This window comes from Rhinolophus sinicus, chromosome 6, assembly GCF_057876585.1.
Source record: "Rhinolophus sinicus isolate RSI-liver-muscle chromosome 6, RSI-T2T, whole genome shotgun sequence".
In the NCBI taxonomy this organism is placed as follows: domain Eukaryota; kingdom Metazoa; phylum Chordata; class Mammalia; order Chiroptera; family Rhinolophidae; genus Rhinolophus; species Rhinolophus sinicus.
Window position 1 is genome coordinate 5,537,348 of NC_142506.1, and position 253,835 is coordinate 5,791,182.

At 46.0% G+C, this 253,835-nt stretch overlaps 3 long non-coding RNA genes across 5 annotated transcripts; all 3 read left to right on the forward strand.

The window, feature by feature from the left end:
- The first annotated feature begins 21,425 nt into the window (after positions 1 to 21,425).
- LOC141567921 (uncharacterized) lies at positions 21,426 to 70,220 on the forward strand. Of its 2 annotated transcripts, none has more exons than XR_012490895.2 (3): positions 21,426 to 21,596; positions 64,603 to 64,678; positions 69,926 to 70,220. It is a non-coding gene; the product is annotated as an uncharacterized LOC141567921 (long non-coding RNA). The 2 variants fall into 2 exon arrangements; XR_012490894.2 differs by lacking the exon at positions 21,426 to 21,596 and adding an exon at positions 35,817 to 35,920.
- A 10,160-nt stretch (positions 70,221 to 80,380) lies between these two features.
- On the forward strand, positions 80,381 to 165,693 carry LOC148757827 (uncharacterized). Its single transcript, XR_016021628.1, has 4 exons — positions 80,381 to 80,531; positions 118,249 to 118,372; positions 164,685 to 164,797; positions 165,498 to 165,693. It is a non-coding gene; the product is annotated as an uncharacterized LOC148757827 (long non-coding RNA).
- Positions 165,694 to 165,799: 106 nt separating this feature from the next.
- Positions 165,800 to 185,046, forward strand: LOC141567835 (uncharacterized). Of its 2 annotated transcripts, none has more exons than XR_016021470.1 (6): positions 165,800 to 170,411; positions 171,161 to 171,273; positions 172,537 to 172,686; positions 173,390 to 173,548; positions 174,347 to 175,274; positions 175,732 to 185,046. It is a non-coding gene; the product is annotated as an uncharacterized LOC141567835 (long non-coding RNA). The 2 variants fall into 2 exon arrangements; XR_016021471.1 differs by having other exon boundaries at positions 173,437 to 173,548.
- The last annotated feature ends 68,789 nt before the right edge of the window (positions 185,047 to 253,835 follow it).

Below are 253,835 nucleotides of genomic sequence, written 5' to 3' on the forward strand. Positions count from 1 at the left end.
CCTGATGAAACTTGTGAAGCTGGTTAATTCCTCTGTACTGTGTGAATTGTTCTGCTAGTCGACTCTAGAGGATTAGCAGTTCCTGATTAGGATAATACAGGCAGAGCATTTGGACTTACTTCAAGCACGGATAACAGGAGGAAGCTGAGCTAGATCCCTCAATAATTCATCAGTGTTTTTCAGGAAGGATTTCAAAAAGCGCATAAGTTATTTAACTCTGCTTTTTAATTATAAAACATAAAGTAATCCAGACACACAAAAGTATTAAGGAAAAAAAAATCAGCTAAGACAGAAGGTTTGCCTTTTTACTAATCATACATTACAACTGTAGTCAAGTTTTTTAAGTAAGAATTTTGTTTTTTATCTTATTGTTACATATAAATTATTAAAATTAACTAGTATAATAGGAGTATGCTTTATCAGCGTTTAAGGGAAGATGTGAAAAACCACATTAATACAAACTTTTGTGACTGCATGTGTGGGAGATGGGTGATGCGGGAAGGGGTTGTCAACAATGTCTAAAATATCCAACAGATGTATGCCTGTTTTCAAACAGTCTCTCATTCTACACTCCAAAAAGAGGGTACCATGTCCCTAGGAAGCATTCTGCTAGTGCCTTAGCTACTTGAGTTCTGCATCAATGATAAAAAGATGTTATATACCTACGCTTTATCCATGTAGGTGTACCACTTTCCATGCTTTCTGTTACCCACAGTCAACCACAGTCTGAAAATATTAAGTGGAAAATGTTGATAAGTTTGAACTTGCGCGCCACTCTGAGTAGCGTGAGGATATCTCGCGAGTCCCGCTGGGTCCCACTGAGGACGTGACTCGTCCCTTTGTCCAGCGTCTCCACACTGTAGACGCTCCCGCCTGTTAGTCCCGTAGTAGGCGTCTTGGTGATCAGATCGATAGACTGTCGTGGTGTCGCAGTGTTTATGTTCACGTCACCCTGATTTTACTTCAGAATGACCCCAAAGCACAACAGTAGTGATGCTGGCAATTTGGATATGCCAGAGAGGTGCCGGAAAGTGCTTCCTTTAAGTGAAAGGTGAGTATATATTTTGAGAGAGAGACCAAATTCACACAACTTTTATTACAGTATATCATTATAATTGTTCTATTTTATTTTTGTTGTTAATACCTTTCTGTGCCTAATTTATAAGTTAAATTTTATCATAGGTATGCATGTATAGTAAGAAGCATAGTGTATATAGGGTTAGGTACTATCTGTAATTCCAGGCATCTACTGGGTGTCTTGGAACATATCTCCCCTTTGGATAAGGGGGGACAACTATATTTTAGAGGGGTGTGTGTGTGTGTGTGTGATGCTTCATGCCACTGTGGCAAAATTTTTCATATCACTTCTTTTTTAACTTTAAAACATACTGCAAAACATTTAGCTTTTTTAAAAGTTTTTCACAGAAATAGTCATGGACTCATATCTGACTTTCTAAATCTGCATGATATATTGGTGAAGGACAGAAAATTGTTGGCTGCCGGAGGGGACAGATCTCAGAAGAGCAGTGAGAAACATATTTTTTATCTTATCTTGATAAATGTATAAAATGTCTAATGTTTATGGGAAAAGCAAGGGATTACCATTGAAATCCACCACTTTTCTTCCATATGCCCTAGAGCAGGGGTGTCCAAACTGCGGCCCGCGGGCCAACTGCGGCCCACAATCCATTTTTAATTGGCCCGCAGCAAATTCCAAAAATATATTTAGTTTACTTAAACCAGGTGAGGCAATACGTACTTCACCTCGAGTGAGTGGCCCGGCTGTTTGTGTATTTTACCGCATATGGCCCTTGGTGAAAAACGTTGACAAAAGTTTGGCCACCCCTGCCCTAGAGGGTTTTCAGTGACACGTGGCGTGGAGAATGAGTAGTGCTATGTCCCAGGAAGGACTGTAAAATTATGCCTGTAGCATTTGTGTCCTGCCCTGCTGACCACTTGGTAACTATCTTCCACACAAGGGAAGAGACTTTATTTAATAGCCAATGTCTCCTTGCTCGCTCTGTTTGTCCCTTTGCCCCAAGTCGCCTTTGTACTTTCCTGCCTCTTGTCTTGACTAACGCAGATCTGTCAGTCTTGTTCCTACCGCTGCTCCACGACCCAGCCACGCTTTTTCTCAAGAAATTCTGCATCTCTTGAGAACTTACTTGTTCTGTAAGATCTCATCCAATGCTATCATCTCCGTGAACCCTTCCTTAGTCTAACATGACACAAGACACGGGTCCACAAGCTTTGTTGATCATGTATCCCATTTATTTAAAAAAATTATCTAGATAGATTTTATTTAATTAAAATTAAATATTTTAAAATAAATTTACTTCAAATGATATTCAACATACATACATATACATACATATATATATATATGTATAGACACATATATATATATATATATATATGACAATATGAAATTGCCAATGCTCAAACTTTTTGATCTGTGAAAAGTGGCCATTTCATATAGTTCAGTCTAATATATTACACGAATGCCCCAAAATATAAATAGTAAAAGAACAATATAAAAAGGAAATAAATCATGTTTTTAAAATAATTTCATTTCACTTTATTTTTCCTAGCGTAGAGGGCCTTTTTCTTCACTGAAGCATATTATTTAATAGTATTCTGCACACTTAGATATTAAGTGCCTTTTTAATTGTAATGACTTCATACTCTTGTTAGCTAATATTTCAAGGCCCACTATACACTTGAAGCAAGATTTATCACTATGAATGTGGCTCTTAAACCCATATTTTAAATAGCTGTGCCATTTTCTCATCAGTCCCTTTGTGGGCATCATTATCCTCAAGCCGTGGTTTCTAAGCAGGAATTTTTCTTCTTTTATTTTTTTAAATCCATGATGTGGTAATTAAGTTAGTCAAAACTGCATGTAATCTGTGACTCGTCTTGGAATATGCTGGAATATTGCAGATAAATGCGCGGGTGCAGCTTTTAAGTTCTCCACGTCACGGAGCTGCCACCTGTATCTAGAAATGTCTGTTACCATTTGACATATGAGCCAAGTCAAAGGCTCAGTGTCAGCCCGCATATTGAATATGTATAAACTTTTTATTTGCACATTAAAAATAAAGAAAACTATTGAAAATTTTAGTTTTAAACCCAGTGGACTGTATTGTGGACTCCATTTTGAAAACTACTGATTTAATAGGAATCATGAGCTTTCGAGACAGACAGACCTGAGATCAACTCTACACACTCACCAGCTGGGTGACTTGATCAACTTACTGAAATTTCCTGGGCTCCAGTTTCTTTTTAATAAAGTGGTATAACACTCGTGAAGTAGACCTCTCTGGGGAATGTGTTCAGCCCCCAGCTTCTTACCCAGCAGCTCCTCGTCCTGCCCGCACAAGAGGCGGCCACGTTTGGGTTCTGTGACTGTTCCTGCCTGGTCTAAACTGAGTGAACAGGAGTGGTCCGGCCGCACACCAAGCTAATTAGGCCCCTTTCCTTGGAATTCAGAACTGGAGCACCGCATTGGGAAACCGTGTATTTGGATGTGGTGCCTCACAGAACTGAGGTTTTTCTATGTCCAGGCTATGATGCCGTTCACTTGCTATGTGCACCGAGAAACGTAGGTTTGCAGAGTGAGATGAATGAAGAAGAAATGCAGGCAGGGTGAAGAAGAGTAAGGCAGGCAGTTAAATAAGCTCTCTAAACCAAGATGAAGGACAATTCTATGGCTCTCTTACCATAATACTTGCCCACTTAGCTTTTCAAGGGAAGATGATAATTTCTCTAAATAGACTTACTAGCTAAGTGTCAGAAATGAAAGATTGGAACCTTTTTCAGGGAAAGAGACAGAAAGCACAAAATGATATTTTGGCTATGTCCAAAATCTAATCATAAGATACTTCCCCTGCAAGACTATAATTACAGCAGAGTTTACCCTGAGTTGCAGTGAGTCATTAAAAAAGCAATTACTGCCAGCAGCCCTTGTTCTCCGACTGAAAGTTGAATGGAAAATTTAATAGTATTATGAGAATTTTTTCCCCACTAAACTAATTCTAAGAAATGGTATAAATTGAATGTGTGTTTATTTTTTTTAAGACCGGCTTATCTTAATTGAGTTTTTCATAATTGTGTTCCATTGGTTACATATGAAATGGAAAATGGGGGATGGGTAGGGAAGTAAGCACTTGAGTGTCTAAATTATTTGTTGCTCTATACTTCACTTCAGGCCTTTTGCTGTACCATCTTGAGATGCCCCCTGGCACTCGGCATTGCACACAGGCTGTGCGTAGGCTCTGTTATTGATTTGTACCAAGATAGTTATGAAACTCAAAATAATGACCAGAGATTATTGTGGGAAAGAATGTTTCCATCTGTGTGATTGTTGACACAACTTGGGAATCTCTGCGTGTGTGTGTGTGTGTGTGTGTGTGTGTGTGTGTGTGTGTGGCACCTGAATAAAGGACTGGGGGTATCAATGAGAACACCATTTAGTGATCATGAACTACATGGAACAGTAAGAGTATTACTTATATTAATCAATCCTTATAACATTCATAGTATCATGCTAATGTTAAAGATGAGAAAAATTAAGCTGAGAGAAGATAATTATTTCTTCAAAGCCGTAACATAAGCAGATGATAGGGTAGGGGTCCAGCCCAGGGCTGATCTACTACGAAACCCAGAATCTTCACCACTCTTCTCTACTGCCTTTTAGCCACATAAGATTGAGCTGAGTGAAGGTATGTAGTACTTCACTGAGTCCTAATGTTTGTGAGGATAATAAATGTTTAAATTAGAAGACTGTTAATAATGACTTATATAAATTCTTCCTTTTATGGTGCTTCTCTCTTAATTAACAGTGGTCAATGAATTACAAATTTGGATTAAATTAGTCTATAAGTTAAAAAAAAATTAATTCTGTTACACTGACATTCACTGATACCATAGAAACAATGAAAGTACCTTTCAATGCTCATTCGTTTACAAGTGACAGAGGCCATTTTTAAACAGTTTAGTGAAAAAGGGAAGTAACGGGAAAGCTATTGGCTCGATTCACATAATTGTAGGATGAGCCGCAAGGACTGATGAAGTTCTGAGCATATGAAAGAGCAGACCCGGGAACTCATCGTGGGACTCACCTTGTCTCTTCTTCTCCATCGATTCTGTCTCTCCCTAAAAAGACAAATGGACCACTGAATGGTCCAGGGATTCATTGTTGAAGCTCCAAGACTCCTGAGAACAGAGGAGAACATTCCTCAATGGTTGTAGCAGAAAAATCCCAAATAAAAACTCAGATTGATCTTGAAACAATCCCAGTGGAATTGAATAATATGAGTGGCCTACACTTGGGTTTGTGCCCATATCTGTGGCAGACAAAGGAAATGATTTTCAATTACAGAAGAAAGGAGACTTGTGTACTATGTGCAATCTTTGATTCCCCAATATATTTACAAATACTTTTTAGCATGTATTAGTTCCCAAAGTGCTCCCCTCTAATAAAATGCAGTTACCCTGTGTATAGACAAAAATTACTGCTTTCCAAATCATGTCCAGATGTTGCCTTCATCCCCAAATTTTTAAATATTATGCTCTTTTCTAACTAGTTAGAGCTTAGATTATGCAAACCTCAGGCTTTTATAATGATAACTATAACCATTTGCCTCTTTTAATACACAGTCCTGAGGTAAAATAATAGTCAAAATAAAAATGCCTTTGAGAAAAGGGAGAAAGAGGAAGGGATATGCAGTGGCCACAATACTTCAATGAGTGGGGATAGAAATGTGCTTTCTTTTGTTGACTTGCTGGTCAACAGTACACTGAGTTTCTTGTTCAAGCAACGTGTTTGCCATAGGATTGCCTGCTGGGTGAACTCCCTTATCTCGTGTCATCCCTGGCCATTTCTCAGAGGGGCGGTGCAGTGAGGAGAATTCCCATTCTGGGGCTGAAGCTTACTCAATATGCTTTAATGAGCCTGCGTTTATCTCAGGGCATTAGCAACCCATGCACCTTTGTAGGACATTTGTTGTTTCTCTCTCCATAAATAACTCTTAAAACCCCAGTCAGCTCTCTGACAGATTCATTTTATAAAGACGGCAGGACCGATGCTGGAAACTGTGTCTGGTCATTGTCTTGGAAGCAGAGCCCTGCCCTTTTGATTGTTTATCAATAGACCTGGCATTTTGATCATCCTCCTTGACCTCTGATTAATGCCTCAGAGAAAAGTGAAAGACTGGATAAGATGATAAGGCAAGGCTACTCCCTGTCTCTCCCCACACCCAGCACCCTGTAACTGGCAGGAGTTACCACCTTTGTCAGATGGAGGAGAAACTCCTCTCTGGCCACATTTTTCACTGCCCTGTTTTTGCTCATACTAACGTTATCATGGTGGGGGGAAAGGGGGCTGAAAACTTAGTTTTGAAATTCTGCAGGATACTTTACTGCTGGCCTTTACTGTTTAGCATTGCCGAGGCCGCCTCGTTTCTCATACAAAGATGCAGAGTTTTCTTTTTGCTTTCAGATTGGGCAACTTGTCTCCTTGTGGTGGAAGTTTACTGAAGAAGTAAAAGACAGAGCCTGTAATCCAATATCCTGACATTTTTCTACTAAGCCTTTGAGGTTCTAGTTTTGTTGGTCACAAGGTTAGGACCCCAAGATACTGCAAGAAACCCGTAACCAGATGTTGTGCTACCTTGCAACAGTGTTTTCAGCATTCCCACTGGGGACGGTGGGGGCAACGGATACTCCTGTCCCATCTTGACAGCTAGCTCCACATTTCAGTTCCCAAAGCTTGCATCCCCGTTTCTGATATGATCCCCCTATTAGTCAGGGTTCTTTCAGCTTGAATGTAAAAAACTCAGCCTGATGTAACTTAAAGTAACAAAAGCCACACCACCACCAACACAGCAAACCAAAACCTTATTGTAAGAATATTGACGAGAACCCCAGGTATGTCAGGGAAATGAGCAAAAAATGGGCAAGTGCCTTGATATTGTCGATACCTTTCTGTGTGGTGCTCATCACGACTTTTCTCTAGAGGTGATCTTTATTCTCATGGGTTTATCCAGGCGGCAGCAGATATGCCACCTGGTGGAGTCCCATCCCCATCACTCTCCCACATGCCAAGCGGTAGACCCACTGTGGTGCTTGTTATAACACGACCACGTAGGAGGTGCCTGTCTACTAAACTATGAGATGCTTGAAATTAGAGACTGTGTCACTTCGCCTTTGTTTTCATATAAGTCAGCAGAGAGAGGATCTTATGGTAGGTATTTAAACAGCTGATGAACGTGGGAAGCAAGCAGGCAGAGAGGAAGCAAGGAATGAAAGTCCATTCTGGGAACCGTGTAGCTCTCCCTTCGGACACTCCTGGTACAGGGAATAAATGAATGAACCCCAGTTGTTGGTCAGCAGACTCTGCAGTGGGAAGAAGAAAAGAGAGCAGCCGTGCATGTCCAATCATAGCATTTTAATAATTCCCTTTAATAATTGCAGGTGTGCTCGTGGCTGCTTTCCCGCTGCCGTTACGCGGTGGTAGGCACCCATAGCCTCCCTGAAATCCTCTCGCCCTGCACTCAGGGGGACAAATACTAAGCTGGTCTTTTTCAAAGTTGCTGCTTACGGCAAAGCAATTTAAAATTTGAAGAGCAATCTGACAGTCATTTCATGCTTCCTGTGAGGGGCTCTACCCTCCTTATTTATAATCTCTCTACATTTTAGGAAGTGCTGATTGGGCAGGTGTTAGAACAGCCAAAGCTGTGACCTGTAGGAATTGAGCAGAATCCCTGTACAGCTTTGTGAAGAAAGCTTACCCTGTTTATAAAGTTAGCTAACTGGTGAGTCTAAAATGAGACTGCCATTCTTGTCACGAGAGAGGCTAACTGCCCTTTCTTTCTCTGACTGATAACAGCTGGAGTGTGATGGAGAGAAGTCCTTGCTGTACACATTTATACCCACATGTATTCCCCCATTCAGTGCTGCTTCCAACGTAATTTTTTTTTCCCCAACCAAGGTAAATGTAGCCACTTTTGTACGAGGGCCATGGACTGTCATCATTTTATCCTCAATGCCTGTCATGGAATAAGAGGTCAAAAACAAAAATTGTCTTAAAATATAAAAAGGTAAAGAGTCCGTAGGCAAATGGATTTAACAGACAGCCTACCATTGTAAATACTATACTAGTTCTCTTTGGTTGTTATAACAAAGGATGACAGACTGTGTGGCTTAAATGGCAGAAATTTATTGTCTCACAGTTCTGGAGGCTGGAAGTCTGAAATCAAGTTGGCAAAAGAGTTCGTTCCTTCCGAGGGCTGTGAGGGGAGGATCTGTTCCCGATCTTTCTTCTTGCTTCTGGTTGTTTCTCTCCTTGTGACAGCGTAACTCCTACCTTCCCATGACGTTCTCCCTGTGTGCACGTCTGTTTCCAAATTTACCCATTTTATAAGGACATCAGTCATAGCTGGATTAGGGCACAATGTAATGACCTAATTTTAATTTGACTACCTCTGAGAAGACCCTATCTCCAAAGAAAGTCACATTTTGAGTGGGGAGGGGGGTTAGGGCTTCAATGTATAAATTTTAGAGAAATACAGTCCAACCCATAAAAAATTCAGAGATAAATAAGGTAAATCAAGAATTTATTCTAGAGATAGTGAGCAAACAGCTGTCCGTATGCTAGTGGGTTGGGGTTGGAAGTTGTGAAGGGAGGTGTACAGAGCTCTTTGATCACACAGAGAAAGAGGCCTTTCCATCTGCATGGGAGTGGCTTCATGAGGGAAATGGCATTTGAGTGATTCCAAAACAATGGCCATAGCATTGCAGACATTTAACAAATATTTGTTAATTGAATGAACAGATATTGAAAGTTGAGTTTAAATTTGCTAGGCAAAGAAACGGAGCAAGGTATTCTAGGTGTAAGGAACAGTGTGTGCAAAGGCTCAGAGGTATGAAAGTACCTGACATAACTGGGAGCAGAACCAACACTAAAACCACCCACTCTGAGGCACCCAAGTCCTTCCCATTGTCAAATCTAACAGACGCATTTCTTATGTGCCCTTCCTAGGGCATCAGATGCTGCTGACCACCCATCCACCACAAAACTTACCTCCCTTGACTTCTGACACTGTGTGCCTGCTGGGTTTCACTCCTTAGTGGTTTGGAATCCATCACTCAGTGTTCTGCAAGGGGCCCTCATTCTCTTCCTATAACTATCAGTGTTCCTTACAACTTTCTCCACAGCACGCACGTTACCTGGATGATTTCAGCCATCGCTTTGGCTTCAGTCGTCATCTCCATACAGATAACTCCAAGATGCATGTCTCTCAACAACAGCTCTTTTGGTATTGTCGGACTTCTATACCCGTTTACTAACTATATTGGTCTTCTAGGGCTGCCATTTACACACACACACACACACAGATTAGGTAGCTTGAAAAACAGAATTGTTTTCTCTCCCAGTTCTGGAGGCTGGACGTCTGAGATCAAGGTTCCGGTAGATTTGGTTTTTCCTGGGGCCTTCCCCTTAGCTCGCAGAGCCACCCTCCCATTGTGTCCTCGCGTGACCTTTTCTCTGTGTACACACACTTTCGGTCTCTTCCTTTTCTTACAAAGACACCCCAGCCTTATAACCTCATTTAACCTTAATTGCCTCCCTGAAAGCCTCGTCTCTAAATGCAGCCACATTTGGGATCAGGCCTTTGACATATGAATTTGGGGGGGACACAATTCAGTCCATAACACCCACTGATTTTCCTATGTGTTTTTAAATTTAAAAAAGTGGTGTTGGCTTCTCACTCCATGACAAACATTGGGAGAGAACAATGGCAGTTCACCATCCCTGCTCCAAAAGAAGTTACAGTTCGTTGGTTGGGAAAACAATAGACAATTCCATATGTTGGGGTAAGGGCTCTGCTTATGGTGAAAGAACATACAGGGTCTCAACCGAGTCTTAGGGAGAAGTGGAGAAGGAGGAGTCCCAAGGAAATGACAGCTAAGCTGAGAGCCGAAGGACACTTAGGCACATGACGACGGAGACACAGATGGTTTCAGCGCACGTGAAGGGCAAGGGGCATAGGAGTACGTGTGTGTGACCGGAATGCGGCTGGAGCTGGCGAGTGTGCAAAGTGGGAGGGAGCGTGTGGTGACCATACAGCGGTTCTACTGCTCAGTCCTGATCTTAGGGACTGACTGTCAACAATGAGGAACCATGAGCTGTTTGGGGACGGGAACAGATCACGGTGCGATTTGCCTTTTAGGGCAAATCTCATCATGTCTACAGGATGGGAAGGTAACTTAGACACAAGGTGTCATAGTTTGTGATCCATTAGCATATAATTCAGTGATAATTGCCTCCATAGACGTGCATGAGATCACTCAGGGTGTGTGGGGAGGGAGAAAAGTAGAGCAGAAAGCAGAGGAGGGGAAGGAGGAGAGGGAAAGGGAAGAGAGGAGGAGAGCAGAGAAGAGAGGGTTTAGGACGAAATCCTAGGGATGCAAATGAAAGGCAGCCAGATGCTGAGCTGCAGGCAGTGCCGTCTGGGAGGAGTCAGAGACAGAAAAAGGCGAAGTGTGGTTCAGGCAACCAGGAGGGAAGCGACGTTTAAGTAACTAGGGAGGCTGACAGTACTTTCAGTGCAGTGCTGAGGGCACAAACCAGGTTGCATTCAGTTTACAGAGTGGGCGAGGGCTCAGTGAGGACCAAAAGCATAACTGACTTTGGGGGAAGGCTGCTGAGAAAAAGGAAGCGAGCTCGGGTAATAAATGGAAGGATAGGGCGTGGCTGTTCATCAGACGCCGACACACCGTACGTGCCCACACAGACTTCGCATTTCTCCCTCTGGTCTTTCCACAGAATTGCCCACCAACACCAGAACCCTGAGAGGCATCGTGGGCCCCTCGCTGTCACTCACTCACTCCCCACGCAGACAGTGACCCGGTCCCAAAGGGTGCGGCATTCGTTAACGGGGGCATGGGCAGGGGAAGAGATTTTTGAATGGGGTATGAATCTTGGCCATACCCCTTACTGTGTGGCCTTGGGCAACTGCTTCACCCTGAGTCTCAATCTCTCTTTATCTAAAATGAAGCTAAAGATCCTTATCTTAGGTACAGGAATTATTATAACTGATGAATGAAAAGCAGTAAGTCAACTGTGAGGTGGTTAATTGGATACTGTTATTACTCTGCTTTCCATTTCTTTAAAATTTTCCTTTCAGTCCACTGCTACTATGGATTGTAGACTCATCTCGGGCTCAGAGAGGTCAAGTAATTGGTACAAGGTCACACAGTGACTAGGGAGTGGACCCAGGATTAAAAGGCAGCTCTGTCAACTCAAGATTCAGCTGGGTACCATTTTTCCCAGTGCAGGTGGTGGCCCGGGGCAGGGTCAGAGGGCTGGCACCACACAAGAGCATTGTGGGTGTTCTGGGAAGCGGATGGCCCAACTCTGCTCCCTGCAGGGCTCTAAGAACGCACTGCTTTCCAACTTGTTTCTGGGCTTTTTCCAAAAGAGGCTCCTGAGATGAAACTGCTTGGATTCACATCAGGTTGAATGTCAACCATTTTCTCTGGAGCTCCAGGAGCTTTACATTTAGCCTCTCATCCATTATGAAAAGCAAACAAGCGTGCTGACCATTCTGCGTGCACTTTCTCAAGCGGCAAATGAAGCTCGGTTATCCATCCCCTCTGCTGTTCCTGACGTAGCTGCATGGGTGCCAGGAAGGAAATTGGGGCTTTTTCTTATAAAAGTCGTGTTTGTTCACTTGCTTCTGACCTCTGCCCCTCCCCCCCACCCTGAGGAGCAGATGGTGCTGCCCTCAGTAGCAGCTCTCGAATGGGAAAGTGATGGCAGCCAGGAGTGTGCCCTCCCTGTCTCAAGCATGTCCCCATCTGGGGACAGAGTCCCAGAGAACAGTTTTCAGGCTCTCGGCCTCACGTGGAAAGGTGCTGGCTCGGGTAGTAGCTGGCCATCAGCTGTAACAAGGTAGCCATTAGCCACTAATATAACTGCTGTGGGAAAGCTAGGTGGTTGGTTGGTTGGCAGAGAAGCGGATGGCGGATTGTGTATCAAGTGGCTCCTGCTTCCTGTGTCTCCAACCCAGCCACCAGCGAGAATATAGTGGCATGACTCCCCTATCCATGGCTCCGTGGGTGTTCCTGTTTGGCTTCACCATGTCCTGCGTTCTTATGTGGGGACCAGGACTAGAGTCCCCGCTTGATATCATCTAAAGTTCATCCTCATCTGTTCCAGGCCTGTCTCAGCCACAGCACTATCTCCTGTCTCCCAGCCCCATTCAGAGAGAAGACTTTGGAAAGGGTTTTGCAAAACCCAAGGGAACTAGGGACAATAACATTAAGAATTTTGTTCCACCCAAAGTCACTTGGTAAAGGCACATTGGAACCGAGTTTTAAGCGTCAGTCTGTATCTTTGTTGCTGGAACCAAACTGAAAGGCTAAGAGAATGAGGGGACCCTATTGAAAGGCTAAGAGAGTGGGGGGACTTAGGAGGCATGTCTGATATGTGACACTGAGCCAGGCTGATGTCTAAGAACTACTAGGTTTTGTCTTTCTGCTTCTCTCTATGTCATCTCCCATCTCCCTTGCCCGTCTTCCCTTTTTTCCTCTTTCCCTTCTTCCTTTGTGCTTCTCTGTAATTTCCTCCTCTTCCTCCTCGTCCTTCCTTTTTCTTCATCATCCTTGCCTTCCTCAGGAGAAGCATAACTGGGCTTTTGCTTTAATTAATTCATTGTGTCTCTCCCTCCACTAAGTCGTAAGTTCCTTGAGAGCAGAGGACAAAGCTGTCTCACTCATCCGTGTATTCCTTGCACAGATAATAGATACTGAATGAATATTTGTTAAGTGAATTAACAAATGGACTTTTGAAAGCCCATGAGAATAAAACAATTAGGATAACTGAATTAACCTGTGTAAGCTGGTCTTTGTGTCATGGCTGGATTCTGTCCCTGTGAAGACACAGCCTATGGAAAGCAGGCAGACCTTACAATCAGAATGTTCTTTCCTCAAATCAGCTCTTCACTTCGGCTCTGATTTTGGATAAATTGTCCATCTTCTTTTTTAAAAATACGGGACTAATGAGATGATTGCATAAAGTAATCAGTTTCTGGCATGTAGTCGTTTTTCCATCAAAGTGATTTCCTCTTCCAGGCATAATGATACGTGTCCCTATAATTGTCAGGCTGCCCAGCACCCTTTCTGCAGGTGCTACCAGAAAGCTCAGGTCTGAAAACCCACATTCCACTGACCTCTGTGTCTAATGCTCGTCTATTACCTGCTGGTGATCATTTTCATCTCACTTTAAAAGATTTATTGTATCTTAGATGTTTACTATAAAGCAGCTTCACACTGCTTTTGAGAGCGGACATTGTATGAAATAACGTGTGTGAACGTAGTGCTCATAATTATTAATCCCTACTTGAGCAATTTTAATTTTGCGTGAGGTGGTGGAAAGCCAAAGTGTCTCCATCAGCTCATCACTTCAGTGAGGCAGGTGTCGGCTGAGAATGGGATCTCATGGTTGTGCTGGTTTCCCTCTTGCTGTCAGCTGATGGGCCCCAGATTTGACAAAACCCATAACCTGAGCTGGAAGACCTGAGTCTGGCCCTTGGCAGCCAGCAGACTCGGAGGGCAAGGCTATACCTGAGGCCAAGCTGGACTTCGGTTGGATTCTCCCACATATTTTTTCCAATTCCCGTTTCTTCTTGGTCCTGTTTACCACGCGAACTCTGGCTCAGCTTGGCTCTTTGCATCTCCTGTCCTAATACGTAGCAATGGACTTTGACTTGGCCCCTGAACTCTGGTTTAATTCCTGGGTTAGAATTAATAGTTGGCCTCTGGTGCAGATTCTTGAGTGCAATAGGGTTGCACCCCACCTCGTGATCTCAGTGCAGAAGGTAATAAATGGTAAGTGCCACTCCAGGGCCCACACGGCAGCAGAGAGCAGGCAGATGGTGCACAAAAATCCACGGGGTGACTATCTTAGCCCCCACATGTCCCAGCCAGCAGTCATGACAGCAAGAGCCTGGTAGATTACAGGATGCTACTAGTGACTGAAAGCAGAGGGGCCCTGGAGCATTCTGAAACTGAAAGTGAGACTAGAAAATTGGAAGGTCTCTGCCTGAGCCAGAGAAAGGCACGTTCCGGTCATGAGAAAGAAACATGGGTTGAAATACAAAAATTGGTATCAGGTGCAGAAAAATGGGGTCAAAGACTGAGCCCCAAGGCACTTTGTTAACCACCGCAGGCTGGGCTCCCATTGCTGAGCACCCCATCTTTGCCAGTCTTTAAGAGGCAGCACTCTTGTGTCGCTATCTGGTGGGCAACAGGTACGAGTGTGACCTCCACGTCAGGACACAAGATGAAGAGCCTCTGGATTGATTTTGTTGTCTGAGCTGCAATCGTAAAGACTGCTTCGTTTTTCTGTTAAATAGTGCTTCTATTTAAAAGGCATATATATGTGTTACCTTCAACCCCAGAATCCAAATTGGTAGCATTTCAGATCATTTTCTGGAACAGTGCAGATTATAAATCACTGCATACAAGGATAATGCTAAAGCCCCCCTTTTCCTAATCTCTCTCTCTCTCTCTCTCTCTCTCTCTCTCTCTCTCTCTCTCTCTCTGATTTACATAATGGAAGAATTTATTAAGTCATCATAGTTCTGACATGGCAACGTACTTATTTCTGAAAACTCTTTATAGTATGACATTATTCCCCTTTGAGGTGGGGTTTCCACTGTCTTACGACGCTGCCCCATTTTAGGAAAGAGTCATTGTCTTTTGATTCCATGGGTCCTCATGATATGAAAAAAAGGCAAGGGATCAGGCTGCCCTAGCCTCTAGGAGGTCATTGGGTCCATCGAGGATGGTGACCTGGCGTCATCTTCAACTGATAAAAGAGCTTCTGTTAAGTGACTGGCCATTTCACTTCACCTCTCTGACCTTCAGTTTTCACCTGATAAACTTGAGATAATATTACCTTCGTCGGGGTTCAAAGAGGATAAAATGAGATGACCTCCATAAAATAGTGCAATGCCTGGCTCACTGGAAATAAAAGATGATGATGGTTTTTAGATTATTGAGAGTACTTGTGTCTGGGTAACAGTGACAAATGGCATGTGAGGGGAGGATCGCATGCGGGCCTAGTGCACTGTGGTAAAGACTCGAACGGTTAGCTTTTCCAACTGGTTTTCCTTTATTCATAACCTAAGTGAGTACTTTCCACCTCCTGATTTGTCCCTCTCTCTCCTATTTGTGTTAAACAAAGTGATACTTGATCTCACCATGTAGAGGACTGATTTCCCTAACGAGGCCAGTAGGAAGGAAAGAGTGCCTGCTGTGTGCCAGGCTCTGTACCAGGCACGTTCCCTGATGACACAGCATCTATTGTGTTCTACAGAACACTGCATTGCACTTATTTTGTTATGTGTCTGATGTTCTCGCACAGGACTTTCGCTCTCTCCAGGTATGCACTCTGTGACTTGAATTCCGGTGTATCAGCAGCTGTACCTGGGCTCATTCCAGCCAGGGCTGTATTCAGCTGAAATTTACCTGTAGCGTCGTTGGGTTAGTTAGTTTTCTTTTATGTTGTTGTTTTTGTTGTCGTATTTTGGTCTTTTAATGGGCAGTCACATGTCATTTGTTTTGATGGGTCAGTGCCGATATTTGACTAGTGGTTAAATATTTCAAAGACTGCTACTGGTTACGTATTCAGTAAGGATTGAATGAATGCATTTTATCCCCCCAAGCTTCAATTTGCAGATAAGGAAACTGAGGCTCAGAGAGGGCTTATGCAATTTCCACATCCTTTCAGAGTGTGGGAGGGAGCCAGGATTTGAAATCTGTTTGTCTTTTCCCAAGTCCAAATGCTTTTTCTATTTTGTGTTGCCTGCTATGAATCTTTAATTTCTTAAACAGTCTGGTATCGAATACTTGGAACATTTCAAAATTCAAGTCTTAGTTTAAAACTCTAAGTCATACAGGAAAGAAAAGCCAAATGGATCTTCACATAGAGACTATTGTGTATCTTACTACCCATCAGACATGAGCAAAACTTCCAAAGTATGTTTAGACATAACATAATCTAATCCATCAAGTGTAAGCCATTCATGTAGGAATGGCAAATTGCATCATCGATAGTCAAAACCTTCACCTCCTTTTAAAATCCTGTGCCTAAAAATTTGCATATATTCACAATGAAAATCACAAGCTTGAACTGTGAGAAAGTAAAGTTTCTGTTATCTAAGCCACCCCATCGGTGGTATTTTTTTACATCAGCCTGAGCTGACTAATACACAGGAGTAACAGCTTTTTCCAAGGAAAGCCTAGTTAAACAAAGACCAAGCCAAGCTTGGTTGACCTATAACATAGACACTGGCTAAAAATGGGTAATGATCAGATTACATAGTCTCATGCTCTAAATTAATATTGTCTGTCAGCAAATACTGATGGAGCCCACGTTGGTACAATTAAGCCTGTGAGAAGAGAACACAAAAAATGTTTTTGAGACCTTGCCAGCTGTGATTGAAATATTTGGTATGTTTAGTTCTCATATCCTTTGTAAAATCATGAGAGTAGATAAGGCCTTCAAAGTTCTCTTCATATTTGGAACTTTGGGAGGGGGGCAGTTCTTTCTCTCTTTCGCAAGGAATTGATATACTTTATTGTTGAGAAGTGTGGGGCAGTTTGAACCTCAGCCTATCGGTCAATAATGCCAGGAGGTCTGGAAATGGGACGGCACATGTGTTTTTCTTTTTTTTTTTAGTTTCCCAGGTTACGTAATGTGTAGTCAAGTTCACAAACACACTCAAAAGTCACCACCTGCTAAGAATACCCTGGTCCTTCCAGCAGTAGGCCTTCCTATACGCTCCATTTTTGCTTGTAATGCCCCTCTCCCCACTTGTTCCTTAAGCTCTTTTTCTCCAAATTTCCTTTGTGACACCATGTGTTTCAGACAAGATGAGTGGTTTCCTGCCTTGGCCCAGAGAACCAGCTCCTACAATTCAGCACTACACTCACAGTAGGGTACAAAACAGGCTACTTGCCTCTTCCATACCCAAGTCCTAGCATACAAGTGTGCGTGCATTAAGTAGTAGCAAATAAACCATTGTTTGACTTTAGATGAAATAACTTCAGCTCTCTGAGTGCGTTGACTCATCTAGAAAACGCTCTTGCAACTCTGGCATCCAGAAGTTCAATGTGAATAAATCTGCATATCCAAACGTGAAAGCATATAATGTGAAAACCCCCACTACATTTTTAGAAAATTGTTCAGTTAAAATGCTGTTAAAATGCATGGACAGCAGAAGAAACTCAAATCTACCTGGATGGTGACAGCAAGGGGAGCCCAAGGGCCACCTGCTTTTAGGTGAGGCTCTCCCACACCAGGAGAGGTGTGGGCAGATGGGCTTTCTCCTGAGTGTTGGGCAAAAGGGCCCCCAAGCTTTGGCTCTGCGGGTTGTGTTCACATTGTTCTCCCCGTGTCTGCCTTGCTTGCAGTAAAGAACATTTACTGTCTGTAATTGTTTAATTAATTACCCTTGTCTATTCTTGTCAACAAGCTGAAAGTCAAGTTCATGATACAAATATAGTTAATGAGATGAGCAGGAAATCGGGAATTCTGCAAAGCCATTAACAGTTACCATAATGAATGCTGATTAAAAGGCCCTAACACACTTGTTAGTGTCTTCTTATTGTGTCTACGCTTTGAGTTTATCTTAGACTTTCTCGTTTACCTCCCAGTGGTTAAGGGGTATAATCTAGGGGGGAATATGTGTGACGATACCAAGTAGGGTTTCACAATCACAAAATGTCAGATCTCAGTGAATATGAGAAAATAATTACTTAAGGTTTTAAACCAAGGATTCTGTGTCTGGGGCTCTTCCGAGTAAAATGGCATTTATGGCCAAGTCCTCCTCTCCCATCCATCACTGTCTCTTAGCAGCTCCCCAAACCCTCAGAGAAAGAGCTATTCATCCTGTTTCTGGTTCTCTCCATCCTTCCTTCACCAACCGCACATGCCCTCCTTTCTGTTGTTTGCACAAGCAAACAACAGCACTTTCTTTCTCTGGCGTCCTCGTCTGTGTTTCTCCACCAGCTCCGTTCTCTCTGTATGTAAAAATATACACATTTTCTTCTTCGACAGATCTGCTTAAAATAAACAAAACTGCCTTTTCTTGATTACAGGGTACCCGGAAAGAGTACAGAGACTTCCATTATACTCTTCAAACCAGAACAGCACAGTCTGAAGTAACAAACAACACCAACATCTCAGTGGCTTCACACAGAGTTAGCTGGTGGTGGTCCGGGCACATCCAGGGCAGTGGTCCTTCATGACGTCTCAGCAGTATGTGCAATTCAGCACATTCATCAGCCATCACCACTGTAGTAGAGGAGAAAGCTGGGGAGTTAAACATGGTCGTTAAATACTTCCCCCCAGAAGTGACTCACAGCCCACTTTTGTTCAGGTTGATTGGCCAAAGCAAGTCACAGGGCCTTGCTGAAGAGCAGGAAGTACCATTCCCCTGGAGGACCAGAGAAGAGGGGATTTATGGGACTGAAGTTGTCCTATATACTAAAACCAGGACAGACTCAGGCAAACAAGAAAGGTTAGTCACCCTGGGGGAAATACATATTGGTGAACAGTAGTAACGTCTGCCTTTTCAACTGTGCAAGACACTGAAATGTTCTGAGCCTCAATGTCTATGTGAAAAATGAGAATAATACTGCTCTCATAAGCTGGTGGCGACATTTAAATGATATGTCGTATTATTCAGGTTTCTCCAGAAAAACAGAACCAAGAGCCACCGAGAGAGAAGAGAGAAGTGTGTGTGTGGGAGGGGGATTTTAAGGAATAGGCTCACAACTTTATTGTGGGTACTGATAAGTCCAAAATTTGCAGGGCAGGCTGGCAGGCTGGCAGTTATGGCAAGAGTCAATGCTTTTGATGTTGCAGTCTTGAGTCTGAAGGCAGGATACTTTCCTCTTTGAGGGACCTTAGTCTTTTCCCTTAAGGCCTTCAGCTGATTAGAAGAAGCCCACCTGCATTATCTGAAGGGTAATCTGCTTTACTCCAAGTCTTCTGATTTAAATGTTAATTACACCTAAAATATACCTTCACAGCAACACTTAAACTGTTGTTCAATCAATCACCTGGGCACCGTAGCTTGGCCAAGTTGACACACGGTTAACTGTCACACAGCATGCAATATCCTTGTAGAGTGTTATCTTCTAGGTAGTAGTTAACACATTTTGGAATGTTCGCTTGGCTTTCTTTTCAAAGCATGTATGAATTTCTTGCAATATAGGCAGACACTGATTTTTTAAAAAAAACAACTCAAAGTCACTAAACAAATATGTTTGAATGATATTTCACAATAAAAGTGTTTGGCTGGTTCTGGTTAATTGATAGACCATTGGCTTAAACTCTGTGATTGAGACACATACAGAACAAACATGAGTAAACAGTCTTGATGTGCTTAGAACCCGGGAGGGCACTAAGGTTTTAAATAAGGAGGTAGAGATTCCCAAAGGCCAGGGAAGGGGTCCTATATGGAAGTATAATCATAATTAAATGGGGTGGACCTAGTAATCGCATATGTGCAAACCAACATGCAAACACTGTGAATGGAGAGACTGGCTATGTCAGCGACCCAGGATTAGTACCCTGGACATGTGAATTTTATGCTGGCAGAGAGAGTGTTGGGAAAGCAGGTGAATCATGGTACACTGCATGGACAAAAGCAGGGAGATGTGAAGCATGCTCATGGTGTAGATGATACTCATGGTGATGGTGGGATGCTCACAGGTCAGTCCTTTTGTTCTGTTCAGTCCTTCAACTGATTGGACGAGGCCCACCCACATCAGGGTGGGCAATCTTCTTTACTCAGTATATCAATGTAAATGTTAAACTCATCCAAAGATAGCCTCACAGAAACACCCAGAATAAAGTTTGATCAAATATCTGTGCATCTCTTGGTCCAGCCAAGTTGACGTAAAATTATCTATCGTAGTTATGTATCTAATAAGAGTTTCAAATGTTAAATAACAAAATACGATAATACTAAAAGTTAAAATATGCATATTTATAATCATAGTTGGAGACTTTATCATCCCTTTCTCCATATTTGGTACAATAAGCAAACATATCTCAGAATTCAGTGAATGTTTCACTTCTGAAATTGTACTTCTCAGTTCTAGATTTTTCATCTGGCTCTTGTCTGGTTTTCGGTATTCTTCTAAGATTCCCCATCTAGTCACTCAAACATTCACCCTTTCCATGAATGTAATTCTTAATAGCTGTTTTAATGATCTTGTCTGCTAATTCCAACATCTGAATTATCTCAAGACTATTTCTATTGACTGCTACGGGTTGCATTTCCCACGTCTTTGCATTTGTAGGAAATATTTTTTATTGTATTTTCGACCTTGTGACTGTATCATCCAGATGTTGACTCCACTGGGATTATGTTCCAACAATGGTGTTTGTATATGAAAATCATAAAGTTTTAAATGTTTGCTCAAATCCTCATAACAAAGATGCCCCAGAAATCAACTTCACACCCAACTCTATTTACCTTTCACCAACGTCATGACTCTGAATGATGTCGTTATGTGGGCTGTTCTGTTAACATATGCCTCATGCTGCTGTTGCAAGGATACATGCTGGAGATAAACGTGTCCCCAAATGGTCGTCATAATTAAAATGACTTTCCTCCAAAATAGTCCCTTTCCATAGGTCCTCCAGGCAAAGAGAGAAAGATCAGAAAAGACTAGGAAACCCACAGACACTCATTATCAGGAAGATTTTCCCAAAGAGAGTAGAAAAAGGCCAGAATGAAGAGGCCCAGTTTCTCAGGAAATTGAGTTCCTGTCCTGTATCTCAATTGGCAACCAGAATGAAACCCCAGGCATTTCATGCTCCTCAGTTTGCATTTCAGTTTCCTTTGTTGTAATAATTAGAGTAACGCTGACCTCATGGGATTATTTTAAGAATCAAATGACATGTAATGTGGCAGAGTTTGGGGTTCATGGTAAGTACTTCATAAATAAAAGTACATTGATTCTAAATAGAAGAGTGTTACATAAGATTTTGAAGAAGCAAAAATCTAGACTTTTGGTTTAAATAGCAAGGATTCTCTGGTAGCTTGTGATTTGGTGCATTTCTGAGTCTTAGTTTGCTCATTTGTAAAATGGGGGTAGCATCCGCCACCGACTGGGAAATAGGGCAGCTGAACTAAAATGATCATATAAAATGGCCAACTCCGTGCCTGCTCTAAAGTCTCCATGTAATTAATATTAGAACTTTTGGCTTAACATTAATTTTTTATGTGCTGCTACACAGATGCATTATGTTCTCATTTTTTGAAGCTTTAGGGCGAGAAAAGCGCTGCTCCATTTAATCCATCTTCTCCCCCACAAACCCATGCACCCCCTCCTTGCCGACACTTTTTCTTTCTCTATTTCCTTCCTGCTTTAGGCTCAAGTGGATTAACTACTTCTGAGCATTAGAGACTGAGATGAACCCTCCCGAAGAAATCTCATCACAGATGGTTCGGAGCCGTGCTGATGAGAATGTTTACTGTTCCAGCACCAGGACACGCTTAGAGGTGAGAAAGATAAAAACATTTCTTTCTCAAGCTGAGGATTTCCCAGAAGGTAAGAGGAAGAGAGTCTAAATCAAGGTTAGAAAATGAATACATTATCTGTTTGATGTTTGCCCATTGGCAGGCCTTATAAGTTAAGAAGAAAGTAATATCCTTGAGGGGGTTCACATTTAAAATCAGTTATGAACAAAATCCAATGGCATGGAGTGTTTGCATTAGATAAGCTCCCCAAAGCCTAATTCTCAAAGTCAAAGATGTTATATTTCCATTAGTGTTCCTTTCTACCATTCTACCAATGTAATAAAAAGCGTGCGGGACTAAGAGCTGGTCTGGACAGCTGCTTATTAACTTTGTAACGTTGGGCAATTCACAGAAGCATTGGGCATCCCCGTTTCTTTATAAGGTGAGAGAGGTAATATCACTTATGAGTATCCTTTCTCTTCTATTCCAACGGTTCCTGTTCTGTTTCAGGGCTTCAGTATTGCCCCCCAGGGCAATTTCGTAAACAATCCTTCCTCCAGTATTGCCTCCTCTAGTCAACTCTCCTTACTGTTCCCGGAATTATTTTTTGTAAAAGGAAAATGTGATATTTTTTCAGACTCTTCGATCCTTGACTATGGCAGAGATCTTAAACGGCCACTTCTCTGCCAAAAGCAGTCATTATAAATAGGACCATGTGGTATTTAAGGATAAAACATATATTACTTGCTGTGGCAGACAGTTCAGGACTCGTCAAATACCCGTGTGTGCTGTGGTACTTCCTAGTCTCTCTTTAAATTAGACTGAGGGCAAGTCACTCACTGCAGCCAATGCGTGTCAGCTGCCAGGGATTTTAAGAGGCAATGTACTTCCTCCTGTCTTTCACCAACGACCTTGAAGACCGTGGGATGGTGCTGACATCCATGCAGCAGGAAGAGAGATGTACCCAGAGTGGACTTTGTGGGAGGGACAAGTAAACCGTTATCATGTTACTCCCCATCGTAACCGTTATTATGTTACTGGGGGGTTCCCTTGTTACCACAGCACAGCACAGCGTTAGCCTGACTCATCAAGTTGCCCATATTTTAAAAGTAAGAGATTTCACCTAAAAATCTTGAATTCTAGCTTTATTTGAAAAACTAGAAAATCTCTAATATTGGGTTTGAATGCTTGGATGGCAGCTGTCTGCTGTGCCTCGTACCCACTAGGACCTGGCCCTCACCCATCACTGTCTTTCCCTTTCCTCTTCTCTTATTTCCATTATCTTTCCCAACTATTGTTCTGCGCATTTGAGTTTGTGACCCCTGGTCTGCAGAATACAGTTCAAACCCCCCGATGTGGCCTAACGGGCCCTTCCTGATTGGGGCATATTTGTCCCTCATAAGCCAGCACCGAAAATACCAGCGATTTTGCACAATTTGAAGTTGCTCAGAGTCATTTGATCTCTTTTTCTCTAGTGTCCTTGCTGTATTGTTTGTTTCGTGGATGCTTCTTCATTTTTCAATAGCCACCTCCTATGGTACCTCTTGGAAATCTCTCCCATGCCCTCCTTGTACTTCTCCCAACCAGAAAGCTCTCCATTCTGACACGTAACCTTTTGTTCTGTTATTTATCTTCTAATTCTAACCCCCAGGGCAGTGCCTGGCACAGAGGGGTGCATAGTTCATGCTAATGGGGTAACTGCTGATGTATGGCATTTGTTTTTCACATCTCAAAGCAATGGGTACACATGGTAAGGATTCAGATAGCACCTAAAGGCTAGTGGGAGACCGGATCTGCCCCCTCCCCGCTCCTAATCCCAGCGCTCAGACACAGCCTCTTCATACCATTTCTGCTTATATGTATTCTGTTCCTGGCCTCTGTTAGTCTTAGGACTGCATTGGAAACTGTATTTCCTGATGTATTGTTTTCCTCTCCTCTCACCCTGTCCTCTTCCCAGCATTTCATAGTGCTATTACTATGCTTCAGGTTCTGGCAGTTGTCTTAATAACTCTAATAACTAACTTAATGTTTTTCTTTTGGTGCCTTTAGATAGTGTCTTAAATTTAGCTTTTCCTTTCCTTTCTCCCACTCCTCCCTCCCCCCTCCATCGCCTCATTTTGTAGACAGCACTTTATGCTGTCAGGGGTGTTCATACTTATATTGTATTTTTTACCCTAATCAAGTCTTCTCTGATTTATGTATTCATTCAACTCAATCCCTTTGTCCTTAACCACAAAAGCAGATGCCCCTCCCCCAAACACTGTCTTCTCTATCTCCCCCGCCCCATGCTTCCTTCCCATCCAACCCCTATTGACTGGTCCTTCAAACGCAAGGAGCAGCCCTCTTCTCCTGTGAAGGCTTCTGGCCAAATCTGTTTTTCCTTCCTTTCAATCTTCCTTTCTCTATTATTTCCTAAATTATCAAAAAAGCAGGCTGAGAGCTGAGTCAGGGACTGTCCCAGGCGCTCTGTGTGTGAAAAGAAATCGAGCCTTGTAAGCTAAGTAAACCAGGAGTGAACATTTTTCTTCGTAGACACAGATTAGACTTAAAGGGCTGAATTAGCACATCCGGGAAGGGAAAGGACCTGTCTTAGAGCCAAGGCTATCATTTTTATAACAATGTGGTGTTTTGGAAATATAATTCTGCAGTCCTTATAATTCAATGTGGTCAGGCTCACAGGAAGCAGCCGCTATAACGGAAGGCGGATAATCAGGGCCACCTTGATGTTTGGGGGGGTAATTACCCCGCTCTGGAAGGTCAGAGTCTCGTGTTTGTCATACAGAACTACCAGTTGTTGGCTGGACAACCGAGCAAATACGCTTAACCCCCCTCTCAACTTCTTCTCCAATACTTGAGAAGTTTGGGTGAAATAGTTTTCCAGGCCATTTCCAACCCAAATAGGCAATGATATCACTCTCCTGGGAAGGACGTTGTGTTCTCCTCACTCATTTCTGCTGCCTGAGTTACCTGTGCTGCCCATGGAGAGGGGGGACCCTGGTGACTCTCTTAATGAGTATCTGTTGTTTAATCTACCTAGCATTTATTCTCCTTTTTGTAATCTAACTCTCATTTTGCATGAAAACATACCCTACCTATCAGCATATGTGACATTGGAGGAGCTGACCACACCCTTCCTCCCTGGAGAAGCGTGTGACTCAGCCTTGGCTAACGGGCACATTCCAACACCCAGGCCATGAGATTCAACTCCAAGTGGGCATGGAACAGATGACTCACACTGTTTTTCAGGAGTTCTTGAGGAGAGACCTCTTGGAATGGAACCAATAGTGAGACACAGAGCTCAGAGATGGGTTAAAAACATGCCCTCGTGCCATCTGTCTTCATGTGAGTTCTCTCCAAAGCCAAGCCCGAGATGAGAACTTGGGTTCAGGTAGTTTATTGACAGGTTCTTCTGGGAAGAAGGAGTGAGGAAGTAGACAGAATGAGAAAGAGGAAGAGGAAAAGCCAAGGTGAGGGTGTGTTTTCGTGGGTCAGCACTGTGCTCAACAGGACTCAGTTCTGCTGGGACAGTATCGTGGTCCCCAGACTTGTCCACTGAAGGGCGAGGAGGCTGGGGCATTGCTCTTCAGGCTCCTCTGCATTGGTTGTGGTTTTCCACTGGGTGTGTCCCCCACACTTCTGGGCTGCACTTGCACTCAGGCTAAGAAGGTCCCATCAGAGGAGGCCCTGGGGGAGAAAGTGCACCGGATTCTGATACACGACTGTTGTGTAATGCTGTCAACTTGAGATGGGGCTGAGCTCGCCGGTACTGCTGAGAGCAACAGAGAACTTACATGACGAGCAGTTTGCAGCAGAGTCACCAGAGTCAAATGCAGGGCTGTGAGTGTGTGACTGAACATGTACCAGTCTATGCCACTGAGTTCTGGGGTCATTTGTTATGCAGCGATAGTGACTGATACAATTATCCTCAACACAAATCACTGACGATCTTCATGTATTCATTAATTCAACTAATACTTACTTGGCAATTACTGTAGTGGACCCTTGAAATAAACTTGTTAATATGATCAGCACAGTCCTGTTTCATGTCCTAGTGGGGGAAAGTAGTATTCAAAGAAAGTATTCTAACAATACATTGTTAGAGCTCTGATGTGGGATCATGAGAGAGTGTGGAAATCATAGCAAGAGCATTGTCCCATTGTGGGTTTCTATTCAAGAGAGATTTCTGGAAGAAGCGAAATCTCATCTGAAACCTGAGGACAATGTGGTATTAAATTAGTCAGGATAGGAGGGCACTTACGAAAGAGAGGGATAGGGGAAGGGAGGGCATCACAGGCAGAAAGAGAGGATAGTGTGTGCAAAGTCCCAGGGGAAAGCGAGAACAAAGACTACCAGGGACTATGAAAGCTCTCTGATAAAATGGAGGCAAAGGGACCAGGTTGGCGAGATGACAGAGCTCAGATCATGTAAACTCTTGTAAATCTTGTTAAGAAGTTTGGACTTTATTATTAGAGAGTGAGAGGATAAGAAATTGTTTTATTAAACTTTAAGAAAACCACATATTTTTGGTCTTCCAAAATTATAAATAGTTTATGCAAATAACACATTTTGAAAATTTTAGGGCAAAATAAAAAAAAAATTCTAAAGATCTCTTCCAAATTCAATACAACCACTCTAACAATGAAGCACTAGAGCATTTCTAATTAACCAAGAGCTCATTTTGTGTTCCTGACGACACACTCAGCGCGCCAAGTGGATGATTTAACATCAGTGTATGAATGAGTGCTTTCCTCTGCTCTGTATTGTTTGCTTCAAATGTTGCCATGGGTAACAAAATCTGTTCCAAAAATTGACAGTTATTGCTTACAGTAAGGTGGGCAAAGGAAAATAATACCTTCTTTCATATTCCATCATTTTCCCATAACCTCTCCTCTTGGAGTTTTCCCAGATCCCAGTGATCCCATGATGCACATGGAGACTCTAAAGTCCACCAGGGCAAGGCTTTCCACTCTTGTTCATTCATTGAATCCCCAGGGTATATCCCAGTTCCTAGCACACAGTAGGATCAATATACATATTTGTTGCAATACATGAATAAATGCATGACTGCTAGACTTGCTCAGATAAATCACAGTTAGCCAATCCAGGTTGGCTTTTTTTTTTTTTTTACTAGATTATGAGCTTCTTGAGGTCCTGAAGCAGGTCTCCTTCTCCTGCGTGCCTTCGGTACCTATCACCTGCCTCACAGGTAACAGACATGTAGCAGGCACTGATGTCTTATTGAACAAATGAATGGATGGATGGATGAAAATATGAATGCGAGTGATGAGTTGCAAGCACAGCATCTGCTCACCAGAAATAACTTGAAGTCCAAAGAGTGAAGTATCCACACAGAAAAAGATTAGTTTAAGGAAAGTCGGTTGAATAGGTGAGGCAGAGATTGAAAGGTGGACAGACACAAGAACGAATGAAAACGGGGGGAAAACATAAGCCACAACGACAACAACAAATTGCGTGAGCAGCGTGCTTTGCGTCATCCTGTGCTATATGCCTGGGACATTTACAGCTCCCTGATGGCCTCCGTCCTCGTCTGCCTTCTCTGCTGAGCTGTTTCTTCCTCAGTTATTAAGACTCAGCCTGGATATATCACCATCACTGTCATCTTTGAACTCCTGGAATGATGGAGATGGTAATAATTATCTAGACCAACTTACTTTTTTATTTTTCCTTCAAAGGCGTATAAAGAGAGGGTAGATGTAGACAGAAAATACGTTTTTCTCAGTTGATTCCTTTGACATTGTTGAACCAAGCCTCAAATATTTAGGAAAAGAAGAACTGAGCCGGTGATTTTGACATTCTCCTGTGATTTTGTAGAAATGTTGGGTTCCACCCACTTTGCAGAGTGCCCTCTGGGAGCTCTTTCAGAGGACACAGCAGGATTGTGCAACATTTCTTCTGGGAACTGAAGAGGAACAGAAAACCCTACTACGATGCCTGGGAAAATCCCCGCCAGCATAGGGGGCCCAGGGTCCACACTCTCCTCCTGAGGGACCATTGTGTGTCCTGGGCGGGGGGAGGGAGGGTGCCTCACCGAGTTTCAGATTTGATGCCTGATTTCAATTCTGGTTACATGTTAGGGAGGAAAGAAAAGTGGGCTATGCAGAGACAGCCGGTCGGTAGGTAAGGTCTTCCATGTGCTTCGTGGGCTGTCTGTCACAATATGAAGGTCGCTGATGAGGAAATGTCTCTGGTTTTATTTATAGTGTGAACTGTGTATTTCTTGTCCATTTCAGTTCAAATAACAGACATTCCCTCACCCATGTGCAGCAACACCCGTCTTCCATTCGTTCTGGCAACACTCATCCAGGGAGCGTAGGTTCGTTCTGGGCATCTGTAGTCCTGAGGAGGGTTCTGCAAATCTGCCAAACTGGACTCCACATTCCCTGAGAACAGATCAGCTGATGAGGAACCAGTCTCTTTCCTTTCATCCACCCCAAACACTTAGTGAAGCGTGACTCTGGGCGCAGAACTGAGCCTGATGTGAGAGACGCAGAGAAGGACCGGGAGGATGGAAAATGTTTATGGACCATCTCCCCTGCGATGGGCGTGCTGCTGAGCCCAGCGTGCATTTTTTTTTCCCCCAGCGAAACACTGGGAGATAGATATTATTCTGGTTTGTTCTCCACAAGAGAAAGTCGAGGTTTGGGAAGGTTAAGTAGCATGTCCAAGTGCAAACATCCATAAGCAGCTGAGACTCCTGACTTTCCCACACAACTAGCTGTCCCCAGAGCACTCTAGGGTCTCACGTCTCATAAGGACAATTTGATGGCACCACACTTCTCTAGCAGGCCAAGCTCCACGGACATCTAGATCTGGTATCTGTGGTCTCCTGTTCTCTCGGGGACCTCCTGCTCCTATGCTCCCATTTACTACCCTCCAGAACATTCTCTCAGGAGTCATCGGCTAGGCATCACGGATACCTCGGTGCCATTAAGGTCACCATCCCCCATGATAACAGGTCTAAGTTCCCTGTGAACTTCCACTGTGGAAAGGAAGCCCGTGCCTTGCAAGGTGAATTTAAAGTTCCGTCTGGTAGGAGGAGAGGGTTTGCTAGGGGGGGTTATACAAGAGGACAGCGCCCTCCCCCAGGTTCCAGAAAACACCACAGAGTCAGCTGTCACTCTACATATGTATCTGGCCCATCCAACCAAAATGACAGTCCTAAAACTAATAACGGAAAAGGGTCCTAATGAAGAGCCCCAAGTCTGAGCCCCCTGTTTAGATAACCTCCCCATTTAGTCTCCATTCTAGAACTGTGTACGTGACCTTCAGAGCACACCTGAGCCTTACGATTCCTTTTCTCTGTCCCTTGGGCTTTGTCTGGGTCTGTGTGTGTGTGTGTGTGTGTGTCCGTCTCTATGAAGACAAAGACCATGTCCACTGCGGGGGCCCATTGTCCAGGCCTCGATAAACACACACTGAATCACTAAATGAACACATCCATGTTTGATGTATCTGTGCGTTTCTTCTATTTTATTAGAAGCTTCTGTCACAGATGCGAGAACCACAGGTCTCAGATATTTGGTTGGAGTGAAGCTGAGCTTTGGGGCCAATAGGATCAATGGGAAGCAGAATCCTTGGAATCTGAGGGGGGGATTTTGGCTTCACACTTACCTGGGAGATGAACTCCTTGAGCAGGAGACTGTTCCCAGGACCTGCAACAAGGGGCCGAGCTGAGAGTTTGAAGACGGCCCAAGGGGCATATTCGTGCCTCGTCCCTTTTCAGAGCTTTTGGTTCTGCTAGAGTTTTTCCTCCTTGGACCATAGAAAGACTGAACCACTTTTATGTGACCCCATGGCCTTTGTTCCCTGTATGCAGTCCTATTTTTGGGGGGGTGGGGGGGGAAGTACATCTACGGTGATTCCAGCCTGATTGTGTGAGGTGCCCCTCTCTCCCAGCCCAAGGAAAGGGTGATTAATCAGAGCTTTGATACAACTCTAGCTCCTTTGCCAAATGGACGGTGGAGTGTCCCTGCTCCCTGGAGTTCTCCTTTCTAGTGTGCAAGTAAAGCTCAGGGCTGCAGCAGCTTGTAAAATCCTTACACAGTCCTTTGAATTTGCAGACAGGGGCCTCTACTGACACATGAACCCATGGAGCTGAAGTTCTCCACCCATCGTAATGAGCACGAACCTCCAGCCCAGGCTCACTTCTTGGAGTTTTTACTTTCTGGGGCGGACATCTTAGCTTGGCACAATTAAAGTGGCTCTTCACTTGTACCCATGTGACTAGGATACAAAAGCCACTCGTTATCCAACCAACAAGCCGGTGGGCCCTGTCAGTGCTTCTTCAAAACCGATTTTCCTCTTTCCTCTCCTGTTCCATCCTCCTCATCTTTCTCCTGGATTCTAATCCATGTTCCTCCAAGTGCTTGTCGGGTGACTTTGGTTAAGTCATTCAACCTGTTGTGTCCATTTCCTTCTGTCTAAAACCACAGACCCTACATCACGTTCTGTTAATATTCAATGAGAAGTGTTCCTGAAGGTCCTAGACAACTTACCTGGGACTTGATTATTCTTTCTAATCCCTTCGTTCTCACCGGTTCTCGTTCCCCTCTTTCTCCTTTTCCTTATCATTCTTTCTTCTTTCTAGCACATGTACCATTCCTCCCTTTCTTCCTCCTTTTCTCTCTCTCCTTTGTTAATCAGCTCTCGTGATTATCTAATGATCAGCTTGACCAGAAGTTGCATTAGCCTTGATCTGGGATGCCGATGGAGTCCCAGGGCCTGCGTGAGCTTCAGTACAGAGTTGGTCTATAACGGCACCGATATTTATAGCATCAGGGCAGTACTTACTTGTCTCTTCTCCAGCAGTAAGTGGATTGTAGAGATAATCACAAAAGAGTTTATGGTTCTCTAATCAGAATGGAGGAGCATCAAAGAATAAAACCTCTTCATCTAGGGGAAGGCTTTTCTCTGGACCAGGCAAGGAAGAATGATGGTTATTAGGCTAGGACTTGCATCCTCCTGAATTGAGCAGAGGCTCATAAATTGTTGGCCCAGTGTTTTCAGGCCAACTGTTAACTGTGTTTGCTGATTCTCTGAATTATTGGCCAATGCGTTGGCACCTTGTTAATCAGCAGAAGGTTTCCATTGCCCGTTATGGAGAGAGGGTCTGCTTTCTAAAGGAATATACCGTTTTGCAAAGCAGAGTTTAATACCAAGTGATGGCCACGTGTCAGCTCCCTCGCTGCTTCCCAATAGGCATTGCTTCATTCCTTCAATTTGCAGCATCGTTTGTTAGCACTTCCTTAATTTGAGAAAGCAGAGAAGTTTTCCAGAGTAATTTTTTCATTTACATGCCAAGACAGCCGATTTTTTCCTTCTTCCTATCCTGTGTGTATATATTCGTGTTGCAATAAGAACATTAGTAAATAGGTATCCACCCCACTGTCTAAATGCAAGCACTGATGCTTGTTGGTGTTTATTGTAATTGCCGCTGGACAAGTACAGCGACAGCGAGATACAAGTTTAAATCCTGCCCATTCTGAGCACTGTACTGACAAGTGCACACACTGTCTAATCAACTCGGCACAATAACTCTGCAAGGCTGAGCTGATGGTCCCCATTTTGCACATGACAAAACCAGGGCAGTGAAAAGGTATAGGGTGTCAGCATGAACAGGGGAGTGTGGGGTGTATTAGTTAATGTAGTGAATGTCGGGTGATGGAAGTAAGTGGACCTGGCACCCCAAGACCTGGGTGCCCGTAGCAGCCCAGGGCAACCCCTACTTGCTGTGTGACCTCAGACAGAACTTTTCATGTCCTTGCTCCTTTGTGTGCTCATCAGTGTGTCCAAGAGGGGATATCTGCCCTGTCCTGCCAACCTCACAGGTTTGCGGTAAAGTCCCGGGGAAATAACAAGGCATGAAGCCAATTTATTGAACATAAAAACAATGAAGAACTTCAGTGTGTATTATTATCTCATCAGAGCTGAAATGGCACCAAAGGGAAAGGAACTGACATTTATTGAGCATTACTATGACTTGGCAGGGCTCCAAATACTTTCCCATGTGTTGTCTCATTTGAACCCCACAGAAAGCCAAGTTGATTTATTACTCCTATTTTACTTATGAGAAGCCTGAGCTGGTGAAGGTAAAGTAATTTGCTCAATGATACACAGTAAATGAACAACAAAGATGAGGTCTGAACCTCTCTTTCCAACAACACAGAGCCTGGTTCTTTCTATTATACCACGCGCTCGCAAAGCCAAACAAATGCTTCTCCCCGTCTTTAAAAAAAAAAAAAAAAAGTGGAAGGAGGAAAGGAAGGAAGGAAGGAAGGGGGAAAAATCAAACAACTCATGAAGGGATATCTTTCTCAAAAGGATGCAAATATAATGTGGTTTGATCCGATCACCTTTAATAGTCTTTTTAGCTCTGACCACATTCTCTGTTAAATATTTATTGAGCAATAGCTTGCTGTTGAAACTGTAGTTGTTCAATCGAGTTTATTGACTTACTTATCTCCACTCAGCCCTGTGGTGATGAATAGTGCAAATAAAACAAGCAATAAATGGAGAACTCTACTCATTCCACAGACAGGTAAATGAAGGCTTTGGAGAAGTTACAGTCATTTTCTCTTTTCGGAGTTCTGCCTCTTTGGTGTTCCAATAACTAGGGAAAGAGTGTACTTGGCAGCTTAGAAGCACACAGAGCACAGTGGGGAGTAGAACTGACTCATCCACGTTTGATCTTGGCTCTTACCTGAACTGAGCTGAGCCTCAGTTTTCTTGTCTGATAAATGAAGATAATCGCAAGTGCCGGTCATATGTAAAGCACACAGCCCTATCCCTGGCCATAGTAGGTCCTCAGCTGGTGTGGGTTCCTCCTCCCTGCCCCACGCTGCCCCCACCCCCACCCCTGTGGTGGGGAAGGTTCCTTGTGGAATTCTAGAGAGCTCAGATCTTACAGGACTATTTCTCCAGATGATGCCCCAAAGCTGTTTGAATGACTTCCCTCCACCTCCTTCTGCAGTGAAATGCCCAAGATGTTTCTGGGTGTTTTGTTTTTCCTTGTTATAAAGTAGCCAAGATAACAAACCTCATGCAACCTTGGCTCTGCGATACATTTCCCTGCTAATTAATGGCAGCCTCCATGGGGTGAGTTTTTTAGGGAAATAAATTACATACATTCAGGTGTCTGGTTTTTACCACCATTAAACTTAACTACCCTGTTTGTGTCTTTTTACTGCTCTTATTTTATACAGACCATAAAAAAGAAGCTACAATACTTTAGCCAGGGGCCAGGAGGAAGCCGCCTTTTCATTTTTCTAATAGCTTCAAATAAAATATGTTCAAGCACTCCCAGCCATCTGGCTGCAGAAGGCTGTTTAGGGGTCTCCTCCCCCGCTTCCTGTCCCGGATTCTTCTGCCCATCCATTTTATTAGGTTGGTGCAAAAGTAATTGCGGTTTTTGCAGTTATTTTGAACGTTTTAAACCACAATTATTTTTGCACCAACCTAATATTTTCCAGTTCCTTTGCTGGATTAAATTTATAAACTGCTCAGCCCTCCAGGTGACAAATGTGTTGATTGTGACCATTTCCTCTTTTCAGTTTCCAATTAATATGATTGGTACAGCATCTACAGAGATAGCCTAGGTCTCGATACTTTCATCTTGCAGCTCAGTGGCTGAGTCAGCACAGATTTCCACAACCGCTCCCACTCTTGTCAGTTCCCTACTCACAAACCTTTTGGAGCATTTAACAAATAGCTCGATATTATTTTTATCCATTTGGGGGAGAAAAAAAAACAAAACAAAAAACAAAACAAAACAAAAAAAACACTTTAAAATCTGCAGATGCTCCTTGTAATTTTTCTTTTAAAAATTCCATTGAGTACAAGTAATTTTCTATACTGTTTTCATACTATGGACAGTTTTATATTTACATAAGCAAATAGACTGAGTTTCTAATCAGGCAGTATCAGAAGTGATCGCAATGCTTTTTACAAATGCAAAGTGACATGGGGAAAGGTAGAGAGTAATAAAGAAATGGGAGAGGCTCCAGGGTGTTTCTGACAAGCTGAATGCCTTTAACTCTGTGTGATTCTAGCAGCCCAAATCCAAATCTCAGGAGAAGAGTGGAAACTCCAAACAGGGGCCTGCAAGCCCCCTCTGCCGTCCTCCTTTTCCTCCTGTCATCTTCCATAATCTCTGGACCATCACTGTCACCAGTGCAACACCAGTGTGCAGCTGGGCACTCTGCAAAGAATCCAGGTACACGTTTGTGGGGCCACACTTGCCTCTATTCCTGCCTCTGCTGTTTATGACCTTATTATTTTGTGTGGAGATATTTGTATCTCTCAGTTCCAATTCTGGCATTTCCAGAAAGAGGGAGGAAAGAAAAAAACATAGTAAGTACCTACCTGTCCAGGTATGTTATGAAAGAATGCATGTAAAACACCTAAGCACAAAGCTGGTGCCTGGTACGTAGTAGCAAGTTGCTGAGACTTGAGCCAGAATGTGTGAGTTCAAATCCCCCGCTCCACCTCTTCCTGGCTGTATAGCCTTGGAAAAATTGCTTAACCTCTCTTGCTGCAGTTTCTTCATCGATAAAATGAGAATAATCATAGAGTATATTTTTTATTGTGAGATTACATGACATAAAATGTGCTGAGGACTTATGCTGCATACTATGGAAATGTAACTGTCACCTGAGACATTTCCCAATAGCCTATTATTACTTCCTTCAACCAACATTTGTTGAGCATTTACTATGTGCCAAGTGCTCTTCTAGGTACTTGTCATGGGCAAAAGATGAATTAGATCCTTTTCATCTTTTTGGTGCTTCAGCTCAAGCACCACACTCAAAGGGGAGCCTCCCATGTGCTTAACCTCTGACCAGGTTAAATCCTCCGTCATGTGTTCTTATAAAGCCAGGGCCTCTTTTTTTCAGCACCTGTCGCTGTTGGAAGTTTCCACTGTGGGTGATAATTCAGTTACTGTTCCATCCACTAAACTCTCAGTCCCATGAGAACAGGGCTTGTGTCTGTTTTAGCTCAGTCACCAGTGTTTAGTGCAGGGTATGGTACGTGCCAAGAGTTCCACCAGTATCGACTGTGCAATGGAGGTAGACTCCCCTCCTTTGAAGACCTTGTACTTTGGAAGACTTGTCAAATATGGCAAATTCTATCATAAAGTTATATGTTTACAAATGCTATAGAAATTCAAATAGCAAAGAACTCAACCCTGGGAATTGAGGAAATCTTCCTAGATTCAGGGCCTTGAAGGGTGAATGGGAGTTCTTCAGGCTAAAAGGGGGAAAGCAGGCATCCCAGGCAGAGGGGAGTCTGTGGGCTGAGGTGTAAAGACATGAGAGTTGTTGAGGATTGGTGGCGTGGCTGAAGCTCAGGTGGCATGGTGGGAAGAGGGTCCGGAGACAAAATCCAATGCAGGCACTCGTCTCTCCAGCACGTAACTCAATGCCTAGTAGTGTTTGCTGCTCACTGAATATTTTTCACTAAATGTTGACTGAAAGGGCCAGTGCTCATAGTCAAGGAGAGTACAAAGGACGTCTTCCTAGAGGAAAGAGTCAGTGCAATTTACACCTGCTAATGTGAGAAATACTCCGGTGTGTGTATGAGAGGTGCTAGTCGGAATCAGCTGCGACAATGGAAATACAGAGCTTTCGCATGAACATTTGTGTTATGAATGTGAGTTCCTGTACTTGTGAATATGCTTTATACTGTGGGAGAGAAATGGGGAGGCTTATAATTAGCATGATTTAGGGTCCATGATGGCATGGGGGTCTCAGTCTGCTTCATCTGTAACAGTCTGAGAGCTGGTTATGTTTGCGAATGCCTCCAGCATTTATGTCACATGGGGCTGGGAGAGGTTGGGAGCTACAGAAGAATTGAAGAAATGCAGAGTGTGGAAGGAGGGGATTCACTGAGGTCTGTCCTTCAGGACGGGGATGGGAGGATGAGGCCAGTCGTGTATTCCTGGGAGAACCTGCAAACCTCAGACCACGGGCTGTGACTGGTCATTCTGGGAGGTTCCACATCTCTTATCAGATTATTTTCCAGCGCATTCCACCCCTGCCCCTCCTTTGGGGTGGATTATACTTTCCTGCTTCACTGACGTTTGCTTGGACAATAGCAAGTGAGCAGTTTAAGTAGAGCGGATGATGTGTGTATTATTTAAAGTGCTGGCACAGGCTGAGGTCCTGAACGCCAGTGGTTGGCCTTGAGATTTTCCTGCTTGCTCAGGAAACGCCCTCCCCTTCACTCTGGGTGCCGTGATGAAGACTGGGGCAGCCTGAAGCCAGGCCTGCTGCCTGCTGCCCGAAGCAACTCTGCCCAGCAGACACCAGCCTCACGAGCCACAGCTGCTGGCCTGCAGATCCGCAAGGGTAGGAATGCACTGGTCAGCCATTGAGTTTTAGATTGTTTTACTTGCAGCATCAGTGCAGGAATACCTCACTAATATGCCAAGCTTCCAGTTTTGATTTGCTATTGTTTTCCCATGTATATCACAAATTAAAGGTACAGCAGGTCCTCAAATAACTTCATTCAACTTGTTGCTTTATAATATTAATGAGATACCACAGGAACTTAACTCTTGTTTATATCAATTTGCCTATGGTAAAAATTGGCTTTGTTATATGTTGTTTCACTTAAAGTGACAGAACCTATGGGAGACATGAAGTGAGGACTTGCTGAATACTATTTCTCCTGCATGCCACAGTCCATTGAAAGCAGCAGAGGAGGGTGTGAAGAGGGACTCTGCTCTATGCAGCCATTCATGGGTCCAGGCCCCTTCCACCTCATGGACATGCCACACCTCGTCCTTCTCCAATCCCTATGCCCCTGTCAGATGAGTGAAGACAGGGTGTGGAGCGTCATCAGACGTTGTATGGGTTCTATATGCATTTTTTTAATATAATTAGTTTCAGGTGCACAAGACAAAGCAATACTTAGACGTTTATCATTTATATCCCGCACACTGTGTGATCCCCCCTCACTCCATCCACTATTCTGTTGCCTGAAACTCAGTCTGTGGCTGATCTCATTGCAAGGGAACCTGGAAAATATAATCTAGCTTTGCTTCTGGGAGGAATAGGAGAATTCTTGATAAGCAATTAGCCAGTCTCTGTCATATGGGAAAACAGGATGGGCAAATGCCTTCCCTGTTATCGTATGAAAAAAGTGACAGGGAGACACACAGGAAGTGGGAGAGGAGATAAAGTGACTGTGAGGGGACCTGTGTGGAATAGGAGGTGTCAGGAGCCGCACCAGGAGCAGACTCGTAAGGCATGTGCACATGTGTGTGCACTGATTTCTTCTCTGAGTTTGGAGAGCCGTGGGGGTATCTTGGCAGGACTTGGAGGGGTTAGATCCGCGTTCAGGAACAGTCATGGTGGAGGCAGTTGCCGGGTGGCTTGGAGGGGCTGCGTCTCACAGGAGAGGTCAAAGAGGCTGCCACAGTGGTTTAGGGGAGCTCCTGGCCTCAACCGGACTGCTGCCTGTGGAGTTGGGCCCAAACCAAAGTTCAGGAAACTTGGGAAAACGTAAATTTGAGCAGTGACAAAAACAAACCAAACAGAATGCACAAGTCTTTGGGTAGGATCCAAGAAGCAAGAATCTGAAAATTAGAAGGAAAAACCAGGAGAGTGCAGTGTCATAAGGAGATAAAAAAGGGAGAAATCATTAGGCCTGAATACAGCTGAGACATCCATGGCACTGCCACGTGGCGCACGCTTAATACCTGTCAGGCCTTCTTTGCTGTAAAGTGGCTCTCTTCATTTCCCACTTCAAATGCCAAGTGTGGCTCTGTCACACACCCTTAGCAGAGAGAACCTGATGTCATCCAGACCAGGGTCTCAAACGTCAGCTTCATCAGACACTTGGAGGCTTGTCAAAGCAGACTGGTAGGACCCCACCTGGACTTTCCCATAGAGTAGGTCTGGGGAGGGGCCTGAGAATTCGCATATCCACGGGCTCCCAGGGGATGCTGATTCTGCCCAGCCTTCAGGAGATTAGGAAGCTCAGACAGAGAGTGTGAGAAAGACTGGCTAGAGGGTACCCACCCTTTTCCGTTCCACCCCTGCCACCTCTCCCCTGGCGTGCATCAAGAATTGCTCACATGTTCATGTCAGACCTCAGGGGCGTCTCTCACAACAGCTGCTCACTCCATGAGCTCAGTCACCTCCTCACGTCCTGTGTTGATGACTGACAGCTTAACTGACTGACCGCCAGCCAGGACAAGGGAGTGCAAAGAGGGACTTAAGTGGGATCCGCTCACCTTTCTGTTATCATTCGAGAGGAAAATTGGCTTGGAGCAGAGGAATGTACTGTGTTTCCCCGAAAATAAGATCTAGCCAGACCATCAGCTCTACTGTGTCTTTTGGAGCAAAATTTAATGTAAGACCTGGTATTATATTATATTACATTCATATCATATCATATCATATCATATCATATCATATCATATCATGCACGATCTTATAATAAAATAAGATTGGGTCTTATATTAATTTTTGCTCCAAAAGATGCATTAGAGTTGATAGTCTGGCTAGGTCTTATTTTGGGGGAAACACGGTATCTACAGTGGCAATCCTGCATCTCCTCTGTCCTTCATTCAGTTCCAGAGTGACCTCTCAGGAGAATATGTCCCACCCAGGATGGCTTAATGCTGTTTCCCTATGTTCTTCTCACGAGCCTTCTATCTGAAGGTGTGGGGGGGTGTCAGATAAACCTTGTGTTTAAGGGTCAGGTTGATGGTTATGAATAACCTGAGGGCAAAGCAAGAGTTACCATTGTTTTGTCTCTGCCTCCAGCACAGTGTAAGAATCCTAGTGTAACAACCGTCAGTAACCAGTGGGAGCACAAAGTCCGTGCCAGGTAGCTCAGCAGAAGGAATGTATGCAGAGAAGTAATGCAGATATGTTGAAAAAGCAGAAATCAGGAGAAGAGAAGGCAACCCAGAGGCTGTCAACTACAGAAAGCCTCTGCCACCCACCGATGGAGGACCAAAGCAGGTGATGATATTGCCAAACCCGAGAAGTTGGCACTGCCCAAGGTGGTTGGAACTTTGGAAGATATACCTTCCAAGGATCCAACCAAGCTGCTGAGCAGACAAGGCTGCCTGGCAAAGATGAACCTCCAAACAGTAGCTGATAGCATGGAGGCAGAGTCACCTTGCAGGGTCTAAAATGACCAGGAGGGAGCTGAACTCGTGCCAGCTCCTGTGGGGTAGACCTAGAATCATGAAGGAGCCAGAACCACTGCTCAAGAATCTACCTAAAGCAGAGTGAAAGGGCTTCTCCCATTGTCCTAGCCTGAGTTCTCTAGAAGCTGAGCCTGACACAGGGAATTGTGAGCAAGTTGTTTACTAAGAGAGGCTCCCAGGAGAGACTGGATGGCCAGGGAAGCATGATGGAGGAAGGAAGGCGTTTAAGCAGGGATGGGCTTCCAGAAGAGGCCTGCCTTCCGGCCAGATCATGCAGGGAGCTTGCAGGTACAAATTGCATCCTGGTATTTGTCCCACCTTGAGGCATGGAAATAGGCTTTTGTACCCGCCACCAGAGTCTGTGATTGGATAAGGATTCCAGAGGGCTATGTAACTCCAGCCCCTTCCAGGTGAGAGCTCCATCCGCTCCAGGGCAATCTTGCAGGGAAGGAGGCGTGACCCTCAGCAGCTGGGGGATGGGCACCCCAAACTTAAAAGGCACCCCAGGGGCTGAATGGGGCACCACCAGCATCTGCTCCATACTTCCTACATCCCTGTCTCCTAACCTGCTTGGCGTCTGATGAACTTGACTTGTGGAGTTAAACTCGGAGGAGAGGGCCTGTTCCCAGGGCGAGGGCAGTGGGTGAATCTGAAAGCAAACAAGCAAATGACAGGTAGTAAGTGCTCAATAATATCTGCTAAGCTGAGTTATACCTCCACACATGTTCTCGACTTTTTGATTCTCTGCAAAAATTGAATCTGTCAACAGCAGTTAAGATTTACCATCACTAAGAAAATAGTTTTCAGTAGAAAATTATTATTTGCCTAAGAGTGCATGACAGATACTGATTTTGTGTCAGACGTACTACGGTTTACTCATGGACCTAAAGGGAGTTGAGGGGAAGCTAGATTCAAACTCTGGTTGGATGCGGTCCATCGTCTGAAGTGTTGAACCAAAAATATTTTCAAGTTGTTTTTTTCTTCAGGATGTGGAATATACCTTTTCAAGGAAAGTCCAAAAGTCGGCCGAGGTGTGATTATGGTGCAGGATTTGAGTTAAAAGCCTGGAATTGCAGTGCGTGGGTCCTTACTGACATACACCACGCCTTTACCACCTGGGGAATCTGTTTTGTGGGTTCTTTCTAGAACTAGCAGTGTGTTCCACCATATAATGGCTCAGGAGGAGTTCACTGCATGGCTGGCCGGTTGGTTGTTCTCCTGTCATTTTGTGGAATATTTGCTCAGCATCTCACACCTCTCACCGAATGTGGGTTGATGGAAGTTATCTGGTGTCTAGGAAGACTTTAGAGTCCATACAATGAAAAACTCTTTCAAGAACTTGGAACTAGAAATGTGTTGTAGCACTTTTACCTGCCAGGCATTGCTAGGTCCTGTGCTTCTGTCAGCTCGTCTCCTTCCCATAACAGAACTGCGAGTTATGTATGCGTGTGCTTGTGGTCCAATGAACAGACAGAGACTCAAGACTTCCCCAAGACACACAACTAGAGGTGACAGAACCAGAGTCTGAACCTGGATCTCACCGAGTCTGTAGCCCATGATAAATAGTAATATGAATCATTGACATCTGTGATTTGAGCCTTTCTACAGTCTGCTGCCTTTTCCTGGAAGGCCTACCCCACTCTGCTCTCTCCTACTCACCTGCTAGACCTCACCGAGATGGCACATTTCTGAAAGATTTCCTTTTAGTCTCCAAGTTCATGAAACGTGCTCCAAAACAAGTTATACTTCCCTCATATTTGTGCTGGTAGCTGATATCACTGTGTCCTCGTTGATTTTAATCTCTCTGCGCCCCCTCTGAGAAGAGGGCTTTCTTTGCTTTGCTTGCGTTAGTTTCCGAAGCACCTAGCACAGTTCCTATCACATAGAAAATGCTCAGTTAATACATGTGGGTTGCTGGGCGCCAGACGGTTTATCACATTTCTTACTCTCCAAAAGACCACTCGAGAAAAATATGCACACAGCACCTTGCACAGGTTTCCTAATAAATGCTAATTCCTTCCCAGTCTCCATCTTCCCATTATTCTGTCTGACTCTCTAAGGAAAGTAAACATGTGCACACATGCGCAGATACACACGCACACACACACACACACACACACACACACGCATGCATTTTAATTGACTGATTTTATCTTTCTCTGCCCCCTCCAAAACTGTTATTTTAGTTATTAAATATTAGAAGGCATTTGTCAATAAGTCTCATATTTACCAAGTACTGCAAAACACTCAGCCCTGCAGAGGGTAGGTTCAGTGAAGTAAAGTAGCTATTCCATCGCTGACTAGTGGTAGAGGTACGTCAGTGCACTACAGGGAGTAAACCCGGCAGTGATTTCCAAATAGATGCCGTCCCTTCCACAAACATGTATAAAGTATCTTTCTGGTGTCAGGCTCTGTGCTCCCTCCGTCCCTCCCGGAAGTAGTCCGAGCTTCTGCTTAGAGCTCTGAAGACCCCTCTTGTCAGATGACACCTGTGAAACTGATACTTGAGCTAAACCACAAGCCAGCAGAGTGACCTGAGTAGATCATTTAATCCCTCTAGGCTTCCGTCCTTTGAAGAAGGGAGTCATGAGAATGTAATCTTAAGGGGTAATTGAGAGTACAGCATGGAGAACACTTAGCACAATGCCTGGAACAGAGTAACTGTTCAAAAAGCACACGGACCATCTCCATTATTTTTACATTACTTTGTCTTATGTAACCTTCACGGTAACGGTAGCCGGTGGAGGCTCATTGTTGTGTGCTTCGTATTTCCATAGAAATTGAGGGAAAGGGTTTTCCTCCAAGTTTATCAGGAGGAAACAGTTTTGGAAAGACAGTGTAGTTTCCTCTGCTCACTCCCAACGCATGCTAAGACACAGCGCTTACACTGTCTGCAGGAACCCTTCGTTAACAGTATTGCCCAACTGGTAATAACATAATCGTAATAGTGTATCGTCACAAGAGAAATCATCATGTTTTTTCCTCTGTCGGTTAAAAATCCGTATTGGAGGAAGCATATGATCCATCGTCAGTTTTTCTTCAAACCAACACCCCTTTTTCCTGTCTATTTCACAAATAAGAAGAGCAAGGCTCAGAGAAGTTGGGCCACCTCAAGAGGAGTGGCAGAGCTGGGACCTGGACAGGTTCCTACCCAACCCTTAAGTCCAATGTAATGCCTTTCCCTTCCTCTGTGCCTATTAGCCACGGGGTCGATTTGACCCTGACTCGGTGAAGACAGGTCATTTATAAATAAGCTCCACTTTCACAACTCAAATTTAGGAAGAAGTTTTGATTCATTTATTTGTAAGTAATGGCATTAACAAAAATCCAGTTTTATTATGTTTAAGAATTAATAAGTAAGCTAATAATTAGATTTTCTTGACAGGATAAGTTAGAACACACACACAGACTTCATTTTCTGGTCTGACAGGTGAAAAGCCTGGAAGTTGTCACTTCCCTCCCCACAACATGGGAAGAGCCAACCAAACTGGAGATCAGTAACTCTTCTTAAATCCAGAAGAGAGTTGAGGTCTCAGGGCAAACTGCCACCACCAACACCGAGAAATCGCAAGGTGGATATAGATAATTACAGCTTCCTGGGGGCACCAGTATCATTAGGAACACTTTAGACTGTAACTGATGATTTTCTGGACACTCAGTGTGGATGAGTCTGAGACTTCCAACTCCACAGTGGGCACAGCTTTAAGGGACACACAGGAACTTTACCCCACTAGGTTCTCAGGGTGAATTTTGGAGGAAATCCTTGCATGCTTCCAGCAGAGGGAGGGAAATCGTAGGCACGTTGCATGTGCCCAGAGCCCTCTGTTCTCCTTCATAAAGTTATCCTTAAGGCAAGCTGTTTTACTGGGGCCTAGCTGACAGGGAATTTAGCAACACTGAACTGACCTGTGAGAAGGGAAATCCCCAGCCACAGGTCCCTTCAGCCTCATGGTCTCACCTAAGCGGGGAGGGTGCGGGAGGCTGAGAAGCACGTGTGAAGGTCACAGCCCAAGGACCCGGGCTGACTAAAGGACCGAGACCTGATCAGAGTGCAATAGACAACTTGCCCCCCCCTCATGCCTTATCGGATCATCAATAGGACACCTGTATAATAACAGAAATTATAGCTAAAAGAAATAGACACTTAGTTATACAATGATGGTTAGAGACTACAGTACCCCATTCTCTAATGGACAGAACAACCAGGCAGAAGATAAGTAAAGAAACAGAGGATTTGAACAACCGATGAGATTTACCAGACACATTCAGAACACTCTACCCAAGGACAGAATACACATTCTTTTTAATCCACGAGGACATTCACCAAGGTAGATGGCATTTGGGACCACAAAACATACCTTAACAAAATTTAGAATAATATAAATTGTACAAATATGCTCTCAGACCACAATGGAATTAAACTAGAAATTAGTAACAGAAAGACAGCTAGACAATCCCCCCAAAATAGATACAAATAAAACTGTTCCCCTCCCCTTGGTTTATAACTACTCTCTAAGGCAGATACTGTAGGTTACTCAATACCCATTCCAACTTTTATTTTCTTCTTTCCCTTCTTCTACTGTAGAGTCTGGGAGACTAAGGACTCACCTGCCCAGCTCCTCTTGTTGCCAGAGGTGGCCGTGTGACACTGTCCCAGAAAGTGGGACATAAGCAGATGTCAGCTGAAGATTTTTGCGAAAGCCTTTGCAGCCACAACTCCAGGAACTATTCCTTCTTTCTCTTCTTCCTCCAAATCCTTTTTCCTTCCTGAATGTGATGGCTTGAGTTACAGTGAGTATCTTGTGCCCATGAGGGAAAGGCCAAGATGTTTCCATAAACTTCAGCCCTGACTCCCTCAAGCAGATGAATGACCCTCCCCATGGAGTTCTTGCTGCACAGCAGAGACATCTGTCTGCATCAGTTACCGTGTGGTCTTCCTTTACTTGTAGCCTAGTGCTATCCAGTCCTAAATAATACCTCCTCCATTACTCCCAAACGTTCAGTGACAGTCGGTTACAAACCACAGCACTCTGGGGGGCTCTATAAGGAAATGAAGGAAGAAGGAAGAGCATTAGTTCCGACAACGACAAGGAGCAAAGTAAAGGGAAGCTTGCGTGAGAGCAGGAAAGACGGAGTAAATAAAGCACATACTGACTTAGGAAATGGAGAGGCTTACACACACACACGCACACACACGTACACACACGCACACACGTACACACGCGTACACACGTACACACGCACAGACACGGACACACACACACGCACACCCCTGCGTCCTGCTTTGACAAGAACTATGTAATAGAGGCTCAAACTACCTGAGGAGTATTTAAGGAATCCCATTAGTTCTAGGTGATTTAGGGACATTCAGGTGTAGACACCGAGTTACAACTTCTGCCTAATTTTTGTTCTCAAACACAGAAGTGTTGCCATGGTGATTGCAAATCCAGATCACAATTATTCTGATGTAATGATCAATAAAATGGTGTAAAATGGTGCTTCACATGCACATTTTTAAAAAATATAGAGAATTACAAGTATCTCATTGAAACAAATGAACAGGGGCTGGTAAATGGACGTACATAGTAAAATGATCATTTGTATGTAAGCAGTAAGTAAAATATATTTGAGTATTCTGTCTTATTTAGTGAGCTGCTCTTGTATTTTATACACCCGTACACATCCAATCTCAGTTTACTGTCCCTGCTTCTTCCTATAGGGTCTGAAGTTTCTCAACCATGAAATCTTCTATTATGAGTTTATTTAAGAACTTAATCTCCAGTGAGGGAGGGGCCCAGTCATGTGGAAATGCTCTGTGCTCTCAGGAGACTGATGTGGGCAGGAGTGAAGAGGGAGACAGAGAGGGTGGGGTGGAAGCCAGGCTTCAAAGGGGGTGGCGTCTGGGAAGCCCCTTTGTAACCTGATGAAGCATGGAATGTCTGAGCATTCCATGGAGAGCAAGTGAAGTGTCGTTGACCCTGGAAAGGCACACGGTGTGACTTACACGCCCATGTGCCAGTCACACCCATTCATGAACAGCCCCACCCATTTTCCCCAGAACTTGTCAAATATTATCAGTTTCTAGTTGTGTCCTGAAAATGGTGGGAAGCTTTGTTGTCCCTGTCCCTACCTTGAAACTCCCAGTTACTGATTTGATTATTAGTTTGGATTCTAGGTAGGGTGACCAACTCATCTCAAGTTGCTGGGACTTTCCTGGTTTTAGCCGTGAAAATCCCTCAGACTGAGGAAACTCTCCATTCTGGAAAAACCGGAAAGCCGGTCACCCTGTTTATGGGTAAGCTGCAGGTGCGAGAAGAGCATGTTGATGGCACAAATCTTAACCTTTGGATCGTCTTGGAAATGCTGCAGAGGGTTATGGGGCAGTAATGCCGGAAGTCAGGCTCTGACTGCTGGAAACTTACCAGCATCTAGTAGGATGGGCAGCTTTGCTAAAAGCCAACATTATACTACATAACAAAGCTTACTATAATAAAACATATTTAGAAAAACGTTATAATAAAAGTTTATTACCAAAACTTGTAGAAGAAACTAACCAAATAAATAGTAAGTTAGCTAGAGAAGACAAAATTAAAAAGTGCTCAAAGATCATAGAAAATTTTCCAAAGGGAGAATAAATCTTTGGAAAGAGCAAAATGCCCAGATTGAAATGAGGCTTAAATGTTACAGCAGAAACGTAAATGAATGAATAAATGAACTCAGAAAAGTGAAGGGAACCTCATAGGAAATTAACTCTAGAGGAAAGAGACAGTTTTGACATAGCAGAGAAGCTTCTCAAGCAGATAAAAACATGAGTCTCACCCCTAAAGTGCGAGATAATGACAGAAAACAAGCTGTAGCCCTGAGAGAAGTAATGGAAAGGTTCCTCAGTTCTCTGTAAAGTCGGCTGATTGCCCTCGATAGCAGAACTCCTGATAGGTGGTTGACAGCTCTGGCTGTTGAGACCGGTCAAAGAATATATACCCATGGCCAATAAGTACATGAAAAGATGCTCGGCGTCACCAATCATGAGGGAAAGGCACATCAAATCCACTTAGACTGCCTTTTATTTAAAAAAAAAAATCACAAAATGGCATCCATGAGGATGCAGAGAAATTGGAGCCCTGTGTACTGCTGATGGGTATGTAAAATGGGGCGGCGACTGTGGAAACCACTACAGAGGTTCCTCCAAAGTTAGACATAGAACCACCATGTGACCCAGCAATCCCACCGACGGACACAGGCCCGAAAGAACTGAAGCAGAGAATCTGATATTTGCTCGCCCATGTTCACAGCAGCGTCCTTCACAACTGCCAGAAGGTGGAGGCAACCAAATGTCCATCGAGAGGTGAGCGGATGAGCAAAATGTGGTGCGTACGTACACTGAAATATTATTCAACCTAAAAAGGAAGGCCATTCTGATAACTGTGACCGCGTATATGACCCTCGAGGACACAGGCAGCCGCAGGAGAACAAATAGTGCATGACTGCACTTATGTGCGGTGCCCAGTGGTCAATTCACAGACAGAGGTGCAAAGGTGGTTGTCAGAACCTGACCGGAGGGCAGAGTGGGGAGTTGTCAGTTAATGGAGGCAGAGGTTCAGTTTGGAAAGATGGAAAAAGTTCTGGAGATGATGGCTGCACAGCAAAGTGGGTGGACTTGGTGCCGCTGAACTGTACACTTAAAAGTGTTTAAAGTGACACATTTTATTTTATACATATATATACACACATATATAATAAATTTATTGTATATATAATATATATATATATCTCTCATATATCTTGGTATATATATATATATATCTTACCACGACAAAAATAAAGGAAGCGTGGTTCTTCTCATAAAGTTTTCATGATCACCACCTTTTTTCTCTTTTTTCACAGAAAGAAACTGTTGTATCCTATCTTAATATGGTGATTGCAAAAATATTCCAACAATCGGTTGCTCTTCTTTGAAAGCTGAAATGAGTTGATTAAGATTCTCAAAAATAGCTTTAGCACCTCCGTCCGTTGCTTTAGATGCCGTGTGCCTGTGTGGTTCTTTAAATGCACATCAGTGTATGAAAACAAGGCATTGCTCCTTCACACATTTTCATTGCTGGATGCAGAGTGTGAAGGTGAAATGGATATAATCAAACCTGCCCAGATTTCCGCAGCTACTTAAGGCCTGGGGTGATTGCAGGCTTCGAATGCAGCGCTGCTGGGTGGAATAGGGTGAGGGGACGACAGGAGCTGTGGGGGGAAAACAGCTCACCTCGAATTTGTCACTGTGTCTGCTTTTCCTCATGATTAATGGCCACTGGTCTGTGCTCACATCAATCTAGGCTTTTCCCCCACACAGACGAGATCCATCCTTAACATTAAAGGAGTTAAATCTGGTCAGGACAGTTTCTGCTGAGGCTGCACTGGCCTGGAGGGGTCCCGCTGCCTGTTGGCATGCCACCTCTGTCACAGTGCCTCTAGCCCAACGGAGGAGCAAGCGTCGCAGCTGGCTGGCGGTGGCCAATCTAGGACTAGGTGGCCCAGGGCAGAGGTGATTCACCTGGCTAAGTGGCAGGGGCCAGGCAAAGGCTTTGGGAACCTGGCACAAAGCCTTGCACACCTTTTATTCTGAAAACCAAATGGAGTTAGTTCATTTCTTTTCATTTTTGTCTCTCCTCTATTTTTCACATGGGAATAAGACTTGCCTGGCAGGTTGGTTTTCAAGATTGCGTGTGACAATATGCATGACTTGTCCGACTCACTGGAGGTGAGTCTTCCTCAAATCTCATCTCTATTATTTAACGCGATGTTCCCAGGAAAACAGTTTGATTCTCACCTTGACGCTTTTGTGTGAACTGCTCTGAATGCCTGCAATGTCCTCCCACTACTTTGCAAACTGCTATGAATCGTTCAGTCATTCCTTAATCCAGATGTCATTCATTTTTCCGTTTCGGAAGGCCGCTGTCCGCCTTTCTCCTACAGAGACAAAGGAAGATAAATAACCCCACCTCCTCTGCCCTACTTCCGGGGCCTGGTCGTGTTTCTGCCGTTGGGGCCTCCTTCTTGATTTATTGCTCCCTGTTTCTCTGTGTCATGTGCTAGTCATTCCTCTGTCCCAACTATCCCCACACTTCTCTTGCGGAAGGCCTGATGATGAATATTTCAGACTCCGAGAGCCATACGGTCTCTGTTGTACTGCTCAACTGTTCCATGGCACTGCTAACACAGCCATAGATGATGGGTAAACGAATGAGTGTGGCTGTCTTTCTTAAAAACTTTGTTTACAAAACAGGCAGCAAGGCCAGAGTTGGTCTATGGGTCATAGTTACCTCCCATTCCAGTAGAACAGAGGTTGGCATAACAAACATTGGAAAAATAGAGTATTTGTCCCAACTTCTGGGCTCAAGCCTGGCCTTGAAAAGTCCTCTTCCATCCATATGTTCTGCTCTTGTCTGTGATGGGCCCGCTGGATGCAAACACAAGTCCAAGGAGCCCACTGTTTGTGACTTTTGTTCTAGAGGCCAGATGTTGTGTTTTGTTGTTGCTGTTGTTGTTTGGGCCAGAACACAGCACATGTGATTGTGTGCAAAGGGTGCTATTAACGGAATCAGACGACCTGGGCTGGAGTCCTACTTTGGTACTTTCTGTGCAGTCCTTGGCTGGCCGTGTCACCCTTTTGAGCCTCAGTTTCTTCATCCACAAAATAGGCCGTGTGTTTACACTGGAAGACTGTAGTGAAGATCACAATGACGTCACACCTGAAAGTCCTTTGTAAGCTGACTTACTAGTCAAATGTGCGACAGAATCATTATCATCGTCACTGTTATTAGACTCAGATTCTAGCCTCTCCCATACTCCACTCCCTGGGCCAGTAGGAGAGGCACATGTTCATTCATTTATTTAATTACAAATTTAAGACTGGAAAATTGTCCAGTAGGAAAGAAACTATTCTGTTGGGCCAGTACAGCCTCAAAGAACAATCTAAACCCTGTCTAACTGATCTTATTGATTGCCTAGTTTTATTTTTATATGTTGTGGGGACGTGGCCATTGGACAGGGGACTAGGATGAGAGGAACTGAAATATTTGCCTGGCTTCTTAGACTGTGAGAAGTAGGAAGCCATGCATTGTCTATGGAGCCCCAGTTAGAGAATGAGTTGCTGTGACAGAGATTGTTTCTGTTCTACCAAAGTCTGTCCTCTTCTTCCCAAGTCACAGCCATACTACCTGTCTCTTGCAGGTAGACATGGCCATGAGACTGAATTACAGCCAGTGATATATAAGAAGTAGAGTATACCACTACTAGTCCTGTCCCTGGAAAACACAGAAAAATAAGAAAATACCCTCCTATGCACACTTCTTGTTTTCCCACCTCCACATGGCTTGGGAGGGTACTGATGAGAGGAACCCTAGAAGCCACCTGCGAATGACAGCAGCCTGGATCCCTGAATGACCTGGTGGAGTGGGGCTGCCCCTGACTTGATCCCTACCTTGGACAGTTAACTGAGCATAGCATGAACTTCATGTTGTGTTGTGTTTTCAGCCACTGAATTTTAAAGCCTTTTTGTTATAGCATTCTCTTACCAAAAATAATGTAGGTATATCTGCCTATTGACTTCCTTTCCTTCTGTCTTCATGCCTTCCTCTTCTTTTCTTAACTTCATAAATCCATAACCCTCGAGGTGAGATGTGCTTTGGATTTAAAACTTTTCAAATTTTACAAAGTTAATGGGGTACACATGGGCTGATCCCTTGTGAGGCCTGGAGTTTATGCAGTTTAGGGAACTTCTTCAAATAAAAGTTGACAAAGTTTTGAATACAAAATCAGGTACAAAAGGCCTGAAATCTAAGCTTCCTCAGCTTCACAGTAGACCCCCCCACTGGTGGTATACACACGGGACAAACAATAAAATTATAGTACTGGCAACTTCTGCCCAAACCCACTAATCAATGTATTAATATTTATGCACAAAACATATTATTCTTGGGATTAATGAAGATTATACATAGTGTCCCAGTAACTCAGGTCAAGTTTTTTTCCCTTAATTCCCGAAGATCAGCTTTGGTCTTTCTGTCCAAAGATTTTTTTTTTTTTTTTAATATAGCTTTCAGAGCTTTTAGGAGTTTGGAATTGTGGCTCTGGGAAGTCTATAACAGATAATCAGTCCTTATTTGGTCCTGGCAGGGCGGGGGAGGCTGGCACTATATGTGTCATCTAAACCCTTTCCTCAAGGAGTCTACCATGTCGTCAGGACATGATGTACCATGAGGGAGCATAGCTATAATGTGATTACTGCCACGAGAGTAGCTCACACAGAAGGAATAGAACTTCTTGTTGATTAGTGAAAGGTCCATAGGGAACCATGGATATTGGAGAGTCTCTGGGCTCAACCACTATGGCGTCCCCTGACGTTCATCTAGATGACATGGCAGGTTCATGTGTCCTAAACAGTGAGTCATTTAGAAGCAAACTGACTTAAGAAGCAACAGACCGGAGAAAATACTGATTCTTTCCCTTATTAATTGTGATATTGGGTGAGTTCTTTTTATCATTGTCAACTATAGTTAATGAGATACAGTAGTGGAATAATGGCTACCATTTGTTGAATTCTTATTGTTTCAAATACTGTGATAAGTGCTTGAGATGAATGATCTCATTTAATCTTCACAATAACCATATGAGGTAGATTTATTTTCGTTTTAGCACTAAAGAATTAAAGATCAGAGAGCTTTAGAAACTCATTTAAGATTCAAGTCTGTGTGATCCAAAGCGTAAGCATAGACCACTGTTACTTTGCCCTTCCTAACGATATAAAGATAATTCAGACGTTGTGAACATAAAAGGATGCTGAAGTCTTGTCCTCAGTCTGGTTTCTCCAAGGCCTCTCAGTTCTCTCCCTAACTCTGTATTCGACCCACCTGATGTTTTCTTCCAATCTAATCTTTTCCTTTCCAATATAACATTATTCTAGATTTTAAGGCAAAGATCATTAAAAGACAGGAGATAGAGGGCAACTGGACTATAACTAGTTTTTGTGACTTTCAAAATATCTTAAACTATTTTGAAATTTTAATTTGCTAAGTTTACATAAAAGTATGTATATCAGGCTACTCAAGAACTTAAACAGAAGGAGAAGACTAGGCTGCATATGTTCATGACAATAATTTGCAGCCCCCCAAACTCAAGCAGGTCCCCTTCTTAAACATTCTAATAGCACCTCGCACTTTTCTTTATGGCATTTAACACAGTTCATAATTATACATTTCTATAAACGCATAAACTATATGCACAACTCATTTTCCTGACTGGCGTAAGATCCACGTCTGATTTGCTTACACTGCATTCCTAGCGACCGTAGAGAACTTGGTTCAAAGTAGGCAGTCAACAAATACTTGTTAAAGAAATGAACACTTCTGAAATCATGAGGAAGAGTATACGAAGGTAGTGTGTTCACGTGCCTATTTTGCACCCTATTACTTCAATAATTTAATAAACTATGCCCTTAAATATGCAGCTAGCTCTCAGTCTTGTTTAAAGGGTTGATCTTCAATGGCCAAAAACACTTGCCATCTAGGTCCAAGTGTTGGAAGTATAATGACTCCATAGTGATGTCTTTCTGCCGCTTAATGACCCTAAACATTAAAGAAATTAGAATTGGTAGGATCTGTGGGGCTATTTTTTTTTAACTTACTGGGGTTTCTAAATGGTGACTTCACATTGCCAACAAATATAACATTAAGAATTTATAGGCGATAAAACATACACAAGGTCCCACCCAACCATAAGAATTTTCATGCGCTGCACATGGGAAACAATCTCTAATTTATGTGCCTAATGTGACAGTGATTGGCCGTAATCATACGTTGATTTCATATACTGGCTTTCTTCAGAGGATAATAAGGTCCTTGGGCATATGGTTTATGACCTTACTAACAAGTATCCATCGTGACACACATAGACAGGGAAGGCCCATCATCACTAAACCTTCTGCAGAGCACTGAGCATATTAATCCCCTACTGTTTTAGGTCGCTATTATTTGAGTGAATCCATTAATCTAATAAATTGAGCAACTAATTGCCAAGAAAGAATCCAACCCTGTTCACATGACTAATCTCCCCAATGTGGTGAAAAGACCTCTGCCGGGTAAATCCTCCCAAGTGCAAGAACCTTCTTCCAGTCGTCCTCCCCCAGTGCCCTTATCACTTTGTCAGTTCCTCTGGTGTATGCACTCAGCCTCACGTAAGAGTCTGGCGGCACTGGCTCATGGGAAAGGCACAGGTGAACAGGGGCATGTCCCCTATGTCCACCTTCCCTAGCTGTGTGAATTGGGTACACCAAGTGTTTCTCTTATCCTCAGTTTTCTCGTCTTTAATATCAGAAGTAATACCATTTGCTTTGCATAGTGAGGAAGACTATTTGGGATATTGTATGTAAAGTGCTTAACAATGGAGATTGTATTAGTAAATCTTAAACTCCTTCTCTTCTCGAGGGCAGGAAATGGGTTCTACTGTCTGATCTATTCCTCTTGGCAGAGTTACTGCTGAATTGAAGGAGATCAATAAAAATGTATTAAAGGAAGGACGGGATGGAAATACAAAGTCATTAAATGATGTGGGTCATTTAATAGTAGCAGGAATGGAACAGAGAGGAAACTCAGAATTTCCCCAGACTAATCCAAGGTTAAATAGGTTCAAGGCATATAAATGGATATTTCTTGACAAAAAGATTGCATGGTCAACATAACCTCCACTGGCATGCTCCAGTTGGAAGGTTTAATATAAGGCCTTTCCAAGAAAAACCTATGTTACTATGTAAGTTAAGTGTTTGACGTTCCGTGTCTTCTATCCGGAGAAAGCCCTTTATTTTCTCCACTGCGGGGTCTTCCTACCTCATGACAAATTTGAGTCCCTGGGGTTTGCACAATCCCAGGAGTCAGTTTTAGTTGCAAACTGTCATGCCAGGTGGAAACTGGAAAAGCTCTATCCATTGGCGACCATTCTCTACTGTGTTGACCAGTGTCGCATTGCTAAGAAACAGGTGCTTTCTCATCATCTTGAGAGGATGTCACTGAGATGATTGAAGCACACACCACCTCTGGTCCTACACTAACTTACACTGGAAGTACGAGGAAGGCAGGGCCAGATCTTGCCCCACCTTCCACTCTGTCATGGTTATCCCACACCCATGCAGATGTGGGTGCCATACTGGCCAGTGTCTCAGGAGGAAGTCGCACCCAAGGGATTTAACCGAGGAAAGCTTAACAAAGGGATAATTTCAGAGGAGTGCCCGAGTGAAAACAGAATCTGTGCCTTTCTGAAGCTTTGATTGTAATAGCATCTTTTAAAGCCCCAACTACACCATGATAAAAGATGTTTCAGAATGCAGGCAGTCTTGGTCTTTCTGGGCCAGCATCTCCCCAGGTTTCTAAATGGGTGGTCACTGGCTTTTCTTTCCATAGTGAGCCCACTGGATCGTATTTAATATTATGCTAATGACCAGTCTAATTTGGCCCACAGAAGATCCTTCTGGCCTCCAAGTACAGCCTTCAGTTACTGCCTCGGTTTAAGCAAAAATGTAGAGGTGGGCTCAATGTTCCATTGGAGAGTCTGTGTAAGAGACACAATTGGTAAGCACGAGGCATGAACATGAAAACTGGAAATGCAATTCCACAAGTTGTGCCAGATGCACAAATTGGAATCTGTTGTCCACCTCTTTGGGGGCAGTCTGTCAAACACATACCCTCCAGTTTTCATTTACAGCCTCAGAAATTCATTTCTTATTCCAGCTGGACCTGTGTTCAGGGTTCCAAAATGTTACCTGTAATCATCAGGATTTTAGGAAAGTGAGAGCAGGAGATGCTTTCTCCAATATGGTTTCCATTCTTTCGGACGTAGCCTCCTATTATGCAAATCTGCAGAGTCACACAGTAATTGATAATGGGGTATTGGAGATCTAGACAGTCCAAGTAGGGAAAGCTCCATCATGAATCATGTTCTGGCGGTTTCAGAGAGTGGGTTTTGGTTAGAAATTCAGAAGTAAACATGAAGCTTGAACAAAGAAATTTATCAAAATTATGTAGTGCCTGGTTCTCAATTTTATAAATATTTTAGTAAGAAGTGAAAATGAAAGTTAATTTTTAGGTGGTTTTTGTTTTGTAAAATGGATAGTAATAGTACTTTCTTCACTGGAGGATTTTAAGTCTAAATAAGATAAGTATGACTCTCAATCATCTGTTGATTGATGCAGATGATAGGAGATGATAGATAGACAGACAGACAGACAGACAGACAGACAGATATAGATGAGCAGGCAAGTAGATGATAAATAAATATAGATACATAGATACTGACAGCTACTTAGTTTTGGCAAATGTTAAAACCCTGGGCTCAATGCCCATCATTCACTAGATCTCTAGTCCATGCTGATTGAATATCTGGGTTATGAGAACAAAGCTGTGTTTTGTTTTTCACTTTCAGTCCTTAAATTTTACACATTCACACTCAATATTTATTTTTAAAAAACAGGATAGAACTTACATTCTGAAAAGATACATTTTCACTCAACAAGTCCTCTGGCAAATTACTCAGCACATACCCACAGCAGTTACAAGGACAATTACCTTCTCCCTGCCATGGAGAGAACAGACTTCCATGGGAAGACCCATATGTATGAGTAAGGGGTCCATGGGGACATTTGGATACACAGCTCTGTTACTTGGAGGGAGGCGGGTGTACGGCAAGTACGTGCAGGGCCATGCATGCAGGGAGCGTTTTTATGTGAAAATCGGTGTGTATAATTGGAACTTGTATCATTAAATCAGTCTGTCTTGGTCATTTAAGAAGACAACCCTGTGTTCAGGGTTCCAATTCTACTCAGCTTTCAATAACAATGACAATAACAATGGTGGTGGTTACTAGCACTTTATATACAAGGCACTAAGTGATTTATATGTATTCCTTCATTTAATCTTCTCAACAGTCTTGTAAATTAGGTAGAACTAACGCCCCCTTCAGCTGATGAGTCAAGTGAGACAGGAAGGTGGAAAACTTAACGTCTCATACCCAGTAAGCCGCGGAACTGGAATGTGAGCCTGACCATCTGAATCTGGAATTTAAGCTCTTGGCCACTACAGAAACTTTTCGTTTAATAGCTTAGGGAATGGAAACTTAGAAAAGAAGCTGGGGAGTGCCTTTTAATCGAATTAGTACAAATCACTAAATGCTTACTTTTCAAATGGCGACAAATGAGGAAGGTGCTTAGAGATACAATTGGGACCAAGACAGATAAGGTCCCATCCTGTCCTCACCGAGACGAAAATCCAGTCAGGATATAAAGTGACTTGAGGAGGCGATGGCAATAAATTGTGTTGGGGGCTGTGTCTCTGGAGTACAAGGAATGAAGGCGCATGGAGGCGCCCAGGTGAGAGCGGAGGAGGATTGAGTTAGCCAGGTGAGTGGCATTTAAGGTCCTACTGCATTTTGAATGACATGTAAACTTATCACCGTGGCCCCAAAAGTTTGGAATTGTCTGGCCCCACCTACACTGGAATCTCATCGTGGCCACGTCCTTTTGCCCTTTCTGTGGCCCAGCCTGCCCACCTGTTTCCAAAGTTTCTTGAACATGCCAAGGTCTTTCCTGACTCGTGCCTCCGTCATATATGCTCTTCCTTCTGCCTAAAATGCTCTTCTGTCTCTTTCCTAAGCTGCCTTGATTTCCTCCTTCAGGGCTTTCTTTAATGTCATCTCCTCAGGGGGGTCTTCATAAACCACCCTTGAAGCGGTTCTCTCCAATAATCTCAATTTGTGATTGTTATGGGTTCAATTGTGTCCCTATCCCATCCCCAAATGTATATGTTGATGTCCTAACCCCAAGTACCTCAGCAAATGACGTTATTTGGTGATAGAGTCTTTTTAGAGGTAATCAAGTTAAAATGAGGTCACTAGGGTGAGCTCTAATCCAATATGACTGTTGTCCTTAGAAGCAGGGGAAATTTGGGCTTAGACACAGACGCAGGGAGAATGCCATGTGAGGATGAAGGCAGAGGTCAGAATGATGCTTCTATAAGCCAAACAACACCAAAGACTGCTGCCAAAGCACCAGACGCTCCGAGAGAGGCATGAGATTGAACCCTGCAGATTCCTTGATCTTGGGCTTCCAGCTTCCAGAACTGGGAGACAATGCTTGTCTGTTGTTTAGGCCACTCAGTTTGTGGTTCTGTGTTACAATAGCCCTAGCAAATTAATACAGTGATTGTGACATCGTTATGGGTTTATTTAGCCCACCCAACTACAAGCATCATGGGGCCAGAGCTTATCTGCTCCAGTCACCAGGGCCCAGAACCCTAACCAGAGCTGGTACGTAGTAGGTGCTGAAGGGATTCACTGTGGACTGATTCTCCTCTCCACCCCTTACACCCTCCACTCCCCTCTCCACACTCCTACCCTTCTCCATTTACTTCCCTCTTCTTTTCTGCCCCTCTCCCTTCCCCATACTCTCTCCCATGCCTCTTGCTTTTGAAATACTTTCAGAATGATGGGATCTGTACATTTCTAGAACTTTGTCATAGCTCGAGACAGATTAAGAAATGACTGAGACCAAAACAAACAACTAAAATCAGATGCCAAGGACACCCTACAAGCCCCATCTACCCACCTGAGTGCCCCTTGGGTATTTTCCAGGCAGTCTTAGGCATAGCCTGTTTGCTAAAGATGGATGACAAATAACTTAGGAAGTGGCAAGCACACTGGCTGTATACTTCTCAAGCCTAGCTTACAACCATAATTCTTTCTCTTTCTCTTTCTAACTGTGTAACCTTGAAAAATCCCTTTACCTCTGAATCCAACTTGTCTACAATCTAGGAATACTATGTCAGTCTGCTTTTTACATTTTGCAATATATTGTGAGACTTTTTCTATGACAATAATGTTGATTCACAGTAGCTTTCGTAATATTTGCAATAATATGTCACTATCAATATGTACATATTATATGTATTTATATCACACATACATGGTAATTTAGACAATTTCCCATTATTGTACATCTTCCAAATTTTGCTGTCCAAATAGTTGATGTGATCAACTTTCCCATATAGTCATTTTTGTAAACTTGTGTAATTATTTTCTTAGACTATATTCCAATTCTTTCTTTCAGATAAATTTCTCTAGGATAAACTTAAGTCTAATGGAATGCAAATTTTTAAGATGTCTTTCATATACTGCTAAATTGCTTCCCCCAAAAGTTGGAGCAACACAGTCTCACACCAGCAATAGAGAAAAGTACAACACTTGTCTCTCCACAGCAAATACTGGCATTCTTGTATACATTACCCGCTTAGCGATACTGAACCTTTTCCCATCTTCATAAGCATCGCTGCTTATCTCCTGCTGTGCTGCTGACTCTCCTTATACACTTCCGACATTCTCACTCTGTTCGCACTCTGTTCCGCTCCATATCCCAGGGGAGAGCTTCACCAGGCCCTCTTACCCTCAGGCGCCTTGCTGGATTCGGTGGCCTCTGTGGGGTGTCAGAGGGCAACAGATTTCTCCTGCTCCCTTCCACTAGGCCAGGCCAAGGTTTTGGCAGCGCCTGTGTTTCTCTGCCTGTGGCCACAGTGCTTGTCCAGAAGCTCATCTTTCACAGGCAGGTTCTGTTAACTCCGCTCCCCTCTCCCCATGCCCCTTTGGGTCTCACATGGTGAAGGAGCCTCCTGGGTGCCTCTCCATCCTTGTGGGTTTCCTAACCCTGCCCACCCTCCTCAGATAGTCCCGTCATTGAGTTCTCCTCAGTTACTGCTTTGGCTGTGCCATCTGTCTCCAATAGTACCATTGCTTTTTCAACCTTTCTTTTTTTTTTTTTTTTTTTAGTTTGGCATTGGTCAGTTGTACATATTTGAAAAAAATAAATAAATAAATAAATATATATATATATATATATATATATATATATACACACACACACACATACATACACACACATATGTGTGTGTGTATATATATATATATATATATATATATATATATATATATATATATCACTACTCCTGTGTTATGTAGTGTTGCATTGTTTTCCTCAGTATTCTGATTCTCAGGTGCCTTTTTTCTGTCATTAAAAAAGAAAAAGGAATTTTAATACAGTCAGATATTCTCATCTTGATGCAGAGGGAAATCTAATTTAGCAAAAATTTTTAATTTTAGGATTATTTTAAAGAACAGTTCTTATGTAATTGAGAATACACATAGTTATAGGAAATATGGTAACAAAATCTTTCTGAAGCAGATAAGCCAGGCATAATATAATGGATAAAAACAGTGACATGAATTAACACTTTGGTTTTAAACTGGATTTCTTTAAGTGGTTCAAAGTATTTGTTTACTTAGGCTTGTTAAATTTTCTCCTTGAAAACTATGTTTACATTACTCATTGTATGTATAAAACTTTCTTCATGGCTTCAAATTCAACTAACATTCCATTAAGTATTTATCATGAGTCAGCTACTTTCTTATACCTAAGTCAGTGTGAGAACTCTGTAAGGTCGTTATTCTCATCCCCGTTTAAAGGTGAGAAGATCAAGGTTCATAGAGGTTAAATAATTTCAGAGTCGGAGTAGAATAAGTAGAGAAAGAAGAAACTAACTTCCCAGCAGGAGAGAGATTTAAACCTAAACCTTTTGCATTTAAATCCAGTTCTCTTGTTATAGTATCAAATACTCATCAAAAAGAATATATTTCAACAGAAATTGTGAATACTTAACAAAAACCATATTTAGCCTACATGTAGTAATGCTTCTGAAATGTTCAAATTTCAGTGTATATGTGTTAAAAGAAAAATGGAAGAGAAATAAGGGCCACATACAGTTAATGAGAAAATTTTACATATTAGTACATTACAGGCACTATGTTTAAGTAAAACAAACATTTTTTTAAAAGTCCGTCATGAGTAAAAAAAAGTCATAAAAATATACTAAGAAACAGGTGGCAAAGTGTGCCCATATTGGCATCCGTGTCAAGTGGATTTAGTGGGCACTGCTTGAATTGGGCCATCCTGAATGGAAAGTATGAGTACCACAGGAGAGACTATTGGTTTTGGTGTGTTAACAAGAATTAATGGAGCAGATAATGTATCTCCATTTTCCTCATTAGACAAATAATAGACTGTGCAATAATAGAATTGTTATCACAAGTACAGTATCAAAACTGCCTCATCTGAAGCAGTGTTGGTAAAACACACGGCATTTATGGAAATGCCTTCCCTTCAATGCTCATAATTACGGAGGTCAGCTGCTTCCGTGTGATGCAAGCAACTTGCCAATACATTAAAAAGAGATCAACCAGGCTGCCTGTGCATGCTGAGCAGCCATGTTAGAAACAACAGCCACTGAGAGAAGGAAGTCTCCCGTGATAACATGTGGAGTAAAGAGGATGTGGTTGCATTTAGTTCAAGTTTGACTTCCAAATAATTTATCTGTGGAGAAAGACATTTGAGTCTGGTGGCATTCGCTGAGGTATAATGTGTTTCAGAATCCAATCCTAAAAGATGGCAACTTGACCACATAGCTGCATCCCTTCTCAACTTCCACTGTTGACCACCTCGATGAATTTGAAGTCAGTAGATACATGCGGCCTGGTGAGGGGAAGCAAGGCCTTGGGACCTGCACACATCAGCCAGAAAATGCCGCTAGAGGATTTCTGTTCCCTAGGTCAGAGGAGAGCCTGGAATGCAATGGAGAGATTCCTGGGTTGAAGAGTGTGATGTGGCAGCACTAGAAAGGGTATAGAGAGTTTGGACCTCCAAAATGTTCAGGGACTGGAAAAAGCTTTCATAGAAAGACCTGTTGACCTCCCTGTTTTCAGAGCAGCTTTAGAGAATGTGAACAGGTAGACGGAGTCCTATTATTTAGCTGAGTCTTGTAGATTATTAGTCTGTATGGCAGATAACAGGGTACCTTTCTCATCTTTGGGAATCAATGCTAAGATACGTAGTAGTAGCTCAACCAGAGCCTCATTGAATGGGCAGCAGAAACTGGCAGTCCGCTTAAAAGGTATCTGACATCCAGAAAGAGAATACAGGCAACTTAAACAAAATGACACTTAACATTATATTACTGCATGGAGAAAAAGGCTTCATAGAACCAGATAGAGTTGATTCTTATTACTTGTGGTAGTTGTTTATAAAATTGCTGGGAACACTGAATTAGCAAGTACTGAACCATTTGCTCTTGAGGAAATACAGGGTTAGGTTGCTGAGAGCCTCTTGCCACCGCATTTCATCAACCGATGAATACATAACTTTCTTATATGTGTGTTTGTGTTGAAAGACACCTTATTTAGTATGTATTGTGGATTCATTAACACTACTTCACTACTTATAGATGAACAAAATGATAATAGATGGTGAAAGACTTATAATAAAACAGTTAATACATTAAAAAATGCACTGAGTTAAAGGAAGGCTTGAGTCTGGATTCTGAAAGCCTCAACCAATTCCAGGCAAGATTGATATTAGAAAAGGCACAACCCAGCCAAAGTCAGACAGTGTTCTTTGTTTTTGAATCTTGGAAATAAAGAGAAAACATTGAAAGCTTCTATCCAGAAATGATAATAATTTATCAAGATAAAACAAGATCGAACTGGCATGGGATGTCTCATCCAGAGTACCAAGGTAGAAGATAATGGAATAACATTGTAGGCTGCTAGGGAATGAATCTTGACCCAAGATTTCTATATCCACCCAAGGTGATATTTATTGGTTGGTGTGAAAGAAAGATATCTGCAGCTATGTAAGGATTGAAGGAATGTGTCACCTACACTTCACCTGAAGAAAACACTGAAGTAAGGACTCTAATCAAACAAGAAATAAATTTAACAGGAGACCTCAAGACAAAAGATAGGTGGAGGAAGCTAGAATGAGAACTAAAAAAAGACAGATGCCCATGATTATCAAAAGTCTTGAAATGTATAGCATACCAGAGAAGAAATCCAGAAATGGAAGTGACCTGCTACAAGAGAAAATGTTTAAAACTGGAAGAAAAAGACTCCTTCTGTAAATAAAGCCCTGAAGATGTGGAATAGACCAGAGGGGAGAAGTAAAAATATTTCTAAATTCTTACTCTGTTGGGGTAGGAAGATGGCAGGTGGGTTACAGAATCTTGGTTAAGAGTAATAATTGATATCTTAATACAGTAATAGAACAGCGATTCTGAAGTTCAAGAAAGAGGAGATCATTGGTGGTGGTATCAAAAAGAACAGCATACCTTCTAAACTAACAAAGGGATACGTGGGGATGTTTAGTAACTAGAACCGACCGGCAAAAAAGAAATAAAAGGAAAAAGAGAAAATAATGATGTGCAATGAATAATAATACAAAGGATGTGAAAGGAATAAACCATATATAATTATTTTATATGCGAACGGGCAAAGGCTGCCAAACACATTTTAAAAATAAAACCCATCTCCATATTGTTGACAAAAAAGAATGAATTTGAGACAAAATAATAGAAAGAGTTGAAAATAGAAGCCAATGAGAAAGCCAAAGTAGCAACATTAGTATTATATATATACTGGAATTAATTCACACACTATATACATATTTATAAATTATATGTGCATGTATATTACCCTTTGTTCTTTGACTATATATTATACATTTTACATCTGTCTAACAAACATTTTCAAAAATTCATCATATTCACGAGTACAAAACAGCTAAGAAATTCAAAAATAGAAATTTGATAAACTACATAATGTGATCAAAATCATAATGTTTATAAATAATTAATTTAAAAGAGCACCCCAAATTTAAAAACACAGAGTGGCAATTGCAATGAAATTACAGATTATATAAAAAAATAAAAAGGAGAAATCAGAACCTGTGATTTCCCTGAAATCAATATTCAGGGAAAAATTCAGTGCCTAAAATGGCATAGTTTTACAAGAAGGAAGACAAAATATGCAGGAAATTAAGCCTCTGCTTAGAAAATAAGAACCAAGAACAAACCAAAAAGTCTGCATGAAGAAAATTTTATTCAAGTAAAAACTGAAGTTAATATAATACATAGAAAAAGGTACATGTTTTAGAATAAATAATCTGGTTCTTTGAAAAAATCAAAAATATATAATTGCCTTATGAGACTGATTAATGAAAAAAGAAACATATGTAGCATTCAAATTAAATAAGAGGTTTAAACATAAATATGGAAGAGATTTTTAAGAATTGAAAGTGAATAATATGTGTAAATCTATGACATGCAAGTAAACAAACATGCAAACAAACATGGAAAAATTGTTATCTCCCAATCAAAATACAGGCTACCAAAACTACTTTGGAAGAAGTAGAAAATCTGAACAGATTAATTACAAAAAAAAAAAAAGTGGAAAAGTGATGAAAGATTTACCCTTAAAGAAAAAGCATAAGGATCAGATGGTGTCACAACTGAGTCCTATCCAACCAGTAAAGCACGCATATTCCCAGTGCTATTTAGAAACCTCTGACGATGCAAGAAAAAATGAAAAGCTCAACAATGCAACTCTTTAAACAAGTGAAACCTTAACACTAAGTCCTGCAAAGTCCTGAAAAGAGAAACAGCATTGGCAATTATTACAAAAACTATGGATCAATTTTATTTGTGACCAAGCATGCAACATTTTCAATAGTAACAAAAAGGTTAAGCACCGTGACATAGTAAGCTTTATTCCAAAGATGCTGTATCAGCAAATCTGTTACTATATGAATAATAAAAATGTCGAAGGCTAATGTGTATTCAGCACAGACTACACCAAGATACTCTGCTAAATGACTGGTGTGTATCCACACAATTGCTCTGTCACTATAATTCTGTTTTGGTCATCATACTCTTAATTAGCATTGACATTTACAGATAAGAAACCCACGGCATTGAGAAGATACGATAAGCTTCTGTGATCATACAGGAGCGGTGTGGCTGGTGTAGGGCTGGAAACCTCATCCAGGGAGTACAGCTTTTCACCTTGGTCTTAACCACTTTGCTACAAATAAAGGCATGTGCTGGGGGCAGGAAGGAGGTAGGGTAAGATCTTATGAACAGACGCCGGAAGAGAATTTGATAAAATTCAGTAGCCATTATGATTATATTTAAGAAAGTATTAGAAACTAGGCAATGATTCATTATTTATGAAAATCTACCCTTAAATGTCATTCTAAAATAGTGAAACTGAAGCTTTTTCTCTTCAAATCAAACACAAGGTGAGATGTCCATTGAATTCCGTCAATATTCAACATTTTTGTAGGTTCTCACAAATGCAATATGACATAAAATATAATAATACTTTAAAACCCTTGTAATAGAATCCTCAAGGCTATCGAGGCAGTTCTGAACCTTACGCTTGCACCATTGCTTGTTCTGCCCCTTCAGCATCAGGACCATCAACCGACAAACACAGTGTCACTTTTCCTGATCCCACTTCCTCCTCCAGCTACCCCAGCTTATCTTTGCTCTTCTTTGCATCAGAATACATTAAAGTGGCTGTTAGGTATTTACTATTCTTCAGTCTCTTTCTACCCATTTACTCTTACTGCACTCAAGCTCACTTTCCTCCCTACCACTCCACCCCAAATTCTCATTCGAAGAGAAGCTCACAGATGACCTCTGTGCAGTTGAAGCCTGTGGTTAGTCTCATCTTTCCCACATGTGGGTGCTGTGGCGTGCCAGCCAGCTCCCCGCTGCAGGCCCAAGACTCATGTTCCCACAGCCTCCAAGAGTGCTGGCTGCTCACAGCTTGCACCCCCCAAGGGGCCTCATCCAAGAGGATGTGGGAGAGCCCACATCCAGTGACTGGTCCACGTGAGGCTACCAAGGCCTGCCATCTTTGCCTCAATTCAAGACATTTCTGAATGGCCAGCAGAGCTCCAGAGCTCCTTTTGTGTGGGGCTGAGGTTGTGTGCAATAGAGGTTGCAACTGTTTTGCTACATATCTTCTCCCTCTGCCCAGTCCTGCATGCCTCATGTATTTGGAATATTGAGGTTATGTGTCATATGTCTGTATCTACCAATACTGTGTTTCCCCGAAAATAAGACCTAGCCGGACAATCAGCTCTAATGCATCTTTTGGAGCAAAAATTAATATAAGACCTGGTCTTATATTACATTACATTACATTACATTACATTACATTACATTACATTACATTACATTATATTACATTACATTATATACCTGGTCTTATAGTAAAATAAGACGCGGTCTTATATTCATTTTTGCTCCAAAAGACGCATTAGAGCTTATTGTCCAGCTAGGTCTTATTTTCGGGGAAACACGGTAGCTCTAACTCATATATTTAATAACAGTATACATAAAGATCAAATATTCATTACAAGTTTTTAAAAACTTCTGTGTATATGTAAATGCGGAGGAAAGAGGCGGGATGGGGAGAGAGGATGTGTTATCCGGTAAATGGTGGAGAAAGGAAGGAAAGAAACAGAACTTATCTCTAATTATATGGTATTTCCCCCATTTAGTTAAAATTATAAGGTTCTTCCTATATGTTTGCATAAAGAGAGGTCTGAAATATGCATAATAAAATTTTCATGGTAGCTAGCTTAGAGTGCTGGGATTTTATTTGATTTTTTATTTTCTTCTTTATAATTTTACGTATTGTTCAATTTTTTCACAATGAATATGTATTACTTATATGATCTGGGGAATATGCAATAAGGCTCTGCTCTTGGTGGAAAAATGGACTAACATTGCTTACAAAAGAACACTTTTAAAAATTAACTCTTCCCTCTTCATTCTGAGGTACTCAGGGCTGACTACTGAAATGGGGAAAATTAATGTAATTTAATATGTAACAATATATGATGCAATATCTAAAAATATTCATTTAATATATAATATGTAATAATAGGAGCTGCCAGTGCCTGAGGCCAAGCTAAGCTGAGTGAGAAGACTCCAGAAGAACCCAAATCCGGAAAAAGCCAGAGGTGGGTGTGATAGTACAAGGAACCAGCAGGGAATAATAGGGACTCCTGTAGGGTTATTAGGAAGTGCTTTACTTATAAGTCCTACGATCCGAGGAATCCTTTTATGTGACAGTGAAACAATAAAACAAATGCAAAACAATCTGGGTGGAAGTAAGATCGAGGGACCTTGAGGACTGTCCAAACTCCTGTCCAACCCCAGTACAAATTCCTGCAGGACTTTGCAAAACGCACAGGCTCCTGAGAAGTATCATTTCCAGACCACGTCTCTAGAAGACAGACTTATGACTGTAGACCCTTTTTGCAGGCCATTGGGATCCTGATTCACAAATGCCTCAGATTGGCTTTCAAAAGTCAGGATGTGGTCAGACAGAAAAGGAAACCATTGCACCATATCCATAGTGGTCCTCGCTCATGAGAAATGTCAGTAGGAAGTACTCTTCTTAGTTTGGCTAATACAGGACATAAGGAGAGCCCAATACCCAATGAATTACCCTCTAGCATTGCCCTTTATCATCACTTATAGAATATACACATTATATGGAAGTATGGAATTATATATGCGTATCTGTGTGCACTGCAGCATGCTGCTTTTTATGAATTATGAAGTCAAAATACAACATAGAAAATTGAAAGAAGTTACACATCTTTAGCCACTTTAATTATTCCATTTTCTAATTTGTACAATGACCAATCACTGCATAATTATCCCATTATTTTCTTCTTTGGGGGCAAATAAGCCTATTTTCTTTCATTTAAAAATTAAGAGCTTAGTAAATCACTGTTCATGACTGCAGAATTTATTATAATGAACAACTGGAAACCATCCAAACAGTAAATAATAGAGGACTGAGTAGAGAAATTCTAGGGAGTTTCTTTGATAGTATAGGATGCAGATGTAAGACCGATGCTAACTTAGAGTTTATGAGTTCCCCCCACCTCACCTGAGTACATAAGCAATATGTCAAAAGTCATTAGCTTCTGACTCCACCTGTTTAAGAAGTCTCACGCAGCCATTTCTGAATGTCTTAAGAGAGTGTCCTATGTGGTTCACCAGAAAGTCTGCACTTCAAGCTCTGAAATACATTCTCTCTCTGCTTGCTTTCCCTGGCCCTGACTCCTTGCTGATGTCCATTGCCTCCAAAAGTCCCACCTTCAGGTGCATGGTGCCCACGCACAAGCCTGTCTCAAGACAGCCATCTTTGATGCTTCTGAAACCGCCATCCTCCTGGGTACCGAAGAAAAATCAGGACTGTGGAGTTACCAAGGCCCTGTCGTATTTCTAAAAGAATTTGGGAGTTATCTCTCTAATGAAGTTCCCTCAAAAGACCCCTCCTTTCAGTTTAACCTGAAGGTCTCATCTCCCTGAAGCTCCGGTGAAGTCCATGTGACCACCTCAAGAATGTGACATCATCCGCGCCATCTGCACTGTCACTATTTCCCTTCTCCTCAGTGAGCGTCCCTTTTTATCTGCAAAGTAACACATGCAAACGTATACCTGAGGGCGTTCTCCTCCTCTCAGGAGACACGCTTGCGCCCACCAGTAATCACTCACCAAGTGTAAGCTACGAGTATGCCCTGTTCTACAAAAACGTGGACAGGTGTACCTGTGAATTCTACTAAGTGAAAACAGTAGGCTAAGATATGTTAGATAATTGTGTAGGAAATTACTTGAACTAGATGTAAAATATGGGAGATGTTCTACTCATTTCTTCACTTTCCCGTCTTCTCAATAATGACCTTTACTTGACTCTCACTTTAGCCATGGGGGAAATAATTTTTTAAAGTATGAAAGATAAAAGTCGTTTAATGTATGAATAATAAAAGTGCGTGGTGTATGCAGTAGGTGCCAGATACCCATTATTGCATCTACTCTTTACATTACACCTGCGAGATAACTGCTATTATTCTAGTTTTATAGATGAGCAAACCGAAGTGCAGTAGAATTCCCTAAGACATACAGCAAGTGACAAGGACATCTATTTTTTCTCTGACTCGGTCCCTTTTACTGGGAACTTCATAATCCTTTCAGGGAAATTATTCCTCCCGCCACTCCAACTCCGTGCTACTAGTGCCATTGAAAATCCTGTCCATCGGGTCACAGTTAATTGGTCCAGAGGTAAGCATGTGACCACTGTTGAACCAATCAGACTCTTTTCCTGAGGCATTAGAATTGATACTATGAGAAGGAAGCTAGTCCATCCCTAATAGCCAACCTGTGATCTGTGAGGTTTGGGAGCCAAGGAATCCATGGCCCCTGGCAGGATCAGTTCATCCAATGGAAGGTTACCAGAATGTTGAGAGGGGATCACAAGTGTGTTGTGGGAGGAACATTGAAAATGGAACTAATGAATAAAGAAAATGGATCTGGGGGCTTGTTATTGTTTAAAGTATCTTAAAGAGTGCTCTGGGGAGAATGATGTGTTTGTCCTAGGAGCTGTCAGGGTTGGTTGAGGGTAAATGGATGGAACTTGGGAGAAGACGTTTGCCTCAGTCTAAGGAGATCTTCCCTCTTGTAATTGTCCAGGGATGGGTTTGGCTGCTTCACGGAGTTCCAGCACGGGAGGTGTTTAAATATACTTACAGGTGAATAGCAATGAGTAGAGAAGACTCAGAGACCACTTATGAACAGAATCCTAAATTTCCTCTGCATTTCTTAGCTTCTATGGATCTATGAAACCCACTAACACACACATACACACACACACACACACACACACACGTGCGTACACACAACTCCAATATAGGGTGAAGTTTTGTTGTCCAATATACCAGAGAACCATTTGCTATGCTAACTTTAAGGACACAGACATAGACAGATGATGTGTTAGTCAATAGATAAATGGCAAAATATAGATAAGTGAAAGGATAGCTGGGGACCTCTGCATCTTGGAGAACTGGCATTATTAGCTCAGAATCCAGCCATGTGCTCAATTCTCTGAGACTTGTCCACACGTGACCTCCTCTGCCAGGGCCTGTACCCTTTCTGCTTTTGACCCCTCAAAACCTGAATACCAAGCTTGGCAACACTTTGCTTTTCCTCAAAGGAATGCACTGCCACTGAAAAAGTTCGTGATCAACGTATATTTGACTGAAGATGGGAAGAAGGAGCAGAGCATTCAGGAAACTTCCCTTTTCTCCAGGGGTACTTCTTTGGCCACCTTTTCATAGGTGATTGCTGCCCTATGCAGTCACTAGCTACCTCCTGTCTCTTTCCTCCTTGATTTTCAAGAAAGAACTTCAAATGTTTCTCTGTCTGTTACATAAGACCACTTTCCTTCCTAGGGGACTTTAGTGGCAGCTAATTCCCAGGTCCCTGCATGGTGGGAGACTGGGCTGGGGTTTGGGCCTACTTTTATTCTATTGATCAAAATGCAAAAGTATTCCTTCCCAATAGAGACGATGTTCTACTTATAAGAAAGTTGCAGGAAAACATACATTAGGCTTTGCTGAGTATCAGTGTGTGGGTAAGTGCTTGTGGGTGAGCACATGTGTGGTGAGAGGAGCTCACTAAGATCCTTAATAAAGTGCGAAACTGTTTGCAAAAGATCAAGGAAGACATTATTAACTGCACCTGAACTGGCAGCTTCTGCGATCTGAGTAGATTTATAACGTAGATAAGCAATAATCTCTTAATAAAATCATGAATGATGCCTGGGAGAATTGGGCAGGTGGCAGATAAATGAAAGGAAGGTAAAATTAAAATGTCAAAGGTAGAGTGAATGAAACGAAACAAGAGTGGTGGTGGGAGGGATTGGAGGAATCTGAAGACAGACAAACCCAGGATTGTCACAGAGGAAACACACCTGAAAATCCATAGTGAATCAGCTACCTTGACCACCTGAGAAGTGAACTTTGCTTCCTGCTTCTGGGGAAACTTGACAACCTGAGGAATCCAGAGGAGAAACCAAGATGGTGGAAAGTTTGGAGACCTGCTTCTGCCAAGAGCTGAGGTGCTGCGGATGTTGGGCTTGGAAAGCCCCAGAGAGTGATGGCCACTGAATCCGGGTGGGGTAGCTTATCAGATGGAAGACAGTGGGGACTCATGGACCTTCCAGAAACAGAGCCAGGAAAGAGGTCTCAGACTCAGCATCTAGAGGCATTGGGTAGACGATAAAAACAAGACGACCCAGGTGAAAATGACACAGGTCGTGCTCGGTTACGTGGCACCGTGGCTCACTCGTGCCCCAGCTAAAATCAGGCAGCAGCTGCTTAGCTCCTGTCCATTCTTCCCTTTAGAAAACCAGCCCTCTGTTCACAGATCTTCTGATTTTTCAAAAGAAGCCAGATGAGTAAAATCTATTTCTATCGCTAACAATTCATTTTAAGCATTAAAATTCCAGGCAATAAAACACAACATCTGAAGAGCCGCTGGCATCTACTATACAACTTTGATCAGAACAGCAAAATTATAAGCAGTGAAGACTTTTGTTCTACATAAAGGACTGATTTCTAATGATTTGAACTGCTCAAAATGGACTGGATGTTAGTGGGGTCGGGGAGTGAGCCTCCCAATAATTAGAGCTGGTCAAGCATAAGGATACTGGATTCAAAACGTTGAGTTTGTATCGGGCCCACTCTTTCAAATGCCTGGGCCCGTCCACAGAGAGCCCGACTCCATTGGTGTGTGGCAAGGCCAGCCATCAGCACATTGTAAAGCTCTCCAGATGATTCTGATGGGAAGACAAGTGTGGGACATGTATCTGACACCCATCAAGGTCCCATTCCCACTGAAATCTGCTAGATGTGGAGCAGGGATGAGACCCAAACTGGAAATGGATAATTGGGAGAATTGATCCAACATACCCAGACCAGTTTACATTCCCCTGTAATAACATGCATCACACTATCGTATTTCTTATTTGAGTGTTTACCAGTGACAGATGTCATGGGATTATTTCTTCAGTCTATGAGAATGTAAGCTCTATAAGAGCAGGGACCGTCTCGATCTTGTGCACCAATAGTCCCATTTACCCTGAGCTTGGAGGCCGCTCTCCTTCCCCAGATATTTCATGGCTTGTTTCCTCCTTTAACTCAGGCCTCTGCTTGAACATCTTCTCTTCAGAGACGACTCCCTTATCCACAGGCCTTAAAACGGTGGCCTCTGTGGCTCTCTGTCCCTTTATCTGGCGTTAGCTCTCAGAGCACTTATCACTGACATTGGTTACATATTTACTTGGTTGTTAGTTTGATGTCTGTTTCTCCTTTAGAATGTAAGAACTTTTACTGTCCTGTTCTCTCTCTCTTCAGCTTAGAATGGTATACCTGAGACACTCAATAAATACGTGTGGAATTAAAAAATATGCAAAGACACAGAGTCATGAAAGGATCCCACCAGTCCATTGAATAGAAGTGACTCCAGTGTCGTGCGGCCATGCGCGGAATAGTGCAAAGTGCGGGGAGAGAATACCTGCGAAGTCACCTGGGTCAACTATGATTTGCCGTTAAGCAAGGTAAGGCGATGGGGCATTCCTCTGGGGGGATGGGCGGCCGGGACCATTTGATCTGATGGGACCCTTTTGGAAAGATCCATCTGCAAAATAAGAAAAGGGTTCTTAGCGTGTTACTTTGGAGAGGTCATCACCCCATGAGTGAGTGGAGCGGCCTCTGAATGCTGGAAAGTGGGGCTCTCGTCTTCCCTGTGAGGAGAGCACCATTCTTGCTCAGTGTTTTTCGGCACCGAATGCCTCAGTGTTTTTCGGCACCGAATGTCAGGTTGGAAGTCAGACCTTTTCCAGAGGAACTTGGAAGAAGTTTCTGAATTCCACCCCACATGTCATTTGACTCAAAATGTAGAAGCAGTAAGGCTGGCTTGAAAGGCCCTCAGGGAGCACAATTTTCCAGACAAATGGGTCAAACCCTACACCATGAACTTGGTTGTGGAGAAAATGAAGCCCTGCAATGGCCTTTGTTAGTTCTGCCTCTTTTCCAGCTGCAGGCGGACAGGACAGCGGGGGCTTCTGAGCAAACTTGGGGGCTAAGTGGGCAGCCCTATTGGTTGGCTATGTCAGTGTGTGCCTGCCCCAGTTCTGTCCCCTGATCCTTTGTCTTCTAAGAGCTCAGCCTTCTCAGCTCAGAGCTCTTGGTGACCAGGACAGATGGGGTCTGAGCATCATCTGCTGCCCCCATGGCTAGTAACTAGGATTCCTAAGGGAAGCCCCTGATGCCCGGGGACCCTTCAGTACCTGTCATGGGTCTTCCTCACTGATCCCTGCCAGGTGCCATCATGCCCACAGGAACCCAGACAGCAGTCGCCTTGGCCAGTGCCCTGATCTCTAGCCTACCTGCTGCCTGCCACAGGACCCACCCCAAACACCATGCCTGCCAGGAAATAAGCCCTTGACCACGTCCCAGGGAAGCCCAGGGACTTTTGTGTCCTTCCCCATTCCCATGCAGCTCTGCTCAGACCCCTTAGAAGGTGACCCCAGCCTAGGAGAGGGGTGGAGGCAGATAGGTGGAGGTCGACAGATCGGTACTAAAGGAGCAGCACAAATGGGGGTGGGATCAATGATGGTTATGCCGACGACTTCATATCTCTGCACACACAGTCATTTTCTCATTGTGTCCTGGGAGGCAGGGAGGCCACGTGGCGGTGTTAACATTTTACACAAATAGAGACGGGCCAAGACAGGCTGGGAGAGCTGAAGGCCACCCAGTCAGCTGCTGAGTCAGGACGAGATCCCACGTCTCCTGACGCCTAGACCAGTGGGTTTTCCTGTTTACAGTGCTGACTGTAGGCCTTGGATCCACTCTGATGGTCTGGAAAGTTCATCTTTCTTCCATTTATGTATTTTAGAGTTGAAAACCTAACTTTTTGAAACCCAGATCTATGATTTAGGTTCTGAGTGAATCTTACCTTATTGACCTTCAGTTTCCCCATCTGTAAAATGGGAACTAGTAATAACTATCTCACAGGGCTGTGCAAATAAGACAAAATACTGAATGTCAAAGAGCTTTGTTATGAAAACACATGAAATATGGGAGTCCTCTTATTGGAACAAAGATTTTCCAAACCCCTCCTTTTGTCATGACTAGTGTCCATATGCCAGGCAGCCAGGAGGCATCTTGGCCACGTTTTGCGCCGTGAAGACACTTGAATGTCAGCCTGTAGGACATAGGTTGGTGCTGAGCCAGGAGAACGTCCTTCCTGTGAAGCAGGTACTGAAGAGAAAGGGACTAGACACAGAGAGACAGAGAAGAGTGACTAAGAGAGAAAGAGATGCAGGGACACCCAGAATCACCTAAGGTTACAGCCAGTCCCAGGAAAAAAATTTGTCTGATGGAATCACAGAATGCAGGACCTTAAAGGGATCTCAGAGTAAGGGGTTCAAGGTTGACTATCCAGGCTCCGTCCAGGATGAGGGAGTGAGCCCGTGCACACGTGTCCCTGGTCACTTCTGGATGAGGTGTGGGTTTTGTCAATGGCGAGGCAGGTGCCCCATCTTCCTTCTTATGCGGGATTCACTGCTGAAAACTAGATTGGATAATACAGTGTAATGGTTTATATGCAGGTCAGATGGCCTCCACCCACACTCCCACTCCCACCTGATACACTGGTCAGAGTGGGAACATGGTGGTTGGGAGAGGGTCTGGGCAGGGTGCTGGTGCCCCAGGCTATGTCAGAGTCCGAGAAAAAGTTGAGAAAGGAGCATTGAGCACACACTCCAGCTGGGCCCATGCACGTGGCTCCAACTCAGTTTTACACCTACTGGTGTCACTCTGCCCAGTGGGTCCCAGTTTCTCCTCTATAGGAGGCACGTGGCACTAGAGAAGGGCGGGGTTGGGGACAGGAGCATCTTCCTAGGACTTCCCTGAGAGGGTAGAAAACTTGGTAGGAATCGTCTCCTCTTTGCTCCTAGTCAACACTAAGACAAGAGAAGAGGCTTTCACATCGATTTCTTTCTTAGGAATCAGTAGTCCTGTTGTTTTCCCATCTGTAAAATGGGGATAATAACAGTGCCTGAGAGTTAGTTGGTGTGAGGCATGAATGAGTTAAAAGCACATAAAGCCCACAGTAAGCACTTAAATGGCATTAGCTGTTATCATCGCTGCTATAAACATGGCTCATTTCATGACCCCACAATGACTGGTTCTCGGTGGTTGCCTAGAGGAGGCTGGGAAGCCCCTCAGGGCTCACTTAACAGGAGACAGTGCCCAGATGCATTCATGACGCCCCACAGGCTGGGGTGGCACCTGTGCATGGGACTTGCCAATGCTCCCAAGAGCCATTTTCTCTTGTAGGTGAAAGAACGGGGGTTAGGAGTAGATAGTGATTTCCTAAAGTCAAATACAAAATGAAAGACATGGAAATGAAACTCGCACCTCCCCTCCAGTCCAGCTTTCTAATTTTGTTTTTGCTCCTCCAAGCTCCTCAGCCAGCGGTGGCAACTGGAGGAAACTGGGAGCAGGAAGGACAAGGCCAGTGGGTTCCAGAGTTTTATCCATGACGAGGAGGGATTTCTCCGTTCAAATGCAGGCTCCTCCTCATAGTCGATTTTAACAGACTTTTCGAGAAACACCACAGACTATTGTGTTACGTTTGCATTTCCGTGTTTACTGGAGGATACCCTGGAAATGATCCAGGCCTTCTTATCTCGTGGACTTCCTGACAAATTACTTATTTGCTCTGTGGTTTGAGAACATGTTATTTTGCTGCAGGGGTTCTTGTTTATCTCAGAAGCACTGAGCAGCTCTGATGAGCCAGAAATGCACATGCCGCCTCTACAGTGTTCATTGAGCACCTACTGGGGCTGGAAAGGACGCCAGGCACTCTCAAAACTCTCATCTCATTTAAGCCTCATAAAACACCCTGGAGCGGATATCACTCTCCCTTTTAAGGAAATGAAAGCTTAGAGAAGTTATGAAACTTGCCCAAAGTCATACAGTTAAAAATGTCAGCTTCAGGATTCCAACCCAGACTCATTCACCTCCAAACACTGAACTATTCCACTTCTATTGCAGGGTTGACATCTTTTTGAGAAAAAGAATAAGGTCTGGGTGCTGCAGGGACAGGTGTCATTGACAGTCTGCAGGGCGCTGGCACCCAAGGGCCAGCTGTATGGGCTCCTTCCGTGTTCAGAACAGCCCTCCTCCTGCCAGGCTCTGGGTCCTCGGGTGAGAGGGGAGGGAACAGCTTCTAACCGCGGTCCAGCACCTTGCAGGTTGCACTCGCTGAAAAGTGGTGGAGTCAGGGCCTCAGCCTAGGTCTCCTGACTTGGAACAACCAAGTGCTTTTCACTGCAGGACACCACACAGCCGAAATTTCAAGCATGCAATTTGTCTCCTGGAAAATCTGTCATTTGGCCTCAGTTATGCCATCCATGCCTCCTATGAGGGAGTAGACATTTCCTGTTTTGCCTGCCTCGTCATTTTCTTTTTTTTCTTAACTTGGTCAGAGGATTTTTGACTTCCCTTCAGGGGAAGATAGGCAGGGGGTGCTTCTTTGCCATTGAGTTCAGTCTCCATGAGACCATCAGTCAAGTTGTCTTACCTTCTCCTGTCCAAGGTATCGGCGTGTGACCCAAGTTCTGCAATCTCTCTCTCTCTCTCTCTCTCTCTCTCTCTCTCTCTCTCTCTCTCTCTCTCTCTCGTCAGAAATTGAAGTGGAGAGGCTAAAGGTTAAGGAAGAGCTGGAGCTGAAGCTTCCTAACAAGAAATTCCAAGGAGACTGTCTGCGGCAGTGCCTGCCTATTGTCTCAATGCAGTTATGGATAGCACGCCCCTCACTCTCCAGAGTGTCCTGGTGGAGATGACAAATTACGTGGTCACCCTGACAACCAGCCCGCTTCCCGTAGCCTGGATGCCTTCGGATGTCTGGCCTTCAGCACCCCCTTCCCTTATGGAAGCTGCCTCCTACCTCTCCAATCAGATTTTTTGCATAAGTGAATCAAGTCTGTGTCTTTTGTGCAATAATAACAAAAACTGGAATTATGTCTCTTGAAATTATTCACCAACATTGAAAACTGAAAGTTAACGCTATTAGGAAAAAAAAAAAAATTGAAATGTTGGATTTTATTAAAATTTTAAAAATTTGCTGTGTGAAAAGCAATGTTAAGACAATGACAAGAGAAGCCGTATACTGGGAGAAAATATTGAAAGTCACTTATTTGATAAAGGACTTATGTACAGAATGTGCAAAGAAATCTCAAAACTCAACAAGGAAACAAATAACCTAATTTAAAAATGGGCAAAAGATCTGAAGAGGTATTTCACTAAGGAAATGATAAAGATGGCAAATAATCACATGGAAAGATATTCCCCATCATTTGTCGTTATGGAAATTCAAATGAAAACAACAATGAGATATCAGCACACACCTATCAGAATGGTTTAAATTAAAGAAAAACAAACAATAAGAACAAGTCTGGCAAGGATTTGTTCTGGTGGGAATGCAGAATAATACACACACGTTGGGGAGCAGTTTGGTGGTTTCTTGTGAATAGGAACATACTCTTGCCATAAATTTCAGCAGTCGTGCTCTTAGTTTTTGCCCAACTGAGTTGAAAACGTATGTCCACACAAAAGCCTGTACATAAATATTTATAGTAGTTTCATTCATAATAGACAAAAAATGGAAGCAACCTAGAAGTCCGTTAAAGGTGGGGTGGATAAGCAAGGTGTGATACATTCACAATATGGAAAGCTATTCAGTAACAAGAAAGAGAGAACTATTGGTCCATGCTACAACATGGATGAAACGTAACGCATCTGTAAATGAAAGAAGCTGGTCTGAGAAATACTTCCATTTATATAATATTTTGAAAAAGCAAGACTGTAGAGATGGACAACAGGTCAGTGGTTACCAGGGCCTTCGGGATGAGGCGGAGAGGCTGAGTGGAGCCCGGGAGCCCATTAGGACGATACAACTGTCTTGTACGGTTTTGTGGTGGTGAATACACGGCACTATCCGTTTGTCAAAGTCCACAGAACTTTATAACACAGCATAGATCTTAATGTATGCCAATGTTTGAAAAGTATGAGGGTGGGGGATTTCAAGATGGACTGCAGACTGTGGCCAAAGAATCTTAATCTTTAACTCTCTGCAGAGGATGGGGGGAAAGAGGTGCTGACCTCTGGAACTTTAGGAAGGAACAGACACTGTTAGACGGAGTGCGAGAGGAAGTGCAATAAGCACGGTACGCTAGTTGGCTCAGCTGTCCCTTATGGGGTATGGGTTTAACCATTCTGAAACCCATGGTAAAGACATACAGGGAGTATCCAACACTACATGGATGGTAGATGGTGGGAGCCAGTTTCCTCACTTTGGAGTGGGAGGTTACAGATAAGACTAGAATGAACCATGTGATATTGGAGTAGGGGCTGAGACATCAGTAAGAACTCGTGTTTAGCTTACTACGGATGCAATGGATAGAAACAGACCTAATTCTAGCTACGTGTGTATGCATGTGTACTTGGTTCTTCTAGCACACACACATAGATTTCCTAACTCTGCCTTCTGACAAGGTCTACAAGCAACGAGGCCCCAGCAGCAACAAATACACCTAAAACCCAGGTTTTGTTCTCTAATAGCTTTCTCTAATAAAAAAGAAAAATGGCTGATTCTGAGGCTGGGAAATAGAATATACAAAATGAGCTGGAAGCATCTTGTACTGCTTAGTTTAAATTGGTGTGCGTGAAATCTAGGTGACATTCCAGCCCTAGCACAATGGAGAGAAAGAAATGTCATAAATGTCTTATAAAACAAGCTATTACTGAGTGTCCTAGCGTGGCCTCTGTTGACTGCGTCCCCCTTGCCATGGCAGCCTGCTTCCATGAGACAGGAGCAGAGTCTCTCATGCTAACTTGTTCCAAAATCTACAACTCAGTTGATGAGTTCAGCTTTTCAAGTGACCTAACTAAAATTGCAAGTTCAATAAATGTACACTAGAAGAATTCATTCTGGAAAAAGGACTCTGAATAAAACAGTGGGGCTGCAAAGAAAATAATGGGGCGACCAAAAGAACATAGAACAAACATGTTGAGCCATATGAAAAAAAAAAAAAATCTAATCATTCAAAGCTATAAAATTTCACTCTATTTTGAAGGGAGGATGTCAGATGCCTACTAGAGAATGAGAGCTTGACATTTTTCTGGTCTTTTGAATCTCTACGTACAATTCTATTTCAATATTCTAATTAATACTAGTCTCCCTCCCACCTGGCCTGGTGTAATATTCCTCAGCTGAAAGAGCATGGCCTTTAGAACTGGACAGAACTGAATGTATTCCTGGCTCCCCCATTGTCCCGCTGTGTGTCAGGGACATCTGACTGAACCGTGGGCATGATTACAGCTCTCTAACTGCATAGCTGGGGAGACAGATGAGTTCCTTTTTAGTTCACAGTCCTCTGGACCAATGGGAGTTGCGTCTGAGGGGTTCTACTCAAGGAATCACCCCTCAGGAGCTTAATCTGCATTGGGCCTTATGAGACAATGAGACTTTGGACTTGGGGCCTCAGCCCAATGCCATGATTGGATGAGATTTGGGGGAGTTTGGGAGAGTCTGGGGGTATTTTGCCCACAAGGGAAACGTGAGTATTTGTAGTCAGGGAGCAAACGGTAGTAAACTATCAGCAAAGTGGTCTCCCAACCCTTCTCCCTACCTTGTCCCCCTTCAAGAGGGTCACTTGATGTCTCTTCCCCTTGAATCTGAGCTGGCCTTGTGATTCGTTTTGACCAATAGAAGGCAGTGAAAGTGACATTGTGTGACTTTTGGGACTACATTTTAAGGGCCTTGTAGCTTCTATCGTACTGTCTTAGAGCTGTCGTGGACACCCCAGCCCGAGGGTTCGCAGTAGAATGCAGCCACATGACCCCCGTAAAGTAGCAGGAAGGCCACACAGAGTCCAGCCAACCCAGAGATTAGGAGACAGAATAAATTGTTGCTTTAAGCCACTAAATTTGGGGTCATCAGTTACACAGGAGGAGATAACTGGAATGCCTGTAGCTTAAAAGGGCGGGGCTGTGTGATCCATAACCCCAGTGTAAACACAGTATGTGGAGGCAGAGTTGTACACCTAGGGAACATCGAGGGCTGTGCTGCTGCCCCCCACCCACTGGCTGTGCTGTACACACCTGTACCCTTCTTTCCATATGTTCTAGAAATATTCCCTTCTTAAAAGAGATCTATCAATATACAAATGAAAATAGCCACCTCCTCCCCAAAGAGAAACAACCCCAAAGTTCTTTCAGTTACTGCGTCCAGTTCCAAATCCACATTTTCTGACTAAATGCCTCCTCCTTCTATTTAGGTGTATAGTTCATGGTCTGTCAACATATGGAATTAGTAATAATTTCCACTCCCCTTGACACACCCAGTGTGCAATAGTGGAGGGAAAACAGGGAAAGGATAAGGCCACGGTTGTTTCTACTTGGGTAAAAAGGAAGAGAGGGAAATGGCCTAGATTTGCACAGCCGTCCTGCCACGTAGAGCAGTGAGAATGAATTATTTGGTCAGTTCAGAGAGTTTCCTGACCAGCCAACTGGCCCATCCAGTTCTGCTCTTTGAAAGTCTGTCTCTTGTCCACTGCCCTCCAAGACCACATCTGAGTCAGGCCCTAGGGACGATCCCCTCCCTCTCCCAGGCCTGGAATCGCTTCGGCAGCAGCTTCCGTTGCCTCAGAGCCTGGGAGTTGTACAGCCACAAATGCCTTTGCCAGGACTGAGCTTTCTCCTGAACAAAAGTCTCCCTGCAATCTTGGTCATCAGTTGGTTGGTTCAACTTCTGGAAACAACACTAGCTAGGAACCAAAGGCAAGAGTTCTTTGAATCAGAGCCGGTGAATCTGGATTCACCCTTGACGTTTCTGTTGCTTGTTAATGGGTCTCAAAGCTCCGCCCCTTCATGTAGGCCTCAGCTAGGCACCCTTTGGGTGACTGGTGTGAATGAATAGGCAGACATAATCTGTCCCCTGCCCCCAGGCTGTAAAGGCGCGCTCAGCGAGAGGGTATTTCTGAATGAGTACAAGGGGACAAACTTCCCCAGTTTCCAAGCCCTTCGGGCCACGATCCTTTCAAACTGTATTTCCCAGCCTCACTAGATTTATTTGGGTAAGGAACTGGGCTCCTGCAAATTCCCAGGCCTTCTAAGTTTGGTTTGCACGGATCTTGGACAGTTGTCCAGAGGCAGAAAATGCCTGTAAGTAGATGCCTACCATTTCCTTCCTTCTAAAGGACTGGCTTGGATGGAAGGTTGTCCATTGACTGGTGTGCAGTAGTGAAGGTTGTGAGAAGAAGGAGACACTTCCTAACCTTCTGCTATTTCCTACCAACTCCTCTAAATGCCAGTCTTAGGAGGTTCACGGTCTCAGGTTTGAACTCCACACTTTAACAGTTTAACTGACTGCTGTGTTACTACTGCACAAGAGGCGCTGCCAGCTTCCAGGTGCAGCAGAGGACACCTCACACCTTGCACCCCGCCTCACCCAGTTAAACCTGTATGATAGGGCCTGTGGTTTCCGAGCTCTAGTTCTGCAGGGTAACAGAACTCTTTCAAAAGAACTCAACTCAAAGTAAATGAAGTTGGAAGGAGGGACATGTGTGCTTAAAGTAAAAGGAAATCCAGGACAGAAACCTGCTAGAGGCAGACCCGGCTCTCGGGGCTCAGGTGACGGCGGGAGTCTCCACGTCCCTAAGAGCACTTGCCGTTTCCCTGTGTGTTGGCTTCATTCTCAGCTGGGCTCTCAGTGACGGTAGTAGAAATGGTGTCTCTTGCACATCTATTTTTATAGCCCAGAAAAACGAAGACCATTTATTTCATAGCATTGTGACATCATTTTTCATAGAAAAGTTCTCATTCACCCTGCTTGGATCTCTCACTGGTTCAAGGGACATGGTATGACCCCTTTTCCTGGAGAAGGCAGGACCTGGGGACTGACAGTCAGACTGGGCATGAAGAACCCATTTTCCTGGGAAAATAGGGGTCTAGGTGGGAAAAAAAGAAAAAAAAAGCTAAGTGCAATAATAAGTGGTGCCTCATATGCCTACTAAAGTGGGTGAAGTGTGTTTACATTTTTAACCCGAGTTTATCTGAGGATTCCTAGCTGGGGACTGAGAAGAGACCACCAGGAGAAACTTCCAACCTCTTGCATGACAAGGACTTCCAGTCATTTCTGAGAGTGTGGTGAGCGGCAGTTACCTGCGTGCTCACAAGAGTGGGCCTCTGTTTCCTTCCTTGCTGTGGATTTGGCTTCCTGACACGTGGGACCCCATGGCGGAAACCTGCCAGTGTCCGTGGAGGAAGATGTCCCCTGTCCCACTTGCAGCTTAGACACCGCCGAGGCCCTCAATAAAGCCCCAGGAATCTCTTCTCCCCACTGTAGTGCCCCCAGATCTTAAAGCACAGATGCTTTGTGCTTCCAGTGTCTCCGAGTCTTGGGGCAAGAGTCCCCACCCTAAACGCAGGCCAGGAGACATAGGACGGGGATGGGGGTCTACTGACAGCCTCAGTGACAGACCCAAACTGAACTCCAGTCACCGCTCCTCTCCAACATGGGACCTTTGTCCTAGATACCACATGCGTGTGTTTATAGTTTCTCTTCTTTCAGGCCAAGCGTTTGCTCAGTTATTCTTCAAAGCTATGGATAAATAGATCCCAGGGGACCCTCTGCTGGGTCCTCTCACCTGATCTCATTTGATTTTAACATGATTGAATTCTCTCTAGACTTTAGCTCCAAAAGAAACTGTTGGCTTCTGGTTGTTTTTAAACCCAGGAAATTACTTGGTAGAGACTCTGTCTTTCGCGCTGGAGCCTAGAAGATGTTCCAAAGTCAACAGTGATGTCAGTTCCCTATAAGCCGCCATGATGAACTCAGCAGCAGCCAGCCCTGCCCTGCCTCAGATGTGCTTCCAAATTTAAAGTTGTGAGTAGAAATTACTTCTTTCTTACCAATATTTTTTTGGCCAATTTTCTTTTTTAAAACCCACATGCTTAGTGCTGGGAATATGGAAAATACACCTATCTCCCTTTGAACAAATTAAAAGAGAGAACTCTGGGCATCAGCTGCTGGTTTGGCTTGTTTACGAAGGGTTTGTTGCAAAGAGACCTGGCCTACTCATAAGTCATCTGAGACCCGAGTTCCAGTTCTGCTTATTCATGGCACTGTAGGGCGAGCTGAGCAAAGCACTGGCATCTTGGATTTTCGTCTGCCATGGTGAACCGGAAGTTGCATTATGTAGTACTTCTTACCTGTGCTCTGGGTCCCCACTGTGTTTCCTTCTGTTCCATGCTGGCTCCGTTTCTGCTCACTTGTTCAGTGCCTCAAGGTTAAAGCCTCTTGTCCACTTCCTTCAGTCTTTGGAAGGTAGTGCGGTTGCCTCAGCAGAGTGTGAACTAAGCAGTTACAGGAACCTGGAGCCCAGCCCAGGCTAAGTGATCTGGGCGAGGCGTTTAAATGCTCATGTCCTCAGTTTCATCATCTACAAAATGGGGTCATGACACCACTGCATGTGGTATCTGGCAGGAGACATACACTCAACAAGTCATCATCACAATAGTATTTTACTGATGAGAACCTTCCAGATTTCTTGGTTTTGATATAATATGGAGTTTCATTTCATCAAGAATCAGTGGGTAATTATCCATTCACTTCACAGTGAACTGATATTTATTGATTGACAGATATGTGTACTGGGCCTTCTTACATGTTATGTTATATAATCCTCAGGTATCTCTCTATTTTCGAGATCAGATACTGAGTCCCAAATAGCTTACTTGTCTTGCCTAAGGTCATACAACCCATAAGAATAATAATAGTTACTGTATTGTGATAGCTTACTGAACATCAATCATTGTGCTAAGTACTCTACTTATGTTTTATCACTTAACCCATAGAGCAATCACAGAGACGTGTTGTTTTCTTCATTTTACAGATAATAAAACTGAGCCTCAGAGACTTTCAGGAAATTGCCAGGTTAACACAGCTAAGAAGTGACCAAACTAATGTTGGCATCTGTTCTTCTTGATTCTAAAAAGCCCCTGAGCTAGGACTAAAAATCCCTCCTTCTGGCCCCAGATCACCATCTCAACCTGGTAGCTTGGGTCGGTCCCCTTCATGGAACCTCAGAAAGGTGACAGAGTCCAACAGGAGATCACAGTAGGAAGTATGTTGTGGCCTATGAAGTGATCTGCTCGAGAACAGTGTCGTCATGTTAGACAAAGGCTTAGCAATGAGGAACAGTATAAATGCCGTGGCCTTCAGGGGACAGGGCTAACCGTGAAGATGGCAGTTGTCACGACTGTTCATGAGACGAGTGGTAGTTCAGTTAGGACCTGAAGGATGGCTAGTGCTGCATGGGCAACCCCAAAGCCGTCCCCAGCTGTCTTTCCCTTTGTCTTCCTTTCCCAAGTCTTGTGGGTAGCGATGGCTACGCAGCCCAGGCCGCCCACTGTCATGGAAGAAGTCCCTGGGTAGGACTTTTAAAAAGAGACTTGCCAGCATTCCCTTCAGCCTTTTGTGCCCTCCTTTGCTTCTGTGCTTTTCCTTCTTCTTTCTGCCTGAGATGTAGATGCCACACCTGGAGATGCAGCAGCCCTTATGAGACCATGAGGATGAACAGCACAGCACCAGACAGGGAGATGGCAGAGGCTGGTTCCTTAATGGCTGCCAACACAACAGACTTTCAGGCGACACAGATATATCATTGGGTGGTTATACCCTGTCACTTGAGTTGTCTTCTATTCACCACTGAAAGCATTCCTAACACAGGGAGGAATCAAATAGGTGGTGGCCCAAATGATAGTGGAAGGGCTGGGGGAGAGAAGAGAGAAGGGAGCTGAGGAAGCCATCTCATACTGAACCAAGATATGAGTGCATATGGGGCGCCAGGGAGAGGGGTGTTCCTTGCTCAGTACTCCAGCCCATCAGCGCCTCCAGGTCACGCTTGGCAGGGGATGTCAAAGACTGTGCCTGACCCGCAGAGGGTAGTCGTTTACTCATTCAGGAAGCAGGTCATAAGCATGACTCTTCCAAACACTGTACTAAGGGCTTCCCATGTGTGGCCTCATTTAATTCTCCCAGTACTGCTGAGGCAGAGTGCTGAGCTAGCCCATCCCCATTTTACAGATGAGAAAGCCAAGGCATAGAGAGGTCAACACCATGTCCAAAGTGGCTGACCTCAGACTCAAGCCCAGACCTCACTAACTCCTAGCTCTCTGCTTTAATTCCTGTGCTGTACTCCAAATCAAATGTCTGCTCTTCCCTGGAATCTGATTGAATCCACCTACACACAAAATCGTTCTATCTCTTCTTTCTGGTCCCATATGCCTACCTCAATCTACATGAATCCACACAGATGTCTCCATGGGGCTGTGAGCACCCTCTCAGCCAGGGACCAGCCTTTATCTGGCTTCATACCCCAGTGCCTAATATGGTGTCTGAATAAATTTTGGGTGGAAAAATGAATTCACTAATTCAATACGGAGGTTAGATTGGGCACAGCCCACCAGAAGGGGCTGTTTTTGAGCAGGGCAGTGATAGAATAAAGTCCAGGCTCTAGTCACAGGGAACAAGAATGGGGTGATTCTGAACCTTCTAAATGACCTTTGGCCTTCTAGCAGCTCTTTGGCCGTCGGCACTTCATTATATAAATGTTGATATTAAAACCTCTTCATGCATGTTGAACTTTTGTTTTATACCTCAACTCCATCCTAAGATTCCTGGATGTGGCAAAATCTAGAAGCATTGCTTTTGATGTGGCTCACGAGTGCTCTGTCAAGTCTGGAATGTTTCTTCCCCCTTTTTTGAAAGGTCTGTTGAGGGGAAGAAATAATAATTACATTCCAAACCACACAGAGACAGTATTATCTTATTAATAGCCCAGAGGAATTGTGTACACCCTCAAACCTGGATTGATAACAATTCGTCAAACTTAGTTACCCAAATCTTTAAAAGCCGGTGTGAGTCATGGGGAGCTGTTTCGCACAAGATTTGCCACCTTGATCCGCGTGGAAAATGAATTACTAAATATAAAATGCCACTTTGCTCTGACTCACAGTTCTTTCAAGCTGACAGCCGTCATAAAGGGATGCAATCTTTTCTCTGTTTCTAAAAAATGAAGTCAAGGGTCTGCTGCTTAGTATTTTGTCAGCCTGAAGAGGGCTCAGAGGTTCCTGCACGCAGACCTCCAGGAATAGGTTTGTCTTTGCTACCTTCTGACACGTTGGAGAAAAGGCCATAAACTGTGTGCTCAGTTTCTAGGAAAGTGACAGCTGCAAACTACCGTCACCCTCACCTAGGATGCTTCACACACCTAAGTTTGTTTCCTCCCCACAACACATGCAAACGATTACATTTGGAAATTAGAGCACACTGTGATCCCTCCCTGTCCTCCAGTGCTTCTCATGCATAATTATGGTCTATACAGCTTACCTTCCATTTACCTAAGCATTTCTGATTGAGTTTATGCAAATGTGCCTGCATTTCTCCAAACATCACAGGATGGAGGATATAGAACCATGAGTGGAGAAGCTCAAAAGGTGTTAAACTGTTAGTCAGAAAACCAGAAGCTAAAGCTCAGTTCTTAGTGTGTGTGCTCTCTGCGGGGAGCAGAATGCATAAGCATCTTGCTAAGACTCTGAGAGACATACAACCTGAAGAGTTTCTAGTGATAAAGGCATTTGTAAGGAGATATTTACAATGCAGTGTATTTGACATCGCTCAGTGCAGTGGCTGACGGCTCAGGCCGGTGTGTGACAAATCCACTTTAGAATCCTGGCTCTGCTACTTACTAATAAAGTGGCCTTGGGCACTTAGCTAATCCAAGCCTCTGTGGTGAGTGTGTGTGTGTTTCATTTGAAAAATGGACATAAAATAGTATTTGCCCTGTAGGGTTATTTTTACGCATCAAATGAGATCATTAGTCTCATTTAATACATGAAAGTACCTAGTATTAGTGTTCGGAGAACACAAAAAAAAGCACTCGAGGAGTTAACATACTGTTCCTGATACAAGATGCAAATTATTTTACATAATATGCTCTCATTGGTACATGCTAAAATAAAATCTCAAAGTGATGTCAAAATTTCACTCCTGACTTTGCCCCTGCAGCTCAATTCTACATGTTTTCTTAAGCACAAATTCTCCCACTGTGAGAGTTTCCGGAACCCAATTTCTAAGCGTGTGGACTGTGGGATGGAGCCTTGCAATCTCGCGGTATTCCAGTTTCTATTGTTTAATCCCTGTTCCCTTGGCTTTTGTGACTCATCTCTCCTGGGTCAATTTGTATCTCTAGGCATCCTTTCTCCCCTGCGGCCTGCACTCCTGCTTCTCTGCTCATCCACTAAAGGTTTCATACTCACAGGATCCTGTTCTTAGCCCTCTTCTCTATCTGCAAGTTCTTTCCAGATGAGGGACTTTCTTCTGAGGCTTTAATACCACTGGTAGTCCAGTTAATACCAAGTCTACATCTCCTGCCTGGCCTCGGTCCCAATTTCAGTCCCTTATATACCCACCTCCCTGCTGGGCTTCTCAAACTAAATAACCCATTAGCCCCTCCCACTCCACATATCACCTGTGACTTTTCGTTCCTCACCATCCCCCAACACTTCTCCCATTGTCCTCAAACTCAGGTGGTAGACGCCACATGAGGCTGGTAGCCAGGTCAGAAATCTGAGTGTCATCTCTGTCCTTTACCTGTCATATCCTTCGCCTGTCATATCTAATCAGTCAGAAAGTCCCATCAGTCTTGCTCCCTGAATATTTCTTTAATGCTCATGGCAAAACACATTCAGTGGTCCCATAATTATGGGGGTGCTACAGGCTATCGTCCTCCCCAAGTGTTGCCTAATCCCAAATGTAGGAGCCTATTCAATTGTTTTAACTCTGATTTTTCCAAAACTTATTTGTCCCTGTCCTTCAGAACCAGTGTTCTAGAAGCCCCCAGCCTATGGAATAAAGCCCAAGGTTTCTGGCGGGACTTAGATGCCCTTCCAGAATCATGGCCGTTCTCTATCTCTGCAGCCTCACATTTAACAACCCCTGCTTCACATTTAGTGCTCCAAGAGAACCATCACCAGGTGTGGTGAGCCTGTCTTCTCTCCCGCCCCTTCCCTTGACCCGCGTCAGCCAGCACGCAGAGAGCTCGGCTGCTCAGCAAGAGGCAACAAAGATCAGACGTTAGTGGTTGGGCTCTTGAGCCAGACACAAGAGGCCAAATCTGATTGTTCGTTTTAGACAATAAGTCTCTCAGCCTTGGTTTCCTTGGTTGCAAAATGGGGGTGATAGTAATAAATTGGGCCACCTAGGGTTATTACGAGTGTTATTTGAGTTCTCGTATGTAAAACACTTAGACCTGATGACTTCTGCATACACTCAGCTAATATTATCAATCAGTAGATAGACAGCTGTCATGAAAGAGGCAGGGAGTGTGCGTTGAAAATTGCAAAGCTTGCCTGGAAGTGCCTCTTCTTGGCTTTTGCTCTCCGCCTTCTCCCTGACTCATTTTTCCAATCTACTGTCACCTGCAGTGCAGACCCAGCTTTACGATTGAGTCCTTCAGCCACCATCTTCCAGATTGTTGCCCCTACATCAGTGTTTTAAAACTACAAAATATGTTAGTGGTTGTTGAACTCAAGGTAGTGGTTAGTTTCCAAATTTTTTTCTTTTTAAAGAGTTGAGAATGGAGTGGAATGGAATGGAGTGGAATGGAAAATGAGTGCTTTGCTGAAGTAAGGGTAACATATTTCTGTATTGTGTAACTTTTGGTTCAATTTTATATATCTTTTTGTGTAGTCATGTATATGTATACATATGTATACGCATATGAGTACATATGTATACATATACATACATATACATATACATATATATACATATGTGCATATTGGAGCATGATGGCAAATGTATTTTTCACTCTAGCTCATTGGACAGGGCAGTTTAGAAAGAACTACCTTAAGCCCTTCCAATATAAAAAATATTGGAGCCCAACTGACTGGAATTATCCACAACTCTCTTTTTCTCAGCTATGAAGCCCTTTCAAGTAAAATAAAATTAAAACACTCCCTGACAGTTTTCCTCATAAGAGCATTTAAGTCACATCGTGCTTAGAAACATAGAGACTAACCTGTGTTCACAGCCCGTCCCCACGGGTGGAGTCATCTGTCCTCAGAGACTAGAGCCATGTGTGTTCTGGAGAAGACTCAGTTATGGGGACAGCGATTTCTAGTAACAGAGGGTGATAGAGTTACCCTCTGTTCCTGCTGGACTGTCAGGGAATTGGAAGGTCCACTGCCCATGGGTGACACATTTGCCTTTCAGGAAATACGGAAAATATTTGAATGAATTTACTTTTCTTCTGCTCCCATCCTAACATGCCCCACCCCACCACTCCACACACACACACAAACGCAGCCAATGCAATGTTATCCCTGCTCCCTCAGCATATACTTTTCCTTCTGGGTCAGTGGTTTTCAAAGCATTGTCAGTAACAGAACCTCTTGTTTCAAAGGAAATCTTTAACAATACCCCAACATATGAGACAGATAAAAGCAATAAATGGGTTCCTAGAGCATTTACATCTCCATTGTTTGATGGGGGAAAAGAACTACAATAGTTTTGCTTTTCTTAAGAACCCGTGAAACTTATCTTCAGAGCCTGATTTCATAAATGAGTACTCAGGAAACTCTGAGGAGATAGACACTGTCCATCCCTGAGTATTCTGAAGCCGAGCAGGGTAATGTGTGGCAGTGATTCCTGAGAGCTCTACAGCCCTGACTATCGTTATTAGTTACACATCTGCTTTCTCTAGCTGCACAACCTTGGGCAAAACATCCAGCTTCTTCGGGGCCTTATTTCCCTTCTGTGGATCACCACGCTCAGACTGGAGGGTCCTCAACCCCTTTTAGGTTCCGTATGTTCAAAGAACGATCCGGCCACTCTTCTTAAAACCAATACTGTGCCCGTACTTGTCAGAAGGCCACGGTGCAGGGTGGGGTTTGTGGGCACTGCAGCAGGTCTTTCCTAGTTGTTTGCTTTGATGATCCATTCAAAGAGACTCTATGTGTCTTTTTAAGTAACTTTTACAATATTTAACTATACGACCAAGAAACTCATGTTCACATGTGTCATTGAGGAATTATAATAACAATATTAACCATAGCAAATTTTTAAATACTTAATAGTCTGTCAATGCTCATATCCATTATTTCCTTTGATTCTCACAGTCACCCTGTGTCTCTATTTCAAAAAGAGAACACAGACACAGAGAGAGGGGACTTACTGAAGTTGTCCAGCACAAAGAAGCTGAAGCAGAGACGGAGTGTCAAGTGGGGGCCCCTTTAGAAAGCTTTGGTCAAGGAGTCTCCATTTTATTGGGTCCACAGCCCACGTACAAGAAAGGGCTGTTACCTGAGCAAGGTGGAGAGACATAGGCCAGGTAAGCAGTTCTTGCAGGACCCCAGAGAGAGCCAGTGACGGCTGCCCTGAGGTAACGGCAGCGGGTGACAGAAGGCAGCAGATATGAGAGAGCATTTCACTCTTTATCTTTCGGGGAATCCTGAATCCTGCAGCCCAAACCCCTTTAGTTCGCCCCATGAAGAAACACAGAATAGCTCCCAAGTAAAATTCAGTCTCCCTCTGCATGCTAAGCTTCAGAGGGCAGAAGGAAGCCCCTTCTCACCTCCTCTTTCTTCAGAGAACCTTTCTCTTCGGGCTCCATTTCCAACTTTCTAGTGGTTCTCATGAGTATTAACTACATCGATGTCTCCCATTCCCCACCTCATGCTGGAAACTGGAATCCAAGAGGCACGAGAAGGTTTAGGTCAGTTTTGTGAAGCTGCCAAATCTGATGGGCTAAGTGCTCATTCTATTTATGTTATGTATTTCAAAGGTTCATATTCGTTTAACTGTGAAAACTGAACTATTCCCAAGTTATTTGAAAGGACAAAAGCTGCATTGTGGGCAGCAGACTTTGTCCTAAGCCTGAAAAGCAGCTAAGGAGTAAAATGATCTTGAATTTCTTAGGGTCCTACGTCAAGGGAACAACAGGTGGAGGGTGGGGGTCTGATCACATGCTAGAGTTGCAAGTATGAGGGATGGATCTGTGGGTGCCCTGGAACATGCCGATGCTGGTGCACTGGCTTCAGGCCACTTCTGCCTCAGAAAGAGAGGCAGACCCTTCACCGCCATTGTCACTTCTCTGGTGCTGCGGCAACAGGGGTACATGGCAGTGGTTACTCCATCGGGCATCAGCAATGTGTTGTGTGGAAATAAACAAAGCCCAGCCAAATGGGAATGAGCAAAGGCTGCATTTTGCAGAGACTCAAAGGCAGGCAGAGGAGTGGGAAAGCTTTATAGGGAAACAAAGGGAAGTATGCACCCTGCTTGGAAGCTATTGCGTGGGGAAGCTGGAAGTGGACTACTCGGAAATGGTGTCCTATATGGTTATTTAAGGGTGCATATTTGGCTTTCTCTGGTTGGTCCAGTTGGAATCAGGGATACAAATTAGGGAAGCTGTCAATTATTAATCAAGCCCTGGCAGCCATTTGGGGCAATTGTCATAGAAGTTATTCGTTAGTTTCCCGTACTATTAATAGGGATGGTGGTCTGGTTACTAGAGATGGTATGACAGTCCTACAACACTGACTCGTGGCCGGCTGGCTTCCTGATTGGGTTATTATGGATAATGGATGGGCTTCTGGGGCAGGTTGCTGCAACTTTTGGATCTGAGTTTTATTTTCATTGATGGTCTGGCCATTGTGTGTTTGTATGTTCAGTGTCTCAGTCAGACACCAAGGATGCACACCCCGTGAGGAACTTGGGGTCTATTTGGAGACACCAGTGTGCACAGGGTCTGACAGTACTGGGTACTAGACGGACGTGCAAGATCAACCAAAGGATAAAGGAGCATTACATCCATCCCTTGCAAGTTCAGGAAGGCTTCACAGAGCAAATATTTAAACATGAGCTTAAAGGGAAGGAAGGACTGTGCCCAGTGGTCATTTCGGGGAGGATATTCCAGGATGGGCACTAGTGTAAGGAAGTCTGGCATGTTCTATGACACCCAATAATTTAATAATGTTGAGTTTTACATGCAAAGGAGGTAGGGAGGGGAGAAACTGAGTAAAGGACCCTCCAAGCTCAGCTGAAGAGCTTAGATTTTGCCCTGTGCTCGTGGGGTCCTCTCAGGGCCGTGGGAAGGGGACCGAAAGGAGGGAACGCATATGAGAGCTACTGAGGGTGGCTTTACTTTACTGAAAAAGTAATCCCAAGTAAAAATGTCATACATTTCCCACTGACATGTAAAACACCGATAAAGGAGAAGGTTTGATGGATGGAGGAGAAGATAATGTGCTGGGACACAGTGAAGCAGGGGTGCCCCACTGAAGGCCAGCCGGTGGAGACATCCTGTGGTCAGTTGGATTCATAGGGCTGAGTCTGGAAACACACTGGGGAGGTGTCATAAAATAAGGCAACTTCATGGGCCCTTCAGGCTTCCACAGCCTGTGTTCTGGGGCTGGTAGGAGGACAGGGAGAGGAGACAGGCTGGCTGGAGGTCCAGAGCAAGGACCTGTTCAGGACGTCAGGTGAGAAAGCCAAAGTCTTGCAAAATGGAGATAAGGTGGACACAGTCACCAAGGCAGAGGCCCAGGGGGCTCACGTGAGTAGGACTAGCCGGGTAGCAATGGATGGATCTTCACCGCGCAGCACCCAAGGAATGGGGACGGTGCTGATGGAGTCCAAAGGAGCATCTGCATGGAGGCCCAGCTCTAATTCCTTCTCAGTGCAGCGTTGGCTCGGCCAATGCTAAGTTCTAAAGCATTCCAGACAGACTATCTCCACATCTTAAGGTTCCACAGGGCTTTGGAAATTTTGGAGCAGGAAGGTTGTGATGTGGCAAGGCTACTCAGTGATTCTTGTTGCAGAAAGTTCTCTTATCCATCCCCCTGCATTGTCAAGTCCACAGAAGTGGGCCAAAGGTGAGGTCAGCCTGCGATGCAGTTGAAACAGAGGCCTCCGTTGATTCCAGAGGAAGCTCTGAAGCTGGGAGGCCGTTTCGATGACTTCACGTGTTTAGCTTTTGTTCCCCCACCTCAAGCAGTGATTGGATGCGTTTCCTGCAGGGCAGAGAAAAATCCCCTAGTGGGACCCATCTGTGCGCTGTCAGCCAGCGGCGCTCCCAACATCTGGGGCTACGCCATCGCCTCCAGGACAGGACCTGCTCTGCCACGTCCTGCCCAACAAGAGACAGGGTGATTAGCCAGATTATCTGTACTCCAGAAATGAACAGCGAAATAGGATGAGGGCCAGCCTGGTGGTAGCAGAAGGACACACAACACATTTGACAGGAAGCGGAACCAAGAGAGGGACAGAATGTGAGAACAGGCCTGTCGCCTGAGGGATGGTTGAGAGGACTGGCAATGTTTGCTGGGAGAACTGAAGACTGAGAAGGGATGTGAGGCCACCTGTAGATACTGAGGGGTGGCGTCTGGAAGAGGGGCCAACAAATCCCATGGGGCCTCGAGGGTTGCACCTGGGTAAAGAGCTTTCTAACAGGGCTGCCAAAAAACGGGGTGCTGCTGACGCTGCAAGCATCAGTGGGGAGTGGAGGCTTGCTGGGTCCTTAGCCTCCGTGGGCACCCTGTTCCTCTGACACACACAGCTGCCCTGACGCAGGCCGGTAATTAATTGCCCCTCCGTGGGCCAATGGGAGGATAGTGAGTATGATTATGCCTAAAGCAGTGGTTCTCAAACCCAGCTCCATATTGAAAGCTCTGGGGAGCTTTAAAATACAAATAAAACCCAGTCCCAGGCAAGATAATACAGGAGCACAAGATAAGGCTGGACCATTCGTATTTCTTAAATGCTCCCCAGATAAATTTTATACCGGGTTGAAAACCCATTGGGTGAAGATGTGTCTCGCTCACAGCAGCATCACTGGTGTGAGAGGAAATGAGAAGGGTTATTGTAAGAGGAAATGAAGGCACTTCCTATTGCATAAGACCAGCAGGAAATAACGAATTCCCAGGGAGCTGGCTGTGGTAAAATATAGCAAGTAAATTGATCATTAGAAGCAAGACTCGTGACACTAATTTTAACTGTACTTGGTCAGAGGGTCTGACACCTTGTTTTGGCAATGATGTCTAGTGCTGTATTTTAGTAAAATATGTCACACAGCTAAATGGGAAGAGAATGTCTTTAAACTTTCCTATTTAACAGGGACTGTTCTCACAGCCAGCCCTTCAGCTCTCCTGGGTGCTAATAGGCTATTAGGTTGTTTTGGGAACAAATGTAATTCATACATATTAAAGAAAACATGGAGATAAGTATAAATATGGAAAATATAAAAAGTATAATAAGAAAACAAAACTTTTCTCTTATCCCACCATAAGAAACTGGCCATTTTTACATGGTTGCCATGATATATACAGATACCACACACACAAACACGTCTATCTGTCCGTCTATCTAACCTTCTATCAATTTGTCTGTATATTAGACGCTGTACTAAACACTTTTGATGTATTTTTTTGACAATGCCGAACAAATCAACCAAGGCTATTTCACCGAATATGGCAATAATTGTACTCACCTCTTGGGGTTGTTCTGTGTTAACCTTAGTTAATACACAGAAAATGCTTATAATAGTGTCTGGCGTATACTAAAGTCTCAATAAATGTTGGGAAGAGAAAGGAAGGAAGACAGAAAGAGAGAGAGAGAAGGAAGGGGGGATAAGGGGATTTGCTCAAGTTAGAGACAGAGTGAAGATGGGAACTTAGAGCAGGGTTTCTTAACCAACGCTGCTGACGTGTTTGTCTGGGTGATTCTTTCTTGGGCGGTGGGGGGGCTGCTATTCTGTGCATCCTGGGTGCTGAGCAGCATTCCTGGCCTCTGCCCAATCAGTGCCAGTTGTGCCTCCTCCCCAGGGTACGACAATCAACAATGTCTCCAGACATTGGACACTTTCCCCCGAGGGCAGCAGCATCACCCCAGTGAGAACCACTGACCTGGAGACGTCATGTTCTAATTCCTGGTCTTTCAGCAAAAAGATATATTTTAAACAAATGCACGTGTCAAACAACACAAATGAGATCCAAACACGTCTGCACTTTTGTATTCTGCCTTCCCACTTCACATCCCATTGTGGTCATTTCCTCACATCATTAAACATTCATTATAAATGCCATTTTTGGTATCTGTGTTCTTCCTCTTCTTTAACATGCTGTCATTATTTTAATGACACACTCGTGTGAAATAGGTTGTTTCCACATTTTGCTGTTATAAAAAAAATCATCCTCCAAACACACACACAGACACACACACGTACACACACGTGCACACACCTATGCAAACACATACATGGGCACCCGTACACACATGCACACACATGCACACCTATGCAAACACACACATGAGCACCCGTACACACATGCACACATGTGCACACTTATGCAAACACACACATGAGCACCCGTACACACATGCACACACACACATGCAAGTATAAGCCTGTATCCTTGTCCACGTTTCCACCTCTTTTCCTTGGGTAACTTTCTAGGAGTAAAATTACTGGAACAAAGTGCTCAAGGTTCTGAAGAGCCCCGATAAATGCATCAAGCTGCTTTCCAAACCAGCTGTCCAAAGTCACACCCCACCAGCATTCAGGTCAGCATCTAAACTGCACCGGGCCTGGACATCCGCCTGGTTTTGATTTGTACTCACTGAAGGGGTTCTTTTCCCCTAAAATTTATTTACTCTAAAAGTAAAAAAAAAAATGAAGAGTTAAAAATAAAACAGGACACATGCTAAGTAATGCATCCGCTCAGAGTCACCCATCGAGGATGGATATTTGATTCCCATTCACTCAAGGAGTAATGACCAAGTCTTGTATAAACAAGACTTTTGGAATATTCTAGAATCCTTGCAGTAGGCAGAAAATCTGCTGCCTCATTTCTTCATTTCAGTGGAAAACTTTTAGAAACAGAAAGGGAGCCATGATCTGCTGTGGGCAGCTGTGAAACCCTGCATCAATGATGGAAACTTCTGGACCCAGGTGTCCCGTTTGCACCTGGGGTGTGGATCCCAGCATCTCTGTGGACTCCTCCAGCCAAGATGCTCTCGGCCTCTTGGGCTCCAAACCAAGTTATTCTTCATACTCTTGTGAAGGTCACATAAGCCTCTTCAACAGTGTAATCAAGGCTCAGAGTACTTGAGCTAACAGAGAAGACGGCCTCATCCAAATGGGCGTTTTAGCACAGAACAATAGAGATGCACCTACTTTTTGGATTATTTTTGATCAGCATTACAGGCTGAATTGTATCCCCCTAAAATTCATATGCTGATGTCCTCACCCCCAGTACCTCAGAATGTGACTGTTTGCAGATTGGGTCTTTAAAGAGGTAATCACATTAAAATGAGGTCCAATGGAAGGGCCCTAATCCAATCCAACTAGTGTCTTATAAGAAGAGATGAGGACCCAGACACACAAGAAAAACCATGTGAGGAGGACACAGAGAGAAGTCGGCCATGTACAAGCCAAGGAGAGAGGCCTTGGAAGAAACCAACTCTGCCAACACCTTGATGTACAACTTAAAGCTTCCAGAATTGTAAGAATATAAACCTCTGTTGTTTAAGCTGCCCACTCTGTCGTACTTTGTTATGGCGGCCCCAGCCAACCAGCAACTTCACAGACATTCACTGGACACTGTCTTAGTTCGAGCCTCCGTGTGCGGTGCTGTGGGGGATAAACAAAAACTGCCCCTGTCCTTCAAGAGCTTAGAGTTAAGAGAAGATTTTGTAACATATACAATTACCTAGAATGTTAGGCATAAAGTTTTTTTAAAGAAAGTCTATTGTAAACAGCATCCAAGGACATCAATGCAAGGAGACAAGTGTAGCAGCAAGCTTTCCATAGCACTTAGAGTGCGCCAGGCACTTTTGTAAATGCCTAGAATGGAGTTAACTCATTGGATTCTCAGAGTGCCCTTCTAAAACTGGCACTGCCATTAAACAACTTGCCCACAACCCCATAGCTCGTAAGGAGAATTGATGAGAGATGAGCTCCACCAGCTGGACCCAGAGACTGTGGGCAGAAAAGCTATCCGTGGTGCTTCTCCCTAGCTAGAGAGTTAGGAAAAGCAAACTTCCAAAGAGTCAGGAAGGACAGATCCCCCCAGACAGATGAATTAGATCCCCTTAAAATTCATGGGCTGAAGTCCTCACGCCCAGGACCTCAGAATGTGACTGTGTGTTATGCTACAATGGGCTTGTGAGTTATGTTAGAGAACCTGAACATAACCAAGTAGGCAAGAGGGGGCTAATGAACATTTTTGAGCAGGGGAACCACATTACCGAAATTGCACCCTAAGAAGATGAATCTGGTTGCAGCACCGAGTAGCAGGGAGGAGGAGCTGGAAGTAGGGCCAACAAAGATAGATGGTCCGCGCTCATGAAGGGTCACAGCAGCACTGCAGTGATGGGATGGATGGTGGGCAGAAGGTAAATGACCAACCTTTACGGAGCGTGACGCTGTTCTCCTCCTCACACCAACCCAGGAAGGCAGAGCTGCCATCCCAATTGACAGTCGGGGAAAACCAAGGTGAGCACAGAAATTGGTAAAACATCGTCGAACACATTTAACAATTAAGTGTAAGAAGTCACTACTGATTACTACTTGGTGTTTTTAAGATGGTAGAGTTGAAACTAACAAGGAAGATACAGAATATTTTATAAGAAAAGTGTCTGAGACAATTTGTGCCTCATGAAGAGAATTGAGATAAAGAATAAATTTAGACCTTGTTAGAAAAATGATTAGTTGAGTGTGAATATTGGAAATGAATATGAACGACAGAAAAGAGAACGATTCATCATGACGCAGTGAATATATATTGTGCACAAACTCTGTGGAAAGCTCTCTTCTAGGCACTGACGATCCAAAGGAGACAGAAAAGTCCCTTTCCACGTGCAGTTATTAATTTAAATTGAAATGTGTTCTTATAGTAACCGTGGTTATCTGTGGCAATGCTGAGACCCACTTCGGATTTTCTTTCTAGACATAGGTGGTGCATATAAACCTTAAATGAGGTCCTGCTGGTCATGGAGAAAGAAAACCTTCTCCATGAGAATCCAGTTTTTCTGTCCTTAGCAATTAATGTAACTGGCATATGACACCCATCTTCTTCCCATGGGTTTAACAGGAAGGGTTGCAAAGAGCTGAGCTTCAACACGCAGGCACAGTTGAACACTGGGTGGTGACAGGCAGGTGTGGAGCAGGGAGCCCTGGGGAAGACCAAATTTCAGAATGGGCTCAGATGTGGATTTAAGGTCCATCCTCTCATCTGTGCCGAGCAATCGCAGACAAGTCAGTTACCTTCTCTGAGATTCAGCTTCCTTATCTGCAAAAATCACGAGTTCATGGGGTTACTATGAAAATCATATATGATAATAGATATCATCACCCCTCTGTAGGAGTTCCCCACTGATCATAGGTGTTCAAGTACTGAGTGCAGGCCCCTCAAATATGGTTCTTACTTCTCCCAGTGTTGGTTAAGCTCTAGGAGGGCATTTCTGGGCCTTATTTATCTTTGTGTCCCCTAGTATTATACTAGGAACATGATCGTTTCTTTACAAATATTCCGTAATTGAAGTAAATGAAATGAAATTGGATTGGATTGACAATCTCACATGATACAGTTAGAACACAATAGAAGACACCATCTCATCAAAGGCTTGTTTTCTTGGCTTCCACAGAAATATAGAAATTCAGATGAGAGGGAGATTAAAGCAGACTGAGCAAGCATGTATTGGGACGTGCATTCATTGAACACCTGTTTGTGCCCAACACCATGCCAACCCTTCTCCCAAACATTATCTCATAAACTTTTTTAACACAGAGAAAAAGTATTATTACATGCATTTTACAAATGAGAACCCAGGGGTTCAGAAAAGCAAAGTAACCTGCCCACGGTGACCAAGGGGAAGTGTCAGGATAGAGGAAGAAGCCAGCTCCCTAGGCCTCTATCGCCCCCTCCCCTCTTATTCAGCCCCAGGCTGAGTGGGAGTAGGGGTGGGAGTGGGGACACCACTGCTGCTGCCCTGTGATTTCTCTTTTGTTTCCTCTGCCACATTGGCTGAGCTGCAATCACCATTCCCGTTTTCAATTACAGCCTGCAAGCCTGTGCTTTGAAAAACATAATTTATTTTCCAAGTCAGACCAAACAGAAAACACAATTGTGTGTTTAAATACTAATTAACCTTTCACAGCTGTATGATTCTCTCTCTCTCTCAAAAGCATTTAACATGTAGGACAGTTCTTGCCACTTTCCTTGGCTCCCACCTGGAGGTCTGCATAGCTATATACTGCTGACCTGTACTTGAGTTAAACTTTTAGGACGAGAAGATGACCATGGATGGAGTCAGTCACTAATGTGCTTTGTTTGCTCGCTGCATCGAGAATTCTAAGCTCAGTGAGACTCCACATGCATCTAATGCCCCATGCATCTAACACTTGGTTTTCCTTTCAATAAAAGAAGAGATTATCTTAAAAGCCTCCTCCGGTCCCAGTATCCCCTGACATAGTGGATTTTGTTTCTTTCCCCGTAATGCCTAGCGTTGGGTCTCATAGGGCATACGCATCTATGCAGGTGATTTAGATAAGGTCCAGTAGGTGGCGCTAGAGAACAGACACGCGGGCCTGTGCGGTGCAGGGGGCCCTGACAGAAGCCAATACCTGGCTGTTGACCATCGTATTGTGTTGTTGAGTCTTCAGAATCCAAATCACGAGTATGATCTTGGCTTGGGGTGTTGGGAGAAGAATTCCTGTGAAGTAACTGTCCCAATTCTGAAAGAGTAAGGCCAGACCAGTTTGCTACTTCACCTAAGCGCTGGGAATATCCTTCCATGAAAAGGAAAACCAGTAAAAGAGACAAAGAAACTTCTGCAGTGTCACAGGCAATCGTCATAATCCTAAAGGCTCAGTTATGGGTTTAAGTATGGTCCTCCCTCCCTCCCTCCTTTCTTTCTTTCTTTTTTCTTTTTTTTTTTTTTTTTTGGTGACTCAGGATCCAAATTAGGTCAAGATATTGGGATTGGTAAAATGTATCAAACATCAGACATTTGATAAATTTTACATTTTCTTATTATTTTAGTATACTCTATTTTTAGAACAGCTTTAGATTTTTTAAAAAATGAGGTGTATTACAAAGTGTGCCCACATAGATATGTAGTTCCCCTATTACTAACATCTGACATGGCTCATTGCTTACAATCAGTGAACTGATATGTATACCTTATTGCCAACTAAAGTCCACCGATTATCAGATTTCCTTCATGTTTACATAACGTCCTTCTGTTCCAGGATAACACATTACATTTAGTTTGCATGTCTCCTTAAGCTCCTCTTGGCTGTTTCTCAGACTTTCCTTATTTTTCATGACTGACAATTTTGAGTCTGTTTTGTAGGATGTGCTGTTATTGGAATTTGTCAGATGTTTTTCTCATGATGAGACCACGGTTATGGGTTTTGAGGAGCTGTTATTTCACTTGTTTTTGACCATTTAGGTTCCCTCCCTCCCTCCTTCCCTGCTTCCTTCCTTTCCTCTCTTTCTCTCTCTCCCTCCCTCTTTCTTTCCCTCCCTCTTTCTTCCTTTCTGCCTTCCTTGTTCCTTTCCTTCCTTTTTCAACACAGCTTTGTCTGAGGAATAAGTGAGTCCCTGCCTTCCAGGTGTTTCTGGATGAGGACATAGAGAACAGATGCACAAATTCAATACAAGGTGGTAAATTACATAGAAAGGAAAACACAAGCGGCTGCTGTCGGAGCCCCAGGAAGGGACACCTACCAGTGTACAGGCCGTGGTGTGCAGCTGGCCAGGCTCTGGTCATAGGAGGAATGGGAAGCTGAGTGACAGGCAGTGGCCGGGTGGCAAACAGAGTTCTGGGCAGAAAAAGATGCCTGTGCAAAGAAGCATGAGGACAGCCATCTCGGTGCACTGGGGATGCAGCAAGCAGCTAGTAGCTGAGAGTGGCTGGGAAATAAACTAACAAGGATGGCGCATTCGAGTTCTTCGGAGAAACAGAAATAATACTCTGTGTGTGTGTGTGTGTGTGTGTGTGTGTGTGTGTGTGTGTGTGTGTGAACTATGGCTGATAAGTCCAAAATCTGCAGGCTAGGCCAACAGGCTAGTGACCCAGGGAAGACCTGCTGCTGCAGTCTGAGTCCAAAGACAGTCTACCAACAGAACTCCTGCTTCCTTGGGGAAAGTCTGTCTTTTGTCTACACTTGTCAACTGATTGGGCAAGGCCCACCCACACTATGGAGGGTCATTGTTTTTACTCAAAGCCTGCTGACTGAAATGTTCATCTCGTCTACAAAGAACCTGCACAGAAACATCCAGAATAATGTTCAACCAAATATCTGGGTGTCGAGTCCTAGCCAAGTTGACACATAAATTAACCACTGCAGATGGGGAGAGGGGAGGGAGGTGATGCTAGCAGCAGAGCAGCAGGGTTAGAGAACCTGGTTCAGTGCTAACCCAGTGGGCACAGAAGGTCCCCTGGGCAGAGGATGAAAGGCAACTGACCTTCATTAAGCAGTGTGGAGGGTGGACTAGCTGGAGCTCTGTGGGGCAGAGAAGGGGGTTCAGGGGTGGGTGTTCTGACTCACTGTCTCTGTGACCTTGACAAGGCCATTTCATCTCTCTGGGCCAGCATTTCCAAATCATGAAAGCAAATGGGTTGGGGGGGCAAAATATTGGTAGGGGACAGAGCTAACTTTATTTTTAGCAACAGACTATATGCCATGCACTATGGTAGGAAACTTACGCCCATTCATTAAAAGCATAAATAATGGGCCAGGCACTGGGAAAGGTGATTGAGGTGCAGTGACTCATTCAACAGATTATTTGTCAAGCACCAACCATCGATTCAAGTACCCCTCACAAAATGAGGTTGTCATTATACCCGTTTTTTGGATGAAGAAACTGAGGCTCGGAGACCTTTAACAGCTTATTCAAAGCCCTCCTACTAAGTGTGGGGGAGTCAGATCCCAGCCCAGATTAACCTCGTTCCGGGGCTTTCCCTCTGTAACTTGGGACCACTCCCCACATCTTCTATGACTGCAGCATCTTTGCTGTAGGGCCCAGCTAGCTTAACACAAGCCCTCAGCCAGCGTCTGGGGAACCTCAATCCTAGCACTGCTGTTCCTAGTGATACATTTCTCTGTGGGCTCTGGCTGCAGGTCCTGATCGAGTTATCAATGACTGTTCATTTGCAACCTCTCCCAAACTGACTGCTGATTCATTTCCTGGGCTGATCACACAGAAGTCAGTTGTGTGGGGATAGAACTTGGCTCACAGAGCTGAACCTCTCCAGGGAGTGCTGCCTCAGCAAGGCCATCCTTCGACACAGAGCGATGACTCAGGGATGCACGAGCTTCGGAGGAAGAGCGAAAGGCCTGTTGCACCTGTAAGGGCAGTGCAGGGCGGAGGGAGGAGCAAACACTGCATCCAGACTCAAAAGCAGAAGATGTAGTTCAAGATAGTCATAGAGCACGTTCTATGTGCCCGGCGACATGCCAGATAGGGAGTGAAGTAGGAAGCCGCCCTGCCCTCAAGGAGCCCACTGTGCCCTGTAGTTCCCACAGAAATAGACACAGCAGCAAATCAGTGCCACCTGGGAGCCGGGCGCTTTCTGACAACCAGAGCAGTTCTGCCGGAGCCTTCGCCCGTTGTCTGGCTGCCCTCCCCATGCAAACAAGAACTGCATTCTGATTCTCACTGAGGACAGTCAGCACTGGATGTGACAAAACATACCCGCTGCACTAAGAACAGGATACTCATCAAGGAAAGCAATTGCCTGTTCACACGCATGACATAATGTGTAACAAGAGGAATCACATTGCCCTGAGAAGGATTCTTAGGTCGGGGTGCCAAATCCCTCCCTTGCTAGTTCAGTGATGTCACAGATAACATCCCAAGGGGCACATTAGGAGGCCGACAGAGAGGACAGAATCTGAGCTAGGGTTTCTGTTCCTTTGTGGTAGAATGTGGCTTAAGGGTTTAAGTCTAAGGTGCCGTTATCCCTTTCTCCTCCCCGGACTCTTCTAGGGAAACGCACAGGAGCAGTCAGATAAGATGTGACCTTCTCTCTCTCCTTTTCTTCCGTACACTCAAGTTCAATGTCTCAGTTCCCTTCTCAGTGCACCTCGCCTGCCGTATTAGTTCATGACTTGTACGTGTGCGAACAGCGTGGGCAGCATTTTTGTTCCCCATCAAACATTGTGTTACCGTCTCCATCGGTATGGACGGGCTGCCGGGTCATCCCTTCTCCCGCCCAAAATACTCGGAGGCCCTGACACCACGGGGGCTACAGAAAAGGGACACAGGGATTAAAAGGGGAACGTGGTCAAAGTGTGGCATTTCCGGGGGAGAGCCGTTTTCTGGCATGTTCATGCAAGAAAACTAGTGGAATTGGCAATATTGTTGCTAAACAGAGACTAGAGTCCTTAGTAAACATGCAGGCAATCCATGTAGGCCTTGAAACAATCTTCGCACAGCTCAAAAGTTAAACTGAACGATCGAGTTAACAGGAAGGGTAGGAAGAATGCTTTCTGATGTTTGGTTTTTTAAAAAACAATACTGAATCAATGCCTAGATGAAACAGGAAGAGGAAACAGATGATGGGATTTGTTTTCCCATCCCAGGAGGAGGAGGTTCAGGAGACGTGCCAGCAGTGTCTTGTTGGGTGAGCAGGAGTCCCAGGTGAAGCACTGGATGGTGGACAAATTCTGAGGACGGTGTCCCCGCGGCACCGCGAGAGAAGAGTGGGTTGGTCTGATCCGTCGTGTCCAGGAGGTGATGGCGAGGGTGCCTGATCTGGACACACAGACATTCTGTGTGAATGGCTGCATTCTCTTTTGTAGCCACGGTCTTTGTCGTGCAAATACCCGTCATCACTCGAGTCCCAGCTTTGTCAGAAACACCGACGTGACTTCGAACAGGTCACCTGTGCTGCTTTGCCCTGAGTGTCCTCCACTGGGAGTTGAACGCATGGAGCTCCACACTCTCTGCAATGCCTTCCAGCCTGGTCGGAATCTGACACATCTCCTGAGCGTGTTCCGTGTGCCCGAACCATGGTTGGCATCGTCACCCACACCATCCTTGGTCGGGAGCACCGCATGCTTTAGTGAAGCAGACACAAAGTGACTTTGCATGTGAAACACAGTGTAGGACCTGTCACAGCAAGGGGAGGCATAGTCCTGTGAGAGCGCTCAGAAAAACGGCCAGGGATTTCAGAAAGTGACAAAGTACAGCATGAGAGACTTAGGTCAGCTACAAGAGGGACTCAATGGCAGAGCAGGCCCTAAAAGATCTTTCCAAAGTAAATGATACCACTTGCAAATTTTTTTGGCCATGAAACTGAAGTAGAAATATGTTCAATAATCATATAGAAACATTTTTTGTTATTGTTGACGGGAAGTCTTCAGAACTTCGCTGTCCATTGATTCTTTTGTGTTAAAGGGAGGGGTTGGATTCGGGGATCGCGCCATCCTTCCCTTCCCTAACCAGCTATAAATGACCCTTTGAAATGACTTTAGAGGAAGGAGAATTCATTTCATTTCATGCATTCAGGCATTCATCCCACTGTCCTTTCATTCAACAAACATTTGTTCATGGGCTACGTTCTATGCAGACCACGAGAGATAAATTAATGAGTAAGACAAACTTGCTATCCTAGAGAACAGCCAGAGTAGATGAATTGTCATTAGATTCTAGATATTTCTCTTAAATAATCCTTCTCAAGTATACAGGAGCAGCTTCAGAATATGGCGATAATTCCAAAATTTACTTACCTTTACTAATTAGTGCTGCAAAGAACCACAAAATCATCAAGTCTCACAGACGAAAGGAGTTTCTGAACAACATCCATTGCTTTCTCACACCCAGCTGATGTTTGAAACACCAACTCAATAGCCTCTCTCTTAGCAAAGACCTCCTCACCTTTGCAGGTAAACCCCTCAAATGGAGACCACATGGCCTAGTGTGGTCCATTCTCTCACTAGGCTATTCGCACTAGAAACATGTGAGTGTGTGTGTGTGTGTGTGTGTGTGTGTGTGTGTACTCCTGCTTATTTACAGGATTGTTGTAAGGATAAATAAAACCCATATGATACATGAGGTTGGTGCAAAAGTAATTGCAGTTTTAGCAATTATTTTTAACCTTTTAAACCACAATTACTTTTGCACCAACCTAATATGATATGTGATATATAATGTATGACGTATGCTGTGTGATGTGTGATATATGATGTATGATACGATAGAAATGCTCTGAAGCAGCAATGCTTTATGAATATGCATTGTTTGCATGCTGTCAAAGCCAAACTCTTTCTTTCCCCTGCAAAACTTGCTTCTTTCAGCATGTTCTTCGTCTCGATAAACGGTTCCGCCATTCTTCTAAGGCCTTAGGCCTTAAAATCCTCTTGCGCTTACACCGAAGGTGTGGGGAATTTTTTCAGCATTGCTTTCACAGTATATCCAGAATCTGACTGCATCCCACCACCTCCACTGCCGCGCCCTGGGCCTCCCACTGTCTTCTGTAGCTGGATGGTTGAAGTGGCCTGCTAGCAGACGTCACTGTGCCCCCCCTAAAATGACATCTTCAAGTCGCAGCCAGAGCTTGGCTCAGATTGCACCAGTCCTGAGCTCCAAACATTCTGACGCTTCCCGTCTCACTCAGGGGAGCCCAGGCCCTTCCCATGGTGTGAACCAGCCCCTACAACCGGGGCTCGGCCTCCCTCTGGCCTCCTCTCCCACCAGTGCCTCTGTGGGTCCCTCTCACACCGTGTGCCTTGGACACACCAAGCAATTCCTGCTTCAGGGTCACTGCACTGTCCCTTTCCTGTCCTCGAATGCACTCCCCAGAGACCCGCATGGATCCCCGCCTGGCCTCCTTGGTGTCTGTTCAGGTGTCCCTTTTCCTAAGGAGTTCCTTGATCAAAATGTTTAAAATATCAACCTTTCACCCCAGCCACTTTCTAGTCCTCCCCCGTGTGTGTATGAGCACGTGTGTGCACATGTGTGCGTGTCTTTCTCTATATGATGTTTCTATCACTATGACACACTGTATCTATTTGCTTATGTGATTGTGTGTTGTCTGTACTCCACCTTTGGGATGTAAGCTTCGTGAGGACAGCATGTGTCCACTTTATTCACAGGCATATCTATGAAGTCTAGAAAAGTTCCCAGCACATAGTAGGTCCTCAACTAATCCTGGTTAAACGAATGAGTGTGCGGATAAAGAATGGTATCTATGAGCTGACTGGAGGGTGAGAATGGAGGGAGGAAGCCCACCAGGTGTGTGGGGGGGGTCAAGGTTACAGGGGCGACAGAAGGCAGGGAAATGAAACTATAGCCACACAGAATTTCTCTAAGTACAAGGGGCCAGGGATCGATGACAGTTAGATAGAAAAGCAGCAGAGGAGTCAGAGGTGAGCATGTTTCCCACCGGGGTGACCGTGAGCAGAACAGTTGTGGCGATCCTACCAGAGGTGGGGGTGCAGGGTCCAGAGCCGGCGGGGTGGGGGTGATGGGGAGGAGGTGATGGAAGCACTGCAGTGCTGAGTCGGCACACCCCCGCCGGGCAGCGGGAAGCATGGCGTGAGAAGGGAGGACGGGAGCATGACGACCATTGAGTGTCACGGTGGGGCTCCTGGGGCGGCACTGGGCTGCAGTCGGGGGAGGCTTGGCCTGCGGATCTGGAGAGTCCCTCCTCATTCCACCTAATGGCTAACAAGTCCTGTGCTATGTGGCTGTGTATTCAGGGTCCCACACCTGCCCTGAGGATGCTGTGTGGCCCCAGGACCTGCCACCTCTTCCATCCTTCATCCTGGCCAGGCTGACATTGAGGAGCCATCTTAGTGGCCCAGAGGCCGGGGCAGCCTGCAGGACTGTCCCTATTGCCATTGGGGGTGGGGGCACCACACAGGCTTCCTGCTTTTGCACAGGCTCCCTCCTGAGCTCCACTTGCTAGCCTGGCAGCTAATAATACAGTGTCTGCCACAGATTGCCTCCCCCACTGCTTTTCTTTGAGATGACAGCGGCCCAGGCTCTCTGTAGCCAGAGGGGGCTGGCGCTGGCTTGCTCTTTCCTCCTCATTTGCTGCTGCTGAGCCTCAGGATTCTGCTAAGCAAGACATCAGGCTTCCACCCTCACTGCGTACCACTGCAGGGAAAAGCACGATACCCAGGCTAGCGGGCTTCTGGTCCTGGCGCTGGCTCTGAGCTGCCTTGGAGATGGCCGGGTAGTCAGACAAGGACCAACTGGCCTGGGGATGCTGGGGAATGCCTCCCACTGACTCATGACCTCGGGCAACTCTGCATCTCCCCTTTCTCTGTGAGATGGGATCATTTCTTCCCTGCCAGCCTCCCATCACTGTGCTGTGGGGATAGAGGGATTACTAGCAGGGGTGAATTTACTTGATAATTTTCAAAGGATTGTGTAGTCTCAAGGCACTTTACTAGTACAGGTTCTTCCCTCCTCCATCTAGAGTCTCCGCCCAGGACCCCAGGGTTCACCAGAATAACCAAATGAAGACAGAGGCTAACGTGTCCCCCATGGCCTTGGCTGACCTTCTGCCTTCATTGCCTCCACTGAGGTCTTTGTTGGTGATGTGATGAGACTTTTCAGCTTCGTTGAAAAGAATAATTTGGAAGACAATTTCTAGGGGTTAAAATGCCTTCTTCCCAATTACCCCACTTTCATCGACCCTTGCAGTTCATTCGTTGTCACCATAGCAACACACATCCTATGAAAAGAGGCGTGAGGACTGTCAAGGCAGGTGTGGGAGCCCGAAAGCGCAGCCACAGGGAGAGGTGGGCCCTCTGGGGACTGTCTTGGCGATTTTATGAGCACACCTTCCCCTTGTGACATCAGAGCAGTCTCATGAGCCCTGGGTGCCCCTGACACCTGGGCATCAAGGACGTTGCTCGGATTCCTACACCTCCTTTTGTAAATCTTATGACTGCAGATGGGATAAATGCCAACATCACGTGACGTCTACAGGTCCGTGGGGGAAGGCTGGACACACACACTCTAAGGGACTCGTAAGTGTATTGTTGGGCATCTCAAGCTCCACACTGAGCCTGTGGCCTGGGGGGCAAGAGTGGTCACAGTGGGGAAGACCACGTGGAAGCTTCTAAAGCCCCCCTGCCCCCCGCCCATCCAAGAGAGTGAATAACAAACAATAATAATCCCTGTCTGGGGCGGAATGGAAAGTCCTTCCATATCCATAGACTGTTTAAACCCCTCCCCCCACACACACACACACTCACACACACACAGGCATCACTACAACGGCAGAGTTGTGCAGCTGTGGTTGGGACAAATACTCTATGGCCAACAAAGCTGGGAATGTTTACCATCGGGCCTTTCCAGAAAGTTCGCCAGCCCTAACTGTAATTCATTTCTCTGAGAAGCTGTTGAATCTGCCAGTTTCCAGAGGGAAAATTGAGTAGAGCTGTTGAGTTGGGAGTGAGGATTCCCTTGAAAATGATTGATATATATATATATTTTTTTTTTTTTCTAAGAGGACCGGAGACAGGTGATTATTCTTGTTTCCTTTAATTCAATTCCTTTTCCCATTTCTTATTAAACCCTGAGCTAGCAGCTCAGCCTCACCCAGGCAGATGTTTGCACAGACATTTCACTGAGCTAAACTTTCTATTTCCTAGGGATTAGACACAGATATTGTGGTGATTAAAAATATATAAAATAAAATTTAAAAAACTTTGAAAATTTAGCTCTAGAGGAAAAAGAAAGCCAGAGATCCTGGTAGCTATGCCTGAGAATTATAACTGGGCAGAAACAAAGAATCATTTTGATGACCCCTCAAGGCCTGCATGTACCTAGCAGGTGTAGACTCATCCAGCCGATGCCCAACACTGGGCAGAGATGCCTAGCACGAGGGTGTCCCTGTAAAGATATCCTAACATCCTAACACTAAACTCTCCCCAAGCACAATGGGGTGACTCTCTGCTGAGCAAAAGAAGACTTTCGAGAGAGACCTGAAAGGCACATCCTTCACGCATGTCTCAGGAGCCTTCTAGATATTCCCCCACCCCCAATCTCCACCTTCCCACCATGAGATTTTAATACCATATTTCCTATATTTGCTTCTGTGAGGTATATGTTAGGTATATCTATGCTTTATCCACAAAAGGAGTCAGCTTTTTTTTCTTCTCAAAGAATCAATTTCCCCCTACCACACTCCATGTTGAGAACTCATGGATTAAAAGCTCTTAATCCCCTCTTTCTAGGGAATGCTGATCGCTCTGTGTGACCTCTTGCATTAGAATAGCCTTATTTAGTAAGATAGGGAGGCTCTTGCTGACCAGGCTAAAACCTTCCATGAACTAACAGGGTGCTGGCACGCAGACAGAAGCAACTGCTGGTGGAAGTAGGTGATTTTTAATACCCCGATTTGTCAGGCTGTGTGTGTGTGTGTGTGTGTGTGTGTGTGTGTGTTTCATTGGATCTTCCCAACAACACTACACGGTGAATATGGACATTCCCTTTACACAGATGAGAACACTGAGCACTGAGGTCAAATTGTTTGTTCAAGGGCACTCAGCCAGTGAAAAATAAAGCCATAATTCAAACCCGAATTCGTGTGACTCCATGTAGCTCTTGACCGTCATACAATGTGTGAGAAATTATTTCATCTTATGGGTCCTTGATGTCTTTGTTTGCAAAGTAAAGCTGAGAGTGAAGACCGCCTCCCAGGCCATGCATCTGTAGTAACCCTGTATGGAGCAGGGGGCTCCTAATAGTTCCTTTAATGACTCCCTGCCTTGGTCTCTTGGCCACAGCTGAGCTCCAAAGGGACCACTTGAATCAAGATGCGGCCATCACATCCCCCGGCTGGGGAACTTGAACCTTGCAGAGAACAAGTCCAACCAAAAGGATGGCTCATCTGTCCCTCTGAGGGCAGTGCTCCAGAAGGAGTCAGGACAGCTGAGGTTTCAATGTTGGTCATTTCCTGTTTGTTCTCAGACCCTTCCCTTCTGTTTTGCGTTGCGGGGAACTACACTTCCTGTTTCCTGTGGTGTCTTCAGCAGTGGCTTTGTCTCTTGTGTCAGCTTCAGTACCAATTAAGAGTAACTAACCCTCTCGCCCTGTTGTCCCAGTGTCTAGTGGGACAGCCCCACCATGGTTCCATCTCCCGCTCCAGGGTCCCCACTTCTGAATTTAAGTCGTCCAATGCCTTAGCCCCCAGCCCTGCATAACTATTCAGCACTTTAAATGTGGCTAGTGCAACTGTGGAACGGAATTTCTAATTCAATTTTAATTAAATTTAAATACTCACATGTGATTAATGGCGATGGGATTGTACAGCACAGATCTAGGTAATTACTAAGGAAATATCAACCCCATTACTTATTTATACACTTATTTTATTGCAAACACGAAATGAGTTTCATTTGTTTACCTGGCGGGTTTAACTCTGGGCCTCAGTATTTTGCACTGTGGGCACTCAACAGCTGTGTAAACCCTCTGCACGAAATCAAGTTCCAGAAAGAAGTCATGTGTTTGCTTATTAGCATCACACTGTAAGAAGCTGCAAGGGTCACAATTCAAAGATTACACACGCAAACGCAAACAGTCTTGCAAGCATTCACGGCTGGCCTGCTGCGTAGCAAAGTCAAGGTGTAAAGAAACGTGAAGGTCACATCAGTTCACTGGCTTCCCTTGAATAGATGCGGCTGGAGTAGGTTCCCTATCAGACCAAGTCGCCAGCTCCTTGCCTGCAAGTTCTCTGTTCTTCGTTCCGCTTCCTCCCTTCCCATTGTGCTTTTTATAGTCCTACCTTGTGCAGGAAGTGTTTATTCCTTATAATAATGAAGCGACCTCATGTGAAACATTGGCATCATGAAATCTCTCTTGGGAGCTGCCTCCTTTCTAAGGGGAGTGCTGCACGGGAAATGCCACGATCACCCTCGTGTTAAAATACACGGATTCCTGGGCCCGACCCAGAGATCTGGGTCAGAATGACCGCAGTAGGACCTGGACAGCTGTGTTTTCTCAAAGCTCCCCCGGTGATTCTGATCTGCAGCCTGATGTGGGAAACACTCACTGACCCAAATCCCGCTCCTCCATTGACAAAGGCTTTTAGCAGCAGGGGCAGCTATGACGGCCTCGGCCAGCGGGCAGATGGTCGTTATCGTCACAGCCGTTCACCGACGTTTCCCTACATGCCGTGTGCCATGCTAAGTATTTAGTGTAACTCTCCACATTACCCTGAAAGGGAGGTGTTTCCTTTCCCAGGAAGAGTGGGAAGCTTAGAGAACTTAAGAAACATCCATTCAACCTCATGCAACAAGTGTGTATTATGCCACTGGTCTGTGCCAGGTGCCTTTCTAGGACGTGGAGATATAGCAGTAAATACAACTTATATTTCTGTTCCCAGAGCTCTTGCATTCTAACTGGAGGAGACAGACAATAAATGAACAAACAGGTCGATATGTCAGATTGTGGAGGCTGCCATGAAAACCACCAAGGCAGAGCCCTGGGTACAGAGAGTGACGCTGTCTAGAGGAGGGTACTGGGAATCTGCTCCTTTGGAGCAGAGACCTGAAGAAATGGCGGGGGGGTGTTTTCCATGAAGGACCTGGAGGGACAGCATGCCAGATGGTGGGACGGCAAGTGACATGAGGCCAGAGAGCACTGTCCTTGGAGTCACACAGGTGAGGTGCTGCAGAGTCATTTTCCTACATCACAAAGAATTCTTTCTGTGTTCTTTTGACCACTTCTCGCTGACTCACTGCGTTAGCAATTTTGTTTCTAAGTGACACTGGATAACTGGTTTATCCTTTTGTTCTCAACTGCAGACGGAATTTGGCTGTAATGGAAGAAGCCCATTATATGGCAAGCAGGGACTTTTACACATGTGTGAGTTGTTATTCCTCCTACACTAGGAGGTGGGCATTGCCCCCATTTTGCAGATGGGAAAACTGAGGCAGGGAGAAGGGCACTGGCTCTCCTAAAGTTCCCCAGCTGTGATGAGGCAGAGGTTGGATTTGAATCCAAATTTGTTGAGCCACATCTACCACAATAACTTATCCCCATTGGACCATTTTCTACTTTGTCACTTAGGGCCCACGGTCGGCAGAGTTCAGGGGACACAGCTCCGGGTGTCGTGAGCTGTGAGCTGCACGACTGATGGCTGAGTTGGGCTTAAATATCATAAGAGGTCCCAACCCTGTTGAGTGAGAAATTGGCAGAATTCACCATAGCAGGTGCCCTCATGATTTTGGCTTTGAAAGGAAAACAGACCGAGAGAGTCTTCCACGGAGGCCTATGACAGCTGACATATTAGAACATCACAGCTCCAAATTGCAGACTTATTAAAGCCATTAGAATAATTATAATTGAGAATTTACTTAAAAGCCCATAATGACTTTTCAGACAGCCTTTTGCTTGAGCGCCTTCTCTCATCTCTGTCATTCTCCTCCTTCCTAAACACAATCTTCCCTGATAAGAGCCTTTGTTCTCTCTTTATCAGCGTCCGCAGAGCCTGTGTCTGTGAGCATTATGGAAAAATCATGCAGAAGAGAGAAAGCGGGCCTCTCCAGGCTGCTTGCCTCGCTCTGGACATGTCTTGCCTCCCTTAGCCTGTTTGTGAACCTTGTTTAATGAAATGTCCACCTGTAACCTGTCTTGGTCTCAAACAAAAGATATCAGGCAGGTCAGCACTAGGGGTTACTCGTGGGACTTACACACACAGAAGAGGAATCCTTGCCTTCCACAAGCCACATGCTCTGAGAAGACGGCTAAATTGAGTGCTTGGCTTTTTACAGGACTCCAAAATGGCTCTTGGTCCCTTTCTTCCTGGCAGCATTCCCCGCATATAGCAGGCACTCCAATAGCATGCCTTTGTTTTCCTATCTTTTATGGAGTGAAAGGTCCCTTTGAAAGATGAAAACTTTAATTGTGCTATGGGTTGGGGGTTTTATGTAAGAGTGAACCTCAGGTGAAGAGAGGACTTGGATCATTCATTCATGCAATCATTCATTAATTCACTTATTCAAGAAACTGGCTGTGTATCAGGCGCTACGGAAAGCTTTACGAATATAAGATGTAGAGTCTGTGAATACATAAGTGTACATGGATTTATGTGCAGCATAGACAACACTATGGGCGCCATGATTAAGAATCGTATGATTCAAAACATGACAGTTTGTTTTGTTCTTTGGTGAAGCTTGACAAGCTGTTTATAAGCTGGAAATGGAAAAGCAAAGAAACAGAAATAGCAAAGACATTCCGAAGGAAGAATTAATGATGTGACTTCTACCAGACATGTAGACTTGGCATCAAGCTCTAGGAATGAGGGCAGTGTGGAGTGGCCGCAGAGATGGATGCTGGAACTGGATTCAGGGCCCAGTGAGAACCCCTGCAGCTGTTCAGTGGGAAAAGGGTAGACTCAGTGGGTGAGTCTGGGATGATTGCCGTCCATATAGAAAAATATTTGAATGGGACTTCTTTGTCACATACACAAAAATCAATTCCAGGAAGCTTGGAGATGTTAGGGTTCAAGGTGAAACTATAGACATTTTAGATGACGTAGGAGAGTGGCTTTTTATGGCCTCAAGCTTGGAAAGATGTATTAAGCAAGACACCAAAAGCACATGCAATAAAGAAAAAAGAGACAAAATTATCCTCATTAAACTTGACAGTTTCAGTGTATCAAAAGAAACCACAGAGAGAGAGTAACGATAACCCAAAACTAGGAAGAAATATTTGCACATAGGAAATTGACAACAAATGACTTTTAAGAATATGCAATAAACTACAAGACAATAAGAACCAACAGCTCACTAGCATAATGGGCAAAACAGATACTATTCAATAATAAAAGGGGAAACTGAATGATCAACATACAAAAAGAAACGCAACCTCTCTTGTCAGCACAGAAATGTAAAATAAAATCACAAGGAGATATCATTTCACATCTGCCAAATTAGCAAAATTAAAGTCTGACAATCAGATGACAGGAGGAAGTAGGACAGTCACTGCTCCTAACCAGTGACTGGTGGGGCTGCGATTTGATACAATCACTGTGGGTAGCAATTTGATTCCATCGAATACAGCTGAAGACGTGCCTCAGTCCCCCCCAGCCCTTCCACTTCTGGGCCTGTACCCGGGAGAAGCTTGTGATTGTCTCAAGAGACCTGTAGAGTTGGCCACATTAGCACAATTTTTAATGGCAAAAACTGTAAATAACAGAAATGCCCATCACCAGCAGTAGTGGATGAAAAGAAAGAAAGAAAAGTGCTCTCTTCAACCAATGCAAAAGTACAGAGCAGTGAAAAATGAACAAATTACAGAAAAGTACAGAAGAGTGCTTTTGTGTGCTTACACATAAGTTTGAGGAGACAAAGCAACTCACAGAGAATATATAGTATGAATTCATTTATATAAAGTTCAAAATCATGTACAGTTAGATAATACAGTATGCATGGTAAAACTATGAAGAAAATAAGTGAAATGACTAGCACAAAATTTCCAGGAGCATCGAGTCTGAAGGCGGAGGGAGGGAAGAAGTCTGGGAGGGACTTAGCGATCACTGCCAAGGTGATGTCGTCCTTTCCTAGACAAAGGGTGGTGGACACACCGGTATTTGTTTTACTGTGGTTCTTTTGATCGGACATAGAGCTTATGAGTGGTCCTTTCCCTCCTTTCATCTAGTTCTTAATATTATGATAAACAGTGAATCATTTAGTTCTACCTGCATGAAAAAAATGAGGTCCAGGGGCAAAGAATGATGGAAGAAATGACAGTGTTTCTTACTGACCTGGCTCTTAAAGGTTGAGTAGATGCTCAGGAAATAGGGAGAAGGGAAAAATAAAATATACAGTCAGGTAGATGAAATGGAATGTGAAGAGACAAAAAGATGCAAGTGGAAATGGCAAGGTAACGAAAGCTAAAGTGACATCAGTGGGCCTAGAAGGAAATTTGCACGGTAGGAGATGGGAAGTGTTTCGATGTCTATAAGCCTTACGGGGGTATTCCGTGATCAATGGGGAGCCATTATGGAATTCTTGATGTAGTGAAATATACATGACATAAAATGTGTACCAATTTACCATTTTGAAGCGTACAGCTCAGTGACGTGCAACACACTCACACTGGGGCCACCATCACCACTGCCCATCTCCAGAACTTGTCATCATCCCTAGCCATTGTAGAATATCTATCAGGTAAGTGATATACTCAGATTTTCCTTTTATGGAAAAACAAATCATAACCTAAAACCAAGGCAGGGCGATGATGTTAGGGAGATGACCTTAAGAGGTCAAATGTGGTCCAGGTGAGGGAGGGTAAGAGACGTGGAGGAAGTGGGACAGTTAGTACAAGAAAGGCCGCCGATTTCCAGGTGGTCCTGGGGGAAAATGCACAGATCTCCATGATTCCTTGTGTAGGAGAGAAGGGCTGGAGTCCACGGTAAACCCAGGTTTCCGGGTGGAGGGCATACTGAGGTCACGGACGAGAACAAGGTTGTTAGAGAAAAAACAGGTTGGCTTGCTTATTTTGTTTTTTTTTAAATCATCTGTGATCTGTGATTTTTGCCTACACACTACAGGAGGGAACAATCTCCACGTCACTTACCCCCTCTGAGTCTTATCTCCACAGCCTTGATGTATGTCGTGTCTTATTTCATGGTAACAAAGTGTGTGAAGGGAAGGCTGGATTTCCTGTAATCTTGCGTAGTTTTGCTAGCGCGAAAAAGGAATGAGTATGTGGCTGTGACCCAGTTCTTAGTGTGACTATGAGACTCTCTAGATGAATGAGGAGACAGCCAGACCCCAGGTGGTACCCACAGCTCAGGGATGTGGTGTCGGAGTCCCCAGCTATTGGTAGCTCCCTGTGGCATCTGTCCCACTGTGACCCTCAGAGTCCTCTTCAAAGCCCAGTGGAGCCTCCACAGGTGACGCCCCTGCCTGGAGGGGCACGGCAGGGACCCCCAGCCTGATAACTGACTCAGCATCCCCCTACCGTTGATGACACCTGGGCCTGAATTGATGAAACAATGCTCCGTGCCTCACACAAAGTGTAAAGGATGGAGTAAGGACCTGAACCAGCCATCTGGAAGCACCTTCTGTGAAATGGCAGAGAAAACACCCTGGAATTTGGAACAAGAGGATAGACCAGGGGTCAGTAACTACAGCCCATGAGCCAGATCCAACAGGCCACCTGTTCTTCTACGGCTAAGGAGAGTTTTCACATTTCTATGTGGTCGGGGAAAATATCAAAAGAAGAAAACTATTTTGTGACAGCTGAAATGGCCACATTTCAATGTCCGTAAAGAAAATTATATTGGAACTCAGTCACGCTCATTTGCTCCTGCATCATGTATGGACGCTTTTGTGCTATACTGATGGCAAAGGAAGTAGTTGCAGCGGAGACCATGGGGCCCGCAAAGGTGTACTGTTTGCTTTGCAGAGGGTGTTTGCCAACCTGTGGTACAGACCTCGAGGGCACAGTTCTCCTGCTTTGGGCAGGACAGGCTCTGGGGCAGTGAGTGAGCATTGGCCTGCACCCCTCACCTGCCTGGGAGCAGCCAGGGCTGCCAACACCCAATGCTTAGCTCCTCTTCTCTTCCAGCCTCAAATCCAGGCCCCGCAAGGGCAAGGCTCACACCCCTGGGAGACCAGACTCCATGATGCTGTCATCAACCTGCCAAGCGTAAGATGTGCCCGTCCCTGCAGCCAGCGTCCTGGCTGAGGCCACCACCACCGAGTCCCTTCCCCCCAGTGTGGTCTAGGGGCCAGCTCAGAATGTATCTGTCACCCACCCTCACCGAGCTGACACCCACATGCCCTTGCACCTGAACACACCTTCCTGTTTATTCATTCCTCCACAAACATTTGCTAAATCCATACCCTGTGTTAGGCGGTCAGGATGCAAAAATAAGTAATAACAAATAAAACCAAGAGTGGCCTCTGTCTTCATGGTGTGTGGAGTCTCATGCATGAGAAGCATTAACAAACACGACCCCAAATAAGTGTCCGCCTGTAGTTTTTATCAGCGTCATGAAAGAAAGCTGTACAGACAAAGGGGCACAGGTCCCATTGAGGGTCCCCGCTGAGGGCCTGGAGGATGGGTGGGTGTTGCTTCTACAAAGGGAAGAGAACAGTCGCCAGGCAAATGGAACAGCATTTGCAAAGGCCCTGGGAAGCATAGAAAATTTAAGGAACAAAGGATGCAAGAGGACAGTGTGGCTGGAGCTGGACCAGGGGACAGTGGCGGGGGACGTGGCAGGGGCAGTGCCAGCTGGTCAGCAGCCCAGCCCTGCCTCTTCTTCCCACCTTGCCGCCCACGTCCCCACACACTCCTCTTAGAACAGGCGAGATCCTCCTTGAGCAGAGGAGCTGGATGAATTACCACTTGTCTATACCACAGTTATATTATCCAACCATAAACGTTCAATTAAGGAGATTCATTGCATGTAAATTGCCTGAGCTGTAATTTAGTGTGACTTGAAAAAGGTCGTAAGTGGTTTGGACAGCAGAATCACACCTATGTCAAGTAGGCAGGCACCCCCGCCTTAGATCATTTGAGTAGAGCATACAGCTCATCGCCCGGGACAGTGTAAGGCTTCACTGTGTGCAGCGATTGTTACTGTTATCTCCCCGTCACCAGTTCCCCTCATCACTTTAATTTCATGGTCAGGAAATGGAATCCTAACAAGAATTAAAATTGGGATACATTTTTTTCTTTGTTTTTTAACATATTCACGAATGTTATTGATGCATCCTCCTTTCTCTGATGATTTAAAATCTGAAATTCATGAGATTCGTTGAAAAAGATCACACAGGTACCGCTCACGGCTGGGAGGAGAAGCCCCAGAGGAAAGCATACCCCCTGTCAGAGGCGAGCACAGGTCTGGTCTCAAGAGAGTTGGCTGTGACCGCAGATCTCCTAGGGCGTCCCCACCCCCATTCCCTGGCAATTGGAGGGGGACCTGTTATCACCGCGTTCAGAAAGTGCTGAGTCAGCCGAAAGCTATACTGTGCGTCATCGCCCTGGGGGTGATGAGCTGTGATCCACAGTTTGGATCAAAGAGTAACAGCCAGTCCGTGCTTTCAGTCCTGCAGAGCCCTCTGGTTTGAGGAACAGCGGGAGTGTCCTCGGTTGAACCCTCCTTTCTGGTTCCCAGACCTCTCAACACAGCACTGCGCTGGCAGCATGTCTGGGATGACCCCTCTGGCTGCTTTGCCTCCGTTTCCCCAATTGGAAGCTTGAGGCTGGTCATAAAGAGAGGTCTGGGTAATTGAGAGAACTTTATTAGATTCACCTGCCAAAGGAAAAAAAAAAAATGAACCCAAATACCTTCTTAAATTGTAAAATGGTTAATAAGAGTAAACAGACGCCAGCCAGTTTCTGCTGATAATTTGTGCTTTTTAGCCAGCATGACATGCACACGCACACACGTTATTTGGATTAGCTCCAGACCCTCGGGACACTTGACCTAAAATTCCCAGTGCCTGGCTTCCCTTAAGGCTCCAGCAGATCTGGCAAGTCTGGGCTTTTCTCTCCAGATGGCCCAGGAGCCAGGGCTGAGGGGCAGCTGCCTCCCTGTGGGTGTGTGCCCTCCAGCCAGTCAGGGCTCGCCCCACTCCCTGGGGCTGGTTTTGGTGCCAGTTTCCCTCCACTGTCGTGGATTCTCTGGCCCCCCAATACCATCCGGTCCTGGGCCCTGCAGGCTTGGAGCTTGTGACTTCCGGTTTCGACTCAGGACTAGCATCCCACAAAGCACACTGCGCCTGGAACCAGAGGAGCTGGGAGGACTTCCAGGGCGGCCACTGTACCCAGAGGCCGTGCAGAAAGAAGCCCATGGGCTTCCCAGTCAGGCAGGTAAACTTGAGGTTGATGCCCAGTGTCCCCCCTCCTCAGCTGGGTGACATGGGGCAGGTTCGCTCCTTTCTGTTTCTTCGACGCAGGACGGCAGGGTCACCCCTCAGGTACCGTAGCGCCTGCTATGCCTGGCTCCTTGTGCTCTTTGTCTCCATTCCTCCCCGTATCTCTGCCAGGTACTGTTAAAATGGAGGCTGGGAAACCTCCTAGGAGAAGAACCAAGAACAGATGCTAAGCCAGGATCCAGACACCTGTGGGCCCTTGTGGAAACTTGCGATTTTGCGTGTGTGGGAAGGGGGAAGAGGTAGCATGAGGCAAAGGCACATCGCAGGAAGGGGTTTCAGAGGCACCCGTGATGCCTGGGGCTCAGCCCGAGGCCTGGGGTAGAGACAGAAGTGCCCGTTAACTAGCCTGACTCGGACCCCGGCAGGCTTTGCCCCAGCGCCCAAGCAGCTCTGTTGTGGAGTCTCCAAAGTCAGGAACGACTGAGTGGGTCACATTCTCTTCCCTACACCTGTGGCCCTGAGGTGAGCAGCAGCAGGTGAGGCACGGTGCTGGGGGCTGAGCAGAAGCTAGGAGACCAGTGCTGGAGGGGCAGGGGACTCGTAGGCTTACTAGGCAATGGACTGGCATTCAGGGGGCCCCGCTGGCCCCTCAGAGTGCCTGGGGCACACCCAGGACTTCTGATCACATGCCGTTCGTGTGTGTGTGTGTGTGTGTGTGTGTGTGTGTGTGTGTAGGTAGGAATAGATGTATGCATATTATACCGTGTCTCCCTGAAAATAAGACCTAGCCGGACAATCAGCTCTAATGCGTCTTTTGAAGCAAAAATTAATATAAGACCCAGTCTTATATCTCTTATATCATAGTAAAACAAGACCAGGTCTTATATTAATTTTTGCTCCAAAAGACGCATTAGAGCTGATTGTCCGGCTAGGTCTTATTTTGGGGGAAACATGGTAATATGTATATATAATGTAAAGACATTGTATATAGAGAAATGTGCAAATATGCATGTTTGTATATGCATGTACATGTATGTATACTTATATTTGCGTATATATCTATATATATACATACCTTGAGTCTTAGGGTACACTCATACGACATTGAAAAGCCTTTGTGATGGGTGATGGAGAGTCAAAGGATACAAACTTCCAGTTATAAAATAAGTAATAAATAAGTCCAGGGGATGGAATGCACAGCGTACTAATGATTCTTTACAATGCTGTACTGTCTATTTGAAAGTTGCTAAGAGAGTCGATCTTAAAAAGTTCGAGGGGAAAAAATTTTAACTGTGTGGTGATGGATATGAACTAAACTGGTTGTGGTGATCGTTTTGCAATATATACGTATATCAAATCATTACGTCACACACCTAACACATATGTTATGTGTGAGCTATATCTCAATTGGAGAGATAGATGATAGATAGAGAGATGAGAGGGGGGTAGAGAGAGAGAGAGAGAGAGAGAGAGAGAGAGAGAGAGAGAGAGATAATAGATAGATCAATCATTTTTTTTTAAAGCCTTTGTGTATCTTACGCCTTAGTGAGGTGTCCGGGAAGAGGTTAGAAATCTTGAAAGCCACCTCACGTCCTGCTATTAAAAAGGTAGCCAACTATCTGGTGAACAGAATCAGAACTGGTCACGACACCGGATTTTTCCCAGTAACTGAGGCCCAGTTAAAAAGGAACTACACACACATCCACTCCTATTTTATTTTTATATGTCTAGATGATTGACTGGAGTGTTCCGCTGAAGAGGAGAAGGCCGATTCATTTCTACCGGAAACCGAAGCTGTGGGTGGTTCTGTGGTCCAGACAAGAGCGTCAGGATACAGCAGCCGTACCGCTGAAAGGTAAGGCTTGGTTTCTGCCTTTGTTTGGACTATTCTGTTGTCTCGCGAGCGTTAAAGAAGTGGCTACAAAGACCTATGGATGAATTCAGTTGCTGCCTGCTTAAAATTTGTTTCACTGAAAGCTTCCAGAGAAAGGTTTAAAAAGAAGAGGTTTGGGAGCCAGAGCCGGGGTTCGAGTCCAAGGCTGCAGCTGAAAACAGGAGAGAGGATGAGGAGGGATAGTCATTGAACACACACAGTTGTTATTTCAAACCATTCGCAATAGAAGTCCTAGAACGATTCCTGGAGCTCACAGGTGTGGAAGGTTCCGAGACCCGCCCCCCTGGGCCTCCCCTTAGGATTCTCTGATGCTGATCCCAAGATGCAAAGAATCTTGCAGAACAAAGTTCCCAGATCTCCAGCAACCACGGCTGGCATTTAGGTGGCTGCTTTAGGCAGCTGCCCCCAAGGGAGTTTTCTGGTGCCAGGAAAGTCTTCCCGCCAGCAGCCTTTAATTAGGAGTGCCATGATTGCAGTCACCGGAGCCAGGATGGCTTTCCGCTTTCGTTAAACATCGCCCATTTAAGCACAAGAGCCATTTTATGAGCAACAAGAGACAAGCTTTGTAAACCTTCCCTGTGCAGAGAAAGACAGCTGTGAGGGGACCCTCCCTCTCCATCCCCCTGAACTTTTAAAAAATTCCCTTTCTCGTTTTTTACTCCACACCACAGACCCACAGGCCGCTCAGCCGAGGAACTAGTGAGTGCCACTTAAGCCAGGTCTTGACTGAAAATGGGGCTTGCTCAAGAGGAGACCCCTAATCACCTGAGGGCCCTCTTTAAAAATGCAGACTCTTGGGCCCTGCAGCCTGAAGGCAAGGCCGAGAATGGCATTTTTAAGGAGCCCCAGAACATTCTGATGAACACTGAGGTTTGAGACCTGCTGCCCTACTATGTGCTAAGTCTCTGAGTGGAACACAAGAAAAATGGCCTCCCTGTGATGATTTAGGAATTTCTGACATGACCATGGATGAGAGGAGGTGGGAGGAGACTCATTGATTATCTGTCATCTACACTAGGCTGGATCTTTTGCAAGCCTGAGTTTGCAATCCACCATAAATGAGTACGGTCCCTTCTTTCCCTTTTTTGTAGATGAGAAAACTTGAGGCTCAGAAAACTTAAGTCATTTTCTCAAAGCCGCACAGCCAGGACGGGGCAGAACTGGGATGTGAATCCAGGTCAGCCTGACACCAACTCATTTGGGCGTCTAGGATGACTTCCAAACCCAGGCACCAGCTGCCAAGCTGGATGGTGCAGGAGGCACAAGCCAGACAGTGCGATCCGTTTTGTATGGGCTGTGATGTCCCGGAGTCTCTCAGAGAGAGCTGTGGTGTATAGGGAGAGGGGTGTAAGATTCTTGTGTCCATTAAGAGTCTGGTGAGTGGCAGGACGTGGCCAGGACCCCTTGGTAATTTAGCAATAGCTGTAGGATCAGCATTCTGGCACAACAGGAGACATTTGGGGGCTCCCCCTGGTGTTTATCATAAATAAAAGGTGCTTCAGACAATGAGCACCCCGACAGCTCCCACCTGCTCCGCCTTCTCCTTACATCCACGCCTGGTGGCACTGGTGTACCTGGGAAGGGAGACAACATAACACATACACCTGCCTCTCGCCCTTCTCTTCCTTTATCCATAGTTCAAACTTGAATAGGGCACCTACTGTGTGCAAAGAGCTGAGACCACCGAGGTCAGTGGGTGAGACAGGAAGTAGGCATAGGCTGAGTGTCCACTGAGTGGTGGGCATTGCAGCCGAACACACACAGAACCACAGACCCAGTCACTTCTCTGGGTTTGACACACAGTTGAAAATATTGGAAAGCTGTTCAAGTATCAGGACTTTATCTCTTGTTTAGTTGTGCACTCATTTATTTACAAAGGTATTCAGTCAGTCCCTTATTCATTCAGCAAATATTTATTGAGTGCCTACTATGTGCAGGCATGGTGCTTTTTACTAGGAATTCACTGGTGACCAGAAAGAGACATGGTCCTGGCTTATGGAGATTCTAGAGGGGACGACAGACATTAATCTATTAACCACACTCCTGGGCATCAGTTGCCATTTGAAAGCCATGATCCGAAAGGATGCAGCTGGTTTCTTAGAGCCTGACACCAGGGAACCTGAATGGCTGACCTGAGGTCCAAGGTAAGGAAGAGTTAACAGAGTGAAGGGAAGAAGGCCTTCCGGTCTACAGGGGGCAGCATGTGCAAAGGGCCAGAGCTGAGCCAAGGCAGCTGCTCAGGGGACGCATCTAAGGCGACCCCACCTACATGTCCTACAGGCAGCTCAACCTCATGTTAGCTCAGCATTGTCCCCGCCCCCAAATGTGCCCCATTTTACTCCTTGAGAGCCCTCTAGTCCCCAGGCCAGAAGTCTGGAGACATCTCAGTCTCCTTTCCGCCCTCACACCTGATTCCGTCAATGGCCAAGCTCTCTCGATTTTTATCCCCTGTTTCTCAAACCCATCCTCTCTTCTCAGTTCCCTCTACCAAAGCTCCGATTGAGATTTTACCTTTTCACTGGGATCACTGAAATTACATCATTGGATCCTTTAACCAGTGTGTGTCGTGGGCCTATAGGTGGCAGACATTGTCCTTAGCTGGGGAATTAGAGCAGTGAACAAGTCAGGCTTGATCTCTTCCCTCATTAGGGCAGTTCAGGGGGAAACCAGGCATTTTCCTGTTGGGTTTTGACTGTCTCCCTGCCTCCAGCCGCATTCCTTTCTATCCAGGCTCCACCCTTAGCTAGAGTGGCCTTTGTACAGTGTAAATCTGGCAAAGTCTGTCCCCCACTTAAAGGGTACCCCTTATCCATAGAATAAAATCCAGTTATCGTAACCCAACACTCACGGCCCCCCATAATCTAATCCCCCACCTCTCATGTCTGTCATTTGCGACACCCAGACTACATCTAAAAACTCACATATGTGTCTTAAAGAGTTGTATTATTTAAGTGAACAGTTGAAGGACTATAAACCCCTGGGCACCATTTAGTACCTTTCTCATCTCTACTTGCTTTTCATTTAGTCACGTGATATGTCATGCCATGCATTAGAGATTGGGAAGGAATAAAAATAAATAAATCATACGCAGTGTCAAAATAGACCAGTGGAGGATGGATTCTGCTGAATCCACTGTAGGGTTTTCCTGCTTTGCAGTTGGAGACAGATTTACCCCTTCCTCTGACTTAAATTCCTCTAGGCTTATAGCTAAAGTGGCCCAGAGGTGGTGTCCCCTGCCAGCTCTAATAGCCTTAATGAAAACACTTTATCCTTATCTGCTTTGGGCTAATCTCAGGGAAGGCCTGAGGTCACCTTTTCAAGCATCTAGAATAGCTCTCAATATCTGTTCCCTCTCAAGTTCAGGAACAAATATTAAAAGGCTTTGTAAGAGTCCCTGTAACTGTTCTGTGACTTTAATTTTTCAAATCAGAACTTTCATCCTTTAACTGAGAAATCTTTTTAAAAAATCATTTCAAATTTTTATTTACTGATTTGGGGTCTTTTAAAAAAATAAATGCATACTTGTAAAATTTTTAACTCAGCCTCTGTCAGAGAGAACGTAAGGTGCAGGGTATACTAAGGCATGGAGAGAACCCCAATTGGAATGGGACAGATCTGGATTCGAGTCCTGGATACAGCGTGCCTTAGCTGTGTGGCTTTGGACAACTTATCCAACCTCTCGGAGCACTACCTTAATCATATAGGAAGCAAGAATCATGTCCACCCATGAAGTATGGTGAGACCTAGGGCTCCCTTGTAGAAGATCCAAGGCCAGTGGGAATTCAGATCATTCTGTCCTCCAGAACCGATGAGACTGTTCCATCACTAGAGCTGAGTACTGTGTGGTATGTGTGCTACAAGCTCCCAAATCCTGCACCCACCGTACTCTTTCCCACGGGCCTAAGGGTAATCAGAATTCTTTCAACTATGCAACTTTAATCAACCAATCTGAGTTTCCCATGAGATAAACTATTTCACCATGTTGACCCCTGGCCCTTACCAACTCAGACACTGGGTATGACAGAAGCTCAGGGATGGACCCAGGCAAACAGGAACTGACATTTCTTCAGGGTTTTTTCCACCTTCTATTTCTAAGACTGTAGATTCCCCAGGAATCAGAGCTGAACCAGACAATTTATCCAAGCCCCTCATTTTAGCGAAATTAAAGAAGCAAGATGGGCTAGCACGCCATCTGGCTTCTACTGTGACTTACTTGCCAACCAAACCCATGAAACCACCACCTGGTAATGACAAGCACAGGGTCCCAGGCTGTTCTTTAGAACTCCAACAACCTGAGAAGGCCCAGAGCCTACATAGAAAAGTCTGAGGCCAGTCCTGGCTTGTTCTGTGGGATCTAGAGCAGCAGGACATTGTTCCAAGTTCTAGGAAAGTCTGACTAAGGCCAAGGCTGAGGACAGTGGGAGCGCCAGGGTTGGAGTCCAGACTGTTGAGATGTTTTGCTCTGCCGCTGAGACCCTGCGCAGCCCTGAGCATCTTACCCCGTCTCACTGGGCCTCCCTCACCTATTAAAGGGGCTGACGGCTCCTAACTCTTCGGGAGCTCACTCAATCACATGGTGTAATGGTGTGAAAGCCGCGGGGCCTCTGACCAGGAGTCATGTTCTGTTTGTGTGGTGTTCTGGGAGGGGTGGGGGGCACGGATTTTCAGGATGCATCTGCCATTGACATTTGGAGCTGAGTGAAATCCCATTAAAATCACTGTGTTAGGTAGACTTAAAGGGGAAGAGCACCAAGAGGGAGTCAGAGGAAGGCAGAGGGAGCCGGGATAAGGGCAAGCTGTAGCAAGGCCTCATAGTAGTTCCAGTGACGTGTGAGATCTGGCTGGGAGGCAGGGTTTGGACAACTGAGTGCCTTCAGGGCTGCACAGGGCCATCTGTGATCTTGTCTCCACTTGTGTCTCCATCTCTTGGCCACCTTCCCCTATCACACACTCTGTACTCCGTTATTTGGGCCTACTTGCAATTCTTCAGACGTGAATGCTGTTCGACGTTGGATGCAGAAATGTGTCCCAAACCACTTTGCATGGGGCACCCCACTCTGCTCAATGTAAGGGTGGGTGAGGGGGTCTCTCTGGAGCTGCCGAGCACAGGAACTGCCTGCTGCTATGAGGGAAGCCCAACCCTGATGGTATCCAGCAGAGACGGGACCCTCCACTGGTCCTGCTGTTTCCAGGATTTCTGCGCTTTCTTGAGGAGCTTCTGAGAGCCCTTGAGAGCCAGACATTCTGTACAATTTGATCTGTCCGCCTGGGTTGCTGCCCAAAAAGGGAGAAGGGATGGACTATGGAGTAAATTAATTTAATCTGGTAAAGAGCCAGAAAACAGAGCAGGCCTGTTGCCAGAAGACCTACTGCTGTTAGAAGACAGACCATCTCGTTCCAAGTCGCCCATGACAATCCGTTCCTTATTAAAGTGGAATGTCAAGTTGTCACGTGGACGTTGCTGCTATTCATAAGATCTCATAATAATGATTGCGAGGCAAGTTCGCTGTCCGTCTTAAACACGGGAGCCAATGAACTGCCTCCATAACCCTGGGAAGGTTAAGGAGGGACTCACTGGGACTAACAGATGAGGACATCAGAAGACGTGGGAATGACTCAATGGTTCGTGGATTTACTCCTTGCTGATTACCTAAACCCACTCCTTTAACCGCAAAGCCCAGCACTCAAGGAAATGGGAAATTGCTTACACTGACAAAAACAGAAAATGACCCCATTTGCCCTCCGCTTGCTCAACGATAGACCCAAAAGCTCTTCCCAAACAGGGTCAGCCAGGCAGTGGTTCCCCAGCCCTGACTGCAGGCCGGCAGAGTCCCGGACTCTCTGTCCTCTCAGCCGGTATCCTGGTGTCCTGGTGTCCTCGGCTGCCAGGAGAGCGAGTCCAAGCCTCACACAGCAGCTCCCTCCTGCCCGGCCCACGCTGAGCTTTCCTAGGTCACATGACCAGGATTCTCTCTAAATTCCTCACTGGGATCTAAAGCTCATGTTGGAACTGGTGCTGGGGCCAGACCCCAAACCCCTTGCCCAGGTGACTCATTCCCTGCAGAGCCCCCGCCTGTTGTACGGACTGTGACTCGCACGCATTGGTCCTTGCTGGCCCTCCTGGATGAATCCAGATCCTTTCTTCCAAGGGACAGCCCTTCGGAATTTAAACACAGTTGGCTGAGCGTGTTGCCTGGCATGGGATCGCTCAGGCTGGTCTCTCTGGGTGACCTCCAGCTTGTCAGCGTTCCTCTGGGCAGCACCTGTGTGCTCCAGCTGAGGTCCGAGCTGGACCCTGCGCTGGATACCACGTACACGTTCCACGACGCGACGCCTGAGGCATGAGGGTTTGGTAGATGCTTCACAGGGTGGCCCCTTGCCAAACTCTCCATCACCTCCAACCCAAGACACTTCGTCACAGGACAGAGCATAATGAGGCCATCTGACCTCCAGTCTGATAAGAATAGTGAGCTTTGGAATCCAGGCAAATCAAGCACAAAAGAAATTCGGCTCTGTCAGGGAGAAGGTCCCAAAGTCCTACAGCTTGAGCAACTGAAGATCCATCCCTATTGTTTTCAGAGGAATTGTGCCAACAGCTTGGGAACAAGGGAAAAGCAGGCTGTTCTGGCCATCCTTGCTTCGGGAATAGAAAGAGCCACCAGCTACCTTTCCTGCCCTCCCCGCTGGCTTAGATCCCCTGCGTACAGGTCACCTCAGTTTTAAAAATGGGTACACACTAAAATAGCTCAAGATATAGCAGCCCAAGCCCACCTTCCCTATATAGGCCTTCCTGTCGTCTCTACACACACATGCACACACATGCACGCACGTTATAACCTGAGGCAATCAGCCCTGGGGATATAGTTTGGCAATCAAAAGGAACAAAATATTGACACACGCTACAACATGGATAAACCCCAAAAATATCACACTAAGTGAAAGAAGCCAGATACAGAAAACCAGATATTTACCATATGATTCTATTTATACGAAATATCTAGAAAAGGAAAATCCACAGAAAGAAAATAAATTAGTGTTCACCTAGATTGGAGGTAGGAAAGGGGAGTGACTGTTAATGGGAATGAAGTTTCTTTTTGGGGTGATGGAAATGCTCTAAAATTAGATTTCGGTGATGGTTGCAAAATTCTGCAAATATGCTTTTAAAAAGATCGTTGAATTGTACACTCAAAATGGATGAATTTCATGGCATGCAACTTACATCTCGAGAAACCTGTTTTTAAAATCCAATTGGCCCGGAACCTGGACACAAGTTAAATGTCTGTGACCCTGGAGTCTCCCTGATGAAGATCGTGAGGTTAGGAACCAGGTCTCCTGGCTTCCTGTTGAGGTCTCGCCCTGACAGCTTGTGATGTGGGCAGCTCATCCTGCCCCAAGCCTCTGCTTGCCATATGGAATGGAAGGCAGTCCCATCCCAGGGTTCTTCAGCTCCTGGTGACTCAGCTGGGTTTCGGGGAACCCCGGGGATCCTGAGATTGTGTCTGATTACTAGGTGTATGTGCAGTACCTTTCCCTGAGCTCCCACCAGATTCTCAAAGCAGATTGGGGCCTGTAGACACCAAGAAAGGTGGTTTCAGACCTAGACGCTCAGAGCTCTCTGCAGATGGGGGAGTCTGAGGGTGTGTGCTCTCTGACTTAGTCTCTGAAGTTGACGCGTTCCTCCATATATCGTGTTTACGGGTGGTTTTTATTCTTTCTCTCATCAGGTAATATTTGTAGAGGAAGTGGTGGGAAGCCTGGGAATAGTGGCCCATCTCAGCATTGGTGAGCTCCTTGCTGTCTGAGTTTAAATGGGTCACAGGAATGTGCTGCAATGGGGCAAAGTTCCTCTGCCCTGTGGGCCCTGCCCTGTCCCCTTGCTTTGTTGTGGCCGCATCCTGACCTCGTCCGTTCCCTCTGAGCTGGAGTGTGAGGACTCAGCCTGCCGGTGCTGGTTGCAGGCGGTAGGACTCAGACCACCAGGTTGGGCGAAGGGTTTTAGGATGGAGAGGGCAGGTTCAGTGTGCACGTCTATAAGCTGTGATCCGATTGTTTCTAATAATGTCATAATCCAGCCTCGGAACTACACGTATACAAGGAAAAGCCCAGGTACAGAAAAGATCATTAGAAACCTATGGTACATCAGAGCCCTTAAAATGTAGGAAACATAAGCCTTCTCTTAGGGAGCTGGGGTATGCTCTGCCCACACCTATGTTGATAACCTAACAGTCCTGTGTTAGTCTCTTGGGGCCACCATGACAAAATACCAGGGCGCTGATGGCTTACATAACAAAGATTTATTTTCTCACAAGTCCGGAGGCTGGAAGTCGAAGATTGAAATGCGGGGCAGGGTTGGTTTCTTCTGCGGCCTCTCTCCTTGGCCTGCCGGTGGCCGTCTTCTCTCTGTGCACATGTGTCTGTGTCATTCTCTCTGTCTTCATTTGCTCTTCTTATAAGGACATCAGTCATATTGGGTTAGGGCCCACCCTGACGACCTCATTTTACCTTACATGTCTCTGAATTTCATATCCCATCACCCACCACCCAGTGGTGTTTGCAGGCTCCTGGAAATAGGTGTCCATTTTTGTGAATTACAATATCATAGCATTCGTGTAAAATCTAGGAAGGTGGCCAAATTGCCAAACCTTTTCAGAGAAATGACTAACTGGTTCACAGATAATCACACTCTGAGTTCCTGGGAGTTAGGGCTTCAACACATGAATTTGAGGGGACACAGTTCAGGCCATAACATCCTTATAATGTATTAGGGCCCTTCCATGTACCAGAGGTGCCATGTGACATGTGACTGGCATCCCACTTACCTTCTCAGAAACTCACAAGGTCAGGGGCATTATAGGGAGGTTCACAAATGGAGAAGCTGAGCCACATAGTAAATCATTGAGTTAAAAAACAAATGTTTACTCAGACTCTCCTATTGCTAAGGGATTTTAACAGAGAAAAAGACACAGCCCCTGCCCTCCAGGAACACATAGTCGGGTGGGGAGAGAGGTAGAGAGCAGGTCACTGTAATACATAGTGCGGCATGCCTGTGACAGCCTCATGGAGAGGGAATGGCCATTCCTCAGTTACCAGAGGGAATGGAAACCCAGGGAGGTGACGATGTGGCCGAGGCCCCACAGATTTGGAGCAGCTCAGCCCAAACCCGCTGTGCTTCCTGAGGCTCCAGCCGGGGGCGACTAACTACAAGTTCTTGGTTCCCTCCTCTGCTTTCACTTCCACGGCCAGCCCTCACCTCCCTAAAAGTCAGGGCTTGTCTGGGTCACCTCCATGGTCGTTCCGCTTAGGATCGCTCTGCTAATCATCCATTGCCATTATTTATTCAGCAATGAATTTGGACAGTGGCAGGTGGCAGGTGAGGCCAGAGGGAAAGTGTTCAGGGAAGAAGCTGCTTCTTTGTCACCAGCACCCTTGGTAAACAGAGGCCAGGGAACTTCCCTGAGCTTGAGATTCTGCAGCTGTGGGTTTGGAGTTACCAGTACCTTCCTTGCAGGGCTGATGAGAGGAAAGCACCCAGTGTCGGGCTTAGAAGACATTCCTCGCTTCCTCCTGCTCATATCCCACCACACAGTACCCAGTGGTGTTTGCAGGCTCCTGGAATTGGGTACCCAGATCTACGAACTACAGCATTATAGCCCTCTTGTAAAATCTAGGAACGTTGCCAGACCTTTCCAGAGAAATGACTAACTGGTTAAATTGAAAATGTGTACACACCCAATTATATTTCTAAAGGTCAAGATGGTGACTAGGGTGTGGGAGGGCACCATTCAGCTGGATGCCATTTTCATGCATCAACGGGAGCGTTTGAGATCTTGCTTCCTGGCATGTCCTCAGTTTGGCTCAACTAAACTCTCATTAAATTTTTTGTTTGTTTGTTTTAATTACTGCAGCAAGGACAAAAACAAACGAAAAGTGGACAGAGGACCTTCTATGTGTCAGATACTTACTAGGCCTGCAGGAGAAACAGGAAGGCCTAAAACAATGCCTATAGTGTAGAGGCTGATATACAGCTTGGAGTCAGTGCTGACCAAAATGAAGATGGCACAGAGCAGGCTGCAGTGAGGACACTAGCTGAGAAAATGCAAAATGCCTGCTGAGGCAAATTGGAACAGCCCTTTGTCCTCCAGGGAGTATCTGAGGGGGTCCCAGTGCTTCTTGGTATTGGAGCACCATTTTGCACACTGAAATCAACAGAACAAAACAGAATTCACTGAACGTACAAAATGAAAGGGCCTCAAGAGCCCCTCTGTCCAGAGGTTGAATCCTAACAGAGAGGGTGCCACCTGCTCCCCTCCACCCAAATAGCCAGACAGCCTGATTCCTTCATTCTAGGTGGGGCCAGACTTTTAAAGATCCCCACCAGTTCCTTTGGGGAGCACTCCGTGTGGGAACCACTCATCTCATCCGGCATTCCCCAACCAACCCTTTAACAAGTGAGTCCGTCAAGGTCTGGAGTAGTGAGGCAATGAGCCTGTCAATGATTAATCCCCCATGGCCAGTGGAGTGACCGGCCAGTGGAGTGACCGGCCAGCGCAGACAGCTGAGAGCTGCTTCATCAGCCAGGAGGGAGGCGCCACCTTTGTGCACGGAAGGTTTCAACCAGGGAGTGAACAAAGTAACACAGGAGCCCGTAGGGCAGCGGGCTTAACTGTCCAGGCAAGTCAGAGGAAGCCAGATAGAGAGAGGGCCTCCGAGCAGGAGGCGGGAAGCACTTCCTTCTTAGAGCACATGGGAGGCACTTCAGATAAAAGGAATCTCATGTGCAATAGCTGAGCTCTTGAAGGCTTGTCATGTGTGAGGAATGTGATGAGTTAAGTTTATTTAGAACTTAAAGGGCAGCGGGTCAGATGGGATGACATTTGAACAAGGGAAGATACCCACAGATGTAAATTGACATCTGCCAGAGAAAGACTTCGCCTGAAAAACGAAGGGTGGGCCACCCTGTTGACAGGAAATGTTTAGGCAAAACCCCGGAAGAGAGCTTGCACCCCTGCCACCACACAGCCACCCCTCACTTGCTCAGTGCCACACGCTGAGCCTTAGCTCCTGACACAGGATGCATCCCTGTGGCCCCATTTCAGGCCAACCCTGTCGTGCATCCTCTCTGCTCTACTCATGGGCGCCCCCATATTTACTCTCTCTTCTGCATCCTCAGTTTTCTCTTGGATCATTCCTAGCAGCAGAGTAGTATTTTGTGAGTTTTTCTAGCTATCTATCCATCTATCACTCTATCATCTATCTACCTTCTATCTATCTATCTACATTATTTGACTGCCCCCCACTTTGCACCCCCCTCCTTGGGTTACTATCTCATTTATTTGCTTCCATTTAAAAGAAATTTCCTTGGAAGATGTGTCACTACTACCGTTTCTTTTCTTATTTTCTCTTAAATCTACGCCAAACAGGCTTCCGTCTCTATCGTTCACCAAACCTGCTCTTTCCCGGTCATCGATAACGTCCATGTTGTAACCCAATAGCCAGTTGTCAATGTTCTTCTTGCTTGACCAATCGAAACCCCTTTAAAAATGTATATGTAGAAGCGTCAGCTTTTGTTTGTGTGCAGATCTATGAATTTTAATAATACAGGTTTCCCCCTGAATCTGAAAGTAGATTGTTCCTAAGAAACCTCTTGTAAGCCGAAATGGCGTAAAGCAAAGAAACAATTACTATGTGTGAAGAAGGGTAGGGGCGGAAATGAGAGAGACCAACAGCCACTGTGAACCCAGGCCACACCTGTGGAGTACGGAGAAGGAGCCAGGAGTGGCCAGAGCTTCGGCGGACTGAAGAGAAGCCAGGGATCCGAAATTCAAACAGTCGCTCCTTTTTCACAAGCTGTGCTGCCCCAGAGAGTGGATTGGTGGGCCCAGGTTGAACCATAGAGAATCCCAGAGCCCGGAGGACAGGGAGAGGAGCAGGGAAGTGAAAGGGGCAAAACGCAGAGCGTGAAAGGAGAGAGGAGAGAGTAAGCGTGCTCACGAGGAGGGTCCAGGCCTCGCTAGAGCCTGGCAGGGTCTCAGGATGCCACACGGCAGCTTCACGGGGGTTAATGCCCCCAACTTCTTCATAACCTGCTACCTGAGGCCCGAGACCTTTGCATAAATGAGACAAGGGATGTCATCCCAAGAGTGACACTCTCCTTGGCCTCAAAAGAGAGTGCCTATCATGCCTGCCATGGACTCAAGGAAGAGGTCCAAAGCAAGATGTGGAAAGGCAGAGCAAAATGGTGCTCCTTCCCACACCCGGAAGGCAGCCGACTGGTGGATGATGACTGAAGGGGTCAGAAGTGGCCCCCACCAGTCCATCTCCAGGACACTGGGGCAGTGGCTGGAGCGTGCCTGGCAGGAAGACACAACCTCAGAGCAGGCAGATCCGACATGACTTCCACTTCTTCACCCTCTGGTTGTGAGTCCCGGATGGACTACGAGTTTGGGAAGTCTCTGACCTCGGTACCTTCCTGTGTGGAACGAGAATAATAACAGTACTTACTACCTCATGGGCTGGTGATGAGGCTTACATAGACCTGCGAGGTACTTAGAACAGGGCTTACGGGTGCAGTGTCACAACCACAATCATAATCACAGCATGTGACACTTAAAACGTGGCTTTCATTGTTATGATGGCCATTTACCCATAATGCACCTGAGCTGAGCCTGACGTCTGATCTGTTACTGTCATGGTGAACGCTCCTTTGCAGGGGATTGTAAGTCCTGAATGGAACAGGGATTGTGAAGGACCAAAGGAGGGGCACAGAGGAGGGGCTGTGCCACACCAGAGCCTGTCCTTGCAGGCGGGCACTCTTGCCCTCACATCCTGGCTGCCCCACACACCCACAGTGGGATCTTGATGACTTTAAGAATTAATCTGCACCTCATTTTTCTCATCTTTCCAATGGGAATGCAAGTTATACTTCCAGGAGAGAGTGAGGATGATTAAAATTAGCCCAAGAGATGCCGTGGGTGGTGTGCTTTGCATGGTGGTAAATGGTTGTGATGGTTTCTGCTGCCTTTGTGCATCCGTCCTTTGACTGAATAACCCATCAAAGGGTCTACGTTGCAGGGACGGTTTTAAGCCTCCCGTCAAGCTAGTTAGAGCCAAAGTCAGAACCACAACATTTTATGTGTCCATAAACACTTAGAAACCAGCCCTGGCTCACTATTCTAGTTCTCTGGACCGAGATGAAAATCTGCATATACATGACCTAAAGTCGCCCTAGCATCAACCTAGGAAGTAGAACATAGCGTTGGAAGATCAAACGATTTGCCCCGTGTTGGTGCTGCTGTCCGTTGTGAGACCCAAGTATGTCTACATTCAAACACAAGGTGCTTCCTTTGGCATATGGCTGTGCTTTCCTTTTTAATACATGTTTGTATAGTATGTCTGTTGGAAAGTGTCTAAATCCTCAAGCAGAGAAAGCAATCAAGGCAATAAATAGCAATTGCGGGAAGATGTTATGAAAGCTAAACATGTAGGTGAAAACAGCTAGAACACTGTATATGAGATGATGAATTTAGTGTGTGATTCAGTCAGTCTATATTCACATGATAAACAAGTATGAAGCTCCTACTATGTGCCAAAGCCCTGGGCTAGGTGCTAAGCAAGGAATAACATTTAGATTCTGACTCCCACAATTGCCCACCTTCTTAAAGTTACAACTTTTGATAATAACCCCTCTTGTCAGTTGTCTTTCCACATTAATCTATTCTCCCACCATAAGCCTTTGAATAGCGTGTTATCATTTTAATTTTTAATGGGAAGCAACAGTACTCACTTGTTGGTTAATCATTAACTGTCTCCCTCTCCGTTCTCCTGCTCTACCTATAATTCTTCTCTACTGTATCGAGCGCTAAATCCACTGTCTTTGCCCTTCTTCCATGAGCTTCCTAGCATTGGAAGTTCCGGTACGTGCCCCCTGAGTAGGATGGCAGCTATAGACGACCGGGCAATATGGTAACCAGTGCTGGACAGAAGAGAAAAGGGGAAGTGGATCACATCTCCATGTTTTATTAGTGCCCAACACGACGGTACTCTTTTCATCTCTGAGTGGAAGGGTCCGGCCTCTCATCCTACTTGGCGTTGGTAACCATCACCAAGTACAGAAATGAAAGTGGACACGGGGCCCACATAATCTGCTTTGCTCTAAAGTCTCCAGTGAGGCACGCCGCCTGTGCTGTCACACAGAAAGCACTGTTTGTGATTTCTGTGCCATGGGGCACCGGACTGCTCACGGGGCTGCACTCAGGGCTGGATCAGTGGGACAAGAGAGAAGCGGGGTGTTGGTGTTCTTGCTAGTTTCATACCAGATCGTGCTAGATTTCACTGACCCTGGCAGGCAAAGGGGCCCTGGCAGGCAAAGGGAGCCTCTCCCTTCAAAAACTGCTACTCAGTTATTCTCGTGGGTTATAAGAGGGAGCTTTAACCATCCTTTATCTGCCTCTAAATGATGTATTGCACACACTGGTTTACGTATCATTCTGTCCGCTGAGCCATAGATGTTGGAGTAAGAATCTAAGCTTTGTTCCTTGCAATATCCCCAGTACCTAGCTAAGGGCCTGGCACAGAGGAAGGGCTTAATAAAAGTTTGCTGAGTGAATTATCTAAGAGCGAGTGAATGGATCCCAGACACTTAGCTCATCACCTCACACATTCCAACCCTTTCCGGCACACTGTATTGAAGTCCATCAGCTTGGTTTTGCTCTGCATTACATAGGAAAACACACTGGGATGTGAAAAGATGAACAATGGCTTTGAAGACAGACATATCTGGATCTGAAACTTGGCAGCACTACCAGCCTGCTTTGGGCGAATCATTTGCATAGAGAGAGACTCTAGGGAGCGGGTATCAGGCCGCTGTACACTGGGGTCTTCTGCCTGCCGAGGAGGGATGATGGCCGTGGCAGGTTGGCTTCCCCTGGCAACAGACTTTGAGATAAAAATGAGAGTACCTAGAAGGTGGGTGTAGGGATGGATGAAAAAGGTGAAGGGGAATATACTCAATGATAGAGTTCTAACTTCTCACAGTGACAAATGATGACTATACTTAGTGTGGTGATTACATCATAAGGTCTATAAATGTCAAATCAATGTGTTGTACACCTGATACTGATATAATGTCGTATGCCAACTATAATTTAATTAAAAAATAGGAAATTTAAATATATGAAAAAAAAGGATAGGGTCCCTGGGAATTGCTCTTGTGAGCAATTCAGGACCTGTGAAACAGAGGGGAAGAGAACAGAATTTGGCAAACGGAGAAGTTGAGTTACTCTGAAGTTCCAGCCAAGGCCTCAGTTGAACCCGCAGGGGTGCTCTGGGGCAGGGAAGGACCTTCGGAATTGTCCCAAGTTGGGTGTGGAGGCCATTGTTTTCTCTTTGCTTCTTGGAGCCAGTGTTTTCTCAGCATTTCCCAGAGTTCTTTCCAGAGTCTGACTCCTAGACCTTAGGAAACTGCCCCAAATCCATAAACAATGGCTTATTTAATTTGGTGTGCCCTCCTCCTTAATGGCACACCCTCCAAATCCAGCTTCCTGCGTAGTCTCCCAACTCCTGCTGACACAGGCTGACTAGATCCTGCAGCTCCTTCAGCTCCCCTCCTCCCTTCTCAGCCGAGCTGGAGGGGGTGGGGGAGGAGGATGCAGACCCTGAGGGCAGCTGATGTCCCCTTGCAGCGTCCAGGCCTCTGCATCATCTTAGAGCAAACGGGGGGAGCTAGCTCTTAACAGGGTACAGTGGCCCAGAGGTCCGGGGAATCTGCAGTCAAGGTTGGAGGACACATCAGCCCAGAGGTTTCCCAGCCAGGCCCTGACCTTGCACAGCACACCTGCCTGAGTGGGGACTTTACTTTCTTTGGAGCTCAAGCATTCTGAGAACTAAGTCCTCAGTTTCCTCTGCCCGCCTGCTGCAGGACCTGAGATCCTCTGTGTGCTAACCAGGAGGTCCCGGCTTTCACACTTAGCTGCAACGTGCCAGTCAATCACGCTCACCTTTTCATTACCATTTCCAGAGTTTCAATTGAGCTTAGCCATAATCTCTCCATTCCGCTGTCCTTATATTTACTCTTCACCCCATATGTAAAAACCAAGTGGAGGATGAGGCCAGCCTGAAACACACCAGAAGCTTTCTTCCCTTGAGTTGTCGTTACTGAAGATGAAGGAAGAAACCTTCAGAGCACCTGAATTAAAGAAAGGGAACATGGTTGAAGTGAGTCTTCCCCCTGCTGATGGCATCTCTGCCAACATTGCCAGATCTGGCGAGGTATTCACCAGACCCACCTTTCTCTTTTGTGAACATAGTCAAATTGTATTTCCCAGATTCTTCGAATCTGAGTCATGTGACTACTTCTGAGCAACAGAATACGGGGCTCATGATCTACGAGTATACCACTTCTAAGCCTGTCCCCCAATTTCACACACCATTCTCTGTGCTCATCCCCTATGGGAATCACATGGTAGCTGGATGCAGAAGGTCAGGATGGTCCCAGAGGGACTCAGGTCCTGGGGACACCCACGCCATTGATGGAAAGGTATCTGGTTTACTGAGTCACCCAACCCAACCCCGTTGGACTTCATGCTGGGGAAAAACAAGTTATGAGTGTGGTAAGCCTCTGAAATGTGGGGTTTTTTGTTATAACAACTGACATTAATTACCCTGCCTAACACAGCCGCCCAGCCTAAGGTGTGTTTATACAGTGAGTTTTACCCCAATGACAACACGGTTCACTGACATCAAGAAGCTCAAGACGAGGCTGGAGTGAAACACTCAGAAACAAGCCCTGAGCTGTGAGTCCACCTGAGCTGACTCAGCTACCCCCACTGTGGATGTGAGGACCAGTGGTCTTGGATCGGAAATCATGGCTTCCAGTTGGCCACGTCCTCGGAATCTCTCTGTGGGTGCTTGTTCTCTAGCTCCTCCCCCACCTCCCTGCATCAGGGCCCATCATTGCTCGCTTGGACTCTGGCAATACAGTCCTGCCTGGTCGCCTCGCCTCCAGTCGTCCTCTGCTATCCTTTCTCCACAGAGCAGCCTGTGTGATCTTTCCAAAATGTGTATATGATCAAATTAAAGTCCCTTGATGATTTGCAATGGGATAAACACAGTAGTTTAACTCATCCCTAGGGACCCTGACCCTTCCCTACTTCTCTAGTCCCTAGTCACCCACACACACACACACACACACGCACACACATACACGCGCACACACACACACACACGCACACGCACACGCACACACACACACACGCCTGCACACGTGCACATACATGCACACATACCTCCTTTCCTCCCTCTTTCCCCTTACCCCACTGATTTCCCCAGATCTCCCCTTAGAAGACACCTTCCCCTGCTCCCCTCTGGTTTGGGTGCCCCTCCAATGAATGCACCGTCCTTTACTCCGAGGCAGGTGAAAGCCTATCCTCGTCTTCAGGTGGCTAGGATTCCAGGGAAGGACAAGAACCATATGATTTTCACTCATATGTGGGATATAAAACTAAAAACATCAAACAAAACAAAAAACTCATAGGCACAGACAACAGTATGGTGGTTACCAGAGGGGAAAGGGGAAGGGGAGGAAGAAGAGGGCAACACCTGTCGGATGTATGCTGACAGAAGGAGACTAGACTTTGGGTGTTGAGTACACAATGGAGTATACAGATGTGGTATTCTAAAATTGTGCACCTGAAATTTAAATGTTATTAACCAATGTCACCTCAACAAGTTGAGTTTAAAAACTACTCACTAGCATTACATTTGCTGAGTTCCAGATTTGTTCCAGGTGCTCCACTAGGGTTTACCTGAATCACCTCATTTATTCTTCAGAAGAGCCCTGTAAGATAGGTATTGTTACCCTCATTTTGCAGATGCGAAAGTGGACGTTCAGAGGAGCTGAGTGACTCAGCCAAGTGCACACCAGTCTTGTATGAGAGAGTCAGGCTTTCCAATGCAGACCCACATGCAAGTCCCGGGCCCTCTCCAGTATGTGACAGGAATAGTAGGTAGAGAAACATTTTTGTGACTGTTAGGTACACATTGAATCACATTTGGGCGTGGACATATCCATCTCTATCTACTGACGTGGAAGGATGTGATTCATCAGTAAATAATAAGGAGACTCATTAGTCTAAGCAACCCCCCCACCTAGCCCAGTGCCTGCCGTGGATTGAGTATTTTTAAAAAGTTGATTAAATAAATGAAATGGAAGGAAATGGGGGTAGAGGGCAGGTAAGGGGCGGGGAAGGGCGAGGTGACCAGGAGGCTGACTCCTGAGGAAGGACACAGACTTGTGGGGGCTGATGGCCCTAACACGATTCTGCCCCCTGTTATCCAACTGATCTCCAGTTTCTCCAGCCATGGCGCCCCTGAGGAATGCTGAGGTTCCTGTGCTTCTGTTGTGTTCATGGGAAACAATGTTTTACTCTCAGTTTTTAGATTTAAATTTAAATCACTTAAAATGAAAAAAAAAAAAATTCAATTTCTCACTCGTACTAGCTATAATTCAAGTATTCCATAGCCATGTGTGGTCAGTGCTATGTATTGAACAGCACAGCTTCAGGGCCTGGGGACGTCCCTTTGAAGGTCCTCAGTGGTGTTCATCTTGAAGTTGGTTTTACATTTTTCAAAAAAAAAACACCTGATACCGGGAGCCTTCCTGTTTTGGGCAGAGATGGTGAAGACGGACGGGTAAAAGTGCCTAAGTTCCCAATGAAGACTGACTACAGTGAGAAGGGATTACTTCTTTACGCGTAGCTTCTGACTAGGACTGTTTTTATGGTCCCGTAAAACCCATTTGAGTAAACAAGGCCTAGTGTGTTTGCTTTCCAATTGCTTGCATTGCCGGACACTCACGCCTGACTTGCTCCCCCAGGGCACTCCCCTTCCCACCGCTTTGCCCGCTCCCTCGTCCGGGAGACAAGGCAGAATAGATAAAACTCAGTCATGTCTCCTTGTCCCAAACCCTGTGTGTAAAGACACGGAAACATCCCATCTTGCAGACAGCAGGAGGCCAGCGAGTAAGACTCCTCACTGAGCCTCCTTCACCCGCTGTGACTCCACGTGAAGTTGCGGGGTTGACTCGTAATGAGGGGTGAGCATGGGGGCTCCATCCACCTCGACAGCGTTTGTCACAGCTGCAGTTCCTGGGCTGCCTGGAAGGGACTCAGCTCTGGACTGGTAGCCATCGCATCACCCACAGAGTTAACAACAATGGTCTTTTGGAGCCTGGAAATAGAGCCAACACCCCGGTCTGTAATTGACCGCAATGCTTCTGCTTTCCTGTCCCACCCTCGCCAAGCTCCTCTGTTCATCCCGCACCTCCCGTGACCCCCACCCAGGCTGTGCAGAGCAGGTGTCCTTCTCTGCCTTCCAGCAGCACTCACTGCGTTGTAACGGTGTGTTTACAATAGTGTGTGTCTGTGGCCAGACTGGAAGTCAGCGCAGGGCAGAGAGTGGTTCTTCTCTGCTATGTCATGTCCTGGCACAGCATCTAAAACACAGAGTCCTGGGCCTCAGGACTCGCTCCTGGTCTCCTGACGTCCTGAGCTGGGTTCTGTCCACCCTGCAAGGCCTGACCTCTGCTTCTGGGCACGAAGGGGTGTTACCATCTTGGCCCTGGTCGTGCCCTGGCTGGGCCCTTGACTTCCTTCCGGATGTGACTCTCGGTAGGTTAACAAGTCACGCCTGTACTTTGGGTTGTGGCGAGCAAGTAGATACAAAAGAACAGGACGTTTTCCAGGTCCCACGAGAAGGTGCCTAATCTTGTTACACTTCCAGATTGTGGTTCCAGTTATGTGGTCAGTTCAAGTATGTCAAAGGGGAGACCAAAAGTCAGCACGTCAGACTCAATTAGTCACCCTGACTCGAAGCTTGCCTCTGTGGTCCTCTTTTCTCCCACCGAGTTAATCATCTTGTGTAGCAATGTGATGTTTACTCTGCACCCTTGTATCCACCATCACAGACGGCCCCCAGGTCCTGTGGCACAGGGTACGGCAATGTGCATTACATCTACACCTGTCCCCTTGTCACTCCTTTCTCTCCGTGTTTCAAAACCCCATTTAGCATCTCACCCCCATTAGGATGGCTACTATAACAAAATAATAACAGAATAGTAAATGTTAAGTGTTGGCTAAGATGTAAGAAATGAGAAGTCTTGTGTTCCGCTGGTGGGAATGTAAAATGGGGCAGCAGCTGTGGAAAACACTATGGCAGCTTCTCAAAATGTTCAACAGAGAGTTGCCATGTGGTCCAGCAGTTCCACGTTTGGAGGACCACACACAAAAGAACTGAAAGCAGGGATGCAAACCGATATCTGGACACCCTTGTTCATAGCAGCGGGACTGACAATAGCCCAAAGGTGGGAACAACCCAGGTGCCCATCAGCAGATGCCTGGATACACAAAACGTAAAGTTTACATACAGCAGAATGCTATTTAGCCTCGTAAAGAAGGGCATCCTGACACCTGCTACAACGCGGATGATCCTTGAGGACGTTTTGCTAAGTGAAATACGCCAGCCACAAAAATATAAATACTGTACGATTCCACACGGATGAGGTCCCTACAGTAATCAAATTCATGAAACAGAAAGTAGAATGGTGGTTGCCAGAGGCCTGGGGAATTGCTGAACGGACATAGAGTTTTAGTTTTGCAACAGACACAGAGTTGCGGAGATGGATGGTGTGACGGTCGCACAACACTGTAAATGTAGTTATTACCACTGAACTGTACACTTAAAAATGGTTAATATGGCAAATTTTATGCTCTATGTATTTTACCACACTTCCAAATAGTTAAAAAAAAAAAAAAAAAATCCTGGCATATGCTCCTCCATGATGTGTCCCCTGACCCTCCTGCTCTTCCCCTGCCAAGACCCAATGCCTGGCACCACCCACCCCTCCTCTGTGCACCCCCTGCTGCCTGGTACAGTCCCTATGTATGCTGGGCTGCTCGTCCAGGATTTATGGTACTGATTTCCTGATTATGACGCCTGTCGTCCCTCCAGTTGAGAATTCCTAGCGGTCAGCACAGAGGCTGTCTTCTCAGTATCAACAGGACCTGACATGATTCCCGGACTGGCTATTGCGGTGTGCCTCTCAGATCCCCCTCAGCACTGAGGTGACCATCCGCCTGGCTGTTTGGTCGCCTGGAGTGTTGCATGCTGAACACCTCACCAGGAAATGCCGTTGGTGGGAGCATCACTGCCTCACATTGTGTCCTCACCACCGGTGATTTGGAATTCCAAAGACCCAGCCCCCTTTCCTCACGAGGTGACAACTCTGAGGCCCAGAGTTGCCTGTGGGCTTGAGGCCTTTGACGCAAGTGCCTGTCAGTCTGCCTTCTCCCCTGCCCAGGCCTGCTTCCCTCACTGGCTCCCTTGGAGGTGTGCGCAGGAAAGCAAACCCCTCTTCCACGAAGGCCCCAAAGCCAAAGCCCAGGCTGAGTCGCAGACCTCCACGTTCTCAAAACCTGTTTTGGTTTTAAGCATTTTTGGTTTTCACTTTTGTTTGTTGTTGTTTTCTTTTTTTTTCATTTTTGTTTTACAATGATGTGGACTTGCCTTGAAATGATTGTGTTGAACCAAATGAGAGTGAACTGGCCAGGCCAAGAGGGGCCGAGACTTAGACACCAGACAGATTAAAACCAGCGGGGCTGGGGCAGGTGCAGGCAGGTGCAGGGACAACCCGAGATGTGAGCACAGAGGGTGCGAGGGTGGCAGGAGCTCTGGGACCATGCAGACATACACTCTTAAGGGGTGGTGAGCGAGGTCCAGCTGGCCTGGCCCCCCCCTACCGTCCTGATGTTCATTTATGTGAGTGGAGTCAGGACCTAGGAAAACCATACTGTTGAGTATATGCTTTGAGGTTAGGCTTTTATTTTTTCTCTTTTCCTTCAGGATGGAGTCAATTGGAAGTTCACTGTCCCACGCAGGGCCCTGGGGCTGAGAGGTGGGTCAGGGTGGCTCCCCTGGAGAGAAAGCTTCGCTCTCTCTGGCACCCAGAAGTATGCAGAGACTCCGGGCTCTGGAGCAAAGGTCCTCCCAAGAGTAAACAGGGTAGGCGGAAAGCTGCAGAGCAGGCCACACACAAACTAACCCACACACATGGCCTCTTGACAGCCACCAAGACATACAGTAGAGTGCACGCTCATTGCATACTCAGACACGTGCACACATCCACACGTGTGGATAAGACATGCCAACACACAAAGCTATACTTATGCAAAGACATCCATGCACACGTGTCCTGATGCACATGTATTAGGTAAAATCAAGCCCACACATTTACACAGACACATGGAACACACTCACTGAATGCAAACTCACATTTGCTAATAAGTGTGCACACACACACACCTTGCATAGGAAAAGCTCCATCCTGACCCCTTGGTACAGACCCCAGCAACCTTCTGGGTTTCCTCTCTCCATTTAGACAAAGGCAAAGTGTAAAAAAGAATGAAACTTGTTTTTTCACCACTGGAATCCCAGAAAAAATGCATTCCGTGAAATGAAGGGAATTTTCATACTGATGATTTGCATGTCTGATGTTGGTGTTTGTACTGGATTCCATTTAATGCCGCCCTGAATCCACTCAGCTGTGGTTCTCCTGAAGTTACTGGAGAACATCCAGGACGCCCCTGCAAACAATATAATTCCTGCAGGCTATAGAGTAGATTCAGATCTTTACACAGGAAGCAACAGAATTCTATCGCCATCTTTTGTGAAGGGGCCTCCTCCGTCTCAGCTGGCCATGCGGGCCGTGGCAGGGGCACCTGGCCCCTCGTGTGGCTGGGGGTCATGGCCAGGCAGCATCTTGCCTCTCAAGCCCTGTGCCTCTTGCACCCTGCCCTGCTCACCCTGGGGCATCCCTGCTGCCACTGAGGGGTAAGATGGCCCCAAAGCTGCTTACACCTGGCCAGGCCACACTGCAGGCTCGAGGAAGGCAGCGGAGTGTTTCTGGCTTGCACCAACTTGTGGGTTTGTCCTGAGAATGACTCCATAGCTGTTTTGGACCTCGCTTCCTGGAGGCTGCCAGGGGGGCCAGGGGGTACAGCTGGGAAGTGCCACGGTATTGACATCCTGTGAGCTTAGGAGCCAGGAGCTCAGATAAATGCGTCTCCCTTCCTTCCTTATTATGCACTATGTAGAGTTTTCATGCGGATTCGCTCAAAGAATGTTGGGAAGTTGTGGCCACGTCACTACCCACTCACTTACCGTGGCATCTTCCTCTTTCACTGCCTTACTTCCCTTCCCTTCCCTCCTGCTTCCCTGGGATTGTACAACAACAACAGAAAAAAGAGTTTGCGCTAAGCTTTGAACTCAGGTTCTATTTTCTAGAAACTGTAGGCCGGGGGAGTCTTCCATCTAATTGAATTCCTGGTTCTGTCCCAGTGGGAAAATTATTTACATTCTCTGAGTGATGTTTCCTCATCTGTAAAACAGGGCTGATCATACTAACCTTATCCATTGCTGGGTTGCTTTTAGGATTAATTGAGATCATGTTCGTGAAAATCTTTTACGCCTGCTCAAAACAAAAAACAAAACAATGTTTAGTACAAAGTTTAAAGCGTCCTTCCCCAGCTTTGCATGTTTCTCATTGGAAATTCTTCCTATATGTGCATTTTGCTCAAACCTTAGAATATTGAACTATATAGTCAACAAAATCATAGCTTTCTTCTCTAGGGGGAAGTTAATAAGTAGAGGTTTATGTTGAATAGAGAAAGGGAAAGTAGAGGCAGCCATAGGACAGAAATAGAATTTTCCGGAAACTTTAGAGGAGAAATCCCCAGGCTCCACATATGTCTATATGTTTATTCATGTGCCTGTGCTTCCGATCGTTTGGGGCATCTTCTCATTTTCGGGAACTAAACTAGGTTGTGGGGATCCAAAGAAAAGTAAAATAGCTGCAGCCCTCGAGGAATTCCTAATCAATTCAAATCCTTGGAAGACACACTACATGAGTAATTTTGTTCATTTCATTAAGGAGCTAGCTGCATTCTATTTAGCCCTCCCTCCTCTGACGGACAGTTGTTTTGCTTGTCAGTGGTGCCGTGGACATCCTGGTATCCATTGCTTTGCACATATGCTAACAGGCCTGTAGGACAAATTGTTCAGGAGTCAAAGTGCCAGGTCAAAATGAACATGCATATGACGTTTTGACAGTGATCACCAGTGCCCTCTGCAGAGGTGGTCCCCGGTTGCCCTGACACCAGGCATAGCCTGTTTTAATTCTCCGAGGAGCAATGGACACTTGCCAGTACTGCTTGTTGTGGCTTATCTCACCCCAGTGCCTAGATTAGTGTCTGGTCTGATCCCAATAAACATGTGTGGAATAAGTGGATAAACCAAAAATAGGACGAACAGAACAAGAGGGTTGGCATCTAAGTGACATCAGGTTCTAACCTGGGGTCTGTCACAAGTGTGTGGCCTGGGGCAAATCACCTAACCATGCTGAGTCCCGTTCCGGTGAACAGAAAACAATAATCCTTACTTTGAAGACTCAATCGCAGGACCAAATGGGATGATGGATGTGTCAGGTGCATATCAAGTGCAAGTCTTGGGCTGATGAGAAGTCATAGCCAGCTAAAAGGCAAAAACGAAATCAAAATTATTTAAACTTAGCGACGGCACGTGTTGAAACCCATAAACGTCCATTAAACCTGTGGAAATCATGAGGCTAACTTGGCAGGCTTCCACTGACTCGCCCTAATTGAGGAGAAGGTTGATTTGCCTGCAGATATTCCCCACAGAGAACCAGATGTCTGGAGCCCCAGGCTTAAGGTCTACAAAGAAATCAGACACAGGCCATCCAGCCACCACCCCAATGACCAAAGCTAATATTCTGGTAGATTTAAAAAAAAAAAAAAAAAAAAAAAATTAATGAGACTGCCAGTGGTTTGAATGAGGTGGGGCAGGAATCAGAGGATATATTCTAGCCAGGATCAGAAGAAACATCTTTTTTGGGGGGTACAGGGGTTCTTTCCCAAAGGTAGAAAATAGCCCCAGAGGGTCGGCAGATAAAGAATTGAAGAGCTCCTGTGGGAATTCGCCAGCACCAGTTACAATTAGGACTAGCCTGGCGTAGCATGAGATGTCTCGTGGAAAACTCCATGCTGAGAAATTGAGTGTCTTATTGGGGAGAAGGGCTGGCTGGTTTCCAGAAATCACTGGGCGTAAGGCTGCCCTGCTGTCTCTGTTTTAGATTGGGATTGACCACTGAATAGCTGCCCAAATTGAGATGCCCTGCCCAGACCCCAGCCTGACAGAACAATCAGCCTGTCCTGACCTGGAGCCGGCCGGGGCAGGAGCTGGTAATTGACAGAGAACTCATTATGGAAGCAGAGAGTCACAAAGCAAGCTGGGAATCTGAACTGACAGAGCCGGGGGCGCAGGAGTCGGATTCCCTGGGAACAGACAGCCGGAGTGGTCTGCGTCAGGATACACAGAGGGAAGAGAGCTTATGCAAAGTGCTCAGCACTTGGAGCCAGAGAGCTGTGGTTGAGAAACCCAGCTCTGCCGTGCTCTCCCTGTGACTTTGGCAAGGCGTCCGGTTTGTATGAGCCTGTTCCTTCAACTGCAAAATAGAAATGAGAGTGAATAGATTTAGAGGAGTTAAGAATTAGAATGCTGTGGTTACGATGTCAGCAATCTTTATGATATCTGGTAGCACCTATTTCACATTTTCCAGGTGTCAAGGGCATCTAGGACTGTCAATGATGCACCCCTGATTTACTCTCACTACGAGGCCTTTGCTGGTGTTCTTCTGGTTTTACAGAAGACGGGTTTCCAGATATTGTCCAGGCTGCATGGCTAGGAGCTGGCAGAGCCTGAATTTCGGCCTGAGCATTGGCTCCGGAAGCCACACTTGTAAACGCTGGCTAGGCCATAGGGACAGGGTGAATACAAAGGGAAAGTGTCCCTGCAGGGGCTGGCAGGAAGGCTCTGCTCAATAGGGGGTTCCCTCTTCTTCCACCCCTCCTCCACCCCACCTGTGAACATTCTAGACTAGCTTCACGTCTACACAGCAGGTGTGTGCCAACCCCACTCTGCATCGGTGGAAGCCCGACGTCCTATAACAGTGCCCACCATTAAATGCTGGTGCCGTAGGTCTGCAGCAGGAGGCCCACCCAAGACACCCATGCCGCTCCTTTGGGGGATACATTTATGGCCAGGAAGCACGCTCAGCCTGCGTTAGCCCCCAGGACCAGCCCTCAGCCAGTAACAGAGAGCGCTCGGTACCTGTGTCAGCTTCCTTCAGTGAGCATAACATGCAACACGTCCCCCGCAGCCTGTCAGAGTCTCTGGGTGGACAGAGCCCCAGTTCCCCGCAGGGGTACCTGGCTTGATCACTCATTTATTTCCCTGACCCTTTTTCCTCCCCTATCTAACTCCCTGCTCCAGGACCAGGGTTTGCACGGATGATTTCCCCAACAAACAACATACTGAATCATTGTCTCAGGGTCTCAGGGGACACAAAGCAAGACAGAGAAGGAGGACGTGCCTGTGACAGTTAGCATCATGTGTCAAAGTATGAAACCAAAGCAAGGGAAACTGAGGCAAAGGGGAAGGCTTGAGGATCCCGGGAGCTATCAGCATGAGAGAGGAGTCTGGATCTCGTCCACACATGAGCTCGTTATTTAAATAGGAAATGATGGCCCCACACAGCCGAGGCCCGAGACACCCACACAGCAGTAAGGATGTGTTCAGCCTGTGTTCCTCACAGGGCCTGGCCCAGAGCTGAGCCCACGGCGAGGACCCATTAGAAACCCTCTCTGTTCTGGGTTGGTTTGTCCCTGTGCTGCATGACACATTCTTCTGTGTCCCCAGAACAGGGGGTGCCTCTGGGGCAGAGAGTGGACCTTATTGTGTCCCTGGCGTGTAAAGTATCCGCTGCTGTGGGTATCCACTTCACGGTTGTCAACCTTAGAATAAGGGAACATCCCTCCCCACCTCCGAGATGCCCAGAGAGCTACATAAGGCCACCACTGAGCTTAGGGGTGTGTAGGAGAAGCGCTGTGGCTGGCATCGCCGTGTCCCCAGGGCCCTACCCAGGGCTCTGCACTTTAAGTAGATACTTGAGGAAGGAAGGCAGGTAGCCGGGTTACAGGCCACCCCAGAAAGTCCTCTGGGTGCTCCCCATGGAGGCCCCCACAGGCCTGAGCACGTCATCCTCTGGACCTGGAGCTCCAAAGCCGCCCATGGCCACTGGAGCTGCCCGACTCCCACTCAGAGGTCCTGTGGTAAAGGTGCTGGATGAGATGTGGAGGCCTTTTTCTCACTGTCCCGGAAATGCCCAGGCCGTTGTCACCTGGGACCTGTCCTCCGTCACTGCGTTCACAGAGCCCTGATACACAGAGGGCACAGGGTCTCACTGAAGCCCCTGGTAGGGGTCACGCGTAGTCCTTACTCCCAGGAGCCCCCCTGCCTCTCCCGTCATGCCGCCGAGGCTCAGAAGGGCTGCGTGCCTCAGCTCCAGCTGGAGCAGGGCCCAGCGCTGACCGCCTGCTTTTGTGAATAATGTCCTGGGTCTCAGCCGTGCTCCTTCGTGCATGCGTCATCTATGGCTGCTTTGGCACTGAAAGGTCAGAGCTGGCCCCAGAGGGGAAGGTATTTACTCTGTGCACTTTACAGAGAGCGTTTACCTGCCCCGGCTCTGAGCAAGCCCCATACGCCTGCTGCACCGCTGTCCCAAAATGCGGTGGTCCCTTGCCGTTGGGCACCTTCGTTGAGCAACTCCTCCATCCGTCCCTGAGCTAGCCAGGGCCATTCCAGCAAGTGAACCTTTTAGGCTTTGTTAAGCAAATTGGGGTCTGTTTATATTGTACACAATCCACAAACTTCAAAATACAGGGCTCCACCCTCCCCACCCCACACGCCCAAACACACTCCTGGGTGTATTTCACAGCATCTTCCCAGGAGAGGCCACACCGTTTCCCAACATGGGACTCCATACGAGGGGTAGGAAATAAGTCCCGCGGAGACCCATCTTTCAGGCCTTGGTTCCCACAGGAAAACCATACAAACAGCTTCATGTCAACACCATTTTGGCCAAATATTTCAAAGCAGGGTCAGCCCTGAGTCGCTGAGGTCCAGCCGGGGAGAAACCCAGGACTAATTGGAATTCCAGACACTCCCCCAGCATTCTCTCTCTTATCTGCCCCAACCCCAGCCTGTACCCAGCTGCAGAGTCGCAAATGAGATGTGGCTGCCAGCATTTTATGTTTTCCTAGGATATTTTATCACCACACAGACTCAGTTTAAATAGTATGGCTTGCCAGGAAGCACTGATTCCCCAGGCCCTGCACCCCATGCTTGGGTGTCCCTGGGGGGCCAGGGCTCCCTACACAGAGCCTGCACTGCAGGTAGGGAACTGAGGCTGCACAGCTCTCAGGGAGAACATTCACGAAGCAATCAGGGTGCCCAGTGGGGACCATCTGCAGAGACGCTGATGTGCCTGGGACCTCCCCCAGCCGTGCAGTGTGGGGGCCCTGGCCTGAGGTCTGGGCTCCTCAGACAGTGCTCCTGGGAAATCCAGTAAATGAGCTGGACACAGGGCTGCAAAGCCGAGTATCTGGTGATAGTGGCCTCTTCATTCATTAATGTCCATAGCTGACTCGGACTTTTGCTATGATCCAGGCTCTGTACAGGTGACGGAGAGGAGGAGACAGGGAGAGGGGACGCAGGGAGGCCTTACTGCGGGTGGTGGAGAAGACAGGTGAAGACTGGGAATTACAGGACACGCTCTAATGAGAACAGGCTGGGGATCTGTAGGGTGTAGGACACGCTGCAGGTAATAGTCACTGCTAACCCTTACCGTGTGTAGTGCTTAGTGCTGCACATATGACTGACACGCACCGTTCTGAGAGTTTTGCGTATGTCAACTAATGCAATCCCCAAGGGGGGTTCTATCATTTTCTCCAAGTTCACATGCCAAAGATGCAGAGCTGAGAGTCAATAAATAATTATGGCTCCCTGCTCCCCTATTCTGTACCAGAGGGGGCACTGGGTATTTCACATACAGTATCTCATGTAATTTTCATGGCAACCCATGAGGCAGTTGGGGGGTTCCCTGCTTTAGAAGGAAGAAATTATGACTCAGAGAGGTTATGCAACTACCCTGTGGTCACACAGCTAAGGAAGCAAAGATTCAAACCCAACGTATTTGGGACCACAGCCTTGGCGTTATGAGATATGGCTCCTCCATTCAAGATGCTAACAAGTTAGCTGAAAATGTGGGGGATGGGTTGAAGGAATATAATACTGCAACAGATGCAGCCTTAGGATTGCAGAAACTTCTCCGAGCTGTATCCCACCCGTGACCCCACACTGAAGATAACCACACAACGCCTCAGCCTAAATCATACCCAGCCTCTAGGAAGCACACCCACCCAAGTGCACAGGGAGCTGAGGGCCCCAACTCACAGAGAGGCACCCCCTCTTCGGGGTTGGGCCTCCTTCTCAGGGAGCTGACATCTGTTTCCCTAACTTGCCTAGACTATTGTTTCTCACACAGATCTTTAGAAGTATGATGAAGCGGTCACGTACCTCCTAAGTGTTCTTTCAAATGAACCTCCTGCCCAGGGCCACACCCTCAGGAAGACCACCATCTGCCATCACCCCCTTCATTGGTGAGGGACAGTGTCAAGAATCAGCCAACCGATACCTGGGCTTTTGTAGCCAGAGCAGATTAAAGGTGTTGGAGGGAAGGAAGGAAGGAAGGAAGGAAGGAAGGAAGGAAGGAAGGAAGGAAGGAAGGAAGGAAGGAAGGAAGGAAGGAAGGAAGGAAGGAAGGAAGGAAGGAAGGAAGGAAGGAAGATAGGGAGGGAGGGAGGGAGGGAGGGAGGGAGGGAGGGAGGGAGGGAGGAAAAGAATGAGAGTGAAGAAGTTCATAAGCATGTGCTCGAAGGCCCAAAGCCCTGAGAGGGAAAGTTCCGTCTCCCAGGTCCATGTAAGAAAGACGTAGAAAGAATGCTGGGGTGCGGAGTCCTGTGGTACTAGAGAAGTTTCTCGGAGCAAAAATTTGTTGATACATTTTTCATATCTGACCCTTCAAGAAAATCCATATGCTACCTCTGCATGAGGCCAGCCCTGCCAGTGAAACCGGACCAGTGACTCATGATCAGACCCTTCCTGTGAGGTACAAACAGGATGGGGCGAGGCAGGCATGGCTCTTGCTCTGATGGGCTGATCGTCTGGTGAAGTGGAAATCTGGGTGAACCTGTGCGTTCATTCATCGTGCGCTAACTAACATCCTCTATGAGGCGGACACAGGGAGCACAAAGAAGAAAGACACAGTTCGTCCTCTCGTTAATGTGCATAGCAGCACAGAAGTGAGCCGGCAAGTCTAACCAAGTGGGTAGGAAGCGGGAATTACAGGGTGCCATGGAACCCAAAGAGGGTACGTGGAAGAAGCTGCTCAGGGGCGGCCTGAGATGCATTTTCGAGGACTAAAGGGACCGAGAATATCTCGAGTTGAACAGTGTGTTCAAAGGCACAGAGGTGCAATGGTGGAGCACCAGCCAGCCAGCCACCCACCCAAATGTCCAGGCAGCAGATACCCAGCCAGCTCTCCACTATCTGGTTGCCCAAGCCAGGAAGCCATGTCCCACCTATGACTCCTCCTCCCGTCTCGACCCTTCGCCATGTTCCCATCTGTCCGCTTAGCTCTGTGGACACTGCCGCTGCTGCGGAGGTAGCCGCATTGCATGGCAAACATTCCTGTTCTCCATTCTCCGTGCTGCTGCCACACTTTGCTGTCAGAAAGGCTCATCTGACTGTGTCTGTCATTCATCTTCCTAAGCTCTCCACTAGCTTCCCAGTGCCCTCGGGGGAAATGACTCAAGGGGACCCCGCTGATCTGGCAGCTTCTCACTTTCCAGCCCCATCCTCCCCCCCCTCACCCTCTCCCCCCTCACCCTCTCCTCTCCTGCCACACGGGGCCTGTCCCCGGCTCCCACACATGTCCATGTCCTGGGCTCTCTCCTGTCTCCAGCTTTAAGACTGGCTTTTCCCTCTGCCTGGATCAAATCCATCCCCCTGACCTAAGCCCAGGAAGCATATCCAGCATCCCCCCCCCCCCAATGGGCTCTCTGTGCGTCCAGAGCCGTGGAGTCTTCAGTCTGAGCCCCTCTCTTCCTGGATCATAGCGCTCCCTCCACCTTACCGTCTTCTATACCAGAAGGTGGGCAGAACCCTGCAGGCGTCTCGGGTGTCTCGGATCCCAATTGACACCCTACTGCATGGACACACGTTTTCCCCTTCATTTTTTTTTTAATTTTATTTTTTTAATTGTGGTGAAAGAGACATAACAAAATTTACCATTTAAACCACTTTTAAATGTACGGTTAAGTGGCATTAAGTATTCACATTATTGTGTAACCATCACCACCATCCATCTCCAGAACTTTTCATCCTCCTAAACTGAAACTGTCCACATTGAACACTCACTCGCCATCCCCCTGTTCCCCCAGCCTTTGGCAACCAGCATTCCACTATACATTTTAAAACAAACTCAGTCTCACATGCCAGTAACCAACCCTTTTTCTGTTCTTCTGGACATGTTTATAAACTGCTCACGTATCCAGCAGTTTACTTATTTGTTTAGTCCATTAGCGTTTACAAAGAGGATCCACGTATGTTCTTTCATTTGGCTCCCAAACGACTTGAGTGGTAGGTTTTATTTCTCCCATTTAGCAAAATGCACAAAATTAGGAGACTCTCCTCAGGTCCTACAATTAGTAAACCTCTGTCACGTAGATTGACTTAAAGCCTTTTACGGCCACACATAGAAGTGCTATCTCATTGCAGATGGATGTTCTCTAATTATAACCATAAACAAACAAACAAACCAGAACTGCCTGGTTTTCATCTACTCCCTTGAAAAAACAAGCAGAGAAACAGGTGTGAGGACAGGGCCTCTGGGTCACTGATGACGTGGGGGTGGCCCTGTGTGCTTTGGCTAAACCAGATCAGGATGCAGGGGTCTTTGCACAACTGTCTTTCTATGAAGAGGCATCAAAGGGATTCCCAAGAAATTAGGAAATTTCCAGCCAACGTCATTCCTGGATTTGTTGCTGAGTCAATGTCCTGTGGCAGGAGAATGCTCTTCATGTCTCACAGACAATCATAAAGTCAGGCCTCATCTCACATGGCAAAAAAAAAAAAAAAAAAGAAGAAAAATATCTGTAGATAAGCATGAAGGGAAAGCTAGTTATACCAATTTCATTCCCATAGACTATTGCATAACTTTCAGTATAATAATGATAAAATAAAATATGCAACAGTAATTGAGTGTTTAAGTGCATGTGGGGCACTGGGGAAAAGGCTCTGTATGTTTTATTCTCTTTTAATCCTTGCTTCAACACTCATTCTTATCTGACAAATAAGGGAAGTAACATTTAACATGATTAAGAAACTTGCCCTGAGTCACACAATCATTAAGTGGCAGGGACAGGATTTTGAGCCAACCTCAAGACCTCCATCCCTCTGCTGCCCCCCAAAGTGGCACATCCGTCTCCCCACGAGGAAGGTGGAGTGACAGAGGCATTTGGCCTGTGTCACAGAGGACGTGGTCCCAGCCCATGCCTCCTTGGTCCCCCTGGAGTGCCCCGGGCCGTGGTGGACACCATGTGTCCACTCCAGTGGCTTCTGAACTCAAGCAGCTTCTTTCTCTTTGCTTGAGTTTTCTCAGCCCAGACAGAATCAACGCTGCCAAGAACAACCCACCAACAATGGGTGTTAAATACCCCCTGTTCCCCATCCCTCAGCAGAATGATCCCAGGGGATGTTCTCCTCGGTCTCTCAGAGGGTCCCAGGAAGATGGAGCCCCACCTCCCCACGTTGGCAGCTGGCTCCTGACACACCCTCTGCTGGCTTTCCTGTCACCCTTGTCTCACTTCTCCAATCCTCGTTGTGTTTCTTGGGATCAGTTCCTGATGAATTCACTTGTCACGAAACCCTTTTCTCCGAGTGTGCTTTTGGGGCAACACAAACTAAGTCAGGTCGTTTTTCAATGACCATTTGATAGGACCTGAGCTTTGCAGAAAACACTTTGGGAAACACTTATCAGCTTCCACACCTTCCTCTTTGTAGATAAGGAAACTGATTCCCAGAGAGAGAAAATTACAAATGATAGATTAGCAACAGGGCCGTGGCAATATCTCAGGCCTGCTTCTCCCCATCTAGGGTCCTTTCGATCACCCCCCATGGCCAGCCCATGCCTTCTGTCTGTCTGGTGAGACATGCCTTGTACTTTTTGTCCTCACTGCACACCCTCTTACCAATGAGGAGTTTGGTGGGGGAATGGAATGTGTGAGCTTCCAGACTGTGGTTCATGGGTCTCAGGCAGGAGAAAAGATAAACAAAAAGGTGACGGTGGTTTGTGAATTAGAATGAGTTTGAGGTGGCCCTGCCATCTTCTGATGGGGAGAATTCACATCTATCCAGAAATGACTGTGCCCCCACACTGTCCTAAACCTACAATGCTAATTCTATAAATGAGGGAGGGGAGGCAGAGAGAGGTAAAGTGCCTTGCCCGTGATCAGACAGCTGATAAGCAGGAAGGATGAGCTTCCAATCCTGGTCCTCCAGCTCCTGAACCTGCAGCCCTCGCTGCTGTGCTGTCCACCTGTGGGTATGGTGGTGGGCTGAGCAAGGAAAACATCGGACTTGCTTAAACAGAAGTTGAGGAAGAAGAGATGAGAGAGAGTTTGATTATAGGGTGATACCTGTTTGCTCAAGAGGAAAAGGAGAGAGAGAGACTGCAAATGGCACTGATGTAAGCAGAAACATACGATTTGTCCGTGCTTGGCCAAGGTGACATCAGACCGTGGAGGAAGACACCCCTGTTGCAAATTCAGGGTTCTCAAGGAGGCTGCCTGTGTGGCCTGAGTTTGCGGCCCCTCCTGGATTGCTCCTGTTGATCCCTCATGACTAAGGGACATTTTTTGATCATTATCATGTGACCTAACCAATCCCTTCAAGCTTGACTTTTGGCCAGCATGACCTTTGAAAATCAGGTCCTTTCAGAAGGGAGTTTGATTGTAGTTGTGTAGTTCACTTAGTCACACACCCACTCATTTATCAAATATTTACTGAGTGCCTATTATGTGCTGGGAACTGTGCTCATTGCTGTTATAAAATGGTGAGATAAAAAGAAAACAAACAAACGAAATACAATCCCCGCACAGGATTGAGCCACATAGAGTTTTCAGTGCTGTCTAGTAGAGCCATAATACCAGCCACACACAGAATTTTTATTTTTCCACGTTAAAAATAGTGAAAATAAATAGGTGAAATGAACATTGGTGGTATATTTTACTCAGTCCAATATATCGAATATGTCATCATTTGAACAAGTAAACCAATATAAAAAGTGTTAACGAGAGTTTACATCCTCCTCCTCCCCACGCCACATACACACACCACAAGTCTTTAAACTCAGTGTGTGTTTGATACTTGGAACAGATCTCAGCGGAGATTAGCCACATTTCAGGCACTCGAGAGCTACTGTAGGTCTGATTGGAAAGATAGTAGAAATAAGTGACATTAATAAATTGTGTCTGTGAGATAAAGGATAGACAATTGTGAGATCAATGGAACAGGATGAAATTGGGAATCCACACAGATGCGCTTACTTCTCAGATCTCCCACTAACTAACTGGGTGAGTCCATGAAAATTTGCCTCTCTATTTATCAGTGTTCTTATGTGTAAAATAACATAAAGGAATGTGTGTGTGTGTGTGTGTGTGTGTGTGTAGATGGCTACGACATGGCTAAGATAAACCAATAAGTGGAAATTGCAGTCTTACTTCATAACTGGCACCAAACTAACCTCTAGATGAAATCAAAAGTAAACTATGAGAATTTCAAACATAAAAATTTATATTAAATTAGATTAACTTCTTACGAAATCTGTTTGACAGGGAGGACTTTGTAAATTTTAAAGTTTTTTAAGGAGTTTCAAATGAAAAAAAATGAAGAGATAGGACTCTAAAATGCTATGCAAAAATGCTAAGCTTATGAAGATAAGCACTTAACTACAATAAAAAACAGAAAATAATCTAGGGGAAAGTTGTCACCACTACAGTCTTCATGACTAAATTCTTTACTTGCACTGAACCCATGCAAACAGGCAATAAAAATAGTATAACGAGACTACAAGATACGAATGAGAAAAGAACAGAAACGAGCACTTTCCTAAACTGCAGAAACTTGCCGAAAATCAATTAATGAGCAAAGCACCAATTTACTCCCATTAAATTAATATTTAAAAATAAGAATTCACCGTGCTACCTAGGGTGCCACTCGTGATACATAAAATCGAGGAGGAAAGTGAATACAAAAGGGGAAAAAATCGTTCTCATTATGAAACTACATCATTATAGTTTAAACTCTGCCTTCCTTATAAGATGATGGATATAAGTAAACCCTGTGTAATCCGTATAAAGCAGGTAAGCATGAGGAGTCTTTGATATGCGATGAGGGAAGGCTCTGGTCAGGCAGCAGCTACGACCTGACATTCCACCACTAATCTCTCTTCATTCACTGGGTTCAACCAGCACACTTCTTCCTGTACTCCCTTCTGTGTTAGGCGCAGCGTCTGGGCTGAAGAAAACAAAAAGCCCACCTCAAAATGCTCAGAGACTATGGAAGGAAGCAGAGGGCAAACAGCCGTGTTGTGATAGAGGTCTGCAGAGTGAGAGCTTAAAGGAGGGTGGAGAAGCATCTTCTCTACATGTTCCTGCAAACATGCAAGCTCCCCTAATGGTAGAAGACGTTGAGACCCCCCCTAAAGCACAGTGAGGGTTTGTCTGTTTATTCCCCTGGGTGGGTGGCCCAGGGGAGCCAGCCATGGTGACGAGAGCATAAGCAGAAGTGCCCTGTCACTAAGCCCCCAGCTCTGTGTGTGGCAGAACCTCTGCTACACACACAGCTTCTGCTAAGAGACAGAGGTCCTGCATTCAGGTACAGGCATTGCCATCCACTTCCTGGGACATTTTCTTGGCCTCTCAGAACCCTCACTCCCCTGACCTAGAAAAGGGAAGCCCAAATTCGCGTAGCAAAGATCCACTGGGACGGGCCATGGAGATGATCTGGGAACGCTGAGAAGCTTTATAAATGAATCCTTGATGACATTCCCAGTTTCCTGTGTGGGCCCTGGTCTGGACGCAGAAGAAACCCCATCATAATTACATCACAGATCCATGCCACCACTGTGGAAAAGGACGCATTATGGAAACGAACCAAACGTGAGATAGGAAACCACCCGATGTCTAAATAAGGATGTGGTTCCGTATCCTGCAATACAGCTGCCTGATACCAGGATAAATACGTGTACACATATCACATGAAAAACATACTCACAGAATGCAGCTGGGAAAAGAGCACAATAGCCCGGCGTAATGCATGTGTTTATGTTCCTACCTGTGTAAATGTACTACTAGAGGGTAATCAGTGGGTTTTATTTCTGGGTGGTGACACCACGGGTGATCCCCCTTGCGTATCTAGGCGCTCTAACTGTTCTATCATGAACATAAATGACTTCTGTAATGAGAAAAGCAATGGAGGGTATTTTTAAAACAAACAAATGAACATGTCAAATCAGCAGGCTAGATTTCAATTTAAAATAATAAGAGCTGTCATCGAGTGCTTTCCACGTGCTTCCTGGTGGGCTACGAGCCCCATGCAGCTCTGCTTTGAGTCATAACTGCCCTGTGACCTGGGTGCAGTTAGGGCTGCATCCAACCTCCTCAGAGAGTTTAAGTGACTGCCCATGGCCACACAGCTGGTGACTAGAGTACAGAGTCCTTTCAGCTCCGGCTGGTGTAAAAGCCTCTTCCCTTGATTGTTTTCTGATACTGTCTCCTGAAAAGGTGACATGTCTATCTTTGTCCGCTCAGGGTGCTGTAACAAAATACCCCAGCCTGGGTGACTGGGAAACAACAGAAATGTGTATCTCACTGTTCTGGAGGCTGGAAGGCCAAGGTCAAGGCACCAACAGACCCAGTGTCTGGGGAGAGCCTGCTTACCGGTTCAGAGACAGCTGTCTGCTCGCTCTGTCCTCACAGGGCAGAAGAGGTGAGGGAGCTCGCTGGGACCGCTTTGATAAGAGCCTGGATTCCATTAACCACCTCCGAACGGCTCTACCTCCTTAAGCCCATCACATTGGGGGACAGGTTTCAATATATGAATTTGGGGGGACACAGTCTTTTGTGCCCTCCCAAGAATATCCCCAGCAGCTCTAGCTTTCCCTCGCCAGCTGTGTCATGCTGGGTTGAAGGGCCGACATCCCTTAGCCCTACTGAGGCACAGCCTCCTGTCAGACTGATGGGGATGACCGAATGACTGCCTCATGGTTACAACAAATGTGGCCTGGAAGTTGCAGCTTGCCGGCGCTGTCCTACGCTGTATGTACACCTACATACCCTCATCACTGCCCTGTGAGACAGGCACCTGACACATGAGGAAGGTGACCACTAGAGAGGCTACTCACTGTACTGGGTTGATAGGACCCCCCCAAATTTGTGTCCAGCCAGAATCTTAGAATGTGACTCTGGGGACAGAGCCAGGAGTGCAGTTTCCGGTCTCTCACCCTCACGTGGAAAGTTGCTCACTCGGGTAGTAAATGGCCATCAACTGTGATTGGATGGCCATCAGCTGTGACTAGTTGGCCATCAGCTGTAATCAGTGAGCCATTGGCCGCTAATATAACTGCCATGGCTACGCTAACAGAAAATGGGGGCTAGCAAGAAGATGGTGGCTGAGCTAGCAAGCACAGATTAGCATGGCGAATTGCAGTTAGCAAATGAGGTTGGTTGGCAGAGAGAAGTGGACAGCAAGTTACGGATAGTGTGGCTCCTGCCTCCTGTGTCTCCAACCCAGCTGCCAGTGAGAATATAGTGGTGTGATTCCCCTATCTTTGGCTCCATGGGTGTTCCTTTTTGGCCTCACCATATCCTGTGTTCTTATGTGGGGAGCCAGACTACAGACCCCGCATGGCACCCTGCATGACAGTGACTTTATTTGGAAATAGAATATTTGCAGATATTGTGGGGACAGAGTCCCAGAGAGCAGTTTCCAGGCTTTCAGCCTCACTTGGAAAGGTGCTGGCTCGGATAGTAGATGGCCATCAGCTGTAACCAGTTAGCCATTGGCCACTAATGTAACTGCTGTGGCTGAGCTAGCAAGCACAGATTGCAGTTAGCCAGGGGTTGGTTGGTTGGCAGAGAAGCGGACGGCGGATTGCAGCTAGCAAGTGGGGTTAGCAAGCGTGGATGGCGGATTGTGGATCCTGTGGATCATACTTCCTGTGTCTCGCCCGGCCACCAGCGAGACTGAGCTACAGGAAGACCCCTCTGTTGGGATACTGGCCGATGTTTGCTTTTGTGTCTCGACCAGCCACCAGAGAGAAATAGTGGTATGAGCCCCTATCCACGCCTCTGATGGTGCTCCTTTTTGGCCTCACCGTACCCTGCGTTCTTGTGTGGGGAGTGGGACCAGAGACCCTCCATGACACCCTACATGACAGATATAATTCACTACGATGAGGTCATCCAGCATTAGGGTGCGTCCGGAATCCAATGGCAGGTGTTCAAAAGCCACGTGACAACACAGACACACAAACCCATGATTCACCGAAGCCCCAGGATCACTAACAGCCACTCGAAGCTGGAAAAAGCAAAGAAGGGCCTCCTCCTAGAGCCTGCAGAGACCCCTGGATTTCAGACTTCCAGCCAGAACTGCCAGACAATCCATTTCTATTGTTTGAAGCCAAGCCACCAAGTTCAGAGTAATTTCTTACAGTGGCCCCGGGAAACGAATACACCCACCTTGGCCAAAGCCGCACAGCTCAGAGGCCATGAAGCCAGGTTGACACCAGGTCATCCAGCTCCAGAGCCTGTCCTTTCAACCACAACCTTTGGTCATTACCACGTGCGGCAGTTGTGAAAATGAAAAGCAAATTAGGTGGAGCGTCTGGCCTAACACCTGCCACAGTATAAGCACTCCACAAATGGTAACAATTATTATTAGTCTTTAATGATGTGGAAAATGCTCATGGCCTAATTGTAAAGGAAAAAGAGCATGATTTAAAATCTAACATAGGGTATCATCTCAGCCAGGACTCGCACTGCATAGGAAACGATTTGGTTGAGAATAAGCCAAAGACGCCTGCTTGCCTATGGGTCATGGACAGTAGATGATCTTTATTTTTTTTCCTTCTTTATATGTTATTGTTCAATTTTTGTCTTCTTTTTCTTCTCAGTGAGGATGCATTACCTTTCGATTTGATTTGATTGGCTCTTTTAAACTCCAAAAGTAAAGTAAAAGCAAGTGACAAACCCTACACTATAGCATTAATAATCACCCACCCACCTGGTTGATTTCACCCCATGCTTTCCCATTTTAATCAGAGCCAACAAGCATGGAGAGGTCATCCATTTAAAAGCTGCAGGAGTCCCTGTAGCTCTGCCTGCTGGGCTGGGCTGGCTGGGGGGCAGTCCCTGAGAGTTCTCTCTCAATGGCTGCGCAAGGACAGTGCCCACAGTGTAGGGGGCCCCGGGCTCCAGAGACTGAGAGAATCTGTAGCCTAACGGGGTACGGCTGACATAGCAGCCTCTGAGGGGCATCAGCATTCCATCTTCTAGCCCACACATGGTTATGGAGCCCCGCGACACCTGCCAGGACCCACTGGGAGGCAATGGCAGTGACAAACAGACTCAAATCCCTGCCGTTTTGGAGCTTATATTTTTGTCTGGGAGTCAGAAAACAAACGACTCAGTAGAGGTTCTATCAGGCAGCCATAAGTGCAAGAAGGAAAAAGGGGGGTGTGGTGAGTTGAACAGTGTTTCCCAAAACTCCACTTGGGACCTCAGAATGTGACCTTGTTTGGAAACAAGGTCTTTGGAGGTGTAATGTAAGCTAGAATTGAGATGAGGTCTTACTGGATTAGGTTGGGTGCTAAATCTTATGGGAGACAGAAATAGATACACAGTGACACAGAGGGGACTTGCCTGACTTTAAAAACCTGACTGGAGACCGGGCTTTGGTGTCCCGACGCTCACGTGTGGCCCTGGGCTCCAGTCATTCCAGTGGCCTGCATGCGTCACCACAGGGGCTGCCAGGCCCCTTCGGTGGGCACGGCGACACAAAGCTTGCTGAGCAGCCAGAGTTTGTGGCTAGGCCCTTCTCTGGAATTACAAAGGAGACAAGTGTTGGTGAGGGTGAGGAGAAACCGGAACCCGTGTGCACTGTTGGTGGGAGTGTAATGGTGAAACCGGAGGCCTGACGCGTCCGGGGTTAGTGCTGCCTGCACCCCTCAGCCAATAGACCGACACAGGACTTGGGCCATAGAATAAGCGTTTATTGTCAGAGCACCGGGGGTCTGAGAAGGCAGCGGGTCAACACCTCCACAAACTGCCTTCACATTCTCAGACCGGCTTGGGGTATTTAAGGGGAAATCTGGGCGTTCCTCCAGAGGCTATTTGTGGGTTCCAGGGGACTGGTGGAGACTTTCCTGTGGCTACGTGATTGTCTGGTGGAGCCAGCCACCCAAGAACAAGGGTAGGAGTAGCCTGGCAGACCACAGAAATTGTGATCAGTGAGCCTAAGGGCATTAATCATACGTTTCAGGGTCATTTTCTAAAACAGGGAACTGGGTGGGACGGGGACATTCTGAGCTCGAGCCACAGAGGGTTGATCTATTGTTAAGCTACAGGAAGGTGAAGGAAAGGTGAGGCCAGGGACGTGGCAAGGCCTCTACTATGGAGGTGCCACCTGGGCCTGTTTCAATGGTGCAGCTGTTGTGGAAAAACACTATGGCAGATCCTCAAAAATGTAATCATAGAATTGCCATATGACCCAACAATTCCACTTCTGGGTATATTCCAAAAGAATCGAAAACAAGGACTCAAACAGATATTCGTATGCCCATGCTCATAGCAGTGTTATTCATAGTAGTTAAAAGGTAGAAACAACCCAAATGCTCATCAACAAATGAATGGAGAAACAAAATATGGTGCAAACAAAATAGGTATATCCATACAATGGCGTATGACTCAGCCTTCAAAAGGAAGGGAGTCTGACGCCTGCTACAACATGGATGAACCTGGAGGACATTATGTTGAGGAAAAAGCAGACACAAAAGCGCAGGTAGTCATGACTCCTACAGTAGCCAAATTCACAGTCAAAGGAGAATGGGGCTGGGGGGAGGGGAGAATGGGCTCTTATTGTTTAATGGGGACAGAGTTTCAGTTTAGGATGAAAAGTCCTGGAGATGATGGTGGTTGTGGTTGCACGACAATGTTAACATACTTAATGCCACCGAACTGCGCACTTGGAATGGTTAAAATGGTAGATTTGATATTATATGAAGTTCCCCACAAGCATAGTAATAATGTAAGCGGAGCCTGTGGGATGGAGTCTGGGTTCCTGGGGTTGAATCCTGACCAGCCCCGGCATTAACATGCTGGTTGGACTTGCGTGTCTCTGAGGCTGACCTCAGCATTGTCATCTGTAAAATGGGACAACTGTGCTTTCACAGACTTGAGAAGACCTCATGAAGGAGCAAACACATCTTAACACCATGTGCCACATTCTGTTCTAAGCAAGTGATGTGTGCAGATTGAATCACTCCCCCCAGGAGGCAGGAGGAAGTATTATTTATGCCCATCACACAGATGAGGAAACTGAGGTGACAAGTCACAGCATGTCACTGCTGGAAGAGTACTTAGGGATCATGTAGCTCAGTGGGGTTTAATGTTATCCTTTTATAAATCATCTATGTGTGACTCAGAGGGGAAGGGACTTCTCAAGGCCACTCAGCAAATTATCAACTGGAAATGGCACCAGACTGCACCTTCTTGCCTGCACTCTTCCCCGAGCCCAAACTCTCTTTCAGTTCTGGGGAAGGGGACCAGGAGCTGCATGGCCAGATGACAGACAGCTCCTTATGCAATAGTTAACAAATGCTGGGAGGTCTCAGAGCACAGCTGAAAGCGACGCTCTCTAAGGGAACACTTCTTTCGGAGTCTGGAAAATTTATTAAAGGCCGGCTTCCCTAACAGTTGTCAAGAGTCTGTAGGATGCAAGTGAATCTTCTGTGACCCTTGCAGAATTCTCACACAGCCACAAAATGGGGCAAGTCGTGCACTTTCTCTAGGCCAAAATGCCCCCACCTGTAAAAAAAAACAAAAATGAAAAGGAGTCTTTGCTTGTGTACAAAAATTAATTGTAAGAGAATTTTGAAAACCATGTCCCACTTTGGCATTTTAGGTAGACATCTAAAAATGTTGTCACATATTTAAATAATCCCAAGGGATTTATTTTTGAAGCTGCAACTGCCCGGTAGAAATATGAGAACCTTGTGTGCAAGTTTAAATCTTTCTAATAGCTACGATGAGGAGAAAAGCAGGTAAAATTAATTTTAACAATACATTTTATTTTATTCAATATATTAAAAATATTACTGAATCATTTCAACATGTAATCATTATAAAAAAATATTAACAAGACACTCTTTTTTTTTTACACTAGGTCTTTGGAGTCCAGTGTGTATTTTACACTTACGTGCACTTGAATTTGGGCTCGCCATATTTCAAGTGTTTAGTAGCCACATGTGGCCAGTGGACAATGCATAGTGGACAGAGTTAGTTCTAGCGTTTTTGAAGTGCTTTAAACCAACTTTATCAAAACCTTGGAGCTTCTTATTTTGCTTATTTAATGAATAGAAAATTTCTGCCATATAGCCTAACCGGCAAAACTAGTCCTTATTTCAAAACTTCAGTCAGATCCAACTTATTATCTGAAGAGAAAGTCTGACTTTATTTTAAAATTCAAATAGATGTGTTAATGCACAAGAACTGTTAACTTTCTCCTGCCTGAAATCGCACATTAAACGAGATGGAAGACGGGATATATGGATGAATAAATGGATGGATGAGTAGAGAGACGATAGATGGGTAGATAGATAGGTAGAAGATAAATAGATTAAAAGGTAAAGAGAGAGAGAGAGAGGAGAACAGAGCTTTGCCCCAGCGCGCATTTGATGTCTGGATGTAATGAGATGCCGCCGCCTCCACTATTTCTCACAGAAACTCCTTAGCTTGGCGCTCACTGAGTCCCTCCCTTTGTTAGCTGTCCCAGCGGCTAGGTTCAGGATGGAGAAAAGGGATGGCTTTCTTTCATGAAGTGGGAAGAGAAGTGCAGTGCAGGTAATGAAGGCAGGAGGGAAAGAAACGCTGACAGAGCCCAGGCACCTTTTCAGGTGGGTCACTTTGCAAAGAGCGCTTACAGACTTTGCGAAGACGGAAGCAGTTTCCTCCAGTTTTCTGTGGACTCTCTCCAAAGGACTGTGTGCTCGGCCTGGAGACTGGTCAGCTCAGTCCTCAGGTCCCCGGGCCCTAACGGCCCATGGAAGGGCTGACGGACTGACTGGATCTCCACTTAGTCACCAATTGTGGGCAAGATACCTCGCCTGTCTGCCTCTCACTTTCCTCATCTGTGACATGGGATGATCCAACACCTAAGTCACCTCATGTTCATGAGGAGTAAACAAGGTATCAGACTGAGCACACGCGGATTCAGACCACTCTTGTGATGGAAATAAACATCAGTTATTGTGAGTACAGTTATACAGCTGGCACTCACCTCATCCCAGTACCCGTGATAGGTCAGCACCGAGGGAGGCTTGCAGAGCCCGACGCAAGTCTTCTAGACGTCGCCATCTTGATACATCAGGTGTCAGAAAAGGTGACGTTTTTCTTCTTAATTCAACCTCGCCGTTTGATGAAGAGGGAAAACCAAGGCTCCAAGAGGGAAGGTGGAGCAGGACACAGAACACGTCTCTGTACTCTGGTTCAAGTTCCAAATCCAGTAGCCAATACTACCTCTAACCCTGGGGGTCTCAGTCATTTTCTTGTCCCAACAACCTGGGGTTCCTTTCCTCCTCTGTCTTTCCCTCCTTCCTTCTTTCTGTAAATATTTATTGGGGCTCTACTATATGTTAGATACTGCTGAGAGTGCAGGCCTGGTTCCTACCCTCATGACAGTGACAGTCAAAGTGTCATTGCTATCAGTGGCCTCCTGAATTAAGGGTGAATTGAAGGGAATATATCTGACAAAGACCCTCCCTCAGTCCATTCGATACTAATACAAAACACCCCTTGCCCGGCCCCCTTGGAAGAATCGCTGTTCTGTACATGACCCTGGAGAAAAGAAGACCCGCCCCTGACCATAACAGGCCGACTCAAAGACAGTGTCCACGAGCACTAAGGGGCCAATGTCCGAAGGCAGCAAAGGTGAACAGAGCCCGGGTCTGGCTCACAGAGAGGAATGTTTTCCAAGTCGAACACTCTGCCAGGTATCGCTTTGCACACGCTCCGGGGCAAAGCTTTCCCCGTATCACAGCTCACTGCTCCTCAAAGCACTTTTTCTTTCTTCTTGTTTGAGCATTTCCAAGAACTGTAATCCTAATAATTGATCTTTATTTCCATCACAAGAGTGGTCTGTCAGTGTTCTGGGTTTTAGGGTTTTTCTTTGTTTTAACGCATTTTAAGTAGTTCACAAAACAATCCGATAAGGTTCAAGTGACATCAACACCGTTGCCATCGCCATTGCTTCTATTACTCTCTGTCTACTACTGTTAGTTCTATGATTCTGTATAGAGTGGAGGGATCTCCCAAATAGTAAGAGACACAGCTGACTCAGGAGCTTTGGCCTTTCCCCTCCAAGCCAATGGCCAATCTGTGGTGATTCATTCTCTACAACCAGCTATCCAGCGTGCTGTCCCCAATTCCTTTGCCATGGGAATAGTCAGCCTTATTGATGTTTCCTCGAATGACGTGTCCTTGGAGTGTGACCCATCCCATCCACATTATCACTGGGCCATGAATCAGTAACACTGGCGATGTCCAGGATATGTGAGGATTAGACCGAGGACAAAGGTCGTCGATGTTACCTTTGTATAATGTGTCTTGGGATGCGTTAGATTACACTGTGGCCGCCTGGAGAAAAATAAAGGCGGCTTCCCAGCGAAGCAACATTTGCCTTATTTCTGCGATTGTGAGTACGTTCTATACACCAGGTTGCAATGGCAGAGGATTAGGAGGGAGGAGCCTGCCGGCATCACTGAGAACTCCTGTAGGCCCTCCACGGCCTCCCCCTGGGCTTCCTGTGTCGGGAGATACATAAATCCTATTTATTTTCGCCACTGCGGTCAGATTTCTGTCGTAGGCAGCAGATCTCCTATCTGATACTGTGTGAACGAGGGGCGCTCAGCGAACAGCTCGCAGTGCAGAAAGGGCATTGGGAGGGCATCAGCGCTGAATGTGGCCCGGTGTCCCGGGTCAAGGCTGGTCGTCGTGGTGTCCGTAGACCCACTCCATTACAAGGCAGATGTGGGTTCCTGTGTGTCCAGTGTCTGATCTTTGTTCTACAAGAAGCCTGTTTCTGTGACCACAAATGCTAGATTAAAAGGGCGCTCCGGGATGAATCTTGATCACGTCCTCATTGCTGAATGAGACGTCAGTACCTGGAATTGCAGAATTGAACTCCATCCCCTTGGACTAAATCCTCTCAATTGTACCAGTCAGGAAACTGTAGCACAGAGAGGGTAATTCTTGCACAGGGTCACACAGCAGCTTGTGGTGGAAAGGAGCCAGGGTCCCAATGCTCTGATACCAAATGCCCTCTGTCTCCATCGCTCCCACAATGGGCCACCATGCAGCCATCAGGGGCAGAGGATGAATTAGGGAAACCAGGAACTTCGCAAAAGGATGATCTTGACCACCCCATGCCACCTGGCCTCTCTGTCATTCATTCTCTACAACCAATTATCCAACGCACCATCCCCAGTTCCTTCATCAGGTGAATAGTCAGCGTATTGATCTGTTTCCTCTAAGGGCATATCCTTAGAGTGTGACACATTCCAAAACAACGAGAGAGCACCTCTGAACATTTATCAGTACATCTAGGAATGAGAGGAGAGAGGGGCAGCCATTTGGGTTGCAAATAATCAAAATAATTCAAGATCTAGTTACCCCAGAGGAATTATCTCATTATTATTATCTGTGAGAAGAGGTGTCAACTCACTTCTGATCCACTTCGTTAAACATGTGTGATGTCCCTGTGAGGTCTCATAATTGCCAGTGGAATTTTAGGCACTGTGGCGGGGGTTGTCCTACAGAAGCCTGGCGTTTCGGCTCCCCAGCTCACCTCGCATAGGTCTGCTTAGGAAGCATGCTCGTTAAAAGCATTTCAAACCATTTAATTTTCATTTTAGAAATGAAAAAGCATCACATGAGGCAATTCTGAATTCCTTCCAGGAAAGGTCTGGACATGTGAAAGCCCACTCACAGAATTCAATATTCAAGCCACCAAGAGTTTTTTGAAAAGGTAATGTCTATTTTCTCAAACTATAAGCAATACATGCTTATTGCAGAATTTTTAGAAGACATATAAAAATGTGGAAAAAGAAATAAATACCATGTATAACCCCCCGACCCAGAGACAAACACTCTAACATTTTGTTTGATCACCTTAATGTTTATTTTAGTTTTTCCTATGCATATGTCAATACTTTTTAATTTTCTCTTCTTTAAAATATTTAATGAGTGAATCAAACTTTTACTCTCTCATATAAATATTGACCATCTCCCTTGAACCGATTTATCATTCGATCTTGTAAGACACTAAGCACATCCGGAGTCATCCTTCCATCACTCACTGACACAGAGAACTCCGTCATTTCAAATGAAAATTTCTGTGCAAGTTTTATTATTATTTCATTGAGCATTAAAACTTAAAATGTAAACTTTGCACAGCTTCCCCCCTTATTTAATAAGGAATTCTGAATGGTAGACACCAGAGACCATGAAAGCTGGATCTGGGCATAAACGCAGGCCCGCAGACCCTGCACAGCCTGATCTGACTTTTCATTCCAAAAGCATGTGCACAGGGGTGTCAGAACTGGAAATAAATCATTGATCTTACTATGTGGGGGAAATGAGGTCCTGAGGGGTATGTGCATAGCCCATTGTAACACTTATCTCAGTGCACTGTAATTTCTGGTGCATACATCTGTTTCTTGCATTAGGCAGAGGTCTTTGGAGCAGGAACCCTGTCTCATCCATCACGGAATCCCCAGGGCTTGGACGATGCCAGCCACATAGAAGCTGCTCAAGAAATATTTGCTGAACTGAACTCAGGCTGGAAGAGTCGCATCAGGTAGCTGATGACCCTGGGACTAAGGTGGGGGCTCATGTTGTTCAGTCAATGTGTGATAGATGAACGATTGGGAAACGTAGAGGGATGGGAAGGAGGGAGGGAGGCAGGAAAGGAGGGAGGGAGGGAGAGACGGGAAGGAGGGAAGGAAGGAAAGAGTAGGAGGGTGGAAGGTGGAGGGAGGAAAGGAAAAGGAAGGAAGGGACTTACCAGGCAATGTGTATCTATGGAAAGAGCATGAAACGTCAGAGTCAGAAGACCTGATTTATGCCATAGCTCCTCTTGTCCTACATGTGACCTCTGAGCCTCAGTTTCCTCTTCTCAACATGGGGCCACGATGCCCCATTTTCCAGCTGTTATGTGAATTACCTGGGAGAGTCCATATTGATGTTTCCGGCACAGAGCCAGGCGCACATTGCAAATACGTTTGGAGAATGATAAAGCTGAACAGCACCTTGCAATACAGGCTGACGCCAACCTCTTCTAAAAGGCTAGAGCAGAGAAGGCGCTTGTCAGTCCCCCTACCAGATTAAAAACCCTTGAAAATCAGAGCCCCAAGTCAGGGGACAATAAGCTCTTTGACCCTGAGGCAATCAGAGAGCCACTGCCTCTGTCCTCCCTGAGATCAACTGCCTGATGGTCCAAATGCAAACCTCTCATAGCTAACAGCCTTTAGAAGCAAGAGAAAGTCTTCTTAGTGAGACACACAAGCCCCTTTATGAACCAGCTACACCCTCTCCTCATCAACCACATCCCTTACCATCATCACTCCTGCACCCCAAGGAAACTCAAGTCTCCAAAGGCACAACTTCCTGATGTGGGGGTTTGCTCCACCTAGAACGTCCCTGTGCACTTGTCAGCCTGGCAAGCCACTAACAGGAAAGGGTCACTCACCTTCCAAGGCTACGGAGTGGCCCCTGCTCGACCTTCCATTGCCATATGGTCAGCATTCCTTCAAGACTCCATTTGAATGGCCCCAACTGTACAGAGGTTTTCTGAAGCAGCAGCATCCCCAACCCCTCAGGGAAAGTAGATTCCATCAGGTCTTCACCGAGGGGCCCTCTATCCTTGGCACACAGCTGCCATGACCTTTCTGTCACTGGGCCCATGCTGGTGAGCACACCTGCCTCACCTCACAGACTGTGGTCCCAGGACTGAGCCTTAACCCCTCTCATCCTCCGTGCTCTACATGCGGCCCAATACCCCGTAGGAGCTCTAAAACAGCAGAGACCATTGGCATGGTGCAGGGTACCCCATCCCTGAATAAGCCATGCTCAGTACATTTCTCCAGCATGAATTTATTACCAGCTTCTCCCAACACAGGCACCAGAATTTTTAAGGCATTTTTTCAGTGTCGGGCTAATCAATTCAGATTGCCCACAACCTAAGGGATCCCTTTTCTCAGGGCTTTATACAAACATCCAAAGGTTAGTTGAGAATGAATCAACCACACCAAAAAATAAACTATGAAGTTAACTTGAACCCAGTAATATATTTAGCATTCATTCCCTTGTACAGTTTTATTTTGCTGAACTCAAATTTCTTCTCATTGGAGAGTTAGTGACACCCTCAGCCAGGTGTGACTATAAAAATAGTTCAATCTTTCTTTTTCTGGCTTCTCGTTCTCTTTCACCTTTCTGAGTCAATGTTATTTTTGTTCTTTTATACCTCCCGATGATCTTCAGAGGGAAAGCTGGTTTCTCTGTATGAGGGGTGAACTATATGCTGCAGAGAGAGCTGGTTCTATCTGTTCACAGTCGCTCAATGGTTAAAAATTCAATGCAGTATCTCCATTAATATAGAGCTGCTATACTTTGGGTTACTACTACTGTTCCTGATTGGCCACTGCACTAACCTGTGCGATGCTGTCGCCCAGGGAAGAGCCTTCTCTTCCAACATCTGCAGTTGGAGAAACGATACTGAGGTAGAACCTGGGCATGGTGAGTGTGACAAGACCGGGGGTTCTACAGGGAGATTTCTACAAGTAATTGAAAATGCAGTTGAGGATTTATTTCTTCATTTCCTCGTGCATCCGGTAAGCAGGTTTGAGCACCAGTGAGGTTTCAAAATCGAGCAGCCACCAGATATTTGGAACAAATCACCAGTCAGGCTTAGAGTTGGTACCAAACGGGAGAGCTCTGTTGAAAGTTGCAACCACGGTGAGGCTTCCCACAACATCCCCCCACAACCCAAACCCTTCACTCCAACTCTAAAGCTTGGGGGCCGTGCTCCTAGGGAGCATGGGCAGATACTTGTCCAGTATCCTCAGGGGAACCGTGGCCTCTCGTCCGTTGCGTCCTAAGTAGGGCAAGGACTAGGGTTAGGTAAGAGAGGTACTTCCCTCCTATGTGAAAATTAACACGGCTCCGAGAAACTCAGTCATCAAGATAAATAACGTTCAATTCAATATTCTATGAAATCAAAGTTAATGCAGAAACTACATGACGATGAGTAAAACTCATGTTTTTTAAATAAGGACATGTCCAATGGGGAGAGGGTTAGGCACATGCAAGTAAGTGCAGAAGCGTCAGATTCTGTCTTTGTTACAATTTTTGATATTTTGTTCATCGTAGATGTTTTGCATTTATTTTGATTTTTTTTTTAATCTGGCAGTAAAATATTGACCGTGATACCTGAGGTTTTTGGGACCCCCTTAGATTTCATACTGAGTTGAGTGCCTCACTCATCTCACCCTAATCCCAGCAGCCTTTGTCCAGAGAGCAGGAGAGAGGGGTAGGCCTCCAGGCCTGACTCCAGAGGGGCGGCCTGGGCCCTGAGCCGCCTGGGCTGACAACGAGGCAGAAGAAGCAAGAATGTGCACCCCTGAAAAGACAGAGCAAATCTGCCTGGACCAGGTGACTCAGTCCCCAAGGCTGCAGGTGGCTATCTAACCCTAATGTCAGCCACAGCAGCAATAGGGGACTTGGAGAAAATGGTTCCCCGTGTCAGGTGGGGAATAGGGCAGGACAGGAAATTACAGGCCGATAACTCAGCACATGCGTGCCTAACTGCTCTGGAAAAATGTAAACAGAAAAGCATATGAGGTTCATTACCATGCTATGATTAGTCACGTTTTTTCCTTCTCTTCCACGTGAATGGATCCCAGCTCCATCAATTGTTCTCATTTGTTTTTGAACAGTTCTTTAAATGATATTACATCCTCCTTCACCAGGAAATACAGCGAGCGCTTGGGGCCTGGCAGGGCTTAGCGATTCACCAGCCCCACGCTGGACGGGCTCTTCAGCCTCCCTTTGGGTAGCGTGGAGCACCATTCTGCCAGATGGTTTATGAGACAATGCTTCGAGGACAGAAACGCACACGCCAGCTGTTTCAAAGAGGCCCGCCCAGCCTCCAAGGAGGAAGCACAGACAGAGATGTCCCAACAGGCTCATGCTGGCTGAGAAAAAAGCCACACATTGTCAGCAGGGCCAGCCCGACTTTGGAGCACAAAGAGCTCTAAGCTGGAGCTCTAAGGCCACCCCTCTGGACCTGCTACCTCGCTGAGCACTTTGCAAACTTCCTTCTCCCTGCTCACAACTTCTGCAGAAGGAGGGCTAGCCCTGCCCCCGTGTATCAGATGGAAAAACTGGAGTTCTGAGAGGTGAAGCTTTTTGCCCAAGGTCACCCAACCAGATCCCCACAGAGCGCAAGCTCTCAGAATGAAGTTCTCCGAGTTGCTCCCTCTCAGGGGGCTGTTGTGCTGGTGGCAGACTGGTGCATGTTCCCCTTGGTAGAGAACCTTTTTAAACCAAGATTCCAGTGGGCTCAGGGATAGGCGCACGGCTCAGCAACTCCTTATAATCTAGTTCCACAGGGTTTACATATACGTCATGTGGGGGGAAGGGGTTCTATGGCCAGATAAGTTTGAAAACTGCCCCTCAGACCTGACAAATTATTGAGGCAAATCATAGGCATGTGCCTGTGGATTCCTCGTGTCTCAATCCTGCCCCATAGTCCGCTGTTCAGTTTTAAAATCTCTCCCCATTTTATAGGGGAGGAAACCAGTGTATCGAGTACCTGAGACGTGTCAAGAACAATTCCAGCTCATGGAATTTCCAGATGGTTTGTAGGCTAAATTTAATATCCCCATTTTACAGGGGAGGAAACTGAGGCTCAGGGAGCTGGAGCATCTTGTGAAGCCTCCTTAGATTGCTAATGATTCACACAGGATTCAAACCGAGCTCTGCCTGATTCCACAGTCTACGTTCTCTCCTCCGCACCGAATCAACCAGAATGTTCCATCTGGAGCTGCTGCTCGGTTGTAGGGATGGGCATTTATTTATCTCTCTGCCCTCCACAGCGTGAGTGCCATGATTGCATTTGGATAGTTTAAACATCCCCAAACCGCTGAGGTCCTTGACTTCTCCTGCTTCTAAAGATAGGGGTGGATTAGTCAAATATTTGCACAATTTATTTGATTTTTGCTGACGTGTGAAAATGTGTTTCCTGAAGACACATGCAGTGTTCCCTGTGTTTACTTTTTTGGTACATCCTATAGATAGAGCTAAGGTAGGGCCACCAACGGTGCCTGAGAGCAAAGCCCTCACACTCTTCATGGCCCTCCGTGTGGGCCCTGGGCCTGAAGGGGTCAGAGGAGGCCACCTGCCCTTTCCTCTGCAGCTGTCACTGCCCTGGTTGACGCCCAAGTGCACAGTCCTGAAGGGACGCAGAGCGATGAAATGAAGAAAGAGTTAAAAAACAGAAACAAACGAAAAAACTGACAGAGTGATCGAAGTACTTCTGCACCCTTCTTTTGTTATAAAGCCCCAGAATTGTCGAAGTTAAGGTAAGAATAAACTTTCGTTTCATTCGAAATAGCTGTGGACAGAATATCCTTCCTGCCTAACCCCACTTCCTTGAGAATGGTCCCTGATGGCCCCAACAAAAAAGGAGTTTATTTATGGTGTAAAGCACAGTGGTGGGAAGTGATGATTCTGGGATCAAATGTGATCCAGGAAGACACAGGACAGGAGACGCATGGCTGGGTCTCAAGGCCAACACTCCACTAACTACTAATAGCAGTGTGACCTTGAGTGGGACATACTTAGACTCACTGAGAATCAATTGTCCCGTCTGTAAAAGAGGCTCAAGGCATCGGGCATATCATTCTTACTCTGTTTCCTTGAGTCTAAGACAGGTTGTTTTTGTTTTGTTTTGTTTTTTTAACATTTTAACATCTCCACTAATAGGATGTCTTAAAACCCTGCCATTCAGATTGATTAAAATGCAGTACTGAAGAAACAATCCATGCCCAGGGCAATTGCGTGGGGCCAAGCCCTCAGCCCTAGCCCTTCTGAGCTATGTGATAACTGAGTTTGAAACCTCATAACTTTTCTATCTCATCTGGTAAAATTCCTGTAAATGTCTGTTGGAAAACAAAAGTTTGGAAAAAGAACAAACATTGGGCAAGGGTTCATGCTGGAGGAATGCATAGAAGACAGGCTGTCTGTCCCCGGGGGTGTGTGAGTGATGTGCTAGGATTTCTTTATCAGAGCCCTTCAAGTGTCATATGCTTCTTACCACCCCACTTCACAGCTGAGAAAACAGAGGCCTGAAGCAACTTCGTGACCTACTTGAGCTCTCAGAGCTACTCAGTGGCTGAGGCAGGGTGGAGACTCACACCTTCCAGGAGGACCCCAAACAAGAAGGTACCTGAATGATGACCTAACCCGAAAAACTCCCACAGCCACGGTCTCCCATGGGAATAAGGGATGGCCAGGAGAGTCAGACCCCCCAACCCAGAGCTGTTTGCTTTTATTTGCTTTATACTTTGGGTTTCTGTGTAATGTTTTGTTTTCTTTTTTCTTTTCTTTTTTTTTTTTTTTCTGGGTAGAGGGGGGTTGGTAATGGTTCAGCAGCTGAAAAACATTAAATAAATGAACAGATCATTAAAGGAATAAATGCATAAGTGTAAGCCACTGGCCTTGCATGTCCTCAACTTACAGAAGAGGAGAGTGAGATTTACACGGGATGCTGGCCCAGGTCTCAGCGTGTTGGAGGTCAAGGGGAACACCAGAAGCCAGGTCTCCCAATGGTGGCCTCTCCGGTGCCCACACCACCTCTCTGTTCATGACGTTCCATAGAGTATTCCACCTTGAGTTTGATTTGGAGAGATTAAGCTATTTTAAAACACACAATTGACTGGGCTCTCTGTGTCCCTATCCAAAACAACCGAGAAGACAACTGGAAATACCAAACTAATGACGTCTCAAGCTGGCATAATTCTACGAGTGGATGCGTGCCATTTTGAACATGGTCTGCATTACGAAGCCATGGAATGCTAATAAACTGTGTGCAATAAATTGCATTTTAAAAGCATCATGGGAGACTGAGATTGCTCTTTTAAGAAACCCTACGAGGAATAGTTTGATAGAGTAAGAAGGAAAAAAAAGCTTTTACCAGCGGAATAAAACTCACTCATTTGAGTCTTATAAATCCAGACTGTGGTATATGGTGCTTCCTTCGAGCATGTTGCTTTTTATGTGTGTAGCATATGCCTGAACCCTTGCAGATAAATCAGGGGCATAACTATGGCTGAAAAGCAACAGCTCCACCAACTATCAATCCCCTCTTACCTAATTGCTCCCCACCCCCCATATAAACTAATTTCACCCCTAAAATATCTAAGTAAATGAATTCAGGGTGATTTAGATGAAAAAAGAACAGATTAGCTATTAGGAGACCCGAGTTCAAGCTTTTTGACGTTTAAGTAACCCATCCACCACCTCTCTGAGATTCGGTTTCTTCATGTATAAAGTAAAAACAGTATTTGCTCAACCGGATTTCGAGGGCAATTTTGAGCATCAAAACAGATGCTTGCAAAAGCGTTTATCAAAAGGAAACTGGCTTAGAGGATGGTGAAGCACAGGCTTTGTGATGAGACTGCCCTCTTTCTTGTCCCTCCCCCTTAGGTACAGGCCGTCATCAAGTCCTACAGATTCTGCGTCCTCTCCATGCGATCCTCTTCTCCACCTCCACGCCATGGCTGTAACCCAGGCTCACCTTTAATAGTTTCACCTGGACTATTAAAGCAAGGTCCTCACTGATCTCCCCGTATCCAGGTATAGCTACCTCCAATCCATTTTCCACAATTAAAGAAAATTTTCTGAAATGTAATTCTTACTGTCTCCCCACTGCTCACAAGAAAACAAGATTCAGCCCTTGTGTAAAGCTTAACAGAGCCTTCGATATTCAGCCCTGCCCACCTCTCCATTTTTCTGTCTCCTACTTTATACAATAGCCATATGGAACTTCCAGGTTCACCAGACACATGGGGGTATTTCTCACCTCCAGGCATTTTCTTGGGCTGTTTTCTTTGCCCATGGGGATGCTCTTAGGTGTTAGTCAAGGTGAGCTAAGTAATGCTACTGAAACAAACATCCCCTAAACCTTGTTCTACATGTTCCAAGGTGTTACAGGGAGGTGGGTTAGGAAGTGTTTTCTCATTGTCATCCCTCTGTGACCCAGGCAGACAGAGGCTCAGCATGTGCTTGCAGAACCACAGCAGTGGGAACAAACATGGCAAACCATGCACTGTGCCTTCAACTTTCCATTCAGCTCCATGGGCCAAAGCAACTCAAGGGGCCTGGGAATCCTGTCTTATCCTGGCCCAGAGAGCAGAGAGCCAGCAATATTTGGATGAACAGCTCTAATGATTCCACACCATATCGCTCTCTGCCTTGTAAACAAACTCCTACATTAGGCTCATCTCAAGTGCCTCTTCCTCCATGAAGCCTTCCTGACTCATACTTTCATCCTGGGCAGCACTGCACTTGCTGCTTTGCTCAGGTGCTTTCTCCCCCACTACACAGAGAACACCTCTAGGACAAGCACCACCTCTTACTCACATCTGCACCGGTCCAGCACAGCGTCTGGTGAGAGGGAGGACCCACGTGTCTCTACATTGAAGGAACAAATGCTTTGGTAAGTGGCCCCACAGCTGACTTGCCAGGCCCATGTACCCAAAAGTTTCCTGGGTGGTGATGGGGATTAGGGGAGAGGTGTGAGAGCTTCTGAGGGTTCAGGAGTCAGCTGAGCTGCCCCTCAGATGCCTGACCACTCCAGAACCAGCCCCCAGTGTCAACTACATTTTCTTCCTTCTCTCTTCTCTCAGGATCGATGGAGTCTCTTTATCCCAGGAGGGGCCAGTATGTCTTGACCCTACTTAGTTACTTCATAGCTATTCATTTCCATCTTTTGTAGCTGTCTAAAATCTTTTGTACACACTCTCTGTGTATTGATTGTTCTCTTCCAAGTAAATTCTGCCATCCAGCCTATTCCTCATGAGGGAAGTGAGAATTAAACACACACACACACACACACACACACACACACACACACACACACACACCAAAAAAACTACATTTCCCAGCCTCCCTTGCTGCTTAGGTACAGCCATGTGATTTAAGGTCTGCCAGTCAGATGAATCCACACAAGACTGATTTAGAAAGGAGTTACCTGGAGAAACAGGCAGATGCGAGGGATCCATTTTTCTAACAATGATGAGAGCAGACACAACCAGGCAGCCGGTCCCTTGGTGAGCCAACTCTGCCGTGTGGCTCTGGGAGCTGCCCCTGTAAGACAAACTTAAAGGCACAACATAAAGGAATGCCACCATGTTGTGAAAGTCCAGGGCACCATTCACACAGAATAACGTGAATAATGGCCTTGCAGTTAGACAGACACCAGTCCTTGCTAACGTCTATTTCTCTCTTCTTGAAGCATCTCCTCTGGGATCAATTTCCTGCCTCCACATCGTCTCCTAGCTGTGAACTAGAGTGTCTGCCACTGTCTTTTGACACAGGCTTTGGACAAAAGACAGGACAAAGGGAAGAAGTTCAATTCTCCTCTAGTGCTTTGTGGTGACTATTTCAGGTGTCATGTACCAAATAGGATGTGGTATCGTGAGCTTATTTTGTGCTCAGACAAAAGATGTGTGTCTGTGTCAAACATTCATTATCTACCACGCCCCTCTAAGAACAATGCTTGATCTTCAGAGCTGAAAACGAGCTGACATCGCTACCCATTTTAAGAGCGCACTCACAGTTGACTGTCACAACATCAGTGACACGTGAGGAGGCCCGGTGAGCTATCACTGTGCTAAGTAAGCGTTTGAGGTGGAGCATCTTTCATTCCCACGATGGCACTGGGGAGGTAGATGTGACTAGACTTTCCAGTCTATGGATGAAGAAAGGAGCACAGAGGTGAAAGGACTTGCCAAGGACAAACCACTCTCAGAAGTAGCAGAGCTGGGATCCAACCCCAAAATGCTGGGACCCCAGCTCATACCCCACTGAATGCTGGACAAGGGGGCAGGGCTGGGACAGACCTCACAGAACAGCTCCAGGTCACCTATTCCAACTGACTCCACCCACGGCTTCCTGCCGCCCCACTGCCCTGGGTCACACCGTTGGGCTTGACGTCAGCCCACCCAGACTTGAGCTGCTAAGCTGACCTCTTCGTCCTGCTCCTCACAGACCACGTGGCCCCATCGCCATGGGACAATTAGTCGCTACCATCGGTGATGGGCAGAGTAAGGATCAAAATGAGAGGTGGTGCAGACTCCAGTGCCACCACTGACCTGCTGTGTGACAAGCTAGTATGTCATGTGCTGCTCAGAGCCTCAATCTCCTCATTTGAGAAAAAAAGGGTAAGATTACTTTGTTTAAGGATTAAATGAGACCACATATATACAGCGCTAGTTCAGTATCTGACACATTATAAAAGCTTAATATCCGATAGCGGCTGTAAGCTGTTGCTATATCGTGTTGTTCTTTTGTTGTTTGGGCAATAGTGGTTGAGACAATCACTCCTCAGTGGGGCCCGTGGACCGTCACCAATCCTCAAAGTGTCCCCTGTGCAGTAAGATAAGAAGCTTGCACCGGATGGGAAGCGACTCCTCTCCCTGCCCCTCCTGGGCCCCTCCCAGGGCACCGCTGGGTTGCATGCAGTAGGTGCTCAGAATGGGAACCCAAAGGAAGTGTTGGAGATGCAGGGTGTCCGAGCAGAGCTGTGAGCGTTTCCTCTGCCTTTTTGACCCAGGGGTCGGGGAGGCATCCGGGCTCCTAGACCTTTCACTGAGCTTCTTATTTTCCCTTTGGCTCCAGTCCCTCTGCAGCATCTGGCTTCCATCACTGTACAGATGACACATGGGTCCCAAGCTCCTTGACCTCCCAAGGATTCCGAGCATCAGTTGGACTTATCAGAACTGCTCATTCCAAACTAGAGGAACGAATGTGCCAGTGGCGATGGGGAAGCAGCCTGGACCCAGCAAGAGGTTGGAGATAAAAGTGAGGACATGGGGTGGTGCCTGGGCCATCTGAGGCCAACTCAACTGTCCTGAAAGTTCTCCAAAGGCACCCCCACGACTGGCTCCTGCCTCCTCATCCCAGGCCCCTCGCAGGGGGCTGAGCCAGCATTGAATGCGTTAGATGTGCAAACCTTCTTGAAAATGGAAGAGCCCTCGCTAAGAGACAGCGGTTTCTTTATCATCGTTATCATTGTGGTAAGAGAACAGATGAGTTTGCCCCACTATTCACAAGGATCTCTCCAGGTGCTTAAAAGCAGTGCCAACATGTCCCCCATTAGGGAGACGGAATGAAGAGACAACTGCTGGGCACTCACCGTGGCCCAGACACCGAACTCCCTGCTTGAAGCCTCATCTGTTTAAGGCTCTCAAACTTGCTGCGAGTCACCTCTTTTTCTCCTGAAATTGACAGATGAAGAGATTGAACCCCACAGAGACCAGGGAAATTGCCAGTGTCTCAGAGCTTCCCACAGCCGAGCCGAACTCAAAGCCAGTTTTGTGTGCTGCCGAAGCCCCAGTGACGCAGGAAAAACTGGAGTTTGACTATAAATGAAGTGAGAAGGCAGGTCTGCAGTGAGACAGGACCCCAGGAGCGACCCCCGGAGATGTCCTTGCCACACTTGCACTTAACCCAGAGCCCCCTCCTGCTCACTCAGAAGTAAAGGACACTCCGGTCCCCCCACTCCTGCCCTGGTCTCGGGGAAAACCAGCTTCCAGAAGCCACCTGTTGCCAGGACCAAGCATACACTTTAGAGTCTAGAGGCCTGATTTTCATTTTTAACAGCTTTATTGAGATACAGTTGTCTTATCGTGCACTTCACACATTGAGAGTATGCAATTCAGTGGGTGTTTGTATCTTCAGAATTGTGCAACCATCCCCATGATCAATTTTAGAACATTTTCCTGAGCCCTGAAGTAACCTGCTATGCTTTTGTCATCACTCTACCCCCACCCCACCTTCCCCCCAGCCCTAGCCAACCACTAAGCTACTTTCTGTCTGTAGATTTGCCCATTCTGGACTTTTCTTAAAAATGGGCTCCTGTAACGTGTGGCCTGTTGTGACTGGCTTCTTTCACTCCGCGTAACGTCCTCAGGGTGACCCTATGCACACACCACACACACAGTTGTAGCCTATATGCGTATTTTATTCCTTTCCACATCCACATAATATTCCATAGTATGGATACATCACATTTTATTTATTAATTCATCAGCTGATGGACATTTGGGTTGTTTTTACATTTTGACTATTCTGAGTAATGCTGTTTTCAGCTTTCATGAACAAGTGTTTTAGGCAGACATAATTTTGTTTCTCTTGGGTGTATTCCGAGGAATGGAACGCCTGAGTCGCAGGTGACTCTGTATTTCACCTTTTGAGGAAGGCCTGACTGTTTTCCGCAGTGGCTACAGACACCCGCTCTGTACAAGTATGACGGCTCCCGTTTCTCCCCATTGCCAACGCCTGTTACCGTCTGTATTTTTTATTATAATAATCTGAGTGGATGCAAAGCAGTATCCCACTGAGGTCTGACTTACGTTTCCCCAAAGAGGAAGGAGGTTGAGCTTCTTGTCATGTGCTTGTTGTCCATTTGTTTCTCTTCTGTGAAGAAGTAGCCACTGAGGTTCTTTGCCCATTTTTTAAGTTGAGTTATTTGTCTTTTTATTACTGACTTGTAAGAGTTCTTTACATGTTCTAGATACAAGTTCCTTATAAGACATATCTAGTCTCTCTTTGCCAATCTGTTCTCTCATTCTGTAGGTCACTCTACAGCTTCTTAATGGCATCCTACAAGCACAGAAGTTTTTAATTTTAATGAAGTCTAATTTATCTATTTTGCCATTTGTGCTTTTAGTCTCAGAAAGCTTTGCCTAACCCAACGTCCTGCAGATTTACTCCTATATTTTATCCTAAGACACTTACAGTGTTGGCTCTTCCATTTAGGTTTATGATCCATTTTGAAATAATTCTGTGCAGTATGAAGAAGAGGTACTTTTTTAAAAGATGTTTATTACAAATATAGCTAACATACAATATTACATGAGTTTCAGGGGTAGAGCATAGTTGTTCAACTTTTTATACCTTAAGAAGTGATCACCACAATAAACCCAGCAACCCTGTGACGCTGTACCAGCCATCACACTAGTATTCACTGTATGCCACATGCTGTATGTTATTTGCTTTATACCTGGACATTTGGACCACTTATTGCCCTTCGCCTCCCCTCCCTTTTTAATTTTTCAATTACAATTGACATTCAGTATTACTTTATATTAATTTTAGGTGTGCAGCCTAGTGGTTAGACATTTATATAATTTAAGAAGTGATCCCCCTGAGTAGTCTAATATTGTTACTATTCATAGTTATTGATGTATCATTGCCTATATTCCCTATGCTTTAAGTTACATCCCCATCACTATTTCGTCACTACCAATTTGTACTTCTTAACTCCTTCGCTCTCTTCACCTGGCACCCCAGCCCCCTCTCCTCTATCACCCTGATAAATCTAGTACCCATCTGATGCCAGACACAGTTATTACAATATTATTGACTATATGCCTTATGCTGTACCCTACATCCCCATGACTTCTGTCTAACAACTTCTTAATCCCGTCTCATTTTTCACCCATACTCCCAACCCCCCTTCCGTCTGCCAACCATGAGAAATGTTCTCTGTATCTATGAGTTTATTTCTGATTGTATATTTTGTTCTTTAGATTCCACATATAAGCAAAATCATGTTGCATCTGTCTTTCTCTGTCTGACAGACTCCACTCAGCACCATACCCTCTGGTCCATCCATGCTGCCACAGATGGCAAGAACTCATTCCCTTCCATAGCTGAGAAATATCCCGTTGTATATATGTACCACCTCCTCTTTACCCATTCTTCCATCGACAGATAGCCAGGCTGACTCCACATCTTAGCCATTGTAAGCAATGCTGCAATGACCATACAGATGCACACGTCCCCTTCAAGTAACGTTTTGGATTTCTTGGGATAAATACCCAGAAGTGGGATTACTGGGTCCTTCTTTGTTTCTTGTTATAGCCTTTGTTTTAAAGTCTATTTTGTCTGGTATAATTTTAGCTGCAATAGCTTTTTGTTTGGTTTTGTTTTCATATTTGTGAACTATCTTTTTCCATCTCTTTACTTTTCATCTCTATGTGTGTCTTTCCATCGGAAGTGAGTCTCTAGTAGGCAGCATATGTAAGGGTTTTGTTTTCTTATCCATTCAGCCCTCCTTTGTCTTTTAATTGGAACATATAATCTATTTACATTGAAAGTAATTGTTGATAGATATGTAGCTATTGCCATTTTTTTATTCATAATTTTGACCTTTTTTATGTCTTAAAGGAATCTCTAACATTCCTTGTAATACTGGTTTGGTGGTGATGAACTCCTTTAGCTTTTTCTTGTCTGGGAGGCTCTTTATCTGTCCTTTTGGTTTTAAGTGATAGCGTTGCTGGGTAGAGTAGTCTTGGTTGTAGGTCCTGGCTTTTCATCACATTTAATATTCTGTGCCAATCCCTTCTGGTCCTGCAAAGTTTCTGTTGAGAAATCAGCTGACGAGCTTATGGGAGCTCCCTCATAAGCTAGTAATTGCCTTTCTCTTGCTGCTTTTAGGACTCTCTTTGTCTTTAACCTTTGCCATTTTAATTATGTGTCTGGGTGTGGGCCTGTTTGGATTTATCTTGTTTTGTCTCTCTGCACTTCCTGGGCTTGTATGTTTATTTCCTTCACCAGGTCAGGAAAGTTTCCAGTCATTGTTTCTTCAGATAGGTTCTCAATCCCTTGCTTTCTCTCTTATCCTTCTGGTTCCCCTATGATGCAAATGTTGTTATGCTTGATGTTGTCCCAGAGGTCTCTTGAATTATCCTCATTTTTTTGGATTCTTTTTTCTTTTTGCTGCTACATTATCTCCCAAATTGCTGATTTGATCCTCTGTTTCATTTAGTCTGCTAGTGATTCCTTCTAGTGCATTTTTCATTTCACTTACTGTATTCTTTACTTCTGACTGGTTCTTTTTTATGGTTTCTATGTTCTTTTTTATGCTTGCTATCTCTTTGTTGAAGTTCTCACTAAGTTCCTTGAACCCCCTTATAATCATTGTTTTGAACTCTGTCTCTGGTGGATTGCTTACCTTCATTTTGTCTGGTTCTTTTTTCTGGAGTTTTCTCCTTTTCTTTTATTTGGGACACATTTCTGTTTCCTCATTTTGGCTTCCTCTCTGTGTTTGTTTCTATGTATGAGGTAGATCTGCAATGTCTCTCAGTCTTGGCCGGGTGGCCTTACATAGTAGGTGCCCTGTGGGGCCCTGGCACAGTCTCCCTGGTCATCTGCTCCAGGAATATCCCTTGTGTGTGTTGTATGTGCCCTCCTGTTATAGTTGAGCCTTAATTGCTATTGGCACATTAGTAGGTGGGGTTGACCCCTAGGCTGACTGGCTGTGGGGTTTGGCCATGTCCATAGCTTACAGGCTCTATGTATGGGGCTTACCCCACTGAGTGGGATTCACCCCAACAGGCTCTGGTGCCTGTTGAGACCACCCTTTGTGTGTGCCACTTGTGGGGCTAATTGAGAGGCGTTCTGTTATGGTCTGAAGCCAGCCTCCAAGTATGTTGTTTCTGGGGCCTCTTGGGAGAGGCTCTGGTGTAGGCTCAGGTCACCCACTGCCTGTGACCAGCCAGGGACTACCTGGAAGGAGCTACAAAGTGATCCACCGTTTTTCGCTCCCTGTGCTAAACCTAGAGGCATGTGGGAGAGGCCACACTGTGAACTGAGGACAGCTGCCACCACTATTGGGCCTTGGGTAGCTCTGCTAAAAGCTAGGACACCCCGAGTCCTGCTGCCACCTGCCAACTCCCCTAAGGTTCAGTCACTGACAAAGCCTCGTGCGGTATGCAAGTTGGGTAAAGCAGGGTCTCAGAGAGTCACTACAGTGGGAAGTGTTGTGGTCACCAGGTTATCATGGACTCTGATTTGGTCCCAGTGCTGTGCCTGGAGTTACTCAGCAAGTCTCAGAGCACAGTGAGGGCAGCCACTGCCTGCCTGGGGCCTGTGGACTATGATTGTTTTCCAAGAAAGCGTGCAATGCTGGTGGGGCTGGCTGCTCATGGAGAAAGTGCCTCAGGTGTTGGGGGAATTGGGTGGGGCAGGGTCTCAGTGAGTCAGCAAGGTGGAGCCTCAGAGCTCAGCAGACCAATCAGATTCTGATTTGGTCCTAAGCGTAGGGGGTGGGCTCAGCACGCTAAAGATGGCGGCCGCCTGCCGGCTGCACGGGAGGAGGAGCATCTCACACGGAAAATGGCACTGTCCTCCAGCGCTGGCCTTGAAGCCACATACTTCAGTCTGCTCACCGTGTGCCTCTGATGTCCCTCGAGTCACCTTCCCTCCGCTGGAGCCCAAGGTGAGTGTCTGCGAGCGAATGAGTCTGTGCGGTGGGTGAGGGCCCTTTAAGAGGACACCTGGGTTTCTTGCCACTTTCCATCCCACCTGGATGGTCAGAATCCCCACTGTTTTTCACAGCCAGGTGTTCGGGCTCCTCTTCCCAGCACCAGTACTTCGGGCTGGGGTGCCAGCTGGGGGCTGGGGTCCCTCACCCCTCTGGGGGGAACGTCCATGGCTGAAGTTTCCCTCCCAACTTTCATGTGCCACAGAGGTTTGGGACCAGCCCAGTTTGTGTCTCTGCCACTCCTGCAAGTCTCGTTGTGGCTTCTTTATACTTGTAGTTAAAAAACTTCTGTTCTGCCAGCTTTCAGATGGTTTTCCAGGTTGATTGTTTTGCAATTTAGTTGTGATTTCCATGTGTTAATGGAAGGAAGCAGGCACAGTGTTTATCTGTTCAGCCATCTTGGGTCTCCTCCACAACCTCATACTTTGCATGTGGATATCAGGTAGCCCCAGCATCTTTCTGTGGGAAAGAGTATTCTTTCCTCATCAAATGGTCTTAGCACACTTGTTGAAAATCAGTTGATCAACAATGTGAGAATTTAATTGTGGATGCTTAATGCTGTACCGTTGATTTACATGTCTTGATTACTGTGGATTTGTAGTGTTAAATAAATTAAACAAGGAGTCCATTAGACTGGGATGTGGCTCTAATGCACTGATAGCCCATACATGCAAACCAAAACCTAAGCCAGAGTCAATGCATTCGAATTCAAGAAAATGAAACTTAAGCACAACTAATCACAAACAGTTAAGTAACCTTTCCTAAGGCACCTGCTCAAGCTGTAGCCAATGAAATAATTTTCTTGCTGTTCTTCTGTGTCTTCCCTATAGCAGTGTCTCCCCTGGCTCCTGTCCTTGGAGCACTCCTAACCACTCTCAGTTTAGCGCTGCCCAATTCAGATTGATGTTTGCTCAGATAGACTCACTGCAGCCTTAGTCTGGATTCTCAGAGAGACAGATGCTGAGATAGAAATTAGCATGCAGGAGGATTTTGGGGGGTAGGGGATGTTTTCAAGATCACGGCTTGGATGGGAGAGGAAGGGAAGCAGGGTTTTAGGACAGTGAAGTTGGGAGTCAAGAGCTCACAGGTGGGAAGGGGAGCTAGACAGGATGGAGAAGGTTGCCACGGGGAGAAGAGATGCACCACCCCGCCCCAAGCCTGGGTGCCTTTCTCACCAATCTTCTCCCAGAAAGACCTCCTCTGATGATGCCCTCACCCTCCGTCTGGTTTAGGAGCCTTTCTGTGCTACCATAGCAGTCTGTCCTACCTCTTCCATTGCCCCAACGGCACCGAGACCACAACCTGTTTACCTGCCACCTCTCCTCTTCCACAGTGTGAGCTTCTTGGCATAAAGGACCTTTTCTCATGCTTCTTCAAAGTTCAATGCCTTGCATGGTAAACATTTGAGAATGTTGATGGAATATATGAATGTGTGGACGCTTCATGCATGAATGCTATGGTTTCAGGTGGGTCTCAGTGATGAGCAGAATATTACCAAGGACAGGAAGACACTAGAAAACATGCCACTGTGAGCAGTGATTTTTGTCTCTTTGTCCATCTCCTGTCCCCAGGGCCTAGAATAGCAACTAGAACAAATCTTGCACTCAGTAGGTATTTACTGAATGAATGGCAGCAGGCTGCCTGCTCCCTCTTTGCTAGATAACTTCCTAAGTGAGAATTTCAGCCGTGCTCCCCGTCACTGGGTAGTCCTCCTTCCTTGCATCTGTGAAAACCTCCCAACCGCTTCCAGGAAGGAGCTTGGAACCACAGCCGTTTCTGAGATGTCAGGGCTTCATCCAGACCAGAATCTGGTTCTCACAGTATCAATCATGTTTGTAACACTCCTAGATTCTGTCTGAAATTCCCACGGAAATGGACCTTGAAATGGAATTCCCGTTGAAGCGCCTCCCCCTTTATCTGAGTTTGACAAATGCAGGCTGACTTGAGCCCGTTCCCAAGGCATAAGTCCTGGGAACCACTGGTACTAGGGGTGGTGGGGAGAGAGAATGGAGTGAGTGACTGACCATCCATGAATGCAATGCAGTGGGTACTAGTGTAAAAGATTAAAATCCCGAATTCTTAATGAATTTGGCTCAAACTTTTTGTAAGCCAAATCAAGCTCTATGCCTGGACTTTTCAGTTATTTGAGCCAATATACTTCTTATTTTTCAAGCCAGGTAAGAGTTGCCTTTTCCATTTCTTGCAACTCAAAGAGGCTCTCCAATGGCAGGAAGATGCTTCTAAGTGGAATGAGGCCGACTGGTGGTGTTTGTTTTCTTATTGTTGTCTTTGCTCTTGTCTTACTCTTCAAGATGCAAGCCCTGAGAGATTACTCAGTAGGTCTAGTTTCAGGCCCGAGTCGGCACCTCAATGTACAGTCCCCCAAATGGGAAAGTGTTTTCCAAAAAGGAATTAAGTTTGCTGTTAGCCGAAGTGGCAGTCAATAATAATAATAAAATACAATAAAGAGGCGTATTTGGGTTCCAATTCCTGACCCATCCAAACTGTCTGCCGGAATAAGGTGCAACTAGTCTTTGCCTCCCTCCCAGCTGGACACAGAGATGCCTTCATTCACATATTTGCTGACTCTTCCCGTGCACACAGGGTCTGCTTCATAGCTAAACCCGTTTCCAGCAACATCCTCCCACCCACTCCTGCCAGGCCAAGCACATCTCTTTGTCCCAGGAATGTGCCTGGTATTGCTGCCCCATCCATCAGTCAAGGTGACAACAGCCATGGCTTCATGCAACAACCAGTCTCATGCAGTCCCCAAGGAGAGGTTGATGGAGCGCAATGTGGCCTTAAGTCCATTGTTTCTAAGCTCAAGGCTCATTGTCCCTGTAGATCCTGGTTTCTGTGGATGCTCCAGCGTGTGGAAGGGTATCCCCACCCCCTGCTCCCTAATAATATCCACTTTCCACTTCCTAAGTCCTGGGCGTTGGCCTGGGCCGGGTAACACTGGGGACAGGATTGAGGGTCTTAATCTAAGTGGTGGCTCTGCCTTGTGCCCTTTGGGCTCTCAGTGTCCTGCGTGCCACCTTTCTCCCTGACTCCTGATGCCCGTAGGACTCTGCAGGGAGAGACCTGAGCCTGGTGCTGACCTCAGAGTATTGTGAGGCCTCCAGACAGTCCCTTTCTCATGGGCTTCGCTTTATCTGCCCAGCTAACTCTCCAGGGCAGGGGTCCCCGCCAGGTCCCCCAGCAAGCACCCGTTCTGCCCTGCTGGCACACTCCCAGGGACAAGGGGACTCATTCACAGGCAGCCTGTTCTGCCCCTCATCAGAGACCTCTAAAGCCTCAGCCTCCACGGGTGGGGACTGAGCAGAGCTCAGCGCAGTGCCGTTCCTGTTTCCCTGATGACCAGCCACTCACGAACGCTCCGAGGATCTGGGTGACACCGCCACGTGGCAGGCAAATCCTCTGATATTGCGCCTATGATCTGTCTGAGCCAGGTCTCTCCTGTCTATTATAAAGGTAATGCAGGTTTCAAGCCCGAATCTGGTTTTACACTGATCCCTGTGAAATCCCAGGGAGATTTTTGTTCAGGGAGTTTGTTGGTTTGTTTTCTTTTCTTTGGGGCTGTATATTGATGCTGGAGAAATGACTTGGGATCTCTAAAGGAAACGTCCACTTCACTCCCATTGTGTTGCATGTGGCAGGAGTGGGAGGGAGGACGCTGGAGTCAGATCTGTATCTACCTCTGGGTTTCCGTTTACTAGCTGTGTGACCTTGGGAAGGTTTCTTAAACATTCTGAGCTGCTGTTCTCTCCACTCAAAATGGGGATGGTAAAAAATCCACTTGCTTTGTGAATGCTCCAAGGATTCAGTAAGTGAAAACATGGGGTGTAGAGGACTTCACACGTTACCTGGCTCTGGGCAAGGACCGGGCAGAAGGCTGTTATTACCCCGCGAGCAATTTCCTGGAGAGGATTTTAGGTGCTTTGCACGTCCGGATGCCACTGCCCTGGTCACCACACTTGTGTGGTTTCCCTCAGGAAACTGAGCAGGACAAAGGCAAGAAGCTTGGACCCTGGACCTTCCACGACCGAGTCCAAAAACGTCTTGGAGGATTACCTCGTTTCGTGTTTGGGGAAAGAATGGTCTGGTCGTGGGGTGTAGACACGCCTGAAGATGAAGAGGTTTGGGACGTGAAGTGTGAGCTGTCTGGACTGTCTCTTGCACCAAGTGGAATAGCGCCCCCATTTCCGCATGGCCTCTTGCTCTGGACGCGGTGTGGCCGTGAGGAGAGAGGTTGGCCTTTGGACCCAAATCTCAGCTCTACCATCACACTCAGGTTCTTCTCCCACCTGGAGCAGTGGCTTCTACTCCTCAACCTAATGCTTCCTAGACGAGCTCTGGTTTTCTCTTTTTATTATTATTATTATTATTATTATTTATTAATTTCAGGTGTGCAAAGCAACATAATGATTAGACATTTACACCCCACACAAAGTGATAACCCAACCAAGTCTACTACCCATCTGACACTGTATAGCTATTCTAATACCGTCAATTTATTCCCTGTGCTGAGCTTTACATCTTGTGACCATATACCAGGGGTGCCAAAAAAATGTATCTAAGTGGACACGTTGGTCAGCGTTGCTCCAGCAATCGTTTGCCATAATCAGAAGTGTCTAGACGCTGATGGCAACCACTCTGAGCACCTCTTGTCATTGCAGAAGTCAAACAGGACTTGTATTCATCTTTTGTTGTCTGTATATATTGAGTATTATAGTTTTAATAGTTTTTTTTTTCCTTTCTTAAAATGTGTAGGGGCCGGCCCGGTGGCTCAGGCGGTTAGAGCTCCATGCTCCTAACTCCTAAGGCTGCCGGTTCGATTCCCACATGGGCCAGTGGGCTCTCAACCACAAAGTTGCCAGTTCAACTCCTCCAGTCCCGCAAGGGATGGTGGGCAGCGCCCCCTGCAACTAAGATTGAACACAGCACCTTGAGCTGAGATGCTGCTGAGCTCCCGGATGGCTCAGTTGGTTGGAGCCTGTCCTCTCAACCACAAGGTTGCCGGTTCGACTCCCGCAAGGGATGGTGGGCAGCGCCCCCTGCAACTAGCAACTGCAACTGGACCTGGAGCTCAGCTGCGCCCTCCACAGCTAAGACTGAAAGGACAACAACTTGACTTGGAAAAAAGTCCAGGAAATACACACTCTTCCCCAATAAAGTCCTGTTCCCCATCCCCAATTAAAAAAAAAAAAAGTATATACATGTTTTTGGCCATGTATATACATGTATCTAAATATATATATATATATATATATATATATATATATATATATATATAAATATATAATAGTTGACGTTCAGTATCATTATAGGTGTACTCCACAGTGGTTAGGCATTTATATAATCTATGAAGTGATCCCCCTGATAAGTCCAGTACCCATCTGACACCCAACTTAGTCTTTACAATATTATTAGTTATATTCTCTACACTATATTTCAAGTTCCCCTGACCAATTTGTACTTTCTAATCCCTTCTCCTTCTCCCCCATCCCCGAACCCCCTCTCCTCTAGCAACTGTCAGTTTTTTCTTTGTAGTTATGAGTCTATTTCCATTTTGTTTGCTTGTTTATTCTGGTCTTTAGATTCCACATGTAAGTGAGATTTTATGGTATTTATCTTTCTCCATCTGACTTATTTTACATAGTATAATATCTTCTATGTCTATCCATTTTGTTGCAAATGGTAAGATTTTATTCTTTTTTATGGCAGAGTCATATTCCATTGTGTAAATGTACCACAATTTCTTTATCCAATCATCTATTGGTGGGCATTTCGGTTGTTTCTATATCTTGGCTATTGTGAATACAGCTGCAGTAAACATAGGGGTGCATTTTTTTTTTTTTCAAATTAGTGTTTTAGATTTCTTTGGATAAATACCCAGGAGTGGAATTGCTGGGTCATGTGGTAGTTCTATTTTTAATCTTTGAAGAACCTTCGTACTGTTTTCCATAGTGGCTGCACCAGTTTGCAAACCCACCAACAGTGCACAAGCGTTCCCTTTTCGTCACATCCACGCCGGCACTTGTTGTTTGTTGATTTACTGATGATAGCCATTCTGACAGGTGTGAGTTTATAACTTATTGTAGTTTTTATTTACATTTCTCTGATGATTAGTGACATTGAGCATCTTGTCATATGTCTATTAGCCATCTGTATGTACTCTGGAAAAATGCCTATTCAGGCCCTCTGTCCATTTTTTAATTGGATTTTGTTTTGTTTTTGTTTTTTGGTGTTAAGTTGTAAGAGTTTTTTTTTTTAAGTAAATTTTGGATATTAACCTATTCTCAGATATATCATTGGCAAATATCTTCTCCCATTCAGTAGACTGTCATTTTGTTTTGGTGATGGTTTCCTTGGCTGTGAAAAAATGTTTTCCTCTCTTTTTAAAATTCAGTTCTCCCAGAAACTCGCGGAGGCCCCCCAGGCAGGCTTAGGGGTTGTTTTTTTCTGCTGTCCCCAAACTACCTGTGTGCTGCCACCAGCCTCACAGAACTGAAAGGGCCTATTCAGTGCCTGTCTTCCCGGCCACCTGTGAGCACCTGGACGGAAAGCACAGAGGCGCATTCATTTTTGTCTCCAGTGCCCAGAAGGACACCTGGCCCCATGATGGGAACCATAAATACTTGCTGAATTAATTAATGAAAAATAAAAAGCAAGGGGCGAGGTGCTAGGGACAAGTGTAGACTAGAGAAATAAGACGGGGAGCCTGGTGGGCCAGGGCGAAACTTGGAGGGTGTGAGAGGCCCACCCGCTGCATGCTTTGGCCTTGAGACGGGTCAGCGCCACTGTGTGGGTCGGATCACCTCTAGCTCCCTCCCATTTCTGGTAAACTCTGGACAGGGCCGTTGACAAAGAGCCGGCGCTAAACCTCCCATCGTCCCTCCCAGGTCAGGGCCAGGCCCGTTCACAGGGAAGCATGTTATCTTCCCAGACAAGCCTCTAACTACCACACAGTTTAAGATAAAGACGAGAGCAGTTTTTGAAACCTGTATGTGCTTCCCGACCCAGCCTTATTGCTGGCGGGTTTTCCGTCTCATTTGTTTGCCTCTGAGTGACTTGAGACGTTCATTCTGTGTCAGCAACACTTACAAGAAGTATGAAAGGAAATAAATTTGCCACAGACATTATACACCATGCTGCAGTAATTACAAACCGCTGTCCTGAAAGCAGCCTGAGGTGGTTGAAATATATGAATGCATAATGCTTGGGAGGAGGAAAGGGTAACAGGAGGGAAAGAAGAAAGGAAGGAAGGGGGGAGAGTGGGGCAAGGTGGAAGGGGATGGAAGTAGACACATTTCTCATCCACAATCCGTGTGCCAAGCCCTGTGCCAGGCTCCGTACCAGCTTCACCTCATTTACTTCTTTTAAGATTTCTAAGATTATCGTTAACTTTAGGTAACAGAGGAGAAAATGAGATCCAAAGCAGAGAACAGATATGTGAGATGGGAAACGTGCCGAACGGTCCTGCAGAACCTCTGAAAGGTGCCACACGCAGAGCAGGGGTACTTAGGAAGGAAGAGCGAGGCTGGGGATGGGGATTGGCTGGAAGCCTGGAGACAGAATTAGGGCCCACCCCCCAGTGCCCTACCTGCCCCTGAGCAGCCACAGGTACACAGGAAGCCTCTCTGTCTGTGGCGTATTCTCTCTGGAGCACTGCTCAGACAATTTCAGCCACCTTGCCCTACACCAACTCTTAATTCTGTCTCCAAACTCTTGGATCGCTGGATGGGGTTTGGGTTCCGTCTCCCTGTACCACAGCCTGGAAACTTCCCAGGCAACATGCAGGAGTATTCATAGAGCTGACTTCATTTGTTCCCCTTCCCTCGGGGTTTGCTGTCCTATACTGCCCCTTTCCCAATGTCTGAAAACTATTTCATAGATTTTGTCCAGTTGGGTTTTTGTTTGTTTGCTTGCTTTTTGTTTTTTTGTTGTTTTAAGGGAGAAGATCAGTCTGGTCTCTGTTACTCCATCTTGGCTGGAAGGCGGAAAATTCTTTCCCTTAAAACTTTCAGTAGCTTCCAAATGCCTTCAGAGAAAACCGCCAACAACTTGGAAGGACATGTAGGCAGCTCGGTGGTCTGGTCTCTGATCATCCTCCCAGACTCGTCCCCTCTCCCCTTTCACCCCCAGCGTGAACTCTGGCCACACATAATCGTTTAAAGCTCCCAATTCACCGTGACAATTTGCACCTTTGTGCATTGCCTGTGCCGCTCCCTCTGTTCCGCAGGAACTGTCCTCCCCACTAGTGAGCTTGAATGTCACCTTTCAAGAAGCTGCTCACGTGCTGCCTCTTCCAAGCTCCACCTGCACCCCTTCCCATGTGGAGGAGGTAAGGCTTCTAAGCATACTGGCCAGAGATGGGTGTTCACTGCTCAGCTGAGTAATTGGCAGGGACCCTGGGAAACATGAATGGTCCTGCATAACACTGTTTTGGCTTCGTCCCTCTGTGGATGAAGAACCTGGTCTCCAAGTGTTGGGACCTGGGGTTACAGCCCTACTCTAAGTGTCCTGCTCTAGGCAGACCGGCCATATAACTGAGCCGGGCTCTACCATCCATGTCTCAACTCCCCCAGTCGCTGAATCCCATCCCCAACGTGAACCCATCCCATTAAACTCATCTGTTGTCCTATTTGCTTGGTTAGAAGGTGACATTCCACTGCATTTCTTGGCTTGACCTCTGGCCTATAAAGATAGAGCCAGTGGAGAGAAGGAAATTCAGTGCTTTGATGTCCCCTTGCAAGAAAACAAGTTTATTAGCAACCCCGTGGTTTGGAGGGCGGGGGGAGAAGGCTGGTTACAGAGGGAGGTTCCTTCCTGGCTCTCAGAGATCTCCTCTTCCCCAAGGACGCATGTTCATTTGAAAGTTCAAAGGAGAGAAAGGAACTCAAAAAGATCACAGCTCATTCCTCACTGCAGAGTGAACTTCAGAGTGGCTGGACCATAGTCGTCAGACAAGGAATGTCCCCAAATCAGTAGGCTTTCAGGACAGAGGAGATGGGGGAATAGGGCACTCACCCTCGAACCACCCCTTTGCTAGGAGTGACCGTGTGGCCCTTTGGCAGGTCCCTTCACTCATGTGCTTTCCCACCCAAACAATGGTGACTCAGACCCGATGCTCTTGGAGGCCCCATCCAGATGTAGTGTTTGCGAGGGGCTTTGTGCCCTTCTGCATTTTCTGCTTACGTTTCTGTTACTCCTGGTATACATGGGAACAGGAAATACCTCTTCCCATTCTTCCCACAAGGAAAAGGGAATTTTTCTGACAACCTCCCAAATCACTGAGAAGAGTTAATGCTCGACTGACAGGGCCACGGCCTCAAGTCCTGCAGACCCCACGTCCGGGGCTGGCTCTCTTTCCCTTTCTTCCCCCATGCAATAAGCATTGTGGACAGGCCTTGTCCCATGGGGTCTTGTTTGACCTTCTTCCGCTCTGGGGGTGACGTTAGGGTCTCAGGGCCTCTCTTGAGTCCTGGCCAAAGCAGATGGGTCCTAGTGGAGGGTCCTAAGGAAAGTCAGAGCATCCATGGGGGACCCAAGGCTACACCCCTTTCTCCAACTCAGCTTTCACAGCTATCCTGGCAGTAAAACACACAAGTTGCCTGCCCAGCTAGTCTCTGAATTAAATGGAGTCGTTTCCCATTTGGCTATCATTCTCGTGTGTGCGGTTCTCTTGGTTTGGATCTCCAGCGGGCAGGAGAAGTGTGCCCCCACCTTAAATTCCTAATAAGACAAAGGAACTCACTGTATCATCCAAAAGAAAGACATTGAAGTGAATGCAATAGTGAGCTTCATGCCTAGTCTCCATGGGTGCTTCTTACATTGAATGAAATAAAAACACAAACAAATGTACAAAGCTCTTAAGGAACCCAGGGAAAAGCCGATCACCCTCTAGGCCTCAGGGTGCCTGGGAGGCATTGCAAGGGCCTGACCCCTTCCCTGATATTCACCCTGAAATGTCATTTTCCTAATGACCTTCCAAGAACAGTGACTCAGCTGAACAGCACAAGCCCTTTAGAAACATTTTGACAGCATCCTGCTTTGGAGAGCTTTGCGTTACTAAGATGGACGAAGCCAGCCAGTGGCCCTGTCAAGTGACCAGGGAGTTCCCACTGAGGCCACCATACAAGGAAGCAGTGGAGGAGAACTTTGGAAAAGCTGAGGACCCCAGACTGGGGCTCCCCGCACCTTTGATTAGGACAGGCCAAGTTTGTCCTCACCGCTCTCGAAAATGTGCTTTCTGCGAATCCAGGGCCTGGCATTCCAAACAAGGAGGCTGTTCAAAGATAGATTAAAGGGTATAAAAATAGTATGAGATTTCACGGCACAGTGAGACCTGTCAGGTCCGGCCTCACAGAGGGAATCGCTTTAAGGCGATGATCAAAATGAGTCACCAGTGTCTCTGCCTGGATTGTGCTGATGCCTCTTGAAAAAGCAAAACTCAGAACTATTGTTTGTGTCAAAAATACTTCTGAAGAGGCTGCAGAAGTCAAAGGGTGCTGATGTGCCAAAGTCTGCAAGGAGAGAAAGGCCAGGAAAAGATAAGGGTCGGTAGCCTCGTCATGCGGGGACAGGGAGTGAGCAAGAACGAGCATTCAGAGCAGGACGGAGCAGGGGTGATGGAGCAGGGGGATGAGTCCCGGCTCTGTCTCCAGGAGGCCCTCACTTCTGTAAATACCGTAGTAGGCACTTTAAGTGTGAACCTCAGTGTACACCACAGTTCCTTGAGGGAGCTTCGTGGGCTCGAAGATTTCACTGCCCTCACGGAACCTGTGTCCTCTTTTGGAAAATGCCTCCCAAGGTGGTTAAGGAGTATACTAGCTCCCTCAGCTGCCACAACAAAGTGCCACGGGGTGGAAGGCTTAGACAACAGAAACGTATTTCCTCACAGTTACAGAGGTTAGAAGTCTAACATCACGGTGTTGGCAGGATTGGTTTCTTCTGAGGGCTCCTTGGCTTGTACATGGCCGTCTTTTCCCTGTGTCCTCACGCGGTCTTCCCTCTGGGTGTGTCTGTGTCCTCATCACCTCTTCTTAAAAGGACACCGGTCATTCTGGATTAGGTTTTACCTCGTATATGACTTCATTTTACCTTCATTATCTCTTTAAAGGCCTTATCTCCAGTCACATTCTGATGTCCTGGAGGTTAGGACTTCAACCCAGCACTTTTCTGGGATGCAATTCAGCCCGTATCAGGAGTTTAAGTGAAATATTGTGGGTAAAAACACCAAGCTCCTAAGAAGGGCTCGATGTGTAATGATTGAATGTAGAGCAAAGTCACTGGATAATCGTAGTCATGATAACATTTATTGAGACCATGTGACACGGCCACTGTGATAAGCGCTTTCCCTGTAAGCATTATCTCACAAAAGCTCTCATGACAACCCTACAGGTGAGACAATATTCTAATCTCCGTTTGATGAACACAGAGACTGAGGTACTTACAGACCAGCACAGGGAGCCGGCCAGTGCCACGCAGTAAATAGTAAAGCCAGAATCCAGAACTCCATCTGTCTGGGTCCAACCCCCGGTGATTCCTGCCAGTCCACTGGCTGGTTTTCTAGAATGATGAAGGGCCAACGTTAGACTCTGAAAGGTACCAGTATCAAGCCCACCACCTCTCCCCAAATCTCTTTTTCATGCTTGAGCCCCTCTGAAACATCTTGCCCACCGACCAACCTGGCCCGCTTTGCATTCTCCCAGTGGCGGGGTGCTCCCTCCCTGAGGGGGCGGCCTGTCCAATTTCTGGACAACTCTATGGTTTGAAAGTACTTCGTCCTCCAGGCAAATGGATTGATTTCAGATTCAAAATCAGTCCTGAGGAGACTCATCCTCGATTGTCACTTCCAGGGAAGGAATCTTTGACAAGTTCCCATTGCTTTTAGAGGTAAAATAGTCATAACTTGTTCTTCTTCAGAACTGCCAACAGCGTGAAGAGAATCAAGACTGAAGGCTGAAATTGCTTTTCTTTCCTCTCGCTAACGCGGTCAGCAGGGAACAGGCCGACTGTGCGAGATCTTCAATCGGGGCTAAATTTATATTCATTCAGGTGTCACCGGACTGTGCTTTCTTGAGCTTCTCTCTGATCAATGTGCTCATTAAAGGACCCAGGCTCGGCAATAGATTCACCTTAACGCTTGTCACCCTCGGGTTTCAATAACACAGGCTCTGAGATTCTAACAAGCTGCAGAAAAATGGAAAGAAAAGAAGCTCTTTCTCTCCCTCCTTCCATAGAGTCCTGAAAATGTTTCTCTTCATCCTTTAAAAATGGTTGGGTTGACTGTATGAATTTTATTTAGGAGCTTGGAGGGGGCACATAAGGGCAGAAGGAGGTTGAAAACAATATTTACGGACAGCAGAAGGTGTTCATGAGGGCCTCGTGTTTTGTTTCGAGCATTGGGAAATTTGAACAACATTTATATCTATTTTTTGTAACTTTTCAAGTTTGGATGATTTGTTTGAACACTTACCATAAAAGAGTGTTTGGTTAACTTTTACCTAATTACTTTCTTTTTCTCTTAAAAGAAGCATGTTTTCACTTTTACATATTGTCTTCTAGAGTCTGTCCACACACTCCCGAATTTTCACAGTTCCAAGCATGATGTGTATGTCATTCCTTATTACCGTGTTTCTCTGAAAATAAGACCTAGCCGGACCATCAGCTTTAGTGCGTCTTTTGGAGCAAAAATTAATGTAAGACCTGGTCTTATTTTAATATAAGACTGGGTCTTATAATAATATAATATAATATAATATAATATAATATAATATAATATAATACTGGGTCTTATTTTAATATAAGATCGGATCTAATCTAAATCTAATAAAATATAATGCCAGGTCTTATATTAATTTTTGCTCTAAAAGACACATTAGAGCTGATGGTCCAGCTAGGTCTTATTTTCAGGGGAAACATGGTATTATTTGCACTAAACAATCTATCATAATTACTACATATGTTGTTTCATTTCTAGTAATTAACATTGTGGTGCAGAATAATTTCTGGAATAGAAGTTCTTAACTCCTCCCCCCATGATTATATATAAGGTAACAAGAAATATCTCCATTCGTGATGCTGTTCTTTTCTTCAATTGAGCTATTTCTTTAGGTTTGAGGCCCATAAATGCATTCCCTGGATCAAAGTACATAATAGTCTTATGACGTGCTGTCTACACTATGTATGCATTTCTTTCTAAACAGAGTTGAGCCACCAGCATGTAAAAGTGTACCAGTTTTACCAACACCAAATGCCTAATGTATTCTACATAACAAACTTTACCCAATGGTCCACACATTTGTACATTTATTTAGTTTTTTAAGGCAAAGGCTAATCACCCTTCAAAGCCTTCATTGTCTATTTCAAGAATAGACACCAACTATATTACCTGAAATCAAACCACTGCCGTGATCTCAGCTACTCACTTTGGATGTCATGATACTTTATGCCTTTCACGAGTTCATGGCTGTGAACCCACCTATTCTTCTGCAATTAGCAGTCTGTGATGGGTACGCCGGCTACTTAACTCAGAAATTGAATGTTTGCCAAGTGGCGGGCACTGTGCCCGTGGCTGCACTGGTCATGCTTGTTTAACAGATAGGGAAACTGAGGCACCAACTGACATACAGTGTTCTACTCAGTGGAAGAGCTGATCCAGAGCTATTTTTCACCTGACATGCAATGCAGACTCCATCTTCTTCACCAGAATTGTAATTGTGCACAACTCGGGGATTAGGCGGGATGGGTGTGCAGTGTTTTCACGCTACTACTGTTGGAACTGTGTTTCAACGAAGCTGGAAAAGGACCCGAAATCGTTCTTCCGGCTCACAGGCAGGGAAATAATCCTATGAACTCCTTTGATTCCATTCTCAATATCACTAGCATCCCATTTTGGAGACAAGACAGCTGAAGCTTATGGGGTTTAAGAAACTAACCGAAGGCCATTGATAGCTTGTGGTGGGAGGGTGAATCGCCATCTTTCTAACTGCAAAGTCCATCGCCCTAACTTACCGTCTCAGCACTGGGCATTCAAGCTGGGCAAACTATGGGACGCGGCGTATACAGACTATCATATTATATCAGGAAAACGGAGGCTGAGACAGTGTGAATTACTGGCCCTAGATTGTGTAAGAGACCCATCTACCATTACAGCCAGGCTCCCCAAATCTTCACTCTACCAAATAGTATATCATGTCCCCCCACTAGGAGGTGGGGCTTCATGCTTCTCCTCTGGGTTGTGGCCTACACTTAGAGGCTTATTTCCAAAGAATATGGTGTAGAAAGGGAAAAATAATACCTTGGTATCAGAAACCCGCCAGACGCACCCTCAACCACATGGTCAGTTCCACCACCAGCGATAACTTAGGGTGGCGTTACATACGCCCTAATATCATGCAACCAGAGGGACACTTCACCTCTGTGATACCTTCTCAAAAATCTGTAACCCCAATCTAATGAGACAAACCTAAACGGAAGGACACTCACAAAATGCATGACCAGTATTCTTCAAACTAGTCCAAGGCATGAAAGAAAAAGCTTAAGAAACTGTTGCAGATCAGAAGAGACACAAGAGATGTGACAACTAAGTGTGATGTGGGATTCTGGGTTGGATCATGAGCAGGAAAAGGACATAAGTGGGAAAATAAGGAACAACTGAATGAAGTCTGTTAAGAGTCCTGGACCAATATTAACTTCTTAGTTTCGATCATATGTAACTATTGTTCTATAAACCTTAATTACATACGAGTATACCACAGTATATATGTCTTTTGGGAAGCTGGATGAAGCGTGCAAAGGAACGTACCATGTTATGTTTAAAACAGAATAAAAATAAACAGGTTTCCTAAGCTCCAGCTGCCTATTTCATGGGCATTCCCTTATAGCTTATGATCACTCCAAAAAGAGGGGTCCAGAAGAAACTTTGGGGACAATTTTCATTCTAAGCAATGTATAGTTATTATTCCTGCAAATATGCCACACACACACACACACACACACACACACACACACACACACGCGTGCGCACATACACTGCAAGCTGCTAAAACTGGTTACAAATATACAACATTTTCTCTTCAGGCTGAAAGCCTGGGGTTTCATGTGGCCACTTGTTAGGGGAAAATTGTCCAGGTTTTTTGTTTTATTTTTAATTTTCTTAATAGGGACAACAATGCTGCAGCTGCACTTCTGTAGAAAGAGAATGACATTCTTTCCATTTAGGAAAAAAAAAAGGGAACAGTTAAAAATATGCGTTGGTGCACACTGTAATTATCATTCAGAAAAAACACTGGGACGGTGACATTAGCTAATGGGAGTGCAGCAGCTGCCTGCTAATTGAAAGCCGTCCTCGACAGTGCGGAGGTGTCCGATGGTAATTACTAATTTAGTCTGTCTGATGTCAAAAAGGAATCCACTGGGCTGGGTGGGGACCTGAGGAAGCTTTTTCCTTCAGCACAGCACAGAGTCAGTTAAGCCTCAAGAGTCAGTAAAGCATTTGCCGGAAAGGGGGGCCATGTTATAACATGATCATGATTTCATTCATGTAACGTTAACGTTTGCCTTTGACTCACTGAGATTTTTCCGAGGAAGAAAGCTCAATGGAAACTGAGAAGAAAATTGTCACAAAAGAGGAGACAAACCACAATCCAGACGGCACTCGGCACTCACATGTCTTTAATCCTCCAACTCCCTGGGAAGCATGGCGAGGCATCTTTCATATATGGGTCCAGAGCAGTGAAATAACACGCCAAGTTTATGCCCTGAGAGTGGCAGGCACAGACTGCTTTGTCCAGCCCAGCCTCTCCCTGCCCTTCTTGGGTCAGGTATCATGTTTGGCACCCTGGATGCCAAGATGAGTGTTGAAATCATTTGTTAATTTCTGTAAAGAATTGAGATGCCTTACGGAGACTGGATAAAACTGGGTAGAAAACCAGTTGCATTTCACAAGCATCTGGTACAGAGTGAGTGGGTGCTGAAGATGTCTTGGGGCAAAGTTGCATGATGTCCATACGGAAAACCAAGCAGGAGATAGGATGGGGGAGGGGACAGCAGGCTGGAGGGGCAGCGCAGGCAGGATGCTCGGGAGGCAGCCAAGAGCCGGGGCAGGGATGGTCTCAGAGAGCATGCTGAGAAGCTAGGCTCTCTTGAGAGAAATTGCAAGTCGCCGATGTCTCTTGTAAGTGTGTTTTGTTTAGGAAGGTCCTCTAACGGGCAGGCTGGGGGTGTGATTGGATGAAACCCATCTGCACTATCATGAGAAATGTCTTTTACTTAAAGTCAACTGATTGTAGACATGAACCACTTCTACCAAATACCTTGACAGCAACAACTAGATTAGGTTCAATTAAATAACTGGGTCCTACCGCCTAGCCAAGCAGACCCATAAAACAAACATCATGAGGATATTGGTGTAAGAAACGCTGAAACGTGCAGAGCATTTTTATAAGTGTGCATTTGAGCCAAACTGATGACACGATGGAAAGCAAGCTCTCAGATGCTCAGGAGAATGTCTGTTTTGCTGTTCCTTTGGTATATCTGGAATTCAGGAGGGAACTTAAGGAAGATTACATGAAGGTGGGAGAAAGCGAGGAGAAAATCCCTATGATTGGATTACAGGATAGTTAACAAGATAATGTGCTCCCTTGAGGGTGGTTATGCCTCTGAAGGGTCTGGAAAAGAGGATTACTCTGGTATTTCAAAGGCATGTTGACCTAGATGCACAGAAACAACTGACAGGGCTGGATAAGGCAAAGATAACACTTTTACTAAAGAAGATATATGCCTGGGGTGTGACTACCCACCGTGACCTGCCCTGCTAGGAATTTATGATCAGATCACCCTGTGAGGTTAGTTTCGGTCACTGGACTTGTCAGATTTATTACAGAACCCCTTTTCTATCCACAGGGGTCACCTTCAAATTCTATCTACTCCATTTCTGTGAGCAGTTGTATCATACGAATAACCCCCGTGGGTCCTGGTACTACTACTGTTTGTGCCACAAGTCCCCATTTCAATATGTACACCTAGTGTTATACCTGTCTTGTCCAAGACCCAAACACAGGAGAGACAAGACACACAAAACAAGACTAGTGTCTGCCAAAAAGCGTAACGAGCTGTTTCAATCAGACTAGACTAGTTATTTAACAGTGCAAAATCTCAGAGGCTTAAAAACACTGAGTTTTACCTCTGTCTCATACTAGGTGCCCCTCAAGGGTGGGCCAGGGGGTCCGCTTCACACTGGCTTCACTCCAGGCTGAGGCAAATGGAACAGCCCCTGTCTAATTCATATCCAGTGATTGCCAATAGGAAGGAAGCAGGGCAAACTGCTCACTGGCGTGTAACACTCCCAGTAGATGTAACATTGTCACTTCTGCTCACATGTCATTGACCAAAGCCAGTCACATGGACACAATTAAAGAGGTTAGAAGTGCAATCTTACCAGAGGGCGGAGAGCTGGAAATAATTTATAAAGAATATTAATTCTTACAAAACACATTTGCAAACCTCTCCTCAAGGCCTCAGAAGAGAAAGCTCTGGAACTGTTTCCAGGGCACAAGGGGTTGTTAAACGAACTCAAAAAGAGTCTGGAGGCTTTGTTAGCTATAAATGATAGAGATTCCTTTATTCAAGGGTCTTTGAGCTCTCAAACTGGGAGCATAGCACGGCAGAAATTCCGAAGTGTTCTGAAGAAGAAAGCAAAGTTATGAGTTCTTCTATTAGAAAGCACATTCTTGAGAATGGTCAGTCCTGCAGTCTTAGCCCTAGGGTTGGTCCAAGATGGTTATCAGTCAGATGCCAGGTGATGAGGATAATGGATGTCAGATGATCTGAATACCTGAGTTCTTCCAGGGGTCACCAGAGGGTTATCTGGAGGTCTGACGTATACCCAGGCACTGACGCAAGAGTGGAAAGTCAAAAAGTTTAAGTTCCCACACTGGTTAGAATAAGAATAGAGTCTCTTCTTATGCCTCAATCTTCATAATGTTAATAATTTTAGCAGCTTGGTTAAGTGACTCCATTTTATATATTCCCTACCTTCAGTCTTTCCTCGGGGTGTTAAATGACCATAAATTGTATGATAGATTTTTTGGTGTTTTCAGGCGTAATGAATATCATTGACATTTTGGTAACTTGTGGTCTGGTCTTTATCATCTTGTTAACATTTTATTAATATAGGTATATGCATTTTAAATAGTAATGTTTTAGCCATAGAAATGTATGTGTGTGTGTGTGTATGTATGTGTGTGTGTGTGTGTGTGTATATATATATATATATGTATATATACACACATATATTAATTTTTATTTCATTAATTTAATTTAATTAATATAGTTAATTTAGTTAATACATTAATATATTTGGTTTTGCCACACCAAAATATGCTTTTTTGGGATGTTGGTTATTTTAAGCTGGTTAGTTTTTAAGAAACAAAAGACTCAGAGAGAATTGTTGACCTTCCCCCTTACCTGTCTAACGGAATTTAGATAGAAAAACCTGCTTCAAGGGAGCTATCATGTTAACATAATATGAACTAAGTGTGACAGAGGGAGAAACCAAGCAACGTGTGTTTGTTGGATTCCCCTCTGTGTCCCATTGTTTCTGGGTGGACAGCAAGAATTTGTTTGCCGCAGGTTCGCTTTTTCTCATCTACCTGTGAGTTGTCTCCTTTCACTTCTTTCTCCAGAACAGCGTAACCCTCAACTGCCCAATGTGTCTTTGGTCCCATATTCCTATGGAACCCCCGTAGGTACATATGTAATAAATTTGGTCATTTTCTCTTGTTAATCTGTCTCATGTCCATTTTCGTATTAGTTCAGCTGGAAAACTTAGAAGCGTAGAAGTAAAACTGCTTTTCCTTTCCCATGCGTCAAAGCACTCATCTTGTAACTCAAGGACTTCAGCCACTCTAGTTGGTTTTCTTTTTCCCCCTTTAAAGCCCATCTATAACCATGCATTTGCCACTTTTGAGTAAATGTATGACGCATTCTTTGCTGTTTGGAAAAGACTGTTGCATTTTCCATCACAGAAATTCCAGGGGCCAGTCAGTCTCTGGGAGGCATCACGGGGTGGAGATGTCCTCCTCTCAGGCAGGACTGTGGAATTGAATTTCAGGGAAAATAGCAAAAAATCACGCATACAATTAATATCCCTGGAAACAGCTTGGGAGCTTCCTCTTCTGAGGCCTGAAAGAAGGGTCCTATGGCGGAGCATCCCTTCTAAAGGGCAACGTGAAGACTGGAAGAGGGAGATAATAGCCAAGCAGCTCAGCATCCGAACCAGGGCAGGGACTGAGAAGAAGCTCTCCCGACGCCCCTCATGCAGCACGAGAGGGAGCTTGAAGAGCGAGGCAGACTTGCGGGGCCATGTGGCTCCACAGTTGTCACTGGAGATGCAGAGCTGTCCTGTGAAGCAGCTCATCCTCTGTGCTGTTAATAGAATGTGGCATGAGGGCTCAGGCAGGTACCTTCTGCACCCACTGACACCAGGGCCACAAAGGCCGTGGGATGGTTGTGGGGCCACGAGGGCAGAATCCTAGGTGCTGCCTGGGGGGAGGGGACCTGAGCCCCAGGGTGTCACCCTGGAATCCCCCGGGACACTTTCCCCCTCACTGGAGCCCCTCAGAATCATCTCCCCACCTTCTCACCTTTCCCTGAGGCCACGTCTCTGGGAAGGAGAGGAGCAGGCCTTACATCTGGCAGCCTGTGCCCTTTACCTCAGGGCTGCATCAGCATCCTTGTTTCCTACTTATTTATCCACCGGCCACCCACTTTCCAGAAGGTTCCCTCAGCTCATGCCTCTTCCCTTCTCCTAAAGGCCAGCCACTGTTTCTCTTCTCAGGACTATCCAGCGTATCTATTACAAGACAGCTGCTATCTTTATACAACTAAATTCTTCCATTATCCTTCAAAATAAAAGGGGGTAGGAAAATATGTAACCTTCTTAATATGTGTGTGGGGGATGGCAGTGTCAGAGGCCCAGAGGAAACCTACAACTCTGCCCATAGCGACGACTGGAGTTGGGGTTCCCATCATGCCCCCTTCCTCATCTTCACCCACTAAATCCCAGCAACCACCAAGCAGCAGGCCTGCTCCACAGCAAGCAATTATATTCTACCTCAGCAGACATTTTCTTGTTTCACCTTCTTGAAGTTTTCATTTCAGCAATAAATCGTTTCAAATGGCTATTGCTCCAGAAGCATTTCCAAAGAAATGAAAACCGTGATCACCAAGGTGAAGAAACAAAGGCTTTTTTTTTTTTTTTTTTTTTGGTTACAGAAATGAGGACACTCACATCATTGCCACCCAGAAAATACACTCAGGTTGGCTCCTGATCCAGCCTTCTGTGTGTCCCTGACTTGTAGACTACGGCCAGAGGAAGGGCTGATTCCTGGCTGCACTCTCGCCATGTCTTGTGTTTGCCCACCCTCCTCTCGGGCAGAGCTCAGCCCCGTGTGCAGAACTTTTCAACTGAGCTCCATTCCCTGCTTTTTCAGATGATGGCAATAGCATCTGACCCACGGGTGGTCATGGTCATTAAAGCCACGTGGCATGCAAAGTCTTACCAGGAGGGGTCTATGAGTGATAGCTGAATTCGCATCGAAATGGAACTGGAGAATGAATGTGTTTACTTAATGAGAAGGGATGGGGCAAATTCTGGGCACCATGTGGTTAGATGCAGCCAGGGAGAGAAATCCATCCCTGCACTCCGAGTTTGCAGAATACAGGAAGATAAGCATGCCTATAACTAGTTCTAACTCACAGCCAGGCAGATTTGTCTTGTTACTCCAGACACAACCAGAGCAGCTCTTGCGATGACGATAGGGTACCTTGGGAGACCCCAACAGAAGTGGTAAGGAGTGTCCTAAAGGGTCCTGTTGATTGTAGCAGCTCAGACAAATGGCAGAACATAAAATGCCCTTGAGACCAACATGCACAATTATGCAATAATAATTCCTGTTTATAGAACCCCTTCCATGTGCCCGTGACTATGTTCATATTCACTGTATTGAACTCAAATATGCTTTCCATTGCAGAGAAGAAGAAACTAAGCTCCTTTGCCCAACAATTGGGAAAGTGGTTGGATCCAGTGTCCCTAAAGTTCGCTCCAGGTGGGGCTCATTAGCACCTTTTCCCAGGTGAAGGAGTTAAAATGGCGTGTCCATAGTCATACCAGAGCTAGCTGAATCAGGTCTACATATCAGATCATGCGCCTCAAAAGCCTACTGATTGCTTCTTACCAGCAAACCCAAGCCCATGATGTAGTACCAGGACCCTAACACCTGGGCCAGGTACACTTCCCACAGCCCAGCAGCTTGATAGTAGAAAACTGCCACCAGAAGTCAGCAAAGATGCTGGTAGCTATGCTGGAGCTCTCTTTGTGTATCAGTGGTTGGGAGTCCTGGTGTGGCTGCAGAAAGAGACATGTAAGAGGTGTCTACATGCTCGTAGAGAAAGGAGCCAGGACTAAAGAGACCAACTGGAGGGAGGCAGAGATCAAATCGTGGTTGACCTTGAATGCATGCCCGGGAATGCAGACTCTATTGCACCTTCGATGGGTGGGCCCGATGTTGTTCCAAGATCCTTCTAAGAGGGAGGCAGGAGGCTCACATTCAGAGAAGCTCATTTGACAAGGGAAGCAGAGGTCAGAGTGATGGGGCCACGAGCCAAGAAATGTGGGCTGCCTCTGGAAGCTGGAAAAGGAAGGAAACGGAGTCTCCCCCGGAGCCTCCAGGAGGATGAGCGGCGAGTCTCTGAGCTCCCATGAGACACTCCCCGCACTGCACTCTAGTGAGCGGGCTGGGGCTGGGTCTGTGCTGTTGGGGAGGGAAAATTTTCATCTACCCATCGAGGCTCTTTTGGCCGGTCTCACAATCAAATTGAGATGAGAGAGATTAGCAGGAGAAAAACAAGTTACAGTTTAGTATGTACACCTCTCCTTCCATGGGAGAGACCCAGGAAAGCTGATTAACTTGCCAAAATGGCAGAAGCCATTACCTTAAATACCACCTTCAGCTAAAGACAAAAGAAGATGCCGGGGTGTGGAGAGGCAGTTATGGGGGTTACCAGGAAAAGCACAGTAAGCAAGGATAAGAGGGTTATGCAGCTTTAAGTCTGTGTCTTCCACATTGATCGTGAAGGCAGGCCTGGTACAGTGAGGAAATACTCTTATAAATGGAGAAGTGGGGGCTAATAAAAATATTTTTCCTCCCACCTTCCTGAAACGCACTGGGTAGTTGGGGTTTATATGCCATTATGGACGAGGAGAAAGGAGGCAGAGGTCTGAGATTTCGAAGGAAATAGGTAATTTACAGGTAGCTGAGGAAGAGCGTAACACACGCAGCAGGGAAACTCCTACTAGACAACCCAGAAACAATGGGACATAGGGGGGTGTCTAGCTACCAACCCCTGCCTGGCGCCTTCCTGTCTAATGTTAAGGTGACTATGTTAAGATTGCTTTCCTAGAACAGACCTTTCCATCTGAATCTCTTAGGGAAGGGGGATGGTCAGAAGTTCTTTCTGAGTCTTTTGTTTCTTAATAACCAGTTTCAAATCAATATCCCAAAAGGCACAGTTTTAGGGGTGGCAAAACTTTGGTCCCCTTCAGAGATTTCCCTTATAAATATAAATGTCCTTTTAGAAAGAGTAACTTCTACTGGGTTTTCAGAGCTTCTCGCATGTCTGCTGTTCCTTAAAAATAACCAGCCTAAAATAATACCCCAAAGAGGCATATTTTGGGGTGGCAAACTCTGTTTCTCTCCAGTCCCCAGGCTCTCCACACTGAGCCCTCCAGCACTGTCTTCCAGGGAGGAGTCCTGTACTCTGAGCTTGGTTCTCCAGTGGGTTAGAAATGCCCCTGAGATAAGGTCACCTGCCCTTTCAATCGTCCAGCCTTCCTTCTCCCCTGTCACCAACACAGAGCACCTCCCCTCTCCTCTGAGCTCCATTCCTGACCTTTGGCCTTGTCTGGAGGGCAGGTTTGATGACCACAACTGGGAGTGGGGGTTTCTACTTGCGTCTAGAAGGTGGAGGTCGGGAATGCTGCTAGATGTCTGACTGTCCCAAACAACTCTGCACCCAACGAAGAATTCACTGGCCCAAAATGTCAATCGCATGAAGGTTGAGAAACTCCATTCCCGAGTGTATGTATTGCTTGAGGGTGGAAATCTCAATGTATTCATTTTTAAATCCCCAGTGCGAGCTCAGGACCTGGCACAGAGTCAGAATCCAACATACTTTGCTGGTGGTGAATAACGTGTATGAGTGAATGAATTCTTGCTTCCTAAAACATGGGTGATGCACTATCCCCTTCATGCAAGCACCACCTCAGGCCCACTCGTATCTCTGTAAACACATCTGCACACACATGCATGGACACACAGATGGGCACACACACGTCCGTCTGATGCCAGAGTCCAGGGACCTGCCTGCCTCCCAACCTAGTCACCCAGTCAGCCCTTGTTCATTTGAGGACCAGAAGCCTCTTTTCTCTCTGCATTCAGAACGACCTGGGTGCAGACACGGTGGCAGAGGCATTAAATGCTCTCCATCGTAATTTCACTGACTAGATGCATTTTCCTCTTGTGGCTCCATTATCAAATAAGCAGTGGACCCAAAAGGAAAAAGGTTTGCAATTATACACGCAGAAGGCAACTCAACAACTAGAAAAGTGAAATGTCAATGTTGACAGTGGCATGATGGCTTAGATGCATGGCAGGCAGGCCTGACCTCATTAAATAGAGCGCTGTTAGTGGGCATTGGAAATGGAGTAGGTGGGCTGGAAGACGTGGAGAGGGAGCGTGCCAGGCAGCCCTGCGGGCAGCATGAGCCGCAATAGGCACAGGAGGGCAGGGGGGCGAGGTGGCCATGAAGCAAAGGCACTAACTCCTTCCGTGACGCTTCCTCTTCTGGGAAGCAGAGGAAGCTGAAGAAATGGGAAATGGGAAAAGGGAAGAGGAGGAGAGGGCCACAGGGGAGGTGGTACAAAGTTTTAGGTGCCAACTTCCTGGAAATTTGGCACGGAAAGAGCATGACCTGTACTAGCCTTGGGCAGTGTCAGTCAAGTCAGGTTACAGAGGGCCTTCCCCACGTCTGCCCTGGGAAATTCTACAAGGTCTTTAAGACGTTGTGCAGTGGTGGGTACCTGAGGCCTCTCTTTAACATGGCATTTACTACCCTATTGATGTTTCCTGATTACTCATTTTCCTCCCTGATAGGCTGTGTACTACCCTCAAGCGAAAAGGAGGTGTCTTACTCATTTTTCTGTCTCCAGTGCCTACCTTAGTAAATGTGTAATGAATGACTAAGTAAATAAATGAGCCAATGAACAAACTTTAATCAGATGAATCTGCCTAGGGTTTGAGATGGAAGCAGCACAAAAGGTCAAGGGCCAGTTGACAGAAGGTTGCATTCCTGACTCAAACAAAGAGTTTGGGTTTTATTCAAGAGGTGACAAATATTTAACTGGGGGAGACAGGGAGTTCACTAGTTGTTTAGTGTGTTGAAGAGATCCCTTTATATAAGCATACACATTGCAACTTTAAACTTCATAACTAACACCCTGAATTTTGTTTCAATTGGAAAAACTAATGACCCCTCCACCCCCCACACCGTGTTGAATATCACCTGATAGTAAATCCCCCTTCATATCTTCTTCCACCTAAAACCTAGAATTTGTCTCTGTTATCTCTGCTTTGACTTAGTATATGTGATATGGGTCAACCATGTAATGGAACATGCATTCAGAAAATATAATTAAGAAATATACTAGGATATTCCAGTTGGTTGCCTCTGGGAAGCAGGGTCCTTTGTGTTCTCCACTTGTGTTCTTCTAGTTTTTCGTTTTGTGCAAATATTCTCTAGTGCACATATGTATTGAAGCTTTGTAGAATGCTGCTCTGCCTCCAGCAATTTCTACTGGAACCTTCCACCGCATCGACCCAATAACACAAGAGCTGCTGCCATGGGTGTGCAACATGACCACAACCCCAGGCTACCGCCGATTGCTTAGACGTGGACATTCGATTAAAATGCATTAGAATCAAAACCTTTCCCACATTTTTTTGGAAATGAAACTCAGCTGTTTCTCTCCAGGTGGCTGAAACATAAGGTATGGGAGCTTGAGAGTTGATGGCAGCTAGACAAGGCTGGAACACAGAAGAAAGAGCTGTTTTCCAAAGAGAAGCAGAGCCACGAGCAGGCAAGAAAGAGTCTTGCTGTAGTTCAGGCTCTAGCTTCCACCATTCTTGAGGGCCCAGCCTATCCCTGTCTCCTGGTTCTGGCAAACACCCCAGTCTCCCCCCAGAAATTCCCCTTCTTACATCAGCTACTTCCAGTGGGTTACTTCCGCTTGCCCTCCAACTAATTCTAATTAATAGGTTTTGCTTTACTTTTCAATCAGAAAAAGAAAAAAAAAAATCTTGAGAATATGAGTGTGTAGAATTTAAATTTCTGTGCACTCTTATTTCACCTCTACTTTGAGCTCTATACCTTGGCAGCTGTGACACACCCACCCAACCTTTCTTCCAGCAGTTTCCCTCAGAATGCAAGGCGGGGAGACCAGTGCTTTCTGGGCCTGCTAACAGTAATTTACTCTGATGAATCTTGCCTCTATCACCTCCCTCCCCACACGGTCAGGCCAGGAGCCCACCCTTAGGACGTAGAGCGGGCGGATGCTGGAGTGAGAGGGACCCACATCTGAATTACAGCTCCACTGTGCACGGCCTATGGGAGTGTGTGACTTACTGACTTCTCCACCATCAATGTACTGATCTTTAACATGTTGTTTGTAATGGGCTTGGGGGGAAGATTCAGTGACATGGTGCGTGTAATCTCACTCGGCAGGGCTAATGACACACAGGAAGCCCTAGACAAATGATGGTGCACAGAGTCAATGGCGTATCTCATCTTCTTGGTGTCTCCCTTAGGATAATGTCGCCTTTAACAAGAAGATGCTGTCTCTTAGCATGTTCTGCTCTTCTATCCCCACAACCACCACATGTCCTTGAACTGCATCATTCAAATGCTTTATTAAGATTTTCCTAATCTTTAGCTTTCAGATCTGCTTTCAGGGTATAATGTGTCTGTCTTTCATGACTCAACAGGAGTGTATCAGTCAGCTCGGGCTTATGCTGCAGGAACAAATGACCCCTCCCCACACACACACACAACATCTTGGAGGATTTGAGCAACAAAGGTTCATTTCTCACTCACAGTCACACTCACCTTAAGCTACAAGTACAGTGCATCTCTGCTCCATACCTGTTCTCCAGGACCAAGGAGCAGCCCCATCCAGGACAAATGGACTCGTGACAGAGGGAAAGGAGAGATAGGGAAACACCTTAAAATAGTCAGTCAAATTAGTACATACCAGTTCCCCTTATATTTTATTGACCAAAGCAAATCACACGATTAAACCTTCAGTCAATGGGAAGTATAATTTCCTTGCCTGGAGGAATTCAAGAAAATATTTTGAACAAATACCATGTTTCACTGGAAGGTACCCCACCTGGTCTCCACACTCCGGCTGGACATGCAGGCAAACATTTGACTTTAATGTTGTAGCCTGAGTCCCTCCGGGGGAGGGAGGTGGGGAGGACACTTTGGTGTCCGCATCTGGGTTTCCACTGGTGCTGTGTCTCTCTGGGCTCCAGTGGTCCTCACGCCCTCGTAACAGCTGTATTGCATTCAGCCATCGCCAAGATGTTCACAGCAGAAAAAGGGGTAGGAATCATCCAGAATCTAATTTTGTTTTTTTCTCTGTGGTGATTTTCAAATACCGTTCAGCTTTTCTAGAATGAGTATACATCGGTTAAATAAGAAACTAAAAAACATATATATATATTAATCCAAAGGTTAATCTGGCAGCAAAATGGAGGACTGGTTCCAGTGGAGAGGTGCTGGAGGCAGGATCAGGGAGGAGGCAGGGGAGGCGGAAGCAGGGCAGTGAGTGGCCATGGGGACTGAGACACGAGTCATGTCAAGTTGGATCTGATAGGCCTGGTGACTCCCGGAGGTGGGAAGTGAGTCTCCTGTGAGCACCTACCTTGGGCCAGAGCCAAGAGAAGTGGAGAACTTGTGTCCTTTGTAACGTTACAAGAAGAAAGGACACCTCCCAATGAGAAGGCTAAAGGTGCCATCCTTGGATGCAGAAAAGTCAGAAGGAGTCGCCTCCTTGAACCCTCACCACCAACGCCAGTACCTTACCCAGGTTCTGCCCTGGTACATAGGCCAACGTCTAATCTTCAGGCATTGTTTTATTATGTGAAAACTGCCATTACTTTTAGAAAACAAAGGCTTGATGGGCAACTGATGGCGTCATCCCATTCATCCTTCTGTCATGGGAGAAAAGTGCATATTCAGACCCTCCTGACGTTACAAAGGACGCACGTTCTCAGGGCAGACAGGGTTGTCTTAAAATGGTGTGACCTTCAGCAAGTCTGTCAGTGTCTCTGAGATTTAGGCTACTTATTATGTAAACAGAAACTAAAACACCCCCTTCATAGAGTGTGTAAGGATAGAAAGCAATTGTTTTTAAAAACATATCACATGACAATGCCCAGCACATAATTCGTAATTATTATAATGATAGAGCTATACGAGTGTCGTGCCACAAACCATTTTGCAAGGCTCGGGCAAACCTCTATAATCACAATCAAAATAATAAGTAACAGCCGTCTATAATTTGTCCATCCATGCCACCATTTAATGATCAGGAATTTCTTTCTTGTCTCCAACCTAAATTTCTCCACTGCAGCTACACCCATAAACTAACACCCTGCCACGTAACAATGGCCCCGGTCTGGAATCAGTCCAGGGTCTCGGGCAGAGCATTTGTGATGGAGTCAGGCAGGTCTGCTGTATAACTGCTTGACCCTGGGCACGCTACGAAAAATCTCTTGAGCTTCCACTTCACTCAGCTTAAGATGTGAGCAATATTATCCACCTTAGAATCCTGTTTTGAACATTATTTTGAGAGTGATGTATGTAAAGCCTCTGGCTAATATAGATATGCATTGAATGTGTGCTCACTTCCATTTATTTCTAATAGATTTTACCATTTAAGGAAAATCATGTATATGTATTTTTTAAACTCAAGGTTGTTGTTTTTTTCTGCTCATTATTTTTATCCAGAACCATTATAGTTAAGTGTTTTGAGCTTCTCTCTCTCAAGAGACATTTTATGATGCCCATTAGACGTACGAGTCTACTGAGATGGAGAAGTAATGACTAGCAAAGTGAACACTGGATTTCCCCCCTTGACACCCAGCTTGCTGTTCCTGAAGCTTATTTCCAAATATCTAACTCTCTATGGGGGAAAATAAACAAACAAACAAAAAACAACAACAAAACCCCCCACATTTCTGGGGTAAAGGGAATATCGTTACGGTTTTCAATTTGGGGTCATCTGAAGGTCAGCGTGGGAAGGGTGATCTGCGTAAGCAGCGGAACACATTACATTAAGACCATACAGGCCACGTAGCTGCTCTTTATTAGGATAGAAATCTGATAACATGAAACTAATAGTCACATCTTAGGGACTTGGGAAGGTGGAGCCACCGATTGGAATAACCGAAGACGGGGTCCAGTTTCACATGCACGGTTTGCCTCCATTTCATTATTACACATCTAGAAGGTCCTCAATAAATGTGTGGATTCACTGATGATTCCATGCTCAAGTGCACGAGATTCTATTTAGTTTTCCTTTCAGTTCTATTCTTTCCCACCTCTTTGGTCCCTTTTCTCTACTACCTCTTTTCCAAAGGCCACAGGAATAGGAGTGAAATGACCTAATTTAATTTTTAGACCACACATGTGTTTCCTTTCTCTCTGAAAACCACTTTTCTCCTCTGCAAATGGGATAAGAAATGCCTGCTCCTGAACCTCATCTGTTTCGTGTTCATTACCACCTCCTTTAGCTTAGGTCCATTTTCCTTTCTGGATGAATGCAGCTGCTGCCGATCTTGTTCCCCACCCTCTGGAATTAGCATCATGGCTGTCCTCCCCAGCCCAGCCATCCATACTCCAAGCTGTTGCTACTGTGTTTTCAGCAATGCCGTCAGACCATGCCAATCACCTTCTTATTTCTGCCTATAACAGAAGAGATTAACCTACACCCACGAGAAGGGGACCGTGGGCAAGACGTAGGGAAGACGTGGCGTCTACACACAGCTCTTCATGCCTGCTGCAGCTTACTGCTTTCCCCTTACAGTTCCCATTCCAGACACATGGCATGGTTCTCCCATACGTCTGTGGCTTTGGCACCTCTAGGTCTATGCATGCACTCTACTCTTTTCCCAGGTAATTCCTATCTGCTGAAGAAGAATCAGCTTAGAAATCTACTTTTCCAAGACGCCTCCCCTGCCCCACTGGGTTTGGTTCAGGACCTGTCTTCTGTGACTCCTAAGCACCTGCCCTTACAGGTGTCCAGGTGCTCCTGTCGTTGTTGGATTGTGAGTCTCCCACGCTGGCCTGAGCTCACTGGGGCAGACCTGCCCTATCACCTCACGGTCCCCGGTGCCTGACACAGCACATAGCAACAGTGAACAGTGTTGTTCAGGAAGCAGTGAAAAAGACCTCCCTTGAAAATGATGCACGTTTTAATAGAAACACAGTAGAAGATTGAATATCCCAGAATCTAAACCTGGAAGCAGACAAACCGTACAATCACTCTGGGAGGATGCTTTTAGGGTCATCTTTTTTTTTTTCTTTTTTCTTTTTCTTTTTTTTTTTTTTTTTAGTAATTACTTATTGAACGGCTAAATTTGGTAAGGTACAATTACAAAATAGCCTGACTCAAAGCCGTCTGTCGTCTCTCCCTTCCCCACCCCTGAAGGACAGCTCAGGTCGAATCATAACTCTAAAGTCACTTTAAGGAATAATAATTAGAGCCCAGAGTAATAGTTAGGCTCCCACCTCTCACCTGTCAGTCATGCTGTCCTCTGACTTGGGAACCAGCAGGAAGAACTAGTGAGTTCTTGCACGCTCCGAGCCACGCCCCCCACTCTGTCTGCTGTTTCTGGGCCCTGCAGGGCCGGCCAGGAAGCAGAGGGGGGATGAAAGACACGGAGGCTCAGTCTGCACACTTCACTAGCCAGCCTGTGTCTCTCTGCTCCCCAGGCATCCAAATGCTGACTCTTGTACGGGTGCCTTAGAGCTCCTCATGAGCATCCCTGCACCAAACCATGTCCTGACATTTGAGGAACCACATTTGGCTTCTGTCCTAGACAGTCCCTTGCAGCCTCTGTCTTCTGGGTTCCACGTGCTCACCAGGCGGCTCTTTGAGTGAGGTGTCACACCCTATGACCTCCCACAGGGACACTGTCTGTCCATGCCTCCTGCAGCTCACCCAACGCCTCCCCCTGCCCCCCTTACCTCTTCGGTCTGTCTTCCGCCCTTTAGCTGTTCCAGGTGAGAGGCTACATCGGCCTCTGTCTCCTATTTTCCCCCACGCCTGGGTCATGTTCTCTGGTGTTCCCGCTCTAACAGCTACCGTTATGGAGTTTCACAAGCATCTGACTAGATGGCGAGCTCCCTCTCTCTTCTCACATGCTCCCCTCCCCCATCTCTACAGAGAGTTCTCTTGGAGCCCAACTCTCTTGATCGCCTGTATCCAAGGCCCTCATCCTGTTGACCCTCCCCCGTGAATCCCTAGGTCATTGGGTAGACCCTTCTGCTTCCACAGATAGGGCTTGCACGTCTATTTTGAAGGTGAGGGTACTGATCACCCTTTGTCCTTAACTCTGGGTTTTCATCTAATTTCGGAGACAATAGGGAAAATTGTCTTTTCTTATTATAAATCACATTTCCATTATATCAGGGGGAGAATAGACAGGACATTTGCTCTGATGAGTGACACATGGTGATGGTGTATTGTGCTAAGCTACAGAATGGTCCTTGGTGTCACAGAGGTCCCGTGATTCCTTCAGATGGCAGGACGGGAGCACTCCCTGTCAGGGGTGCAGCCAGTGGTCTCGCATAAGCAGAGGGGTGAACTTGTCGTTTGTAAGATCTGTTTTGGAAGTCATGGCTGACAATGTTGGCTTGCATTTGTGCACATACGTGGGTGTGCAGGTATCTACTTAATGCGCCCAAGAACCTTTTAGCACCGTTGGATGGCACTGCAGTGAAAAATGCCTAAACTTGAGACATACCAGGAATACAGAAATGCCAGGTCCTAGACATTCCATAGAATTGCCCTTCTTTTGGATTTACAAAAGGACGTAGGGCCACAAAGAGGGCCGGTGGGAGGGCTTCTGAAAGGGGATGGGAGAGACTCAGGAAGATTTCTCTGAGGGGAGATGGAAAAGCATGTAGGCCCCAGAGCAGCGTAAAATAAGGAAGAGAAACATAAGAGAGGTGGGTAGGCTGGGGCACATGCCACAGTCCTGGGAAACAGAAAGGCGGGAATGGCCATTGTCTGAGCCCTTGCCCCATCTAGCCCTCAGGATCTGTGCTTCAGGCATCTGGTCCTCACAGCAGCCCCTGAGGGTATAAACAGGCTCTTCTTTTTCAGATGAGGAATAAGATTTAGAGAGACTGACTGACTTGAAATGAAAGCAGAGCTGGGAACTGAACCCAGGTTTGGCCAGAATCTGAGTCATATGTACTTTCTCCCATCCCGTCCTTGGTGGGCAGAGGTGGGAAATGGCGCTGGAAGGTTAGCTGGGCCTCAGGGCGACCTGACTTTCCACATAGCACCCACCTTTGCCAAAGAACAAAAACTGTCCATCCCCACTGCTTGGGAAACATAACAGGTGTCAGGAATGGCCTCGTTGGAAAGTAGCCAACGGTGGCCCTGCTTCTAGACTTGGAGACATGGAAATCCCTGGGCTCGGGAATGGGACACCTGTGTGAGAAGCTCCTCCAAGGGGGATATTGGGGATCTAGGCCAAGATCCAGGGGTTGCTGTCACCAAGAACCATTGTCAGATGATTCGAATGCCAGAAAACTTCAGCAACTTTATAAAAATCATCCCTGTGACCCCAAATCTCCAACCCCCATGAATCATATTCCCTCAGCTCTGAGAGAGTCCTGAGGTGAAGAGTTTCTCTCAGGAAAAAGCCGTGCTGGTTTTTGCTGGGGCCTCCCCGCCCTTCCAGCAAGATCAAAGTCAAGGTGAGAAGGCCCAGCAGGAAGGGGAAGGCACCAGGCCCCGTGCCCTTCAGCAAATGTTGGGTTGGCATCCATTCTGTGGCCAGCTCTCTCCTGACAGTAAAGATGCAGGGGAATGAGATCCAGATCCCGTCCTCAAGGGGTCACGGTCAAGGATGAGAGATAGACTTGCAAAAAATGGATCTCCTTCTCTGTCTTGCAGTAGAAGATTCACTTAGCCATCCAATGATGCTAAGTTGTTCATGAAAAACAAACCAACAAACACTTTTGTACTCTCCCACTGCCTAGAATATGTCTAACAATGCACCGTGATTGATCTATCCAAAGGCTTCTGTCAACATTGGCTTTCCTCATTTCAAAGAAGCAGAACATGATAATAGTAACCACAGTGGTGACTCTTTATTGAGATGGCACTCTGGGCCAAATGTTACGGTAATTACATGGCACATGTCATCGTATTTCATCCTAACAGCCACCCCGTGAGCTGGCTACTGGGACCATCATCCCTGTGTGTCAGATGGTGAAACCAATGGTTAGACAAAGAGCAGTTGTCCCAGAGGAAGCCCGTGGTGGAGCCAGGACACCAGGACACCAACACACCCTGCCTGGCTCCCCCACTCTCTTCAATTAGGAGCCTGCTCAGGCCACCAAGGGGCCCTTCTGTGACACTCAGCAGAGCTCAGAGCCCCCAGGAGAGCCCACGCATGCCCTGGGCTGGCAGCAGTTCCTCCAGAGGCAGAGGGAGAAGATTTCTGTCTCCTGGATGGGCATCTCACAGAGCCATCACAGCCCTCGGGGGGTCCAGCTCTCCAGAGCCTCCCCGCCCCCAAACACACAGGGCCCACCGAAGCCAGAAGACCCCAGGATCAGCTGTGTGCCCATCAGAACCACCCGACCCCGCATGGCAAGTCCTTCTCAGGGACCACCTTTAGACACTTGCCCAGGTCAGACATGTCGCCCCCCGGAGCAAGGCCCACTATTTGTTCTTGTAAAATAAAGAGTGAAGGTCACCACTATTCACAGCAGCATTATTTATAATAACCAAAAGGTGGAAGCAACCCAAGTCTCCAACACTGGTGAATGGATAAGCAAGGTGAGGGATACATGTACAATGGGGAGTTTTCAGCCTTAAAAAGAAAGAGATTCTGGCATGTGTTACAACCCGGATGAACCTTGAGGACATTATGCTAAGAGAAATAAGCCAGACACAAAAGGACAAATTCCATGTGGTTCCACTTACAGGAGGTCACAAAGTAGTTCGATTCATAGAGACAAGAAAGTGGAATGGTGGCTGCCAGGGGCTGTGGGGACTGGCGCACAAGGGGAGTTTCAGTTTGGGAAGATGAAAAAGTTCTGGAGATGATGGTGGTGAATGATCTTACTGACACTGGACCGTACACGTAAAATGGTGCCGATGGTGAACTTTCTGTTATGTATGTTTTACCACAATGAACATCTTTTACAAATGGAAAAACTAGTGAAGCAGGAAGAGTCTTAGGCCATCATCGGACGTATGTCCTGCAGCCCCTTTATTTTCTCTGCAAACCGCATTCAAATGTCCCTCCACAGGTTCCAGCCCTCTTTCCGCTCAAGAAGGTTCTTTGGTGTCAAAAGTCCCAGTAAATCTAAAACCACCAGTACCTCCGCTTTAAGGACAAAAGAGAGACCCAGAGGGTTTTGCCTGTCATTGAGGATTTGCTTCTCAGTGGCTCCTAAGAAGCTCAGTGTCACCCCCTCCCCTTCACTGAGGGGAGGCGGCAGGTGGTCACTTCCACGTCCTCTCCATGAACTACAAGTTGGCACAGGATTTCACAGAAAACCTCACAGAATCTTCACCCGCTTTGCATGGCCCCTTTGTTGAAATCGTGATTTTTTTTTTCCTTTTTGAGAAAAGGTATCCACAGATCTTGAGAACAATAGATAACAATTACAATTCATTATTTCCAACTTTACTCATGAGAGGGAAAAAATTATTATATATGTGAATCAAGGCCTCAGGCCTCTGTGGGGAATCTCATAGAATCTTCTAGATGGAGGGGCCCTGTCATTGCACCACTGACTCCTCAATTCCCCAGAGACTGAAAGAAGGCAGAGACTTCAACTTTTGCCTCCCAGCAGGTCCCCGGGTGCTTTTCTCCCATAATCCTTTGGGAATGTACACCAAAAAGAGCCAACCAACAGCTTGTTCCCTGAACAAGATGGCAACTTGACTCCTTCAAAATAGCTGGTGAGTTTTCAGGGTCAATTTTATCACTAAAAGAAGAAAATCTTAATTGAACTCCTAGGGGACATTCTTCCACAAATACAAGCGCCATGGGACCAGTTTGGAGGTTGGAATGAAGAGGGCCGTAGGGACTCACTCAGGTTTTGGACACTAGAGAAATTTTCTCAGGTGGGCTGTGGCTGAGTTTCAAAGGCTGAATAGGCACATGGTCAAGGAAAGGGTTGGCATGGGGCTAGGGCACACATCCTGAAGAAAGGTGTCCCGTAAACCAACGCATGAGGTTTCGCTTGGAGAATTTTGTGCAGAAAGCTGAGCAAGGGCAGTTAGTGGCTGGAGATCCAGCTGCCAGGAAAGGGGGCATGTTCACCTTCCAATGGGCCTTTGTTTCTGTACACTTTACCATGCTCGCTCAACTTAAGTACTAGCATCTCAAGCCTTCCTTTACTATTATCTGCAATTCAAAACACACCATTCTCCCCACAGGGAGCTGAATACCCTTTTTAAACCTAAATCTATCGTGATATTTTCTTGCTTAAAACCCTTCAGCAGCTCCCAGTGGTTCTCAGCTATGAACCCACTGGGGAGAGCGTACCTCTTGTGTAGAACCTCTGCTGGGGGGTCCAAGGAGTCACATAATATTAATGGTCCTTGATATTTTACCTGGGCTCCATGTGCAGAAGAGGCCCAGGGAGGGCCTCCTGGAGAACCCACATTAGAAAGTGCTTCAAGCAATAGCCAAATCCGAAAGGATAAAGCCAGCTTGTGACCTGGACAGTTGTAAGGAGTTTTCTGTCTCCTTCTATTTTCTTTTTGTTTGGTTTTGTTTTGTTTTTGTTTTTTGAGATATTCAGGATGCTTTATTTATGAAAATATCAAATTTATTTCTCTGGTCACTGAGGGACTCATTTTCAAATTTTGGTCCATGAGATTGATTAGCACCTTTCATTAGAATGACCCTATTTATGTGGGAGAAGCTGATCTTGTCTCCTTCTATTTTGTAGCACACATCGGAAACTGGTCATGAAACTAGAAAGACAAAGACAGGCCAGGCAGAGAAACAGGAAAGAAGCCATCCACACTCCCATTTGCCCCCTGCAGGCTGCATCCCAAAGCCAACCCAAGGTGTGGGATGGGAGAAGATTTAACCCTAAGGCAGGTGGGAGTTTGAATAATTAGATGGGACTGAGATTACATGGGATTTTTAAATCAAGACTTAAAGTGGTGCCGAAATGTCTATTATTTTCTGTGAGCAGAAAAATTGTGAGCCTGGGAGAGTTTGCATCCAGGGTCTGAAGACAGTAACCTCAACAGCCTAACATTTGAACGTCGCACTTTGATCATCATTCACACAGCTTGCTTATTCAATAGACACACACACACACACACACACACACACACACACACACACACTCACTGAACTCAACTAGGAATATAGAAATAAAGAAGACCTGAACTCCACACAGAAGACACTCACTTTTTTGGAGGAGTCCAGTACACCTTTACAAGACATGACGCCAATGGCCAGGAAAGACCTATGTGCAAAGTGCTGTGGGGCCATTATGGCACCCTATGTCAGAGATTTTCTGTCATGAAATGTTCCGAAAAACCCTGAAGCCAAATATTTCTATTTCAGTGTGAAGAGTGTAGAAAGGCCATGTGTCTTAGAGAACAAAGGAGCCTGCATTCACACACTTCTCAAGTGTCAGGACCATGCGAAATTAAAATGTCTGATCGTGGGCTAAGGAGCTTGCTCCCTCCTGGGGTCATTTATGCTTTCCCCAGGGATTTTTAGAGACACAGTGTCCAGGAACAAAGTCAGGACACTCAGAAGCTCCAGTTTGGAATTTTTCCAAATTCAACAGCACCGCCCCTCCCCAGCTGAAATGGCAGAATTCCTTTGCCTGGGGGTCCTTCAGCCTCCACTGACAACTCCTGGGTTTCTCGTTTAGCTCTGGACAGTTCTGCAGGGGAGTTAGGGGAGGTCCTCAAGAAGACATATCTGCTGGTTGACCCATGAGCTGGACCCAGACAGTCCAAGGCTCCCCACTCCCTGCCCTACCCTTGGAATGTGCTCTCTGCATCCCCACCCCCACCCCCAGTTCCAAGAACACTGTCTTGAGATAGTGAGGTGCTGATGGGGCCATCTGGATGTGGTGTACATGCCTGAACCCACTTAAGGCCTCTATATAAACTTTGAAGATTCTGGCAGGCCGTCAGATCTGCTCCTCTTGCGGCCCCCCAAGACAAGCCTTGTGAGGAAGTTCCCTACCTGATGAGAATTGCCACCTACCAATCTGGAGTGGCTCGCCTCTTTCTTCAGTGCCCTCTTTCTCCCTGCCCTCTGTGTATGCGGCCTGTTTACAAACCCACAGAGGGAATGTTCCTCCCAAGGCAAAACTGGAAGGTGTGTCTCCCTGTGGTTTCCAGTCCTTCATCCCGGTTTCCCAGGCAGCCTCACGAAGCAAATCTGCTCTTTTTCCATGGGACAGCCCCTAAGAGATTTGAGGATTCCAGCTTCAACCCTTTCCCCCCATCCCCAGCTGCCTGTTCCCTGAGTTAAACTGTCCCTGCTTTTCAACTATTCTTTCAAAGCATGGTTTTGAATCTCTTTGTCACGCTGTTTCCTCTTGCGGACACTTCTGTTTGCCTCTCTAATGAAGTAAGCTTCCAACTGAGAGCTGAAAGAACCAAGTGAGGAAGGTTCCAGGAGGAAGGGAGGCAGGTACACAGGCCCTGAGATGGTGAAATGCTCCTGTGTTCTAGGATGAGCTGCGAGCAGAGGTTACTGCAGCACAAGAACCCAGGGGAATGCAGTTAGATATGAGACAGGAGAGATAGGCAGAGGTAAATCTTAACTGACTTCACAATAACCCACAGCCTTTGGACCAACTATCAGTGGTAAGTCTTGATAACTCTTACAAGTAGATAAGATACAAGTCCAAGTAATTCCAAGTGACCTCGCTAGGCTTCTTTTTTAAACATATCTTTTTAAACACATTGCTATGGCTGCAGCATGAGGATGGATTCTAGAAGAGGTGAGAGGTGACCTGGGAAAACTACTGAGATGCTGACCACTGGTCTGGGAACTTTGCCCTGATGTGTGGATGCAGGGTGTGGTCCCTGCAGGAAGGCAGAGGTGGAGATTCTTTTTTTGTTTGCTTGTTTTGTTTGTGTCTGCTATGCCAACCTACTGGCAAAATTTTTTTAACATTTTTTTATTAGTTTCAGGTGCACAAAACAATGTAATAGATATTTATCATTTATATCCCTCACACAGTGACAACCCCCCTCCCCCCATCCACTACACATTAACAGATAACTTTACTTTTTTCTTGCATGTTTGTGAAATGCCAAGTACTCTTCTAAGTGTTTTATGGCTTTTTCTTCTCATGACCAGCCATGAGACAGCGAGGTTGTAAGTATTAACCTCCCCTGTTACAGCTAAGGGAAGTGAGGTACATAGAAGTAACGACAGACTCCGCTGGAAAAATCTGGGGGGCAGCTGGGAGGAGATTTCTGGTTTCCCAAGTGCCTACCCCACCCTCGAAGTCCCCAGGTGCTTGAAGCCTCCGGTACGTCCATCTGAGTTCCGTGCAGTTGGTCAATTAGGAGACTGTGGCAAAGTGACACACATGTGGGGTCTCCGTGGCCCCAGAACTAACCCCATTCTGTCCGAGTTGAATGTTGGGAAGCAAACTTGTCAGAAGAGATCGGCCAGGTGATGGGGGCCGCTGCTGAGTCTGCAGTCCCCTTCGGCCATTGGTGTGAACCTAATAATGGAGATGATGACATGTGTGTCCTTGGTCTCCGAGGCCAGGGAGAGCAAAAGCTCGTCCCCGGCTTCTACACTGCCAAACAAGCCCCTGGAAGAGTTTGCAGGCTCATTCATTTTAGGGATGGGTGTGCAGAACGAGTTTACACGCACATGTTCTTGGAACATTCCCGTTGGAGTCATCCTTGCTTATGAATATTAATTACAGCTTCTATATGGCCGCTTGGCATTGAGTTGGGAACGAGTCGACATAGGTTAATTCAGTGGGCAAAAGAGACCGTCCTTCCTTGACGTCTCATTTGCTTCCAGGTTTGGCCAGCTGGGCGAGGCTGGGGGCAGCACCTAGAGATCTCAGGGTCCATTCTCCGGGGCGGGGGGATACCCCCACAGTCTCTCTCCAGTTAGTGATGCTGGAGTCCCCCTCTCAGCTCCCAGATCTCTTTCGTTAATTGAAGGGCAGGGAGGTGAGGTAGAGTCTGAAAAGTCAGTCCTAAGATTTCTGTTGTGGCCTTGGCTAGTTCTGAGACATCAGGGAAGTTACCCAGCCTCTCTGAGTGTCAGGGCTCCATGTGGAAACGGGAACGAGGAGAGCAAGGTGAGGACCCCGGCAGGGAACGTGAGCCAAGGACCTTGCATGGACTGGTCCTCAGGAAAGTCCTGTCTCAGTGTGCGTAGCTCTCCAGTGTGGTTCCATCGCTGTCACCTGGGCACACCTGCTTTGGAAATGTGCTCCCTCCTGGTTCTAATCCACAGCAGAAGGCGCAGGTGTGTCTCCAGTGCCCTGCAGCAGGGGTTCTGTGCGGTAGGGAAATGAGGCGTTCCATCCGGTTTACAGGGAGCCTCTCCAGGAAGGAAGTGCCAGATGCCAAGGGGGGAGCCAGCGGGACACAGGGGCTGACTGTACCTTGCCCTTTGATTTAATCCAGCAAAGGCCCAGGTGATGAAGAAAGCCGGATTCTAAACTGTGCCAGGATCTGTCACAAATGCTCACGCATTAGGATTCCGTGGCAGCCGCTCCCAGAGCTCCACTCACACCCCCGGGGAAACTACCATTTCAAGGCACCTGGTTCCTAGTGTGCTCGCACTCGCAACAGCTCCCAACAGCACCTGCGCGGCTTTGGCACTCCCTCCGAGGGCTGCCAGGAGGCAGCGGGAGCCCATCTGGCTGGTCTGTGCAGAGAACCTGGAAACAGTCTTGAGTTGAGGGATGCAGGAGAATCAGTGCTCCAGCCCCCTGGGCAGGACAGCTCTGAAGTAGGGCTTGAATGGTCCCCCAAACTCCCCTGCTGGGTTGACGTGAAGTCACCCTCTGTGGGACCCCACTTGACATCATAGCCTTGCTTGGCCTCCTCCAGTCCCCAGACCCGCTTCCCCACAAACACACCAATCAATGATTTTACACAAACACTTTCACATGAATTATTCCAGGGTAAGCTTCTGGTGTACCCAACCTAAGACATAACCAAATTCACATCACAGCTATTTAGCACATACTCTGTTCCAGGTACTGAGTCCAGAGGGTCTTTGTTTGTTTGTTTGTTTCTTTTTAATTACATTATCCATTTAATTCTCACAATTTACTTTTTGGAGGTATTAGAGGTAAGGAAACGGGGGCTTAGAGACTTAAGCCACTTACCCCAAATCACATAGCTGGCAAGTGACAAGCTTTTCAGCCTGGGAGTCTAGGACCCTTGTATCTTCCTCTTTCACATGGGGGGTGGAGAGTTGGGGGGGGGGACACTGTGGGAGGTGGGAAGGCTGAGAAGGTTGCCAGGTCTGCTGCAATCACATAGCCAAACTTTCATCTCTTCCATATATTGGAGTTTCCGTAGGATGTTTTATTTATTTTTATATAGAAGGCTTTGTTTGAAATGAGCAAGTGAAAGACCACTGCATTGTATCTGCTCCGTGGGATAGCTATGAAAATGCAACGATGTAATGAATGTAAAGTGCTTAGCACGGAGCTTGGCACACAGCATACAGCTGATAAACGTTAGCAGACCAGATTATATATTTATAACATGCACTCACAATTTACAAGTGCTCATTATAAATATGCCATCTATAATTTAAGGAAACAAATAATTCATATATTTTCAGTAGATGGAAATACTCTCAATGTCTCATTGTTAGACATAAATTATAGAAACATGCATATATGCATTATTTCTATGTGTATATTTAGTGTGTGCGGATACAAATGATTTGACTCTTAGCAGTGTGCCTGTGTGGTTTCTGGAATCCATCTCCTTAAGAAAGGTGAAAACTAGCTTGATGCTCCCACCCTATCCCTGCCTCAACCCTCCCCCCACTTTCACCTTCACTGTCTGCTATCTAAGTATTGGTCAGGAAGTGCAAGGAATTTGGTTTACCATCACCAGCTCATTCCAGCCCTTTGCAAAAGTTTTTTTTTTTTTTTTTAAGATTTTATTGGGGAAGGGGAACAGGACTTTATTGGGGAACAGTGTGTATGTCCAGGACTTTTTTCCAAGTCAAGTTGTTGTCCTTTCAATCGTAGTTGTGGAGGGTGCCGTTCAGCTTCAAGTTGTTATCCTTTCAGTCTTAGTTGTGGAGGGCGCAGCTCAGCTCCAGGTCCAGTTGGTGTTGCTAGTTGCAGGGGGCGCTGCCCACCATCCCTTGCGGGAGTCGAACCGGCAACCTTGTGGTTAAGAGGACGCGCTCCAACCAACTGAGCCATCCGGGAGCTCAGCGGCAGCCTAGCTCAAGGTGCTGTGTTCAATCTTAGTTGCAGGGGGCAGAGCCCACCATCCCTTGCGGGACTCGAGGAATTGAACTGGCAACCTTGTGGTTGAGAGCCCACTGGCCCATGTGGGAATCGAACTGGCAGCCTTGGGAGTTAGGAGCATGGAGCTCTAACCGCCTGAGCCACTGGGCCGGCCCTTTTTTGTTTGTTTGTTTGTTTGTTTGTTTTTGTATTGTTTTTGTTTTTAATCAAAAGGAATTTCCAATTCACTACAGGGCTCAGTTTGCTGAAATTAATCTGTTTGAAATGCCAACCTCTCTAAATGACATGCGTTGGTATCTGGTAGAGAATAAAACAGCTACCTTATCTGATGCTGGGCTTGCTCTTCTAGAAGTCACACACGCTTGGAAAGATGTCAGTATTAGACAAGTCTGCTGAGGCCCAAGGAAGGTCTGCCAAGAAAGGTGTTTGGGTCAGATATGTTTGAAAATAGAGGACCATCTCCCTGAAACTTACCCAAGGGCTTGGAATGAGCTCATTGCATTCATTCTACTGTTTCTTCAACAAATATTTAGGTAGCTGACTTTATTTTAGGACGGAATGTCAAAAGTTGACTCCTGTATCATCCTGCCCTCAAGGAATGCCCAGACTGGTGAGGGATGAGATAGCCCAATAATACATGGCAACACGATGACGAAAGCCATCAAGGAGACATACACAGTGTGCAAGGGACGAGAGGAGAAGGAAGAACAGGAGAGCGCCCCTGGAGAGACAGCGTTTTAACTGAAACTAGTCATGACTCTGTTGCAAAGGGCTTAATCCCAATTCGTTTTGGTTTAAACAAAAGAGAGATTTCGTTGGCCCAAGTAAACACAGGTCAGAGGTAGATTCAAGTATTTGTGGACCTAGGAGTGTTAGTAGATATAAAAGCCAGTTCAAAGGACCTGAGGCAGGTTTCTCTGTACCTCTTGGCTTTGCTTTCCTCTCACAAGTGTCCCCTTGGCCGCATTTCCCTAAGGAATGGTAAAATGGTCTCCCACGGCTGGGAGCCCACATCTTATCTGGCTCAACAATTCCAGAGAAGAAAACAGTTTCTTTCTCGGTAGCTCCTGGGCTAACTGTCATTGGTGTGGCCTGGGTCTTGGCCAACCCCTGCTTCCAAGGGGGTAGAAGATGCTGCCCGGGGCAGGCTTGGGACACAAGCCCAACCGTGGCATCAGAGCCCTTCCCAAACTGCATCCAGTGCAGAGTACTCACTGCGGAACGTTGTGAGCCAAGCATGACTCTGAGAGATGAGGCGGCATCAGGACAGAAAGGGCAGAACCCTCTTCCCTGGTGAGCTTGCAAATGAGGAAAAAACACATGGGGCACAGGCAGTAAGTGCAAATGCAAGGGAGCAAAATGAACCAAGGAATAGGGGTGCCTGGGGAAGGGATCAGAGGTCGCTACATTAAAAAGGGTTGTTGGGAAAGGTCCCCCAGAAAAGGAGACAACACTTTGCGGAAGCTGAAGATGCTGAGGATTGAGACAAATGAGTCGTCCCTGGGCTTTGAGGGACTGTAGCAGGGAAGGAGCCATCCCGTGGCCCTGAGGCAGGAAAGGGCTTGACAGCTTTGAGGGGCAGCAGACGTGCCCTAGCTTGACTATAGTGAGTGATGGGGGGAAGAGCACGTCAGAGGAGGGTGGGGTGTGGGCAGCATGCCACACCTGAGAAGGCAAAGTAAGGACTGTGGCTTTTATGTTGAGGGCAGCACACTATGTAGGGACCCTGCATACAGGGAAGGTCGTGCCCGGAGGAAAATCAAGATGCTCTTATTAGAGAACCTAGGGAGGATTCGGGGAGAGAAGACAAGAGACGCCCTGCTCCAAGCTCAGGACGGAGCGTGAATGGACGTGTGAGAGAGACTGTCCCTGAAGAGGGGATGACACGGAACAAAAACAGATATCATGGCACACTCCAGGAACCAGCATCGGAGCAGACTGGGGTGCTTAGAGAAAGAGACTGTATCTGGGTCACAGCCACCACAAATGAGGAGGGCACAGGAGAAGGACCAAGTGTGGCCCACGCTGTGCCCCACGACTGTAGACACTCTTGACGTTCAAGAACATCTCCGCGGAGGCAGGAGAAGGCTCACAGAACCCGTCTCTCTGCTCTTCCTTCCCAGGAAACCTGCCAATATTAAAAAGGCCACTCAGGGAAGCGTGGCATGATTTCAGGTTTAACTGAAGGACATTGTGCAAATGTGGACATTGAGAGTGAGTGGAGGGGAAATGTCCTGGGAATTGGCTTCTCCTATATGCCAGGATGGTCTTAGAAGCCAGAAGACACGGATCCAGCCCTCCAGGATAGAACACACATGACAATACCTTTATATTTGGGAGCCTTTTGCAGATGACAAGTACAGCACAGGGATTAAGTTAGATCTGTATGACTTGGGTGTTTTGACTTTGGACTTGGTTCTTGTCTGAATATTTTGCACTTTTTTCTACCAGCTTTCTTGGCTTCTGCTCTTGGACTAAGAGCTGTGTTTTGCATGGATTTAAATCTCAGAATAACCAATGAAGTAGGTGTTGTTTACTGTCCCTACCTTCAAATGTGGACGTTGAACTAGATCTGTTGCTTCAAGGTAACTGCCTCAGAAAGCCATGCCTCTAACTGCACAGCAACATGCCTGCCTCTGGAGTCAAGAGTTGAGTGCGCATGTGGTTTCCAGCAGAGACATTATTTTGAATCCTCAGCACAGTCCCAGGAAGCTTTTGTCAGTAGCCCCATTCTCAGACGTGGAGTGGAGATTTGGAGGCACTCGGCCACCACTGCCATCGGAGGCCGCTCACTTAGCAGGGGCCCAAAGTGTCTTCTAACCCAGGTAGGCTCCACTCAATCTGCTGAATCTTTGTGTCCCCCCGGGACTTGGCACCTGCTAAAAGCTCATCACAATACATCCTGATTCATCTTGAGTTCTCTCCCCTCCAAGAGAACCCACCCGGTATACCCCTGAAGCTTCAGATGGGGGGCAGGGGGAATTTCAGCCCCCAACTGGCATTGCCATTCTTGCAGCTGAAAGATCTTGGGAGAAACGAGGTCATGAGTATTTTCACGTCTGCCCAGGCACAACAGCCTGACCACAATTCTAAACGGGTACAGTGTCAATCAAGGAAGTGACTTCAGGACTGCCCTGTTGGAGTAAAATCAACAAGGCTTGAACAACCAGTCAGTTCTGTGGCGACAGGGGAGTGCACTGTGCTGCAAGGGACACAGAGCCGAAGCTCCCGGCTTCCCATCCTGGCCTTGCCACCTGCGTGCTCAGCTCTGAAACTCTGCTTTCTCAACTCCAAAGTGGCACGGAAGCGGGGAGACCTCAGTGAGGACAAATGTGGGAAAACGCCTAGCACTCCATCTACTCAGAGTAGGTGCTCACAAAACACGAGTGAAATGAGCTGGCTGGATCCTGAAGCCTGTTATCTATTCAGGGAACATTTTTTTTCACTGTGTAGCGATAAAGGTCACTATTATCACTGTGTGGATAAGACAAGCAATAAACCTACTTTTTTGCTTTTATTGATTGGCCCTATTTGGAGAAGCGCCTCATAAAACGAAACTTTGCGCTAGTCGCATCCACCTCTTGGTCATGCCAGGTGTATTTGTTATTGGCTTGTATCTACTGCCCTGAAATCCCACAAAGAAACCCAATTACCAAAATCCCAGAAACCACCTGAGGATTTTCCACTTCTCGATGCTCTGCTTTGGAGCCTTTCAGATCCTCGTAGCCTGGAAAAAGGGGACAGCTGCTGAGGAGGAGGCCCAAAGAGGCCCCAAGTTGAGTGGTGGAAGCTCTGGACTGGGGGCAGGAAGACCTAAGCATGAACCCTCACCCTTCCACTAAGTGGCTATTGGACTTTGCAAAGCCACTGTTCTCCCTCTGCATTTCTGCAGAGGGAGTGAGGGATGAGTTACAAGTCTAACACCCACCACCGTGATTCATTAGAAGAAGAAATGCTTTCTGAGCTCAGAGGAGCTGACCACAGTCTTTCAATGTTGCATCTACCATCCCATCTGATGTGTACAGCCAACCTGCAATTGGGGGAGCCTTCCTGTCTGACAGATGATAAGAGGAGGGGAGATCAAATAGCGAGCCCACAGTCACAGGGAATGAAGTAGCAGAGACAACTCGGGGGCAGGTCTGACAGGGTCCAAGGTCTTAACACTTGAACACCCTCTTGGTTCTTTCATTTGGATGGTTTTGAAGGTCAACTTTGACACGTTAGGAGCCGATATTTCTAAGCAATGCTAGAATCACCAATCCTGCCACATTAAATGCAACACATTCTGCCCTCCAAAGACAGCAAGTGTCAACCCAACTTAATGTCTCTGTTTCTGTCCAAGTTAAGAGGGTCTCAGGGGGCCCAGCAGGACAAACCACCCTGCTCCTGCCCCACCTTCTCTCTCTCAGAGAAACGGCCCCAGCTTTCTCCCAGCTACTCAGTCAGAGACCTGAGGGCATGTCCCAAGCCTCCCTCATGCCACCCAAATCCAGTGAATGTCCTGCTGTTGCCCAACCCCATGGCTCCATTCCCACCACCCATGGGAGGCCCAGCTCCCTCTCTACTCTCATGGGCTCGGCTCTCAGCAACTGCCCTGCTCCTGGCTTGCCCCTGCAGGCACATGCTCCATTATCTCCATGGTATTCATTCCAAAACATATGTCAGATATTATCACACACCTGCTAACAGCCTCCAGCAGCTCCCAAAAGTTGCAGAGTGAAGAGCCATCTCCCAACAGAGTTTCCAAGACCTGCCATGATTTGGCCATCCCCTCCATCTCTGACCCCATGTCAGCACGCCCCCACACAGACACACAGAGCAGTGCGGAGCTGCCAGTGTCTGCAGGTTTTGGGGCTTCCTGCCTCCACCCCCATTCTTCCTCTTCCCAGAGGAAGAATGTGCCCACCCTCACCACAAAACATGCTCACACTTTGCCACCTGCCAGCTCCTCCTTGACCTTCAAGACTCAGCTTGACGTCACCCCACAGAAGGCTTCCCTGGGCCCTGGGTTGGGAGGTGCCTCCCTATAGACTGGCAAGGGTCCAGGATGGCTGCAGGCAAGGCACCTACCTCGGTGACACCGCTGCCCGTTTTTGTCTCGCCCACCAGCGGCGACTTCAAATTCAGCACTGCTTTTCTAAGTGTCCTCAGGCCTTGTTACAAAGGTTTCTGGGATGGGGTACCAGAATCTGCATTTTTAGCAGGTGACACCTGTTTTCTTTGGAAAGCATTGCTCGAATCTAGCGCCGATTCCCCAATGAGACCAGGGTTTGGCTCAGAGTAGGTTCTCAGCGGTGGGTTGTGAATACGACAAAACTAAACTGTTAATTGAGTCACTTTTTTTTTTTAAGTTTCTTTTTTCTTTTTTTTCTTTTTTTTAATTTTATTGGGGAAGGAGAACAGGACTTTATTGGGGAACAGTGTGTACTTCCAGGACTTTTTTCCAAGTCAAGTTGTTGTCCTTTCAGTCTTAGTTGTGGAAGGCGCAGCTGAGCTCCAGGTCCAGTTGCAGTTGCTAGTTGCAGGGGGCACAGTCCACCATCCCTTGCGGAAGTCGAACCGGCAACCTTGTGGTTGAGAAGACGCGCTCCAACCAACTGAGCCATCCGGGAGCTCAGCTCAAGGTGCCGTGTTCAATCTTAGTTGCAGGGGGCAGAGCCCACCATCCCTTGCGGGACTCGAGGAGTTGAACTGGCAACCTTGTGGTTGAGAGCCCACTGGCCCATGTGGGAATCGAACCGGCAGCCTTAGGAGTTAGGAGCATGGAGCTCTAACGGCCTGAGCCACCGGGCAGGCCCCGATTGAGAGACTTTTGAGTCACTAAAACTTTCCACTCTTGCTGTTATCAGTTCTTTGCCATCAAAAAAGATGTGTATTGTTCTCCAGGCTGTGTTCTGCTTCCAGGACACAGTCCCAGCTGGAGGAGCAATGGAGTTTATTGTGTGACTTTCTGTTGCTTGTTCCTGGTCCTTCTGGTTATTCTGGCTGTTCGAGGTTGTTCTGAGCCCACAAACATTCCCCTTATACAATCAACAGGCTGGAGGGAAGGACGGCTGCCACAGGGCCATTTTGGTCTATTTAAAAGGGCAACTCTTTCTAAAGAGTTGATTTGAGAAAGGAGAGTGCTGCTGTGTGGCCACAGAGACGCCTGTGACTAATTACCATTTGACAAGTCTGAAACTGCACGGTCAAGTGGAAAATAGCTTTAATAAAATGTTTGGTCCAACGAGGAAGAAGGAAACAAGCATTTGTCAAGGGCCCATTTCATCAAAGACCCACTCTGTGCCAGCCATCAGTTCTGTTCTTGACATATCGTCTCATTGAGTCCTCTCAATGTGCTCCTATTGTACAGATGAGGAAACTGAATCTCCAAGAGGCAAATATGTTGCCCAAGATGCTATGGTTATTACATAACAAGAGCAGGTTAAAGGCTTGTTGCTCAGCTCCCCATGCTTGGGAGCTTTCCATTGATTGTATCTGAGCTGGGGGGGTCAGGGAGCCCCCCTGTGTCTAGAGCAGGGCTGCCATCCTAATTGAGGGGTGGAGGGGCCTCAGTGGACCTCTTGGGACCATGATTTCTTCCCTTGCCTGTTGTGAGGCTGGATCTCCTGGGTGCTGTCATGAGAAGCGTCTTGTTTGGGAGACAGAAGGTGGGGTTTTCTGCTCAGCTGCTGGAAAGTCACTTGTCCCCTTTGCACTTTCCTTCCTATTTTCCAGTTGAAGTTCTCCAACTATGTTCCTTTAAAGTTCTGAATCACCACAGTGGCAGCACCCTGAGCAATGAACACTTTTATTATTCAATAGTTACACTGTTCACCTCAATCAGGAGTGTTGATAAAGCTCTTTCTGTGTGCCTGCGTGAGGTTTGTGTCTTCACACCACGTTCACACACACACACAGACACACTCACACACCATTTGGCACAGGACAAAGATCATTTCACATCAAGAAAATAAAACAGAACTGTCTTCTCCTTTTCTTAGCGCCTCCCTGGGGACCACAGAGGCAGCAAGGGGCAGGCGTCGGGGCAGGGTGTTGGCGGGCAGCTTATCAGACCTGGAGGCTGCCCGGTCACCTGTTAGCTGCATGAACTTAGGGATATCACTTCAGCTCTCTGAGCCTGAGTCTCCTCATAGGAACAAAATAGAAAGCCACGTTCTACCCACTTGCCTTCACTGATAGTTTTGTGCAGAAAAGTGAAGCCCAGAGCCAAGATCTTAAAAGTGCGCAAGGAGATTCAGGAGGAGAAGGGTGCTCCAGATGAAGAATGCTCAAGGGTGCTCAAGAACCAGCCTGGGGTGGCGGGGGGCTAGGAGTCAGGCATTTCTTAGTCAAATCCTGTTCTGTCTCCTACTAGCTGTGTGGCCTTAGGCAAATGACTTCAACTTTCTAGGCCTCACTTTCTTCATCTGTAAAATGGGACTGCTAATGTTCCATCTGACCTTGGGATCTGTAACTGTCAGTCAGCCCCCTTCCTGCCTCTGCTTCCTGCCTCACCTTCCTGGTTTCTGGTCTGCAAGGGCTTGTGAACTTGTGGTTTCCAGTCCAATAAGGGTGTCAATGCTGAGCTCAAAAAATGGTGCAACACCCTCTAGAAAATGCTAAGATGTAAAAGATAAAGTTACCAAGTGTTGGGGGAGCATGGAGCAGCTGGACGTCTTTGTCACTGCAGGTAGAATCACAACAACTTTCTGTAACCAGCTGACAACATCTACAAAGATGAATGCAAACATGTACTTTGATCCAAGAAGTGCACTCCTAGATATGTGCTAGAATATCCATAGAAACACTGTTGGTCACTGTAAATCACCCATATCCTATCCACTACAAACTGAAAAAAGTAAATTAATTATGGAATCATTACAGGATATTGTAGGATATCACACAACATTGTGCACACAGCCTCCCCAGCTGCACAGAACAGTATAGACGAACCTCACAGGCGTAATGTTGGGCAAAAGAAGCCAGTGCAAGAGGACATACTGCATGATCCCGTTGATATAAAGTCCAAAAGCAGCAAAAAATGAATCGACGGTGATGGAGTTGGAAGTGGGTGTTGGGACTAAGTTGGGGATATTTACTGGAAGTGATGTGACAGGGAAACTCATGAGGGTGTTGGTCATGATGTGTTTCTTTGCCTGTTTGCTGATTCTGTGGGTGTGTGACCATGCATTCCATTTGTGAAAGTTTATTCGGTTGAATGTTACACTTATGCTGAGTGTGTTTTCTGTATGTTTATACCTTATTTATTACTTAAAGAAAGAAAGAAGGGGAGAAAAAAGTGAGAAAGAGAGAGAGAAAAACATGGGGGGGACCGGGAAGGAGGAAGAAAAAACAGAATTTGTTCAAAGGAACAACAGAAGACTGATAGCTTACCTTTCAACAGAAACAATGTGAGTCAGAAGGCAATGGAATGACATCCTCAAATTGCAGACAGAAAATAACTGCCAACTAGAATTGTATATAGGCAAGAAAAATATTTTTTCAAAAATGAAAATGACCTTTTTTCAGGCAAATCAGCACAGAACAAGGCACTAGATAACAAGTGTTCTTCTGACAAGAAGAAGACAAACCCAGGAAAAACTTCAAACATTAAAGTGAAAGAGGAACACGAAAGGTAACTATAAATAAATGTGGACAGCACGAGCAATAATTGCAATGTTTTGTGGGTTTTAAAATATATGTCAAGTCAAAATTCAAAACACAAAAATGAAACAAATGGACAAACATGGCACTAAGGTGACAGCGCTGTCACCTTAGGAGAGCAGCACGTATCCCTCAGAGGGACCATGAAAAGCAGCAAACGTCTCGGCTAAGAGTCATGTAGTTCCAACAACTGCTGTCTAACGGCCCTGTGCTAGGGCCTGACGGGGAGTTTGCATTTTGACTCATCTCAACCCAAGCAGGAAATCCACAGTTGAGGAAACTCTGGGTCAGAGATGGGGAGACCCTGGACCCACATTACACAGCTGGGACTCGAACCTGTGCCAAAGACTCTGCCTCTTGCCACTTTACTGAAAAGGTTTGTAACCAGGCTGAGCAGTTCTGATATGTTTGGATTGGAAGATGCTATCTATACTTATCGATGAATTTGCAGTATTGTCCCTGGGGGTGCAAATGGAATGGTTACACTGACAATGGCAGCCTGTTAACTGGGTGAGCAAGCTGAGGCACAGAGAAGTTAAGTTATTTGCCCAAAGGCACAGAGCTAACACGTGGTAGGATGGCATCTGAATCAGGCAGTCTGGCTCCCTCTCTTGTGCCTCACCAGAGCAAAAGCACCGAAAAGCCTGCGTTCTCATCCTGCTCGTGGGGACACTAGAAAGTGTCTTCTCTTCGTCATCTATCAAATGGGATGATGGGAATGGATTACCTCTAATTGTCACCCCCAAATCCCATCAGTGGCTGTGCCACATGTGCACACAACACACACACACACACACACACACACACACCAACAGTGGAGTTTGTGTCCAAGTAATTATGAGAATGTAACACGATGATATCTGAAAAATGCTTAACATAGAGCAAGTGCCCCAAAATATAACATCGGCAAATCGCTAACTCTGCAAACAGAGTCCCTGAGAGTTACTCCTTGTCTTCCTGGGTTCATTCCATCAGCAACTACTTAGAACTCAGATTCAACACACTTTTATTTGTGTGCCTAGAGTCGTGTGTGTTACGGCATTTCATCCTCACCTCCAAGGTAGAGATGAGTACACTAACACTCAGAGAGACCCAGGCATTGCCACAGGGTCACACAGCAGGAAGAGGTGGGGTGGAAGCCCCCCAGGTCCACCGGTGTCCACACTCCAATTCCTCTACAGGCTCTGCCTCCCCCACTGGGGCAGCGCTCATGCCCCACTGATGCTTCCATCAGCTTTCTCATTCTGATACCTGTGGGGGAATAAATCTTGCACGTTTTCCTTCCAGCAATGGAGACGTGCCCGACCTGCTGTTTTCTCTTTCAACCTGCTCCTCTCATTTTCTTGTGTCATTCGGTCTTGCTGCAAGACTCTATTAAGGCCTCCATTTAAAATTTGGTCCCTTATTGGGTAAAAATCATCACAGAATTTTCTCCAAAACTGTAGAAACAGAGGATGCCGTTCTCTCTTTTTCAGTCTTACCAGGAAAGGGGAGACGGTGGTCTGGGAAGCCAGTACCCTGACTCTCTCGCGGATTGTACTTATAGCTCAGTCTCACTTCCTCCTGTGGACCCAGCTGTGTGGCTCCTGTGTGAGGCAGGGTTTCAGGTTCAGTGCAGGGTCGCTGGAGCTGGGCTGCACCAGGTGGCGTCCTGGAGCCTCTGCACCTCCATTTTTAATTCTGTAATATGAGGGGAATAGTGTCTGATTTGTGGGATTGATGGGAGAGTTCGATGAGGTTATCTATTCAGTTAACCAAAAGTTATTGCGGTTTAAAAGGTTAAAAATAATTGCAAAAACCGCAATTACTTTTGCACCAACCTAATAGCTACCGCAGGAAGCAAGGTGCCCAGCAGAGAAAAATACTAGATGTTATTGTTATGACTACTTTCCAGGTAATGCTTTAGGCCCTGTACGTGCATGTTCTCATTTCAGCCGATGAAATCTGGACTATCAACTTCATCCTACAAATAAGGAAACTCAAGGCTCATTTCCCATGACCCAGGTCAGAGAGCTAGCCTAGTGTTCTCAAAGTCTAGTAGCCTGGAGGGCTTGTTAAAACACCGATTGCTGAGCCCCATGACCCAAGTTTCTGATTCAGTAGCCCTGGGGTGGGGCCCAAGAATGTGCATTTCTAGTAAATTCCCAGGTGGGTGAGGCTAAGGCAGACAGTGAAAGCTAGGATTTGAAGCAATTGAGCCAAGACGTTGTCAAGGAGAAGCTGTGCCTCCGTCCCTCTTGTGTCCCCTGCAGCTAGCGCGATGCCCGCCTTCAACCAGCAGGGCCTCTGGGACTGCCCTGTACCTGCCATGACTGCACCAACCTCTCCACCTGTCCCACCACAGCACCACCTCCCATCCACCGTGACTGCTGTGTTTCCTAGCGGCCTCAACACGGCCTACACCCACCCACAGAGGAAAGCTGGGAGGCAAATAAGCATCAGAGCTTGATCCAGGCAGACCTCTCAAAATGAGAAGAAACCCTGCCCTTGGAAGGTCGCCGTGAGTCAACTGATTCTCAAAGTCCGTCGGCACAGCAGATACACACGGAGACCACAAAATGCTGATACGCGACACTTGGGCTGAACCGGGCCAGGGCGGGGCCTAGGCACCCTTACTTTTTAAAGCTCTCCAAATGACTTTAATGGAGACACCATTCGGAGGCCACTGACTGAATAATATGCAGCAGTGAACCTTCCAAGTCCAGTGTCCTGCGCAGTGTAGACAGACTAGAACGTGACTAAAGTGGAGTTGAGGAGGGACAGTCAGCCATCGCCTGATGGCCCACATCCCTGCAGTTGGCACTCACTGGCTCTCTCTGTTTTCTGTCGCTTTTGATTTAAAAACTATGTTTATACCGTTGCTGGACGAATAGGTGCCTGGGCAGAATCACAGCGTGTTTGGAAATGCACGAGGCTGGCTTCCTCATGCTCCATGCTCCGTCCTGGACCTACACCCCTCCAGCCCCTTCCCGGGAAGGCTAGGAGAACTCAGGGACATGGATACCTTTATGACACAGGAGATCCAAGGCCTGCGTTGGGTCAAGCCCTCACCAGCTGATATCTGGATCTCCTCCCGCCCCTCATCTTCTGACAGCCCACATGCCACATTCTTTCTTCTGCTCAAATTTCTCTGTGCTGTCCACTGTCACCAAATGTTTCCAACTGCAGGGGCTGCATCTCAGCCCAAACATCCATGAACTGAGCAGGGGTTGCACCTGTCCCCTTGCCCTACGCCCTCGGCCAGAGCAGAGGGCAGCCTCTGATGAGCTAAGGAAGCTGGGCAGCTGAGGACAGGAACACGGAAGCCCTCCTCCTGCCCCAAAGGATCTGCTTTGTAACTCTTTCCTCCTCCTGCCCCAAAGGATCTGCTTTGTAACTCTTTCCCCACATTCTGTCCCTTCCCCCAACCCACCCTCCCCGACGTAATCACAGCCCTGTGCCCGCTCAGTCTCAAAGGGCCACAGCACACAAAGCAGGCTTTTTGGACTTAGGGTCCTCTCACTCTTCCCAGCAGTGTAGGGTGGAAAGTCCCCTCGCCCCCTGAGCCCCAGCTGCCTCAGCTGTCATCGCAAGTTGTAATTCCTGTCGCCTGGGATTATTGTGCAGCTGGTGTGCAATGGTGTATGTAATGTGCCCAGTGCTCAGGAAATTCCAGTGTCCTCCCCTTGTCCACGCTCATTTATAATAATACAAGCACCAGCCCTTCACTCTGGGCCCCCTGGCCTAAGGCCTAGGGAGGGACAGGTGGTTTGGAGAAATGTGAAACCAGCTAGATCGGCCGGATGGAGGAACATCGCCACCCATGCCTTCAACTTGATACCGCTTCAACAAGGCAGAACAGAAGATGAAAAAATTAGGAAAGAAGAATTACAGATGTCAGGCCTTTGTTTTTTTCTTGACTTGGTAGGATTGTGGCCAAATCTTTAATCACTGCGTAACCTGCACCCCTTCTTCAGTTTAAAGTACTGACCTGATGGTGGGAAAGTGTCTCTCTCATTCACCCCTTCCTTCCTATTGATTTATTTAAGTGAGCAATTGATGGAACGTGTACAGTGTACGAGGGTAGAGGTGGGCGAACTATTTCTGTAAAGGACCAGCTAGTGAATATTTCAGGCTTTGCAGAGGGACTTTAGGGGGACTGTCACAACGACTCAACTCTGCCACCGTAGCAGGGCAGCAGCTGTCAACTCTATGTAAACAAATGGGTGTAGCTGTGTGCCAATGAAACGTTATGTGTAAAAGCAGGTACAAGGCCAGATTTGGCCCACAGGTCACACCTGCGCTGGGACCCACGTTAGGTGCTAGGAGAACAGAGATGATCAGTCTCCCCTGGAGACGCTCACAGAGAATGAAATAGGCAAATGCTGTGATCAGGCCCTTAATACAGAGGCTTCTTTCGCCAAAATAAAGGAAGATAGACGCGTTCAGGGAAGCTTAGAGAAGCCTCGACGTGGGAGATGACTTTGACCAGGTCCTGAGAAGTATAAATTCACCAGACAAAGGGTAAAGAGTGTTACATGTGGAAGGAACAGGGTAAGCAAAAGCATGGAGGCTGGAGGGAGTGCTGCAGACTCAGCCGGAGGGACCCCATCTGGGCGCCGTGTTCCTGCCCTCCCTACCTTTGAGCGTATTCTCTGATTGTTCTATCTGACCTACTTGTGCATGGGCGGCTCCCATGGAATGTAAGTTGTATGACGGCAGGAACGACCCACAGTGTGGAGCGAGGGGTCGTCTCCCATGCTTTCCCAGCACCCCATGCCTGCTCTGACCATGGAAGCCAGCATGTTGGGGGCAATTGTCTGTGCACAGATCTGCCTCTTCCCCTGCCAGGAGCCACTCCAGGACGAGACCCAGGACTTCTTAATCCGTGTGTCTCCCCTGTCCCCAGATCCGTGATTGGGGCTCAGTAGATGTGTGCTGTTGGGTGACTCAATGGAAGTCCGGGGGTGTAGTAAAGATGAGGAGAGCGGGGACTAAGGCTGGATGTGGCCCCGGGTGTTAAGGGGAAGGTGCTGTTGGTCTGGATGTGCCACTAAAAACAGGCCTGGGCAGAGGACGGCGATGCAGTCACCAGGAAGGTCTCGGCTGATCCCTCGGGGTTGGGTGGCCCTGCAGCATTGAGCTGAGTCGGGCGAGGGGGTTGGCTTTGTGCCTCCACACAGACCAGTCATTGGACGCCGCAGTCTGGAGCTGGGAGCATGACCTTGGGGGCGGCAGATCCCTTCGACCAAGGACCATTCCTGGGGCGGTCTCGGCTGTGAGCGTTTATTGGTGTCCTCTCGTTCTTCTGATGCTTTTTTCCCTGTTGAGATGACATTCACATAATATAAAATTAACTAGTTTAAAGTATACAATTCAGCGGCAGTTAGTACATACCATGTCATAAAACTACCACCTCCTTCTGGTTCCAAAGCATCTTCGTCACCTCAGAATAAAACCTCTTGCCCGTGAGGCAGTTATTTCCTTTTCCTCCCTCCCCAGTTCCTGGCAACCACCAATCTGTGTTCTGTCTCTGTGAATTTACCCATTCTAAATATTTCATACAATATGTGTCCTTTTGCATCTGGCTTCCTTCACTAAGCTTATTGCGTTCAAGGTACCTGTGGTAGCACGTGTATCAGAGCTTCGTCTCTCTCTTTTTTTCTTTTTTTTATTGGGGAAGGGGTATAGGACTTTATTGCTACAGGAGTTTATTGGGGAACAGTGTGTACTTCCAGGACATTTTTCCAAGTCAAATTGTTGTCCTTTCAATCTTAGTTGTGGAGGGTACTGTTCAGCTTCAAGTTGTTGTCCTTTCAGTCTTAGCTGTGGAGGGCACAGCTCAGCTCCAGGTCCAGTTGCCGTTGCTAGTTGCAGGGGGTGCAGCCCATCATCTCTTGCGGGAGTCGAACCGGCAACCTTGTGGTTGAGAGGATGCACTCCAACCAACTGAGCCATCTGGGAGCTCAGCTTCAGCTCAGCTCAAGGTGCTGTGTTCAATCTTAGTTGCAGGTGGCACTGCCCACCATCCCTTGCAGGACTCGAGGAGTTGAATTGGCAACCTTGTGGTTGAGAGCCCACTGGCCCATGTGGGAATCGAACCGGCAGCCTTCGGAGTTAGGAGCATGGAGCTCTAACCACCTGAGCAACCGGGCCGGCCCCAGAGCTTCATCTATTTTTATTGCTGAATAATATTCTATTGGATATTAGTGAGTTTATCCATTTACCCATTGAGGGACATTTGAGTTGTTCCCACCTTTTGGCTATTGTGAATAATGAATGCTACTATAAGCACTCTTGTAAAATAATGTGTTGCAATCCTTGTTTTTAATGTTTCTGAGTAGATACCTAAGCGTAGAATGTGTGGGTCATATGCTAATTCCATGTTTAACTTTTTAATGAATCCCCAACATGTTTTCTACAGTAGCTAAATCATTTTACATTCCCACCAGCAATGGACAAGGGTTCCAATTTCTCTACACCCACAGCAACACTTGTGATTTTCCTTGTTGAAAATTGTTATGTTCATCCTAATTGGGTGTGAAGTGGTGTCTCGTTGTGATTTTTGATGTGCGTTTCCATAATGCCTGTGGGCACGGGGCATCTTTTCCTGTGCTTTGTCACCACTTGTTTACCTTCTTTGGAGAAATATGTATTCCAATTCCTTGCTTATTTTCTTTATTTTTAAATTAAAGTTTATTCGGGTGACAATTGTTAGTAAAGTTACATAGATTTCAGGTGTACAATTCTGTATTACGTCATCCATTGTTTGTCTTTTTCTGTGTTACACTTAAAAGTCCTTTCTATATTTTGGATTCTAGGCCTTATCAGATATCTGGTTTGCAAATATTTCCCCCATTCTGGACGTTGTCTTCTTATTTCCTTGATAATGTCTTTTGCACAGAAGCGTTTCATTTTGATGAGGTCCAGGTGCCCTGATGTCTCTTGTTGCTTGTACTTTGCAGTCATTAGTACAGGGATGACACTTAAATGCCTGTCCTCTGGCAGCAAATCGAGGTCCCCACTGTAAGGCACAGCTGCCTTTGGGGGGACTGGTAAAGGAGCTTGCACTCGCCATGAAATGAGCCAGGTCATGAGTGGGTAGGGGGCTGTCAGTGAAAGAAGCTGTGTAAAGAGAGTTCATGGTCAGGGGTGAGGGCCCCCTGTAGCAGTTTCTTCCTTCTGCTGGGCTCAGTGGAGGGAGGGGACCCCAGTTCTAGCTGCTGGGGGTGGGGCTGTGCAGCAGCAGAGGCTTGGAACGGCTCTGCCCTGACAGTCCAGCAACCTCGAAACAGAACCTTGGGGGCAGGAAAGTAGGGGTGATTACGTGGGGAGTCAGTGACAGCTTGTGAGAGGAGGGGAAGGACAAAGAGAGGGAGAAGGAGAGAGGGGAACATCAGGGCTGAGGAAGAGACAAGAACAGATGATGGGAAAGAAGCTGCTTTTCCAAACTCTCAAGCACTGATTTACACACACACACACACACACACACACACACACACACACACACACACACGCTCCCGGAGAAGTCATGAAAAATGTGAGACTCTTGGGCTTCGAGACGGGCCTTGGAGTGAGGAGTTGCCTTTGAGAATAATTTCAGACTTAGATACACGTATGCACGTTACCTCATTGAACCCTCCCAGCAGCTCTGTGGGATGAGTGTTTGTTTTTTCTATAAGTGAGAATACTGAGATGCTCAGAGCCAAAATAATCTGCTGGAGGCTCCATTACAGACAAGGGACAGCCGGAGACTGGGGCTCTTGGCTCCCGATGCTGAGCCTCGGGCTCTTTCCGCTCTAACTCACCTACAGACAAACACAAAGTGTCCCTGTGTGAATCCTAGAGGTCATTGGAAGGCAGGGCCAACGGGGCATCGGATGAGGTGCAGAGGCCTCGCTACGCAAAGTGTGGTCGCTGGACCAGCAGCGTCTGCCTCCCCTGCGAGCTGGTTGCAAGCACAGCATCCCACGCCTCATCTGGACGTGCTGAATCACCTTCTGTGTTTATACACGACCCCTGGGAGACCTGCACACCCAGATCAGTTTGGGAAACATTTGTCTATGTGGTATCATGTCAGCCTTTCCAGGAGAATTTTTACTATTGGGACCAAAGACAATAATTGCAATAGTCATCATTATTAAGCATAGTATCGACCATAGACAGCTGTAAACATTTCAAAATATTATCTGATCATGAAAGCCTATAAACTGTTTTGCTTATCAGCCAGAACCTTCGGCAAGGCAAAACGTTCTGCTCACCTGATAAGATCAATAGCACATTTATAGTGGTGTGTTTATCCAGTTGTCATTTACTCACGTGACACGTATCAGGCTGCCACTGTTCCTTCCGCTATTCCTTGTTTATTTGTGTCTCTGATTTACCTTGACCCTAGAGCACACTGAAGTTTATACAGCAACCAAGCTGTTTCTCCCCACACCCCACGGTGGCCTTGGCTCTGGTCCTCGTCCACAGATAAGAGAACTGTGTGCCACCTCCGAGTGTCCAGGCAACTTTGGGACCCAGTGCTGGCTGCGGCAGTACTGGGAAGGCAGTCCTGACTGCCTTCCACTCTTGGAGGATTTTCTGGTTTTGACTAAGTAAGGTCCTTTTTAGATCTTCTTCCCAACTTTGCCGAGCTTAGAGACTGCCGGGAGAAAAGAGGTACCTGGCTCAGAATATGTACCTGTCCTTCCTTCCTTCCTTCCTTCCTTCTCTCCTTTCCTTCCTTCCTTCCTTCCTTCCTTCCTTCCTTCCTTCCTTCCTTCCTTCCTTCTCTCCTTTCCTTCCTTCCTTCCTTCCTTCCTTCCTTCCTTCCTTCCTTCTTTCCTTCCTTCTCTCCTTCCTTCCTTCCTTCCTTCCTTCCTTCCTTCCTTCCTTCCTTCTTTCCTTCCTTCTCTCCTTCCTTCCTTCCTTCCTTCCTTCCTTCCTTCCTTCCTTCCTTCCTTCCTTCCTTCCTTCTCTCCTTTCCTCCTTCTTTTCTTCCTTTCTTTCTTTCTTTCCTCTCACTGATGTTTTCCAAGCATGCCCCAGAACCCAGTGCCGTGCCAGGTGCAGTGGGAAACACGAGGAAGCACAGGCCCTTTCTCTCCCTCCTGAGCTCATGACACCCTCAGGAGAAGGCCTGGAGCCTGAGTCCACAGCAGTGTGGTGAGCAGGCACAGCGCAGGTGGGAGGAGCCGGCCCAGAGGGAGGTCTCTACCAGAGCTGTCAGGCAGTCGTCAAAAAGAGGACCCACAAGGTTCCACTTGATCTGTGTCTTAAAATAACACAGTCAGTGCAAGGACTCATAAAAATGCACCTGTGCTGAGGGACCCACAGACTCTGCAGGGCCACAGCGCAGTTCTGCAGGATGCACACTGCACAAAGGGGACAGGAAGGGATGAAATCCAGCCCACCCACTTCCGGCCAAACTGTGTGCTCAGGTGCAGGACGACAGCTCTCCAAAGCAAGCGCGGTTTTCCTTCTCACAGGGGGCCACCCGCTCCCCGTGCTGTGGGGCTGCACCCCCAGTAGGTACACCTTTTTCAAACTGCATAGACTCCACGTAAGCTAGCAATGTCCGTCCCAACTGTGAGGATGAGGAGGGAGCCAGGCCTGAGTGGTCTTGGGGACTGACACATTTTGCCTTTAAAGGACAGGGAAAGACAAAGCCAATATCATCCCCAAGGTTTCACAGAGGGGGAGTCCCAGGCTCCAGGAGGCAGGCCAACTTGCCCAGAGCCACGTGACTTCTTAGTGGCACGATCTGGAATAGAACAGACCCTCACATTTGGCAGCGTCCCTTCTAAACCCTGCAGCCTCCAAGGGTGTCTCTTAAAATGTAGGAATTAAGACAAGGAGAGCTGGGGTCTGGGCTGCAGGGTGGTGCCCCGTCTTCATGGCTTCTTGGTAACTCACTCCCCATGGTAGGGAGTGTCTCAAAGTCTTGATACATGGCTGTCATAGTACTGACCATGCTCAACACATGCTCGGTGGGAGAACAATAAGAGCAGCAGCAAATTGGGGCAATTTTCCAGCCAGCTTCTGTTTTCCCATCGAGTGCTTGCTACCTTTCAATGGTCTTTCTTAAACCCATAGGTTAGGCGCAACGGGTAATGCATGTTGGGTAGAGGGGAATTAAAAAAAGAGATTTTTTTATTAAAAAAAAGAGAGAACCTTAAGAATCCCTAGACTGGCGTGTGCTGGGAATGTCATACCATCTGATGGGGGTGGCATTTCTACACACAGGTGCATGTGCATGTAAGAAACCACTGCGCCGTGCCCTGAAGATTCCGGCACCCTGAGTCATTCCACATACAGAGAGCCACCGTCCCATCCGTGTGTCTCCCCACGGTGGGTTGTTTACATGCCGTCTTGTCTGGTTTCATCCTCGCTGTGTCCGGCGGACAGAGGTTGGGTTTACAGTGGAGGGAGCTCAGCTCTGCCACTTGTCCGTAGAGGCTCAGACAGTCCCTAGAACTGACACTTCTTTCCCCAAAAGTGGCTCATGTTCAATTTGATTCCCTGGAATGCTCTGTAAACCACTGGTGACCACAGAAGTGGGCGCAGCAGCGTCCGGCCCGCCTCCCAGCCCCGCTCTGCATCGCTCACTGAGGTGGAGGCCATGTGCACGGAGGACTGAACGCTGGGGTGGCTGTTGCACCAGGAGGGTGGACCCCATGTGGACAGCACTCACGCCCCACTTTTCCCTGAGCTTGTGGCCGCCTCAGCCCCAAAGCAACGTGAGCTTGTAGGTCACGCTCATTACCGCTCTCGTGTTATGAACCAGAAAATATTGTATTCAGTTGTTCACTTGTTTATTCACGGGCATTTGTCTATAAGTGCCTGCATTTATCAGAAATTATCAAGGCATGTCCCTCCTGGTTGTATGAAATGTCCCACTGCAAACCTTGATTAAGCAGTCACAGAACTATTTAAAAACCCCAGCTGGAGGGAGGGGGCAGACTCACTATTTCCGTGTTGCTTGAAATGAGATTGCTTTCTTTTAAACCTGGAAAATATAACGTGTGTGTGTGTGTGTGTGTGTGTGTGTGTGTGTGTGTGTGTGTGTGTGTTTGAGAGAGAGAGAGAGAATATGGAAGGCAAGCACCCCAAATTTCTTTTTTTTATTTTGGAGCCTGTTCGCTTCCTTTTTCTGCCAAGTTGTTCTTCTGGGCAAAGGATGTGGACAAACGTGGCTTCATTAAGAATGCTTCTCAAGGGGCTCATTTGTGCAGGGGTTTGGAAGAACTGGCGCGATGTTTTCAGAAATGAGGGCAGGGCTGTGCATTCTTCGTGAGCTTCAGGCCTTGCCTTTCCCCACTCCAGGCTCATTGCCGATGTTAATGAAATGTTGGTTGAATTGAACTGAGCAGGGAACAGCTACAAAACTAACCCGTCACAACTGGGTTCCCCTGGAGATCAACCCAGCAAGCACAGATCGTCACTCGTCAAACTCCAAGTCACCAAGTCATTACCGCGCTCCTGTTATGAACCAGAAAATATTGTATTCAGTTGTTCACTTGTTTATTCACTGGCCTTATTCTATAAGCGCCTGCATTTATCAGAAATCGTGCTGGACTCTGGGACAGTTACAAAGTAGTAAACCCAAGAGCTTCAACCTCAAATAACTCAGGAAGAGGACAGACAGTGATAAATATAACAGTATGACAATCCCAAGGCACGTGCACAGTGGGAGAGGGGCATTTGGCATTGGGCACTTGGGAAGTGCCCAGATAACTTGCAAACTAATCTTCATTGACGTTCAGAAGAGGAACGGGAAGACAAAGCACATGAACTAAATTCTGCTACGTTCCTATCATTGATATATTTCCCAGACAATGTTTGGTTGCTCTTCACAAGACCCTCACTTTGCCGTACAAGGACACAGAGACTCCCAGAGGTAAAGAAGACTCCGCCAAGGCCATAGAACTAGAATGGAACCGGTCAAGGTTTGAAGTGTAGTGTTCCTGGCACCAGCAAAGGCATAGGGTGCAAAGGGGTGGGTGGGGTTGGGGAGGCCAGCCAGCTAGCCCGTCCTGCCGAGTTCAAACTTGATTCTACAGGCAAGATTGCAACTTGGCTGCCCAGGGGCTAAATAAGGGTCATGGTGAGTCTTAAACACAAACGAGAAGAAAATGTAGAGCATGAACTCTGGAATCAGGTGCCCGATCCATCATCTCAATTCTCCCTCACACCAGCTGTGCAATATGGGGCCAGTTACTCAACTTCTCTGAGCCTCATTTCCTCAACTGTAAAATAGAGATAGTCACAGCAGTTCTTCGTCGCCAGGGCTGCTGGGAGGCTTGAATGAGTTCATGTGGTAGCACACTGAGGAGTGCCTGGACCATCAGAAGCACATACTATATTTTGACAATTCTAATGGATGTTCAGCACCTAACACAGTCTCTAGTGCCTGAGGTGCTTAATAAATGGTAATTATTCTTACCTTTTATTTGATCAAAATCACCAAATACCTCCCATGATGCATTGGCCTTTGTCACAGTGAGAACTCACTTTCCTGACTAGCCATGAGTTTATGTTTCCAGCTGTGTGGTCATGACAGAAGGTCTGCATAGCCATTTACAGACCACTTTTCCACCCCAGCTGTGCGCATGACAACCCTCTCGGGGTCTCTGGGCCCAGGTATCCTTGGTAGTACAGACTGAATGCCCCTGGGTCACACTTCTGACCCCTGGGAAGGAGGAGCCAGTGGACATATTCTCCCTCCCTCCCTCCTCCCTACCCGCCCTCCAATGTGTGCCCCTCCTTCTCTGCCTGCCTCCCCTGTCACCCGCCCAGCATCTTTGCAATTCTCTCTAGTAAAGTAATAATGCAAGATTTTCCTAGCCTTTGCTCAGTGGGATTCTAAAGAAAGTAATTTCACTCTCATTAGTATTAATTAGGATAGCTAAAAGGAGGAGGGAGGGAGGGAGGAAGAGGAGGGAGAGAGTGGCAGACAGGGGGGGGGGAGAGAGAGAGAGAGAGAGAGAGAGAGAGAGAGAGAGAGAATTGGCTATAGATGGATATGAAGGAAGCATGGTATTACAGGAGTGGAGTGGAGACCAGTACAGGGTTCAGTGCACAGCCTTTATGGCCTGTGCATTTTCTGTGTTCACGAAATATACAAATCAACAAATGACTCCCCCTGGAATTTGTATGCAGGACTCTGCAGAAGTCAGTGAGTTTCTCTGGTCCCCCACTTCATTAGCAATAAAAGGAAAGGTCTAAATGACCCACCAAGTCTCTGAGCAGCTCTGACCCTGTTACTCTAAGGGGAACCGGGCACTAACGTGACTCCAGCACTGCTGTGGGTCCCAGGTGGTCTTAAGACCTTATATAGATGGTCTAAAGATTTATATAAATTATGCCACAATGAATTCTCCCAAGAGCTCTGTGGGGTTGTGGGACTCCCCCGGATTTTATAGATGAGAAAGAGAAGGCTCAGAGAGGTTAAGGAACTCATGCGTGCTTATACAGTGAGCTGTAGAGGGAAGACACAAACTTGGGTCTGCAAGACTTGTGAGGCCAGACCGTCCTGCTTGAGGCCCCCTGACTAAGTGTGACTGTAGACACCTAAGCTTGGATGCTCAAGAAGGGATGAGTGGGTTGGTTGCATTCTTCGCAATGTGTAGATTATTTAATGGGTATCCTTCTGCATACTTGATGGGTCATAGTAGAAAGGGGGACAATTGCCCAGTGCTCTGGGGCAGGTGTGTGAGCTGGGACGAAATGAAATGTGTGCTGTGATATGAGAGTCTGGATAAGGATGAAGCACACGCTCTGGGGAGAAATTACCAATGGGATGAGGATTCACTTATTTGTTTCTCTGTCTGCCAGGTCATATGTTGAATCTGGCACAGGGCGGATGCCCAGCTCAGGTTGCCATGCGGCTACTTCAGCTTCCCCAACAATTTTGGATAGACGATTTTTTGGTTTGGGTTTTTTTTGCTTGGTTGGTTGTATTTTATTTTATTTTATTTTATTTTTTTAAGATGTTGTCTTGTGTGTTACCATAAACCTCTTCGTATTTTGTTAACGAAACTGTTGCATAAAATACACCAGATATGATTTCTTTTCTTACTTTCATAGGAGAATAGCAATGGGAGAAATTCAGAGCCTTTGATTTCCTCTGTAGGTTTGAAAAGGGACAAGGCTGAGAGGCTGTGGGGGTGGGGCAGGGGATGGGGGAAGTGAGGAAAAAAAGCCAGGCGCTCACCATGCCATCTTCCTGTCTGTGTCTCATGTCTGCAGAAGTGCAAAGAGTTTCCTGCAGTCCAAGCTAACAGCATCTGCCGGGGGGTTGCTTTGACACTGTCCCCAGAGAGTGGCACCGGCATGCTTTATTTTCACTGTGGTATCTATCACAGGACCGGCTTCATTGCTCATGGTCAGAATCATTTCATCTTGACACCAAACTCTGATGTTCAAGTAACGTGCTTCTGCTTCACGTGGAAATGCCGATAGCCCCTGGTATTGGGGCAAACCGAACCTGACAGTCCATCTGTTTGGTGGGGATCACTTTATTTAAGGCATGGTGCGCTTGGACTCAGTTACACAGATAGATGAGGAGAGGGGTTTATTACTCTCCTTAATGCATAGTTATTTGTGTACCTCCTTAAGCTTCTCCTGTTAGGCATTAAAGACCCAGCAGGGAACAAGGAAGACAGTCTCTTCTCTCATAGAGCATCATTTAAGAGGAGATGCAGAAATGGAATCAGTCCTTCCCCCGACAGCCCTTTCCCAGCTAGGATAATGTGCTAACAGCTGGGTACCAGGAGGGAAGGATGGGGTGGTCCAGGAAAGACCGCATTCAGTAAATACTCAGGATCACCAGCTCTGGGTCAGGGACTAGGCTAGCAGTAGACACAAAATGATGGAGAGACACACACCCTGCCCGCAACGAGGTTACATCTGATGAGTGCAAAAATGGGGCTCTGTATAAGATGTGGTGGACAGTCGGGGAAGCAATTCAACCACGTGTCTGGGGAAGTCAGGAACTGTTTCAAGAAGCACATGGTGTGAGCTGAGGCTTGAATCGGAGCGGCCAGTGCCAGTTGGAGAAGATGACAAGAAGGGAAGGAAGTGCACAAAAATATGGAGGCATGAGAGAACTTGGGCTAAATGGGATGTAGCCAGAGTCCGGTCCTTAGGAAATATAAAATATGGTGAGAAGAGGAGAGAAGAAGGAGCAGGACTTGGGATGGAGAAGCGGCCAAGAGCAGTCCAGGAAAGTCTGCATTCCACGCTGAGGAGTTGTCGCTTTCATCCCCACAGATGAGACGGGACCACAAAGTGCACAATAAAAGGTCTCGCCGTCCTGCGCAAGTAGTGGTAGTGTCCTTCTCTCCCTTCCAAAATGGACTCTTAGTGAAAAGATTGTAAAATGATGAATTTTTCCTCTGTCTTAACAAGAAGAGACTCTTGTCAACATCACAGACCATCCCTGGATATTTGACCAGAGCTTGAGGCTGCTGTCCGGCCCGTGCTCCTGAGGGCCAGGAGGACCACAGGTGTAACTAGGGGAGGACATCAGAGCACCAAGCAGGAGGGGCCCTTAACACACCTGCATCCATTGGGTTTTCAGCTGCATCTTTGGTGGCCCATGAGCCACAGAGGTGAGCTTCAGCTGCTGTGGCAGATAAAGGGGATCCAAGGGGCCCCTTCCCTCTGCACTGAGGATATCCTTTCTTTTCTTTGTTTAATACTGGGGTTGTTTCTGCCAGCAAACAGCTCTTGCAAAGAATAGAAATACTGTAGTCCATAGTTAAAAGGTATGGAGGATGAAAGAAATTCTGTGGGAAAATGTGGGTTCATTCCATAATTGAAAGGAAAGCCCAGCAACCTGGTAATAATAAACATATATGGAGCCCCTACTCTATTTCAGTTGCTATTCAGGAGTTTACCTGTATTAACTTAATGTTTACAACAATACTAAAAAGGACACAATTATGATGGTGATTTTATAGATCAGGAAAGTGAGACTCAGAGAGGTTGAGTAACGAACCCAATGTCACACAGCTAATAAGCATCAGAGCTGTGATTTGAATATACAAAATCTGGTTTCTGAATCAGTACTTTTAACAAGTATGCTAAAAAACAGGAAGTAGGAAAGTAAAGTCTCGTGCTCCAGGTAGAAGGAAATAAAGAATGATTTCTTCAGAGAAATGGCATGTGTGATGGGCCTAGCTTGGGATACTTTCTACCTTGGAACCAAGGAAAAAGAGGGCCCCTTGACTAATGCACCCCCCAAACTACTTGGAATAGGGGAGAGTCATTTGCAGGAATTATCCCCAGAGCTCTCTTATTTTGTATATGAATAAATACAAATAGAAAAAAGTAATAGCTGTCAGTGTGAGTTTTTATTGTTATTAGTACTATTAGGCAGCTTTTACACATAGAAAAATATTTAAGGTTGATATTTTTAAATGTACAATATAAAATTATTTGAAAATCCATTTTTCTTTAAGTCTTTGAATTCAACTTATAAATCTCTACAAACATAGACTGTATTTTAACAGTTGCTTTCAAGGAGCCTCTTCTGCAATGTTTAACGAAACCCAAATAACTTGAAAGAATGGGCACAGATAGCAATTTGTTAAATCCCCTCCAATGTTTAAACTGATATGATAAGCAACTGCCTTCCTCAGTATTCAAAACATCTAGTGAGACAATAGTTACATTTATAACTAAGTTTAAAGGCTCTCAGATTTTTCTAAATAATCAAACGTGGTAAATACTCTAATATTTTCTTTAAATTTTCCAACAAAAATGTATAGATCTAAATGAAACTACTACTCAGTTACATTTTAAATTGGTGTTATCAGGCTAATCTGTCTCTAATATGTCAAAAACTTTTTTTATTATTATACCACATACTTCAAATACCAGACATATGCTGATTTTCCCACATGTTATTAATTTCCCATCACTGTATAAGGCTAAACTTTCCTTAGGTGGAAAAGAGTTTAGAACTAGGAGAATAAGCAAGTTTTGTTTTGTTTTGTTTTGTATTGTTTTAAGATACAAGCAAGTACTGTCCTAAACTTATAAGCTTATCAACCAGAGATTTCTGGCCAGAACACAGGGTGTGAGGTGCAAGGACAATTTTTTTTTTTCTTCATGACAGTTGACATGTTCAGTCTTTTTTTCTAGTTACTGTGGCAACAAGCAACTCCAAGTCCACACTTTGCATGTGGGATTAGTTTCTGCACTCTTGCCCCTGATCTAAGTTGAATGATCTCACCCCCTTTAACCCTGTAGTACAGACTGCTAATTGTCCCCAGATACCCATTTCCCCTTAACACACGTTCCCAGGATAAAGACTACATTTACCAGTGTGCCTTACAGCTAGGCAGCTGGGAGTGGCCTGGGGAATGAGATGTAAGCAGAAGTGGTGTGGGCACTCTATAGGAGAAGTCCTTACTTAAAGGTAAAGGGCATATTCTCCCTCCATCTGAATGCCTGGAATAAAGATGTGATGGCTGGAGCTGGAGCAGCCAAATTGGACTAGGAAGTAAACTTAGTGATGGGTAGTGTGCGTGATTGTGGGACAGCAAAGTGGATGAAGCCTGGGTCACTGGCACTGTAGAATGCCACACCAGCCTAGTCCACCAGGACTAGGGAGAAATTAATTTCTACCTGATTACTGTTATTGTGGGTTTGCAGAAGCCAGACCTCATCCTAACTGGAACAGATACTATTACCTGACTTGCACAGATGAAATTCTGAATCCTTCCCAGTCAGCTATTTTACTGCCTGATGGAATTCCACCTTCTGCCATATCTGGCTATAGACCAGCGTTCCAAGGAACCCTAATAACATCAATGATTTTACCAAATTGACACCCCAAATTAGTAGCAGATGTCACATCTCTTTAAACTGAAGCCGTAGCTCCCTTTACGACCTCAAGGTAGATTTAGCTGCCTCCAGAATCATTAAACGCGGATCTAAATGCAAGACGTTAACATTAATTTATATTTTATGAGTTTGCAGTTCAAAATACATATGTCAACACCAAAATATTTAGTAAATCAATACATATGAAAACAGTAATAGCTAACTTAATGTGCGCTTATTGTGCACATGACCCATTTAATAATCACCTTATTTAACCTCCCCCACCTGGAGGGTTGATTTTTATCATTATCCCACTTTAGACATAAGTAAGCTGAAGCTAAATGTTGTGCCAAAGTTCATACCTGCATCTCCACAAGCCACTAAGTGATAAGGGTATTCACGCACACACGCATTCTCCGTATTGTTTTAACTCTCTGCATCTCCACAAGCCACTAAGTGATAAGGGTATTCACGCACACACGCATTCTCCGTATTGTTTTAACTCTCAAAAGAGAAAAAGAAAAAAAAAATGTTTGCATCTCAGGGAAAGTTAACCTACTAAACTACAAAAAATGCAAATACATTATTTCAGAGCCTCTTTTTCTTTCTCAACAACATGTCATCTTCATTCCTTTTAAACATGGAACACATATCCCAAATTTAGATGTTTACACTTGGTTTCAACTGGGGGAAAACAATAACCTGCTCTCCTTTGTGGGGAGAGGGAAATGCAACCTCAAAATTTTAAGGCCACCACCATGGGCCTGTCGTTTAAAAATGAGAGCATTACAAGACTTCCTTCCTCAGAGAGATGCCGCTGGCTTCAGAGTCCTGATACTTGGCAACTCCCAAACTGAGTAATTTTCCATTCTCACTTATAAAACATTTGCAGGAATGTTGACAAGTATAATACGCATAAGAAAGATACTTAATAATGGTAATCATTTACTGAATATTTACTGATTTTCTGACCCTGAGCTAGTAATTTTTTATATGTAATCTTTCTCTTTAAAACGACTCTGAGAGGCAGGTGCCCTGTGCCCATTCTGTAGATGAAAACTGGAAGACTCAGGAAGAGTCAGTCATCTGACAGCTGTTCCAGCACCCACATCCCAGAGCCCAGAGCCCCACCACCCTCCCCTGCAGACACACGTCTATGCTGGGCTGCCTCGTCCCACAAGCAGCGCTGCAGTTCAGCTCCCTCTGTCTGTTCTTTCGCTCAGTTTCCCAGGTTAAGGTGTTGGTTTTTAAATGTCATAAAACCATGATATAGGATATTTTGCATCCCTAAAAAGGCCCACAATTTCTTTTCAAGAATGAAAGTGTGAACCTTAGGGTCTTGGACAGATTTCAAGTCCAATAATTGCATTCTGCCTGTTTTGACTTACTCAGAAGTAAAATCATAGAAAAACATCATAGAACAAAAGGTTTCTGGTTGCACGGACCCTTAGGAATCACCTAAGTCAGTGGTTTCAATCCCGGGAACAGTTTGGCCAAATGGCAGCCGCACAGGACAGTTTAAGCCATTTGTCAATGCTTCTCTTGTCCCTTCTTGTGTTTCTCTTTTGAAGTAATTTTTGTAATGATAATTAATCACTGATTCTGTAATCCGGCCCAGGGCCCATCATAAAGCAAACATTCAATGAATATTTCCTAAATGGATTCATGTAGATGGGTACCCAGTGTGGAACCCCTGGGTCCCCGTAGCACACAGTTTGAAAACATGGCTGTAATTCAACCTCCTAATTGTACAGACAAGAAAATTGATGTCAAAAGAAAAGACCTGTCAGATGTCAGGTGGCTACAATGTGGTAGAGCCAGGACTGGGGTCCAGGCCATCCTATCACAAAGACTGTCCACGGCCCCACTGGGTTCTATGGCTGAGTGGCTGTCTGAGTGCTATACTGTCCACCCAAGTCCTGTAGCTGTATTACAGGGGGAAGTTGTCTAAAAAGGCAGATTTCTGGGTCCCACCACAGGTCTACTGAATTCCAATCTCTGGGCAGGGCACCCAGGAGTCTATATTTAGCATAAGCCTCCTGGAATTATCCTTGTGTACACTGAAGTTTGAGAAGCAGACTCTAAATTTTCCTTGAGGTAACCAAAGGCTCAGCCAACTGGGATCATTCTCCTGCTTGGGGCCAGACTGAAGAACTGCTGACCTCTGACCTGGGGACTTATCTACAGAGAGTCAAGTTCTTGAATGAATTATTCATTCCATAAGCATTACCCACAGTCCCATGTCCTCGGGGCTCTATCCTTGACCTTCTTTTTTGTTTTCCACAACATCCGCAGGTAATCTATCCACACCTGGTCTCCATCACCACCTGGTGCCCGGCGATCTCCTCAGGCAACCGGGTCAGGAAAACTACAACTGCCCCTGCTGTGTGGCTTTCCAAAGCAGGGCTGCAAAGTCTTTGCCACTCCACCCATCAAGAGGTGACATCCAGGTCCCCTCCCTAATGTCTGCACAGGCTTGTGACACCTCCAAGAATAGAGCACAATGAATATTGGAAGCGAGGTCATCAAAGGCATGTACTTCTACGGGTTCTCCTGGGATGCTCTCTCTCAGCCTCCCCTCTCTGCCTCAGGAAGTGCAAGCCACGTGGCTGTGCTCTGGTAAAAGCAATTTTAAGGCTTCAAGTCAACTCTTCCCTGATCCCAGACATAGGAGTGAGGAAGCGTCATATGACTCGTTCTCAGCCACCCTAGGTACCCTCAGCTCCGGGTTTCCAGACATGGTGGCACACAGACCAGCCCTCCCCGTTGGGTTCCATCCAAATCCTGATCCACAGAACCCACGGTCTTAATACAATGTCTGTTGTTTCATGCCTCTGATTCAGAGCAATGGTGTGTTATGCAGGGTTGGTAACCAGAACCAGCTGCAACTGAATGTTCCCCAAAAAACTGAAATGCGACTCATCTCCTTTCCCCTTCCTGAGATGTGCCATATTTTGGAGATAGTAGCCATCCACTTAATGTTGTTTAGGGTTGTATTTGGGTTGCAAGTACCAAAAAAACTCACTATGGTATCTTAAAGAAATAGGGCCAAGTATTGTTGCATATTTTCTCTCACAAAGCAAAAAACCCAGGTAAGGTGCTGCTGGCCTGATTCCATTGCCTGGCAATGTCTTCAAGGATCAAAGACTTTTCTATCTTTTCACCCCCTCACTCTCATGCTGGTCTTGCCATCAAAGATGGCTGCTGCCTCTCCAGGTTATTTGTGTGTGTGTGTGTGTGTGTGTGTGTGTGTGTGTGTGTGTGTGTGTGTGTTTTCTAGGAGGGTTGATGACGTGTACAGCACACAGGTATGACAGGCATGGCAAGACACTCTATTTAAATATTAGTTTGTGTTTTTGTCCTACATGTTCCAATGTGCCTCATTTTTGCTGTTTTTGTTTTTGGTAAGTTATGACCACAGCAATAGTAAGCTAACATGTCTAAGGAGACTCAACCCTGTGACAAAGACGTTTAGGAGCCATGGTCCTTTATGGGTCCTGTAGCCTAGAACAGCGGAAAGTTCTGCTCTGTTGATTTCAAGGACATGACAATATGTAGTTTAACCAGAGCTCTGGGCTGAGTCAATTCCACTTCTGGGTATTTAACTGAAGAAAACAAAAACACTAATTTGAAAAGAATGATGCACCCCTATGTTCACTGCAGCATTATTTACACTCGCCAAGATATGGAAGCAACGGAGGTGTCCACTGATAGACGAATGCATAAAAAAGAGGTGGTACCTAGACACAATGGCATAATATTCCGCAATAAAGAAGAATGAATCTTGCTGTTTGTGACAACATGGATGGACTTAAGAGGATATCATGCTAGGTTCAATAAGTCAGACTGAGAAAGACAAATAGCATATGATTTCCCTTATATAGAATCTAAACATAATGAATAAACAAAACAGAAACAGACCCATAGAAAACAAGCTGATGGTTGTCAAAGATGGGTAGGGAGGGAACAAAAAATCTAAATAAATAAATAGAACTTTCTGGATCATGTGCAGTTGGAAATAAAGAGAAGCTCCCCGGGCCTCACTTTTTTTTTTTTTTTTTTTTAATAATTTATTTTTTAAATTTATTGGGGTGACAATTGTTAGTAAAATTACATAGATTTCAGGTGTACAATTCTGTATTACATCATCTATACATCCCATTGTGTGTTCACCACCCAGAGCCAGTTCTCCTTCCATCTCCATATATTTGATCCCCCTTACCCTCATCTCCCACCCCCCACCCCCTTACCCCCTGGTAACCACTAAACTATTGTCTGTGTCTGGGCCTCACTTTTAAGAACTTCTTTCTAGGCGACCCAAGTATATCTCTCTGTATCTTGTTGATCCAAATGGGGATTAAATCCACTCATTCCTGAGCCAAATTCTGGCAAAGATGAGGGTGGTCATGATTGACCAAGATTGACCAGCTGGCTGGTACGGCTGTTGGTCTAATATCTGTGAGTAGTGTGGATGGAGGGTATGGTTCTGCTGAGTGGGTCTTCTGACACAAAAGATCCCAAGATTCTCAGGGTTGGAAGGGGTTCAGGCACCATGTCCTACATCCCCTGTAATGCAAAATCTCCTGTATGGCTCTTGCAAGTCTACACTCCAGGTGGCTCAGGCTGCCTGGGCAACGCATCACAGTTGGGTTGCTGGCCCCTGACCCTGTGAGGCCTGCCCATCAGATTCCTCTCCTAGAAAAACAAAAACCCACAGTGGATACACAGCAGGAAGTGAAGCTGAAAGGATCGCCCCAGGTGTAGAGGGGCTGGGGCCACAGATATGCAGACAACTTTGAAGGCTGGCTCCAAGCCTTCACAGAGAGAGCCTATAGGCAGGGAGAGAAGAGAGCAGAGAGGGGAGGGAGGGAGGGAGGGAAAGAGAGAGCCAGGAAGACAGGCCGTCTTTCTCTTTCCAGCTTCCCACTTTCAGCTTCAGTTTGTACATCCTCACATTACCTCTTTTTATATAAGGAAAGTTGGACCAGTTCCTCACAGCCCCAAGAGCCCAAAGTGAAACACTGTCCAAAACACAAAACACCACGTGCTCAGAAGCTCTGAACTCACCTTTGACGAGCAAGGCAGCCCTTTGCTTTTCTGCACAATCACCCAGATGGCATCAGAACCCATTAGGATCTTTCCA